Genomic DNA, 277,667 nt, shown 5'->3' with positions numbered 1-277,667 from the left:
TCTGGAGGGCTGAGACTTGGTGGGCCCCGGCCTGCTTTCGGGGTCCAGCTGTGTGGCAGTGGCATCCTCCTTGGCCTGTGGGGCTGGAGCTGAAGAGGTCACAGGAAGAGGGGATTTGGAAGGGCCGGTCACTCCCAAAGTCACCAGGGTGGGTGGCCCCAGAGTGCGCACCTACTGACCCTCCTCCCTATGGGTGCCCGAGGACCCCTTGCTGACTCTGTGAGCAGAAGGGGTAGCTGGAGTGAAAGCTGCCCAGCACCCTACTCGCGTACACATTGTTGGAGGCCGACTATGGCGTCAGCGATGGAGTTAAGCCCGCGCAGCAGTGCACGAGTGACGTCCTGAACCAAAGTCTCCATGACTACCGCCATTCTGCTAGTGTTGACCTCAGTGCATCGCAATGCCGGTGTTATCACCTCAGCCTGAAGACAGATGGACTCCTCCATCATGCCTTGCAATCTAAGGAGTGCAGTGGACATACCTTCCTGATGTTCCTTAGCTTGTCTTTGCAGCTCCAGTAACTGTGACATGACTGAGTCCAGAAGCTTATCATCTGACTCGGACTCAGCAACATTCTAGCCTCCAGCAGTCCTCCGAGTCCCGGGGACATGGGAAGTCCCTGCCTCTGCCTGCTGTGGATCAGAAAGTTCGATGTGTTCACCAGATTGTGACTCTGAGGCTACTGTAAAGTTAGGTTCCACCTGTGCTAGTGGAGGGTGTGGGTGAGCGCTGTGACGGGACTTCAGGGAGGGTGCCTCCAGATTCCTCTTCAGAGGTTTCTTCGGGACTTGATTGGAGGCCCTGGGTCATGGACTCTATCAAATGTTTGCCAGATGTGCCTGCGAAAGCAAGGGAAGATAATTAGTGCATTGCAGTGGCCTATGAAAGAGGACACATCACTCATGGCATGGTCGCCTGATGGATGTTGCATTGTTGGATCCTCACTTGGTAGAGCAGTGCCAACCTCATTGTCAACACAGGACCAGTCCGGGTCATCGCTGTCCAGTTGGATGGCTCTGTTTTCGAATTCTGTCAGAACTTTGATCTCCCTCATCCCTCCACCTGTCTGCGATCTTTCCCTCCTATTGTGAGCCAGTTTGTCCTGCATGGATAGAGATGGGGAGAGTGTACCAGGACACCTGCCGGGCTAAATGATATGTATGCCTGGTCTGTGTGAGTAGTGAGTGGTCCCATGGACGGGATGAGGACAATGACGGTGTGTGTGAAAGAGTGAATGGTGATGTCCCTTGCACTGGCAATGAGTGAGGGCCCTGTGGATGTGTGCTGGGTTTGTGAGTGTGTGAGGTGGGAGTGATAAAAAGAGTGACTTACCCTGGCGGAACGGAAGAGATAATTCATCCTTTTGTGGCACTGGGTGGCCGTCCTCCTCTGCAGGGCATTGGCACAGACCACCAGTGCCACCGCCTCCCAAGCTGGGGTGGTGACTTTACTGCCCATCCTGCGGCCAGAGTGGGGGTATAGGACACCCTGGCGGGCCTCCATGGCATCCAGCAGTCGCTCGAGGGACCCATCGTTGAAGCGGGGGGGCTGCAGTCTTTTTCCCTTTGCTGGCCATGTCTCCTGGGTAGCGGTGGTGAGCTGATGGCGATGAGCAATTTGCTGGTGGCTGCCTTTTAAAGATGGCGGCCGGCATGATGTAACCGCGGATGGTGGAAGGGCAAATGAGAGCCCGCTTGTCATGGAAACAGCGTGTTTCATGGGAGTGAATAAAAAATGAGGTGGATTCGAGATGATACGGAGTGAAAACCCGCCATTTTCGTCGGCTGGTAGGACTCCATTTTCCCCACCAGCGACCGCACTTAGTGCAATTCTGGGAAAATTCCGCCCAACGTGTGGTCTAACCAAGGTTTGATACAGCTTTAGCACAACATTCCTACTTTTCAATCCTATCCCTCTAGAAATAAATTCTAGTGATTTGTTTGCTTTTTTTATGGACTTAACCTTTCTTTTACTTCGTTTGTGGGATGTGGGCATCGCTGGCTAGGCCAGCATTTATTGCCCATCCCTAACTGCCCTTGTCCAGAGGGCATTTTTAAGAGTCAACCACATTTCTGTGGGTTTGGTGTCACATGTAGGCTAGACCAGGTGAGGACAGCAGATTTCCTTCCCTAAAGGACATTCGTGAACCAGATGGGTAACCTCCATCACTACTTTCAGTAATATGTGTACCCAGATACTCTTTGGGCCACATTTAGATTCTCATTGTCCAAGTAATAAGTGACCTTCTTACTTCACTTGCCAAAATGTAATATTTCACATTTACCTATGTTGAAATTCATATGCCAATTTTACACCCATTATGCAATTTTATTAACATCTTCCAATTCATTGCTGTCCTCTTCGGTACTGACCACCCCCCACCACACCCAATCCCCCAAATTTGCTATCATCTACAAACTAAGAAATTGCGTTTTTAATTCAATAAGTTTAAATCGTTAATATGAATTGTTTGTAAACTGTGGTCCAAGCACTGATCCTTGTGGAACCTCCCATCTTCTGCCATTCTGAATAACTACTCCTGACCCCTAATGTTTGCTTTCTGTCTTGCAGCCAGCTAGCAATCCATTCTGTTATTTATATCTAATCTATGCTCTGACATTATTCATCAGTCTTTATGTGGCCCCTTTCCAAATACATCCCATCTACTACATTGTCTAATCTCTCTCTGTCACCTCGTCAAAGAATTCTATGAGGTCACGCAAACAAGACTTTTTCTGTTGAAATCCATGCTGAGTATTAATTACTTTGTTTTTGGTTTGCAGGAGCAGAATTTTGCCCCTGTCGGGGGCGGGTGGGCGGGGAGGCCACCGCCGCCCAAGATCGAGATCGGAAGGCGGTTTCACACTGGCGGGCCAATTAGGGCCCTCCCAGTGTGAAACGTGAGCGGCAGCGCTCAGTGCTGCCTGTGCGGGGTGGGGAAGAGGGCGAGCAGTGCGAGCATGAACTTTGCGAGTGGCTGCTTGAGAATCTCCCTCAGGCACAGAGCTGCCTCAGGGAGATGAAGGGTTTTAAAAAATAATAAGGAAGAAATGAAAAATGTTATAAAACATGTCTCCTCACGTGAGTCTGTCACATGAGCAGGGACACGTTATTCATTAAATTTTAAAATTTTAATTTTATTTCTATTTGCTTTAGGAAACCTCTTCCCGCCTGTGGTTGAGGTTTCCTAAAAAGTGCAAAGGCTGTGTGACCTTTCCGCCTGCCCGCCAACCATAAGGTTGTACGGGCAGCGAAGAATTTCTTTTAATTACCTCATTAATAGGCCTTTTAATTGTCCGGCGCGCACTCACCGATCGAAATATCGCGTGACTGTGCATTGACGTCGGGATGCTCGCCCGATGTCAACACGCATCATTTTACGCTCGAGTGGGTTGGGCGTGGGCCCGTCGATGTAAAAATTTTGCCCCAGGTGTTTTTTTCTATTTCTTTCCTTCAATAGCAATTCCTTTATCTTTCCTACACACAATGTTAGTGAACTTGTTTATTGTTCCCTGAACAGATTCTATCTCCCTTCTTAAATATAGAATAATGTTAGCGTATCCAGCAGGATTCTGGCACTTCACCTTTTTGTAACAAATTATTAAATATGTGCAATAGAGCCTCTGCTATCCCTTCCCTAGATTATTTTAAAAAGCACCAATGCAATCTGCCTGGACTTCCGATTAAACACTAACATTTACACAGGCACCCGCACTGCTGAATAAAGGCTAAATTGTACATGGGCAAACCTCAACTCCTGGTTAAAAACTGAACTGTACACTGTAAAACTTTGTGTAAGTCTAAAATTGGTAGCCTGTTTTATATGTCTGATATTAATTCTATAGATCGATGAAGAGCTGAAGGGGAAGAAAGTGGGGTCTTTTTTGAATTGAATTGGCATTACAAAGATGTACAATTGATGCTGAAAGATTGGAACTGAGTCAGCCCTTCATGGTTTTGACACCTCTGACTACATTCATTGGCTAAGGTCTTGAAAGGAGCTACAGGGGTTCAGGTAGAGGCTGTTCATTGGAACTCCCACTGGAAATCTCCTCTGGGATTCTCCCAATCGACCATGATAATGGTTGCCCTGAAAGATTTTTATTGCTAAGTAAAGTAGGCAGCACTGCACGGCAGAATATCTTGTAGATGTCCCTCCTCTAAATGTTCTGAAGGCACATGAACTGAGGGAGTCACGTAAACCGAGGGATTTGGTCACATAAGCTGAGGAGGTCAGTCATCGAGTAACAAACTGGGGACTGGCTTCACTTAACAGATTTTTATACAAACTGAATGCCATTAAGAAGCCCGCGTTGATGATTTTGAAAGGTGTGTTGACCTTGTAAAACTCTTTTAATACAGAGCCCCAAAAAACTCAAACATTTCCATGTTTTTTAAATCCTGATTTCCCCCAACATGGCTTGAACCACAGGGTGCAGTTACAAAGCAGGCAATGAGCATTACTTTTCACTACACATAGAGTTCAACCACCATGGTACATGAAACTGAATGCGTCAATGAATCGATTTGTAAATTAATTACAGTGGTACTAATACATTCACTAAATGTTGCTAAACTCATCTTCTCTATCAGAATGAATAAAAACATTTGAATTTACATAAAATATGATATTTTTTTGATACATAAAAGATAAGAGAGAGGCAAAAGTGGACATTGGGCCGCTGGAAAATGTGCTGGAGAAGTAGTAGTGGGGAACAAAGAAATAGCGGAGGAACTGAATAGGTACTTTGCGTCAGTCTTCACAGTGGAAGACACGAGTGACATCCCCAATGTTCAAGGGAGTCGGGGGGCAGAGGTGAGTATGGTGGCCATTACCAAGGAGAAGGTGCTAGGAAAACTGAAAGGTCTGAAGGTGGATAAATCACCTGGACCAGATGGATTACACCCCAGAGTTCTGAAGGAGATAGCTGAAGAGATAGTGGAGGCGTTAGTGGTGATCTTTCAGGAATCACTGGAGTCAGGGAGGGTCCCAGAGGACTGGAAAATCACTAATGTAACCCCCCTGTTTAAGAAGGTAGTGAGGCAAAAGACGGGATATTACAAGCCGATTAGCCTGACCTCGGTCGTTGGTAAGATTTTAGAGTCCATTATTAAGGATGAGATTTCAGAATACTTGGAAGTGCATGGTAAAATCGGGCAGAGTCAGCATGGTTTCATCAAGGGGAGGTCATGCCTGACAAATCTGTTAGAATTCTTTGAGGAGGTAACGAGTAGGTTAGACAAAGGAGAGCCAATGGATGTTATCTACTTTGTCTTCTAGAAGGCCTTTGACAAGGTGCCGCACAGGAGGCTGCTCAGTAAGATAAGACCCCATGGTGTTAGAGGCAAGGTATTAGCATGGATAGAAGATTGGCTGTCTGGCAGGAGGCAGAGAGTGGGGATAAGGGGGTCCTTGTCAGGATGGCAGCCGGTGACTAGTGAAGTTCCGCAGGGGTCAGTGTTGGGACCACAACTTTTCACTTTATACATTAATGATCTAGATGAAGGAACTGAGGGCATCCTGGTTAAGTTTGCAGATGATACAAATATAGGTGGAGGGACAGGTAGTTTTGAGGAGGTGGGGAGGCTGCAGAAGGATTTGGACAGGTTAGGAGAATGGGCAAAGAAGTGGCAGATGGAATACAACATGGGGAAGTGTGAGGTCATGCACTTTGGTAGCAAGAATAGAGGCATGGACTATTTTCTAAATGGGGAGAGAATTCAGAAATCTGGAGTGCAAAGGGACTTGGGAGTCCTAGTCCAGGATTCTCTTAAGGTTAACTTGCAGATTGAGTCGGTAGTTAGGAAGGCAAATGCAATGTTGGCATTTATTTCGAGAGGATTAGAATATAAAAGCAAGGATGTGCTGCTGAGGCTTTATAAGGCTCTGGTCAGACCATATTTAGAATATTGTGAGCAATTTTGGGCCCCGTATCTCAGGAAGGATGTGCTGGCCCTGGAGAGGGTCTAGAGGAGGTTCACGAGAATGATCCCAGGAATGAAAGACTTAACATATGAGGAATGTTTGAAGACTCTGGGTCTATTCTCGATGGAGTTTAGAAGGATGAGGGGGGATCTGATTGAAACTTACAGAATACTGAAAGGCCTGGATAGAGTGGACTTGGGGAAGATGTTTCCATTAGTAGGAGAGTCTAGGACCCGAGGGCACAACCTCAGAGTAAAGGGAAGACCTTTTAGAACAGAGATGAGGAGAAACTTCTTTAGCCAGAGAGTGGTGAATCTATGGAATTCATTGCCACAGAAGGCTGTGGAGGCCAGGTCATTGAGTGTATTTAAGACCGAGATAGATAGGTTCTTGATTGGTAAGGGGATCAAAGGTTACGGGGAGAAGGCGGGAGAATGGGGTTGAGAAACTTATCAGCCATGATTGAATGGCGGAGCAGACTCGATGGGCCGATTGGCCTAATTTCTGCTCCTATGTCTTATGGTCTTATGGTCTTATAATAAATCCTGTACTTCACTCTACAGAAATAAGCCACATACAGTGTGTGCGTGTATCTGCGTGAGGTACTGATATAAGGGTCCTTCCCTCACTCTCCAAACTGGAGTATGCCTAACTTTACGGATGGAATTGCTGTATAGTCAAGGTGATAATGGGTGGTACTGCTGTATAGTCAAGGGGATAACAATTTTGCAAACACAGAAGTGATTTGTGTCGAACAGGATAGGGTTGAAGCATTATACATAGCCATCTATTCCATGATTCAACTGCTCTGACTGAGCTCCAATTCCACAATGTCCTTTCATCCTATCACCCTTACTGATGGTCAAGGATGGAGGCACTGCTTCTGTCAGCCAGCAGACCCATAGCTCCAAACAAGGTCACCCTGCAAAGTTACCTCCTCAATGTTCGTGTCACAAAGCAAACTGTACTCAGGTTCTTCTTTCCAGATGGAGGTTGTGCATGAGGTTAACAGAATGATTTTTAATTCTGAAGAATAATCATTTCTCCAGTGCTGAAGTAAGTGGTTTTTATTCCAAGTCCAATTATGAATTAAGAGTGAAGCTCAAGTGTAATTCTGTGATACTCTGTGTGTGCTTTTTCCCTGTGTCCAGATAATAGTTTCTGGATGATAATTTGATGCTTGTCTGGTATTCTGTTCATCTCCTCCATTTTAAACACTGTGTCTTCGGTTATGAATCATCGTAAAAATATGAGTGAGGTCGAGAGTATTCATCATCAAGTCACAAAACCCTTTGTTTTTCTTGGCTCCTTCAACAAACTCTTCAAGAGAAAGTTCCCCTGCAAACAAACATTGCCAAAGGGAATATAATTCAGGTCTGCAGATAATGAAAGGTGTAGGCAAACTGGGAGGAAACAAATGATTTAACTTGGCCAATGAAGAAGAAATGAAGACTTCAACAACAACTTATGTTTATATAGCAGCCTTAATGAAATAAAGTCACTTACAGAAAACTATAAAGCAAAATTTGGCACTGCACTATATAAGGTGATTTATACAGCAGATGACCAATAGCTGGATTAAAGAGGTAGGTTTAAGGGAACTCCTTAGAGACAGGTAGAGATTCCGAGAGGTTTAGGGGGAGAATTCCAGGGTTTAGGGCCTAGACAGCTGAAAGCCTAGCCACTAATGGCGAAGCAAGTAAAATTGGCTTACATATATATAAGCTGCCTTTCACAAGTCATCCCAAAGCATTTCTAGACAATGAAGTACCATTGAATTGCAGTTACTGTTGTAATGTGGGAAACGGAGCAGCCATTTTGTGCCTGGCAGGCTCCCAAAAAAATTACCAGATAATGTGATGTTGGTTGAGGGATGAAGATTGGCCAGGACACTGGGGAGAAATCCCATGCTCTTTTTTGATATAGTGCATGGGATCTTTTATGTTCCACCCAAGAACACAGCGGGGTTTAACAGCTCATCCAAAAAACTGCACCTCTGACAGTGCAGCACTCCCTCAGCACTGCACTAAAACGTCAGCCTAGATTTTGTGGTCAAATCTCCGGACTGGGATTTGAATGCACAATCTTCTGAATCAAGGTGAGCCACGTGGATCAGGTCTGATCCTTAGTCTCGATGGGTTGGTTGACCTCAGTTGGCATAGAGACAGAAGTGCTGGATTTGCTGTCAGCATCCTGGTTCCCACTCCTGATTTCTGTCTAGCAACAACTGCTGGAGGAGTCCATCTGCCAGTCAGGTGAATAACAGGGCCAGGCTCACTGCAATGTCTCAAACAGTCAAGTAACTATGTCAATAATCATGATTCAGGCTCACACATGAAAAGATGATGCTTGGGCCTAATGGACAATCAGTGCTTGTGGAGTTCTACTCAAGCAAGGAGTCCATGAATTCAGGAGGAGTTTGGGTCAGAAAAGGCTGAAAATAAAAAGGAAAACCTACTCACCATCTCCGTTGACATCAATACTGTCAAAGACTTGATTTGTGTACTCTTCCGCTGGCATGTCCTGTTCACAACCATTAATGACACGGATAGCCTGGGAGACAAAGTTACAACATACAAATCAGTGATCTACAGAGATGGCATTAAGTGAAAGACAGATACCAGAAGCGAGAGATTGTAGTTATTAAGAAAGACTTGAAAATAGAAGCTTCTTCACTGAAATAGAGAAGGTTAACTTGAGGTAGGGTCAGGAGTTGCCTAATTCAAAAAAGGGCTTCAAAAAAAGGTCTTGAGAGGATAAATAGTGGAAGGTTGCTCCCAATAGGTGGAAAGTCATAACAAGAGGGCACAGACTGAGGATTATCACTGGAAGAATGAAGGGTGGAATTTGGAAGAAATGTTTTCTCGTAGAGGTTGATTATAACATGGATTGTTTTACCACAAGTGAATGTCGAGGCAGAGACTCATTTAGAGAATTTTAGAGGAATTAGACAAGGACTTGAAAAGGAAAGAAAATTTGGAATGAGCAGGGAGTGAAATTAGAATGGACAGTCCCAGTGGAAGAGCTAGCACTGGCACATTCATGATGGGCCGAAAGGCCTCCTGTACTAATCTTGCTAATCAATCAAGATAATATACATCCTTCAGAGAGTCGTTACAGATGAGCCATTTCCACAGCTCATAACCTCTTCAATGGACAAACACTCATTAATTGATATAACAAAGCATGAGATGAGAAGAGGCCATTCAGCCCACAAAACTAATTCCTTTTATGGATTATATACGATCTACTTTCTTATCTACATCCTCACTCGTGTTCATTCCTAAACAAAAGTACCCCCCGGGCCTGAATTTTGTGCTTGTCGGGTGCGCTTGATTGGCAGGCCTGAAAGCAGCTGTGATTTCTACTTCCAGCCGCGATTGGACCCCGAACACAATTTTCAATTAAGGACCAGCCAATGTGAATGTGCCCAGGCATTGGCAATGCGATGGCAGCAGGTGCGGGAGCGAGGCGAGCACCGGATCCACTGGGGACCCAGCGGGGCATTTAAAAACTGCAGAGCCAGCTCCCTGAAAGCTGCCAGGAGGTTTTGAGGAGCCTCAGGGAGCTGTCTTGGAGAGAATTTTGAAATTTGCAGGAGTTCTGGCCTCAGCACCCATTGGGCAAGCAAGGCAGGAGGGCAATGCTAGTGGGCACTCTGCCCCTCCACCCACCCCGGTTCTCAGACAAGTGCCTGCGTACTCTAGTGGTGGCAAGGTTGGTATGGTGTTGAGGTAGAGGGCGGATTAATGAATGCACTTTGTTCCAAACAGAAGAGAAGCAATAATGCTGTGGAGCACAGATCTTTGGGTGATGGGGTGGCCAACCTGCTCATACTGATCAAATTTGAGATGGACGCCCTCAAGTTAGAATGGCAGCAAGGAGCAAGGTCCTCAGGTCGCAGGAAGGCAGGGGTGTCAGAGGAAGATAAGAGTCCAGTGGGCAGGTGTAAGACTGGTAGAGAGTGCAAACAATGTAAGGTCGTCTCATCTCAAATGAAGACTTCTAAGCAAGAGTTCCCAGCGTTCCAGCAATCACGATGCCACCATGATGCGGTTGTCCATAGTCTCAACTGCCCGCCTAAGATGCACATTGACTATGGGATGATTGTTAATACTGACATATTGTCTTCCTCCCTCAGATGAGCCATCCTCCAGAGGCTGCCGGGAGCCCAAGGACCCTCCCTTGACTCCTGAAGAGGAGCCACAGACAGATCCACCAATATCATGTCCTCTCTCGCTACCAGGCACCTGTGCAGATACAAGCATGTTGGTTTTTCAGCTCAGATGGGAGTGCACTGTTGGGAGGGCCCAGTACACTTGCATGAGGAGCTGGCGGAGGCCTAGGGTGCCAGATGTTGGAGGACTACTGTAGACAGGACGATGCTGAGTCCGTGGTAGATGATGAGCCCCTGGAGTCATCCATCAGGCGGCAGATTCTGGATGTCCAGCGGGATGTGCGGAAAGATCTAGCGGACAACCCTGAGGGTCTGCGTGCCATGGTCTTTGTCATGGAGGAACCCATGAGGAGCTTGATCACCGCGTTGACCCTGAGCACCGAGTGCACTGCCTCCTCCATTGAGAGAGTGGCAACTCTCATGGAGAGGCAGCTCCAGGAACAGAATAAGGGGTTCCTGGGGTTGCGCTCGGACCTGCAAGCCCACACACTGCCAGTGACCTCAGGAGGTCACTGCCAGTGCGAGAGATGAGTGAGGCACTTAGTCTCTATGCAAGGTGCCTGTCCATCAATGGTGAGCAGGGAGGTCCAGACGTACCTCACGCTGGTGGATGAGCTGCCTGTTGTCTCTGTGGGCTCCTCTCACAGTGCTCTGGATGAGGGCAGTAGCTGCTCCGCCCCCGCTACCAGTAACCATAACATCTAATGAGGCTACGACGACTGAGCAGTACCCAGCCATGTCGCTGGTCGCACACTCCCAGGCAGAGCCTGCTCAGGCCCTGCCGGCCAGAGGATGACCTCCAAGATCATCAGAGCCGAATCGGCAGCAGAGTCAGCAATTTGCCTCCAATGCCGCTGCCAGTGACAGTGGGGGTGGGGGGTGGGTTATCAGGACACAGCACTTGCTGTGTAAGCTTAAGACACTGTCAGCACAGGATGGGGTTTTCACAGGTGACATTTTTTCATTTCATCAGTGTTATGTATTGTTTTTGTGTGACAGTAGCAACAAAATTATGTTATGTTCCTTTTTTGCAACTCTGGAAAAGATATAAATCTAGAATTTGTCCCAATACCCTGAGTTGTCCTTCATGTTCTCCACAGGTGCGGACCTCATCGGTGCCTCATGATAGACGGCAGGGGCAGCAAACTTTATGACAGAGGCTGTGAAGTGACATTGGCCTCAGGGGGTTTCCTCTGCAGAAATGGGTGTGAAGGAGGCGGTGCACTTGCCGTGAGAGCGAAGCCATGCCTTGGCAGCCTAGCTGAAATTGCATTGAATCAAGGCCTCCCTGATGTCCCTGCCTCCCTGAAGGTTCCTCAAGTCTGCCTCCATGTCCTCACCCTGTGCCTGCCTGGCCTTCTCATCAGATCCATCAGTAGAGTCATCCTCTGAGGCCTGTGGAGCTGCTTCACTGTCCTCATCCTCCAGTGGGCTCCCCCTTGACAGTGCCAGATTATGCAGAGCGCAGCAGACAATGACTATAAGCGACATGCACTCTGGAGGATATTGCAGTGTACCCCCTGATGGTCCAGGCAGCGGAACCTCATCTTCAGCAGCCCAATTGTCCTCTCTACCACCGCCCTTGTGGAGGCATGACTTCTGTTGTACCTCTCTTCTGCCTCTTGTCCTTGGGTGCTGGAGTGGTGTCATGAGCTACCTATTCAAGGGATAGCCTTTGTCACCCAGCAGCCAGCCATCCAGCCAAGCCACAGCCACGAACAGCCTTGGCACCCAGGAGTGTCAGAGGATGTATGTATCATGAGAGATGCCAGGGTATCTTGCACAGACCTGCAGAATCTGAGTCTTGCAGTCACATACTACCTGCACGTTCTTGGAGTGAAAGCTCTTTCTATTCACGAAAGCAGCCGGCTGACCCGCTGGCGTCTTGATGGCCACATGAGTTCAGTCTATGGCGCTGAGGATGCGGGGGAACCCAGAAATTGCTGCAAAGCCTCTGGCTCGCTCAGCCTGGCTGGCTTTGTCCATCCGGTAATGAATGATGGTCATGATCCGTCTGAAAAGAGTGTCAGTGACCAGCTTGACGCAACTGTGGACAGCTGATTGGGACACTCCACGCAGATCCGCCACTGACCCCTGGAAAGATCCGGATGCGAAAAAAATTGAGGGCTACTGTGACCTTTAAAACCATTGGCATTGGGTGCCCGCTCACACAGTTGGAGGCGATCTCTGGCACAATCATCTGGCATATGGATGCGTAGTGTCCCTAGAGAGGCAGAGCTTCCTGCGGCTCTGGACCTCAGACATGTTGAGTTAGTTGGATTGCTGCCTGTACACTCTGGCAGCAGGATAATGGTGTCCTCTGTGGTGCCTTCTGCCTTGCTCTCTCTGCTGGCCCTGCACCCCCTGTGCCTGCGCCTCTCCTCCCACAGGTCACTGCCAGGGATGCTGCCTGCAGACACCTGGCCCCCTCTCCCTCCTGTCCCTCTCTTCCTCTTCAGAAGAGGTTCCACCAGCAGAGTAAACAATCCCCATCTGCTGAAATGCAGGTGGCACTGTCTTGTGCACTGAAGGCTGCATTCAGCAGAAATCCCCCAAGAGAGTTGACAAACAAAAGAGTCCTCAAAACAAAGCTAACAAAGCAGACTTTAGCAGAAACCACAGGAAAAGGTATGAAATCTCAGCGCTAAAGCATCAGCAAACTTTCACCTGAACTCCTAACAACTCATACAGCCAATGATCTGGTTCCCTTTTATCCTGCCCTTGGATGAGAAATGGCAAAAAAGCAGATTGGCGCTGCCTGTGTGACAAGCGCTAAATTGTGTGGACAACGTAAAATTAGGATCAGTTGGGTTGTTAATGGGCTTAACTGCCCGTTTAATTGTCGGCAGGTGCGTGCAGGAGCCCACTAACCGTAATGTTGCACGCGAGCGCTAAGATGTTGGGATGCACATCCGACATCTTCTCGCGCAATTTCATGCGATTTCGGGTTGGGCATATGCCTGATCATTCGTAAAATTCTAGCCCTGGTCTTCAGATATATCTGTCCAATCTATGTTCCTCTTTGTCCACTGTTAACCAGTTCCCTTCCCTGACCTGTTACAGGGTTTCTGCATTTCAGGTACCATCACACACAATCCTATCATTTATATCTCTATTTAATCCTCAATCCTTTTGCCAATCATGTATTCACCCTGTTTATTAAAGGTGTCATTTCCTTAGCATTAACTGATTTATCTGGGAACCTATTATAATACAACCCTGCCATTCATTTGGCACATTGCAATTGCCAAAACATCTCAAAGTGCTTCAAACAATGAGTGGCTGATTACCACCTACCACTCCCGTCCCCGCCTCCCTCCCCTTCAGCTAATGAATCAGTACTCCTCCATGTTGAACACCAATTGGAAGAAGCACTAAGGGTGGCAAGGTCACAGAATGTACTCTGGGTGGGGGACTTCAATATCCATCACCAAGAGTGGCTCAGTAGTACTGCTACTGACCGAGATGGCTGAGTGCTAAAGGACATAGCTGCTAGGCCGGGTCTGTGGCAGGTGGTTAGGGAACCAACAAGAGGGAAAAACCTATTTAACCTTGTCCTCAATATTCCACCCATCACAGTTGAGCCTGTCCATGATAGTATTGATAAGAGTGACCACTGCACAGTCCTTGTGGAGACTAAGTCCCATCTTCACATTGAGGATATCTTCCACCATGTTATGTGGCACTACCACCATGCTAAATGGGATAGATTTCGAACAGATCTAGCAACTCAAATCTAGGCATCCATGAGGTGCTGTGGGTCATCAGCAGCAGCAGAATTGTACTCAGCCACAATCTGTTATCCCATGGCCTGGCATATCCCCCACCTTACCATTACAATCAAGTTGAGGGATCAACCTGGTTCAGTGAAGGCAGGAGGGCATGCCAGGAGCAGGACCAAGCATACCTAAAAATGAGGTGTCAACTTGCATGCCAAAGAACGGAAGCAGCATGCAACAGACAGAGCTAATCGACCCCACAGCCAACAGATTAGATTTAAGCTCTGCAGTCCTGCCACATCCAGTTGTGAATGGCGGTGGACAATTAAACAACTAACAGAAGGAGGAGGCTACACAAATATCTCCATCCTCAATGATGGGAGAACCCAGCACATCAGTGCAAAAGACAAGGCTAAAGCATTTTCAACAATCTTCAGCCAAAAGTACCAAGTAGATGATCCACATCAGTCTCCTCCTGAGGTCCTCAGCATCACAGATGCCAGTCTTCAGCTAATTCAATTCACTCCACGTGATACGACGAAAAGGCTGAAGGCACTGGGTGTTGCAAAGGTTAAGAGTACTAACAACATTCCAGTGATAGCAATGAAGACTTGAGTTCTAGAACCATCTGCACCCCTAGCCAAGCTGTTCCAGTATGCCAACAACACTGGCATCAACCCAGCAATCTGGTAAATTGCCCAGGTATGTCTTACCCACAAAAAGCGGGACAAATCCAACCTAGCCAATTACCATCATCAGTTTACTCTCTATTATCAGCAAAGTGATGAAAGGGGTCATTGACAGTGCTATCAAGTGGCACTTGCACAGCAATAACCTGTTCACTACTGCTTAGTTTGGGTTCTGCTGGGGCCACTCAGTTCCTGATCTAATTACAGCCTTGGTTCAAACATGGATAAAAGAGCTCAAAAGATTAGAGTGACTGCCCTTGACATCAAGGCAGCATTTGATTGAGTGTGGCATCAAGGAGCCCTAGCAAAACTGGAGTCAATGGAAATCAGGGGGACAACTCTCCGCTGGTTGGAGTCATACCTAGCACAAAGGAAGATGGTTGTTGGAGGTCAATCATCTCAGTCCCAGGACATCGCTGCAGGAGTTCCTCAGGTTAGTGTCTGAGGCATAACCATCCTCAGCTGCTTCATTAATGACCTTTCCTCCATCATAAGGTCAGAAGTGGGGATGCTTGTTGATGATTGCACAATGTTCAGCCCCAGTCACGATCCTCAAGCAGTCCGTGTCCATATGCAGGAAGACCTGTACAACATTCAGGCTTGGGCTGATAAGTGGCAAGTAACATTCATGCCACACAAGTGCCAAGCAATGACCATCTCCAACATGAGAGAATCTAACCACCTTCCACTGACATTCAATGGCATTACTATTGCTGATTCCCCACTATCAACATTCTGGGGATTGCCATTGACCAGAAACTGAACTGGACCGGCCATATAAATTACTGTGGCTACAAGGGCAGGTCAGAGGCTGAGAATTCTGTGGCAAGTAACTCACCTCCTGACTCCCAAAGCCTGTCCACCAACTACAAATCACAAGTCAGGGGTGCAATGGAATATTTTTCACTTGCCTGGTTGAGTGTAGCTCCAACAACACTCAAGAAGCTCGACACTATCCAGGACAATGCAGCCTGCTTGATTGGCACCCCATCCACCACCTTAAATATTCATTTGCTCCCCCCGCAATGCACAGTCGCAGCAGTGTGTACCATCTACAAGATGCACTGCAGCAACTCATCAAGGCAGTTTTACCAGCACCTTCCAATGCCATGATCTCTTAACACCTAGAAGAGCAAGGGCTGCAAATGCATGGGAACACCATGACTTGCAAGTTCCTCTCCAAGCCACACACTATCCTGACTTGGAGCTATATCACCGTTCCTTCACTGCTGTTGTGTCAAAATCCTGGAACTCCCATCCTACAGCTCTGTGGGTGTACCTACACTAGATTGTGCAATCATTACACTAGCACAGTCTCTGTTGTTTTATAGGCAAATGTGGCAGCCCTTCTGCACCAGTAATCTCAAATAGCCAGATGGCTGAGGGAAGGATATTGGCCAGGACACTGGGAGATCGCCCCATTTCTCCTCCAATAGTGCATGGGATCATTGGTGTCCATTTGATCAAGAGAGAAGGCCACAGTTTTAATGTATAAATAGCACCCTAATAATAGCACCCCTGACCATCCAGCATTCCCTGAGTGCAGCACTGGAGCGCCAGCATAGATTATGAGCTCATATCCTGGAAAGGGGTTTGAATCTGCAACCTTCTCACTGAGAGAGGGAGAATACTATCAACTGAGACAAGCTGATACAATACCACATCTCCTACTTCATTGAGGAAAAATATTTCTTCCAATCTCCACTGTCACTTGTTAATTTTATCAACTCCTCTAGATCTGAGCTCAGTTCCACAAACGGAGCGGGAAGGAGAAAAGATCATCTAAATAAAAATTGCCGCAAAGTGAAACTAGGGGCCATAAATACAAGATGGTCACTCATAAATCTAACAGGGAAATATAGAGTATTTTCTTTATTCAGTGAGTGGTTAGACTTCAGAACCTGCTACCACAGCAAATGGCTGAGGCAAACAACTCAGATATTTTCAAAAGGAAACTAGAAAGTGTATGAGAGAAAAATGAATAGAAAGATATGTTGAAAGGGTGAGATGGGATGGATAGAATGAGAAGAGACTCTTGTCAAGTATAAACTCCACAGACTCATTGGCCCCAATGGCCTATTTCTGTGATGTATATTCTATGTAATCCAATTGTTGGTTCACATCATAGGATCAGGAGTCAGCCATTCTCACTGCCTCCTGCAATCTTAATGTAGGAATGTGTTCACTTGTGAAAATCTTCCTGGAAATGACTTCTTACCTTAATTATGTGGAGCAGTTCATGCCTGTCAATGCAGCCATTGCCATCCACGTCATAGAGCTTGAAGTACCAGCGCAGTTTCTGTTCCATTTTACCTCGAAGAACTAAACTAAGGGCAGCCACATATTCCAAGAAGTCAATGTATCCATCCTGCAACCAGCAAACAGAAAGTGTTCAGGCGTACTGCCCTAAGTTCCCCAGCATGATTCCAGCAAAGTTCAGGGAAGGTGTTCCAGAAGTGGGCCTTTGGTGATGTGGAGGCGTACCTTCAGAGCCCCAACCCCCAAAGACCCCAGAAATGCCAGTGTTCAATGTTTGGCCGGGGAAAAGGGTTGATGGAAGGGTGGAATTGCCAGAATTTCTCCCTTGCAATGGTAAGTGCCCTATTTTTGGGCAGGCTGAGACTGTGCCCCGAAAACAAGGCTACTGAAACTGCCATGTAAAGCTAAGCACCACTGTATCTGGATCCCATGTGGATGCTCCCTAAATTATAGGGGCTTCTTAATTCAGCCTCCAGATATAATTTCCGCAGTTCTGCCTCACCTCTATACAGCAAATTTGGATGTTCAGCTACCCATCCATCCAACAGTATTTTACTTCAGTCCCTAAATGATATTTTTGGTGTTTGCAACTGTGCCTCACTCCGTGGAGCTGAATCTTACAGAATGGCAAAAACCCAAGGATTAATGAATACTCTGTGTTGAGCTAACAGGCTTCATGAACCCTTTGCTGGGAAGGAACATTAAACCAAGATCTTGGCGGCCCCATTGCTGTGCCTGGTGCCCTGCATTGTAAACCATAACCCTTCATTTAGTGTCCTGTTTGCAATCTTGGTGTCATTTTTGACCCCTAGGTAAGCATCCAACAGCATATTTGTGTCATCACTAAGATCACTTATTTCTGCCTCCATTATATTGCCCGATTTTGCCCCTGCCTCAGTTCATCTGTTGCTGAAATTGTCATTCATGCCTTTGCTACCTCTAGACTTGACTATTTCAACACACTTGTGGTTGGCTTCTAACATTCTACCCTCAGTAAGCTTGAGGTCATCTAAAACTCTGCTGCCGCGATCTTTCTCATACCAAGTCTTGTTCACCTAACAACTCTGTGTTCACCAACCTACATTGGTTCCTGATCAAGTAATGCTTCAATTTTAAAATTCTCACTATTGTTTTCAAATCTGCCATACTCTTGCCCCTAATCTCCTTCAGTCCCACAACCCTCCAAGATATCTCATTCTGACCTCCTAAGCATTCCCAATTTTAATTGCTCTACCATTGCTGGCCATGTCTTCAGCTGTGTAGACCCTAAACTCTGGAGTTCCCTACCTAAGCCTCTTCCACTTGCTTTCCTCCTTTAAGACACTCTTGAAATCCTACTGTATGACCAAGCTTTTGACCATCTGGCCTAATATTGTCTTATGTGATTTGGGATTAGACCAGATGCGGAAGTCCCACGCCCATTTCCAACAGATCCAATGTTAGCTGGTTGTGTAAGGGTCAGAGGGTGATTCACACAGGCTGAAAATGCAAACTCAACCGATCTATTTGAACTAAGTGCTGACTTCAAACAGACCACATTTTGGCTGTTCCAAGGGCCTTTACCCACAGTTGAGGAAGTCACAAATTTATGGAATAAATGTAAATCCTCTTGAAGTGTGGATAAGGTCTGTTAAAATTTTTTTTTAATCCCCTGCTCTTTAAACTTGAAAAAAACAGGCCTAAGCTGTCAGCGAGAATTTTAAAAAAACAGCACCTGCTGAACTGCTTTGATTGACAAGCAATCTGGTGTAGGTTCGAAAAAAAAATTACCACATGTTCCATAGTTTCATTGGAGATCTTTGTTGACATTTCCTTAGGGCTGTTATTATATAATTATTATTGCTTGGCTGAGTTTTAAATGATATAATTCTCGCAGCAGGGGTTTCTGAATTCACAATTTGTTGACAGTTTAAAGTCTATTAAAGGATTTCAGATGTAGCTCCTGAATAAACGTTTGTTTTTATAACAGATTAACCACTTGAGGAGATGTAAAAGATTCAAATGGGTTTCATGAATGGGAGTTGGGGGGCATGAGTTGACATGGAGGTGGTTTGGGAATATGAGGGGGCATGGGGGTGGGATGAGAGGGGGTGAGGGCTAGAGAGCTTAACAGCTTCTAAAACGACTGGTGCCAGAGAACCGAGGTGGGCCTTCTAACCAGACTGACTTGGCACTCACCCCTCTCCAGGGGTCAACAGGCTTGACTCTATCCCACCCCTGCCTCCTTGGAGTGAAAATTGGATCTAATGGGGTTCTTTAAACCGAGGCGGGTCTGCCTAGTTGGGAAATTTCCCAACTTGAGCTACCTGCCTTGGTAGTGAAAATCCAGCTCTTTGTGTCTAATTTGGGATATTTTAAATTGTTAAAGATGCTATATAAATATAAGGAGTTCAGAGAGCAATTCTGAAATATGTTGACTGAGAATACAGAGACATTAACAATATATGTGGTAGTAATGTGTATTTGCACTCTGACAAATAGGTTCAAATTCACCATTACAATCCCTCACATAGTGAATGTCTGGTCTGTGCACAGCACACTTCATCTCTCTCCATCATCCATCTCACCTCTGATACCTACCTTATTCCACCCCACCCCATTACCCACGTTTCGATACCTCTTTCCATTAGGTAAAGTTTTTGAAACAATTTGACTTTCCCTCTCCTTACCTTATTCATATCAAAAGTCTTAAACATCTGTTCAATGTAGGCATCGGCTTCCTGGGTCAATCCCTTAAGGCCGAAGAACTGTTTGAACTCGTGCAGAGCCAGCTGTCCTGATGGGCACTCAATCATGAACTTCTTGTACCAGTGGTGGAGCTCCACAGCCTGCAGGTCATCCACTGTGGTGCCTTGCGAGTTTCCCATTACAGCTGTTGCTGCTAAACTGAGGTTCTCCAAGAGCACACACTCTTGGAAACGTTGAGGTGTGTTTGTCTCTCTTCTGAACTTCTTAGCCAATTTAAATGAGGGCTAAGTACAGCTCTGGCCAATTAGCTACTTTAATCTCCTCTGATAAGGATTTAAGATCTCAAGATATTTATAAAAACATATTGCCTAACCGGGAGGCAGGCCTGGATTATCACTGAGGTACAGTTGCTTCAGGACATACTGCAATCATCACTAATCAGCTGCACTTACCTGACAGCTCACCCTGGCTTTCATAAGCGCTCTTTCGCTCTGGCATTGTCTCTTTGTTCCTTTCATCCCCTTCTTCTTCTCAGACCTGTCAAGTCGCACCCACAAATTGACATTCACTTTAAAAAGCAATCTCCTCAGGTCTACCTCAGTTTTGAATATCAGTACTGCTCCCATGGGTTTAAGTCAGCATGTGAGCTCTCTTTGGAATGATACAATATGACTGGGCGAGCCACCAGGGCAGACTTGATAATCCAGTAGTTGATCCAGATGAATGTGTAATACTCCAGGCTTCTTTGGATGGTTGACTGGCCAGTGGGGGAACTCATCAGTTGGGGCAGGTCCTGCTCACCTTGTTCTGAATAACCTTTCAAACCAATGTCAAAACAATGAGGGTGATCCCAGCTTCATAAGCAGCTGGAATGCCATCAGTGCTTTGTGGGAGCATTTGGTTCTTTATAACCTTAAACCTCGCTCTCGCCCTTTTCTTGATGCTGGCACTCTCTTCGCTCTTCTCCCACAATCTCCTCTTTTCCCCCTTACAGGTGAGATGTTTGCTGTAAAATAGTTGTCCATAACTGTTCTAACTTGAATACCAATAGGGGATTAATTTAATTCAGGTGATGGGTATTGTCATTGGTTAGAGGTGCATGACGTGCAATATGTGTCTCTGTAAATAAAAAAAGTGTATAAAGACTATGTTCCTGAGTTCTATCCTTCATTGTCTGGCCATCAATAGTGGCGTAACGAGGGGAAATCTTTAACTATGCTTTAATCGCTCTTCCTAACATCTCATTTGTTTGCTCAGTATCAGTTTCTGGTTATACTTCTGGGAAGCACCTTGGGCAATTTTACTAGGTTAAAGGTTTTATAGAAATGTAAGTTGTTGCAATTGGTAACAGCACACTCAGTTTACAAATATATGATAAAGGACAGGACAATACCAACTTCACACATCACTCCTGATGGTGTGCCCCATAGCCAAAAGGTGATGGGGGGAGGTGGGGGTGGTGGCAGAATAATTCAGGTCAATTTAGGAAAATGTTTCTCTCTGACCCAGGAGAACAATGTAGCAAAGGCTAGGGGATCATAGAGACTGATGACACCAGTCCACAATGGCCCACATATGTTTACCAGAGAGGGAATGGATTTTTAGCATTTTCTGCCATATTTCTGATTACCAAATGCAGCTGAAGGGACATGCAGATAACCTGTCTCTAGCCTGCAATCAATACTCCATCTGAAAGTAATCACTTGCAGGTAAGCATGAGCCCTGTGGTGATGCTGCTATTGTAGGTTTATCACTGGGATGACTGCCACAGATAACAAGCCTATTAAAAAACATGTGTCTGGAATCTCCACAGAGTTGTCCCCAACTCCCACAGTAACTTCAGTGAAATCCCTGAAGAAAGGAACCAAATGGCTGAAGTTGGCAGGCCAAGCTGTTATCCAGGAGTTCTGCCAGTCATCTGCTGAACATTTAACTGCCCCTTCGGAGGTTTCTGTTAACTCTTCCCTTACCTCCTCATTGCCCATTTCTCCTCCCCCGCCAAACAGCAGCATCTGGAGATTTTTCTATACTGTTATTTCTATTCTGCACAAGGGTAACTTGTCTGTCATTCTGAAAAATAAATCAGAAAGGAGAATCGCCATTAGGTCCACAAATCTCCTGCCATAACTTCAGTGGGAGATCCTGGGAACTCCTGCATAAATAATAAAGACGGCCAATTTTAGGCATTTGCAACATTGCTTCAGAGATTCCGTTGATCTTTGTCTCATCCTGCAGTTGGAAGCAGCTAAAAAGTTAACACTGTTAGATCACCTACTGGAGATTATTAATAGCAATCGGATAAACTAGGCCATGCCAGTTGGATGTTATGGATAATCGGGCATTGAACAATCAACTATAAATAAATGTGCAGTCACCCTTGGTCAATGTACAATCTCTTGTAAATGGCAGTTAAGCTCAGCTCATTCGTTATGCAGCAACATTGGAAATTCCAAAGTCTCCAATTACAAGTGCAGCTCATTTGTTTGTAATTCTGTGTCCCATGGGACTTGGACCAGCGAACAATTTGACCTCATCAGCTTGGTCAATGCCACTCCAAAATCCTTTCTCCCCCAAAGATAAGCATAATCTTTCTTCAAACTAAAATCGCTGATCCCTGCAATTGACTTAATTGCTCAACCCTTACCCTCTCAATGGCAATCATATTTTTGCTGTGGTTAGTCGGCTTCAGCCATCCACAGGTCTCCAGATGATTCTGATCAGCAGGACGTCACTGCTGTTGTACCTTAATATTAGCGGTTATCATTGAGCTGATTGGTTTGAGTATTCCCCCTCTAGTGACAAAAACGTAGAGCTTATTATTCAGTCATTTCCCATGGATCCAACTGCTCCTACCTTCCACCTCTCTACCATGGCTATGCCACTGTTTCAGAGTGACAACAATGAATCTTGACACTTGTCTGTCTCTGTGGTGAAGTCTGATTCTATCTGTGACCGTGAACTATATTTTTAATAATATAAAGATGCATGGAATGAGAAAAATTCCTTCCGTCCATTAAGTCCATTCCTTCTACTTACCACTTAGTCAGAGGTTTCTGCCCAACTCCTTTCATCTCTGCAGGCAGTGTTTGGTAGAGTTTCTCCTTGCCTCATTTTGAGATACATTAAGATAATCTTCTAAACATCTTTCAATTTCTACACTCTAAATGATACGTTCTTGGAAACATGGCAGCCAATTCGCACATAGCAAGTTCCGACAAACAGCAAGGTGATAATGTTTTGGTGATGTTGATCAAGGGACAAATATTGGGCAGGATACAAGGGATAACCCTCCTGGTCCTCTTCAAAATAGTGCCATAATAGTGACAGCTTGTATAACGTTTCATTGGAAAGATGGCACCTCAATGGCAGAGCACTCCCTCAGCACTGAGTGTTAACCTTGATATGTGCTCAAATCCTAGAATGGGACTTGAATCAACAACCTTCAAATTCAGAGGCTCCCAGGTGTCAACAGCTCAGAGCACTGGATTATCTTTCTCTGCATCTGGAAACTTCCATTCTACCTTGACCTGAACCTGGAACATTCTGCCCTACTTTAAACTAGACGTAGAAACTTCCATTCTACCTTGACCTTAATCAGGAACCTTCCATTTTACCTCTGTCTGCAACTGGAACCATCCGCTCTTCCTCAATCTGTACCTGAAGCCTCACACACTTTACCTTAATCTGCACTTGAAACTTCCCACCTTATCCCTTTCACACTGTCTTTCACTCTTTAAAAGTCAAGTTGTGATTGCCAATACCTTGTTTTTTGCTCGACCTCAAACCCTTAGCATCTTTTACAGGCTGATCCTGTTTTTTATCATTCTCACTGTGTCACACAACATTTGCACTTTACACTGTTTCATTCTTTGTCTCCCTTAGTCTCTAGCTCATCCAGTCTCTCTCAATCTCAGTGTCTCTTTGAAGGAGACCATTTCATCTTTCGTGCAGTTGCTAAATGTCTGCACCTGTAGATATTTCTCTTCCTCCAGTATTAAGAAGATTGCCAACGGTTTACCATTAAGTGTTTATGTGTCACTATCTTTTTCCCCAAAATGTCCTAACATTTCTCTGCATTTGCCTCCCTTTTGTCCACTCTGTCCTTCTACTTCCTCATGCAATCATCATCAGTTTGTCATGCCACTTAATATTACAAATCAACGAGCTTTCATATCATATCCTTTGTGCTTCTGCGCAAATAATATATATATAAGGTCCCAGGATATTTTTTATGGTGCATCAATCTGAAAATCAGTGATCCACCCTGTTGTTAGAGCTGCATCCATCCAGAAAAGTGGAGAATACTCCATCAAACTCCTGCCTTGTGCCTTGGAGGTGGAAGCAAGTCTTTGGGGACTCAGGTGAGTCAGTCACCAGAATACCAACCTCAGTGTAGCCACAGCATTTCTGTGCCTAGTCCAGTTACATTTCTGGTTAATGGTGATTCCCAGGATGATGATGGTGGGGAATTTGATAATGGGAATGGTAATGCCATTGAATGTCAAAGGTTAGATTCTCCCTTGTGGGAATGACATTGCCTGGTATTTGTGTGGCGCGAATGGGGTGGAAATTGACCAGATGGATTTGCCTTGTGTTTTGTGTACAGGTCACACCTGGACAATTTTCCATAATGCTAGATAGATGCCATTGTTATATCTGTACTTGAACGGTGGCTAGAGCTGTGGGCATCCATGGCTTAGCATGCAATTAGTCTCGTGTTTTGGCTTCACCAGATTGGCATTTTCAGGTAGGCTTGGTGCTGCTTCTGGCATTTTCTTCTACATTCCTCCTTGTTGGATCTTGTGGATCCTGGTCGCACGTTTGTAATAAGTGGTGGCCGAGTTGGTACTATAGATAGAGTTGATCAGCAGACACTTCTTCGATGGAAAGCATTATGTTTATTTACAAAGGTACTCAGCAGCAACTACACGTGTACTTTCACTTCAAACTCTATCTCTACACTAGTGACTGCTTACTACTGATATAGTCCACGCTACTCTCCTATTGGTTACTAAAGCTCTTCCTTAACAGCATTCTTCTTAAAGGTATATTACACCTTAGATAAAACCATAATTATCACACTCATTGAACCCGGTTTGGTCCTGTGGCTTGATGATAATGGTAGAGTGAGAGATATGCCAGACCATGAGGTCACAGTGGGATATCATTCAATATAGTTCCTATTTTAAAACACCAATGCAAGATTTAATAAAACAGAACAAGCTTTCTAATGGGCTGGGGGACAATAAATTAAAATATTTCTACAAAAGTACTGAGATCTACAAGCAGCACACTGAGGTGCTCCCAGAATCTGAAGCGGGACACCTGTGAACTAAAAGAAAAAGGGTGCAATCACTCTCTTTGTAGAGCATTGATCTGCTGAGCCAGAACAGCAGCTACTTTCTTGTCTACTTGGCTTGTCAGCGGAGCAGGATGTAGATCTTCTCCTTGTACCAGTCCTTGTTGTAATGGTGGCAAGTCTGCGTGTCTGCTCAACATACAAGGCTGCCGCTGATGGTCCAAAGTCTCATGGATTTCAAGTTTTGAGCTGCTAGTTCTGAATCAATCCTATTTAGCATGGTGACGGTGTCAGACTGTCACAGACAACTGCATCTGCACCAGATAGATTGATGGTGTTGAGCTCAAGTAAGGTTTTTTTCCCCTTTTGATGATTCTTTCACCACCTGCCCCAAGTCCAGTACGGCAGCTATGTCCTTCAGGGGCCGGCTAAGTCAGCCAGTAATGGTACTACTGAGCCACTGTTAGTGATAGGTATTGAAGACCCCAGACTGTGTATATTCTGTCCCATTGCTATGCTCAGTGCTGTTGGACATAGAGAAGTAATGGTTAAACCTACTGTCCTGCCTTGGATGATTAATCAGCGGTAGATTTCCTTGTCCATATTTGACCTGATACCATGAGACTTCATGGGGGTGAAGTCTGTCAGGAGTCATTTTTGAAGACTCCCAGAGTCATTTTCTCTTTACTATATAACTCTGTACCCGGCCTCTTATGAATCTGTCTTACCAGTAAATCAGGTCATACCTAGGAATAACGGTGCAGGAGTCTGGGATTTTGGCTCTCCCTTTCTCAGTCGACCTCCCTCTATTTGTCTCCCTGTTTCTCATTCATTCTATTATCTATGCTTATGCTTCTAATCCTCTTGTCAATCTCTGTTTTTCTGTGTTTCTATTTCTCTCTGGGATTTTCAACCTGTTTCTCTCTCTCTTTCTGTTTTCTGGTTCCCATTCTCTCTCACCTTGTGTTTTTTTCTATTTCTGTCTGTATTTCCTACATTTCTTAATCCTCGCTCTATTTTCTGTTACTGTCTTCCTGCTCTGCCCCTCCAACTCACTCTCTCTGTGCATGTTTATCTCTGTCCGCTCTCTGTGTTTTCTCTCTCTCTTTCTTTCTCTTTCTCAGTTTTCTCTCTATGTTTATCTCTGTTATTTTCTATGTTTAGCTGTTTTCTCTCTCTCTGTTTCTCTCTGTTTTCTCTCTATGTTTATCTCTGCTTACTCTATGCTTATGTTTTCTCTCTCTTGATGTTTATGTCTGTTTTCTTTCTCTCTGATTATCTCTATTTTCCCTTTCTCTCTCTTTTTATGTGTTTTCTCTCCCTCTATTTATTTCTATTTTTTTTCTCTGTGCTTATCTGTTTTCTCAATCTTTATTTGTTTTCTCTCTCTATGTTTATCTCTGTTTTCTTTCTCTCTGTTTTCTCTCTCTCTATGTTTATCTTTGTTTTATCTCTCCATTTATCTGTTTTATCTCCCTCTATTTGCTCTCTTTCTCTGTTTATCTCTGTTTTCTCTCTCCATGTTTATATCTGTTTTCTCTCTCTCTGTCTTCTCTCTCTATGTTTATCTGTTATTTCCCTCTGTTTATCTCTGTTTTCTCTCTGTTTACTCTCTCTATGTTTATTTTTGCTTTCTCTCTCTATGTATCTCTGTTTCTCCCTCCATATATCTGTTTTCTCTCCCTTTGTTTATCTGTTTTCTCTCTCTGTTTATCTGTTTTCACTCCCTCTGTTTATCTCTCGTTACTCCCTCTCTATGTTTATCTGTTTTCTCTCTCTATGTTTATATCTGTTTTTTTCTCTCTGTTTTCCCTCTCTCTATATTTATCTGTTTTTTCCCTCTGTTTATCTCTGTTTTCTCTGTCTTTCTCTCCTTGTTTATCTCTGATTTCTCTCTCTCTGTTTTCTCCATCTATGTTTATCTTTGCTTTCTCTCTTTATGTATCTCTTTTCTCTCCCTCCATTTATCTCTGTTTTCTCTCCTTCTGTTTATCTCTATTTTCTCTCCCCCGTTTATCTGTTTTCTCTCTCCGTTTTCTCTCTCTATGTTTATCTGTTTTTTCCCTATGTTTATCTTTGTTTTCTCTCTCTCTACCTGTTCATCTCTGTTTTCTCTCCCTCTGTTTATCTCTCATAACTCCCTCTCTATGTTTATCTCTGTTTTCTCTCTCTATGCTTATATCTGTTTTCTCTCTTTCTGTTTTCCTTCTCGCTGGGCAGAATTTTCTGCCTATCGGGCAGGCGGGCCCGACCCAATCTCTGGCGGGTGGGGAGCCGTTCTCCGCTGGAGAAGCTGGCCCCCTCCACCATTTTACCTGGGCGGGCCAATTAGGGCCAGCCCAGCGTGACGTCCGCCGGGAAGCGCTATGCGCTCCCTGTGCGGGCGGGTGGGGGGGGGAATTCCCCAAAAGCGAGAGTGCGCTCTTTCGCACATGCACATGAAAGAGCACACATCTCCCTGAGGCTCAGTGTTGCCTCAGGGAGATCGCTGACACTTTTAAAAACATTAAAAATAGAAAAAGAAATCCTTAACATGTCCCCCCCATGTGACAATGTCACAGGAGATGGGACATGCTCATTAATTACACTAAAACTTTATTAAGCTGTTTAAAACCCTACATGAAACCTCATCCGGCCGTTGGATGAGGTTTCACGTTTTTTCTACTTCGCGCCGGGGCTCCTGGCCTGCCTATCAACCTTAAGGTTGGACGGGCAGGTCCCTTAATTGTTTTAATGATCCTGTCAATGGCCTCAATTGGCCATTGACCAGTCGGCGGGCGCACAGCTGATTTTGCTGCGTCCCTGCCTTCCTGAAGATTTAAATGGGGCGGGATGACGTCGGGGATTTTACGTGTCGGCGAGCGGGCCCTGCCCCCTGTTCCCAACAGCAAAATTCAGCCCTCTATGTTTATCTGTTTTCTTCCCTCTGTTTAGCTTTGTTTTCTCTCTCTCTCTCTCCTTGTTTATCTCTGATTTCTCCCACTGCTTTCTCGCTCTCTGTTTTCTCTCTCTATGTTTATCTCTGTTTTCTCACTCTGTGCTTATCTCTCTTTTCTCCCACTCTATGCTTATCTCTGTTTTCTCTCTCTATGATTATCTCTGTTTTTTTCTCTCTCTCCATGTTTATCTATATTTATTCCCTCTCTTAATCTGTTTTCTCTCTCTCCCTCTGTTTATCTCTGTTTTTCCCTCTGTTTATCTGTTTTCTCTCTCTTTGTTTATCTCTGTTTTCTCACGCTATGTTTATGTCTGTTTTCTCTCACTCTGTTCATCTTTGTTTTCTCTCTCTATTTATCTCTGTTTCCTCCCTCCATTTATCTCTGTTTTCTCTCCCTCTGTTTAACTCTGTTTTTTCTCTTTGTGCTTATCTCTCTTTTCTCCCTCTCTATGTTTATCTGTTTTGTCTCTCTGTTTTATCCATCTCTATGTTTATCTCTGTTTTTTCCCTCTGATTATTTCTGTTTTCTCTCTCTCTCTATGTTTATCTTTGTTTTCTCGTTCTGCTTATCTCTGTTTTTCTTTCTCTCTGTCTCTGTTTACTTCCGTTCTTTCTCTCTTTCTATCTTTTTTTTCTCTCTCTGTTTATCTGTTTTCTCTCCCTCTGTTTATCTCTGATTTCTCTCTCTCTATGTTTATCTCTGTTTTCTCTCTCTGTTTATCTGTTTTCTCTCACTATGTTTATCTCTGTTTAATCGTTCTGTTTATCTCTGCTTTCTCTCTCTCTGCTTATCTCTAATTAATCTTCTCTCTCTCTGTTTGTCTCTGTTTTCTCTTTGTGTTTATCTCTGGTTTCTCTCTCCATGCTTATCTCTCCTTTCTCCCACGCTATGTTTATATCTGTTTTCTCTCTCTCTGTTTTCTCTCTCTCTTTGTTTATCTCTGTTTTTCCTTCTGTTTATCTCTGTTTTCTCTCCTTATGTTTGTATTTGTTTCCTATATCTGTTTATCTCTCTTTGTTTTCTCTCTCTGTTTTCTCGATCTCTATGTTTATCTCTTTTTTCCTCTGTTTATCTCTGTTTTCTCTCACTCTATGTTTATCTCTGTTTTTCCCTCTGTTTATCTTTGTTTTCTCTCTCTCTCTCTGTGTTTACCTTTGTTTTCTCTCTCTGTTTATCACTGTTTTTTCTCTCTCTCTTGGTTTATCTTCATTCTTTCTCTCTTTCTATCTCTGTTTTCTCCTTCTCTCTTGGTTTATCTGTTTTCTCTCACTATGTTTATCTGTTTCCTCTCTCTCTATTTATCTCTGTTTTCTCTCCCTTTGTTTATCTCTGATTTCTCTCTCTCTACATTTATCTCTGTTTTCTCCCTCTGTTTATCTGTTTTCTGTCTCACACTATAATTTTCTTTGTTTTCTCTCTCTGTTTGTCTGTTTTCTCTCCCTCTGTTTACCTCTGTTTTTTCTCTCTCTCTGATTATCTTGGTTTTTCTCTCTTTCTCTCTCTGTTTTTTTCTCTCTCTGTTTATCTATGTTTCCTCTCACTATGTTTATCTCTGTTTTCTTCTCTGTTTATCTGTTTCTTCTCTCACTATGTTTATCTCTGTTTATCTCTTTCTTCTCTCACTCTGTTTATCTCTGTTTTCTCTCGCTCTGTTCTCTCTCTCTCTATGTTCACTTCTGTATTTCCCCTCAGTTGATTTCTGTTTTCCCTCTCTCTATGTTTATCTTTGTTTTCTCTCCCTCTGTTTATCTCTGTTTTCTCTCACTCTCTGTTTATCTCTGTTTTTATATGTTTAGCTCTGTTTCTCTCTCTATGTTTTTCTCTGTTTTTTCTCTCTCTCGATGTTTATCTCTGCTTACTCTATGCATATGTTTTCTCTCTTTTGATGTTTATGTCTGTTTTTTTTCTCTCTGTGTTTATCGCTATCTCTGATTATCTCTGCTTTCCCTCTCTGTTTTCTCTTCCTCTATTTATTTCTATTTTGTCTCTTTGTGATTCTCTGTTTTCTTTCTCTGTGTGTTTTCTCTCCCTCTATGTTTATGCTGTAAGACGCTGTTGCACATCCAAAGACTTATTGCATGTTAGGAGGGTTTGTATCTCCACCACCCTTTCAGCCAGTGCGTCCCACATTACTCTGTCCAAAAGGTCCTCACCTGTCAACCTCATGGCACTCAACTTAAATAAATGCCACCACGTTACTCATCCATGCGCCAAGGGGAAATGTTGTCTTCTGTCCACCCTTTCTATGCCCCTTATAACGGTATGAAGGTTAATAATGTGACCTGTCAATCTCCTGTGCTCCACGGCAAATGTCGCAAGTGTTTGCAACGTTTCCTCATCACTCCAACTCTCCAGGCCAGCATGCATCCAGGTCAGGTACCTCTGCGCTCTCCCCACCCCAATGCCATCCCTCCCATGAAGCGCAGGTCACAACTGAATGCAGAAGTGCAGATGTGGCCTCGACAGCATTTTCTGCACTTGCAACATGACCTCCCTTTTCCTACATTCTATTCCTCGTCTAATGAAGGCAAGTCTGGCTTTGACCTTGTTAAATGCCTTATGGACCTGTTCTGCTACCTTAACGGGTCTGTCCAGCAAGGTCCCTGTAATCGTCGTGACTTCCCACGGCCCTACCATTACTCATGTATTCCCGTAACTTGCTTGTCTTGCTCAAGTGCTTAACCGAACACTTATCCACATAACATTCCATGTGGTATTCCTTAGGCCATCTGACCAGCCTGTCTGTATGCACGTGTAATGTTTGGGCCTCCTCTTAACTATTTACCACCCCACCAATGTTCGTCTCCTTAGGTTCTTGAAGGGTGAGCGACTTATGAGGCTGGGGGGCAAAAGGGATGAAAGGTTTAACTGACTGAACGCTAACTGATGCACTGTCCTTGTTGTTAATTTCAGCATCACCACTGCATGGCCGCGCCCAACAAGTCCGGAACCCCCTCCTCCACACCTGAGGGCCAAGACGTGCAACTTACGGCACATCATTTCAGCCAGCCAGGCACCAGCCCAGCGAAAAACACTTCGGTGGGGAATATAACATCGGCTATTGTCCCGGGGCACAGTGGAGAGGGCACTTCACAATCGCTGGAGGAGATGGCATAGACAGAGAGTGCTGATGGTGCCAGCAGCCAGAGGACTGCAGGGTACCAGGCACATGCTGAGTCCAGCAGTGATGACATTCCTCTGGAGATGTCACCAATGCAGCAGCTGCCGGACAAGCGGCAGGATTCGCGGGAGCATCTGGCAGGGTTGCATGAGGGTGTGCTTCAGTTGGTCTCTGTGATGGAGGAGTCCAGGCAGAGCGTAAGTGAAGGCATGAACCTCAGGGCAGAGCTTCAGGCTTCCTCCATTGAGAGATTGACGACTCTCATGGAGAGGGGCTTCGATCGGATTGTGACTCTTCTGATTGGGTTACGCTCTGACCTGCAAGCCCTCACAGCGGTAATGGCCACAGGTGGTCATTCCCAATGTGGGAGATGTTCTGGGCACCAAGTGCTGCTGCTCGGTGCCCATGCATCTGCGGTGAGCAGGGAGGTCCAATGTGACCTCACGTCGGCTCAGCAGCTGCCTGTCGTTTCTGCGAGCTCCTCTCAGGGTGCTCCGGATGAGGGCAGCAACTCTCTCTCTGTTTTCTCTCTCTGCTTATCTCTGCTTTTTCCTCTCTCTGTTTTCTCTCTTTCTGTTTACTCTCCCTTTGTTTATCGCTGCTTTTTCTCTCGCCCTGTTTATCTGATTTCTCTCCCTCTGTTTATTTCTGTTTTCTCTCTCTTTCTATCTGTTTATCTCTCTTTGTTTATCTGTTTCCCCCCTCTCTGTTTTTTCTCTCTCTATGTTTATCCTTGTTTTCTCTCTCTATTTATCTGTTTTCTCCCCCGTTTTATCTGTTTTCCCTCTGTTTACCTGTTTTCTCTCTCTCTCTCACTATGTTTATCTTTGTTTTCTCCCTCTGTTTACCTCTGTTTTTCTCTCTCTCTGATTATCTTGGTTTTTCTCTCTTTCAATCTCTGTTTTTCTTCTCTCTGTTTATTTATGTTTCCTCTCACTGTTTATCCCTATTTTCTCTCTCTTTTTAACACTGTTTTTTCTCACTCTGTTTTCTCTCTCTCTATGTTCATCTCTGTTATTCCCCTCGGTTTATCTCTGTTTTCTCTCTTTATGTTTATCTTTGTTTTCTCTCTCTCTCATTTGTCTCTGTTTTCTCTCCCTCTGTTTTCTCTCTCTCTCTGTTTATCTCCGTTTTTAATATGTTTAGCTGTTTTCTCTCTCTATATTTATCTCTGTTTTCTCTCTCCCTATGTTTATCCCTGCTTACTCTATGCTTATGTTTTCTCTCTCTCTCAATGTTTATATCTGTTTTTTCTCTCTCTCTGTTTATCTCTCTCTCTTATTATCTGCTTTCCATCTCTCTCTGTCTCTCTTTATGTTTGTTTTCCCTCCCTCTATTTGTTTCTATTTTGTCTCTTTGTGCTTATCTCTGTTTTCTCTCTATATCTTTATCGGTTTTCTCTCTATGTTTATCTTTGTTTTCTCTCTCTATTTACCTCTCTCTGTTTATCTCTGTTTTCACTCCCTCTGTTTATCTCTCTTTACTCCCTCTCTATGTTTATCTCTGATTTCTCTCTTTTTGTTTTCTCTCTCTCTATGTTTATCTGTTTTCCCCTCTGTTTATCTGTTTTTTTCTCTCTCTTCTTGTTTATCTCTGATTTCTCTCTCTGTGCTAATCTCTTTCTCCCACTCTACGTTTATCTCTGTTTTCTCTATGTTTATCTCTGTTTTCTCTCTCTCTAGTTTAGCTCCATAAGACCATAAGACATAGGAGCAGAAATGAGGCTATTCGGCCCATCGAGTCTGCTCTGCCATTCAATCATGGCTGATAAGATTCTCAACCCCATTCTCCTGCCTTCTCCCCGTAACCTTTGATCCCCTTACCAATCAAGAACCCATCTATCTCGGTCTTAAATACACTCAATGACCTGGCCTCCACAGCCTTCTGTGGCAATGAATTCCATAGATTCACCACTCTATGGCTAAAGAAGTTTCTCCTCATCTCTGTTCTAAAAGGTCTTCCCTTTACTCTGAGGCTGTGCCCTCGGGTCCTAGTCTCTCCTACTAATGGAAACATCTTCCCCACGTCCACTCTATTCAGGCCTTTCAGTATTCTGTAAGTTTCAATCAGATCCCCCCTCATCCTTCTAAACTCCATCGAGGAGAGACCCAGAGTCCTCAAATGTTCAATGACAGCAGTAACTTGCACTTGTCTCACACTAAGAGCCTGATGGCAACTTCCATTCGCGCTTGTGTTTTCAGCCAATGAGGGGGCAGTTTCCAGGGCGGAAATGAGCGAGTTTGTTGCCGGATGTGAGCGATCAGAGACGTGGTCAGGATGATCTGTGAGAAATGTGAAAAGAAGCTGGGAAGAGTTATCTCTATTTTCCCCTGTTTATCTGTTTTCTCGCTCTCTGTGTTTGTTTTCTCTCTCGTTTATCTCTGTTTTCTCTCTCTCTTTGTTTATCTCTGTTTTCTCTCGCTATGTTTATCTCTGTTTTGTCTCTCTATGTTTAGCTTTGTTTTTTCTATTTATCTGTTTTCTCTCTCCATTTATCTCTGTTTTCTCTCCCTCTGTTTATCTCTGTTTTCTCCCTCTGTGCTTATCTCTCTTTTCTCCCTCTCTAGTTTATCTCTGTTTTCTCTCACCATGTTTATCTCTGTTTTCTCTGTTTATCTCTGTTTTCTCTCTCTCTGTTTTCTCTCTATGTATATTTCTATTTTTTCCATCTGTTTATCTGTTTTCTCTCTCTCTCTAGTTTATATCTGTTTTCTCTCTATGTTTATCCCTGTTTTCTCTCTCTCTCTGTTTTCTCTCTATCTCTATGTTTATCTCTGTTTTTTCCCTCTGTTTATCTCGGTTTTCTCTCTCTCTCTTTGTTTATCTCTGTTTTCCCTCTCTCTATGTTTATCTTTGTTTTCTCTATTTATCTCTGTTTTCTCTCTCTATTTATCTGTTTTATCTCCCTCTGTTTATCTCTGTTTTCTCTATGTTTATCTCTGTTTATCCCTGTTTTCTCTCTTTCTCTATGTTTATCTCTGATTTCTCCCTCTGTTTATCTGTCTTCTCTCTCTGTTTATTTCTGTTTCTCTCTCTCTGTTTATGCCTGTTTTGTTTATCTATGTTTATTTCTGTTCCCTCTCTCTGTTAATCTGTTTTCTCTCTGTATATTTATCTGCTTTCCCTCCCTCTGTTCATGTTTTTTTTCTCCCTCTCTGTTTATGTTTTTTCTCTCTTCTGTTTATGTGTGTTTTGTTCTCTCTCTCTGTCTATCTCTGTTTCCTCTGTCTGTTTATCTTTGTTTTCTCTCTCTGTTTATCCCTGTTTTTTCTCTCTTTCTCTATGTTTATCTCTGATTTCTCTCTCTCTTTATTTTATCTCAGTTTTCACTCTCTGTATATGTTTGTTTTCTCTCACTCTCTGGGCTGAATTTTCCCAGGATTGCACCAAGTGTGGTAGCGGGCGGGTAAAATGGAGCCCCACCCGCCGGTGAAAATGACGGGTTTTCACGCCGTATCATCCCGAGCCCACCTCATTAAATATTAACTCCCGTGAAACAAGCCATTTCCATAGTAGGCGGGCGCTCATTCGCCCACTTGTCATCACCCCGCTGTTGCATCACACCAGCCACCATCTTTAAAAGGCAGCCCTCTGCAAAGCACTCATCGACACCAGCTCACCACTATTGCCTGGGAGACATGGCCAGCAAAGGCAAAAAGACTGCAGCCCCCTGCTTCAATGATGGGTCCCTTGAGTGACTGCTGGATGCCGTGGAGACCCGCCGGGATGTGCTCTACCCCCACAGAATGGGTAGCAATGTCACCAACCCGGCTTGGGAGGCGGTGGCAGCGGTGGTCAACGCAAACTCCTTGCAGAGGAGGACAGCCACCCAGTGCCACCAAAGGATGAATGATCTCCTCCATTCCGCCAGGGTAAGTCACTCTTTTCACCACTCCCAACTCACACAATCACAAACCCATCACACACCCACGGGGCCCTCACTCACTGCCAGTGCAAGGGACATCACCATTCACACTTTCACACACACTGTCATTGTTCTCATTCCTTCCATGGGACCACTCACCACCCACACAGGCCAGACATACTTATCATCTGGCCTGGCAAGCGTCCTGATACACTCTCCCCAACTCTATCCATGAAGGACAAACTGGCTCACAACAGGAGGGAAAGGTCACAGACAGGTGGAGGGATGTCAGAATTCAAAGTTCTCAAAGAATTTGAAAACAGAGCCATCCAGCTGGCCAGGAATGACCGGGACCGGTCCTGTGCTGATGGTGAGGTCGGCGCTGTTCTACCAAGTGAGGATCCAGTAGTGCAACAACCATCAGACAGCCATGCCGTTAGTGATGTGTCCTGTTTCACAGGCCACTGCCATGCACTAATTATCTCCCCTTGCTTTCGCAGGCACATCTGGGAAGCAGTCGATGGAGTCCATGACCCATAGCCTCCAAGTAAGCTCCGAAGAAACCTTTGAAGAGGAATCTGAAGGCACCCTCCCTGAAATCCAATTGCAGCGCTCACCCACATCCTTCATCAGCACAGAGACACACACCTTGATGGGACCTAGCTTTAGAGCAGCCTTGGGATCACATTCTGGTGAGCACATCGAACTTCTGATCCACAGCAGGCAGAGGCAGGGACTTCCCGGGTCTCCGACACTCGGAGGAGTGCTGGAGGCCAGAACATTGCTGAGTCCAAGTCAGATGACGAGCCTCTGGACTCGGTCATGTCACAGTTGCTGGAGCTGCAAAGACAAGCTGGGGAACATCAGGAAGGGATGTCTGCTGCACTCCTTAGATTGCAAGGCACGATGGAGGAGTCTGTCCATCTTCAGGCTGAGGTGATAGCACCAACATTGCAATGTACCGAGGTCAACACGGGCAGGATGGCGGCCGCTATGGGGACCTTGGTCCAGGATGTCACTCCTGCACTGCTGCGCGGGCTTAACTCCATCCCTGATGCCATAGTTGGCCTCCAGTGTGTACGCGAGAGGGGTGCTCAGCAACTCGATCTCACTCCAGCTATCCCTTCCGCTCATGGAGTCAGCCAGGGGCCATCAGGCACCCATAGGGAGGAGGGTCAGCAGGTGCACACTCCGGGGCCATCCACCCAGGTGACTCTGGAAGTGACTGGCCCATCCGCATCCCCTCTTCCTGTGGCCTTCCCAGATCCAGCTTCACAGGCCAAGGAGGGTGTCACTGCCATACAGCAGGACCCCAAAAGCAGGCCGGGACCCTCCAAGTCTCGGCCCTCCAGAGGATACCCGCTAAAGTCATCACAGACAGGGCATCACAGTCAGCAGACTGCCTCCACCTCTGCTGTGGATGTCGGGCAAGCACCAAGATGCAGCGGCAGGGTTAGGAAAGTTAAGGATTAGTTGCACAGCCTGGGCGCGGGTGTTAATCACTTGTCCATAATGTTCACTATTGTCAATAAACTCCCAAGAATGTCTCCCTGCCTATGGCTCCTTGTTCTGATGAGCAGTGTTCTTGTCACTCAGATGTGAAACCTTTCTGACAAAAGGCAGGTGTTTCAGTCCAGGGCCTCTTCCCTGTGCTCTCAGTGGCCTTCAGACTACAGTGATGGTCCAGCCTCACACTGCCTGGAAACATTACTGATGCCTGCACCTCGGCAGTGCTGGTCATTGCTGCTGGGATGTAGTGGGCAGACGCCACAGAGTTCCCTCATTCTCTCAGCAGCTTTAAGGTGGGGCCGGCCCCCATCACACCAGCATCTGCGACCAGCTCCTGAAGGGCTGAGGTGCTGAAGGCGGACACAGCATCAGATGCGTCTAAAATTTCATGGCTGTGTCTTTGAGATGGCCCTGATCATGGAGCACAAGCGAGCTGCCCTCGGCCAGGCAGGAGTCAGACATTCTCAGAGGCTATTGGGAAGATCTATGGATTGTCTTCACTGCATGTTGTCACCATCCTCCTGCGATCGAGCAACTATTAGTGCCTGCACTGCATCTCCATGACAGGAGCATTCTCACAGAGGGTATTGATGCTGCGATAAGCCAGACTAGAGTCAAACGTTCACTACTGCTATGTGAGGATCTATGGGGACACCTCACTGCATGTCGTCATCATCCTCCACAAATCTGGCAGCTATGAGGGCCACCTGAGTGCGCCTGCCTCGTCTAGCCAGTGCGAGAGCCGAATCCCCATCGTCATCACCACCGAGGACCCCCTCACCCTCATCCCCGTCAGTGTCCTCCTCATTGGAGGCGACATGCAGCTCCTCCATCTCCCTCTCCATGTTTATCTCTGTATTTCCCCATTATGTTTATCTCTGTTTTCTCCTTGTTTATTTCTGTTTTCTCTCTCTCTCTCTAGGTTTATCTGTTTTCTCTCTATGTTCATCTCTGTTTTGTCTCTGTCTCTGTGTATCTCTGATTTCTCTCTCTCTATGCTTATCTCTGATTTCCCTCTCTGTATGTTTATCTCTGTTTTCTCTCTCTCTACGTTTATCTCTGTTCTGTCGCTTTATGCTTATCTCTGATTTCTCCCTCTCTACATTTATCTCTGTTTTCTCTCTATATTTATCTCTGTTCAGTCTCTATGTTTATGTTTTCTCTCTCTATGTTTATCTGTTTTCTCTCTCTATGCTTATCTCTGATTTCTCTCTCTGTATGTTTATCTCTGTTTTCTCTCTCTCTATGTTTATCTGTTTTCTCTCTATGCTTATCTCTGTTTTTTCTCTCTCTCTCCATGTTTACCTCCACTTTTTAATCTCGGTTTATCTGTTATCCCTCTCTCTGTTCATCTCTGCTTTCTCTCTTGCTGGGTTTATCTCTGTTTTCACTCTCTCTCCCTCTGTTTATTTCTGCTTCCTCTCTTTGTGTTTATTTCGGTTTTTTCTCTCTGTTTATCTGTGTATTTTCTCTGTTTATTTCTGTTTTCATCTGTGTTTATTTGTGTTTTTTCTCTGTTTATTTCTGTTTTCTCTCTTTCTCTGTTTACCTGTCTTTTTTCTCTCTTTATTTCTGCTTTCTCTCTCTGTTTATGTGTTTTTTCTGTTTATTTCTGTTTCTCTCTCTCTCTATCTGTGTTTTTTCTCTGTTTATTTTGTTTTCTCTATCTCTGTTTATCTGTGTTTTTCCTCTGTTTATTTCTGTTTTTCTCTCTCTGTTTATGTGTGTTTTTCTCTGTTTATTTCTGTTTTTTCTTTCTTTCTGTTTATCTGTGTTTTTTTCTGTTTATTTCTGTCTCTCTGTTTATCTGTGTTTTTCTTTGTTTATTTCTGTTTTCTCTCTTTCTGTTTACCTGTGTTTCTCTCTGTTTATTTATCTATTTTTCTCTGTTTATTTCTGTTTTCTGTGGTTTATCTGTGTTTTTTCTCTGTTTATTTCTGTTTCTCTGTTTATGTGTGTTTTTCTCTGTTTATTTCTGTTTTCTCTCTGTTTTTCTGTGTTTTTTCTCTGTTTATTTCTGTTTTCTGTCTCTCTGCTTTTCTATGTTTTTTTCACTGTTTATTTCTCTTTTCTCTCTGTTTATCTGTGTTTTTCTCTGTTTATTTCTGTTTTCTCTCTCTCTGTTTATCTGTGTTTTTTCTGTTTATTTCTGTTTTCTCTGTTTATGTTTGTTTTTCTCTGTTTATTTCTGTTTTCTCTCTCTGTTTATATGTGTTTTTCTCTGTTTATTTCTGTTTTCTCTCTCTCTGTTTATTTCTGTTTTTCTCTCTCTGTGTTTATCTGTTTTTTTCTCTGTTTATTTCTGTTTTCTCTGTTTATCTGTGTTTTTCTCTCTTTATATCTGCTTTCTCTCTCTGTTTATGTGTTTTTTCTGTTTATTTCTGTTTTCTCTCTCTCTGTTTATCTGTGTTTTTCTCTGTTTATTTCTGTTCTCTCTCTCTGTTTTTCTGTGTTTTTTCTCTGTTTATTTCTGTTTTCTCTGTTTATGTGTGTTTTTCTCTGTTTATTTCTGTTTTCTCTCTCTCTGTTTATTTCTGTTTTTCTCTTTCTCTGTGTTTATCTGTTTTTTTCTCTGTTGATTTCTGTTTTCTGTGTTTATCTGTATTTTTTCTCTGTTTATTTCTGTTTTCTCTCTCTCTGTTTATGTGTGTTTTTTCTCTGTTTATTTCTGTTTTTTCTCTCTGTTTATGTGTTTTTTTCTGTTTTCTCTATCTCTGTTTAACTGTTTTTTCTCTGTTTATTTCTGTTTTTTCTCTCTCTCTGTTTATCTGTGTTTTTCTCTGTTTATTTCTGTTTTTTCTCTCTGTTTATCTGTGTTTTTTCTCTGTTTATTTCTGTTTTCTCTCTGTGTTTATCTGTCTTTTTTCTCTGTTTATTTCTGTTTTTCTCTCTCTCTCTGTGTTTATCTGTCTTTTTTCTCTGTTTATTTCTGTTTTATCTACGTGTTTTTTTATCTGTTTATTTCCGTTTTCTCTCTCTCTATGTGTTTTTTCTGTTTATTTCTGTTTTCTCTCTCTCTGTTTATCTGTGTTTTTTCTGTTTATTTCTGTTTTCTGTGTGTTTATCTGTCTTTTTTCTCTTTTTATTTCTGTTTTTTTTCTCTCTCTCTCTGTTTATCTGTGTTTTTCCTCTATTTATTTCTATTTTCTCTCTCTCTGTTTATGTGTGTTTTTTCTCTGTTTATTTCTGTTTGTCTCTCTTTCTGTTTATCTGTGTCTTTTCTCTGTTTATTTCTGTTTTTTCTCTCTGTTTATCTGTGTTTTTTTTTCTGTTTTTTCTCTCTCTGTGTTTATCTGTGTTTTTTCTCTGTTTATTTCTATTTTCTCTCTGTGTTTATCTGTGTTTTTTCTCTGTTTATTTCTGTTTTTTTTCTCTCTCTCTGTTTATCTGTATTTTTCTCTGTTTATTGCTGTTTGTCTGTCTCTTTCTGTTTATCTGTGTTTTTCTCTGTTTATTTCTGTTTTCTCTCTCTCTGTGTTTGTGTTTTTTTCTGTTTATTTCTGTTTTCTCTCTGTGTTTATCTGTGTTTTTCTCTGTTTATTTGTTTTCTCTCTGTTTATCTGTGTTTTTTTCTCTGTTTATTTATGTTTTTTTTCTCTCTGTTTATCTGTGTTTTTCTCTGTTTATTTCTGTTTTTTCTCTCTGTTTATGTGTTTTTCTCTGTTTATTTCTGTTTTCTCTCTGTTTATGTGTTTTTTTCTCTGTTTATTTATGTTTTTTTTCTCTCTGTTTATCTGTGTTTTTCTCTCTTTATTTCTGTTTTCTCTCTGTTTATCTGTGTTTTTTTCTCTGTTTATTTATGTTTTTTTTCTCTCTGTTTATCTGTGTTTTTCTCTGTTTATTTCTGTTTTCTCTCTGTTTATCTGTGTTTTTTTCTCTATTTATGTTTTTTCTCTCTGTTTATCTGTGTTTTTTTCTCTGTTTATTTATGTTTTTTCTCTCTGTTTATCTGTGTTTTTCTCTGTTTATTTATGTTTTTTCTCTCTGTTTATCTGTGTTTTTTTCTCTGTTTATTTATGTTTTTTCTCTCTGTTTATCTGTGTTTTTTTCTCTGCGGATTTCTGTTTTCTCTCTCTCTATTTATCTATGTTTTTTTCACTGTGTATTTCTGTTTTCTCCCTGCTTATCTGTGTTTTTTCTGTTTATTTGTTTTCTCTGTTTATGTGTGTTTTTCTCTGTTTATTTCTGTTTTTTTCTGTTTATTTCTGTTGTCTCTCTGTTTATGTTTTTTCTCTGTTTATTTGTTTTTTTCTCTCTCTGTTTATTCTGTTTATTTGTCTTTTCTCTCTGTTTATGTGTTTTTTCTGTTTAATTGTTTTTTCTCTCTCTGTTTATTTGTTTTTCTCTGTTTATTTCTGTTTTCTCTCTCTGTCTATCCCTACTCTCTTCACACCTCCCCGCCCCCTCCCCCTCCCTCAGGTTGTTATGGGAACGCTCCCGGAAGTGTTCCCCCTGTGTGGAGTTTTGGTTCCGGGTGCCGGTGCTGATGTGGCTGCTGTTCGCACGGGAAGCGGGTGAGTGAGAGCGGCGACAGCGGCTGCTGCTCCTGCCCTGTCCTGTCCGAACCGACTGGCAGGCCGGACTCGAGCGGACAACTGGTCGCGGTTAAGAGGGAGGAGCCCGGGAAGAAAGACGGGAGAGGGAGGCAGAGGGGAAGACACCCGAAGAGCAGGGCCTGGCGCTGGGCGCTTGGGTAGGAGAGCCCTGGTGGGGCGGGTGGAAAAGATAAAAACTGTCGGGTTATCGGCGGCTGAGTCTGGTGATGGGGGTGAGGTGCCAGAGACTGGCGGTACACGCACTGTTAACCTCGGCGGTGCCTTGAAGGGAGGTGCGATTGAAAATGGTTTATGCTGTCTTCCCACTTTCTATGTTGTCTTCCCATAGACTGACTGGGGCTCGCTGACCTGCACCTTTGCTGATCGGCTGTGAGAAAGTCCTGGCCTGACGCCTGAACTTTCAGCTCATTGCTCTCACCCTGCCCCGAATTCATATTTAGTGACTGCACCACTTCTCCGCCCTCTTCCCCCCCCCCCCCCCAAAAAAAACCGTCTGCACTGGTGAATGAATAAGTTTGTCTGGCCTGGAAACCACAACAGGACACTGAGAAAGGGAGTAAACAGGTTCATTTTTGGGCAGAGGGGCTGTGGGAATCCCTGTACGGTTGCATCTGGAACATTAACCTGTCATTACTTGTTCTAGATACAAAAGCAGTTGCTGTGTATCACCAGAATTCAAGTTTACAGAAATTAGACTGAAACCTAAACGTTCACCATCTGGCCCAGAACAGCAGCAGCTCTCAACGTTTAATGTAAATTAGATAACGTATTATATGATTTGTTGTTAGAGAATTGTGATGGCCTCGGTTTCCAGGTCACAGTCGTTTTTGTGGTTCTGGTCCTGAACTAGCAGAGGTGTGAGTTCAAATCCCATCAGGGCAAATCGTGGACAAAATCCCATTTGATTCACTAATGTCATGGATCACAAAGCTACTGTAGCCTACACATTGAAACACTCAATCAAGAAGCACCTTGGATGGTTGTTAAGCGACATATAAGTGACACGGGCATGATGGGCCGAATGGCCTCTTTGAGATGTCCGATTCTAGAGCAAATTGCTGTTGCTGTGTATTGTGGTTTCTCACTCAAAAGTGCCCTGTGATAGTTGGAATAAAGCAGAAATGTGGTGTCCATCTGGGCTATTGATCTGCAGTAAATCACTTTTTCCATGGGCATAATTGCTCTCCCAGTGCTGTTGCTAAGATTTGCTGACGTATTATTGTAGATACAGGAGAGATTACAATTATGCCAATATATTAATGGGGAACAGGCCCATTTCAGTTTTGTAGAAGTGTAACGCAACCATTTTGTGAGTGTATGTTCAGTTACTGTTTCACACATTCCTAGAGTATGTATTTAAAACTCAACATTGTAAAACAGAACTTTTTCTGCCCCATTCTCGTTACCCTAAACAATCAGACAGTTGCCCTGAAACCAGAGTTCGGGAGGAATGAGCTCATAAGCATTTTAACATCGTGTTCTAAAACCAGAGAGATAACAGAATTACACTATACTGAATACTGGTGATATGACTGTTTCTGTCCCTTTATCCCTGGTTCCTTCATAGAATTGCACAGAATATATCACACAGAAACAGGCCATTTGGCCCAGCTCATCTGTCCTGGTTATTATACTTCACTCAAGTCTCACCCCATTCCATCTATCTCATCTCAGCCTTTTAGCATATCTTTCTACTCTTTTTTTCTCTTGTGTACCCTAGTTTTCTTTGGAAAATTTCCAAGCTATTCGCCTTAGTCACTTGCTGTGTTGGTGAGTTCCACATTATCATCACTCTCTAAGTAAAGGCATTTCTCTTTATTTCTCTTGGATTTATTTGTAAACACCTATTTATGGCCACTGGTTTTGAATTCTTGTGCAAATAGAAACATTCCTCATCAATTCTTTCCAATCCATTCATAATTTTAAAAACCTCTTTTCGGTCCCCTTTCGGCCTTTTTTCGAAAGGGAAAGCCCTGACGTGCTCAACGTTTAATGTATTTTCTGAAACCTGTAATCACTGTTCTGTTACCATCTTTGTAAATATTTTTTTCCACTTTCTCCATTGATTCCATATCCTTTTTTATAGAATGGAGACCAGAACTGGACACAGTACCCTATGTGCAGCCTGACAAGGGTCATATTCAGTTTTTATTTTTCCAACCAAAGTGCATCACCTCACATTTAGCTATGTTGAAGTTCATTTGCCTCCTAACTGTCCAGCCTTTGAGCTGTCTCAGTCATTCAGCTAAGCTGTTTTAAAATATTGACGTGGTCTCGGCTTCAATCATTAACTCTGCTAGTGCATTCCACAGCCTCATAACCTTCTTTGTTAATATAAGTATTCATCGTATTGTCAGTTTTAATTCGCTTACATTTAATCTTATCTGACCACTTTGATTTGCCTCTTCTATTCCTTCTGCAGCATGTCCATTTTGTTGTTTTTAACTTGTAACGTTATCTCACCTATTTCCACCTTCTCTGCCTACTATTTCTGTTTGCTTTTATTTTCCATGATCCCTTTCCATCTACTTTAACAGACTGTTCATCTCTATTTATTTTGTCACTTCATTAGCTCCTATCCTGTTTATTGTTATGGGGCAGGTAAAGGAGTTTGGATTCAGATTAACTATGATCTAATTGAATGGTGGAACAGGCTCAAAGGGCTGAACGGCCTCTTACCATTCCTATGTTTCTAATTGTAGCCCACCCATCCAACTTTCTCCATTACTTCCCCCTGATCTTCTGCCAATGCCCCTTGAAATGGAATCTCATTTCCAAACACCAGCCTTTAGCTCAGGGTTGCATTCCCTGATCTTATCCTATTCGTACACAGTTGGAGGAGTAAACCAGAACTTACTGCCCTAACCCTGCTTCCTAAACTCTCTGCAGCCACTCGGGCTTTTCCTGTCTTAGATCATTGACTCTCAGGTGGGCTGTGGTGACTGGCTGCACCTCAGTTGATCACAATCACCAAGTAAAACCAGGAAGTAAACATCTAGCAGCAAATAGGAGGGCAGCAATCCATGCTGTTTACATGCTAGGTTCAGTAGAGAGTGGGTGTGGGACAGGATTTAAGGGTTGTACTTTCAAGTGGCATCAGGATTTAATCTAATCCAAAACTAAATAAAAAAGCTGCCAATTTTATTTTGGACCTAGCATAATGTTATATTCAGCAGTTTGGCTTGCATACAAACCCCATTTTGCAGACTATTTGCTCATGTACTCTAGAATCTGTTTGCTCTATTGATTTGGTGTCAAATACCTAATGCTAAGGAAATACCTTAAATTGAACAGGGGCTGGCCATTCACCTGTCCAAGCATTCATTAGATCACTGCTGAACTGTATCACAGCTCCATTTACCTGCCTTTGCTCCATATCCCTTGTATCCTTACCTAATAAAAGTCTATTGATCTCAATCCTGAAATTTTCAATTGAGCCCTAGGATCTATAGCACTTCAGGAGAGAGTTCTAGATTTTCACTATCCTTTGTATGAAGAACTGTTTTGAATTGAAGGAGGGTCTAATTAACCCTAACCTGCTGAGATACCTGTGCTCCTCTAATTCTGACCTCTTGAGCATCCCTGATTTTAATCACCCCACCATTGGTTGCTAAACCTTCAGTTGCATAGACCCTAAGCTCTGGAATTCCCTCCCTACACCTTCCTGCCTCAACCTCGCTTTCCTCTTTTAAAACGCTCCTTATAACCTGCCTGTTTGACCAAGCTTTTGGTCATCTGACCTAATATCATACCTTATGTGGCTCAGTGTCACACTTTTGTTTTATAATGCTTCTGTGAAGTGTCATGGGATGTTTTATTATGTTAAAGTTGTTATATAAGTTGTATAATTTGGTGATTGCTTGATCCCCGTAGTTTGAAACAAGAAACTTTGGTTTACAAGGTCATGTTTCAATTTCTCACTTAGCAATGTCAGTCAAGTTCCATCAATCTCAGAAAACGACTCAATTGTTGATGATTGATTTCTCACTTCTTCATTTCATTATATCTCTGCAACCTTTCTTTCCCCTGTTTTATCAATCCATCATTGGTGTGCCACTTAACTGTTCTCTAGTTTCTCCTACACACTGCCTATTCCTGCCCACTCTGCAAATAAATTTATATAGCACTGAGGCCATTCAGCCCATTGTGCCTCTGCTGGCTCTCTAAAGGAGCTATGCAATTAGTTCCACTACTATCCTCTTGCTTCAAGTCTATATTGAATTCCATTTTGAAAGATACTGTTGAATCTGCTTTGACTGCTCTTTAAGGTGTTCGTTCCAGATCATAACATAGGAAGCCTGCTGCAACCTCAGTGTTTAAAACGAGACCCATTGCCTGTCTTGTTCTTCCTTGGGATCTAAGAACTCTGGAGCTCCTCAACCATCCCTTCCTGCTACAAGTCCAAACTCAGTGTTCCCCCTAACCACAACTTTCTGATTCACCTCCTCATCCCTTCTACCTTTTCAACTTGTTTTCTTGATACAGGAGCAGTCTAACATTGTCTTCTTGTCCCATGTGCAGCTTCAACATGTTGAGCCGTCTATCGGACCTGGCGAAGGGGGTCAACAATGTGCTGCAGGATCTCTCCGGGGACGATAGTGGAGATGGGACCAGTGCTCCTCAGGTAGCGGTGAGTAAAATACAGTATGGTCTTGGTGATAATAGTCGGTGTGGTTCCTGTTTCAACCAGATGTCAATGTCACCAGATTTCTTTTGCCCTAAATGTCTTCCTTCAGCTTGAAGTTCTGTATTGGGAGAAATATCCCTCAGAGTTCTAATGAAAGGTGATCGACCTGAAGCATTAACTCTGTTTCCCTCTCCTCAGATGCTTCCAGACTGCTGAGCATTTCCAGCATTTGTGGAAGTTTGCTTGGTAGACAGGTAATAGGTTCATGCTGTGCTCCAGGGCTCAATGTATATTTTTCTGCTGGTCTTTGACACTGCTGGATGTTGTATGAAAACTTAACACACGCTGTTATATGTTATGGAAATTCTTTTGACAATGCTATTTGCTAAAGCACGTGCAATTTCCCTGATGGATTACACCCTTGAGATTGATTGCTGACCTGTTCTGCCAATTTGTTTGTGTTGTGCAGGAGACCAGCCAGCAGGCTGAGATGGAGACCTGTGCTGAGGTATCAGATGATGTGCTGGAGCGTCTGGCACAGAGCGAGCAGCTGGTCATTCAGCTCAAGGAGCTCATACGTGAGAAAGATTTGCAGCTTCACAATAAAGAAGTTGCATTGAAGGTGAGTTGTGGTGTTTACCTATAATTAGCTCTAGAGATATACTGTCCATCCCTTCTAAATCTTCTGTTGAAGCCCATCCCTCTTCTGCCCTCCTGACAATTATACCAAGCATCTCCCATTATTTGACAAAATTTACCTTGCATATCTTCCTTGAATTTAGTTTTCACTAATTTCCATTTTTTCTCCTCTGCTCCTGCTCTCCTGGTTTAAATTGGAGTAAGATTCTTATGATTCTGTTTCATTTTTACACTCCTTGATTAGGACCCTCCTAAACTATTTTCTCTGTCGGCAATAGAGCTGGACTTTCTCTAACCCTTCTGAAAACTCATCTCTCTCTCACCTGGGATCAGCTTTGTTGTCCCTCACTGCATCCTGTCCAATGCTGAGATATGATTCAAGTGGCTTGGTGACCAGAATGGTACATGGTACGTAAGTGTGATCTGTGTGTTGTATAGCTCCAAAGTAACCTCTGGATCTATCCTCCAGTATTGTGCCAACATATCCCACTGTTTGATTAGCTTTTCAAATTGTTTTGTTGTAAGTGCAGCCATTGAAAGTGACAAATCCGGTATCTGTCCTAGGGCCCTCTCTTGAGTCTCCATCTGCCAATTCAGGCCCATTCATTGGATGCTTATGAGGTTCATTTCTGTACATGCATTCTCTCCATGATCTCACCACCTTCTGTTTAAAGAAATTTCACCTGAATTCCCTATTGGATTTATTAGTGTCTACCTTATATTCATGGCTCCTTGTTTTAGTCTTTACACATGTGGAAGCATCTTCTCTACATCTACACTATCAAATCCTTGCATAATTTTAAAGACCTCTATTAGGTTATCTCTGTTTTCTCTTTTGTAGAGAAAAGAGTCATAGCTTGCACAATCTGTCAGTTTTGCTATCATCTTTGTAAATCATTTTTGCACTTTCTCCAGTGTCTCTATATCCTCCTTATAATAGAGACCAGTCTTGTGCATAGTCTGTGTGGTTTAGAGCTGAACCCAATCCTGCCCTTCCTAATTTCCATTTTGGTATGTATAACCCTGATTCTACACCAGGTGATGTTTTGCTGACCACAGCAAGGGAGTCACTTTGAGTGCACTGTTTGATAAGAATGAGGAACGTTCTCTCAGTTAATTTGCGATCGTTTCACAGGAAGAGAAGGAGCTGTCTGATGCCAGATTGTCAAAACTAAAGCTGCAGGCAAAAGCCAAGGTTGCCTCGTTAAATGCCCGGATCGAGGTGCTCCAGAAAAAGACATTGCTTGTACACTCATCACAGCCAGAAAAGACAGAGGAGCAGACTGCCGAGGTAAGGATGTATGTGACAGTGTATTCGTGAGGGTTCCATCCATGTGGCTTAAAACAGTTGCATGAACATCAAACAAGTGCACCTGGTAATGAATTGTGGTCAATGTCATAATTTTGGGAATTTTCTGCTTGCCTGGTTTAAAAGATCATGAGTTAATTGCTGACTTGATTGAGAAACCTCATATGAAGGGCCAAAGCACAGATTGTAGGATACCATTGAGCTCAAACAAGGCGAGAGAAGGTGAGGTGTATCAGAAATTAGTGATCAAATGGTACCAAGTGAGAGTTGTTATGTTGTGCTGTTCCCATTGCATTACGCAGCCCCCATTGCATTACACATGCAGCCATTTAGCACAGAGCAGGTAAGCTTCCTGTGGGGAATATCCAATTGCTAACAGGGTCAAACTGGAGTCAATTGGGAAGATTCCTAGTTTTCAGTCACCTGAATGCCAACAGTGTTAATCATGTTGACAATAATGTGCAGCTGACCACAGAAGACTATAACTCTTTCGAGTTATCAACAGTCACAGATTGTAACTCTTTCGAGTACATTCACAGTTCTTGGTTTCCGGGAGTGGGACATGAACCCACAACCTTCTGATTCAAAGGCGAGGGTGCTATGAACTGAGCCACAGCTGACACCTCAACACAGAAGACTATAGCTGGACCTGTCATAGTTTCCCAATTAGTGGAAGCTGGTGGCTAAAATAACAAGCAAGTAAATGTAGAGTCAGTGTGTGAGCAGTTTTTCTCTTTACTCTTTGTAGCTGACCTGTTTTGATAGGATTAAAGTCTCTCGGATTCTGCTGCATTTACTGTCCGCTGGGATTTGCTGATCCACTATCACTTTAGCTACTGGCTCTTGACAGGTACTTGAGAAGGTTTGAAAATAGCTACCATGTGTGGCTTAGTTAAAGCTTTCTTCACCATGTGAGCCATTATCTGGTACTAGATGGAATGACTTTGACATCAACAATATCCTGTTAGTTTCCTTTTCAAAAGGCAGCACTGCTCCCTATGTCTGTGACCCCCCTCCAACTCCAACAACACTGTGAAATCTTTGCATCCTTCACTTCTGGCCTCTTGTACATCCCTGATTTCCATCGCTTCACCATTGGAGACCGGACCTTCAACTGACTAGACTTCTAAACTCTGGAATTCCCTTCCTAAACTTCTCTGCCTCTCTTTCTTCCACCCCTGCCTCCTCCTTTAAGACATTTCTTAAAACTTGACCAAGTTTTTGGTCATCTGCCCTTATATCTCTTTATGTGACTCGTTATCTGGTCTTCTGATAATGCTCCTGTGAAGCCCTTGGAATGTTTCACCACTTTAAAGGTTAGGTATGCCTTAATACTGTCCCAACAAACACTCCCTGGGCAGGTGCAACATGGGTGAGATACAGAGTTAAATTCCTTCTAACCTGTTTGATCAAGCAATCCCATGGCACAAAGAGCACAATTTTCATAACTGAGTAAAAGTCCCTCTGCATTGCATTAAATTTCCACAGCAGCAGCAGACCCTATTGGTTCATACTTCATGCTTGTCTTGAGTGAAATGGACAATTTCCTGCTGTATAAGAGGCTGTTTTGTAATGTTAAATTTCTGTGGAGAGCTGGGTTGATGACACCCCAAACTCATTCCTCATAGAACCCTTACCACCTGGATATGTTCATCCGTTCTACCTTGGCTTGTTCAAAATTTGTTAAAACCCACTTTTAACTTACTGCGCTGCTCCATCAACATGGAGCCAACTTAAATTGGGTTGTATTTGTTTTTTTCTTTCAACTTCACAGGTGAGTCAGAAACCGAGCTCCCCACTTGAACAACAAGATGAGATTGAGAAACTTAAGTGTCAACTTCAGCAACAAGAGGAGAACTGTAGGACTCTGCAGGCAACTGTAGATAGCATGAAAGACCAGCTTCAAGCTACCAATGAACTCCTGAAGCAGAAAGAAACTGAACATGCAGAACAGGTAAAGAAAGTAGCTTGCTGTGAAAGGAGGACAGGTAGAGCATGGGTTAGATACAGAGTAAAGCTCCCTCTACACTGCCCCATTAAACTCCCAGAGCATGGGGTAGATGCAGAGAAGAGCTCCCTTTTACACTGTCACATAAAACACTCCCAGTACAAGTACAGAATGGGTAGATAGGATTTTCCCCAGTCCCAGAAGAACTTTCTGTACTGCCCTAGTGTGGCTTTCTCCATTTCAGCTATCAGCCATCTTATCAGCCATGGAAGCAAGACTGACAATTTGGTGTAAATTATTGCGGAATTTAAGGCAATACTGTGTGGGAACAGAATCAAAACCATCCAAACCAATTTCACATTGAACCCTGGTGACCAGCAGACAGATCCTTGGGGACCTGTATCTGACTCTTTATACAACCCAAATTGTGTATTCATTTTTTTGTAACTGTAGCTTCGGTCAGTTCAAGAGGTCATTCTCGAAAAGGACACACGATTCCAAGAGCACATCCAGAAACATGAGGAGGAGCTTATGCAGCTAGCATCTGGATCTGAGATAAACAAAGACCTGCAGCAAGTAAGTGTTGCTGGACTAGTAATGAACTAACCATGGATCACTGGTAGGGAGGAGAAAGCCTGATGTAACAGATGGGAAATTGTCTGAATAGATTGAGAATTGGCTGAGTGACAGAAGATTGGTGGCAATGAATAGACAATGCTCAGCCTGTGAAAGCATAGTCAGTGATGTTCTCAGTCCCCTTCTATTTACAATATTTATCAATGCTGTAAAAGGGGATGTCTATAATTAGATTAAATTTGTTGGTGTCGGAAATTTATGTGGGTAGGTAAGAGAAAGCTTGCATTTACATAACACTTTCACAACCTTGGGATGTTCCACTGCACTTTACAGATAATGAAGTGCTTTTGAAGTGTAGTCACTGTTGGAATATAGGAAACATGGTGACTAATTTCGCACTGCAAGCTCCTATAAACAGCAATGACCAAATAATCTATTTTTGTGATATTGAGGAATTAATATTGGCCAGGGCACTGGGGATAACTCCCCTGCTCTTCTTCTTCTGCCATGGGATCTTTTATAGTGAACAGAGGGTGCACTCAGGGCCTCGGTTTAATGTTTGGGCTGAAAGATTACACCATTTACTACACTGAAGCATCACCCGAGATTACGTGCTGAAGTCTCTGGAGTCAACTTGAACCCAAGATTTCTGGCTCTGAGATAAGAGTGCAACGCAATGAGTCACAGGCGATAGATTGAGTATCTTCAGAGTGCCCTAATCAATGATATAGATGGGCTGAGATATAACAAATGAATTTTAATGCAAGCCATTGCATTTAGAAAGTGGAAACCATTGACATTTGTATAACGTGGAAGGGTGTCTCATGGCAGAAGCTGCAAATGATTTCGCAGTCATTTATCTTACTCTGAAAGCACCTTGTCAGTGTGATGCAGTTATGAATGAGGCAGGCTGAGCCCTGGAAATACTTTGAGCACATGACAGTAAATTATACTGACTCTGCAGATCACTGATGAGGCCAGGTCTATGCAGTTTGGATCATCTACTGCAAAGGATATGGGTCCATTCAGAGCGGTCAGGTTGATCAAGGCTTGAGTGGACTGAGTTATAAAGAAGGGTTCAAGCAAATTCTGTTGTTCTCTTCAATATGATTTTCATGTGTCTTTTTTGCTGGTGTGTGGAAGCATGTGTCTGTGGTGTCTTAGTGATTGTTCATGTGTGTATAGTGCCCATACATCTTGTATGTCTGCATGTTGTGTATGTGCCTGCTTGCACATGTGCCTGGGTGTGTGCAAGTGCGTGTACCTGTGTGTATTGTGTGCATGGTTTTTCTCACTTCCCTTTCTGTTCCCCTTTAAACACTGGCACTCCAGTCTTGACAAAGGACCAGTGTAGTCAAAATGCTAACATGTCTTGTGCGTAGAGGGTGCTTGACCTGCTGAAGGTTCACAACGATCTTTTTTAGATTTACAGCATCTGCAGTATTTCAATTTCTGTTCTAGTTGAGGTGTGTGTTCCCAACACTTTCTGCCTTTTTTTTCGATTTTGAGTATGTAAGCTTTTTCATTGTTTCCTCTCTTGTGTATTTTGTTTTATCTGCAGACAGTGAAATCATTACAAAGAAAACTGGAAGAGAAGGAGGAGGCGTTGCTGGGACGGACTCGTGTGGTGGAGATGTTGCAGCAGGAACTAAATGACAGTGATCGGAACAAACAGGTATAACTACCCATTTATACAAAACCTATGGCTTTATGTAGAGAGCTGTTGCTTTTCTTGTTTTTATTAAGAAACTTAGGTGAAATTATGTAGGGCAAAACCAAGATGCAAAGTGTAGCGGAGAAATAAAGGTAAATCGGGGAATAGGGGATGTGATTTTTAAAAAATCATTCTCACTATTCTGGTATTTATTGCCCATTATTTTGTTGTCTTAACAATTTAATGGCTTGCTAGAACACATAAAAGGGCAGTTCAGAGTTCATCACAATGGTGTGCAGAGTCTGTCACACACAGGCCAGACCAGTTAAGGATGACAGGCTTCTTGACTTTATCTGTTAATGTTACTGATTCTGATTTTTATTTTCATTAGATGCAGATGTCATGAAACTTATCTCTTGAAAGCCTATAAATCATAGTAAGGAGGGAATGAGTTCCATAGTTTTCAAGACATGGAAAAAAAAAGAACTTAGTAGGAAACTGATTGGAAAACAGGAGGTTGGAAGCATGAGGCAAAGCATGCAAGGTGCCTTATTTGGAGCTTAGCACAACCAAGGGAGGAACAGTAAAGATAGTGGTATCCATGTAACAGCAAGGGACAAAGGATGGTAGCTGCATGGGTAGGGACAATCAAACCTGCTAAGTTAGCTCATCAGGTAGTGCAGTAGGTCCCATAGAGTCTATTGTTCAAATGTTCGTGAAGCTCATTGAATACGAGTATTGGCCAAAACCAAATGAGGTAAAGGGACATCTCAAGAGACCTTTCTACATTCAAAGTATTTCTCAAATAAACTCTCATCAGCCCCACTAACCAAGAGGGATTCTACAATGATTCTTACTGTTGCTGCAAATGGGAGGTTTTATATGAACCAGTGACACGTGATGGAAAGGGTGGACATGGGTACATGGTGAGGGCAGGATTACCCTCTGCTGTGATGCCCACCCCTGCCATCAGGCCTCGCACATAAGGAACAGCCACTGGGTGGGATGTGGTACCCAGAGGGCGACTGTCTCCCATGGGACCATATCCTAGAAAGGAGTTCATGTCAAGTAGACAATAATGTGCTGTTTCACTTTGTCCTAAAATAAAAATCCAGAACAAATCTGCAGAAATGATACTTCAGTGAGTGAGTGGTCAGTTTACAAAACAGCCTTCCTGGGGCCATATGGAAGCTGTCAGTGCTGACACCTTCAAATATGAATTAGATCGATAGCTTTAAAAAAAAAACATTTTGGGAACCAGTATGTGAGTAATTTGAGACATGATGTGAGGTAAACTCAGGAGGAAGAGGTGACAGTGGACCAATGGTTCCCAAAGCTCTCCACCACTGGGGCTTTCCTCGTGCCTGGGTCTGTTGTAGACTAATTGATGGTGATTGATTGCTGTGATTAGACAGCAACTCCATTTCTATTGTATTGTGAGTACCACAATAATAGAAAGTAAACTAAATGGACCTTGGCTTTACATCGAGCAGTTCCCATACTCCTGTGAGTAAGCGCGATCGGAAGATGGGGAAACGTGATATTCTTAACCGAAGTTTTTCAAGCAACCATTCAATATTTTACCTGCTTTTGCTCTTCAGGTCCTCAAGGAAAAGTTGCAAGAGGCGGAGGCCAACATTGCTATTTTACAAACTGCACTAGAATCGGAGAGACTGTCAGCTGAGACACAGCTGAGGGAGGTGACTGAGAAATACGAGACTGAGTTAGCGGAGAAGAATTGTGCTGTCACACAGATGCAACAGGCACTGCAGGATGCGCAGTCATCCGGTGCTGATCTAACAGCACAAAACCAGCAGCTGCAGAGTGTGATGGAAGGCCAAGAGAGAATGTGTAAAACTCTGACTGATAAAATAAAGGAATTGGAAGGTGAGGAAGCCAAGTTCTCAAGGAAAATGATAGCTACATTTAAGTCTTTATTGACTTTGTTTCTTGCTCAGTGGCTCAACAGAGGTTCTCATGCTCTTTCCGATAACCTCCCTTTACAGTGGCATTTGCCCTAAGGGTTAACATTAGCCCTATTTTCCCCCTCATTTGTTTTCAAGATTAAATATTATCTCATGTTGTTGTGATGGTTAATCACAGACCTAGTTTTACAGGCTTAACGTAATATATTTATTTGCAATTAAATAAACATGACCAGAAAAGTTTGGAATTAGTACGAATACAGTCTGTAAACATACACATCGACAGAAGTCTGAAATTGGTTAGTTGCTGTATGCAAGGACTTCATAGTTTTAAAGACAAAGCCTTTATTGACTGAGCCAATGTAATTGCTTCATTCATTCTTGATATTGGAGTAACACTGCATCAAATCACTTTCCTTCAAGCAGATAGTTCAGAATAAATCTTCATAAAAGATGCTGAAATCAAACAAACTCCCTTTTAAATCCTTAATTTCTTTAGACTTGAAATCTTTAGATAACTTCTGAAAATTGCAGGTGAAGATTCAGGCTTTGAGTACAGGAATCCACCATGACTGAAAAGACTAGGAGAGGAGGGGAAGTTATTCAGGACATGCTGGTTAAGTGATGCCAGTCTTTTTTTTTAACAACTTAACATTGGTTAAGGTTAGAGATGCTAGTTGGAAAATGGACACCCAGTTTCAACATTGATTACTCTCAGGGCAGGTACAGCACCAGTTAGATAAATATAAATCTCCCTCTGCACTGTCCTATCAAACACTCCCATGACAGGCACAACATGGATTAGATACAGAGTGAAGCTCCCTCTGCATCGTCCCATCAAACAATCCCAAAGCAGCAATAGTATAGCTTCAATGCAGAGTAAAGATTCCATTAGCCATGCTTGCACTATGGAGGTCATTATCTAGTTTCTCAACATTACTGAAGTCCCTCATCCTGGTATCCTGCTAGTAAATCTCCTCTGCATGCTCTCTAAGATCATGCCATCCTCCTTAATTGTGGTATCCAGAATTTGATAAGGTACTCCAGCTGAGGTCTAACCAAACAATCAATGATTTATTGGAATACAAAAGCATGAGATAAGAGCAGCAGTAGGCTATTCAGCCCTTCAAGACTGCTCAGGCATTCAATAAGATCATGGCTGACCCATCTTAACTAGACCGTCCCGTATTTTCCCTATATTCCTTAATTCCCTTGGTACCCAGAAATCTATCGACCTCTGTCTTGAACGTAAATAACTGAACATCACATCTCTAGGGTACAGAGTTGCAAAGATTCTCAACCCTTTTGAATGAAGAAATTTCTCCTCATCTCAGTTCTCAATGGCCAACCCTCTACTTTGAGACTGTTGCCCCTTGTTTCAGACTCCCTTGCCAAGATAAACATCCTTCCGGCATCTACTGCCAAACCCCTTAAGAATTTTATATGTTTCAATTTGATCATCTCTCATTCTTCTAAATTCTAGGGAGTATAGGTCTAGTCTACTCTTGTTTCCTCATAGAACTATCCTCTTATCCCAGGAATCTGTCCAGTGAACCTTCATTGTACTCACTTTAAGCAAGTACATCCTTCCCTAGGTGAGGAGACCAAAGCTGTAAACAGTACTCTAGATATGGTCACCGTAAGGTCCTGTATAACTGTAGTAAGACTTAACTCTTATACTCTAACCCTTTGTAATAAAAGCTAGCATACTATTTGTTTTCCTAATTGCTTAATGTACCTGCATGTTAACTTTGTGATTTTTGTACAAGGGCACCCATATTGCTCTGCATACCAACATTTCCCTGTGTCTTTCCATTTAAAAGGTGTCCTGTTTTCTAATTTCCCTGCTAAAGTGGTTCACATTATCTTCCCTCTGCCATGTCATTGCTTCTATACTCTATGGTCAAGGATTGTAGAAACTTGAAAAGCCTAATAATAAAATAAAACCTTTCCTTAACTGTGTGGGATTTTGTTTCCACTGCCCTATGCAGAAATCTGCTTCATGAGTTAGCTACGTGGCTTGGAGTAGAATTTCTTGACATCAGTCCTGAATTCATGTTTTGCCTTTTTTCAAATCAACGCCTTTGGCGCAAAAAAGCAACATTAAATTCAGGAAGCCCTTTTTCTTTACTCCTGCAGATGGACTGAAGAAGGTTGAAGCCAGTGAGCAATCGGAAGCTAAATTAATGTCGCAAAGGGAGACACCTGTCAGAATCCAGGAGCTTGAAGAGAAAGTCCAATTACTGCAGGTTAGAGAACTATTTCTAGAAGTGAGATGGATGAGCAGGGAGATAATAAGCTCAGGATTGGCATAGCAGAGGTTCAGGAGCTGCTCATGATTCTGTTTGAAACTTTGTGTATGGTGTACAGATGGCTCAGTGAATGTGGACTGGGCAGCAGAGCTTGTTTGAACCCCACACTGTCTATCGCTCCCTCCCTCTGACTTTGCTATGCTTTACGCTTCCCGCCTTCAGCGTGACAGACAGTGACCAGCACTGAGTATCGGTGCACCAGGCCCCAGATAGTCAGCACCAGTAACGCAAGACCAACTAGTCATTAGAAAGCGAATGTATAATCTCAGTAACAAGACAAAGCCATTGGAGGAGTTAATCTTCGATTTTCAGATGACTGGAAGTTTTGGTGCAGTTTGTGATGTTATTGGAATCTCTCGTCTTGGAGTGGGTTCGTGCCCACATTCATCCAGTTATCTCCTGTCCTGAAAACCTGGAGGCTCCATGGCACTGGCCTCCCTCTGATACCTCATTCGTTTTTTGTGTGTGAGTTAAGACTGTGTTGTGTGTGTGTGTGTGTGTGTGTGTGTGTGTGTGTGTGTGTGTGTGTGTGTGTGTGTGTCAGCAGGCTGTTCGATCACATGAAGCAACTCACAGCTGAGCATGATTCTAGCCTTAAGCAACATCCACATATGGGCTACGTCCAGCAGATTTGGTGTATGGATAAGAGGTCAATGGATAAGCAGTCAAGGATGGAAACCCAGAGGAGCTGAGGCCAACTGTAGCATCCCATCTGAACCCAGCTAATGCAGGACAGACCAGGGGCTGAAAATTCTGAAGCCCTGCTGTATATATCAGTACCACATCCTGGTGTGTTTTTGTGCTAGGAATGTAGGAGCAAGTGTAGGCCATTCAGCCCATCGAGCCTGCACTGCCATTCGGTACGATCATGGCTGATCATCCATTTCAATGCCTTTTTCCCCACATTATCCCCATATCCCTTTGTCATTGGTATTTAGAAATCTGTCAATCTATGTTGGTTTACAGCGTTTTAACTTCTCTGAAAGTTAATATGTTGTTCTCGCTGCAGCTCATGGGCATCGATGGTTTCCTTGTTTCTGTACGTCTCCATGAAATGTCTCAACTCACCATACCCCAGTGCATTAAGTAAGGTAACGAAGATGCAAAATGACAACATTGAGATCTATATTACTGCTTCAAACCTGAAGCTGAGCTGCTATTTCGGGACTGAGATTAAGCTTTAAGCAGCTTGTAAATTATCTCTGTGCCACTTCTAATATCCCAGTTAGATGTCAGTCTGCTTACACAGTTGGATTTCTGTGGTTATTGATGCTTGTTCCCAATTGATTCTAATTGCCATGTAAACTAGTGGTTGCTACAGTACAATAATCCAGTGGTACCATGAGGCTAGTGACAAACCATACATTTTATTATTGGAGTGTCAGCCGTGGCTCGGTTAGTAACACTCTTGCCTCTCAGTCACAAGGTTACGGTTCAAGTCCCGCTCCGGGGCTTGAGCACAAAAATCAAGGCTAACACTCCAGTACAGTATTGAGGGAGTACTGCATTATTGGATGTGCTGTCTTTTGGATGAGACTTTATATTAAGGCCCTGTGACACTATTTCGAAGCAGAGCAAGGGGGTTATCCCCGGTGTCCTGGACAATATTTATCCCTCAGTCAACATTACAAAAAAGACATTATCTGGTCATTATCACATTGCTTCCTGCATTGCAATAGTGACTACACTTAAAAGTATTTTGTTGGCTGTAAAGTGCTTTGAGATGTCTGGTGGTCGTGATAAGTGCTATATAATGTAAATCTTTTTTTTACCATATTTTTTGAGCATTGTACATCTGATCTGCTTTGTTTCCCCCAGATTAGACTTCTAAAGCAACTGACAAAAGGTCATCAACCTGAGAAGTTAACTTTCTTTCTCCCCAGATGCTGCCAGACCTGCTGAGTATTTCCAGCATTTAATGTTTTTATTTCAGATTTTTAGCATCTGTAATATTTTATTATTAGACTTCTCCAGACCCCTCCTTTTGACCTTTCTGGCATCTTCCTGATTCCTACTCTACATCGTCCCTCTTGTCCATCACCCTGCACTTCTCTGCTTCCATTGGCATCTATTCTCCAATGCACCAAATTCAGCACCCTTATTCTTGTTTACAAATCCTCCCACCCTACATCTGCAGCCCCCTCCAGCTTGCTGTCTAACCCTTGTCCCTCAGTTGCACAGCTCTGGCCTCTTGTGTGTACACCTCCTTGACCTTAACACCTCAATTTGAAGATTCTCATCCTTGTTTTAAAATCCTGTATGCCTTTGTTCCACCTTATCTCCGTAATCCTTTTGCCCCACAACCATAGACTCATAGATTTTAGACATCTGCAGCACAGATGGAGACCATTCGGCCACGCCAGTCACCAAAGATCTGGCTACACTAATCCCATAGCCCCGGAGGCTATGGCAACGCAAGTGAATAACTAAATACTTCTTAAATGTTACAAGAGTTTCTGACTCAACCACCCTTTCAGACAGTAAGTTCCAGACTCCCACCACCCTCCTGGGTGAAACAATTTCTCCTCAACTCCCCTCTTAGCCTTCTACCTCTACCTTAAATCTATGCCCCCTGGTCATTGACCCCTCTACTAATGGAAAAAGTGCCCTCCTATCCACTCTATTTATGCCCCTCATAATCTTATACACCTCTATCAGGTCCCCTCTCAACTTTCGTTGCTCCAAGGAAAACAACCCCAGCCTTTCCTCATAGCTCAGACCCTCCAGCCCAAGCAACATCCTGGTAAATCTCCTCTGCACCCTCTCCAGTGCAATCACATCCTTCCTATAATGTGGTGACCAGAACTGCACGTAGTTCTCCAGTTGTGGCCTAACCAGCGTTTTATACAGTTCCAGCATAACCTCCCTGCTCTTGTATTCTATGCCTCGGCTAATTAAGGTAAGTACCCCATATGCCTTCTTAACCACCTTATCTACCTGCCGTGCTACCTTCAGAGATCTGTGGGTATGCACACCAAGGTCCCTCTGATCTTCAGTACTTTCCAGGGTCCTATCATTCATAGTGTAACCCCTCGCCTTGTTAGCCCTCCCCAAGTGCATTATCTCTCACTTTTCCAGGTTGAATTCCATTTGCCACTGCTCCGCCCACCTGACCAGTCCACTGATATCCTCTTGCAGTTTACGGCTAACCTCCTCACTATTTACTGTCCTACCAATTTTCGTGTCATCCGCAAACTACTTGATCATACCCCCTAACCCTCCGAGACATCTTTGCTTTTCTTATTTTGGTCTCTTGAGCATCCCCAAATTTAATTGCTCCACCACAGGTGACCATGTCTTCAGTTTCCAAAGCCCTAAGTTGTGGAATTTCCTCCCTAAAACTCTTTGTCTCTCGTTAGATGCTTCTCAAAATCTACCTCTTGCCAAACTTTTGGCCATCTGCCTTAATGTTTCCTTATGTGACTCAGTGTCAAATTTAATTTTATAATGTTTCTGAAAAGTGCCTTGCAAGGCTTTATTGTGTTGAAGGCACAACATACATACTAGTTGTTGTTGTTCACTCCCCCACTCTCCTATTTAAGGCACAGTTCTTCAACATAACCTCTAGGACTCCTTAAATTCCTTTGCCTGCTTACTTACCTCCATAACCTTTTTTAAAGTTTTCTTGAAATCTATTTATTCATTCAGTTACCTCTTCTAACCTTGCCACCATTTTGTCTCTTGTATGTGCCAGAACTGTCATCCTCCACTGTCCCATATATTCTCACCTTTTTTGCAAAGTTGTTAAACTTAAACTGTTCTCTATCCTCCTCTGGGTTTGTGTCCATGTCCCATTTGTGGCTGTGGCAAGTAATTTATTAAGGTTTTGTTAATCTGCACTCCTTAGATTCTTAGCTTCCAAAAGATCTTCCTCGAGCCGTCTTTTCTCCATTTCAAACGTTCCCCGTAACTCTTTGCGAAGTCTAACTAATAGTTCTCACTTCCCTTCTCCCCCTAGTAGTTCTTCTATTGATATTCCAAGTCTGGCAAAGAATCCAATTAAGGTAGACATCCTGGATTAGTCAACTTGCATTTAAATAATCTAAGGAAACAATCAAAATATTGCTCCGATAGGAGCCTGCCAACAACGAACAACATACTGGCAAGTGCTGTGGGCTTTTCCACCTTCACTAATAAAGGGAAACATCGAATTGTTTCAGAGTGTGGTTACAAAAGTTAAAGTTGTGACAATTTTGGCTAACGCCTTCCCTCTGCTGAATCCTAAGATTCTTATAGCCGACCACACCACCTACCAAATTTTTCTATTATAAATCTCTTTTTCTACATTTGCTTCTGTAAATTTGTTGCACTCTTCTGTGTTATGGCACAGCTGATGGTAAATGCTTAGCAGTTCAAACCCCAAAGGGAAACTTGAAACAACTGCCACAACTTGTTTTGCAATTTGTATAAATTTTGAGATGCGTGCCTTGAATTCAGTAGTAATACGACCACCAAGTCTTACAAGTTTTTGCAAAGTTAGATTAAACATTTATTCACGAGAAAAATGATTTTTAAACACTTACATGTGTCTACAAATTACCACTATAAAAGCTTCTAAATCCTTTAATTAATTCAACTCCCAGTTACACTTTCGTTAAGGCAACAGTAAGACACACAGATTTTAAAGGACCCAGGAAGGTGACACACAATACCCTGAACCAGTCGAATTCAAAGTGAGTTTTCTTAACTTCAGCAGCTTGAGGCTTAGATACTGAAGGTTTTTCACACTTGCCACATCTTAAAGTGCCTACCCTTACACACAGCCTTCGCTCCTTTCTATCTGTTTTCCCCTTTGAATGCAAATACCCATTTTTTCACTCTGCCTTTGGACTTTACTTTTCTGATCATAAAAATTTAGCATAGTACCCATTTTACCAGTAAATTTTGGAAAAAATAAACAAATTGTTTCTGAATTTCACCTGTCTAGGTGCCACATTTCATTCCATCTTTTGAAAACAATCGAGTCTGGTTTATTTAAAAATGCAAATGTACTTTTACACCTTACATCCTAAACTTTCTCCCATGCTTGCCGTGTTTACATCAAAGCCATCAGGTCAGCTGACGTTAATCCAATCAACTCTCTCTCTCTCTCTCTCTCTCTTTCTCACCTGCACCCACACAGACACCATGATTTTACAGTAAATTCCAGTCACATTATTATATCTTCCTGACTTCTGTGAGAGGTAGTGCTGTCACACCTCAGTTTCAAAACTCCTCAATTCCAATCTTCCCTGCTTCTGTTGCATTGCATTTAATCATCAATAAAAATATAATATCAAGATATTTCATAAAAATGTGGACTGAATTACCTTTGTGTCCCCGGTCTAACTGCCCTCTGTCCTCTAATCGACGCCTCCTGAAGGCTGCATTTGATCTTGCCTTGCAGTGAATTGCCACAAGTCTGATTACTATATTATTAGAAATCTAATGTATTTATGCATTTCCTGTTGTCACAATTTCTGATCAGATTTTCATGTCAATATTTAAGAATTAAACTGCCATTGCAAACTTTCTATTTCAAATCCTGCCTGTAACCAGTTGCCTGCAACGGTGCAGTTTCAGGATCTGACCAGTAGGTAGTGCTATGAGGTAAGTTTCTGACATTGTTCGCATAACTCTATTGCTATCTTACATATAAAGCAAAACTGACATTTGTCAATTGACTATGAGCAGTATGTTTAGTTCCCAAAAATTAAGTCATATTTTAGAGATTCTTATGATCTGAAAGCGAATGAACTGTCACATTCAGTAATTTGGATTTTATTTTTTATCCTCCCTCCCCCAACATCCAGACTGCTGTTGAGGAACAGGAGCTGACATCGCAGAACAGATTGGCAGAGCTAGAAGAAGAGAAGGGAAGCCTCTTGTGGAAGACAATGGACTATGAGGAGGTTAAGACTGAAAATGGTAAATGGATTTGTTTTAAAAAGGAGCCACATTTTCTTAAAACAGATGGATGACCATGCATTCTATATTTTGCTGATGTTGGTCAAGGGAGGTGTGTTGGTAGGACACTGGTAGAGCTCCCTGTCCTAATATTGCCTTGGGATCTTTGATGTTGGTGTTTGTGTGTTTTCTCTTTTCCTCTTATCCACAGGAGCACTACAGGCTCTGAAAGCAAACCACCTTATATGCAGTTTGCCCTCTGTGCTCGCATTTGTGGAAAGGTTTGGGGTTCAGGTGTAAAATAATTTATCGCAAAAATGTCACTCATATGCGATGCCACAAAGCACAGCATCCCACAACAAACCCCACACATTTCTACAGTTACTCTTGTGAAGTGCAATTTGCTGCCAAGGTATCATACACCCTATCTCTATAGCTGGCCATTATCTCCCAATGCTCCTTAGATATGGGTGTGTTGCCAGAGTTCTTGAGAATTGAATCTTTGTTAAAAGTAGGGTGTAAGGATAGAGGCAGTAACTACAGGCCAGTCAGTTGAACCTCAGTGGTAGGCAAGCTTTTGGAAATGATAATCCCACGTCAAAATCAACAGTCACTTGGATGAGAAATAAAAACAAAGTGCTGAAAAAACTCAACAGGCCTGACAGCTTCTGTGGAGAGTGATTTGATTCCAATATGACTCTTCCAATATGGTACTCTGACAAGAAACTCAGACAAGTATGGACTAATTAAAGGAAAGCCAGCATGGATTTGTTAAAGGCAAATCATGTTTAACTAACTTGTTTGTTGAGTAACAGAAAGGGTTGATGAAAGTATACCAGTTGATGTGGTGTACAAGGACTTCAAAAAGGCGTTTGATAAAGGACCACATAGTAGGCTTGTCAGCATAATTGAAGCCCATGGAATAAAAGAGGCAATAACAGCATGGATGCAAAGTTGGCCGAGTGACAGAAAACAGAGTCGTGGCGAATGGCTGTTTTTAGGACTGGAGGAAGGTATACAGTGATGCTCTCTGGGGGTTGTTACTATGACCTCCTTCTCTTGATATATATTAATGACTCAGACTTAGTGTACAGGGCACAATTTCAAAATTTGCAGAAGACACAAAACTTGGGAGTATTGTGAGCTGTGAGAAGGATAGTGATAGACTTCAAGAGGACAGAGACAGACTGGTGGAAAGGGCAGACACTTGGCAGATGAAATTTAATACAGAGAAGTACAAGGTGATAGATTTTGGTAGGAAAAATGAGGAGAGGTAATATAAAACAAAGGATACAATTATAAAAGGAGTGCAGAAACAGAGACACCTGGGGATAAATGTGCACAAATCATTAAATATGACAGGGCAGGTTGAGAAAGTGGTTACAAAGACATACAGAATCCTTGACTTTATAAATAGAGGCATAGAGTAAAAAAGCAAGGACATAATGATGAACCTTTATAAAACATTGGTTTGACCACAACTGGAGATATGTGTCCAGATATGGGCAATGAATTTAGGAAAGTTGTGAAGGCTTTAAAGAAAATATTTATGATAATGGTGCCAGGAATGAAGGAGTTCAGTTACATGGATAGATTGGAGAAGTTGGGGTTATTCTCTTTGGAGAAGATAGAGAGGAGATTTGCTAGAGGTGTTCAAAGTCATGAGAGGCCTAGGCAAAGTAGATAGAGGAAAAACTGCTTCTGTTCTATATGCACAAAGGTAGAGAACCAGAGGGCAAAGATTTAAGGTTTTTGGCAACAAAATTAAGGTGGCTGGAGAGCAGTGAGTGATCACAATCTGGAATGCACAACCTAAAAGGGTGATACATTCGTAGCTTTCAAAAGGGAATTGAATAAGCATATGAAGAGATAATATTTGCAGAATTATTGGGAAAGGGTGTGGGTGGGAGTAGCTAAATTGCTCTTACGGGGAACTGTCACAGATGTGTAGGGCAGAGTGGCTTCCTTCTGTGCTGTAACCATTTTATGAATCTTCGATAATTCCCTAGTCCCTTCCCTGCCTCGGTATATAGTACTGGGGGTGTCTGGTCTCTGTTTAGATATAGAGAACTGGAAGTTTATCCCCTGTCTATGCAGGATTATAAACCTGTGGGTAGACAGAATTACCGAGACACTGTTTTGTGCCTTGCTGTATGACGATCAGATGTTGTGGTGAAGAGCATCATAAAAAGCAGAAACCAAAACTGAAGTGCTCATCATTGTTGTTTCAACAGAACATCTGCGAGCCAGGATCAAAAAACTGGAACAACATAGGGGGACTGAAGAGTTGGCTCAGGACGCTCAGGGGTGCATTCAGGTATGGACGTGAGACTAACTTATCTTCAGAGGCCTGTTGTTCACTTTACCACGAGCATCATCTGCACCTGGCCTCAACCATGCCTTCGTTGCTCCAGGCAGTCTGATGGACAGTACAGTTGGGAGAACTGTAAACACTGTCAGGAGCTGGCACAGATACCTCAATGTTCTCCCTGATAGATCAGGAAACCTGTAAAGAAAGAACTTACGATTAAATAAAAGTGAGATAAATGACTAGATATATATTTTTTAGTGATGTTGGGTCAGATTTAAGTATTAACAGGAAACCTTGCTGTTTCCTTTGAATAATGCTGTGATATCTTTTGTGCCTAATTGGGAGGGTAGATGGGGCCTCAGTTTGACACCCTTCAACAGTGTGTTACTCCCTTTAGCACTGCACTGAAATGTCAGTTTAGATTATAAACTCCAATCTCTGGAATGGGGTCTGAAATTGATCTTAATAGGAACTTTGTTTCCTCGAGAATTTTAATTGCACTGGAATGTTAAGATGGGAGAGTTAAGACTAGGAGAATGGACATTTGTAGGAGATTTGGGGTATGGGAGGGTTACAATTTTGTAGAAAAGTTGGTGTACGAGAGGGATGGGATTTTGAGGGTGAGTTGGAGTGCTAGAGGATTGAGGTTTTGAGGGTGAGTTGGAGTACAAAGAGGATGGGACTTTGAGAGAGTCAGTGTACTAGAGGGATATGATTTTGAAGGAGACTTGGACTAGAGGGTTGGGATTTTTTTAGGAAAGTTGGGATACCAGAGGGATAGATTTCAATGGGAAATTTAGGGTATGAAACAGATGAGCTTTAATAGACTGGCCAGCCTTTTTGCATCCATTACTTTTCTTATGTTCCTAATATTGCCTCCAAGTTTTCTTCACCCCATTGGCTTAGGCTAGACCTGAGCCAGGTGGAGGTGAATGGTGGTGTTGTTGTACCAGACAACAGTGCTAATTCTTGGAGACTGATTTGTGTCTTAACACAAGGAAAGAAATGCATTTTAGTAGAGCCTCGTCACCACCTCAGAACATCCCAAAGTCCTTCACACAGTAAAATACCTTTTTGAGGTAGAGTCACTGTTATGTGATCAATCATTGAATGGAAAGGAGTGGTGTAAAATTGGAGCTCATGTCTGATAGTGTATCAGACTGTGTATAAGGTGAAGATGCTGTGTAGGAGCTGAGTTGCTTCAAACCTTAATGTAGCAGTTAATAGGCTTTTAGCCAGAGAGCATGGCTTACAATGTACAGCTTGGCCCAATACTACAGCTGGTTGAATCTGTCTCAGCTCATTAACACAGGGTTATTGAAGGTTGTTTTACTGCATCATATGTTAGAATAATTTTATAACCTGTGGCTGTGCACGAACAGTGACATCCATTCATGTGCACAGACCACCATCTTCACCACCACCACCTAAATTCTACCAAAGGCTCCATTCATGAACAATACCATTCAGTGTGATTCCCAGCTATACAGACCAGGAGATTCTAGTTTCAATCCCTCATCAGTGCTGTTAGGTGATCTCAATGGGGAACTGCAGTTGACCATGTAGTAGAGTTTAACCTCTCAAACTTCCTCTCACCCTGTTAGTATAACCTTCTAATTCTTTCTCCTTCATGGATTTATCTAGCTTCCCCTTAAGAACATCCATGCTATTTGTCTTAACTTCTCCTTCTAGTAGTAAGTTCCACATTCTCACCACTCTGGATTCCTTATTGGGTTTATTAATGACTGTCTTATATTTACGACTTGCTATTTTTGGCCTTCCTCACATTGGGAAACATTTTCTCTACATCTACGCCATCAATATTTTTCATAATCTTGAAGACCTCTTGTCAGGTCACCACTCAGCATTCTCTTTTCTAGAGAGAAGGCCTCTAGCCTGTTTAGTCCTGATTGTTATAACCTCTTGATTCTGTTATTCTTAACTTATATCAGACCATGTCATGTCAGTTAGAGAATTTGGCACCAGCTACAAGGGTACAGAGAGCATAAGTGAAGCTGACTAAGGATTGAGGGCCTCGGGGAATTTTGTAAGTTGGGGGAACTTGATTTTATTTTATTGTTTCATCTTCACAAAAGCACTGACATCAAGTATGGCTTGTGCTTCTGTTCTTCTCTGTTTAGGTTGGAGATACTGGCAGCAAATTATTGGACAGCATAGTACTGGACCAAGCAATCCAGTCTGGAGACATTTCACCTGGCACAGGTAATGATTGTGACAAATTTGGAGAAGTTATTAGCTGTGCTTGAAGAAGAAGGGCTAAGATCAAGTGTAGTATCTGTTCTTATCAGTTTAATATCTGATACGCCCCTTATCTGGGGACCATATATTAAATTGATTTTTGGAGCAGGGAGATGGAATAGGGGCTTGCTCTGTCCACTCCACGCATTGACCTGGCATTGCAGTACTTCTGGGATCAGTGCACAAAAAAAAGGTTGGTTACTATGGATAGGAAATATCACAGCATCATTTCCACATAGGTTCCTCTATGTCAGGCATTGTTAGAGGTGCAAGAGGAAAACAGTCATTAGCCTGGAGCCTGAAATTTAACTTGTTCTGACTGCCCTTTGATTGACCCTGAGCCAGGCAACACAGGAACAGGAGTAGACTATTCAGCCCATTCAACCAATTCTGCCAGGGGAGCAACTAAACACCGGTAAGCAATGTGATGGGAGGTCCTCTAGGATTGGTATAGAATCAGATGTTACGTTATTTCATTGGGGATCCACCCAGAATCTTGATTCTACTTTACAGGCCTGCGGGGGGGTGGTGTTGGGTGGAGTGGAGGGTGCAGGAAGATTCATTGTTCAAACTTCACTAACTCCAGGCTTCCCCTAGTCACTGATAGATTCATAGAATGATGCAGTGTAGAAGGAGGCCAATCAGCCCATCATGTATGTCCCAGCTCTGTGAAAGAGCCCTCCAGTTAGTCCAACTACTCTACTTTTTCTTCATTGCCCTGCACATATTTCCTTTTCAAGTATTTATCCAGTTCCCTTTTGAAAATTACAATTGAATCTGCTTCCTCCACCTTTTCAGGTGGCGCATTCCAGATCATAATAACTTGTAGTATGAAAAAAGATTTTCTTCTTTTCTTCTCTGGATGTTTTGCCAATTATCTTAGTCCTCAGGTTACCAACCCTCCTGCCAGTGGAAACAGTTTCCCCTATTTACTCAATCAAAATCCCTCACGATTTTGAACACTTCTATCAAATCTCCCCTTTCTGAGCGAAACCATCTCAGTTTCTCTATTGTCTCCATATAACTGTATGAAAATGTGTCAAAATGTACACTGCCTTGTGATACCGAATTATACAGTCCACAAAGGCCGGGCCTTGGTTGTGGTCAGCCAGGAGATGGTCTAGATAACAAGGGGAAAACTCAGAACCATGAAACCTTTTTTGAGATTTGTAGAATATCTGACATAAATCAGATTAATACAGATCATATATATTTAAGCAAAGTAAAATTTAAGTTGTCATTTCACTTCTACCTCCTGGAGTCAAATCCAGCCTTGCAGGGAGAATTGAAGATCATCTGTTTCTAAGGAGAAAGAGGTAGGTAGTACCCTGGGTCGGACACTTTAGGATTTAATTCCAGAACCAGCCTTCAGATCCAGCCTACAATGATGGCTACAAGGCTCCTATCTGAAATAAATTTATGACATTCAATCAGTCACTCCATAACCTCGTCCCAAAGTACAAAACTTTTCTTAATTTAGCACTACATAAGAACATAAGGAATAAGAGCAGGAGGAGGTCATTCAGCCCCTCAAGCCTGCCCCGCATTCAATAAGATCATGGGTGATCTGCCCAGGCCTCAACTCCTCTTTCATGCCAGCTCCTCATAGCCCTCAGCTCCCAGATATTCAAAAATATATCTACCTCCTCGTTAAATACTTTGTGATCTAGCTTCCATAACTCTCTGGGGTAGAGAATTCCAGACATTCACTACCCTCTAAGAGAAGAACTTCCTTCGCATCTCAGTTTTAAATGTGTGCCTCCTTATTCTGTAACTATGTCCTGTAGTTTGAGATTCCTCCACTAGTGGAAACATCTTCTCAACATCTAACCTGTCAAGCCTCCTCAGAATCTTGGACGTTTCAATAGATTACAAAATCACCCCTCGTTCTTCTAAACTATAATGAATAAAGGCCTAACCTGTTTGACATTCTTGATAAGTCAACCCCTTCATCCTAGAAATTAGCCTAGTGAATCTCTTTTGAACTGCTTCCAATGTGAATATATCCTTTCTTAAATACGGGGACAAAAACTATACGCAGTACTCCAGGTGCGGCCTCACCAACACCCTGTACAGTTGTAACAAGACTTCCCTATTTTTAAACCCCAGCCCCCTAGCAATACAGGCCAAAATTCCATTTGCCTTCTTAATTACTTGCTGCACCTGCAGGCTAACTTTGTGTTTCATGCACGAGAACACCCAGATCCCTCTGTGCTGCACTTTTTTGAGTCTCTTTCTATTTAAATAATAGTCTGCCTTTTGATTCTCCCTACCAACGTGCTTGACTTCACACTTTCCTATATTAAGCTCCATCTGCCAAGTTTTTGCCCACTCACTCAACCTATCTATATCCCCTTGCAGATTCTTTGTCCTCATCACTACATGCCCTCCCACCTATTTTTGTATCATCAGCAAATTTGGATACGTTACGCTCTGCCCCTTCCTCCAAGTCATTAATATAGATAGTAAATAATTGAGGCCCTAGGATTGATCCTTGTGGCACTCCACTAGTTACGCCTTTTCAACCTGAAAATGACCCATTAATCCCAAACTAAACTAGCAATCTCTTTCAGAGAGGCAACAAGAGGTAGGTGTGGGAATGGAAAACAGCCAAGGTGTCCCTTCTGAGGCTGTGAGTGAGATTCATTGTTGAGTTAAACTAGCAGGGGCTTTACTCTGAATCTAACTCATGCTGCACCTGCTCTGGGGGTGTTAATGGAACAGTGTAGCAGGAGCTTTACTCTGCATCTAATCCATGCTGTACCTGCCTGTGCTGATGTTTGCTGGAACAGTATAGAGCAGTTCCATTCTCCAGTATTGACAACTCTGTGATGAATATAAAAATTTATTAAATGCAACTATACTTTTGAAAAGGAAAGGAAAATAATGTAAAATGATAATCAGCAGGCCCGTCTGCATCTGAAAGAGAATAAAAATGGTTAAAGTTTTATGAGAGACCCGTCGTCAGAACAGCTAACACCCCAATAAAATGCTTGTTTCTACATAATGGGGTGTTGGTGTGGAGGACCTTAGTGAGAGATTGTGAAAGTGAACAGGGGAGGCGATGGTGTAGTGGTGTTGTCACTGGACTAGTAATGCAGAGACTGGACCTGGGTTCGAATCCTGGCATGGCAGGTAGAATTTGAATTCAGTAAAAATCGAATTAAAATTAAAAGCCTAATGATGACCATGAAACCATTGTCGATTGTTGTTAAAAAACCCTCCCTTTAGGGAAGGAAATCTGCCGTCCTTACCTGGTCTAGCCTACATGTGACATCAGACCCACAGCAATGTGGTTGACTCTTAAAATGCCCCCTGAAATAGCCTAGCAAGCCACTCAATTGTAACAAACCACCACAAAGCCTCAAAAAAGGAATGAAAAGGACCACCAGACATCGACCTAGGCACCAGAAACGACAATGGCAAACTCAGCCCTGTCGACCCTGCAAAGTCCTCCTTACTAACATCTGGGAGCTAGTGCCAAAATTGGGAGAGCTGTCTCACAGACAGCCTGACAGAGTCATCCTCACGGAATCATACCTTACAGATAACGCCCCAAACACCATCCCTGGCTATGGGATGGTGGTCCCTGTCCCACCGACCGGACAGCCCCAGTAGAGGTGGTGGCACAGTGGTAAATAGTCGGGAGAGAGTTGCTCTGGGATCCTCAACATCGACCCCGGACCCCATGAAGTCTCATGGCATCAGGTCAAACATGGGCAAGGAAACCTGCTGATTACCACATACCGCCCTCCCTCAGCTGATGAATCAGTGCCCTTCCATGTTGAACATCACTTGGAGGAAACACTGAGGGTGGCAAAGACGCAGAATGTACTCTGAGTTAGCGATTACTTCAACATCCATCACCAAGTCCTAAATGACATAGCTGCTAGAATGGGTCTGTGGCAGGTGGTGAGGGAACCAACAAAAGGGAAAAACACACTTGACCACCTCCTCACCAACCTGCCTGTCGTAGATGTAATTGTCCATGACAGTATCGGTAGGAGTGACCACCACACAGTCATTGTGGAGACAAAGTCCTGCCTTCACATTGAGGATACCCTCCATTGTGTTGTGTAGCACTACCACCATGCTAAATGGGATAGATTTTGAACAGATCTAACAATGCCAGAGCCACTTGGCTCCTGACCTCATTACAACCTTGGTTCAAGCATGACGCACTGTGGGCCATCAGTGGCAACAGAATTGTACTCGAACACAATCTGTAACCTCATGGCCTGGCATATCGCCCACTCTACTATTACCACCAAGCCAGGGAATCACCCTAGTTCAATGAAGAGTACAGGAAGGCATACCAGGAGCAGCACCAGGTATACCTAAAAATGAGGTGTCAACCTGGTGAAGCTATAACACAGGACTACTTGCGTGCCAAACAGCATAAGCAGCAAGTGATATTAGAGCTAAGCAATCCCACAACCAACAGATCAGATCTAAGCCCTGCAATCCTACCATATCCAGTCTTGAATGGTGGTGGACAATTAAACAACTAACAGAAGGAGGACGCTCCATAAATATCCCCATCCTCAATGATGGAGGAGCCCAGCACATCAGTGTGAAAGATGAGGCTGAAGCATTTGCTACAATCTTCATCCAGAAGTGCCGAGTGGATGTTTCATCTCGGCCTCCTCCGGAGGACCTCAGCATCACAGATGCCAGTCTTCAGCCAATTCGATTAATTCCACGTGATATCAAGAAACGGTTGATGGCACCGGATAGTGCAAAGGCTATGTGGCCTGAAAATATTCCGGCAATAATACTGAAGACTTGTGCTCCAGAACTTGCCACGCCCCTAGCCAAACTGTTCCAGCACAGCTACAATACTGGCATCTACCCGGCTAATTGGAAAATTGCCCAGACGTTTCCTGTGCACACAAAACGGGACAAATCCAAGCTGGCCAATTACCTCCCCATCAGTCTACTCTCAATTATTAGTAATGGAATGGAGGTGTCATCAACAGTGCGATGAAGCAGCACTTGCATAGCAATAACCTGGAGACTGACATCCAGTTTGGGTTCTGTCAGGGCCAGTCAGCTCCTGACCTCATTACAGCCTTGGTTCAAACATGGACAAAAGAGCTGAACTTCCAAGGTGAAGTGAGAGTGACTGCCCTTGACATCAAAGCTGCATTTGACCAACTGTGGTATCAAGGAGCTCTAGCAAAACTGGAGTCAATGGGAATCAGAGGGACAACTCTCCACTGGCTAGAGTCATACCTAGCACAAAGGAAGATGGTTGTGGTTGTTGGAGGTCAGTCATCTCAGCTCCAGGACATCACTGCAGGAGTTCCTCAGGGTAGTGTCCTCGGCCCAACCATCTTCAACTGCTTGATCAATGACCTTCCATCATGAGGTCAGAGGTGGGGATGTTCGCTGATGATTGTGCAATGTTCACCATTCGTGACTCCTCAGATACTGAATCAGTCCATGTCCAAATGAAGCAAGACATGGACAATATCCAGGTTTGGGCTGACAAGTGGTAACATTCATGCCACACAAGTACCAGCCAATGACCATCTCCAACTAGAGAGAATCTAACCATCGCCCCTTGAAGCTCAATGGCATTACTATCACTGAGTCCCTCACTATCAACATCCTGGGGGTTATCATTGACCAGAAACTGAACTGGACTAGCCACATATATACAGTGGCTACAAGAACAGGTCAGAGGCTAGGAATCGTGGGACAAGTAACTCACCTCCTGTCTCCCCAAAGCCTGTCCACCATCTACAAGACACAAGTCAGGAGTGTGATGGAATACTCCCCACTTGCCTTGATGAGTGCAGCTCCCGCAACACTCAAGAAGTTTGACATTGTCCAGGACAAAGCAGCCTGCTTGTTTGGTACCACATCCACAAACATTCAATCCCTCCACCACCGACGCACAGTAGCAGCAGGAATTCTCCAAGGCTCCTTAGACAGCATCTTCCAAACCCATGACCAGTACTATCTAGAAGGACAAGGGCAGTAGATAGAAGGGAACGCCACCACCTTGAAGTCCCCCTCCAAGTCACTCAGTGTCCTGACTTGGAAATATATCGCCATTCCTTCACTGTCGCTGGGTCAAAATCCTGGAACTCCCTAACAGCACTGTGGGTGTACCAACATCGCATGAACTGCAATGGTTCAAGAAGACAGTTCACCAACACCACCACCTCATGGGCAATAAATGCTGGCCCAGCCAGCAAAGACCATATCCTGTGAATGAATTAAAAAAAGGAGAGATAGAATAATCACTGAGGTAGTTCATCTGACCTCAGTGCTAATAGGTTTAATTGAAATGAACAGGAATCAGACCCCTGGGTCAGCAGATTAATTCGCCCTGAAATTGCAAGCGGGAAATATCCCTCTGTCTGTGTAGGAACAGGATCAGAAGCGGTGTAATTTAGTCACTAACACAGGGATTATTCTTTCCGGCTGTCAGTTTGCTCCTTTAACTCTTTCTTCTGCTTTTTGGAAAGGAAAAGCTCAAAAATTGTTCCCTCAAAGTCAGCCAAGGGCACATAATCTCACTGGGAGAGGGCAGAGGCAGCCTCACCGAGCATGGAATGTTAATGAGAGTTGATTTTAACCATTTCACTGTTTGCTCACTGAATACCTCTAATAATTCTTGCCCTCCAGCGCCCCTCCCTGCCCTCTTTTCAACATAAAAGGATGTCTAGCTATTTTTTTCAGTCCTCTATAGCAACTGTCTAAAAGTAGATTACTTAAGTATATAAGTTAGGGGCCAAACCCCTGTTTTAGGTGGCCTCACAGATGGGTATTTGGGTTCCTCGTCACAGACAGGTATTCAGCCTGCCCCAGCCAGGGTTCATAACTAGGTCTAAGCAGCAGTCAGCAACTAGCGATGAAACTTAGTCTTTGGAATGCATTGAGTGGTATGACTGGGAGACTGGGATTTTCCTAGTGCTTCGTAGCAAGTGGCATGCTTTTCAGAGTGGAAATGTCCATCTGTGGGCGTACCTACATCACATGGACTGCAGCAGTTCAAGAAGGCACCACTATCCCCCTCAAGGGTAATTAGGGATGGGCAGTAAATGCTGGCCTGGCCAGCGTTGCCCACATCCCATAAATGAATTAAAAATAAATTGGAAAACTAGGCTCTCCTTGCTGCAGGCAGTATCCAATAGCCACAAGAGTCGCAGAGGAAGTTGGAATGCACGTGCAGGTGTTTCTGAACTCACGGAGAAGAGTAAATAATAGATTATGGATGGAATGTTTGACTTTCGTTTGCAGGTCAGACAAACAAAATGGAGGATCTTCAGGACATTCCTGAAACAGAACAAAAAGCAGCAGAATTGACGGAAGTTCAGGTACAGGAACTTCATTCTGTAGCTCTTCCTATCTCAGCTTTGCCCCAATGTATTGCTAGTATCCCTCATGATGCCTGCACTTGTGCAATCTGTTCAAGCTTTTCTTTCTGCTAAGTGAAAATTGGAAACATTCAGTAATTTAAATTGAGCATTTTGCATTAAGAGATAGCAGTACAGAGATTTACGTAGTTTTGATACGATTGGAGTTCTTGATTTTGGTTTGATTGATAGCAGTCTTGTCTCTGAAGTGTTTCAGAGACACATGCTACATTAAGATAAGTCTTGGCTGGTGTAAATTTTCAAAATTCAGCTTTGAATATCTAACCATTGTTTATTTGAAGCTGCTGTGGATGTACCTTCATTGATTCCACTCCCAGCCTTTAAAAATGTTTAAATTTATTCATTCCTGATGTTGGTGTCGCTGGCAAGGTTGGCATTTATTGCCCATCCCCAATTGCCCTAAGAATGTGGTGGTGAGTCTTTGTGAACTGCTGAGCCTTTGCCAACTGAGTAGCTTGCTAGGTCACTTCAGAGGGCAGTTAATAGTCAAGGTGTAGGAATGGGGTCACTTGAAGGTCAGACAAGATAGGGGGAGTGGCAGGCTTCCTTCCCTGAGAGAGATTAGCACATCAATTGGATTGCTATATGGTAATCTAGCAATTTAGCTGACACTAGAAAAAATGATCATGTATGTTATGATCCCCAGCTGACATTACCCCTGGACAAGCCTGATCCCAGAGTGGAACCCAGCTTGATAGATCCTAACTTTTATTTGTTTGGTTAGATGCGTGGAGAGTAGCTACTGAACAGAGTCTCAGAAGTCAGCTGATGATATACTTTTAACAAAAGAATAAAACTTTTATTAAACAAGAAAAGATGAACTATATTACAATACTCCTTCACCCACAACTATACCTTTACAGATATATACAGATATGTAAGGATAACACAAGTTACAAAAGCTATCTTATACTCTAATGTCCACAGTAAGTACACAGTCCAAGTAAATCTATGGCATCCTGTGGTCAGACGCACCACACTCTGAAACCAAGTGACATACCACCTCAACTGAATGCTATGGATCTCTCCTTGACTCTCCCCAGACGCTTTTCAAACTGTGAGCCTATCAGTCTCACTGAACTCTGCCTTTCACACAGAGGTTTCTAATCCCCACTCTCCAAGGACTCGCTTAGGAATCTTTTCCCAAACCAACGCTTTCTCACAGACACCTTATGCAAGAGTTCACCTCTAGGATTTTGAATTTTCCTTCCAATGTTCCTCTTCCCTGGGTCACCACATGCATTGAAGCTGTTTTCCCCACACTCTCTCACCAACTCAGCCATCAACAGTACCACTGCTTCACATGCCCGTAGCAAAGTGTTTCAGACCTTCAATTGTCTCTTTGGACCTTCTTGCCTCTTGCAAGCTGTTCTCACTTTAAAGCTGCAGAAAGCAGACTTAGTCTCTTTAAATCTGAAGCTTGGAGCCTTTATCTCTGCCCCTCATTCTTAACTTCACTTAACAGGATCTTTTTCAGGTTCCTGTCCTTCCTTTGACTAGAAGGTCTGCTTGGGACCTTCCCCTGTCTCTGTCTCACTCCTTTGGCCTTAGGTTCTTTTGGGGAAACCTGCAGCCCCCTCTGCAGTGTCCAGGCTCTCTGGGGTCTTGGCTTCAAACTGAACCTTAAAACTGCTTTTTCTTCAGTTTTTGTGTCTTTGAGAGGGACCTGCCTCCACGGACCCCTGTCACTAGACAACAGCCCAATTCTTCTACTCTTGTTTGTTTAACCTAGCTGCAACAGTCGTAAAAAAGAAACCTCATTAGAAATGCAGGCACCTTTTTAAAATAAAACTAAAACTCCATTAGACCTTTCTTAACACACACATACAGAAATACAAATCATACTTGAACTTTAAATCTCATTCCTAACACCTAAAGGTATCAGTATCTCTATTTTCTAACAGCTGACAAATCACTAGATTTACTGCATTCAGTCTGACAACTTGTCATGGTAGGATTTTAACTCGCTCCCTCAGGATTGATAGTTCAGCACCGTTGGCATTCAATGGCTTTACCGTTGCTGAATTCCCCCACTGTTAACATCCTGGGGCTTACCATTGAGCAGAAACTGAACTGGATCAGCCATATAATTACAGTGGCTACAAGAGTAGATCAGAGGCTGGAAATTCTGCGGTTCCCTCATCTCTTGTCTCCCCAAATCCTGTCGTCCATCTACAAGACACAAGTCAGAACGTGATGGAATATTCTCCACTTGTAGGAGTGCAGCTCCAGCAACACTTGAGAAGATCGACACCATACAGCACAAAGCAGTCCGCTTGATTGGCACCCCACCACTAAACATTTCCTCCACCACCAATGCACAGTGGCAGCAGTGTGTACTATCTACAGGGTTCACTGCAGCAACTCACCAAAGCTCCTTCGACATCACCTTCCAAACCAGTGACCTCTACCACCTAGAAGAATGAGAGCAGCAGATGGATGAGAACACCACCACGTGCAAATTCCTCACCAAGCTATGCACCATCCTGATTTGGAAATATATTGTTGTTCCTTCACTGTTGCTGGGTCAAAATCCTGGAACTCCCTTTCCAACAGCACTGTGGGTGTACCTACACCACATGCACTGCAGTGGTTTAAGGTGGCAGCTCACCACCTCTAGGACAATTAGGGGTGGAAGATAAATGCTGGCCTAGAAGAGACGACCACATCCTGTGAATTAATAAAATTAAAAATAAATTAAAAGTGCACTGTTATACAATACTTGCAGCCATCCATGGAGGATGCCGCAGCGCTTATTGGCCAATGTGAGCTGGCATATGAAAGTTCCTGGGAAATAAAGCTAAGATTTGAGAGGGTGGCGTGAGAATGGCTTTTGTCAGTCACACGCCATGTTCTTAGTTTCAGCTGCACAGGAGAGCAGAGCCATGTGAAATCCCAAGTGGCTTCAGGGAAAAGGAGGGTAAAAGGTAGGGGGAGTGACCCAACAGAAAGTGTTCTTGCCTCCCGCTCCTAATGGCCATTTCAGAGGAGTGTTGATGGAATGCTGTGGACATTCTGTTTCAAAAAAAGAGACGTTCGGACAGGTGACCAAAGTTTGGTTAAAGAGGTTTTAAGGAAATGAAAGGTGGAGAGGCAAAGTGTTTTGGGGAGGGAATTCCAGAGGTTGGAGCCTGGTCAGCAGAAGTCATGGCTGCCAATGGTGAGCTGAAGGAAGTTGGGGATGCTCAAAAGGCCAGAGTTTTATCATCTCGGACCATCATCTGGATATTTCCGAGTTCCCCATTGTTTAGCATTTACTGAGTGTCTGTTTGTTTTCTTTAATCTAGCACGGTGACGCAGAGGGCATTGACCTCGGTTCCTTACAGAGGGCCATCTCTGAAAAAGACAAAGAGCTTTCTGTTGTTACTCACCAACTAGCAGAAGCTCAAAAGGACATAGTGAGACTCAGCCAGCAGCTGTTGGACAGGCCGGGAACAGTTCTGACAGAAGACGGGGATGGCTCACTGATACAGGTGCTGGAAGGAAACCAATTTCTGCCTCTGGAACAGAAGGTCATGTCAGCAGCTGATAAAAATTTTAACGTTTTGGTAGAGCAGAGGGAAGGAAGGAGCTCCATCACACTGATGGAAGAGAGCACAAACTCAGGCAGTGAAATAGAGAGCACCACTGTTTCGGTACAAATAGAGGGGAAGAATACCTCTGTCATACAAGTAGAACAAAGGAGCACAACAGTTGTCCATCTGGATGAGAGCACCTACTCTACAACAGAGTTGTACAGTTCTGGGGAACATCTTGGATATGGTTCCACCTCACAGGGAGGACTACAGATGGTCTCAGGAAAAGAGCAATGTGGTGAGATTACAAGAGATGTTCATTCATTTCATGTGTTTGAGAATGAAGAGCTTAAGAAACTACAAGCTCGCGTACAAGAACTTGAAAATAACCGAGAAGCAGTGGAGACCTTGTACAACAGGCAGCTAGAGGACAAGCAAGAAGAGTTTAAGAGCTTAAATCAGAGAATTTTGGATTATGAGAAAGAAGCAGAGAATTCAAAGGAAACCATTAATAATCTGAGTTTAGAAAAGGACCAGCTTCTTGATCAGATTCAGCGATATGATGAGGAATTGTTTGCAGTATCTCAACTGAAAGAGAGACTGACAAAAGCGGAGGAAGATGCAGCGAATGAAGAGAAAAAGCGTCTTTTGTTTTTGGAGAGCACGAGCATGCAGAGCAGCTTGTTAGAAGAACAGCTTCACAGTGCGGAAAATGAATCTAGGTCAAAAGATGTGAAAATTGAAGCCCTGGAGAAGGACCTGGATATCATCCAGTGTCGTGTCTCTGAGCAGGAGGCAGAGGCTAAAGGTTTGAGAGGGCAGTTACAAGAGAAAGAAGAAGCTGTCTTGAGCTTGAAGCAACTCCTAACAGACGACAAGTCCAAAGTTGAGGAGCTCATGCAGAAGTTGGCCTCCAAGGAGCAGGAATTGATGAGCATGCAGCAGAGTCTGTCTGAGGAAACGAGCAAAGTTCAGCAGCTTCAGAGCAGTCTGTCAGAAAGGGACGTCGAAATGACTGAGCTTACCATGAGCATGTCTGACAAAATGGTCGCGTTGAATGAAGACAAATTTTCACTGGGGAACGAAGTGAAGCTCTTAAAGGAGCAGCTGTTATCACTGCAAAGAGCACAGGAGGGAAAGGAAGACCAGAAACCCAGTGGTGAGAGCACACTGCCCTCTCAGGAGAGGGAACAGATGGACCTCCTGCAAAATAACACTGCTGGGTTTGAAATGCTGTTAAAGGAGAAGGACGGTTTGGAGAAACAAGTGGAAAACCTGAAGAAGGAGAATGAACAGGTAAAAAGAAAGCTGCAGGCTGCTTTGATAAAGAGGAAGGAGCTTTTAAAGAAAGTGGAGGAAATGAGCCAGGAAGCACCGAATAAAGAGCTCCACACAGAAGAAAGCTTGCCAAAAAGGCATGGAGCAGAACGTAGTGACCTAGTATCTTCAGAACCGGTGAGGCCACTCAAAGAAGCGCAAACCCAGGATCCACAAACTGTTGACTTGATTAGGGCACTTTCTGAAAAAGAAACTGATTTGCAGAATGTTAACAAAACTCTGCAAGATCAAGCAGCTAGCGTTAGTCAGCTTCAGGATTTGGTAGAAGGTCTGAGACAAAACCTGCAGGAAAAAACGGACCGTGTGAATTCCCTCGAAGCTGATATATTTGCCAAGCAGTTAACTATTCAACAGCTAACATCACAGCATGAGATAGAAAAGAAATGTGTTGAACACGAGAGCACTGAAGTAGATTCTGACAAGAACATGGCTGAGTCCACTGCCATAATGGAAGGGTTGGTAAAAGACAAACAAACTGAGCTTGAGTGTAAGCTTTTCACTCTGGAACAAGAGAAAGATCAGCTGCAGAAGAAGCTTGAGGAAGCTGTAAGTTCACGTAAGGACATGATGAAAAAGGCTCAGGAGAAAAGCAGACGTCACAGGGAACAATTGAAACAACAGAAAGAGGAGTATAATGCCCTGCTGGAGAATTTTAATGAACAAAGTCAGGAGAAAGCGAGCACCTGTGAGGAACTTGTAAAAGTGAAAGAGCAGCTATGGCTATTGGAAGAGAAGCCTTCTGCAGCCAAAGCATTGCAAGCAGGGAAGCTACTTCAGGGTAACCCTGAAGAGATAACTGTCCCAGAGGAGAATCAGCATTCAGGCTGGAGCCCGGAGTGGGTAGACGACTCAAAAATAGAACCTGTTCAGACATTCATTGATGAACCAAGAGCTGACAATCTTTTGGTGGCGCAGTTAAAAGAAGAGCTCCAGAAGGTACAGGATGAGAAGGAGGGCCATTATTTAAAACAGCAGCATTTGGCACATCTTGAACAAAGAACAAGGGAAGAATCAGCACAGCCTCTGGATCAAATCACTGAGCTGCAGAGTATCCACTGCCTAGAGAAGGAGGAGTTACTTCAAGAAGTTGACATTCTGAAGAAAAGATCTCAAGACATGGAACTTAAATTAGCTTTAGAAGAAGCTAGGGCTGAATCTGTCTCCGAACACTTGGCCACACTTAACAAGGAATGTGAAGAATTAAAGAACATCTCACAGAAAAAAGATGAGGAAGTAGAACATTTCCATTTACAGTTGAAGGAAAAAGATGCACTCCTCAAAAACCTGCAACAGAAGATGTCTGATAAGGAAGATCTTGTCAGAGCTCTGCAAACTCAAATGGAAGAGCAAACCAAAGAGTTCGAAGAACAGAGCAAGCGCCTCCAAACAGAGATCCTGGAAACTCAGCAAAAGCAAGAGGAGGATACTGAAGAGGCTAAGTCCAAACAGCAAATACAGAGGAAACTACAAGCTGCCCTGATCTCACGTAAAGAAAGTTTGAAAGCAAATAAGTTGCTGAAGGAAGAGCTGGCTTCTGTAACAGCATTGAAAGAAGAATTAAATAGCAAGGTAGGAGAAATCGAGAAAGCTACTGAAGAACTGAAGCAGGACAAAGAAGACTTACTGGCAAAAATGTTGAATCTCCAGGAGCAAAAGGAAAAATTAATCGCAGAAGTGAATAAGTCATTGACTGAAAACCAGAATCTCAGTGCTTCATGTGAGAGCTTGAAACTGGTCATTGATGGTGTTACACAGGAAAAAGAAAGCTTACAGCAGGAGATTGAATCCTTGAAAGGAGAACAAGTTGCTGAAAGCTCAGAGTGGCAACGCAAACACAGAGACCTACAGAAGGAATACGAAACCCTCCTACAGTCCTACGAGAACGTCGGCGGTGAGACTGAAAGAATGAGTCGTGTATTGGATGTTAGCAAGCAGGAGAAGCAAGAACTGCTCTGTAGGATTCGAGAAATCGAGGCTCAGAAACTAGAAGTAGAAAAGCAACTTAAGGAGGCTGCCCAGGAGCAGGACGGAATGAGAGAGAAAATGAGGAAGTTCGCTAAATCGAAGCAGCAGAAAATTATGGAGCTCGAGGAAGAAATTGAGAGGCTTCAGTCAGAACAACAGCCTGAAATAAGCCAGGTTAAGCCATCAGTATCCTCTGACTCAACAGAAAGTCAGCTTCAGGAGGAACTGCAGAAAGCAAAGAGGGAAACTGAAGAGGCGATGAATGAACTTGAGACTTTAAAAGCTCAAAGGGATGCCTTGGACCTAGAGACTGACGTATTGAGACAGCAGCTGAAGGATATGACCGAAAAACTGGAAGGAAGCGAGAAAGAATTGGAAAAAAATCAAAGCAATGTCGTTCAAGAACAGGAAATTCAGATGGAAGGAGCGATTGTTGCGTCCCTTGCAGTAGAGGTTAAACAAGAATTCAGCAACAAATTGGGTTCTTCCATAAAGTCAACTGCAACCCGTGTCTCTCCTGAGGACTCGCAAGAGGTATCTGATCCCGGTTTCCTTGATGAAGTTACCAGGTGCAGACAAAAACTGTCACAGCTGACAGAAAAACTGACACAGATGAAAACTGACAAACAAATGATAGAGGATGAGATGCATGAATTGAAGAAAACTAGTCAACTTTTGAAAAGTGAGAAAGAGACTTTGGAAGAACAATTGGTTAAAAGCCAGGATGAATTCAAACTGATTCATGAGTCTGTCTCTAAGTTGGAGCAGGATAACCACCAGATGAAGCAACAAGTTGAGGAGTTAAAGAAGGAGAAAGCAGCTGCAGAGTCGGATAAAGATGACCTTGAAGAGCGACTGATGAATCAGCTAGCAGAGCTGAATGGCAGCATTGCCAACTACCAACAGGAATCGAAAGACAGCAGCGACAAAGTTTCATGCCTTGAACTAACTGTGAAAGACAATCAGAAACAGATGGACAAGCTGGAAGAAGAGGTGAGGCAGCTCAAGAGTGAGAAGGCAGGAACTGCAGCCAAGATGCAAAAGGACTTTGAGGAAAAGGTCAAGTCCATGCAGAGGGGAAAAGAGGGAAGAAAGGTCCACAACAAAGAACTGCAGGAGCTGCTTAAGGTAAAACAGCAAGAGGTCAAGCAGCTGCAGAAAGATTGCATCCGGTACCAGGAGAAGATCAGTGATCTGGAAAAGACCATAAAGGCACTGGAATTTGTTCAGCAAGAAACTCAGAAGAGATTGGATGCTGCGATAAAGGAAACAACAGCAAAAATTGAGGATTGCAAGAAGGCCAAAGCAGAGTTGTTTTCCTGCAAAGTCCGACTCGATGATACCCAAAGTGAGGCAGCTAGGATCCTAGCAGACAACCTGAAACTGAAAGAAGATCTCCAGACCAACGAAGAAAAGGCCCAAGAGCAAGCCAGCAGCATGGAAGAAGAGCACAAGAGAAGGCTTAACCTGGAAAAAAATGAACATAGAAAGCAGCTAAGAAATATGCAAGAGAAATTGGAGTGTTTGGAGCGTGAGAATAAGCATGCTGATGATTCTATTGATGTGCTGAAAGACGTGTTGGAAAGGAAGAAAGTGGAAACCAACAAAATTCAAGCTGACTTTAATGAAAATTTGGCAAAGCTGGCAGCCTTCACTCGTAGTATGTCCTCTTTGCAGAATGACCGGGATAGAATCATTGACGAGTCCAAGAAATGGGAAGTCAAGTTCAATGATGCGATCTTGAAGAAAGAGGAAGAGATCAGGGATAAGGAAGACAATTGCAATGAGCTGAAGGAGCAGCTAAGACAGGCCTCCGTTCGCTGCGAGGAACTGGAAATCAAGCTTTCCAGGTAAAGTGAAAAGGTTTGGGGGTCAGCACGGGGTTTGTCTGACTGTTGGGGCACCTCACCTTCTGTGCATAGCAGAAAATCATGGGTGAAATGCCCATGGTTTCCCAATATGCGTGGTTGGCAGGGAAGATTGCTCCTTAATTTTGATCAAATACAAAGAGCCCAGTTCAGCTACTGCCCAAAGGTAGGGAAAATGAAAGGCTCAGCTACCATTGGTCTTCTCTTCCTCCTATAAACTTTGCAAGCTCAACATAATCACTATTTGGTTTTTCTCATTATCACACCTACTAACTTAAATATCCATTCCCTGTATCACCAGCGCACTGTGGCTGCAGTGTTTACTATCTACAGGATGCACTGCAGCAATGCACCAGGCTTCTCCAACAAACAACCCCAGCCCTAAAAACCCATGATACCCACCACTTAGAAGGATGAACAGCAACTGCATGGGAATACAGTCACCTCTAGGTTACCCTCAAAGTCACAAACCTTCTGCCTTGAACATGTATTGCCATTCCTTCATTGTTGCTGGGTCTTTGTGGCTGCTTCTAATAGTATGGTAGGAGCAATCCAGTGATGTCTACATCCTGAGAACAGATATTTAATAAAAGTGATTTCAGTCTTCGTGATGTGTTACATGATGGACCTTTGTTCTTCATCCAAGTTTTAGGAATATATAGAACTGGGCAGCCTTAGGAGCTCTTTTACCCCTCTGTCAAATTTTATATCAGGCCCTTGGTGAATTAGTTGTCATATTCCTTTCAGCTTTGCAATGACCAGCGCTGTGAACACAAGAAATAGGAACAGAAGTGGACCATATGGTCTGTTGAGCCTGCTCCGCTATTCAGTACTATCATGGCTGATAGCCCATTTTCTCAACTCCATTTTCCTGCCCTCTCCCCATATCCCATATCTCTCACTGTAGAGATGAGCGCAATAGGAAATTTAGCACATACAAATGTATTTCTGTTTTTGGTGAAAGCTGTCCGTTTATGTTTTAAAAGAGCTCACTTGATCCAGTTAGATAGATGATAGGTAGCAGGCCAAAGCCTTGTGTGATCATCTGTATAAATAGGAGCCTACTTTATTTGAAACAGAATTTGTTTAATGTTGGTTGTTTTTGATTACCTCAGATATTTAGAAGAGGCAACGAGGATACTGTCTTTCTTTTGGGCAGGAGAGGAGGAGGATGAAGTAAGAGTTGTCACTTTGGGCTGACTCCATCCTCCTAGTTGGTCATTTATAAAGTGCTGAGAGTGGAGCCCTACGAGTTAGTGGATTTGTAAAGCTCTGCAGAAATGTTTAAGTTAGCTTTGCTTCCATGCATAAATATTGTGGATTCTTTTTCCAGATTGGAGCACAGTGAGCAGGAATGGGAATCAAAGTTCAAGACTGAAGAAGAGGTTCACAGGCAGATGATGAAAAAAGTTGAGGACGAAAACCAACAACTTTACTCAAAATCAGAAGAATACCAGAAGCTTTACAAGGATTCTCAGAACGAACTACTGAAACTAACAGAAGAAACTAAGAGCCTGAGAGAACGGATTGCTGATTTGAACAGCTCCCTTGAGAAGCTTGAGAAAGCCAAAGGTGACCTGGAGGAAAACCTGAGGCAACGAGAGACAGAGGTGCAAAATTACCTGCTAACCTGTGAGCAGCTCCAGTCTGACCTCCAGAACTCCAAATCTTTAACCGAGCAGCTGCACAAAGAGACTGGAGAGAAGGAGGAGAAGATTGTTTCTCTCCTAGCAGCTAAAGAGGAGGCTGTTGCCAACGCCATCGGTGAAACCCAGCAACAGCATGCTGAAGAAATTGGGCGTTGGGAAAGTCGGGTTCAAAGGATGGAAGAAGAGAAATCAGGGGGAGAGCAAGCAATCAGAAAGCTGCAGAAAGAAACTGAAGATCTGGATGCAAAGCTGAAGAAAACTGAAGAGGAATTAAAGCAGCACAAGATAAAGCTGGAGTCTTTCACAAAGTCTATGGCCTCCCTCCAGGATGACCGGGAGAGAGTTCTGAGTGACTACAAACAACTCGAGCAAAAACACATTGAGGTGATTGTAGAAAAAGATCAACTGATTCAGGAAGCTGCCACTGAGAACAACAAACTCAAGAATGAATTGAGGAGCCAGCAAGCGCAGAAGGATGATTTGAACTCTGAAAACGCCAAACTCAAAGCACAGCTCTTGCAATACAGGGAGGATCTGAACCAGGTGATTTCCATGAAGGATTCTCAGCACAAGCAATTTTTAAAAACTCAGCTCGAGAGAATTAAAGTGTTAGAGAACAAGAAAGCTGATGTTGAGAAGCTGTTAAAAGAAGTAGAGAACAGTTCAGAGGAGCTCAGTCAGGAGAACAAAGCTCTGAAGGAAGAGAAGCAGAATCAGAAGGAACAGTTGCAGCTGGCAGAGAAAACCATGGGTGAGCTAAAGGAAGAAGTGGAAAGATTAACAGTTGGTGGGCCTGTTCAGGTGCTTCAGCAACAGTTGGATGAGAAGACAGGAGAGGTGGAAAAACTGGTTGCCAATCTCTCCTCCATGCAGGAAAAGGTGGCCGAGCTTGAGTTGAAAGTGGTCAAGGTCGAGGAGGAAACTGGGCATCGGCTCCGTGCCACAGAAACCAAGTATGAAAAGGAACTTGAGAATCTGCAGCATAATGCCGGCATCATGAGAAATGAAACAGAAACGGCGGAAGAGCGAGTGGCCGAACTGGCAAGGGACCTCATGGAGACCGAACAGAGATTACGGGAATCGATTGAAGAGGTTGACCAACTCAAGGCGCAGAATCTGTCTTTTGGGAAAGCCATGAGTTCCTTACAAGTCAACCGAGACCATCTTCTGGTGCAGCTTGAGGAACTACAGAGGAAGTACATATCTGAGTTAGAGATAGAGAAGAGCAGGAGCGAAGGTTTGTGCCAAGAGCTAACCCAATATGAAACCAATTGCAATAACCTGGCAGAAGAGAAGGATCGTCTATCCTCAGAGTTGGTAGCTATGAAGAGCAGCACCATTGAAGACAATCTGCAGGCCCGCATTGATGAACTGAGTAAGCAGCTGTCTTCCAAACAGCAAGATGTGCATGATTTGACCTTGGAACTAGAAGGCTCAGCCAATCAACTAAAAGCATTCTCCAAGACTGTGACAACACTACAAGATGAGAGGGAGAGACTGTTGGACGAAGTAGCCAAAAGCAAAAAGGTTCATGAAGTTAAGCAGGGTTCTGCACCAACCTCTTCAAAATCAAGCGAAGTGCAGAGTCTGAGAAACGCTCTGTCTTCTTTGCAGAATGATCGAGATAGACTGGTAATTATGATTTCTGTCACTGTACGTTTTACATGAGGACTTCCCTCATGGCTTGAAAATATTTATTTTGTCGATTCCTACTTTTCACTGTGCCCCCCAGCTACCTCCCATCCACAATCTGCTCCCTGTAGCATAACTTGCATCAAGTTCGGTCAACACATCACTGTGTGCACTGACCAATATTGGCTCCCAGTCAAGCAAAACTTTGATTTTAATATTATCATCCTTGTGCTCAAATCCTTCCGTGGCATCATCACATCATCACTCCCTTTCTGGTGTAGTAAAATGTCCCAAGGCACATTAGAGAGACGTTAACAAACAAAATTTGACACTGAGCCATATGAGATATTGGGATGGGTGACCAAAACTTGGCCAAATAGGTTTTAAGGAGCAACTTAAATGAGGACAGTGGTTTGGAGAGGTTTGGGGAGAGAATTCCAGAGCTTAAGGCCCAAGCAACTGAAGGCACAGCTACCAGTGATGGAGCAATTAAAGTCGGGGATGTGCAAGAGGCCAAAATTAGAGAGACACAGAGGGTTGGCTAAAAGAGGTTATGGAGATAGGGAGGAAACGATCTAAGAAAGCACATCAGCTTCTTTTCATTTTAAACATTGTGAAGGTGTTTGTAAACATTTGTGAATTACTTAAAATTCTTTTTTTTACTCGTTCTCAGGGTATGAAAGCTGCTGGAAGGGCTGGCCATTTATTGCCCAACCCTCGTTGCTCTGTGAGGTGGGGTGAGCCGCCTCCTTGAACCATTACCTTGTTTTGCTGATTCGTCCTGTCATCTCTATGTTGGCTGTCCAAAGGGGCAATTCACCGAGTGCCTTTTACCCCCCCCCCCCCCCCCCCCCCCCCCCCCCCCCCATGCCACTGTAACTGCACATTCTTCCTTCTCAGATAATAATTCAATTCCCGTTTAAATGCCTCAATTGAACCTGCTTCTGCCACGGTCTCACGCAGTGCAATCTAGATCCTAACCACTTGCTGCGTGAAAACAATTTTCCTCATGACACAAGCGCCAGAATACACACCATTTTTTTTACTCAGTCAGATTCAGGCAAAGAAACAAAATCTGAAAATCTAAAATTGCAGCTCTGTAATGCCAAAAGTGGAAATATAGGAGAGAGATCAGGTGATTCACAAAGTAATTGCCAGGTGACTGCAAGTTTATGTTCTATAAGCCTAGGTTGTGGGAGGAATGAAAGGTATTGCCATCCCCCATCTCACTGTACTGCGCTGGGATCCTGCACTCTGTCCCCAGTCCACTGTACTGCGCTGGGATCCTGCACTCTGTCCCCAGTCCACTGTACTGTGCTGGGGTCCTGCACTCTGTCCCCAGTCCACTGTACTGTGCTGGGGTCCTGCACTCTGTCCCCAGTCCACTGTACTGCGCTGGGGTCCTGCACTCTGTCCCCAGTCCACTGTACTGTGCTGGGGTCCTGCAGTCTGTCCCCAGTCTACTGTACTGCGCTGGGGTCCTGCACTCTGTCCCCAGTCCACTGTACTGTGCTGGGGTCCTGCACTCTGTCCCCAGTCCACTGTACTGTGCTGGGGTCCTGCACTCTGTCCCCAGTCCACTGTACTGTGCTGGGGTCCTGCACTCTGTTCCCAGTCCACTGTACTGTGCTGGGGTCCTGCACTCTGTCCCCAGTCCACTGTACTGTGCTGGGGTCCTGCACTCTGTCCCCGGTCCACTGTACTGTGCTGGGATCCTGCACTCTGTCCCCAGTCCACTGTACTGTGCTGGGGTCCTGCACTCTGTCCCCAGTCCACTGTACTGTGCTGGGGTCCTGCACTCTGTCCCCAGTCCACTGTACTGTGCTGGAGTCCTGCACTCTGTCCCCAGTCCACTGTACTGTGCTGGAGTCCTGCACTCTGTCCCCAGTCCACTGTACTGTGCTGGGGTCCTGCACTCTGTCCCCAGTCCACTGTACTGTGCTGGGGTCCTGCACTCTGTCCCCAGTCCACTGTACTGTGCTGGGGTCCTGCACTCTGTCCCCAGTCCACTGTACTGTGCTGGGGTCCTGCACTCTGTCCCCAGTCCACTGTACTGTGCTGGGGTCCTGCACTCTGTCCCCAGTCCACTGTACTGTGCTGGGGTCCTGCACTCTGTCCCCAGTCCACTGTACTGCGCTGGGATCCTGCACTCTATCCCCAGTCCACTGTACTGCACTGGGGTCCTGCACTCTGTCCCCAGTCCACTGTACTGTGCTGGGGTCCTGCACTCTGTCCCCAGTCCACTGTACTGTGCTGGGGTCCTGCACTCTGTCCCCAGTCCACTCTACTATGCTGGGGTCTTGCACTCTCACATGCCTTTTTCTTCTCCCTCCTTACCCTCATCCCAGTGTCATTGTTCCTATGTTGGTGTTCTGCCCTCTGCTTACTCTTCCCCAGTGTATCTCTGCAGTTGAACTTTCCAAATTCTGGTTGCAGCTGAAGGAGATGAAGAGCCTGCAGCAGCAGTACATGCAGATTGGGGAGGAGACGGCTGAATTGTCACAGCTCCGGACACAGCTCGAAGACCAAAACCAACAGATAGCCGATTACCAAGAGACCCAGGAGCAACTGAAGAAAGAGCGCAATGCCTGCCAGGACGAGCTGGGACAGCTAAGGTTAATATTTTATTAAAAGCAAAATAATGCGGATGCTGGAAACACTCAGCAGGTCTAACAGCACCTGTGGAGAAAGAAACAAAGTTAACGTTTCGAGCCCGTATGACATTTCCTCTCAGAGAAGAAGGGTCATTCGGACTCGAAACGTTAACTGTTTCTCTCTCCACAGATGCTGCTAGACCTGCTGAGTGTTTCCAGCATTTTCTGTTTTCGTTAAGATTTGATTGTTTATTTTCTGTCAGTGTTATTGGCTCACACTTGCCTCAGTCACGTCTTGTCATTCCCAAGCTCAATCTAATCACTGCTGGCCCAAGATCAGAGCCGTGAGCAGCAAAACACCTCCAAAATGGCTATTGTTCACGAGGAAGAATTTGCTTTTGTATAGTCCTCAAAACTTCTTTGCATAATTCACACAATCGATTACTTTGAAGTGCAATAATCTGTTGTATAGGCGAAAGCAGCAGCATCTCTGGCCCAAGCATGTCCCACAGGCAGCATTGGATGGGAGGCAGCAATCTTCAATACTTTCTGACAGACAGCGTTCGTTGGGAGGAGGGGTCAATCTGAATCAGTGCCAATATCACCCTCCCACAGCTCCTCAAAAATATAGGAGATGTGTTGTGTAACTCTGTCGTGCGTGAATGACTGTTGCCCTGTGTTGTGTGTGTGTGACTGTTGCCCTGTGTTGTGCGTGTGTGACTGTTGCCCTGTGTTGTGCGTGTGTGACTGTTGCCCTGTGTTGTGCGTGTGTGACTGTTGCCCTGTGTTGTGCGCATGTGTGTGAGATTGTGTGTTGAACTGTTGCCCTGTGTTCGCGTATGTGTGAGATTGTTGTGTGTGTGTTGAACTGTTGCCCTGCGTTGCGCACGTATGTTACTCTATTGCCCTGTGTTGTCTTTTTTTGTGTACTCTGTTGCCCTGTGTTGTGTGTGTGTGTCTGCTACTTTGTTGCTCTGTGTTGCAGGTCTGAGAAGTTGTCTTTTACCAAGCAATGTGAGAGGCTGAAAGAACAGTACCTGATTGCTGTGTCAGATAAGGACAAACAGATCCAAGAGCTTCAGAGCTTGTGCCAGGAGCTAAGGCTGAAGGTGACCCAGCAGGTACCTGGTTTTTACAGCTATACCATCTTATTTTCACAGTTGCTGCTGACCTGAGACTCTGCATGGTGCTAACTCAGGAACAAAATCGTTATTTCTCCTCTTTCACACCTTCTTTAGGATATGGGGAGCAAGTTGGTCCCAGCATCCATCCCTGGACAGTGATAGAGAATGGGAGTTTTAGCTTTCGTCAGCCAGTGTGAGCTAGGCTGGGTTAAAATCAGCCTGGGTTCCCACTAATCATGCTGTGACTCCCACTGTGCTTGTGGGCATGGGCATTAGCCACGACCAACCTTGTCTGTGATGTCCTCGAGTGCTGCAGTGATATTGGCTGCCTGGATTCTCATATGATGGAAGATCATTTGGAACAATTGCTGAGAGTTAGCTGGCTCCCAGCAAGGCCAAGGGGGAGAGGAGACATGGGAATTACACCATGGAGGAGTGAGTGCAGGACAGCAGGAAGCTGATGCTGCATCCTGTGCCCCCAATTGATGGGGCGTGATTTGTGCCAATGATTCTGGCACAGGGTGGGAGTCTCAAGGAAACAATCCAAGCCGAGGTCTGGACCCGCACCATATAGAGGCAGAGAACAAAACATTTTAACCAAAAGAATATAATTCTAGTAATACAATCTGTCAAACAGGCACCGGAAGAGGCAGTTAACCCTGGTGTGACCTTTAAAGGTCTGCAGACAGAGAACAGCCAGCTGAAGGCCCAGCTGAACAACAGCCTGAAAGAACTCCATCAGAAGGAACTTCGCATCCAGAAACTCAACAGCAAGGTGGGTGTTGTAAACAGATTTGTTTTTATCCTGGTTCTGTGTCTTCTATTTTCCTCACATGTCTGTTCTATTTGCTGTGGGAGTCCTCAACAGAGCCTGTGGTGAACCAATGAATGACAGACTATAACTTCAGGATTGCCACATTCATCTGCACTTCAGCTAAATCCTGAAGTTGTGGTCAGATTCAGAGGGCTAATTACAGCAAATGCTGACAGTTCATCAAAAATTCCAAATTACAATCCGCTTTCTGCCCCTGCTAAAATACCAAGAAGCTTTTATCAATGTCACAAATAGCATCCTATTTGATTGTGTGAAGGGTAATCAATCGCACCTCATCCTCCTTGACCTTTCTGCAGCTTTTGGCAGCGGTGACCACATTGTCATCCTCCAACACCTCTCCTCTGTCATTGCGTTGGGTGGGAATGCTCACCTGGTTCCATTCACTGCAGTAGCTTCTCCTATCGCTCCTGAAAACCTACCTCTGTGACGAAGATTTTGTTTATCTGCTTAATCTCTCCTTTTGTAGCTTCGTGTCATATTCTGTTTCGTAATGCTGCCGGGAAGTTTCTTGGGACATTTTATTGCACTCTATAATAATGCGCTATATAAATACAAGCTTTTGGCGCTGCCGCATTCCCCCTTTCTCCCTGGAGGTGTGGACACCCTCTCCCCCTCCCCTGGAGGTGTGGACACCCTCTCCCCCTCCCCTGGAGGTGTGGACACCCTCTCCCCCTCCCCTGGAGGTGTGGACACCCTCTCCCCCTCCCCTGGAGGCGGGGACACCCTCTCCCCGTCCCCTGGAGGTGTGGACACCCTCTCCCCGTCCCCTGGAGGCGTGGACACCCTCTCCCCCTCCCCTGGAGGCGTGGACACCCTCTCCCCCTCCCCTGGAGGCGTGGACACCCTCTCCCCGTCCCCTGGAGGCGTGGACACCCTCTCCCCCTCCCCTGGAGGCGTGGACACCCTCTCCCCCTCCCCTGGAGGTGTGGGCACCCTCTCCCCCTTTCTCCCTGGAGGCGTGGACACCCTCTCCCCCTCCCCTGGAGGCGTGGACACCCTCTCCCCCTCCCCTGGAGGTGTGGGCACCCTCTCCCCCTCCCCTGGAGGTGTGGACACCCTCTCCCCCTCCCCTGGAGGTGTGAGCACCCTCTCCCCCTCCCCTGGAGGTGTGGGCACCCTCTCCCCCTCCCTCCCTGGAGGCGTGGAGACCCTCTCCCCCTTTCTCCCTGGAGGCGTGGACACCCTCTCCCCCCGTCGCGGCTGGTGGCGTGGACACCCTCTCCCCCCCGTCGCGGCTGGAGGTGTGGACACCCTCTCCCCCCGTCGCGGCTGGTGGCGTGGACACCCTCTCCCCCCCGTCGCGGCTGGAGGTGTGGACACCCTCTCCCCCCCGTCGCGGCTGGAGGCGTGGACACCCTCCCCCCCGTCGCGGATGGAGGTGTGGACACCCTCTCCCCCCCGTCGCGGCTGGAGGCGTGGACACCCTCTCCCCCCGTCGCGGCTGGAGGCGTGGACACCCTCCCCCCCGTCGTGGACGGAGGTGTGAGCGCTCTCTCTCTTTCCCCATGCCTCCCCATTCCGACTCCCCCACCCACCACAAGCTGAATCTCATCCACATTTTCGGATGGTGCCTACTCTCACCCCATTCCTCTCCCTTGAAGAAGCTGACTCTCAAAGCAGGTTAGGATGGGTAGAGGGTAAGAAATGCCAGCCTTGCCAGCACTGCTCAATTCAATTACAAAACTCGACCTGTAGGCTTCCAGCATGTACAGTTTGACGTTGTGGACTCTACAAAGGTAAGATGAAAACATCCTTGCCCAGTACCTGCTCCTGTGTTCCTTGATGTATGTATCTTGTACTTCCCATCCTCATCCTGTCTGTTCCATCGACAGATGTCCCTGGTGTTTGAGGAGAAGATTGCACTCTCTGCCCAACTGCGGGGAACTGGTCAGAACCTGCGTGACACACAGCATCGATTGAACCAGTTACAGGCACGTCACCTAACCCTTGAACAACAGTTGCAGACTTCCACAGATCTGTTGGATGAGAAGGAAAAGGTGAGTGAAAGAAGGATAAGGAACTGGGGGAATTAGCAGCTTAATCGCCAGTTCTGAATGATTTTTTTTTAGAATTCGCTCACGGGATGTGGGTGTCGCTGGCTGGGCCAGCGTTTATTGCCCATCCCTAATTGCCCTTGAGAAGGTGGTGGTGAGCTGTCTTCTTAAACCACTGCAGCTCACGTGGTGTAGGTACACCCACAGTGCTGTTAGGAAGGGAGTTCCAGGATTTTGACCCAGCGACAGTGAAGGAACGGCGATATATTTCCAAGTCAGGATGGTGAGTGACTTGGAGGGGAAATTACAGGTGGTGGTGTTCCCATGTGTTTGATGCTCTTGTCCTTCTACATGGCAGTGGTCATGGGTTTGGGAAGTCCTGTTGAAGGAGCCTTGTTGAGTTCCTGCAGTGCATCTTGTGCATGATTCACACTGCTGCTACTGTGCATCGGTGGTGGAGGGAGTAAATGTTTGTGGATGTAGTGCCAATCAAGCGGGCTGCTTTGTCCTGAATGATGTCCAGCTTCTTGATTGTTGCTGGAGCTGCACCCGTCCAGGCAAGTGGAGAGTATTCCATCACACTCCTGACTTGTGCTTTGTAAATGGTGGACAGACTCTGAGGAGTCAGGAGGTGAGTTACTCGCCACAGGATTCCTAGCCTCTGATCTCTTATAGCCACAGTATTTATGGCCAAGTATGGCTAGTCCAGTTCATTTTCTGGTCAATGGTAACCCCCAGGATGTTGATAGTGGGGGATTCAGTGATGGCAATACTATTAAATGTCATGGGGCAATGGTTAGATTCTCTCTTGTTGGAGATGGTCATTGCCCGGCACTTGTGTGGCATGAATGTTACTTGCCACTTGTCAGCCCAAACCTCCGTATTGTCCAGGTCTTGCTGCATTTGGATATGGACTACTTCAGTATCTGAGTCGTCGCGAATGGTGCTGAACATTGTGCAATCATCAGTGAACATCCCCACTTCTGACCTGATGATGGAAGGAAGGTCATTGATAAAGCAGCTGAAGATGGTTGGGCCGAGGACACGACCTGAGGAACTCCTGCAGTGATGTCCTGGAGCTGAGATGACTGACCTCCAACAACCACAGCCATCTTCCTTTGTGCTCGGTATGACTCCAACTCAGAGTTTTCCCCCTGATTCCCATTGACTCCAGTTTTGCTAGGGCTCGTTGATGCCACCATGTCAAATGCTGCCTTGATGTCGAGGGTAGTCACTGTCACCTCACCTCGGAAGTTCAGCTCTTTTGTCCATGTTTGAACCAAGGCTGTAATGAGGTCAGAAGCTGATTGATCCTGGCGGAACCCACACTGGGCGTCAGTGAGCAGGTTACTCGATAGCACTGTTGATGACCCCTTCCATTACTTTACTCATGATCGAGAGTAGTCTGCTGGGTCGGTAATTGGCCGGCTTGTATTTGTCCTGCTTTTTGTGTACAGGACATACCTGGGCAGTTTCCCACATAGCCGGGTAGATGCCAGTGTTGTAACTGTACTGGAACAGCTTGGCTACGGGCGTGGCAAGTTCTGGAGCACAAGTCTTCAGTACTATTGCCGGAATATTGTCAGGGCTCATAGCCTTTGCAGTACCTAGTGCCTTCAGCTGTTTCTTGGTATCTTGTGGAGTGAATCGAATTTGCTGAAGGCTGGCATCTGTGATGCTGGGGACCTCCAGAGGAGGCCGAGATGGATCATCCACTCGGCATTTCAGGCTGAAAGTGCTTCAGCCTTATCTTTTGCAATGATGTGCTGGGCGTCCCCATCATTGAGGATGGGGGTATTTGTGGAGCAGCCTCCTCCAAAGTTGTTTAATTGTCCATCACCATTCATGACTGGATGTGGCAGGACTGCAGAACTTAGATCTGATCCATTGGTTGTGGGATCGCTTAGCCCTGTCCATCACTTGCTGCTTGTGCTGTTTGGCACGTAAGTAGTCCTGTGTTATAGCTTCACCAGGTTGATACCTCATTTTTAGATATGCCTGGTGCTGCTCCTGGCATGCCCTGCACTTTTCATTGAACCAGGGTTGATCCCCTGGCTTGATAGTAATGGTAGAGTGGGGGATATGCCTGGCCATGAGGTTACAGATTGTGTTCAAGTACAAATCTGCTGCTGTTGATGGCCCACAGCGCCTCATGGATGCCCAGTCTTGAATCGCTAGATTTGTTAGAAGTTATTGTTGGAAAAGAGAGAAAATTGAAACCTGACAAAGGTCCTAGCCTGGGATTCACCCCTGTACTTATTATTCTGTATTCTATATATAGACTCTCCTGAACCTCTCAAGTAGATTCCAGCCTGTAACACTTTCTGAGATATATCTAAATGACCCAAATCCTTCCAGCTGTATTTCATTCCCAGTAACTGTAATTCGTTGTAATGTTAGATATGTGAGTGCTGCTTGGTGTTTCTGGGTGCTGTCTTGACCGCTGTCTATGGTTGTGTTTTTTTGATCTGTAGGCAGACCCCATGGTTGATGCTGCCCCTGGTGGCCCACAGGAGAAGGACAGAAACAAAGAGCAGGTCAAGGAAATGGAACTCAGACATTTGAAGCAAAGGTAATGACCGTAACGGAGCCTCTCATCCTTGGGTTGATTCTGCGCTGCAAAATGGCAGTTGAACCAGTTTTTGCTGCAGGTATCTGACAAGTTATGTCCTAGACCATAAATTCTCCACCCTTCACACAGTGGACAACTGTAGTGGGACACTGGGACTCTTGTTATGTGGGCAACATTTGCTTTTCATGTGTGGGTCCACCTCTTGCTGCACGATTTTCCTGCCTTTTTCAGTGTAAAATGGTCACCAAGAACAATCAGATAGGGAATTCAGAAGAAGCATCTTTACCCAAAGAGTGGTAAGAACGTGAAACTTGCTGCCACAGGGAGTGGTCGAGGTGACCAGTATAGATGCATTTAAGGAGAAGCTAGATCAGGCTATGAGGGAGGAGGGAATTGAGAAATGAAGAGGGTATGGGAAGAGACTTGAGTGGAACATAAATGCCGACATGAACTAATTGGGTCGAATGGGCTTTCTCTCTGTTGTGAATTATATATAATTCATGTAACCTCTACCACTGGTATCAGACTGAAATGGAACGTTTATTTGATGTAAGGGATTATATAAACACAAGAGCAGTTGGTCCTTGTACCTATTACTCTGAGGGAAATCATTCTGATCTCGACATCCACTCGAGGCTTATTCATTTTATGTTATTTTGAAGCTCCCAGTACAAATTCATATGAACATACGAATTGAGAGCAGGAGCAGGCCACTCGGCCCGTCAAGCCTGCTCTGTCATTCAATAAGGTCATAGCTGATCAAATTGTAACCTCAACTCCACATTCCCACCTACCCCGATAACCTTTCACCTCCTTGCTTATCAAGAATCTATCTAGCTCTGCCTTAAAAATGTTCAAAGACTGCTTCCACATAGAATTATAGAATGATACTGCTCAGAAGGAGCCCTTGACCCATTGTGCCAGCACTTTTTAGAGCTGTCTGATAAATCCCTGCTCTTTCCCTGTAATTTTTTTTCCCCTTCAGGAATCTATTATTGATGCTTCTGAGCACCTGATGATTTCCCTCCTGTAGGCTTGTTAATATAAAATTATCTATGACCATTTTGAAATAGCTTTTCAATTTCTCAACCATGACAAATAACCCCCACTGAAGTAATTTCTTTCTACTGCTGCAGGCCCCATTTTTAAATGTTGTTTTGATTACAGGCTGCTTGTTTTTGCAGCCTGACTTCCTCTCTGAATATCTCTCTAAAGTGTACTCAGCTCTGCGATCAGGAAAGGTAGTGGGCGGCAGTGAGATCAGAAATCAGAGAAAGTGCCGGAAGCAACACAGCAGGTGCATTAGCATCTAAAAGAAGGGAGGTTAGTTAGCATTCTGGGAGGATGCCCGTTGTCAGATGTGATCGGCCTGCTGTGACTTTCCAAAGTGTTTGATGGGACAGTGTAAAGGGAGCTTTACTCTGTATCTAACCCTGTGCTGTACCTTTCCTGGGAGTGTTTGATGGGACAGTGTAGAGGGAGCTTTACTCTGTATCTAACCCTGTGCTGTACCTTTCCTGGGAGTGTTTGATGGGACAGTGTAGAGGGAGCTTTACTCTGTATCTAACCCTGTGCTGTACCTTTCCTGGGAGTGTTTGATGGGACAGTGTAGAGGGAGCTTTACTCTGTATCTAACCCTGTGCTGTACCTGCCCTGGGAGTGTTTGATGGGACAGTGTAGAGGGATCTTTACTCTGTATCTAATCCCATGCTGTATCTGCCCTGGGAGTGTTTGATGGGACAGTATAAACAGCTTCGTTAGCTTTTAGATTACCATTTGAATCAATCACATAGAATGCTTGTATTTGAATTGACTTCTGGCTCTTTTTGCCCTTATGTGTATTCAGACAAACCTACTACTTCAGTATTTCAGTTGGTGGAGGCACTGCCTAGTGCAAAAGTGACTCACACAGACCAGAAGGCCCTAGATTAATGCAATGGCCAACTAACAGTTAGGGAAATTATAATTGGCCTCAGCACCTATGGGTTAGGGAAGGCTGGGAGGCGGTGGGAGGTGCAGTGTGTGTGGCGAGGGGGTGCGGGATCTTGGAGTTCCTGCTTTCCATTGCTATCGATTAACCAGTGACTCCTGTGTAGATAAGAGATGAGGCTTGTGATTGTATGAAATGTGGTCAGTGATGGAATAATCCGGAAATATTCTGGGTTATAGGGTCACATATGAAGATTGGCTCTGGGAAATGTATTGGATGCTGGGTTGTAGTAATTGATCTGTATCACAGTATAACACCACCTTCAGCGGAGATAAGGAGCAATAAATGCTGGGGGCATTTGTTGGAGCAGATACTGTTCTTGAAAGCAGGCTGCATCGACTAGACTTGTATTCCCTCAAACACAGAAGATTAAGGGCTGATCTAATAGAAGTGTTCAAAATGAATAAAGGATTCTCTGGACGTGTGGAGTCCAGATTAAGGGCGCATAACCCTAAAGTTAAAGCTAAACCTTTCAAGGTGTTGTCAGGAAACTCCTTCACACAGTGTCATGGAAATCTGGAACTCTGCCCTCCAAAAAGCTGTCGGGGCTGGGGGGACCTGTTGGACATTTCAAAACTGAGATTGAGCGATCATTGTTAGGCAAGTGTATGAAGGGGCCTGGGACCATTGCTTTGGGTGGAGCTACAGTGCAAGTCAGTCACGATCTAATTAAATGACAGAATGGGCATCTTCCTGCCCCTGCATTCCCAAGTTCCTGTGAAAACTATTGTTTTTTTTGGTCTGCGTTTCTCAGGCTGATTGAAGCCAAACAGACGCAGGACAGAACTGAGCAAGAACTGAACCAATTGGAGGGTTCGCTGGCTGAAGAACGGGAAAAACGATTGGCTGCTGAGGAAGCCCTGTTGTCAGCAGAGCATCGACTCAAAAGGTAAGAAGCAAATGGCTGAACAATTTAAATAATATTTAATGGGGAGAGAGAGATTGGGGAATTCATTTAAAAAGGGAAGAGAGAATGGGGCTTGAGGTGAACAGAGAAAAGACATCATCTCAGGGCTGATAGACACTTAAAAGCAAAATGTTATAAATGGGGGGAGCTGATTAGACAAATCTGTCCCATTTTCAATGATCAGCTACAACTGCTTAGCATTTCCCCATATCCTACACCCCATCAACCCACCTTCTCCTCATATCCCTGCATCCCACCCTATCCCTGTGTCTCTAGACATCGCCTTTCTTTCATTTCCCCCTCTGATGGGGGAACCCTGAGCAAGGAGGTGCAATCTTCAAATTAAAACTAAGACATTAAGGAGTGAAATCAGGAAGCACATTTTCACACACAGGCTGGTGGCAATCTGGAATCCCACAAAAAGCTGTGGGAGATAAGGTTCAACTAAAATGTAAAGAGATTGATGGATTTTTGTTGGATGAGGATATTAAAGGATGTGGGGCTAAGGCAGGTAAATCTGGTCGGTCATGATCTATGGTAATTGAATAGTGAAACAGGCTGGAGGGGCTGAATGGCCACCTCCTGTCTGTCTCTCTCTGCTGGCTGTTTAGTTCTTCAGGAACATTCCAGAGCCCGTTGCACTAACCTGCCCAGAGTTTGACATTAGAGAAGCCGTGTAGTGGGATCTCGGATATGAAGAAGCTGCGGTACTGATATGTTGCATTTCATATTTATTTCCTTTCAGTGTGGAGCTGAGCGAGTGGGTCAGTGCCCAGGAGCGGCACCTCAATGCCTCTGCTTTGGAGGAGCATTCCATGCTGATAGACCTACCGGAAAGTGCCACTCCCAGCAAGGTCAGAATCTCCTGTACAGAAGATATTCACATTCAGAACGCTCGGACCCCTTCCATCCCTGGAGCTAGACCCGCCACTCCCCCTGTGTAACCCCTCCACCCTGTGTAACGCCTTTCCCTTCCCCCCCCCCCCCCCCGCCCCCCCCCAACCCCACCATGTACCACTCATCCAACACCCACCCCACGGTGTTACACCCTTCCACCCACCCCCTCCCCACCAATGTAAGATGCTTTTTCTCTCCTGTTTTCCCCCCACAACCCACTCTGCCATAGGAACACGCACTCCCTCCCCCTGATGTAACACATCCCTTTCTTCAGTATCAGTTTGATAACAGACTCCCTGCTGCTGGCCTCACTGTGGCCCGGCCCCTGCTGGCCTCACTCTGTGTCTTGTGCTGATTCTGGTTCTAATCTGTTGTATTCTTTTTGTCTTCAGACTCGGAGGGGCTCCAGAGTGAGGTCATTTTGTTCTCTGCTTCACAGCCGATCTCGGACCAAGTTGCTGTTTGCCGTGTATGTCATTGCGCTGCACGTCCTGTTTCTCCTGTGCTTCACAGGGAATCTGTAAACTCCAGGAAATTTGATGCTGAGGACCGGATGGGACTTGCGGACTGTGAGCTGACAGAGTCCAATAGCAGCACTTCATCCTGAGAGCATCAGCTTTATCTGGACCTGGAGCTGAGGATTTATTTTGCTTTCTATGAGATTTTCCTCCATGAATGTTTAACCCTGTTTGCAGAGCATTGCTTTGGCTTGGGGTATTTGGTTTACTGCTTTTGAATGATGGGTGATAGTGTTGATGTTTTATGGTACTGGAGTGGGAGCTGATCTTGGGCCTCATCCTAGATTGTGACTGGCAGGATCAGATCACATTGGCCCATCATAATGCACAGATCGGGCTGTGAGGATTCAGAAGGGTGTAACTGCTGCCATATGCTCTGATCTCCTCCTCATGTAAATGTCTGACGGTTAAAATGTTTACCCGTTTTCCTTTCTCAAGGAGGGATTACTCCCTCTGGTGAAGCACAATAGCCTTTTCCAATTCTACACACATTCCTACTGCTAGAATTTAGGTGCTGAAAGTGATCTGCAGTACTGGCTGTGTTCCAGTAGGTGGTGGTGTTGCACCATATATAACACTACAGATAGCTGCAGGGCGATGGAACAACCCACTTGATGGGGAAGGGACTCAACCATGCCATAAAATATAACAAGTACAACGCTCCGCAACAATTCAGATCTCATCGCCCAGGAAAGGAGAAGATGAAGTTGGTGGGGGAGAGAATAAACCAAAGTGAGACACTTTCCAGCAGGTCCAGTTGTAGTGCAGGCAGAGAGAGAGAATTTGCAGCTCTCAGTTAGATATGTAGATAGATTTAGGGAAATTCTGGTAATATACAGCAGCTGGTCAGGGTACTACAAAGGTGTACAACAGGTGGGATGCTTCACTTTCGTTCAGGTGTACTGGACACACTAACCAAATATATTTTTTACCAGTTTCAGCTTTTTAGCATTGCCCTGAGGTGTAGTCCCAGGGCTGCTGCCTGTCAGCTGATTGACAAGTGCCTTCCTACTATACGTTTACACTTTATTCATTTGAACTCCTCATGATTTTGCAGCACATCTTTGGGATCTTTCTGGTCCCTGATAAATTGACTCCTAACTACGTGCCTGGGAGTATGGAGTGGGTGGGATTGGAGATTGTCAGCAGGGTGGGTTGTAGTAGTGGGAAGGGCAGGACATGTGCTCTCCCTGTGGGTAAATTTGAAATGCCTGGTTATTGATTAGCCTGGGAATAGGGTGTCTGCTGGCGGCTGCCATTCTCCCTGGGTTGGGTGGGTGGGGTGGGGAGGGGGGGTGGGGGGGGTGGTGGTGTGTGACGACCAGGGCACAGTGACAAAGCAACCCCCCCCTCCCTCCCAGCTACCAGAGAGGGCAGCTGATCCCGGGCGGTATCCTGATCCTGTCACAGTCCTGAGAGCTACCCCAAACCCGGGTGACGTGAGGATGGCCAGCTGCTGGTCTTGTGAGCAAGGCAGCAAAGTTATGGAATGGTGGGGAGGTTCATGTCATGGGATGTTCTATCATTGTTTTAAACTGAAGTTTGGGGGTGGGGGTGGGGGCAGACTTTTGGCCTTCTAATGTGAAACTTTATAACACTGCGAAATCACAAGGAGTTTAAATCAGAACTTTTTATAAATAAAATATATATAAGTAAATATTTCCACAACTGAGGGAATTTTCTACTTCTGTACAGTGAATGAGAGGCCAGTGCTCATCACAAACGATCCCATTTAATTTAATAGATTGTCTATTTATATTATGCAAATCAGATGAATAATGTGTTCCTTTCCCAGGCACAATGGATAAAATGGCTGTTGATGGACCCTAGTGCAGTTGGTAAGATGGCTGCCAGTGATCAAGCTCCTTGCCAATGTTTGACACCGCTTTTCCTCATGTCTGTGGACAAAGTGAGTTGGCGCTGAGTATTAGAGGGATCAGGGAGCTATCGACAGCACTGGAATGGAAATTAGCCAAGGGAATGGTGGGGGAGGGGGAGCTGGAGGAACGTCAATGACCAAAACATTCATGTATGGCTTGGAATAAAATATTTTTGAAATCAAACTGATGAGTCTCAGTCTTTGCATTCACTGTTAGCTTAGCAACTAAGGATTTGGGGCTAGTCAAACCCAAAATCACCGCCATTCTTTTTATATTCTTTAAGATAGCTGCATTTATATCCTCACCAGAATTGGCTCATCCCTTTTTCCATCTCTGCTCTCCTGCCCATGCTTCCCTTCTCTGCTCAACAGTCCTCCCCACACTTAGCACTCGCACTCTCCCTCACCCTCATACACCTCCAGGTACATCCTGCGCTGTTTCATTGCTCTCAGTGGACCCTGTGCAGGTTATGACATATCTCTACAGCAATCCTTCTGGTGTGTGTGACATGCCTGAGCACCAGTAAGAGGGAGTGTCCTCCTGAGAATATGTAGCCTGTCTCTGCTTGTCTCTGGGAGGATATTTGCTCTGTTTGTTTGATGATGACTGAATAAGGTAAGGTCATTTCCTGCACCTCCAGGATTTTTCCTGGTGTTTAGGAGATCACATTCCATCTTCCTATGAAAAACCTAAACAACCAACTTCTATGAAGTACAACATGCACTTTGTAAAGATATTATCAAACTAAATTTGACAGAGCCACATAAATAGTTTTGTAGTACAGAACTTGAGTATTGCTGAAGAAAAGAGACATTGTCGAAGTTTTTCATCTTGCATTCATCAGGACAGATTTGCAAGAATGCCAATTGTGAAGGGTACAACAATTTATACTGCATGAGAAGAGTGCTGATTGGTTGGCAGGTGGACTCTGGTAGAGACATTGCCATGGAGAATGTACCAGGGAACAGGTAACTGCCAAGCTTTGTTTAAATTCAAACCAGGCAGATCAACCCTGATTGATCAAGGCCATTGCCCTTGGGAATCAACCAGGTAACGGTTGACCTCCCAAGCTTTTGGTTAGTTGAAAAAGGTGCATTGCGTGGACATGCTCCTTCTGTCTGCAAAGATCAGGGCCCTGTGTGAATATATGTAGCTTCTAACAGGCATAGCTGAGCCATACTGCGGGCCCGAGTCCTGTCCTTTGCAGACAGAAGGAGCACGTGCATGCATTGTGCTTCTTTAACTAAACAAAATGTTGGGGGTGGCAGTCATTCCCTGGTTAATTGGGCAGGGCACTGCCTTGACCAATTGGTTGACCTGCCTGGTTTGAATTTAAACAAAAGCTTGGCAGTTAACTGTTGCCTGGTGCATTCTCCATGGCAATGCCTCTACCAATCAGCACACTCATGCAGTATAAATTATTGTTCCCTTTACAATTGGCATTCTTGCAAATCTGTTCTGATGAGTGCAAAATGAAAAGCTTTGACAGGATGTCTCTTTTATCAGCAATACTCAAGAGCCACTTAAGGAGATATTAGGACAGGTGACCAAAAACTTGGTGAAAAAGATAGGATTTAAGGAGCATCTTAGAGGAGGAGAGGGGGGTTTAGGAGCCAATTCCAGCACCTTGGGCCTATAGCTGAAGGCCCACTCACTAATGCTGCCGTGGTGAAAACTGAGGATGTGCAAGAGGTCAGAATTGGAGGAACTGTAGGGGATTAAAGTCGAGGCATTGTGGACAATGAGGTCATGGGAGGTCAGCAAGCAGAGGTTGTTTGATGAATGTGACTCGGTGCGAGTTAGGATATAGCCAGCGGAGTTTGGGCAGTGGGCTTGCACCCAGTGGAGCATTAACCTTGGGGGAGGGAGGGGATGGTATCATAATGTGCATTATTTAAGATAATGAGTCCCTCTGCCAGCTGTGGGCTCTTGCTGATAAGTGAGCTGAAGGTGCTGGATACTAAGGTTGCTTCTTATACATCATCTCCTTCTGCATTGCTCACAGCAATGGTAGTGCTGGATACCAGTCAGTAAAAAGTTGTGGGCTGTCTGTTGGGTGCTGGGTAATTTAAAGATCATTGTGGGGGTGGGGCAGTTGGTGGGGTTTGGTCACGGGATTGCTGGTCCACTCATGATCAGGGCGAGTGCCTGGTGACTATAGGGTCCAGCTGCATTGGCATATGCTGTGCCCAATGCCGCCTAGCTCAATAATACCAGGACTGAGTGGGCTATGGCCACAGTGTGGGTCTGGAGCTGGGATCCTGGCAGGGCCCTGGAATCTAATCTCGTTCTGGATCTTGTCCTTGTTCTGCTCTGCATTATGGAATCCTGTCCCCCCACCCCCCTGGTCCAGCTTCTGATCCTGGTCCCAGTGGGAACAGTTCCCAGCTCCAGTCAGTGCACTCCTGAATGTGCACAAGCTGGCCTGAAACTTATTGAAAAGCGAAATGTGGCTGACTCCTAACTGCCTTCGGAAATGGCCTTGGCAAGCCACTCAATTTAAGGCTGAGCAACAAAGTGCTGACCTTGCTAGTGACAGCCCACACCCCAGAAAAAAATAAACCCCCACCCCCAAAAAAAAAACACTGCAGCTGCTGGAAATCTGAACTAAAGTCAGAAACTGCTGGAAATAGTCAGGAGGGAGAAACAAGAGTTAATGTTCCAGGTCAATGACCAGCTGAGTGTGCCCTGCCTTGTAATGTTTGTGCTATGTCAGGCTCTCCTTGGGTTGTTGGCTGCGGGATGCGCGCACACGAGGGCGCCCCTTCCTGGTTGAAACCGAAGCGCCTCCCCGCCGTCCACAGCCAAACCTCTTGACAAGGACCAAGTGCCGAACCGTCCCGGGACCCCAGAGCCAAGCACCCCCCCCGAACGCCCTGCCGCCGGTAAGAAAGTTTCCCAAACTTCTCCTAACTTCCCGAACTCTCCCAGGAGGAGCTGAGCCCTGCCCCAGAGTTAATACTTAACCCAGAGAGAGGAACCGCCGGCCGCTTGGTTGGGCAATCTGGTCTACATTCTGGCTTTCACCAGAATTGGAGTGAAACCCTTCCTGACCAGAGGCTCCACATCTTCACCTCTCTCCCCAGAGGAGTTTGGAAACACTGATCATCCCTGAGCCTTGTAATTGCCTCAGTCGTATGTATCTGATTCCTGTAAATGTGTTACAGGCTGGAATCTAATCGAGGGGTCCAAGTGGTCTATATACTCAGTTAGACAGACCCCAGCCACTGAAAAATACTGCAGGTTATGCAAATCGGAATAAAAAAGAGAAAATTGCACAGCAGAACAGAAACAGAAATACCTGGGAAAACTCAGCAGGTCTGGCAGCTGATGCTGCCAGACCTGCTGAGTTTTCCCAGGTATTTCTGTTTCTGTTTTGGATTTCCAGCATCCGCAGTTCTTTGCTTTTAAACTGCACAGCAGGTCTGGCATCCACCATGGTTGACATGAGCCCTGGACCTTGTCCATTCCATTTCCTGCAATCCTCCTCTCAACTTTCAATTGCTGGCGGGGTCAAGAACAGGTGTGAGCGCAATTTTAAAAAGCGTGTTCCCCGAGATGGGAGGGGTGTGGGGTCTCTGAAACCCGATGTCCCGGGACGCACTCCAGTTTGTAAAGTGAGGGTGGGCGGGCGGGCGAGGGAACGGGGAACCCGCTCGCCTCCAATTAACGACCCTTTAAACTCCCTGAGGAGCTGGTTAACGGGTCAGGGAAGATGCGACACCAATTTTCAAATTGGGAATTCCGCAAACCCAAACAGTCCGGTACACGTTAGTGCTCAGCTATTGGGTTTAAAGTGGGGAGGAGGGAAAGTTTTTTTTTTAGTGAAGTGAACCTAGGGGATCTTGTTCGGGATCATGCGCGTTACCTCTGATTTGACTGCATGGACATTCTCAATTGTGTTGAGGCTGCTGGGCCTCCGAGGAGTTGCCTGCTCTACTTGACAAGGCAATGGCAGGCTCCATCATGGCTGCCGTCTGCCTTTGTCACTCGTGCTGTGCAGGCAGCTCCCATGTCCTGCTAATACTCGGAGCCACTAACTGTGGCGCTGAGCTCATCACCAATTAGAACATTTACAGTTCAGAATAGCATCTCATGAGCAGCACAGTTGCAGCACGGGGTCAGGACCTGGAACGTTTCCAGACATCGGGTTTCCAGGCCTGCTTAGAAAATCCCTTCAGATCGATGACTTTTCGTCAGGACTGGAAGAAGTGAGAGACATAATAGATTTTAAGCAAGTACAGAGTAGGAGGAACAGGGAAAAAAAGAAATCAGAGGCTGATAAGGTGGCAGGCAAGAGAATTAAATGACAAAAGGGATGATGATGATAATGCAGAACAAAATAAGATGGTAATGGAGAAGAAATGATGGCTCTCGAGGCGTTGTAAATAACAACAGCTGGATCATTACCAGTACTCCCTTTCAGAAAAAAATAGGAGCAGTGGTTATGATCTGAAGTTATTGACGACAATTTTGAATCTGGAAGGCTGTAAAATGTCTAATGAGAAAATTAGGCTCTGCTCCCTGAGCTAACATTGATCTTCATTGGAAGAGTGTAGGAGGCCAAGGACTGAGAGGTTAAAGTGGGTGTGACCCAGAGAATTAAAATGACAGGTGACCAGAAGCTCAAGGTCACACCTGCTGACTGAATGGAGAAATTCCATAAAGCGATCACCCCGTCTGTGTTTGGTCTCCCCGATGTAGAGAAGACAGTATTGTGAGTGGCGAATACAATCTACTAAGTTGAAGGAAGTGCAACTGAATCGCTGTTCACCTGGGAGGAGTGTTTGGAGCGTGGGAAGGGAAGAGGTAAAGGTGCGTTTGGGAAGAGGATGGGGTATTGGGGGTGACTGAGGAGTGGACCAGGGTATCACAGAGATAATGGTCCCTTCAGAATGCTGAACGAGGAGGCAAGGGAAAGATGTGTTTGGTCATGGCATTCTGCTGGAGCAGGCAGAAATGGCAGAGGATGATCTGTTGAATGAGGAGCCTGGTGGAGTGGGAGATGAAGACAAGGACCATGGATCTGGGTGGGAGGGGAAGAGGTGAGGGCAGAGATGCAGGAAATGGCATGGACACAGTGGAGCCCTGTCATTCACGGTGGAGGGGAGTCCTTGGCTGAGGGATATGGAAGATATGTCGGAGGTAATGGTTTGGAAGGTCGCATCATCAGAACAGATGTGACGGAGACAGAGAAACTGGAAAAATGGAATGGAAACCTCACACGAAGCAGGGTGGGAGGACTTATAAACCAGGTGACTGTGGAAGTCAGTGGGCTTATAGTGGATATTGGCTGGTCATCTATTCCCAGAAAAGGAGATAGAGAAGTCACGGAAGGGAAGAGTCAAAGATAAATGAGGTGAAGGTGAGAGAAGGGTGGAAATTGGAAGCAAAGTTGATGAAGTTTTCCAGTTCAGGGGGAGGGCAGGAAATGACACCAATACAGCCATCAATGTACCGGAAAAAGGTGAAGGAGGGGACCCAAGTAGGACTAGTACAAAGAATGTTCCACATATCTTAAGAAAAAGCAGGCATAGCCGGGACTCATATGGGTTCCCATGGCAACATCTTTTATTTGGAAGAAGTGAGTGGAGTCAAAGGAGAATTTATTCAACAATGATAACAAATTCATCCGGGTGGAGAAAGGTGGTAGTGGGATGGGGACTGATTGGGCCTCAGTTCAATGAAGAAGTGGAGAACCCATTGGCCAATGCTGGTAGGAGATGGACACCCTCGAGGTGAAAACAGAAAACCAAAGACTGAATTAAAGGCCAAATCTAATTGAGGGTTTTTGTGCTTTATCTGTAGAATAAAACATACCCAAGAGTGAGATACAGACTAGAGTCTGATCAAGGGGTTTAAATATAGAATAATGGATACTCAGGAGTTGCAGGTTTGCCTCTAATTGAAGGGATTATATCTAGAATATAGAGTGAGTGTCAGTTTTGGACACTGGATCATAGGAAGGATAAAAACAATGAAAAAGGTGCCATGCAGATTCACTGGGGTATTATCAGGATTACATCAGGGAAGAGAGACGTACAAAGTTAGGCCTTTTAACTATTGTTAAGAAAATGAAGGGGTTTCAGACCTGGTCCTTTGGGTGTCTTTGACCTGGGCAGTTCGGGGCTGGTGCTTTGATTTAAAACCTGGGCAACAGACAATAATCTGTTTTTCTGACACTCGCCTGAGAGAACAGACAGTGTTAATGACCAAGATTAGCAATATCAGTCACCCCTCACCCTGCTCTCAATCTGAAATGGACCTCAGCAACATTCTGACCTACCAGCACCCATGGGTGCACTCTTCACCAGACAGACCTCAGAGGTTCAAGTAGGCGGCTTACCACCACTTTCTTAAGGGCAATTAGGGATGGGAAATAAATGCTGATTTTGCCAGCGACGCCCATGTCCGGGGAGAATGAATGATCGGTTAAATAAATAGATCGGTTTGTGACTGGAATTTTCCACCTTGTGTGATAATAAGCTCTCGTTTGCTGCACACCAAAAAGTAAAAGGCCCTGTATCCTGTCAGCTTAAGAATCCATTGTTAAACTGTAATAAAAACGTACAATGAGTAAACTAACCAAGCCAATTAATAAAACAGGTGGCAAGAGTGTTTCTTACTGAAGCAATATGAGACAATGAATTAGAAAAGTTGTTCTCTGTTTACACCTACACAGTAGAGCTGGCGAGGAGGCTCGGGGTGGAGGTGGGGTTGTGAAATGATCTTGAATCACAGGTCTGACTGTTGAATAACGTTTAGTTTTTTTAAGTTACTCTATTTCTGTGGGAGGAGCAGCACAGGATCGGGGAAGGGCTTCTGACCCTGGTAGGTTGAGAATTCTCGCTGGCAGGCCAAAGTTCAGTTTGGAGTCTAGCAATGAATCAGCCCTGAAAACTTCAGCAATTCATTTCAGTTTTGTGCAGAGATTGAGGTGAAGAAAAGGAGCTGGAGCTGCGAGCGCATGTAAATATATTGAATAAACCATGAATTAGGAAGCATAGGCCCACAAAGCAAGAGCTGGAAAGAGGAGGCCTGCAGCTGAGGTCCACCAGAATGTAGCAGTTAGGTGAACTCCTGCTCATCCTTGTACAAGAAAGGGAAGATGGGGAAAGTTACATAGTATCTGTGCATTGAGGTTCTGTGATGGAGGAGTCACGTTTCTGTGGGAGGGTGTGAGCAGCATGGGGCGTTGGACGTGCATAGGAACAGTGAGTCGAAGATGATGAATCTTGGTTTCAATGATGAAGATGTGGGAGGATGAAGAACCTGGAGCGGGAGAAGATTTACAGTGTGCGAGGAGCAAAAGGGGAGGCTTGTGAGAGCCAATTAAAATTGGTAAACTCAAGGGCGACAGGAAAGCTTACGAAAGATAGGGAGAGGCTGGAAAAGAGAAAGGATCATTCACCAGCAAGGTGGGGGTCACTCACTGTATAACTTGTTACAAGTGCAGCTGATGTTAATGCTGAGCACGCCAGATCTCGGATTGAAATCCATCTCAGCTGATTGTAATTTTTTTGTGTGTGCTGCAGGAGTGAGGAGGGCAAGCTACTGAACACAAAAGCACAGGGCTCCAGTGATAACTTTTAAACTTTGAAGAATTAAATTGTTTCTTAAAAAGAAAAAAGCACACAAGATAAAAGATACACAGAAAAAAATCTTACAAAATCGTTCCCAAAATGCTTTAATAAAACTAATAAAAATAAAACTATTTTTTTTGACAACAGCCCTTATAGATTCTTAACCAAAAAATACAGGAAGTATTACCCAAACCGAGAAATTGCTTTCATTTTAAACAGAAGTACAATCCACAGCTTCTCAGAGCAAATCCATGCGGTTGTGGGTTTTCCAAAGGAAGATTTAAAACAAACTGTTTCCCAGGACAAATATTCTCCTGGCTCAAAACTGAGGTGCTTTCTTCAATTAACACAGTTCTTCAGCACACTCCAAAACACTGGAGTTGGCCTTCAGTGGGACCACACCCACCCCTCCACACCACCCCACACCCCCCACAGCTACTGCTACAACTGAAAACCCGTTTCATAAATACCTTTTCACCCCTTTCATCTTAGTTCTCCATTGTCTTTAAATGACCCTTTGAAAACTCAGGTTCCCAAATATCGACACCTTCCATGTTCCTATTTTACCTCTATTTCGGGTAAATAAAATTTCAATTATCTGCCCCTGTTTACTCGCAAATCTCCTGTAAAATGCAAATGTTCTTTTGTACTTTTGAGACTCTTTTGAAATGCAACAGCTACAAATCAATTTCGAAACTTATCCCCAAATGCTCGTTTCACATCTACTCTGTTTACTTGTAAGTTAACACCCACCATAAGACCTCATAACAAAATGCAAGAAGATAACACCTTTAGTTTTTCATCCCTTAGATTCTACAGACAATCTGACTCTAACAACCTCACCTTTGATTAACCCTGGACACACACAGTCACAGCTTACCCTTATCTACACAGAATATATACATAAACACAGAAATAGAAAAATATACACATATCATCACAAACTGTACACAGTCACTAGATAAAAACAAAAAGCTAAAAGCTACTGCGGATGCTGGAAATCCAAAACAAAATAAAAACAGAATTACCTGGAAAAACTCAGCAAGTCTGGCAGCATCGGCGGAGAAGAAATCAGTCAACGTTTCGAGCCCTCATGGCCCTTCAGCAGAACTGAAGCATAGTTTCAACAAGGGAGAAATATAAATTGGTTTAAGGTGGGTGGGGGGGAAGAGACACATTGAGGGTGTGGTGTGAGCAGATAATCAAAAGATGTCAGAGACAAAAGGGTCAAAGAGGTGTTGAACTTTTCTCAGACAAAGACCACCACCTTCAACACCTCTTTGACCCTTTTGTCTCTGACATCTTTTGATTATCTGCTCACACCACACCCTCAATGTGTCTCTTCCCCCCCACCCACCTTAAACCAATTTATATTTCTCCCTTGTTGAAACTATGCTTCAGTTCTGCTGAAGGGCCATGAGGGCTCGAAACGTTGACTGATTTCTTCTCCGCCGATGCTGCCAGACTTGCTGAGTTTTTCCAGGTAATTCTGTTTTTATTTTGTTTTGTACACAGTCACTGTTTATTCAGGGTGAGGGTCACTCGCAGTGTAACTGTACAGAGTCACTGTTTATTCAGGGTGAGGGTCACTCGCAGTGTAACTGTACAGAGTCACTGTTTATTCAGGGTAAGGGTAACTCAGTGTAACTGTACAGAGTCACTGTTTATTCAGGGAGAGGGTCACTCGCTGTGTAACTGTAGAGTCACTGTTTATTCAGGGTAAGGGTCACTCACTGTGTAACTGTAGAGTCACTGTTTATTCAGGGTAAGGGTCACTCACTGTGTAACTGTACAGAGTCACTGTTTATTCAGGGTAAGGGTAACTCAGTGTAACTGTACAGAGTCACTGTTTATTCAGGGAGAGGGTCACTCGCTGTGTAACTGTAGAGTCACTGTTTATTCAGGGTAAGGGTCACTCACTGTGTAACTGTAGAATCACTGTTTATTCAGGGTAAGGGTCACTCACTGTGTAACTGTACAGAGTCACTGTTTATTCAGGGTAAGGGTCACTCGCTGTGTAACTGTAGAGTCACTGTTTACTCAGGGTAAGGGTCACTCACTGTGTAACTGTACAGAGTCACTGTTTATTCAGGATGAGGGTCACTCACTGTGTAACTGTAGAGTCACTGTTTATTCAGGGTAAGGGTCACTCACTGTGTAACTGTAGAGTCACTGTTTATTCAGGGTGAGGGTCACTCGCTGTGTAACTGTAGAGTCACTGTTTATTCAGGGTGAGGGTCACTCGCTGTGTAACTGTACAGAGTCACTGTTTATTCAGGGTAAGGGTCACTCACTGTGTAACTGTAGAGTCACTGTTTATTCAGGGTGAGGGTCACTCGCTGTGTAACTGTACAGAGTCACTGTTTATTCAGGGTGAGGGTCACTCGCTGTGTAACTGTACAGAGTCACTGTTTATTCAGGGTGAGGGTCACTCGCTGTGTAACTGTACAGAGTCACTGTTTACTCAGGGTGAGGGTCACTCGCTGTGTAACTGTATGCAATTCAGAGTTATCCAACAGACAGTGTGTGAGGAGATTACCTGATGGCCTATAATCCATGCAGTTCCTGTTTTAAGGAGTTAAGGGTTCTATTTTTGGATAGTGGGTCATGATGACAGTTATCCAGCTTTTGGGCAGAAAAAAATACACTGCAGGTGATAAGGGACATGAGATTTACTTGTGGGTGTTGCTGAACCTGGGAAATATCTGGTGTAACGATCCCTAAAACTTAGGCGATAACCTTCACAGGTAGATGGGGCATTTGATGACAGAATCTTAAACATTGCAGCATAACAGGATGTTTATGGATTTGGACTCTGATGCAATACGTGACAAAGCGTCATCTGGTGGAACTGGGTTTGATTATTGTATATTCACTGATAATGGCCAGTCAATATAAGACTGTTAACAACAATTGTAATCAAACATTGGGTTACAACCTGAGTGTAAGTCTTTGTAAGTGGAGAACTTGTGTCCTGTACCACCCAGAAGGTGTTCATGAGTACGTGTACAGACCCTTACCTCAGTTGCATAAATGGATGAGATGGAGACCTTGATTGGGTCGAATGTCCATGGGCTATGGTGGAAACTAAACAAGTTGGTTCCAAGTTGTTGCTGCTTTGTTTATTAAAACATCTTCCTTTTGGCTCTCAGAGATGTGGAAATCTGCAGTGGGCCATAATGTCAAAGTGGAAATCGAGAAGGATGGAGACGATTGGGAAACAGATCCTGACTTTATTGTGAGTAGTTCTTTTGTGTCTGATCAGGTGGAGAATATTCTGAATTGAAATCCTGTGCTGGACGGCACTGAGGGACCTTGTCCTTTACCCTGTGCACTTCTGGGTTTCAAGTTCTGCCATTGAATCCTCCAGGTCTGGGTTAGAGAATTTGGACTGAGATAGGTCTAAACCAGTTTGAGTTAATGTCCGCACAATGTTGAGATAAAATGACTCTGTCTGGCCTGGGTTTCACTTCAGAAGCCTGTGTAATTCTCTACATTGAGCCTTCCCTAATAGTTCAGTTGAATTATCCAATCAGAAGCTGAGTCACAGAGGCATGGAGGATCCCAGTTGAACCATTGGCTACAGTTGGGTTAGCTCTTCTCACCCAGGATAATGCCTTCAGTCTTCCTGCACTCAAGAACCTCTTGCCCCTTGTCCCTCTCCCTGCTGGGGATTGTGGATATTGGTTGGGGTAAGGACAGGAGTGGGCATGAGTGAGTCTGGAATAGATTTCCTGCACTGAATGCTTTGGCTCATAAATTGAAAAAGGCCATTTCAAGAAGGCACTGGATGACAGTGGACATCTGGAGAGCTGTACCCTCCTGGTAAGCAGCCAGCATCTTAAGGAGAGGGGGAGCTGGTAAACATCAAGGAGTAAGTTAATAAGATAAAAAAAAAATTGCTAAAGATAAAGTCTGCTCATCTCAGACATAAGAAGATTGGCAAAGGGTACAGCTGGGATTTTAAAATGTATACATGGAGTGTGGGCATCGCTAGCAAAGCCATCATATAATGACCATCTCTAATTGTATTCTACAACCTTCATTTTGGTCGTGCCAATGTGTTAACTCTTGGGTTGACTGTGTGTGTACAGGTGGGTTGAGTGCATGTGTGTGTGTGTGGAGGTGGGTGGGTGTGTGTGTGCGCGCGCGTGCGTGTGTGTGTGTGTGTGTGTGTGTGTAGATATGGGTGTGTGTAGATGGGTGTGTGTGTATATGTGTAGATGAACGTGCGCGTGTGTGTAGGTGGGTGTGTGTGTACATGGGTGTGTGCATGTGTGGAGATGGGTGTGAGTGTGTGTAGATGGGTGTGTGCATGTGTGTAGATGGTTGTGTGTGTAGATGGGTATGCATGTGTGTAGGTGGGCGTGTGTGTGTGTAGATGGGTCTGTGTGTGTAGACAGGCATGTGTGTGTATGTGTGTAGATGGATGTGTGTGTAGATGGGTGTGTGTATGTAGATGTGTGCGTGTATGTGTGTGTAGATGGGTGTGTGTGTGTCTGTGTGTAGATGGGTGTGTGTGTATGTAGATGGGGTTGTGTGTTTGTAGATGGGGGCATGTGTGTATGTGTAGATGGGTGTGTGTGCATGTGTAGATAGGTCTGTGTATGTATATGTGCAGATGGTGTGTGTATGTGTAAATGGGTGTGGGTGTGTGTGCATTGATGGGGGTATGTATGTGTAGATGGATGTGTGTGTGTGTGCACGGGCATGTGTGTGTAGATGGATGTGTGTGTGTACACGGATGTGTGTGTGTAGATGGGTGTGTGTGTTGATGGGCTGTGTGTGTGGTTGTGAGCATGTGTGTGGTTGGGTGTGTGTATGTGTGTAGATGGGTGTGTGTGTGTATGTGTAGATGGGTGTGTATGTGTGTGGGTCTGTGTGTATTGATGGGTGTGTGTGTGTGTGTGTAGATGGGTATGCATGTGTGTAGGTGGGCGTGTGTATGGGTGTTTGTGGAGATGGGTATGTGTGTGTATGTGTGTAGATGGGTGTGTGTGTGTGTAGATGGGTGTGTCTATGTAGATGTGTGTGTATGTGTGTGTAGATGGGTGTGTGTGTCTGTGTGAAGATGGGTGTGTGTGTATGTAGATGGGGGTGTGTGTTTGAAAATGGGGGCATGTGTGTACGTGTAGATGGGTGTGTGAATGTGTAGATAGGTGTGTGTATGTATATGTGTAGATGGTGTGTGTATGTGTAGATGGGTGTGTGTATGTATGGGTGTGTGTGTATTGATGGGGGTGTGTATGTGTAGATGGATGTTTGTGTGTAGATGGGAGGGGGGATGTGTGTGCCTGTGTGTGTGTTTGTATGTGTAGATGGATATGTGTGTGTACACGGGTGTGTGTGTGTAGATGGGTGTGTGTGTTGATGGGCTGTGTGGGGCTGTGGGCATGTGTGTAGATGGGTGTGTGTATGTGTGTAGATGGGCGTGTGTGTATGTAAATGGGTGTGTGTGCGTGTGTAAATGGGTGTGTGTGTGTGTGTGGATGGGTGTGTGTGTAGATGGATGTGTGTGTGTATGTGTAGATGGGTGTATATGTGTCTGGGTCTGTGTGTATTGATGGGTGTGTGTGTGTGTAGATGGATGTCTGTGTGTAGATGGATGTGTGTGTATATGTATAGATGGGTATGGGTGTGTAGATGGGTGTGTTTGTATCTGTGTGTAGATGGGTGTTTGTGTGTAGATAGGTGTGTGTGTTGATGAGTTCTGTGTGTGGTGATGAGCATGTGTGTAGATGAGCATGTGTGTGTGTGTAGGTGTGTGTGTGTACGTGTGTGTATGTGTAAAAGGGTGTGTGTGTGTTTAGATGGGTGTGTGTGTGTGTATGTAGATGGGTGTGTGTGTGTGTAGATGTGCACATGTGTGTAGAAGGGTGTGTGTATGCTCCAAATGCGAATGTGTGTAATGATCTACTCGATTTCTGCTGCAGTTGGGCAATTGACACCAATATACCCAGCCTGGGAGGCACAAAGAAGGGAAGTTCTCAGAACATGGCTGCAATCATCTCTACCAGGTTTTAAACTGGATTCATTTTCCAGATTTCATCTGCTCCGAAATGTTTCTCTTTTCATCCTGTCGATTGCTCCCCCTCCCTGAGCCTCTTATCGTAACTCATCAGGGAATTGTCTAAGATCATACAAACTGCTGACAAGCACCTTCCAATTCCACACTATCTGCAGCTACCAGGAAACGTGTAAGAATGGATTTGTGAAGTCACTTTGCTCCATTTTGCTCCTTCACTGAGTCTCCTCCCAGTGCCTGTCAAATCTGGGACCTCACTTTTGTGGGAAATGGGGTTGACATTGCTCTTTATAACGGGGTATTTATTGTCCACCCCCAAATTACTTTGAGAAGGTGGTGGTGAGCCTTCTTTTGGTATAGCTGAGTAGTTTGCTAGGCCACATCAGAGGGCAGTTAAATATCAATTACATTTGTATGGGGCTCTTTTTTATTTGTTCATTGGATGTGGGTATTGTTGGCAAGGCCAGCATTTGCTGCCCATCCTTGAGAAGGTGATGGTGAGCCATTTTCTTGAATTGCTGCAGTCCATGTACACCCACAGTGCTGTTACAGAGGAAGTCCCAGGATTTTGACCCAATGACAGTGTAGGAACGATGATATAGTTCCGACTCAGGATGGTGAGTGGCTTGGAGGGGAACTTGCAGGCGGTGGTGTCCCATGTGTCTGCAGCGGTTCTTCTAGATGCTAGAGGTTGCAGGTTTGGAAGGTGCTGTTGAAGGAACCTTGGTGAGTTGCTGCAGTGCATCTTCTAGATGGTGCACACTACTGCTACAGTGCATTGATGGTGTAGCGAGTGAATGTTTAAGGTGGTGGATGGGATGCCGATGAAGTGGGCGCTTTGCCCTGCATGGTGTTGAGTTTCTAGGGTATTGTTGGAGCTGCACTCATCCAGGCAAGTGGGGAGTATTCCATCACACTCCTGACCTGTGCCTTGTAGATGGTGGACAGGCTTTAGGAGTCAGGAGGTGAGTTACTCGCCTCAGAATTCCCAGCCTCTGACCTGTTCTTGCAGCTACAGATTAATGTGGCTGGTGCAGTTAAGTTTCTATTCAATGGTAACCCCCAGGATATTGATGGTTGGGGATTCAGTGATGTTGTTGCTGTTAAATGTCCAGGGGCGATAGTTAGATTCTGTCTTGCTGGAGATGGTCATTGCCTGACACTTGTGTGGCACGGATGTTACTTGCCACTTATCAGCCCAAACCTGAATATTGTCCAGGTCTTGCTGCATTTGGACAGGGACTGCTTCAGGACCTGAGGAGTTGCGAATACTACTGAACATTGTGCATCCATCAGCGAACATCCCCACTTCTGACCTTATGATGGAAGGAAGGTCACTGATGAAGCATCTGAAGATGGTTGGGCCGCGAACACGACCCTGAGGAACTCCTGCAGTGATGTCCCGGAGCTGAGATGATTGACCTCCAACAGCCATCTTCCTTTGTACTGGGTATGACTCCAACCAGCGGAGAGTTTTCCCTTGATTCCCATTAACTCCAGTTTTGCTAGGGCTCCTTGATGCCACACTCGGTCAAATGCTGCCTTGATGTCAAGGGTAGTCACTCTCACCTCACCTCTGGAGTTCAGCCCTTATGTCCATGTTTGAACCAAGGCTGCAATGACTTCGGGAGCTGAGTGGCCCTGGTGGAACCCAAAGTGGGCTCCAGTGAGCAGCTTATTGGTGAGTCAGTGCCATTTGATAACACTGCCAGTGACTCCTTCCATCACTTTGCTGATGATTGAGAGTAGACTGGGGTGAAAATTAGCCAGATCATTTGTCCTACTTTTTGTGCACAGGATATATGTGAGCAATTTTTCACATTGTTGTGGAGATATCAGTGGTGCAGCGATACTGGAACAGCTTGGCTAAGGGTGCAGCTAATTCTGGAGCACAAGTCTTCAGCATTACAGCGGGATGTTGTCGGGACCCACAGGCTTTGCTGTATCCAGAGTGCTCAGCAGTTTCTTGATATCATGTGGAATGAATTGAATTGGCTGAAGTCACTGGAGTCACATATAGGCTCAGGTCAGCTAAGGATGACAAGTTTCCTTCTCTAAGGGCATTGGTGAATCAGTAGGGGTTTTTATGATAATCAGATAGCTTCAGACTCAGTTTTACTGATTGTGATTTTTATTCCAAATTCTCAAATGGCCCAGAAGTGATTTGAACTCAGGTTCCATGCATTATTGGCACCGTAACATAACCACCACACTATCTATGTCTACTACCTATTCTGAGGTCACATGCAGCCTGCATGTTAATTCTGTTTTTTAATAAACCTTGAGTGAGGTATTTTTATAATCTGTGACACTAAAGAGAGAATGTAAAGACTAGAACACAGACCTACATCACAGGCAACAAGGCTGATCTTAAAATATGGATCATCAGGTTAAGAAACAGGAAACATGGTCAACTTGCACTTCCTTTTCTACCCACTGTTACTGTTCTGCATCAGTCTTCCTTCATGACCGCGCTCTCCCAGCTTCTGCTTGACTAAACTGAGGCACAGGCAGACAGCAGCAGACTAGGCTGAGACCAGTCACTTCAGTTTATTTCTATCCCCTCTCTGCTCTCCCCCTTCTTTTTGTCTCTGCCATTTTCATTTTCTTTTACCATCTCTGCTCTGTCTTCCCCCCTCTACCCCTGCTGCCTCCCCATCTTCTTCCCCCTCTCTCTTCCCCCTCCCCTTCCCCCTCCTTCCTCCCCAACTCTCTCCACCCTGCCCTCTCTTCCCCTCCCCATCTTCTCCTTTCCTTCTCACCATCACTCCCCCTCTGCTCTTTCCCCTACCCCTCTCCTTCCCCTCTTCCTCTTTCTCATGCTGCCCCTTTCTCTCCCCATCCCCTCTCCTTTCTCTTCACCTTTCTCCTCTGCTCCCTTATTTCTTCCCTTCCCCTCCCCTTCTCCCCACCTCCCCTCTCCTCTCCCCCTTTCTCCCCTTACCCTGTGCCCCTCCCCTTTCCTCCTCTCTCTCCCATCCCCCTCTTCTCTTCTCCCTCCTCTCTCTTGCCCTTCCCCTCAGCATCCTCTCCATCCCTCCCCATTCCCCCCCTCTCACCGCACCACTCTCCCCCTTCTCTCTCTCTCTTTCCCCTCCCCCAGCTTTGAGGGGCCTACTTGGTTCCTGTATGACTCAGAGCTTTTTGTTTATTCATTCACGGGATGTGGCCGTCGCTGGCTGGGCCAGCATTTATTGCCCATCCCTAGTTGCCCTTGAGAAGGTGGTGATGAGCTGCTTTCTTGAACTGCTGCAGTCCATGTGGTGTAGGAACACCCACAGTGCTGTTAGGTAGGGAGTTCCAGGATTTTGACCCAGTGACAGTGAAGGAACAGCGATATATTTCCAAGTCAGGACGGTGAGTGACTTGGAGGGGATCTTCCAGGTGGTGGTGTTCCCATCTATCTGCCACCCTTGTCCTTCTAGGTGGTAGTGGTCGTGGGTTTGGAAGGTGCTGTGTAATGAATTCCTGCAATGCATCTTGTAGATGGTACACACTGCTGCTACTGTGTGTCGGTGGTGGAGGGAGTGAATGTTTGTGGACGTGGTACCAATCAAGTGGGCTGCTTTGTCCTGGATGCTGTCCAGCTTCTTGAGTGTTGTAGGAGCTGCACTCATCTAGGCAAGTGGGGAGTATTCCATCACACTCCTGACTTGCGTCTTGTAGATGGTGGACAGGCTTTGGGGAGTCAGGAGGTGAGTTACTAGTCACAGGATTCCTAGCCTCTGACCTGCTCTTATAGCCACAGTATTTATATGGCTAGTCCAGTTCAGTTTCTGGTCAATGGTAACCCCCAGGATGTTGATAGTGGAGGATTCAATGATGGTAATGCCACTGAACATCAAGAGGCGATGGTTGGATTCTCTCTTGTTGGAGATGGTCATTGCCTGACACTTGTGTGGCGCAAATGTTACTTGCCACTTTGTCAGCCCAAGCCTGGATATTGTCCAGGTCTTGCTGCATTTGGACATGGACAGCTTCAGGGTCTGAGGAGTCGCAAATGATGCTGAACATTGTGCAATCATCAGTGAACATGCCCACTTCTGACCTTATGATGGAAGGAAGGTCATTGATGAAGCAGCTGAAGATGGTTGGGCCTAGGACACTACCCTGAGGAACTCCTGCAGTGATGTCCTGGAGCTGAGATGACTGACCTCCAACAACCACAACCATCTTCCTTTGTGCTAGGTATGACTCCAACCAGTAGAGTTTTGCCCCTGATTCCCACTGACTCCAATTTTGCTAGGGCTCCTTGATGCTGCACTCAGTCAAATGCTGCCTTGATGTCAAGAGCAGTCACTCTTACCTCACCTCAAGAGTTCAGCTCTTTTGTCCATGTTTGAACGGCTGTAATGAGGTCAGGAGCTGAGTGGGCCTGGTGAAACCCAAACTGGGTGTCAGAGCTTTTTTGTTCTTGGACTGTTTCCAAGTGTTGATCAAACTCCAAGTGCAGAAGAACTTCCTGATATCAGTTCCCTAAGTTTACTTTAGGTAGTTTAAACACTGTGTTAACTGCACAAGTTTAGTAGGATTTCAGATTTACCATTCCTATAACAATGTTATAAACCTCGATAAGAACACCTCTTTGACACATGTTTTTGTTGTTGAGAAGCCCAGATGGCTCCAGTATTTTCTCATAACCCCCGACCTCTGACACCAATGATCAGCCCCCTGGCTCCTCTCTCTGCACTGCCTCAAACACCCGAATCTTTCTCTCTGCTTTCTTGGTGCCCATAACTGGACACAAAGTGCTGACTAGAGTCCTGGATAGTGTGACCATTATTTCCGCTAACATATATTTCTCTGAATTGTGTAAAGGATATCTGTTGTGGGAAATATAATTTTCAATAAGATTAGCTTTTCTGAGCTTTGGAATAAATCAACTTCATTGGGACAATGTAGAGGGAGCTTTAGTCTGTATCTAACCCATGCTGTACTTGCTCTGGGAGTGTTTGATGGGGTGTTAGGAAATAGAGATAGTTTACATATATTATATTAGTATTTGTGGGTGTTAGGAATGAATTTGAGCTTTAAAGTTTAAGTTTGATTTGTATTTCTGTATTTGTGTGTTAAGAAAGGTCAAATGGAGTTTTAGTTTCACCTTAGAAAGGTGCTTGCATTTCTAATGAGGAGTTTTACGACCCCTAAAGAAAAAGTGAACATACAAGGGTAGAAGAATTGGACTGTTCCCAAGCATCAGGGGCCCAGAGAGGCAGGTCCCTTCCACAGGTACACACAGAAGAAGAGAAACAGCAGTTTGTTTTGGAAGCTGTTTGAATTCAGTTGGTTTGAAGACAGCTGTGCAGCAGAAGTAGCCTAAAAGGGGACAGATAGCAAGTCCCACAAATCCAGGCGAGTGGAAGAAGAGAAAGTCCAAAGAAGACCTTCTAGTCAAAGGAAGGACAGAAACTTGGGAAAATGTACTGTTAAGTGAAATTAAGAGTAAGGGGCAGAGAGAAAGGCCCCATTCTTCAGATTTAAAGACACAAAAGCTGCAGAAAGCAGATTTAAAGCGAGAACAGCTTGCAAGAGGCAAGAGGGTCCAAAGAAACAACTGAAGGTCTGTAACTCTTTGCTATGGGCATTTGAAGCAGTGGTGTACTGTTGACGGCTGAGTCAGTGAGACAGTGTGTGTGGAAGAAAGCTTGAATGCATGTGGTGACCTAGGGAAGAGGAACATCAGAAGGAGAGTTTTGAACCCTGGAGGTGAACCCTTCTGGAAGAGAGAAAGTGTCAGTTTTGGAGAAGATTCCAAGGCAAGGTCTTGGAGAGTGGAGATGGGAAACCCTCATGTGAAGGAGGAATTCAGTGAGACTGGTTGGCTCACGGTGTGACAAGTGCCTGGGGGGAGTTGAGGAGAGATCCATAGCATCTGTATGGGGTGGCACCTGTCAATTGGTTTCAGAGTGTGGTGTGTCTGACCACAGGGTGCCATAGATTTATAAGGACTGTGTACTTACTGTGTACATTAGAGTATAAGATAGCTTTTGTAACTTGTGTTATCCTTACAAATCTGTATATATCTGTAAAGATATAGTTGTGGGTGAAGGAGTATTGTAATATAGTTCATCTTTTCTTGTTTAATAAATGTTTTATTCTTTTGTTAAAAGTTCATCAGCTGACTCCTATGACTCTGTTCAGTAGCTACTCTCCATGTATCTAATCAAACAAATAAAAGTTAGGATCTATCAAGCTGGGTTCCACTCTGGGATCAGGCATGTCCAGGGGTAACCTCAGCTGGAGAATGTAACAAGGGACATTCTAAAGGGAGATTTATTCAGGGTGACCAATCATCCCTTATTTTACAGGATTGTCCTGTAATTGAGGCCACTATCCCTTGTCCCAAGTTGCACTTATTTGAAATTCCTTTGCCTGTAATTCAGTCGTTGAAATCTCGTGCATGTGCAGTGCACACTCTTCTCCTGTCTGCATCCTCGCAGAGTTCTGGAAGTACTCCCCCTGTCTCCCCTCAGCGCTTCCTCAGTGCTACCCCTCCAACAGTGCAGTGCTGCATCAGTACTACCCCTCCAACAGTGCAGCACCAGCTCAGTACCGTCTCTCTGACAGTGCTGTGCTCCCTCAGTACCGTAACCTGACAGTGCAGCACTCCCTCAGTACTGCAATCCAACAGTGAGGCACTCCCTCAGTACCACAATCCGACAGTGCAGCACTCCCTCAGTACCACAATCCGACAGTGCAGCGCTCCCTCAGTACTGCAAACCGACAGTGCAGCGCTCCCTCAGTACTGCAATCCGACAGTGCAGTACTCCCTCAGTACCGCAATCCGACAGTGCAGCACTCCCTCAGTACCGCAATCCGACAGTGCAGCACTCCCTCAGTACCGCAATCCGACAGTGCAGCACTCCCTCAGTACTGCAATCCGACAGTGCAGTGCTCCCTCAGTACTGCAATCCGACAGTGCAGCACTCCCTCAGTACCACAATCCGACAGTGCAGCGCTCCCTCAGTACTGCAATCCGACAGTGCAGCACTCCCTCAGCACCACAATCCGACAGTGCAGCGCTCCCTTAGTACCCCTCCCTCAGTATCCCTCCCCTGCCCCCACCAATGTAAGTATCTCGTTAGATGTTAACCTGCAATTCTGAATCAGAGTTCCAGCCTCCATACTGCCTGGCACAGACTTGAACCCTGTTGAACCCTGACTCAAAACAGGAATGCTGGGTCAAAAATTGGTCCAGATTCCCTGATGATGGCTGTGCTATTGATGTGGTTCCAATTTTCTGTTGTTCTAGAATGACATTTCAGAACAGGACCAGCGATGGGGAGCGAAGACTGTCGATGGGTCAGGCCGGCCCCAGCACATCAAGTAGGTATTGGGAGGAACTGCAGATACGGGGTACACCCTGACTCTATGGCTACTGGGAAGTATTGCTGCAGGGAGACTACACTGGGCATGGTGGTCATGGCAGGGAGTGCCCCCTCCATAACCGCACAATTGTGGATATTGAGGTAACGGCAATGAAGGAACTGCAATATATCTAAGTCAGGACTGTGTGAGCCTTCTCAGTGGTCGAGGTCAGAGGAGAGGGAGGTGCCTTTGAAGTTAAAAAAAAAGAAAGACTTGCATTTATTGAGCACCTTTCATGACCATCAGAGAAAATGCTTTACAGCCAATGAATTGAAGCCAATGAAGGAGTAATGACATGTAGTCATTACTGTAATGTAGGAAATACAATGGCCAAGATGCACGCAGTAAACTCTGACAAACAGAAATGTGTTAATGACCGGACAATCTGTTTTTGTGATGCTGATTGAGGGATAAACAATGTCCAGGATAGTGGGGAGAACCCCCCTACTTCTCTTCAAAGCAGTGCCATTGGATCCTTTTCATCCACCTGAGCAGACAGATTGGGCCTCTGTTTTATTGTCTCATCCAAAAGACAACACCTGCAACAGTGTAGCATTCCCTCAATACTGCATTTGTTTGTCAGCCTTGAAAGTTATGCTCAAGTCCTGAAGTGGGATTTGAACCCAGAACCCTGTGATTCCGAGACAAGACTGCTACCAGCTAAACCACTTTAACAAGTTGCTGCAGCCTATCCTGTAGATCATAAACACTGCTGTCACTGTGGTAGAACAGTCTGTATAGTGAGTCTAGTGGCTGGAACACTGATCAGAAAATTGTTTTGTCCTGGCTACTGTTGAGCTTCTTGAATGTTGCTGCAGGGAAAGTCCAATAAATGGGAGGGTTTTTTTTTTAGTGTTTAGAATTTACCTTCTAGAAGTTTTCAGTCCAAAGCAGAATTTGGCAGGACTGGGTGGGTGAACAAGCTAATTGTCAAAGATCAGCCCGAAGATTGCCTGATGAGCTGGACATTGTCTGTAGCCGGTGACTCACGTTCTTGCTATGATTGCTGTGTAATCTCTGAGTTTCCGCTTTTTAGCTCATTTCTGTGGTTTCCTTAATGGGAGGGGGGGGGCGGTGGGGAGAACAAGCTGTCTCTGTGTCAACTGCAGGCACGGATGTCATGAGCAGCTCTTGCGAGAGCTCAATCACTAAATTAGGGCATCTGAAAAAAGCACGTCACATACGCGCAGAGACGGGAAACTTCCGGACTATCTGATAAGATTGGAGGTGACTAGTTGTGGCGCATTTATTGATGGAAAATTTGTTAATTGAAAAGAAAAAATTGCCGCCACTTCTTGTCATGAGAATGACACAATTTTCACAAAATACACCCCTACCTCCTCGGGTTGACTGAAATGTTGAGACTGACGGTTGTGCCTGGCCTCCCTCTGGCAGTGCCCTCTAGGGGTAAAGGCGCAACACATCTGCTGACCCAGGGGAGGCTGGCAGTGGGACCTGGGCCTTTCCTAGTTAAGTGACACCCGGAACTTCGGGAAGAATCATGCAGAAGGTTTACAGTTGAGAGGTTAAACTGAGATACATGCAAAGGTCGGCTTGAAGATCACACAGTGCATGCAGAGACCAGCAGGGGAGTTCTTCTGCCTTCCTGGTCAACATTCCTCCCTCTCCCAATGTCAGGAGAATAGATTCTCTGGTCATTTATTTCATTTCTTTTGTTGAGCCTTGTGTACAAATTAGCTACTGCGTTTCCTTAAGTGACAAGAGTGCGTTTCAAAGTAAAGCATTGGCCATGAAGTATTTTGGGACATCCTAAAGACATGAAAGGTGCTATAGAAACGCAAGTTCATTTTTTATTTCTTGTGGCTGAGGATTTCCTGATGTGTGAAGCCTTTCAGAAGGCCTTTCCTTTAACAATCCCACCCAGATGGATTCTGGTCACCACCACTTCCCTGGGAGGCCCTGCACAGCCAAGCAGTGAGGCTTGGTCAGAGGGAATAGCTTTGGCTCCTCAGATTTGGGGGCAAAAAGCCTATAGAGAGTTTATACGAGAGAAAGTCAATCAGCTCTAAGACTTGCGGATACACCAAGGGCTTTAGGGAGTGAACCAGCCACCTCCGCCCTACATGTGATTCCCACACCACTTGGTTGACTGGCAACCCATCTTGTAGCACAAGCAGCTGCTTATTCAGGAAGGAAGGCCACCATTACCTTCTCAAGGGAGCTAAAGACCCCATCTTCCAGCTTCACCCACACATCCCATGTACACATCTTATAAAAAAATATGAGGCAACAGAACAAGAGGGGTCCAGGATCAGGGGGTAAAGGTTGAGTTTGGGCAGATGTCAAATACTTGCTTGCGCACAGGAAGATTGACAGCAAAATGGGGTTGGTAGGAAGGGTGACCAAGGAGAGGATTTGGATCCATTTAAAGAAACAGCTGGGGGCTTTAGTGAAGAATCAGTGGGGCTGAAATTGCGGAAGGATAGGATTAAATGGGCTGAAAGGCCTTCGACGTCCAATGTAAGGCATTGAGCTGTCACTGTGTATGGATTTTGGCACAGTCCTGTGCCGGAGAGAATTAGATGCAGCAAGCATCAGGATATCCGAATCCTGGCATTTGAACATCATGCCAAGTGGGCCCTGAATAAAGGGAAAGGGAGGAAGCAGAAAGGGAGAGAGTGTGTGGATAGAGGGGTACCCCAGGGATCGGTGCTGGGACCCCAGTTATTCACAATATGTATTAATGATTTTGATGAGGGAACTAAGTGTAATATCTCCAGATTTGCAGATGACACAAAGCTGGGTGGGAGGGTGAGCTGTGAGGAGGATGCAGAGATGCTTCAGTGTGATTTGGACAAGCTGAGTGAGTGGGCAAATGCATGGCAAATGCAGTATAATGTGGATAAATGTGAGGTTATCCATTTTGGTGGCAAAAACAGGAAGGCAGATTATTATCTGAATGGCTATAAATTGAGAGAGGGGAATGTGCAACGAGACCTGGGTGTCCATGTACCCCAGTCGCTGAAGTTAAGCATGCAGGTGCAGCAGGCGGTAAAGAAGGCATATGGTATGTTGGCCTTCATAGCCAGAGGATTCGAGTACAGGAGCAGGAATGTCTTGCTACAATTGTACAGGGCCTTGGTGAGACCACACCTGGAATATTGTGTGCGGTTTTGGTCTCCTTATCTGAGGAAGGATGTACTTGCTATAGAGGGAGTGCAGCGAAGGTTTACCCGACTGATTCCTGGGATGGCGGGACTGACATATGAGGAGAGATTGAGTCGATTAGGATTATATTCGTTGGAGTTCAGAAGAATGAGGGGGGATCTCATAGAAACCTATAAAATTCTAACAGGACTGGACAGGGTAGATGCAGGAAGGATGTTCCTGATGGTGGGGGAGTCCAGAACCATCTGAGGATTTGGGGTAGACCATTTAGGACTGAAATGAGGAGAAATTTCGTCACCCAGAGAGTGGTGAGCCTGTGGAATTCGTTACCACAGAAAGTAGTTGAGACCAAAACATTGTATGTTTTCAAGAAGGAGTTAGATATAGTCTTGGGGCGAAAGGGATAAAAGGATATGGAGAGAAAGTGGGAGCAGGCTATTGAGTTGGATGATCAGCCATGATCATAATGAATGGCAGAGCAGGCTCGAAGGGCCGAATGGCCTACTCCTGCTCCTAGTTTCTATGAGAGTGATGTAACTTAAATTCTTTCTCCATTCCCCTTGCTCCACTTGCAATTTGCTCTCCTCCTCACTTGGTCTCCCCTGTCTGACTTGAGGGTCTGGACAAGGTGTCTGCTGCTCTCAAACCACCCATGGGCTGATGTGGGCACCTTTCCCCATCCTCTCTAATGTGTGGAGGTGTCACTCGCAGACTTCCTGCTGCCACAGAAACACTTATGGAGCTGAGAAAACTGGGACATGGGCTGAAATTTCTCCCAGACAAAGGGGATGAAGGGGCCTTCTCCCTGTCTGGTGAGGTCAGGGTGGTGCAATGGACATTCCCAACTCCTAGACTTGGTTCATTCTCTAGCTGGGTGGGTGGGATAAGGGTAGCTCTGGTCCCCTGCCTCTTAAACTCACTCAAACATCTACCAAACATCTAAATTCATAAGCTGATTACACAATCCAGGAAAACACTGTCCCAATCCTGAATAACGGGGTTCTGTGGTTTGTTTTTTGCAGTGTCCATGAGCTGAGGCAGAATGTCTCAAAAGACCACGAGACCATAAAGAAAAAGGAGCTGGAGGAGGGATCGAAAGCGTCGTACGGTTATGGTGGGAAGTTTGGGGTTCAGAAGGATCGCATGGACAAGGTAATTGCTCATTCCAGCTTTTCTGTGCTCCCAGTTTCCTTTCATGTCATTAGATATGAAAACCTGGACTGTGAACTTCATACGTTGAACCATTTGCAAGTGCAGAATGTGCTGGGACAGGAGAAGCAGCGTGCTAGAACAGGAGAGGCAGCCTTCCAGAACAGGAGCTTCCTGTAACAGGGGAGGTGTTTTCGAACACCTTCTAGAACAGGAGAGAAAGTGTATGAGAACAGGGGAATGCCAGGGCAATGTGGCGGGCATATTGTATGCTTGCCAACGCCCCTAGCAATAAAATTTGGGTGAGCTGGGAGTGGTGGGAGAACTGGGAGGGGTGGGTGAGAAGGGAGTGATGGATTGGCTCCATTAACTGTCCATGCTGGCTGTAATTTTACCTGGACTTGAGCACAATAGCTTGAGTACAATAGATCCTTTTGAACGCTGGGGTTGTGCAGTCCCAGTGGAACATAGTCACTGGGGACTGATGGACATGTTGTGTGCATCCTGTAATTCCTGGTATCCCTCTTCTCCCAGTCTGCCTTAGGAAATGAGTACGTGGCAGATGTTGCAAAACATTCATCACAGACCGACGCAGCCAAGGGATTCGGTGGGAAGTACGGAGTTCAAAAAGATCGGACGGACAAGGTAAGGATAAAAAGGGACTCTGCAGCCGTTGTTAACCTGTGGAGGGGTAAGATCCAATATGACAGCAGAATAGAGCAGACCCAACACTGACCTGAGCTCTGATCCAGCCCACACAGAGGGCTGGCAAAATTTGGCAGATGGAGTTTAACGTGGATAAGTGTGAGGTTATCCATTTTGGTCGGAAGAATAAAAAGGCGACTCATTATTTAAATGGAGAGAAACTTCAGAATGCTTCAGTGCAGAGGGATCTGGGTGTCCTCGTACATGAATCGCTGAAAGCTAGTATGCAGGTACAGCAGGTAATAAGGAAGGCAAATGCAATTTTGGCATTTATTGCTAAAGGAATAGAGTATTAAAAATGGAGGTGGTTCAGAGGAGGTTCACTAGATTGATTCCAGAGATGCAGGGCTTGTCTTATGAGGAGAGATTGAGCAGTTTAGGCCTATACTCGCTAGAGTTTAGAAGGATGAGAGGAGATCTAATTGAGGTATATAAGATGCTAAAGGGGATAGACAAAGTAGACGTGGAGCGGATGTTTCCCCTTGTGGGGCATTCTAGAACGAGAGGCCATAGTTTTAGGCTAAGGGGTGGTAGATTTAAATCAGAGATGAGGAGGAATTACTTTTCTCAAAGGGTCGTGAATCTGTGGAATTCACTATCTCAGAGTGCAGTGGATGCCGGGACGCTGAATAAATTTAAGGAGGAGATAGACAGATTTTTAATTAGTAATGGGTTGAAAGGTTATGGGGAGAGGGCGGTAAATTGGAGTTGAGGCCGAAATGAGATCAGCCATGATCGTATTGAATGGCGGGGCAGGCTCGAGGGGCTGAATTGCCTACTCCTGCTCCTAGTTCTTATGTTCTTATGTGGGGTCTGTAGTTTCTGACTGCCGTCAAGGTGACTCAGCTGACAGCTTGGGTTCTGTCACTTCAGCTGTCAGCAGGTTTCACCAGCACATACTGGATACAGAGGCTGGAGGGGAGAGAAATAAAAGATCACACAGGGTCTTATCTGATGTTTAATATCGATTGTTTAAACATTAATGAGGGAGATTTACTCTATATCTGACCCAGTGTGCACCTGCCCTCGGTGGATATGCGGGATGAGGATATGGAGAGAGGGTGGGTAGGGGGAATGAGGATATGGAGAGAGGGTGGGTGGGGGGGGATGAGGGATATGGGGAGAGGGTGGGTAGGGGTGATGAGGGGAATGGGGAGAGAATGGGTAGGGGGGATGAGGATTATGGGGAGAGGGTGGGTAGGGGGAATGAGGATATGGGGAGAGGGTGGGTGGGGGGATGAGGGATATGGGGAGAGGGTGGGTAGGGGTGATGAGGGATATGGAGAGAGGGTGGGTAGAGGGAATGAGGATATGGGGAGAGGGTGGGTAGGGGTGATAAGGGATATGGGGAGAGGGTGGATGAGGGAATGAGGATATGGGGAGAGGGTGGGTAGGGGGAATGAGGAGAGGGTGGGTAGAGGGAATGAGGATATAGGGAGAGGGTGGGTAGGGGGAATGAGGAGATGGGGAGAGGGTGGGTAGGGGTGCTGAAGATATGGGGAGAGGGTGGATAGGGGTGATGAGGGATATGGGGAGAGGGTGGGTAGGGGGAATGAGGAGATGGAGAGAGGGTGGGTAGGGGGAATGAGGAGATGGAGAGAGGGTGGGTAGGGGGGTAAGGATATGGGGAGAGGGTGGGTAGGGGGGAATAAGGGTATGGGGAGAGGGTGGGTGAGGGTGATGAAGGATATGGGGAGAGGGTGGGTAGGGGGGATGAGGATATGGGGAGAGGGTGGGTGGGGGAATGAGGCTATGGGGAGAGGGTGGGTAGGGGTGATAAGGGATATGGGGAGAGGGTGGGTGAGGGAATGAGGATATGGGGAGAGGGTGGGAAGGGGGAATGATGAGAGGGTGGGTAGAGGGAATGAGGATATGGGGAGAGGGTGGGTAGGGGGAATGAGGAGATGGGGAGAGGGTGGGTAGGGGTGCTGAAGATATGGGGAGAGGGTGGATAGGGGTGATGAGGGATATGGGGAGAGGGTGGGTAGGGGTGCAGAGGGATACGGGGAGAGTGTGGATAGGGGTGATGAGGGATATGGGGAGAGGGTGGGTAGGGGGAATGAGGAGATGGAGAGAGGGTGGGTAGGGGGAATGAGGAGATGGAGAGAGGGTGGGTAGGGGGGTAAGGATATGGGGAGAGGGTGGGTAGGGGGGAATAAGGGTATGGGGAGAGGGTGGGTAAGGGTGATGAGGATATGGGGAGAGGGTGGATAGGGGGGGAATATGGATTTGGGGAGAGGGTGGGTAGGGGGGATGAGGATATGGGGAGAGGGTGGGTAGGGGGGATGAGGATATGGGGAGAGGGTGGATAGGGGGGGAATAAGGATTTGGGGAGATGGTGGGTAGGGGGGATGAGGATATGGGGAGAGGGTGGATAGGGGGGATGAGGATATGGGGAGAGGGTGGATAGGGGGGGAATAAGGATTTGGGGAGAGGGTGGGTAGGGGTGATGAGGGATATGGAGAGAGGGTGGGTAGGGGGGGATGAGGATATTTTGGGGAGATGATGGGGATGAGGATATGGTAGAGGGTGGGTAGGGGGATGAGCGATATGGGGAGAGGGTGGGTAGGGTGATGAGGGATATGGGGAGAGGGTGGATAGGGGTGATGAGGGATATGGGGAGAGGGTGGGTAGGGGTGCAGAGGGATATGGGGAGAGGGTGGATAGGGGTGATGAGGGATATGGGGAGAGGGTGGGTAGGGGGGGATGAGGATATTTTGGGGAGATGATGGGGATGAGGATATGGTAGAGGGTGGGTAGGGGGATGAGCGATATGGGGAGAGGGTGGGTAGGGTGATGAGGGATATGAGGAGAGGGTGGGTAGGGGGGGATGAGGATATTTTGGGGAGATGATGGGGATGAGGATATGGTAGAGGGTGGGTAGTGGGATGAGCGATATGGGGAGAGGATGGGTAGGGTGATGAGGGATATGAGGAGAGGGTGGGTAGGGGGGGATGAGGATATTTTGGGGAGATGATGGGGATGAGGATATGGTAGAGGGTGGGTAGTGGGATGAGCGATATGGGGAGAGGATGGGTAGGGTGAAGATATGGGGAGAGGGTGGTAGGAGGAATTGAGGATATGGGAAGAGGGTGGGTAGGGATAATGGAGGATCTGGAGAGAGGGTGGGTAGTGGGGATGGAGATATGGGGAGAGAGTGGGCAGGGGTGACGGGGGAATATGGCGAGAATGTGGGGAGGGGTAGTGAGGAATACAAACATACGAATTAGGAGTGGAAATAGGCCACTCAGCCCTTTGAGCCTGCTCTGCCATTGTTACCTCAACTCCATATTCCCGTCTACCCTTATTAACCTTTCACCCCCTTACTTATCAAGAATCTATCTAGCTCTGCCTTAAAAATATTCAAGGGCTCTGCTTCCACCACCCTTTGAAGAAGAAAGTTCCAAAGACTCACAACCCTCTGAGAGAAAAAGTTTCTCCCCATCTCTGTCCAAAAGGGCGACCCCTTATTTTTAAACAGTGACCCCTAGTACTAGAGTCTCACACTAGAGGAAACACCCTCTCCATATCCACCCTGTCGATGTGCCCCAAGATGTCATATGATTCAATCAATGCGCCTCTTACTCATCTAAACTCCAGCAGATACAAGCCTAGCCTGTCCAACCTTTCCTCATAAGACATCCACATATTAGCCTAGTAAACCCTCTCTGAACTGCTTCCAACACATTTATATACTTCCTGAAGGAGACCAATACTGTACACAGTACTCCAGATGTGGTCTCACCAATGCCCTGTTGAACTGAAGCATAATCTCCCTACTTTCGTACTCAATTCCCCTCTTAATAAATGGTAACATGCTGTTAGCTTTCCTAATTACTTGCTGTACTTGCAAACTAACCTTTTGCAATTTGTGCACTAGGAACACCTAGATCCCTCTGCATCGCAGAGCCCTGCAATCTCTCACTATTTAGATCATATGTTTCCTTATTATTTTTCCTGCCAAAATGGACAATTTCACACTTTTTCACATTATACTCCATTTTCCAGGTCTTTTCCCACTCACTTAACCTACCTATATACCTTTGTAGTCTCTTTGTGTCCTCTTCACATCTTACTATCCTACCTATCTTTGTGACATCAGCAAATTTAGCAACCGTACCTTCGGTCCCTTCATCCAAGATATGAGGAGAAGGTGGGAAGTGTGATGAGAGTTTTGGAGAGAGGGTGGGTAAAGGTGACTAGGGATATGGGGATTTAAAAAAAAAATTCATTCATGGGATAGGGGTGTCACTGGCTAGACCAGCATTTATTGTCCATCCCTAACTGCCCTCGAGAACTGAGTGGCTTGCTGGGCCATTTCAGAGGGCATTTAAGAGTCAACCACATCGCTGTGGGTCTGGAGTCACATGTAGGTCAGATCAGGTAAGTACAGCAGATTTCCTTCCCTAAAGGACATTAGTGAACCAGATGGGTTTTAAAAACATTCATTTACGGGATGTGGGCATCGCTGGCTGGGCCAGCATTTATTGCCCATCTCTAATTGCCCTTGAGAAGTTGTTGGTGAGCTGCCTCCTTGAACCACTGCAGTCTATGTGCTGTATAGGACCTGCTGTATACACAGTGCTGTTAGGGAGGGAGTTCCAGGATTTTAACCCAGCGACAGTGAAGGAACGGCGATATATTTACAAGTCAGGATGGTGTGTGGCTCATAGGGGAACTTCCAGGTGGTGGTGTTCCCATGTATCTATTGCCCTTGTCCTTCTACATGGCAGTGTTCATGGATTTGGAAAGTGCTGCCTGAGGACCCTTGGTGAGCTTCTGCAGTGCATCTTGTAGATGGTACACACTGCTGCCATTGTTCGTCAGTGGTGGAGGGAGTAATGTTTGTGGATGTGGTGCCAATCAAGCGGGCTGCTTTGTCCTGGATGGTGTCAAGCTTCTTGAGTGTTGTTGGAGCTGCACTCATTCAGGCAAGGAGAGAGTATTCCATCACACTCCTGAATTGTGCCTTGTAGATGGTGGACAGGCTTTGGGGAGTCAGGAGGTGAGTTACTCGCTGCAGAATTCCTAGCCTCTGATCTGCTCTTATAGCCACAGTATTTATATGGCTATAACAGTTCAGTTTCTGGTCAATGGTAACCCCCAGGATGTTGATAGTAGGGGATTCAATGATGGTAATGCCATTGAATGTCAAGGGGAGATGGTCAGGTTTTCTCTTGTTGGAGATGGTCATTACCTGGCACTTGTGTGGCGCGAATGTTACCTGCCACTTCTTAGCCCAAGCCTGGATATTGTCCAGGTCTTGCTGCATTTGGACATGGACTGCTTCAGTATCTGGGGAGTCACGAATGGTGCTGAACATTGTGCAATCATTAGTGAACATCCCCACTTCTGGCCTTTTGATGGAAGGAAGGTCATTGGTGAAGCAGCTGAAGATAGTTGGGCCTAGGACACTACCCTGCAGTAATGTCCTGGAACTGAGATGATTAACAACCACAGCCATCTTCATTTGTGCTAAGTATGAAAATCGACAATGGTTTCACGGTCATCATTAGACTTTTAATTCCAGATTTTTTATTGAATTCAAATGTCACCATCTGCTGTGGTGGGAGTTGCACCCGGGTCCCCAGAGCATTACCCTGGGTCTCTGGATTACTAGTCCAGTGACAATACCACCATGCCACCAGAGTTTTTAAGTGAAAATGGGCCAATTTCCTTTTCCTGGTCCTACATGTTTGCTTCTTCTGCGCTGACCTGAATTTGGTGACTCCTGTGGATTATTACTGTACTAATTCAATCTCTTGTCCTTCTCTTGCAGTCTGCCATGGGATACGAGTACAAAGGAGAAGTGGACAAGCATGCTTCACAGAAAGGTAAAGTGTGGCCTTTTCCCAGCCAATCTGGGGAGAGAGGCCACAAGGAAATGGTCAAGAAATTCCACACTTGTGATGGGATTGAAGTCAAATCCCCACTTCATTATCTGTGACGTGTTGCTCTCTGTATTTACCTGAATGTGCATCACTTTCTGTATTTACCTGGTTTTAAGTTACATTCTGCCTTTACAAGGATGTGTGTTACTTTCTGTATTTACCTGGGTGTGTGGTATTCCCTGTATTTACCTAGCTGTGCGATACTCTCTGTATTTACCTGGGTGTGCGGTATTTTCTGTGTTCACCTGGGTGTGTGAAACTCTGTGTATTTCCCCAGTTGTGCAATATTCTCTGTATTTGCTGTGGCTTGATATCCTGTGATATCTTCATCTCCCTCAGATTATGCCAAAGGATTTGGTGGGAAATACGGAGTTGAAAAGGATAAAGTGGATAAATCTGCTTTGGGATACGATTACAAAGGAGTGACTGAGAAACATGATTCACAGAAAGGTATGTTCATTTGACAGCATCCTCCCACTCACACAGAATGGAACGTCCCTGACCTACTCCTGTCTAACTGCAACAGAATTGTATCTCATAGGAACATAGGACCTGGAGTAGGCCATTAATCACAGAATCACAGTGCAGAAGAGGCCCTTCGGCCCGTCGAGTCTGCACCGACACGTGAGAAACACCTGACCTACCTACCTAATCCCATTTACCAGCACTTGGCCCATAGCCTTGAATGTTAAGACGTGCCAAATGCTCATCCAGGTATTTTTTAAAGGATGTGAGGCAACCCGCCTCCGCCACCCTCCCAGGCAGCGCATTGCAGACCGTCAAGCATGTTTCATAGGAGGAGGAGTAGTCAATTACTCCTTCTAGCCTGTTGGACTATTCAGTTTGACCATGGCTGACATGTATCTCAACTCTATTCACAGAACCACAGAATTTGTTACTGTACAGAAGGAGGTCATTCGACCCACCAAGGGCAACAGCTCTCCGAATGAGCATTATGACTTATTGCAATTCTCCTGCCTTTTCCCCATACCCTTACACATTGCTTTTATTCAAATAATCATTGAAAGCCCTCTTGAATGCCTCGATTGAAGTGGCCTCCACCACACTTCCAGGCAGTGCGTTCCAGACCCGAACCACTCTCTGCATGAATTTTTTTTTTTCTCACATCGCATTTGCTTCATTTTAAAATCGTTCTAAATCTGTGCCCTCTCATTCTTGATCCTTTTATGAGTGAAATCAGTTTCTTCTTATCTACTCTGTCCAGCCCCCTCAAGATTTTGAACACCTCTATCAAATCTCCTCTTAGCCTTCTTCTCTCCAAGGAGAACAATCCCAACTTCTCCAATCTATCTTCATAACTGATGTTTCTCAACTCTGGAATCATTCTTGTAAATCTCTTCTGCAATCTCTCCAATGCGTTCATATCCTTCCTGTAGTGTGGCACCCAGAACTGTACACAATACTCCAGTTGAGGTCTAACTAGTGTTCTATACAAGTTCAGCATAACCTCCTTGCCCTTGTACCTATGCCCCTATTAATAAAGACTAGGATACTATATGCTTTATTAACTGCTCTCTCCACCTGTCCTGCCATCTTCAATGATCTATGCACATACACACCCAGGTCCCTCTGCTACTGCACACCCTTTAGAGTTGTACCCCTTATTTTATGTTGTCTCTCCATGTTCTTCCTACCAAAATGCATCACCTCACACTTCTCTGCATTAAACTTCATCTGCCACCTACCTGCCCACTCCACCAACTTGTCTGTGTCCTTTTGAAGTTCCACACTGTCCTCCTCACAGTTTACAATGCTTTCAAGTTTCATGTCATCCGCAAACTTTGAAATTGTCCCCTGCACACAATGGTGTAGATCATTAACCTATATCAGGAAAAGCAAGGGTCCCAATACTGACCCCTGGGGAACACCACTACAAATCTTTCTCCAGCCCAAAAGATATCCATTGACCATTACCATCTGCTTCCCATTACCCCGCCAATTTTGTATCCATGTTGCTACTGTCCCTTTTATTCCATGAGCTATAACTTTTCTCACAAGTCTGTTGTGTGGCACTGTATCGAATGCCTTTCCAAAGTCCATGTGCACCGCATCAACAGCATTGCTCTCATCAACCCTCTCTGTTGCCTCTTCAAAAAACTCCAACAAGTTAGTCAAACATGATTTCCCCTTTAGAAATCCATGCTGGCTCTTAATCAACTCACATTTTGCCATGTGACTACTAATTCTATCCCGAATAATTGTTTCTAGATGATTCCCCACCACTGAAGTTAAACTGACTGGTCTGTGATTACTGGGCTTATCCTTACAACCTTTTTTGAACAGGGGCATATTGCTTGCAATTCTCCAGTCCTCTGGCAGCTCCCCTGGGTCCAGGGAAGTCTGAAAGATTATGGCCAGTGCCCCTGCAATTTCTACTCTCACTTCCTTTAGTAGCCTTGGATGCATCTCATCCCTCATCCGGTCCCTGTGTCTTGTCAACTTTAAATAGCGACAGCTTATCCAACACTCCCTCCTCATCAGTTTTGAACCTCTCTAGTGACAGAGTTTCCTCCTCTGTCATCGTGGCCTGGGTAGCACCTGATTCCTTGGTAAAGGCCCTCCTTAGTTCCATATACCTTAATACCCTTACTTACCCTCAGTTTTGAAATCTTCCATGGACCCCTACCTCAATAGCTTTTTGAGGGAGTGAGTTCTAGGTTTCTGCTCTCCCTATCGTCTGTGAATGGCCTGGCTGTAATTTTCATGTTATATCCCTTGTGCATGCACTCTGCCATCAAAGGAAATGATTTCTCCCTATCTACACTCTCAATTCCTTTAATCATCTTAAATTCTACAATTAGATCATCCCTTAATCTTCTATACTCAAATTAACATGCTTTTTGCAACTTGTCCTCAGAATTTAATTCTTTAGCCCTGTTATCATTCTGGTGAATCTGCGCTGCACCCTCCCCATCCCCCTCTAACGCAGTATATTCTTATCGCGGTGCAGTGCCCAGAAATGAATGCAGTGGTCAGGAGCTCTGGACATTGTAACATAAATACATCCCTTTGTATTCTAGCCCTCTTGATATAAAGATCAGCATTACATAGGCTTTTAAATAGTACTTTGTATGCCTATTCACTAGCTTACTCCATATTTCTACATGGAACCCCAAACCTCACTGCCCTTCCACAGTTCCTCTCTTCCCACCAGTTAGAAAATGCTCTGATTGACCTTTATTTGCTCTATAGTGCATGACCTCTCACTTCCCCGCACTGAACTCCCATCTGCCAAGTTTTATCCATTCATGTAATCTATCAATGTCCCTTTGCAATTTCCTGTTCTCATCTACACAATTTATTGTGCCATCTAAATTAGTGTCATCACCAAATTTCGACATGTGGCTCTTTGTTCCTTCATGTATATGTCCTATAAATATAATGAAAAGCGGAGGCCCCAATACAAGATCCCTGGGGGATGGAGGCTAGGGATAACGGGTATGTACTCAAGATGGTGGGATGTAACTCGTGCTATCCCCCAGGAGGTCTCCTACCTCCTAACAGAGGAAATGTTACTCTGTATCCTAACCAAGCCAACAGGTTGCTTCCAATTCCATGCGCTCTCATTTTTGTTTACTAACAGTCGCTTATGTGGAACCTTGTTGAATGCCTTCTGGATTGTCCACATAAATAACACCCAAAGACACTTTCTTATCTGCCATTATAATAGAAAATGCTGGAAATACTTAGCAGGTATTAGTACTGGCACCAGTACTGGGGTAGAAGGGAGCTGTTCCGGTGGGACAGGCTTCACTTGAACCGTGCTTCGACTCATGTCCTGGTGAACCGAATAACTAGGGCTTTAAACTAAATAGAGCAGGGGGAGGGTTCTGGAAAGGGGATACGTAGGCTTTCAAAGCAAAAGGACATGGCAGCCTTGCAGGGCAACAATTTAGGTAACGATACCCAGAATGGGACAGGAAGGGAGAGAGTGTACAAACATAAAAAAACAGCGGCAGATAGGGTCAAAGGGAGAAAAAATGGTAAAAAGGCAAAATTAATGGCCCTTAAATGCACATAATATTTGGAACAAAATAAATGAATTAATGGCACAAATAGAGGTTAATGGGCCTGATCTTATAGCCATTATGGAGACATGGTTACAAGGAGATCAAAACTGGGAACTAAATATTCAGGGGTATGTGACATTTTGAAAGGACAGGCAGGAAGGAAAGGGTGGTGGGGTAGCTTTGTTAGTATGAAATGGAATAAGTACAATAGCAAGAAAGGATCTTGGATCGGAAAATGTAGAATCCATATGGGTGGAGGTAAGAAATAACAAGGGGAAGAAGACACTAATGGGAGTAGCCTATAGCCCCCCTGACAATACCTATACTGTAGGACAGAGAATAAATCAAGAGATAATGAGGGCATGTAAAAAAGGCAGTACATTAATCATGGGTGACTTTAATCTTCATGTAGATTGGGAAAATCAAATTGGCAGAGGTAGCCATGAGCAAGAATTCATGGAGTGTATTTGGGACAGTTTCTTAGAACAATATGTTGTGAATCCAACCAGGGATCAGGCTATTTTGGATCTGGTAATGTGTACTGAGGCAGTTTTACTAAATGATCTCAGAGTAAAGAATCCCCTAGGAAACAGTGACCATAATATGTATGGTAGAAGTTAACATTCAGTTTGAGAGTGAGAAACTTGGGTCGGAACCAACAGTGCTAAACGTAAATAAGGATAAGTACAATGGAATGAAGGCAGAGTTGGCTGGAGTGGACTGGGAAGGAGTTTAGCAATAAAGACGGTTGATGAACAATGGCAGACGTTTAAGAAAATCGTTCATGACTCTCAACAAAGATATATCCCAGTGAGGAAGGAGGATTCTAGGAAGGGGATAAACCAACCATGGTTAACCAAGGACCTTAAGCACAGTATCAAGTTGAAAGAAAAAATATACAATGTGGCAAAGATTAGTGGTAAGCCAGAGGATTGGGAAAGTTTTTAAAACCAACAAAAGATGACCCAAAAATAGTAAAGAGGGATAAAATAAACTTTGAGGGTAAACTAGCAAGTAATTTAAAAATGGACAGTAAGAGCTTCTTTAACATGTAAAAGGGAAGAAAGAGGCCAAAGTGAACGTAGGCCCCTTAGAGAATGAAGCTGAGGAAATTATAATGGGGAACCAGGAAATGGAAGAGGATTTGAATAAATACTTTGCTTCAGTCTTCAGGGAAGAAGATACTAATAGCATTCCAAAAATATTACATAATCAAGGGGTAAAAGTGGGGGTGGAAATAAATACAATAACTATCACTATTGAAAAAATACTCTGGAAACTAATGGGGCTAAAGGCCGATAAGTCTCCTGGACCTGATGGGTTGCATCCTAGGATATTAAAGGAAGTAGGTACAGAGATAGTGGATGCACTGGTTGTAATCTCCCAAGAATCCTTAGATTCTGGAAAAGTCTCAGAGGATTGGAGAAGGGCCAATGTAACACTCTTATTCAAAAAGGGAGATAAAAAACAAGTAACCACAGGCCAGTTAGCTTAACATCTGTCATTGGGAAAATGTTGGAGTCCATTATAAGGGCTGTAATAGCAGAGCATTTAGAAATATGTAATCTAATCAAGCAGATTCATGGCTTCATGAAGGGGAAATCATGGCTAACAAATTTATTTGAATTCTTTGAGGAGGTAACAAGCGGGATAGATAAAGGGGAACCAGTAGATGTAATATGTTTGGATTTCCAAAAGGCATTCGATAAGGTTCTGCACATAAGACTACTGAATAAGATGAGCCCATGGTGTTGGGGGTAGTATATTAGCATGGATAGAGGATTGGTTAACTAATAGAAGACAGCGAGTTGGGACAAGGGGGGCATTTTCGGCATGGCAACGTGTAACTGTGGGGTGCCACAAGGATCAGTGCTGGAGCCTCAATTATTTACAATATATATGAATGACTTAGATGAGGGAAGTGAATGTATTATCGCCAAGCTTGCAGATGACACAAAAATAGATGGGAAGGCAAGTGGTGAGGATGACACAAGGAGTATACAGAGGGATATAGACAGATTAAGTGAGTGGGCAAAAAACTTGGCAGATGGAATATAAGGTGGGAAAATGTGAGATTATGCACTTTGGCAGGGAGAACAGAGGAGCTGAACATCATTTACATGGAGAAAGACTGCAGAAGGCTGCAGCACAGAGGGATTTGGGAATGATTGTGCATAAATCCCAAAAAGCTAACTTTCAAGTTCAACAGGTAATTGGGAAGGCAAATGGAATGTTGGCCTTTATTTCAAAGGGAATGGAGTATAAAAATAGGGAAGTTTTGCTAAAACTATGCAAGGCACTAGTTAGACCACACCTTGAATACGCTGAACAATTTTGGTACCCTTATCTAAGGAAAGATATACTGGCATTGGAGACAGTGCAGAGAAGGTTCACTAGGTTGATCCCGGGTATGGAGGGATTTTCTTATGAGGAGAGGTTGAGTAGGTTGGGCCTGTACTCATTGGAGTTTAGAAGAATGCGAGGCGATCTTATTGAAACATAAGAGTCTCAGGGGGCATGACAAGGTAGATGCTAAGAGATTGTCTCCTCTTGTGGAAGAGCCTAGGACCAGAGAGCAAGGGGGCACCCATTTAAAAGAGAGACGAGGAGGAATTTCTTCTCTCAGAGGGTAGTCAATCTGTGGAATTCTTTACTGCAGAGGGCTGTAGAGGCTGAGATAGACAGATTTTTAACCAGTAATGGAATCAAGGGTTATGGGGAAAAGGAATGAAAGTGGAGCTGAGGATTATCAGATCAGCCATGATTTCGCTGAATGGCAGAGCAGACTCGATGGGCCGAATGGCCTATTTCTGCTCCTATGTCTTCTGGTCTTATAGGTCAGGCAGCACCTCTGGTGGGAGAAACCAAGTTAATGGCTGGAATTCTATGCAAGAAGCTGAAGTCCTGCTGTGGGAGCCAAAAGCAGCAGACGAGTGTGCTTTGGCAGTGGTGGGACCCTGGTGGTGGTTGTCACTGGGGCTGCCGTCCTATTAAGGACAGTGGCCCATCCCTAATATCTGCTAGCTTAGCCAGAGTGTCAGCAGCTCAGCGACCTCAGCAGCATCACTGGTAAGAGTGGCTATAGCTAGGGTTGCACCTGGAGGGCATTTTGATGGCTGGGTGTCCTCATAGAAAGGTAAGTGGTGTTGGGGGTTGCTGGGGGTGGGGAGGAGAGCTTTGGCAAGGGACCGGCAATACGATTGCCACAGGGATGGCCATTTCCACAACTGAGCCTTGCAGTGGACCATAGAGAGCCCGATAAGGAGGCCCACAGCACCTATGAAGCCCACCGAGAGGCTGCCAGGTTCCACAGGGTGGTCTCTCCACATGGTGGCGGGCCCTCCCAACTTAGTCAAAATGCCCACAGAGTCAGGAAGAGGCCCTTAATTGGCCACTTAGCTGGCTGAATTGGGCTGCTGGTGGGTGGCCAATCAGCCACCTTTCAACCACTGTCAAAATGGCATGGCGATGGGAAGACGTCGAGCATGCCACCCAATGTCTCCCAGCCCCATTTTGCCAGCCTTTCTACTTCCCAGCCCATCCCCGGAGGGCTGGTAAAATAACCAAATGATTGACCTGAAATGTTAACTCCGTTTGTTTCTGTCTCTAAAGGGTTGTTAAGATCTGAAATGCACAACCTGAAAGGGTGCATGGAATCAGATTCCATATGAACTTTCAAATGGCAATTGGATATGTACTTGAAGAGTAATAACTTACATCATTATGGTAAAAAGCAGAGTTTCAATTTGACATCTCTTTTAAGAGTCAGCATAGCCATGACATCCAAATAGTCTGTGATACTCTATATTTACCTTGGTTTGATATACTGTGATATTTCCATCTCCCTCAGATTATGCCAAAGGATTTGGAGGGAAATATGGTGTTGAAAAGGACAAGGTGGATAAATCGGCTTTGGGATATGACTACAAAGGAGTAACTGAGAAACATGATTCACAGAAAGGTATGTTCACCTCCCACCCACTCACACAGAATGGTACCTCCCATTCCCACACACTCACACAGAATGGTGCTTCCCATTCCCACCCACTCACACAAAATGGTACCTCCCATTCCCACCCACTCACAGAATGGTACTTCTCATTCCCACCCACAGAATCACGGAATTGTTCTGGTGCAGAGGGAGGCCATTTGGCCCATTGTGTCTGCACCAGCTCTCCAAATGAGCATTATGACTTAGTGCCATTCTCCTGCCTTTTCCCCATAACCCTGCACATTGTTTCTATTTAAATAACCATCTAATGCTCTCTTGAATGCCTCAAATGAACCTGCCTCCAACACATTTCCTGGCAATAAATTCCAGGCCTGAACCATTTGCTGTGTGAAAAACGTTTTTCTCACATCGCATTGACTTCTTTTTCAAATCATTCTAAATTTGTGCCCTCTCATTCTTGGTCCTTTTACGAGTGGGATCAGTTTCCTCTTATCTACTCTGTCCAGCCCCCGCATGATTTTGAACACTATCAAATCTCCTCTTGGCCTTCTTCTCTCCAAGGAGAACAGTCCAATTCCTCCAATTTATCTTCATAACTGAAGCTTCTCATCCCTGGAACCATTTTTGTAAACCTCTTCTACACACTCTCCAATGCGTTCACATCCTTCCTAAAGTGTGGCACCTAGTATCCTATACAGGTTCAGCATAACTTCCTTGCTCTTATACTCTATGCCCCTATTAATGAAGCCTGGGATGCTAACTGCTCTCTCCATCTGTCCTGCCATATTCAATGATCAATGCACATGTACACCCAGGTTTTTCTGCTCCTCCCTTTAGAGTTGTACTCCTTATTTTATATTGTTTCTCCACATTCTTCCTACCAAAATGAATCACCTCATCTGTCTCTGCATTGAACTTCAGCTGCCACCTATCTGCCCACTCCACCAACCTGTCTATGTCCCTTTGAAGTTCTGCACTGTCCTCCTCACAGTTTACAATGCTTCCCAGTTTTGTATCAACCGCAAACTTTGACAGTGTCCCATATACACCAAGATCTAGATCATTAATATATATCAGGAAAAGCAAAGGTCTCAATACCGACACCTGGGAAACTCCACTACAAACCTACCTCCAGCCTGAAAAAATCCATAAACCATTGCCCTCTGTTTCCTATTATTCAGCCAATTTTGTATCGACACTGCTACTGTCTGTTTTATTCCATGAGCTATAATTTTTCTCACAAGTCTGTTGTGCATCACTGTATCAAATGCCTTTTCAAAGTCCATGTACATCACCTCAACAGCATTGCCCTCATCAACCCTCTCTGTTACCTCTTCAAAAAACTCCAGCAAGCTAGTTAAACATGATTTTCCCTTAAGAAATCCATGCTGGCTCTTCCTAATCAACCCACATTTTTCCATGTGATTATTAATTCTATCCCAAATAATTGTTTCAAGGAGCTTCCCCACCACTGAAGTTAAACTGACTGGTCTGTAATTGCTGGCTTATCCTTACAACCTTATATGAACAAGGTCGTAATGTTTGCAATTCTCCAGTCCTCTGGCATCTCCTCTGAGTCTAGGGGAGACTGAAAAATTATGGCCAGCGCCCCTCAATTTCCGCTCACTTCCTTCAACATACTTGGATTCATCTCATCCAGTTCCAGTGCCTTGTCAACTTTAAGTACTTACAGTTTATCCAATACCTCCTCCTTATCAATTTTGAACACTTCTAGTGACAGAGTTTCCTCCTCTGTCACCATGGCCGGGGTAGCATCTGCTTCCCTGGTAAAGACTGACGCAAAGTATTCATTTAACCTCACAGCCACGCCCCTTGCCTCCATGTGTAAATCCCCTTTTTTTGTCCCTAATCGGCCCCACTCCTTTTACCACCCTTTTACTATTTATGTGCCTGTAGAAGACTTTGCGATTCCCCTTTATGTTGGCTGCCAGTCTTTTGTCATAATCCCTCTTCGCTTCCCTGATTTGCTTCTTCACCTCTCCTCTGAACCTTCTGTATTCAGCTTGGTTCTCAATTGTATTTTCTACCTGACACCTAACTCATAAGCACACTTTTTCTTTTTTATCTTAATTTCTATTTCCCTTTTCGTCCAAGGAGCTCTGGATTTGGTTGCCCTACCTTTTCCTTTTGAGGCAATATACCTTGACTGTGCCCAAACCATTTCTTCTTTGAAGGTAGCCCATTGCTCAGCTACAGTTTTACCCATCAGCCTTTGGCTCCAGTCTATCCAGCCCAGCTCCGTTCTTGCCCCTTTGAAGTCTGCACTCCCCCAGTTAATCATCCTTACTCTGGATTGCACATTGTCCTTTTCTATAATCATCCTAAACCTTATGATACAATGGTCACTGTCTCCTAAATGATCCTCCACTGACACTTGATCTACTTGGCCCACCTCATTTCCAGGAACCAGGTCCACCAGTGCCTCATTTCTTGTTTGACTGGACATATACTGCTTTAGAAAATTCTCCTGACACACTCTAGGAGTTCTTTCCCCTCTCTGCCTTTTACACTACCACTATCCCAGTCTATTCGGGTAAATAAAGTCCCCCATTATAACTACTCTTTGAACCTCTTTGTAATTTCCCTGCAGATTTGTTCCTCTACATCCTTCCCATTAGTTGGTGGCCTGTAGACTGCACCAAGCAATGCAATTGCACCTTTTTTGTTCCTTTGCTCTAGCCAAATTGATTCTGTCCTTGAACCCTCTGGGACATCCTCTTTCTCCAGCACTGCAGTGCTCTGCTTAACCGACACAGCCACCTCTCCCCCTGTTCTTCCTGCCCTGCCTTTCCTGAGCACCTTGTACCCAGGAATATTTAACACCGTCCTGCCCTTCCTTGAGCCAGGTCTCTGGTATCACTACAACATCATAATTCTGTATGGCAATTTGCACCTGTAACTCCCCAATCTTAGTTACTATACTCCATGCATTCACTACATGCAGTATAACCTGATTTAGACTACATTACGTTCTCTCTTACTCCGACTCCACCTATTAACTTAATATTCTTTATTCTAGTGCCATCTGTCTCTCTCAGTATTTTGTGCACCTTGGTATTACTGTAATATTATCTCCTCATCCCTACACCCTTGCTGAGTTAGTTTAAAGCCCCCACAACAGCACTAGCGAAACGCCCCACAAGGAACCCATCCGGCTTTTACAGGTGCCATCTCCCCCAGAGCCAGTCCCAGTGTTCCTGGGATCTAAAGCCCTCCCTCCTCATCATCTTTCCAGCCACACATTCATCTGCTTTATCCTCCTATTTCTGTACTCACTTGCAGGTGGCACTGGGAGTAATCCGGAGATTGCTACTTTTGAGGTCCCGCTTGCTAATTTTCTACCTAGCTCACTAAATTCTGATTGCAGGACTACATCCCCCTTCCTTCTTAATTCATTGGTACCAACGTGGACCACAACCTCCGACTGTTCACCCTCCCCCAGGAGAACGTCCTGCAGCCGCTCGGTGACATCCTTGACCCTGGCACCAGGGAGGCAACACACCATCCTGGGGTCACGTCTACAGCTGCAGAAACGCCAGTCTGTTCCCCATACTAATGAATCCCATATCACTATTGCTCTTCCTTTCTTTCTCCTCCACTCCTGTACAGCCGATCCTATCGTGGTGCCACAAACTTGGCACTGACTGCACACCTCTGAGAAATCAATCCCCTCACCTGTATCCAAAACTGAAGACCGATTAACAAGCGGGACCCCAGGGTACTCCTGCACTACCTGCCTGTTTCACTTGGACTGCCTGGTGGTCACCTATTCTCTTTCTGCCTCCATGCTCCTAACCTGTGGTGTGACTACCTCTCTGAGCGTGCTATCCACGTAGCTCTCAGTATCCCGGGGGTGCCACAGTGAGTCCAGCTGCCGCTCGAGCTCCAAAATCTGGAGCTCAAGTTTCTGCAGCTGGCAGCACTTCCTGCACATGTGGTCGTCTAGGTCACCGGTAGTGTCCATGACTTCCCACATGTTACAGGACATGCATTCCTCACAACCAAGCTACCCTGCCATGTCTTAACTTCCCTTACGTTAACTTTATTTTGCTTTGTTTACTTATATTACTTTACGTTACTGGCCCTGACTGCCCCTTATTCTTAGTGTTTCTTACTCAAATCTAAGTAGCTACTTTAAAAATAATATGCCTTTCTAATTTACAACTATTTAAAGACACTCCCTAACAGTTTCTTATCAACCAATGAACTTACAGTTTTCCTGTGATGTCACTCTTCGATTTTTTTTTTTCAAACCCAGCTCCGAAGGTGAGGTTTACGCCCAGGTCCGTTTCTGCTCAGTTGCTCCTGCTCCCAACTTAGGATAATTCCAATGTATACCACACTTCTTTCATCCATGCACCGATTTCCCACGTGAGCTTAATTCGCTACTCACTCGGTCTCCGTCTCACTCCAGCATTGTCGCCTGTCTCCTCATGTGGCCCTTACCACTCACACAGAATGGTACCTGCCATACCCACCCATTCACACAGAATGGTACCTGCCATACCCACCCACTCACACAGAATGGTACCTGCCATACCCACCCACTCACACAGAATGGTACCTGCCATACCCACCCACTCACACAGAATGGTACCTGCCATACCCACCCACTCACACAGAATGGTACCTGCCTTACCCACCCATTCACACAGAATGGTACCTCCAGCTCTCACACAAATACCTTCCATGTGCCCCCTCCCCTGGCACCAGAATTTTGGTTTCCACTCCCTGAACAAATCTCTCTGATTGCTTCAACCAATTTCTGATCATTGTAGTGTTTTGGCGCCAGCTCACTGCAGCCTCGGGAAGCGATCTGAACTCACTTGTTGTTAGGGTTTCCAAAAGTGATTCAATTTATTCCTGGAGGCTTCATCACATGACTTGCCCCCACGCTGCAGCTATTACTAAGCCAACACACCCATCCTTGTGATGTATGTCCTACACCAATTGGAAAGCAGAGACTTGTTACCCGATTGAATTATGTTTGACTGTCAGCCAAACAGTCTTTTGTTCCCCTATTTTCAGTATTTTTATATGTGGTAAAGAGAAATGTTCAAAGAAAGTGGCAACAAAAAAAACCAAACTTTTTTAATGTCCCGATGATTTTTCTCCAGTGTTGCACACAGCAATGTCCTGGAGATTGATCCTGAATTCCTGAAGACTCCAGGCCAAGCTTGGAGGGTTGGCAGTCCTACTTGTGTAACAGCATGAAGGAGGTTTATCGGCTGTATTTGTGTCCAGTTGGAAAAGGTGAACTCTGGGACTGTTCACCTCTTTACACAAGTCACCTGAACCCATCTCCCACTCATGACTCAATCTTTAGCCCTTGGCACTAAGAATATGAGACTGATACAATTACCTTACAGATTATGCGAAAGGATTTGGAGGAAAGTATGGAGTACAGAAGGATCATCAGGATAAAGCTGCCCATGGTTGGGATCATAAAGAGGACGTGAAGCTTCACGAATCACAGACAGGTGAGGGGCTGAGTGGACAAAGTAGCAATAAATGAATGGAAAGCAGGCATACTAGCCCCTCCCCTAGTATGGGTGATCCCAGAAGGTAGCTAGCAAGTGACAAATGGTGAGGCTGGCAGATTCTCTCCCATGCCCTTATTGATCTTTAGTGATGTGAAACTTCAGTCAACTCTGTTTACTCCCTAAAAACAGCCACTTCCCCATGGTCAGGATCACTTGTATCCTGAGCGTAGATGCTGAGGGGCCGTTGAAGGCACTGTCTGTGTGCTCACCTTGGGCAGGAGGGGTTACAGCTTGTCCTCCTGGATAACTTTGGGATGAGGGTTGGTTCTAAGGGTGGGGTAGGTCGGGCTTGGATGCGAAGCGGGGCAGGGCCCATGCAGCAACTGGATGAGGTGCCGCCCAGGGGCGATGGTGACTCTGGACGCATGCCGGGCCCTTCCTGTGGATCACCCCAGCTGCTGTGCCCATCGACCTCCTCAGCAGGCGAGTGGCCTCGGCCAGTACCTAGCAGCTGACATTTTTGATGGACGAGGGAATCAAGGGTTATGGGGGGGCAGACAGGATAAAGGAGTTGGGACCACAGTCAGATCAGCCATGATCTTATTGAATGGCGGAGCAGCTCAAAGTGCTGAATAGCCTATTCCTGCTCCAAATGTAAAGAGAACGAAAGTTGATATTGATATTTCAAGAGAACTGATCAATTGCTTCCTGACCATCTGTGCTCACCCTCCTGCCATGGCCCCCAGCAACCCCAGAACTGCCCCACATCTGTATCCCTTCAGAGCTGCACCATACCTGGATCCCTTATGCAAAAAGATGCAAATGACCAATGAGATCCTGTTGACTACACTTCATTCTAATTGGCTGCTCCATATTTGGGCAGACGGGCGATCTTATCTCTAGCGGGAAGTTCCAAAAGCGGCATTGAGGGGCGGGAGCCAGTAAATTGGCTCAACCAGATGTCCCATTCTCCAGCCTTTCAGAGCTTTACAGGCACAACCGAGGAGGAAAATCTGCCCCCAGTTCAGAGTAAGAGTGGAATTCGGGGAACTTTATCACCCAAAGTGAAATTCAACAACAACAACTTGTATTTACATAGCACCTTTTAACATCCCAAGGTGCTTCACAAGGAGCACTGTGGAGCAAAGTTTGACCCCGAGCCATGTAAGTTGATATTAGAGTAGATGGTCAAACATTTGGTCAAAGAGATAGGTTTTATAGAAGGAAAGAGAGGTGGAGAAACTGAGAGGTTTAGGGAGAGAATTCCAGAGCTTAGGACAAAGGCAGCTGAGGCAAGGTTACTAATGCTGGAGCAATTAAAATCACGAATGCTCAAGGAGACCAAAATTAGAGGAGCGCAGATATCTCAGAGGGTTAGAGAGCCGGAGGAGATTGCAGAGAAAGGGAGGGGCAAGTCCATGGAGGGTTTTGAAAGCAAGGATAAGAAATTTACAATCAAGGCATTGCTTAACCACGAGCCAGTATTGGTCAGCGAGCACAGGGCTGGTGGGTGAACAGGACATAGTTTGAGTAAAGACACCAGCAGCTGAGTTTTGCTAACATCATATCTATACAAAGAAGAATGTGGGAGGCCAGCCAGGAATGCATCGAAACAGTCAGTTGAGGAATAAATTCCAAGGGGAAGATATTGATGTGAACTCAATAAATTATGTAAAATAACTGGCAGAAGGGTTAAAGGGGAGTTGAGAAATCTTTTCACACCGAAGGTGGTGGAGATCTGGAGCTCTCTGCCTGGAAGGTGGTAAAACTTGGATGTGCACTTGAGGTGTCACAACCTACAGGGCTACGAACCAAGAGCTGACAAGTAGGATTAGGCTAGGCAGCTGTTTTTTGGCAAAGAAACAATGGACCGAAAGGTCGCTTTCTATGCCATAAATACTTTGTTTCTATAGAATTACATGATGACATGTGCAATGGCCCTAAGGTCTGAAATTCCCTCCATAAACCCCCCCACCTTTCCATCGTGCTATCCTCCTTTAAGCCCTCCTTAAAACCTCCCTCTTTGACCTAGCTTTTGGTCATCACCCCCCCCATTATTCCCTTTATGTGACTCGGCATCATATTTTGTTTGAAGTATTTTGGGACAACTCCGTTCCTAACAGCACTGTGGGTGTACCGGCACCAGCTGGGCAGCAGCGGTTTAGGAAGGCAGCTCACCACCACCGTCTCAAGGGCAATAGGGATGGTGGCCTTGCCAGTGATGATCACATCCCATGAAAGAATTAAAAAAAGGTGCTATATAAATACAACTTGTTGTTGTACTCTTTCTGTTATCTCTGCAAAGAATTTTATCAGGCTAGTTAAACACGCCTTAACCTTTCGGAGTCCGTGCTGACAATTTTTAAGTATATTTCCTGTCTCTGGGGCCAGGATTTTATGGCCCTGCCGGGGTGTGTCTCCCCCTGGTGGACGTGGTGAGCCATTTAAATCTCTATTCAGTTCGGCGGGACTGTAATATCCCATTGGACGGGAGAGGCTGTAAAATCCTGGCCTGGATGTTCTTCTATTGTTTGTTTTACTAGGGATCCCATTACCTTTCCTATCACTGACATTAAACTTGACTGGACTACAGTTCCCATTTTTCATTGTTTCTCCCATTTTGTACATTGGAACAACATTAGCTGCCCACCAATCCCTTGGCACTACCCCCTCTTCTGTGGATGGAGTCAAGAGGTAATTAGATGTGTTTCCGATGATATTGCGGTGGGTCTTGGCTGTTCCCATACACAAGGAGCTGTAGACCATGATAATGCTGCAAAATCCCAGACCTTACCCAATTGCTCATCTGGTGTTAGGATACACAGATCAGTCATGATCTAATTGAATAGCGGAACAGGCTCAAGGGGCTGAGCGGCTTTCTCCAGTTCCAATGTCACTGAGCCATGTTGAAGGCCCTGTGTTCAACCCTTGGTCCATACTGGGTTAGTCAATCTCAGAGCACCACCACTGACCTCAGTTCCCTGGAAGCCGAGGCAGGGAAAGATCAGACAGAGTTCTTGCTCCTAACCACTATCTAGAGTTTGTCTGGGAATAGACATTGGCTGAGAATGGGGTCCAGATTGATTGCAAATTCATCACCATAATCAAATAGCTTGGTGCTACTTGGGTGAGGCAGCAGGGGGCTACTGGTGATTGTGAAACTGTACCCAACGAGAGTCAGTGCCCTCAGGAGAAGATGGATGGAAGTGAGGGCAGGAAAAAGCTCCTGTGCCATTAAGCTGGTTACTTTGGTAATGGTTTTTGTTATCTCTCTGTTATCTTCCCTCGTTCTGTAGATCATGCCAAGGGCTTTGGTGGGCGATATGGGGTACAGCAGGACCGGATGGACAAGGTAGGCCCTCACAGACTGTGAACTCCATGAGATGCTCTCTGTAACAAAGCAAGCCACGGCCTCAGAGCCACAGATCTTCCCCCTTCCCTGAGTCCTCCTTCCATCCAATAGCCTGAAAACCCAAGCTTGGCTTCACAACTTCTTGATTTACTTCACTCCTTTCCTCCTTGCTGCTGTCCTGCACTAAGAACCTTGACCCTTCACATCAGTGTCTCAATGGACTAGAAACCTCAAATATTCTGATACATTGCACCAATAGCCAGGATTGATGTTGCAACATTTCCATGGCAATAATATATCGATGGTCATCTACATATTTGTACCTCTTCTAGGACACAGTCAGATCAGCCATGATATTAATTAAATGGCGGAGTGGGCTTGATGGGCCAAATGACCTACTCCTGCTCCTATTTCTTATGCTTTTATGATCGTCATACTTTCTGCTGAGATAAATTTTCAAATTCTTCTCCACCTTCATCGAAGTCAACCTTTGAATATCAGTTTGGCTCAGTTGGTAATGGTCTTGCCTCTCAGGATATTAGGATCGAGTCCCAACCCAGGACTTGAACACATGATCTGGGCGGACACTCTTGCCCAGTACAGAAAGGGGGGCTGCACCACTGGACAAAATGTCAAACTGAAACCCAGCATAAAGGATTATCATTAAAATGGGAGCGCACAAAATTGGAGGTGACCTTGTGACGTGGGTTGGAAATTGTTTGTTGGGTAAGGAGACACGGGCTGGGATTTTCCAGCTCCACTGTAGCGGGACCCACCACCAGTCCGTTGACTTTCGGCAGGACCGGATAATCCTGGGGACGGGCGGGGCTGGAAAACCCTGCCCACGGGATAAAGGGAATGTTCTCTGATTGGTGGGATGTGGTGTGCCCCAGGGTGTGCCTCAGCTTTTCCCCATATTCATCAATGACTTGGAGAAAAGAATAAAGAGTCGTTTCTGGAAGTTTGCTTTTAACACCATGTTAGGAGGCACAGTCAGTTTACAGTTTACAAAGGCACATGGACAGATTGAATGTGCATAATTATAACAGATAGGAGTTTAATGTGGGGAAGTGTGAGGTCATCCACTTTGGATCTGAGTAAAACAGTTCAGAGCATCTTCTTAATGGGGTGAGATGAGGAGCTGCGGAGGAGCAAAGGGATTAAGGTATCACTAAAAACTAATACAGAGGTACAAAAAGCAATCAAAAGGCCTCATCTCAAACTGGTTGGAATACCAGTGGTGCTTCAGTTTTACAAAGCCTTAGCCATTCCCAATCAGGAGTATTTTATCTAGTAACCTTGGTGTGGGCAGATTCAGCAGAATATATCAGGGCTTAAAGGGTTAACAATGAGGGCAGGTTGCCTATACTTGGCTTGTATTCCCTTGAGTTTAGAAGGTTGTAGGATGATCTAATTGAAGTATTTAAAATGAGAAAAGGATTCAGGAGCTTAGGTCCAGAGAAACTATTCCTCCTGGTTGAGGTTTCTAGAACAAGGAGTAAAATCAGGAATCACTTTGTACGCACAAAGCACAGCGGAAACCTGGAACCCTCTCACCTAAGAGGCTGTGGATGCTGGGGGCTCTCAGAGATGTACAAGGGAGCTGCATGGGTCAAATCACGTTTCTTCTTTTCTTGCCCTTGAGTGGGGGAGGGAGGCTCTCGCTACACCCCAGGCACTGGCTGCTGGAGGTGGGTGTAGAATATAAGAACGTAAGAAATAGGAGCAGGAGTAGGCCATTCGGCCGCTCAAGCCTGTCCTGCCATTCAATAAGATCGTGGGTGATCTAACCCAGGCCTAACACCTCTTTCATCCCAGCTCCTCATAGCCCTCAACTCCCCGATATTTCAAAAATCTATCCACCTCCTCATTAAATACTTCCAGCGGCCTAGCCTCCACAACTCTCTGGAGTCAGTGTGCTGTGTACTGCCAGTCCCTGGGCATGGTGATTGTGCGAAGCTCGGATTTGTCTTGAGTTAGTTTGATGGTTGACTGTTTTACCAATTCACGTTGCAGAACGCAGCCTCTTTCACTGAGATGGAGAGTCCAACGTCATCCTATCAGAAGACAATGCCAGTGGAAGCTGGTGAGTTGGACTGTGAAGCCATTCTAAATTGATGCCAGGGTTCCTGAGTCAAACTCTAGATGTTGCCAAGTTGGTTCTGTCAGCTTAAATGGCAAAAAATACACATATTTACTTTTCAATTCCCTCCCTCCCTTCCTCCCTCCCGCCACCTTTTCTCCTGGATGTCTTGCTCTTTACCAGAGTTCAGTTCCATGAGCATTAGACAATTCCCCCAGCACCTCATCAAAGTCTGAGCCTAGACAGGGAGTGTTAGCAAGAGGGGGTGTCACAACCAAGACTGATCATGTCCTTTGGTGCCAGTGACACACCCATGCCCCTGGGGAGCACTAGTCACGCACCCACTGCTTGGTGCCAGTGACACACCCACGCTGCTTACGGTAGATTACCATCGATCAGCAACTGGAATGCTGGCACATGGTTTTTAACGCTGCACCATATCCCCTCCCCCACCCCCTGTTTAGCCCAGAGGCACTGAGGCCAATTCCAGCACCACCAACACAGGAATCAATTAGGCTGATGTTGACCTGCGATTGAACCCAATCCATTCCTGATCGTGACACTCAGGCCCGCTCTCTGCAAAAGCGAGGGATCTGATACCCACAACAGGTCTCGTTCTCCATGTAATTCAACTCCTGGGCTACCACTTTTCCCTGTAACTCCCTCCCATATCTATAATGTGTTAAATTTCATTACATAAAGGGGATGGGAACTCCAACCTGCCTGCGTACTCACCCTGTGGCAATGTACAGTGTGCCAGTGTTTCCTCACCTTGTGCCAGTGTTTCCTCAGCCTGTGCCATGTACAGTGTGCCAGTGTTCCCTGTGCCAGTGTCCCCACACCATGTGCAGTGTTCCCTGTGCCATGATTCCTGTGCCAGTGCACCCTGTGCTCATGTTTCCATACCCTGTGCCCATGTTTCTTTGTTCCTTTATCCTCAATCAGGTGTTTTGTGAACTGATTGTAATAACTGGTGTACTGTATGTTACTCTCTTATATCTCACTTTGTCTTGGACCTTGTCTGCCATTCGATCTCCTCCCCCAATCTTCCTTCCTCCCTCTAACCCTATATCCATCATTTCTCTCTCTTTCTTTAAATTTCTGACTCACTTTGCTTGTCTCTATCTTCTGATCCTGTTCTTCCCTTTATCTCCTTTCTCCCTGAATCTACGGTCTCTACTTGAGTGAATTTCTCGCTCTTTTTTCTCTTTCTCTCACTATTTTTCTCTCACTCCATTGTTCTCTGTCCCTCTCCCATTCTTTCTCTCTCCCCCACCACTCTGTCCCTCACTCTTTTTCCCTCTGCTTCTCCACCTCTCTTTCTTTATCCCTCCGTCTTTGTAGTGACTGTAGCTTTAAGACTTATTGTACCGTGTAGTATCACGTGACAGTGTGAACAAATCAGCCCGAAGCACAGGGAACCTTAGGGGTAGAGTTGGTCTAGTTGTGGTTCTTGATGGAAGCAAGTAACTGCTGCTCAAGCCCTGTAAATAAAGTTCACTGTTTCTTATGAGAAACCTGTCTGGAAAATCAAGTCCATAACAGTCGTTATCTCTCTTCATTACTGTCACCTTCCGTCTCTCTGTCTTTGTGCCTGCAGCCAGCAGTGGTGCAAGCAGTCTGAAGGCGAGGTTTGAGAACATGGCCAAAGCCAGTGAAGAAGATAACAAAAAGAGGGCAGAGGAGGAGCGTGCTCGGAGACAGGTCCGAGAGAGACAGGAGCGGGAGGAGGCGCAGAGAAAGCAGCAGGTGAGTAGGTGGGTGATGGTGGGTAACTCAGCTTAGGACCACCTCACCCTGATCTGTCCGAACACTGCTTCCAACAAGAGCCCAACAGTGGAATGAGTTTAGCACCTCAATCCAGACTTGTGAGGAAGGAGCATACCTGCCTGCCTCTTGTCCCTTACCGTAGACAGATCTTCCCCTATATTGATGAACACTATTGTAAAAAGATCTCAAGTCACTGTCTGTGTGTTAAGAATGAGAACTCCCTCAGTTCTGACCCATCGACACTGCAGCACTCCATCAGTACTGCCTCTCTGAGAGTGCAGCGCTCCCTCAGTACAGGCCCTCTGAGAGTGCAGTACTCCCTCAGTACTGTCACTCCGACAGTGCAGCGCTCCCTCAGTACTGCCTCTTTGAGAATGCAGTGCTCCCTCAGTACTGTCTCTCTGAGAATGCAGCGCTCCCTCAGTACTGTCTCTCTGAGAGTGCAGTACTCCCTCAGTACTGTCTCTCTGAGAGTGCAGCGCTCCCTCAGTACTGTCTCTCTGAGAGTGCAGTACTCCCTCAGTACTGCCTCTTTGAGAATGCAGCGCTCCCTCAGTACTGCCTCTTTGAGAATGCAGCGCTCCCTCAGTACTGTCTCTCTGAGAGTGCAGTACTCCCTCAGTACTGCCTCTTTGAGAATGCAGCGCTCCCTCAGTACTGTCTCTCTGAGAGTGCAGTACTCCCTCAGTACTGCCTCTTTGAGAATGCAGCGCTCCCTCAGTACTGTCTCTCTGAGAGTGCAGTACTCCCTCAGTACTGCCTCTTTGAGAATGCAGCGCTCCCTCAGTACTGCCTCTTTGAGAATGCAGCGCTCCCTCAGTACTGTCTCTCTGAGAGTGCAGTACTCCCTCAGTACTGTCCCTCCGACAGTGCAGCGCTCCCTCAGTACTGCCCCTCTGAGAGTGCAATGTTCCCTCAGTGCTGCCTCTCTGAGAGTGCAGTGCTCCCTCAGTGCTGTCTCTCTGAAAAGGAGCGCTGCCTCAGTACAGGCCCTATGAGAGTGCAGTGCTCCCTCAGTGCTGTCTCTCTGAAGAGGAGCGCTGTCTCAGTACAAGCCCTATGAGAGTGCAGTGCTCCCTCAGTGCTGTCTCTCTGAAGAGGAGCGCTGCCTCAGTACAGGCCCTATGAGAGTGCAGTGCTCCCTCAGTGCTGTCTCTCTGAAGAGGAGCGCTGCCTCAGTACAGGCCCTATGAGAGTGCAGTGCTCTCTCAGTACTGTCCCTCCGACAGTGCAGTGCTCTCTCATACTGCTTCTCTGAGAGTGCAGCTTGGTTATGGGTCAAGTCTGTGGACTGAGGCTTGAATCCACGACCTGCTGACTGCATAGCGGGAGTGCTGCCACTGAGTCATGGCTGACACTTGGAGACACAGTGAGGAGAGCAAAAAGCAATTAGTTATCACTTATGTAGTCAGCTCCTTCTCATTGTTACCTCATAGAGCGGGTCCATCCAGCTCTCTGACTCCACACTATTGAAAACCTGGGAATGAGTGGTCAGATAATGTATCAGCCAGTTTGGTCAGTGAATAGTTGAGCTGTACTGATCAGGGTCGACCAAATTTCAATTCTTAGTCTATGCCAAGTTAGGTGACCTCCATTAAAGCAGTGGAAGGGTGGACGTGACCTCAGTATCTACAACACTAGTGATGGAGGTCCAGCCAAGGATCCCAATCCTGCTATCACCCACTGACTCCTGCTGGATGGGCAATTGCATGGGGCCTCCAGAAAGGAAGAACCTCATGACTTGCACAATCTGGATTCACACATGAATTAAAAGCTGCTAAGGTGAGGTACCTGAGTGTGCCAGCACTTCTGGCACACTTAGCAGGCCCCAGCAAGAGTTGGGGTTTTAATGAGAGGTTAGAAGAGGAGACAACTTGCTTTCAGAAGAGTGAGAGGTCAGGGAAGAGGAAGAATGCATAGGGTGGTGGTTGTGGTTGGGGGGACCCTAAGTTCAGGAGGACCAAGAGAAAAGTATTGAGCAGGCTAGGATGGATAAAATAGAGACAATAAAAATGATGAATGATGGAAATGCTCGAGTTGAGAGGTTACTAATCAGATGAGATGGGAACTGATCGTTTGTATGATGCAGTCAGGTTCAAAGGCTACCTTCCGCTTTGACCTTTGACCCTCTTCGTTCACAGGAGCAAGTGAAGCAGGAGCAAAAGGCAGAAATACCGGAACCCAGGAAGACCAATCAGCTTCCGCCAGTTCCTCGGAGCCGAGGTCAGAAACCAATGAATAAACCTGAGCCAGAACCAGAACCAGAACCAGAGCCTGAACCAGAACCAGAGCCAGAGCCAGAGCCAGAACCAGAGCCAGAACCAGAGGAATCCCCTGTCTATGATAACCCTGATACTTACTGTGAGGTAATGGACTCTGATCAACAGCCATTGAAATACAAGGCACAATATTAACATTTCAGCAGAGAGCTTCTTGTGCTTTTCTAGCATTTTCTCCCCAAACTAATGTCACCACGGTAATTCAGCATAAAAACCACTATTTTGGACCCAATCAGCATTAGAAGACCACAGGATGGCAGCTTTGGGAAATGGAGAAACACACTGACCCTCCAGTAGTGGCACTCCCCTGTGGATAGGCAGCAGAGGGAGCTTCATTCTTTAACCACTCAGGGGGTGTTTGTTGGGACAGTGTAGAGGGGGCTTTGCCCTGTATCTATCCCCTGCTGAACCTGCCCTGGAAGAGTTTGGGACAGTGTAGAGGGGCTTCGCTCTGTATCTAACAGTGTTGTACCTGCCCTGGGAGCATTTGATTGGATAATGTAGAGGGAGCTTCACTACAACAATAGCAACAACTTCCACCTCTGACCTAATAAAACGTCCCGAGGCACTTCCCATGGTCGTTATAAGACAAAATATAACACCGAGCTACATAAAGAGCCAATAGGGCAGATGACCCAAAACTTGATCAGGAAGGTAGGTTTTAAGGGTCTTAAACTAGGAATGTGAGGAACAGAGCTGGAGAAGTTTAGGGAAGGAATTCCAGAGCTCAGCACCCATGCAGTGCAAGGCATGGCCACCAATGGTGGAATAATTCAAATTGCAGAGTTCAGGGAGTAGGAAGGGGTTTCTCTGTAGGGAAGGAATTGGGGATTTGGTGGCTGGGGTGGTGAGGGGTTGCTGCATTGCCCATCCCAAGCAGAGGGTGCCTAAACATTCTATTGTGAGGCCAATCAGAAGACCCCCTACCCTTTCTGGACCCACAAAAAGAAGTGTATGTTTTCCCGGCTGTACATGACTTACTGTCACCTGGTTGGGAAATGCTTCCTCACCCAAGCCTGAGTTAAAATGGCAGTTGGGGCCTGATGGCATCATCAGACCCTGATCTGTATATTTAAAGAAGGATCTCGATGGATTTGGGTGGGAAGTTTAGCTCTCTTAGTACCACAGCTATTCAGCCTTGTCAGGGCCAGGCATACCACAGTTGGGACTGACCCTGTCTTAATGTGAAATCCATGCCTGTATCTTCCAGTGGATCTCATGGAGCAGGAGCAGTTATCCTGACTAGGTTCTCACCTCTGGCACCCCTCAGTGGAGAGCAGTTACTGTATTGCCTACTTCCAGCCTGGCCAAGATCAGCTGACTGTGTTATTTAACTATCAATTGCCTGCTTGTCTATTGTTCTTCTCATTGCAGGAGGAGAATGACGAAGACATTGTGGACTATGAAAACATTGTGGACATATCTCAGCAGCCCGTCCCCAAGGAGGATGTGGAGGACCCGGGAAACTATGAGGAGCTGATGCCAGTCCAAGAAATGGCCAAAGCTGGTGAGATACCCCATCCAGAATGTCACCTGTATGTTGTGAGGGATAATTTGCTGCTGAATTGTGCTGTGGGGAAAGGTGGGTTTGAGGCGATGGGGAGAAGTTGGATTGTAGATATTGGGGAATATAGGGAGATGCAGGTTTGGGAATATAGGGAGAGATGGGTTGGGAATATAGGGGTGAAGGTGAGCTTGGGAAACATATGAATAAATACGACTGGGGGATATGGAGGAAGGTAGGTTGAAGGGCTGAACAATATGGCCAGACAGTGGGTAGGTGCGGTTAAAATCATAAAAATTAAGACTCTTGTAACTTAAAATCATTCTATTGCAATTTTTCCATAGGTGAAGAGAATATTTATGACATTGCAGATAATGGTGTGACTGCAGTTGCTTTGTACGATTACCAAGGAGGTAGGTCAACGATAAGAAATAAATGCAATTGAAAGAATGTATTTGGCACAGTTTCCCTCCGCTTAGCTTCCTCTGCCCAGTCCCTGGTGGAAACTAAGGGCAGAAAACTGCTCCCTGCTGTCTGACAATACTCCTCCATGCCATCTCTCAGTTGACTGCCTGCAGGGGAACAGCAGGCCACTCAGTCCCTCCAGCCTGTTCTGCCATTTTATTAGCTCATGGCTGACCTGTACTTCAACATTTTGCCCACCTTTTCTCCATGCTCTTTGACACCCTTCCCTCACAAAAATCTGTAAGTCTCAGTCTTGTAATTTTCAAATGATCTCCAGCATCCACTGCCTTTTGGGAGAAAGTCTTTTTGTGGAAAAAGTGCTTCCTGATTTCACTCCTGAATGGCTTAGCCCTAATTTCAAGGTTATTTCCAGGTCTCCTGGATTTCATAATTTAACCAGAGTGGGCTTTGAAGCTTAAATTATGAAGACAGGTTGTATCAACTAGTCTTGTATTTCCTCAGCTATAGAAGATTAAGGCATGATTCAGGTGTGTTTAAAATTATTAAAGGAGTTGATAGGGTAAACAGAGAGAAATTATTTCCTCTGGCAAGTTCAGATCAAGGGCCCATAACCTTAAAATTAGAGATAGGTCAGACTGTTGGGTAAGCATATTAAGCAATATGGAACCAAATTAAGTAAATGGAACTAAGGTACAAATCAGTTATAATCTTAACTGAATGGCAGAACCGGCTTGAGTGGTTGTAACCTCATGGCCTGGCATATCCCTCACTCTACCATTATTATCATGCCAGGGAACTACCTTGGCTCAATGAGAAGTGTAGGAGAACACACAAGGAGCAGCACCAGATGCACCTAAAAATGAGGTGGCAACCTGGTAAAGGTGCAACACAGGACTACGTGCGTGCTAAACAGAGGAAGCAGCAACAATGGATTAGATCAAAGTTCTGGAGTGCTGCCGCGTCAAATTGTGAATGGTGGTGGACAATTAAACACTAACAGGAGGGGCAGGCTCTATGAACACCTCCACCCTCAACGATGGCAGAGCCCAGCAGGTCCATCATGCAAAAGACAGGGCTGAATGGTCTGCAACCATCTTCAGGCAAGATTGCTGAGTGGATGATCCCTCTCAACCTCCTCCTGTGGTCCTCACCAACACAGATGCCAGACTCCAGCCAATTAAATTCACTTGATATAATATCAAGAAATGGTGGAGTGTACTAGATGCAAAAGAGGCTATGTGACTTGGCAACATCCAAGCTGTATTACTGAAGACTTGTGCTCCAGAACTAGCATTGCCTTTAGGTTATTCCAGTATAGTTACACTGCTGGCACCTACCCAACAATGTGGAAAATTACCCAGATACGTAGGGCAGGACAAGTAGGACAAAGCAGGACAAATCCAATCCCGCCATTTACCTCCCTATCGGTCTTCTCTCAATCATCAGCAAAGTGATGGAAGATATCATTGACAGTGCTGTCAAGCGGCACTTATCTACCAACAACCTGCTCACCAATGTGCAGTTTGGGAGTTTGGGTTCCACCAGGGGCTGCTCAGCTCCACACCTCATTGAAAATCAGGATCAGCAACAGTGAGTCTGAAGCTATCTGATTATCATAAAAACCCCTACTGATTCACCAATGCCCTTAGAGAAGGAAACTTGTCATCCTTAGCTGACCTGAGCCTATATGTGACTCCAGTGACTTCAGCCAATTCAATTCACTCCACATGATATCAAGAAACTGCTGAGCAATCTGGATACAGCAAAGCCTGTGGGTCCCGACAACATCCCACTGTAATGCTGAAGACTTGTGCTTCAGAATTAGCTGCACCCTTAGCCAAGCTGTTCCAGTATCGCTGCACCACTGATATCTCCACAACAATGTGGAAAATTGCTCACATATATCCTGCCATAAAAAGCAGGACAAATCCAATCCAGCCAATTTCCACCCAGTACACTCTCAATCATCAACAAACTAATGGAAGGAGTTATTGACAGTGTTAACAAGCAGCACCTACTCACCAATAACTAGCTCACTGATGCTCAGTTTGGGTTCTGCCAGGATCAATCAGTTCCAGGCCTCATTACAGCCTTAGTTCAAATATGGACTAAAGAGCTAAACTCAAAAGGTGAGGTGAGAGTGGCTGCCCTTGACATCAAGGCACCATTTGGCTGAAATGGTGCTATCAAGGACAAAATTGAAGTCAACAGAAATGGAGGAAAACTCTCCACTGGTTGGAGTCATACCTAACCCAAAGGAAGATGGTCATGTTGGAGGCCAATTCTCTCAAGCCCAAGACATTGCTGCAGGAGTTGCTGAGAGCAGTCACCTAGGTCCAGCCATCTTCAGCTGCTTCATCAATGACCTTCCCTCCATCATAAAATCAAAAATGGGCATGTTCACTGATGTTGCACAGTGTTCAGTTCTATTCACAATTCCCCAGATACTGAAGCAGCCTGTGCCCACATACAGCAAGATCTGGGCAACATTCAGGCTTGTGCTGATAAGTGGCAAATGACATTTGCACCCCACAACTGCCAGGCAATGGCCATCTCCAACAACAGATAGTTTAACCACTTCCCATTGACTTTCAACGGGATTACCATCAGTAAGTCCGCTGTCCACTATCAACATCCTGGGACTTATCATTGACCAGTGACCTAAATGGACCAGCCAGATAAATACTGTGGCTACAAGAGCAGGTCAGAGGCTAGATATTCTGTGGAAAGTAACTCAGCTCTTGACTCCCCAGATTCTTTCCATTATAAGGTAAAATTCCGGAATGTGATAGAACACTCTCCACTTGCCTGAATGAGTACACCTTTAAGAACGTTCAAGAAACTTGTCACCATCCAGGACTAAGCAATTGATTTGATTGGCACTCCATCCACTATCTCAAGCATTCACTCCCGCTACTACCAAACTGTTTTGGCAGCAGTGTGTGCCATCTACAAGAGGGAAATGCAGCAACTCACCAAGTCTCCTTCGGCAGTATTTCTAAACCTGCAACCTTTACCACCGAGAAGGCTAAGGGCAGCAGGCACATGGGAAGAATCTGCATTGTTCCCTCCAAAGTCATGCACCAACGTGACTGAGAAATATACAGGCATTCCTTCATTATTGCTAGGTCAAAATCCTGGACCCCTCTACTTGACAAGTACAGTGGATATGGCTCAAGAAGGTGGCTCATCACCACCTTCACAAGGGCAACTATGGATGGACAATAAATGTTGGCCCTGCCAGTGATGCCCATATCCCATGAATTTTTCTTTTTCATAAACAAAAGGACTACTCATGTTCCTATTAATCCTTTTATCATTTCAAAAACCTCAATTATATCATCGGTCAACTTTCCAAACTCGCGAATTACAAGCCAGGTTTATGCAATCTGCCCTTATAATTTAACACTTTTAGCTCCAGTATCTTTCTGGTGAATCTGCACTGTACCATCTGCAAGCCCTTTATATCCGTCCTGAGGTTTAGTTGCCCAGAACTGAATATAGCATGACAGATGGCACCTGACCAAAGCTCTGTACAACTGAAGCATCATTTCCTTCCATTTGTAATCCAGTCTCCTTGAGATAAAGACTGACATTCCATTAGCCTTTTGATTATTTTTATGTACCTTTCTATTAGTTTGTAGCAATTTGAATCCCTGGATACCTAAATTCCTTTGTTCCTTCACAGTTTCTAGTTTCTCACCATTAAGAAAATATTCCGATTTGTCTTTTTTGGATTCAAAGTGGATGACTTACACTGAACTCCATTTGCCATGAGTTTTGCCACTCAGTTAATCTGTCCAAGTCCCTTTGTAACTTTCTGCTTGCATTTACACAATTTACTGTGTCTCCTAACTCACTGTCATCTGAAAACTTGAATATATAATTCTCTACTCCATCATCCAGCTCATTGATAAATATGGTGAAAAGCTGAGGCCCCAATACAAATCCCTGTCATACATCATTTTTCACACTCTGCCAAACAGTCCAACTGGGGCCCATGCCTCAGCCCTTTGCAGTTCATCATCCACAACATGATCCCTGTAACTCTGTTACATACCCAGTCCTTAAAACTACCTTTATTACACAATTAGCCCCCATTAAAGCATTCCATGTTACAGTCCACCCTTCATTGCCAGCAATGGCTCAGTGAGTAGCACTGTCATCTCTGAGTTAGATGGTTATGGCCTTAGTCCCATTGAAGAGTGCTGCAACTGTCGAATGTGCAGCCCTTCAGGTGAGGTGTTAAATTAAGGTCCCATCTGCCCTCTCAGGCAGGTGTAAAGAAAGAAAAAAAAAGAAAGGCTTGCTGTCATATCATCTCTTTCAAGACCTCAGGACGTCCCAAAGAACTTCACAGCTAATGAAGGACTTTTGAAGTGCGGTCACTGTGATAATGCAAAAGGACCCCCAACACTATTTGCAGAAGAGCAGGGGAGACCTGGCCAATGTTTTTCCCTCAACCAACATCATGAAAACAGATTATTTGTTTGTTACTATATTGATGTTTGTGTGGCTACCTGGTGTGCAAATTAGCTGCCCGCATTACAACAGTGACTACACTTCATTGACCATGAGGCTATTTGGACATCCTGAGGTTTGGAAAGGGGCTATATAAATGCAAGTCTGTCTTTAAGAATCAAAAAATAATTTGCTGTTCTCCATCACCTATAACAGAAGTGCTTGGCTCAGTGCCAGATTTTCAGCAGCTCTCAGCTTCAATATTCACCACTGATTCTTTTTAAATGTGTTACAGAGGGCAACGATGAAATCTCCTTTGATCCCAATGACATCATCACAAACATCGAGATGATTGATGAGGGCTGGTGGCAAGGGCAATGCCACGGCAAAATCGGACTCTTCCCAGCCAATTATGTGAAGCTGACGCAGTGAGCGCTGACCAATCACATTGGAGTTCACTTCACCACTCTATAAATACCAAACCTTCAAACGTTTGGACACTGAATTTGAAACTCTTTATGATTTCAATTATTTTGTACTTGGCAAGCATAAATATTTTTTCTCTCTCATTGAAACCTAAATCCTGCTGTTCCCATGATTGAAACAGTTGCCATGTTGACCTGGAGATCCCAGCACAGAAATTGGGCATTCTGCCCCTCGCTTGTGTGCCATTGTAAACTCTTTAGCCAGAGCTGCCTTATCAAATACCATTTCCCCATATCCTTTTATATTTTTCCTTTGCAAATTCTAACCTAATTGCCAAACTTGCCGGCTTGGTCTGGGGAGCAAATGCCTCAACTTTCCACTCATCTGTCCTCACATTTTGCCATTCATTGTGGAATATGGGACCCTGTTTGGACTTGCTCATCACAAATTAAACTGGTGGATACACAACTCTGAGTAATTAAGTTTTTTTATATGTCAGGCACATTGCAGCCTAGTCTGTCTTATGGTGCTCTGTAAAACAACTCTTCCTCATTCAGATGCAGCAGTAAATTGGTAAATGGACATTGTGATAACATCCAGTTGTTAATTGACTCTAATTTGTTCCATACGCCTTTATCTACAACTCAATATGGTTAACAGGATGATCAATTGTCCTGTATTTTAAGGGATTGTTCATTGTTTTGACTGTCCCGTGTCCTTTAAGGGATGCTTTTTGTCTCTTATTTCCAGGACAGCCTGTGGGAGACTGAGCTGAGAGTCTCCTCTTGCCTTTGCCTCATTGTTTACTTGGTGAGTATGCATACTGTGGCCATTGGCCACCAGTGGGAGTTGTGATCACCCCCACCCGATCTTGGTCCTACAGTTGAAGTGTCCCTTATATTATTTCACAAGAGTCGGTCACCCTGACAGTCAATCTTTCCTTTTTACCTTTCCTTACTGATTTGTTGGTATAACGTGGGCTGCAGATGACCTATAAATCACTATCGCCCCTGACTCTACAGCACATCAGCCTTTCACAATCAACTGGTCACATTGCAGTTGGGCATTTCTTAATTACTGTTCAACTGGACAGTGACAGTCCAACTCAAAACTTCACTCATGCAGCATTCGTGATGATGACAGTTATCCTTGTGGACAAATACAAACCATGACCCATGTTGCTGAATGATCCCAGCTAACAAAACTACCTGGGGAGCTGTGTGGTTTGCTCACAGTTCTCCAAGATGCTGGAATTATAAGCTGATTCTGCATATGCTAAATAAAAACATTCAAACCCTCATTCATTTCCTTTTTAAATGTTGCTTTGGTCTCTGCCTCAAAAGTGCCTTGTAGTCCTAGTAAAACATTCATGGTTTAATAACCCTTCATGTGAAAATATTTCCCCTCATTTCTCTCTTTGTTCCCATAGTGATGATCCTGAGCCTTGTTCCCGATTTGCCAATTAATGGCGTATTTCCACACTTCTGTAATGGTGAAAAGCCTTTGTTATTCCTGTAATCCTAGCCCCCTGCTGCTATACAATTACAGCCCCACACTAGAATGGGAATTATCAGAATTCAGTTTGCAAGCAGTTCACACAGCTTGGCTTAACATCTCTGGATAATATTTTATCCAATTCAGCCCAGTTGGTGACTGGATTAGCACACTGACCTTTCACCTTGTGAGTGAGGAGTTTGAGTTATTTAACCCATAACAAAAACAGAAATACCTGGAAAAACTCAGCAGGTCTGGCAGCATCGCCGGAGAAGAGCAAAGTTGATGTTTCGAGTCCTCATGACCCTTCAACAGGACTAAGTAGAAATAGGAAAGGGGTGAAATATAAGCTGGTTTAAGGGGGGGGGGGGGTGTGGAGAAGGGGAGGGAGGTTGTTGGGACAAGCAAGCAGTGATAGGTGGAGATAACCAAAAGATGTCACAGACAAAAGAACAAAGAGGTGTTGAAGATGGTGATATTATCTAAAAGAATGTGCTAATTAAGATTGGAGAGCAGGACAAGCAAGGTAGCTCTAGTGGGGGTGGGGTGAAATAAACCGTGGGTGGAATACATTTAAAAATAATGGAAATAGGTGGGAAAAGAAAAATCTATATAAATTATTGGAAAAAATATTATTGGCATGAGAGCAGGGTGGAGTGTTAAAATGGCAAGCGACAGGGAGGTCTGGGTCATTCTTGCAGACAGACCGAAGGTGTTCTGCAAAGCCAGACCTCCCTGTTGCTTGCAATTTTAACACTCCATCCTGCTCTCTTGCCCACATGTCCGTCCTTGGCTTGCTGCATTGTTCCAGTGAAGCTCAACGCAAACTGGAGGAACAGCACCTCATCTTCCGACCAGGCACTTTACAGCCTTCCGGACTGAATATTGAGTTCAACAACTTTAGATCTTGAACTCCCTCCTCCATCCCCACCCCCTTTCCGTTTCTTCCCCCTCCCTTTTGTTTTTTCCAATAATTTATATCGATTTTTCTTTTCCCACCTATTTCCATTATTTTTAAATGTATTCCACCCATGGTTTATTTCACCCCACCCCCACTAGTGCTACCTTGCTTGTCCTGCTCTCCAATCTTAATTAGCACATTCTTTTAGATAATATCACCACCTTCAACACCCCTTTGTTCTTTTTTCTGTGACATCTTTTGGTTATCTCCACCTACCACTGTTTGCTTGTCCCAACAACCTCCCTCCCTTCTCCACCCCGCCCCCCAGCCAGCTTATATTTCACCCCTTTGCTATTTCTACTTAGTTCTGTTGAAGGGTCATGAGGACTGGAAACGTCAACTTTGCTCTTCTCCGCCGATGCTGCCAGACCTGCTGAGTTTTTCCAGGTATTTCTGTTTTTGTTTTGGATTTCCAGCATCTGCAGTCTTTTGTTTTTATTTAACCCTGGCTGTACCTACCCCCTGGGAGTGTTTAATGGAACAATATAGGGGGAGTTTTATTCTATGTCTAACCCATGCTATAACTATCCTGGGAGTGTTTGATGGTACAATGTACAATGTCGGAGGAACTGTAAAGGAAGCTCCTGAAATACATCTAACCAGATTTGACGGCACCTGGAAGAGGTACAAGGAGCGTGATGTTCCAGCTGATCAATTCCGTGAATTACATTTGGAAATATCTTATGAAGCAGATAATGTAGAGTTGCTCAGCCATCAGGAAATGGAAATCACAAGCCTGAAACATTATTTTCAGACAAAAGCTGATATTTTGCTTGTTCAGGAAGGAACTGGAAACTGTAATGAGGAGACAGTGCATAGAAAATACTTTGTTATTACATACAGAGAGGCAACATTCAGCCCTGCCAACCAGCCTCAAATGCATAGGCTGTGTCTATGTCAGTATTTAGACTATATATGAGCAAATACTGCTAATCGCGTTTACTCACCCTGCTTCCATACCCTTTCCTCCCCTTTTCCATCTAGTCTTCAAAGCTGACATAGTTCCTGCCTCAAACACTCATCTTAGATGTGAATCCCACAGTCTCAAATGCAGTGACTGTTTGTCTTGAATATTGCTGAAAAGAGAAACAAGTTGCCAAAGCTTTTCGTCTTGCACTCATCAGCATGCCTCAGCCAATCAGAGTCGACTTGCCAACCAATCAGCACCCTTTTCTTCTGTAGTGTAAATTGTTGTGGTTGTTTGAAATGTAGCATTCTTATGTTTGTCCTGATGAGTGCAAGAGGAAAAACTTCGGCAACATGTCCCTCTTTTCAGCAGTATTCAAGTTCTGTACTACCAAGCGACTAACATTATCTTTCTGGCTTGAAACCTGCATTGTTGTAATGAAAAATGCCAAGGTTTTCAAGTCTTGCTTCCTCATACCAGGCAGCATCCTAATGAATCTGCGTAATACCCTCTCTAAGGCCTCAGTATCCTTCCCATTTAATCTCCTTCCACAGCCCATACGGACTCTATTAATAATTACCTGTTGTCAAATTATGCACCAGAAAGGTGTACTGGATGGCACTCTGGCCTCAGCACTCTATTGGCTGGGAAATTACCACATTGACAGGTCATGCATTTCCAGCTAGGCTACAAATTATATTTATCATAAAAGTAAATTTATTCAGAAGCAAAATAAATCAGCTGATATAGCTCTTATTTTTGTCCCAGTGATTGAAACCATTTTCTGAGACCAAAATAGGAACTCAAAATTCCCAGAGTATTTTTTTTATAGTCCTTGCACTCTGATTTGGATGATCATTACATGGTTCTTAGTTCTATGGAGTTTTGACTCACTCCTGCAGCATCCAATTAGATGACTGAAACAAATGAAACGCAGACGTGGCTTGAAATCGGCTAGATTTACACTAAACTGAACGTGTGCTGGAAACAGAACCTTCAGTCAAGCCAGACCAAAGACCCAATAGTTGAAGGTGCTGTCCTGCCATTAATGAGCACTGCTCCAAGCATCTGCGTGACCCAGAGGTTTCTAAAATAAATGCAAGACCACATATGGCCAGTTATTATAAAGCAGGGTTGATATTTGATGGCTCAGTCAGTAAATTGTTTATCAGCTTATCGGTCTGTCTGGAATTGAGAAGTAAACTCTCTGTTCACTTTCAAAGGATTCCGCTTCCGCCAGTTCCATTTCAAAAGGTATTGAAGCATCCATTGTTTCATAACCAGGAGGGAAGCTCTGTGATTTAACATTTAGTCACTCAACAGTAGTGTTTGTATTTTCTCTATGGATTCTCAAGACAAAGATAATGGTAATCCTATCAAAAACAGTAAAACTGGCTTTTTTTTAAACCCCTAATGCCCAGCCTAGCCACTATTTAAATGAGAATATGTCACAGAAAATTATTTATGAACATAAACATTCACCACCTAGAAAGGCAAGGGCAGCAGCTGTATGGGAACACGACCACTCCAAGTTCCCATCTAAGTCACACACCATTCCGACTTGGAAATATATTGGCCATTCATCATCACCTGGACAAAATCCTGGAATTACCTACCTAACAGCATCATGGAAGCACCTTCACCCCATGCACTGCGATAGTTCGAGAAGAAGGCATCAACGGATGGGCAATAAATTCTGCCAGTTACGCCTGTTTCTCCTGGTTGTCCAAAGCAACATTCCTCCCACAACCAAGGTCACCAAAGGCAGATTAACTGGCCATTATTCTTAGTGGGCTCTTGCTGTGTGCAGAATGGCTGCTGCTCTTGCCAAATCATGGCAACTGCTGTTTGTAGATGCTTTAAGAGGTGTGATCAGGTACTGTATAAAGTTAGGCCTGCTTTTTGCTCCTAACAGGTGTCAACTGTAGCTAAGTGGGTAGCACTTTTGCCTCTGAGTCACAAAGTTGTAGGTTTAAGTTCCAACCTAGAGACTTGGCCACATAATCCAGGTTGACATGTCAGTGCTGAATTGCCTTTGGAGTTGGTGTTAAGCCAAGAGTCTGTATGTCCTCTCAGATTGATATAAAAGAGTCCATTGCACTGTTGGAAGAAGAGCAGGAGTTCTCCCTAGTGTCCTAGTCAATATTTATCCTTCACCAGCATCACTAAAACAGACAGTTGGCCTCGATTACATGCTCAAGTCTCTAGAGTTGGACTTGAACATAGGAGCAGCTGTAGGCCATTTGGCCTGTCAAGCCTCATCTGCTATTCAAACAAATTATGGTTGATCATCTATCTCAATGTCAATTTTCCCAGTATTCCCATACCCCTTGATATCATTAATATCCAGAAATCTATCTATTTCTGTCATGAACATGCTCAATGACACAGCCCTCTGGGGTAGAGTATTCCAAAGATTCACCACCCTCTAGGTGAAGAAATTCCTCCTCATCTCAGTCTTAAATGGCCTGCCCCTTATCCTGAGACTGTGTTCCCTGGTTCTAGACTCATCAGCCAGAGGCTACATCCTATCCACATCTACCCTGTAATGCCCTGTAAGAACTTTATAAGCTTCAATGAGATCACTTCTTATTCTTCAAAACTCTAGAGAATACAGGCCCAGTTTCCTCATCTCTCTCCATAAGACAATCCTGCCATCCCAGCAATCGGGCTGGTGAACCTCTCCCTATATGGCCAGTATTTCCTTCCTTAGATAAGGAGACCAAAACTGTACACAATACTCCAGGTGCAGCCTCACCAAGGCTCTGTACAACTGCAGCAAGACTTCTTTCCTCCTGTACTCAAATCCCCTTGTAATGAAGGCCAACGTACCATTTGTCTTCTTAATTGCATGATGCGCCTGCCTGCAAGCTTTTAGTGACTCATGAACAAGGATACCCAGGACCCTTAAGGACACCAACACTTCCCACCCTCTCACCATTTAAGAAATACTCTACCTTTCTGTTTTTACGACCAAAGTCGATAACTTCACACTTATTCATATTATATTCCATTTGCCATGTTCTTGTCCACTCACTTAGCCTGTCTAAATCCCCTTGAAGCCTCCTTGCATCTTCCTCAGAACTTACATTCCCACATAATTTAGTGTCATCAGCAACTTTGGAAATATTACCTTTGGTCCCCACATCCAAATCATTTATATAGATTGTGAACAGCTGTGACCCCAGCACTGACCCCTGCCTTATCCCACTACTAACAGCCTGCCATCCTGAGAATGACCCGTTTATTCCTATTCTCTGCTTTCTGTCTGTTAACCAATTTTCAATCCATGCCAGAATATTACCCCCAATCCCGTGTGCTCTAATTTTCTTTACTAACCTCCTATTCGAACCTTGTCAAAGGCCTTTTGAAAATCCAAAGATAATCACCAATACGTTAATTATCTCTGTAGCCACCTCTTTCAACACTCTGTAATGTAGCTCATCTGGTCCAGGGGATTTCAATTCAATTCAATTAATTTTTCGAGTACTACCTCTTTATTAATACTAATTTCATTCAGAACTGTGCCTATGAGGATAGATTGGAGACTTTGGGACTGTTTTCCTTGGAGAAAAGAAGGCTGAGAGGAGACTTGATAGAGGTATTCAAGATCCTGAGGGGTATGGACAGGGTAAATAGTGAGAAACTGTTCCCACTCAAGAGCACAGCAAGAACTAGAGGGCACAGATTCAAAATAATTGGCGAAAGGAGTAAATGTGATGTGAGAAAAATTTTTTTCATCCTGAAAGGGTGATGGAGGCAGGTGCGATCGAGCTTTTCAAAAGGGAATTGGGTTGCTACCTGAAAAGAGAGAATGTGCAAGGTTACAGGGATAAGGCAGGGGAGTGGGACTAAGTGGAATGCTCTTTCAAAGAGCCAGTGCAAACTCAATGGGCTGAATGGCCTCCTTTTGCACTGTAAAGATACTGTGATAGTTCCTTATTTTTACAAGTCCCTTGGTTCCCTTGTATCTCTGGGAGATTACCTCCGTGAAGGCAGACATAAAATAATTGTTTAGTTTCTCCTCCATTTTATTCTCCAGGAATTCTCTTGTCTCTGCCTGAAATGGACCCACATTTGTCCTTGCTAATCTTTTCCTGTTCACATACCTGAAGAAGCTTTTACAGCCTGTTTTTATGTTTCTCTTTTCCCTTTATCAATTTCTTATCAGAACCCACAACCTGATCATTGCCTAGCTGTGTGCAAACTGATTGTCAGGTTTTCTACATTAAAATAGTAACTATATTATAAAACACATGCTAGGCAGGAAAGAAGACTGAACAGTTTCCACCTTCACTGTCTCAGAGGTATCCTTAGCATCTCTTGGCAGGGACAAGGTCACCAACTCAGAGGACCTGGAGTATGCACATTCCATCAGCATACACTCATTGCTATGTCAACAACATCTGTGCTGGCTCAGCCACGTTCATTGGATGGATGACAGCTGTTTATCCAAAGGCCATATATATGGTGAATTGGCCATTGGGTCACGATCTCCTGGGTGTCCATACCTCGCTACAAGGCCATCTTACAAGTGTGATACAAAGATGGCGGCCATTGACACTGACAACTGAGAGACAGTCATTGACGGCTGTGACCTCTGGACCCTGACTGGAAGGGCCTTGGAAATGGCAAGCTGAAATGCAAAGCTCAGCTGGCCAAGAAGAGGGCCCAGAGTAAGCAAGAGGCTGGCTCTGAAGAAGGGTCAAACAGACTCAGAAAATTAACTTGTTTTTCTCTCTTTCCACAGATGCTGTCAGACCTGCTGAGTTTTTCCAGCATTTTCTGTTTTTGTTGCTGATGAATCTTGCACTTTCTCAGAGACTGCCATGCCAGAGTGGGGCTCCTGAGCCACAGCAGACGAGAGTTAACACAGAGTTGACCTCCTATTGAAACTGAGACGGAAGGCTGCCACCACATTAGCCACTACATTATGAAAATCCTTCATTTGCTGTAAAATGCTGGATAAATAGGGTTGCCACCTCTAATTGGACATATACCTGCAGGTTTCATCACATAATCTCCTGCCTTCAACAGTTGCACTCAAACAGCCTTTTTCTCCATCTCCATCAATTGTATAATCAACAAAAATGTTCAAAGAAAATGAAAAAGCACCTAATTTTTTAATGTCGCTATTATTTTTCTCCTGAGTTGCTTGACCAGGAGATTAATCTTTATGTTTATTAATCTTTACGCCTGTCTCTTTATGGGGTATGTGGAACATTCCTTGTTCCAGTCCTACTCTGGCCCCCTCCCACAACTCTTTCTCCGGTACATCGATGATTACTTCGGTGCTGCTTCATGCTCTCGTCGGGACCTGGAAAAATTTATTAATTTTGCTTCCAATCTCCACCCCTCCATCATTTTCACATGGTCCATCTCTGACACTTCCCTTCCTTGACCTCTCTGTCTCAATTTCTGGTGATAGACTGTCCACCAATATCCATTACAAGCCTACCGACTCCCACAGCTACCTCGACTACAGGTCCTCACACCCTGCTTCCTGTAAGGACTCCATCCCATTCTCTCAGTTCCTTCGCCTCCGTCGCATCTGTTCTGATGATGCTACCTTCAAAAACAGTTCCTCTGACATGTCCTCCTTCTTCCTTAACCGATGTTTTCCACCCATGGTCGTTGACAGGGCCCTCAACCGTGTCTGGCCCATCTCCCGTGCATCCGCCCTCACGCCTTCTCCTCCCTTCCAGAAACATGATAGGGTCCCCCTTGTCCTCACTTATCACCCCACCAGCCCCCGCATTCAAAGGATCATCCTCCGCCATTTCCACCAACTCCAGCATGATGCCACCACCAAACACATCTTCCCTTCACCCCCCCCGGCGGCATTCCGTAGGGATCGTTCTCTCCGGGACACCCTGGTCCATTCCTCCATCACCCCCTACTCCTCAACCCCCACCTACGGCACCTCCCCATGCATACGCAAAAGATGCAACACCTGCCCCTTCACTTGCTCTCTCCTCACCGTCCAAGGGCCCAAACACTCCTTTCAAGTGAAGCAGCATTTCACTTGCATTTCCCCTAACTTAGTCTACTGCATTCGTTGCTCCCAATGCGGTCTCCTCTACATTGGAGAGACCAAACGCAAACTGGGCGACCGCTTTGCAGAACACCTGCGGTCTGTCCGCAAGAATGACCCAAACCTCCCTGTCGCTTGCCATTTTAACACTCTACCCTGCTCTCTTGCCCACATGTCTGTCCTTGGCTCGCTGCATTGTTCCAGTGAAGCTCAACGCAAACTGGAGGAACAGCACCTCATCTTCCGACTAGGCACTTTACAGCCTTCCGGACTGAATATTGAATTTAACAACTTTAGATCTTGAACTCCCTCCTCCATCCCCACCCCCTTTCCGTTTCTTCCCCCTCCCTTTTGTTTTTTCCAATAATTTATATAGATTTTTCTTTTCCCACCTATTTCCATTATTTTTAAATGTATACCTTTTATGCCGTTAGTCTTATTTCACCCCACCCTCACTAGAGCTGTACCTTGCGTGTCCTGCCATCCATTCTTAATTAGCACATTCTCTTAGATAATATCACCACCTTCAACACCTCTTTGTTCTTTTGTCTGTGACATGTTTTGATTATCTGCTCCTATCACTGCTTGCTTGTCTCTACAACCACCCCCCCCCCCACCCACTTCTCTCCCCCACCCCACCCCCACCTTAAACCAGCTTATATTTCACCCCTCTCCTAATTTTACTCAGTTCTGTTGAAGGGTCATTAGGACTCGAAATGTCAACTTTATTCTTCTCCGCCGATGCTGCCAGACCTGCTGAGTTTTTCTAGGTAATTCTGTTTTTGTTTTGGATTAATCTTTATTTCCTGGAGCCTTGGCAACCCAAGTGTGTTCTTTCTTTCTTAATAAAATCTATTCCTGTGAGGCGATGAAATATATATTAAAAATGGTCAGAGATGTAATAACAGCCACTATTTCTGTGTGTGACATGTTCTCTCTGAGAAAGCAAAATGCTGCAGATGTTGGAAACCTGAAAATCAAAACAAAAAATACTGGAAATGCTCAGCAGGTCAGGCAGCAGCAGTGGAGAGTGACAGAGTTAACCTTTCAGATCAATGAGCTTTCTCCCTGTAACTCCTGTGAGCACAAAATTTACATTTTAAATCACCAGCCCTCCTAATGCAATAGAGCTAAATTGTCAGGGCCCTGAGGGATTGGGTTCTGAGGGGCTCTGTGAGGGGAGGGGCTTAGAGGGGAGGAGTTTCGCGGGGGAGGAATTCTGAGGGGAGGGGCTCTGTGAGGGGAGGAGCTCTGTGAAGGGAGGGGCTTAGAGGGGCACGGTGAGGGGAGGGGCTCTGAGGGGAGAAGTTTCGCGGCGGAGGAATTCTGAGGGTTGGGGCTATGAGGGGAGGAGCTCTGTGAGGGGAGGGGCTCTGAGGGGAGGAGTTTCGCGGGGGTGGAATTCTGAGGGGCGGGGCTCTGTGGGGGGAGGAACGCTGAGAGGTAGATGTTCTGAGACAGGGGGCTCCGTGTGACGAAGGGCTCAGTGTTGGGAGAGGCTCTTCGTGCGGGAAAAGGGCTCTGAGAGGGAGGGGCTCCGAGGGGGAGGAGCTCTGAGGGGAGGGCATCTGAGTGGGCAGGGCTCCCTGTGGGAGGAGCTGTGAGGGGCGGGGCTTGTTGGGTGTCTATGAGGGGCGGGGCTCTGTGGAGAAGGGACAGTGGGGGGCGGAGCTGAGTCTGGCGGTGTTCTATGGGGGCGGGGCAATGAGGGGGCTGAGCTGTGACGGGCGGGGTTCTATGGGGACGGGGCAGTGAGGTGGCGGAGTTGTGATGGGCGGGGCTCTGTGGAGGAGGGACAGTGGGTGGGCGGAGCTGTGCGGGGCGGTGTTCTATGGGGGCGGGGCAATGATGGGCCTGAGCTGTGACGGGAGGGGTTCTATGGGGGCGGGGCAGTGAGGTGGCGGAGTTATGATGGGCGGGGCTCTGTGGAGGAGGGACAGTGAGTGGGCGGAGCTGTGCGGGGCGGTGTTCTATGAGGGCGGGGCAATGAGGGGCCTGAGCTGTGACGGGCAGGTTCTATGGGGGCGGGGCAGTGAGGGAAAGAAGGTGTGGGGGTGGGGCTTTCGCTGGATCAGGCGCGGCTTGGGCTGCCCAGCGGGGGTTCTGCGGGTTGCGGGCCGGCGCTGCGATTTATTTATTTGTCGTTGTTATTTTGTCCTGTTGATAATATTTGTTCCATTAATTCCTTTTACAGATCGGGACCAGCACCAAGCGTGCCGGCGTTCCTTAGACAGGCTCGACTCGGGTCCTTCCTGGCGTCTGTTGCATAGCTGCAGAGAGAGATAGAGATAGAGTGGGGAGAATAGAGAGGAGAGGAGGGGAGATGAACAAAGAGGGAGAGCGATTGATGGGGGGAATAGAGAGGGGTGATAGATAGGGAAGAGGAATAGTGAGAGAGGGTAGAAGGATAGAGGGGGGGGATAGAGGATAGATAAAGGGGAGAGGGAGAGAAGGGGGTGAGGGAGAGAGAGAAGGGGGTGAGGGAGAGAGAGAAGGGGTGAGGGAGAGAGAGGAGGGGGTGAGAGGAGAGGGTGAGAGACTAGAGGGGGTGAGAGACTAGAGGGGGTGAGAGACTAGAGGGGGGCTGAGAGAGGAAAGGAGGGGGGCTGAGTGAGGAGAGGAGGGAGGAGAGGAGGAGAGGAGGGGGGCTGAGAGAGGAGAGGAGGAGGAGGAGGAGGAGGGGGGCTGAGAGAGGAGAGGAGGAGGAGGGGGGCTGAGAAGAGAGGAGGAGGAGGAGGAGGAGGAGGAGGAGGGGGGCTGAGAAGAGAGGAGGAGGAGGAGGGCTGAGAGAGGAGGAGGAGGGCTGAGAGAGGAGGAGGAGGAGGGGGGCTGAGAGAGGAGAGGAGGAGGAGGAGGGGGGCTGGGAGAGGAGGAGGGGGGGGGCTGAGAGAGGAGGAGAAGGGGGGCTGAGAGGAGGAGAAGGGGGGCTGAGAGAGGAGAGGAGAAGGGGGGCTGAGAGAGGAGAGGAGAAGGGGGGCTGAGAGAGGAGAGGAGAAGGGGGGCTGAGAGAGGAGAGGAGGAGGGGGGCTGAGAGAGGAGAGGAAGAGGAGGAGGGCTGAGAGAGGAGGAGGAGGAGGAGGGCTGAGAGGAGAGGAGGGGGGTGAGTGGAGGAGAGGAGAGGGAGAGCACGAGGGGGGAGAGGAGGAGGAGGAGGAGTGGGGCTGAGAGAGGAGAGGAAGAGGAGGAGGGCTGAGAGAGGAGAGGAGGAGGAGGGCTGAGAGGAGAGGAGGAGGAGGGCTGAGAGGAGAGGAGGAGGAGGGCTGAGAGGAGAGGAGGAGGAGGGCTGAGAGGAGAGGAGGAGGAGGGCTGAGAGAGGAGGAGGAGGAGGAGGGCTGAGAGGAGAGGAGGGGGGTGAGTGGAGGAGAGGAGAGGGAGAGCACGAGGGGGGAGAGGAGGAGGAGGAGGAGTGGGGCTGAGAGAGGAGAGGAAGAGGAGGAGGGCTGAGAGAGGAGAGGAGGAGGAGGGCTGAGAGGAGAGGAGGAGGAGGGCTGAGAGGAGAGGAGGAGGAGGGCTGAGAGGAGAGGAGGAGGAGGGCTGAGAGGAGAGGAGGAGGAGGGCTGAGAGAGGAGGAGGAGGAGGAGGGCTGAGAGGAGAGGAGGGGGGTGAGTGGAGGAGAGGAGAGGGAGAGCACGAGGGGGGAGAGGAGGAGGAGGAGGAGTGGGGCTGAGAGAGGAGAGGAAGAGGAGGAGGGCTGAGAGAGGAGAGGAGGAGGAGGGCTGAGAGGAGAGGAGGAGGAGGGCTGAGAGGAGAGGAGGAGGAGGGCTGAGAGGAGAGGAGGAGGAGGGCTGAGAGGAGAGGAGGAGGAGGGCTGAGAGGAGAGGAGGAGGAGGGCTGAGAGGAGAGGAGGAGGAGGGCTGAGAGGAGAGGAGGAGGAGGGCTGAGAGGAGAGGAGGAGGAGGGCTGAGAGGAGAGGAGGAGGAGGGCTGAGAGGAGAGGAGGAGGAGGGCTGAGAGGAGAGGAGGGGGGTGAGTGGAGGAGAGGAGAGGGAGAGCACGAGGTGGGAGAGAAAGAGAGGTGGATAGATAGAGACGGGGAGAGGGAGGGAGAGAGATAGAGGAAGGAATAGAAGGAAAGAGATTTAGAGAATGAGGAATAAAAATAGAGGCACAGAGATTTAATTTTTAGAAAGAAAGGCTGGCAATAGTCAATAGAAGGGAGCTGAAATATACATTTGTATACACAGGGAGAAAGAGATAAAAAAAGGAGGGAGGCAGTTATATACTGTTAAATTTAACTGCAGAGAGAGGCTAAAACACAAGACTGACCTGCTGTGCATTTTTTTCTTAATTTATGCTTCTACTGGGACTGAAAATGGTTGAGAGACACTCAAGGCCAGCAAGGTAAATTTGTAATGGGACTGGGAGGTTCAGAGAGATAAACAAAGGGACAGCTATGGATCTAGACTAAGAGAGGGACCGCAAGAGGGACTGAAATGTACTAAGAGATGGAGTCATTCAGACAAAGAGACAGCTAACAACAATTCTCTCTAGAAGAAAGACTGTGAGATATATACACAAAAATAACACCAATACACCAGGAAAACACACTTAGAAATAAAGAGCAGAAACAAACCCAAGGGAAATTTTAAAAACAGGGTGAAGGGTCAGAGGGCCAGATATAGGCTATTGAGAAGCAGAAAGCATAGGGCAGTGATCAAAATAGGACACACAGAGAGAAAGTGACATTAGGCTGAGGCAGTGAGGGCATTAGCAAAGCCTGGGAGAAAGAAGCTGAGATATTGTGTGAGAGATTTTCAATCTTACAGACAAGCAAAGAGACAGAATGAGAGGGACAGAGAAAGAAAACTTTGATTAAGTCAAAAATCTGAAGGGAGGGAGTGAGAAATAAACTAATTAATGAAGAGAATGCAGAGAGAGTCAGGACAATAGAACTTATTGTGACCGACTGATATGTTGAGAAGAGAAATAGAGAGAGGAACTGGATCATAGAACAAAAAGAGAAGTCTGAGATTAAGACAGGCACAAACAAACTGTGTCAGGATATAGAGGGACAGAAAATAGTCAGGGGCAGGGGAAGATTTATAGAGCCTGATACTGAGAGAAGTGGAGAGACGCATGCAGAGGTGTTCAGCATTAAAATAATCAGTCTAGTTTATCAATATTACACTAGTCACAAGTTTATATTGGGTTTAGAATGGGGACAGATTAGGTTTGAATAATTCAGGAAAAGAGCAGTGACACGGCAAGGTATGTAAAGGAAGAGTGGAAGATTCAATAGCAGTTGTGTGCAGATTAATGGGCAGAGTAGAGGCAGAGCAGGAGGACTAGAGTGCTTGCGGGGAGTAGCAGGCAGGCTCAGAGACACAACAATTGGTGGAGGAGCAGCAGGAGATCGAGGCCAGTCACTCAAAGCTGTGACATTGTCAGGACCGGTATGGCCACAGAGACCAGCAGTATGGCCACAGAGAGCAGCAGCCTGTCCGACCTGAACCAAGACAAGTACGATGGGGACGAGCACATCAAAATTATCTGTCTGGGAGACAGCGCTGTTGGAAAATCCAAGTGAGTAAAAAGTGTGGCTGGGCAAGAGGTGGCAGGGCTGTAAATGAAGTGAGGCTGATTACAGCAAAGTATTTGGGCCCTGTTTCTCTCTGCCTGTCCTGAAGCAGCAGCTCCTTGCTGTGGGGCAGATTATATTGGGGTCAGTCGCCCTCCAACCTTTCAGCTAATTGATCCTCCCTCATGTCAGAGCCCAGATGGCAAAGCTGTTCGACCCATGGTGGTGGGTGGGAGGTGGGAGGGGGGAGGGCGGGGAGAGGAGGTGCTGTTCCACCATGGGCCCGAGGTGCATCACAAACCGGGCCTGATCGGTCCTCATCCAACATGCGCACACTCACCCTGCTCAGCAGGATTTGCTTGTTGATGATCTGAAGGGCAGACTCGTGCACCCTTTTTCCCCTCTCCTCTCCCAGGGGTTCCTGAGCAGGGCGGAGGGTCGGCACAAGGGAGGATTTGCAAATTTAGTACAGACTGGGAACCTGCGATGGTCTTAGCCTGTGTGACACTGCCACGTTAATGAGGTGTTCCACACCCAGGGTGCTGATATATTCAAAATAGGATCTGATGGAAATGACAGGTCAAAATTACATAGAATGTACAAAACAAGAACAGGCCATTCAGCCCAAGTATCTATGACAGTGTTCATACTCTGCACGAGACTTCTCCCATCTACTTCATCTGAACCTATCAGCATAACCTTCTCTCCCTTTCTCCATCATCTCCTTATCTAGCACAAGATAAAATGAAGTGAGGCTGATTCCTTCAACACCATCACAGGCCTCGATATGTTTAATGTGAATGCTCAGTTCTACACCGTACTGGTGTAGCTCACATTAACCTTGGGGAGGTTTTGCATGGTTGGAACTGGTAGCCTTGTTGGATAGGATGTAGGAGGGAGTTCTGGAGCAGAAAGAGAGCAGGGAAGGGGTAGCAGAGGCAGTTGTATACAAGGCCTGCTTCTTCGAAGGGTGAAATCCTTGAGCTCCTCATCTTTGGTGTGAGTGTTGGAAGGGAGGGTGGAGTGAGGCTGGAAGTTGTCCTGCACTCCAGGGTGATTCTGGTGTGATGGGCAATCTTGGCTGGAGAATGAGGCACTGTAATACCGTAGTGGAACTAAAGGCAATCTAAATCTAAACCCCATGTGTATGAACCATACTGCAATTCAGAGCCCTCTGACACTCAGGAATAATGTCTGGGAGAATGGTGGATGTAGTAATTTGGAGAGGGCCAGGGAATCAAAGATAGGGGTGAAGCTCCTAATCCATTATTTTCAAAGTTTGATGAAACAACAACAAACGGTTAGACTTGCTGACTCTTCAAAGCCAATACCCTCAAAGATAACATCACTGTTCAAATTCAACAGGGGTACAGGCTATAGAAACCCAGGGGTATGTTGTTGATCCTTGGGAGTCTCGGAGTTTTGGTGGGTTTTCCAGATGCTTCCAGGCATTCCTTTCTGTAAATGGGGAACTCTGAGGTGAAGTTCCTCATTGTGATTAGTTCCTTGTCCTCTGTCTCTTGATGTGTGATCAACAGACACGAGACCTCACGGCAAACCATGTGTAGGTCTGAAAGGGAGCAGCCTGCTCTGCAGCAGGACTTCCCTCCAGAAGGGGAATGAGAGGTTCGTATGGTGGGACTGTGGTATTAGTGAAATTGGGGGCGGTCAGTCTCTGGAGACCTGAAACTATGCTAACTCGATTTGGGTGATGTGTTTTTGCAGGTTGATGGAAAGGTTCCTGATGGATGGATAGTATCCTTTCTGAGCTTTCTATAGAGTGACAAGGTCACTCACCAAGGGACACAAACGAAATCCTGATGACCTGACCGCACCAGCTCTGATCTCATGACCCCACTGATTGCATTCTTTCCCTTGCACTATCCAGGTGAACCTATATTTATAGGTTATATATACGAGATCCTAAAGAACAAATGTCCTTTGATAAAAGTAGCCTCAAAATAAATGTACTGTTTCATACTAGAGAAGGATTATCTAATGGAAATAACTGACTAACCACTGGTGTTGTTATGGTGACACTTTTAGTCGCATTTTAAAATAGTTGAACTCACAATAGTTAAACATACTTCACGCGTTTATATTTGCTTAAGGGACTTCTACCAACATTCAGTAACCAAAACACTCAACAAGCAAATACTCCTACACTCTGGTTTTCAGGTTACCATTTTACCAACAAACATATAAATAGGTTAAAATTCACACAAATAAGCCATGACAATATGAATATTGAGATAACAAGCCCAACAATGGTATTTAATACTCTCTTTACTTACTACAGTAATCATATAGGTACAGTAGCATTTTGCTGATGTTACTTGATATGTAATCCAGAGAGTAAAAGAGTTCAGATCCCACCAGAGCAGTCTGAGAATTTGGATTCAGTTTAAAAAATATGGAAATAAGAAGTTGGTACCAGTAAAATTCACCCTGCATTTGTTAGATTGTAGTAAAATCCCATGTTCTCCAATGCCCTTTAATACTCAATCTAAGCCTATTAGGGACTACAGCCCTACACCAATGTGGTAGACTGTTAATTGCCCTCTGAAATGGCCTATTACATCAGACCTACTACCAGTGGTTCAAGAAAACAGCTCACCACCACTGTCTCAGGGCCAATAGGGATGGGCAACAAATGACACCCACGTTCCAAGAGTTAATTTTTAAAATAATAGAAATGGCCACATCTACCTTCCCAATTAGCCATATGGCTAGTCTATTTGACAACATTAGCCCAGAAGATCTACTGCAGTGTTATGTTCACAGGCTCTGTGGGGTATGAATCAATGTTGCGATCTTTTGCTTCTAGCCTGGCCAGTCCCTTTTAAAGCTACTGCTCAGCATCTGCTGTGGGGAGGTGGTCTAACTAGGCTCATCCAGGTAATTGGAGCTGTTCATGAACTCCTGAGGTCAATTTCAGTATTTGTAATGCTCTGGCCCCTGGTCAAAGGAACCTGGCATGAAACTTGGGGGGTAGGCAGAGCAGCCAGCATCCATGGAAAGAGGAAGATAGGTCAGAGTTTCAGCTAGATGACCGTGCAATGCTGTTTACCTGAAAGCATTTTCTGCTATAATTTCTGATTTCCAGCATTTACATTATTTTGCATATTGTCTCCAACATGAAATTACTCGCTCTCTTTTCAAAAAAGAATATTAAGAAAATACTGTCTCTTTACCACTCTTTCATCCTTTTAAGAAACTACTTCTTTGACTAAGCTTTTGATCATCTTGCCCTAATATCTCCTTATGTGGCTCAGTGTCCAATTTAATTTGAAAATGCTCTTGTGAAGTGCCTTGGAACCCTTTACTACATTAGAGGCGTGCGATAAATGCAAGTTGTTATTTTGCAGCCATAACACAATGAGATGTAGTGGGATATGCTGGACATATTAAATGCAAAACCCTTGCATCATTTTATTTAATCCGCAGGCTTGTTTTTATCTTTGTCAGTCTTTTATACCTTAACTCGGGTTACAGTCGCCCCCAGCAGTTGTCCACTTATGCACTGACGCTGTACAAGTACACCACCACTGTCAATGACAAGACTGTTTTAGTGGGTAAGTGTTACATTCTTCAATTGTTCTTAACCTACATTGTGAACCTAAAGAAAAGGAGAGGGAGTCCCACCTACATGGCAAAAACCTACCCCACAAAGGTGTAAGGACAGTCCTAGTAACTACAGGCCAATTTAACATCAATGGTAGGCAAAGTTTTAGAAATAATAATCAGGGAAAAATACCAACAGGCACTTAGAGAGGTTTTGAGTTAATTAAGGATAGCCAGATGGATTTGTTAAAGGTAAATTGGGTTTGACTAATCTGATTGAATTTTTTGATGAAGTAACAGAGAAGGTTGACAAAGGGAAAGCTGTGGCTAGTGGCTATATGGATTTTAAGAAAGTGTTTGACAAAGTCCAACATAAAAGGTTGATTAAGAAAGTTGTGGCTTATGGAATATAAATTGTGACTTATGCAAAATGAGGGTCAATGATAGCTTGAATAAAATATTGGCTTAAGGACAGAATAAAGTGAATCATGGTAAATGATTATTTCTCCGACTGGAAAATGGTAGACAGTAATGTTCGCCAAGGGATAGTGCTAGGATCACTGCTTTTTTCGATATATATACATGACTTGGGTATTGGATTACAGAGTACAATTTCAACATTTCCTAATGATACCAAACTTGGAGGGGTTGGAGGAGTGACAAACAGGGAAGACGATACAAATTGGCCATAACAGGACATGGAAAGGCTATCAGAATGGGAGGACAAATGGCAGATGGAATTTAATGCAAAGAGTATCAGGTGATATATTTTGACAGAAAGGATAAGGAGATGCAAGTTAGACGTAATGGCAGTTCTAAAGATTGTGAAGGGAGAGATGTACCTGGTGGTGCATGTGCATAAGTATTTGAAGGTGGTAGGATATATTGAGAGAGTGGTTAGCAAGGCATTATGGGATCTTGGGCTTCATAAATGGAGGTATTGAATACAAAAGCAGGAAAGTTACACTGACATTTTATAACGCAATTGGAGTATTGCACCCAGTTCTTATAACCACACTTTAGGAAGGATGTGAGGGTCCTTGAGAGGGTGCAGAGGAGATTTACCAGAGTGATTCCAGGGATAAGGGATTTTAGCTGGAAGATTAGGCTGGAGAGCTGAGGTGGTTCTCCTTGGAGCAAAGGAGGTTGAGGGGAGATTTGATGTAGGTGTACAAGATTATGACAGGTTTGGATCAGGTAGACAAGGAAAAACTGATGGTTCAAGGACTAGGGGAAACACATTTAAGGTTTTGGACAAGAGATGCAGGGAGGATGTGAGGAAGAAGTTTTTTACGTAGCAAGTGGTAATGACCTGGAACTTGTTGCCCATGAGGGTGTTGGGAGCGGAGCTGATCAGTGATTTCAAAAGAAAATTGGATGGTCACTTGAAGAAAATAGGCTTGCAGGCCTACGGGAATAGAGTGGGAGAACGAGACTGACTGGTTTGCTCTATAGGGCTCAATGGGCTGAATGGCCTCCTGTGCTGTAAATGACTATGACTAAAGATGTTCTGGATTTGGTTGACTGGTGGAGTTCTCAAGTCACCAACTTTTTCATACAGAGGACAGTCAGTCCCATTAGAGTCTGGCCATTCAGGATTGAAATCAGAAATCATTGTTCACAGAAAGTAGTTGACACCTGCTCTTCCCCCAAAAGGCGCTCAATGCTACAGGACATTTGAAATTTTCAAGACAGAGCTTGAGAATTTTGTTTGGTAAGAGGATCAGGGGATGCATAACCAAGACGGGTTAATGGAGTTGAGGTAAAGATATAATGAATGGCAAAATAGAAGAAAAAATACATTTCATTTATATTGTGCCTTTCACCACCTTAGAATGTCAGAAAGTGCACCGAAGCCAATGAAATATTTTTGATGTATTGTAATTTTGGAAATGTCATTTTGCACAAAACAGCAATGAGTTAAATAAGCAAATAATCGGTTTCAGTGATACTGGGATAAATATTGGCGAGAACACCAGGAGAATTCCTCTGCTGCTCTTCAAAACATACAGCGGGATCTTTTATATTTACCTCTGAGGACAAATGGGTCCTCAGTTTAACGTCTCATCTGAAAGACAGTGCAGCGCTCCCTCAGTACTGCACTGAAGGGTCAGGTTAGGTTATGTGCTGAAATCTCTGGCATGGGGCTTGAACACTTCACTTTTTCACTCGCAGCTGAGAATCTATCATTGAGCAAAGGCTGAAAAAGGTGAGAGGTTGAATGTCGTACTTCTGTTCCTGTGTGAGGAGATTTGGGACAGTTAAAAATATTTCTGGAGAGAGAAGGTTGGAAGGACCCTGGAGAAAAGGGTAACGGTGAGAAGGAAGATGGGTGAGGCCTAGTGATATCGAAAAGAACTTGGGCTGAATCTCCTTAATTTTAGCATTCATAATTTAAAAAATTATTTGAAATTGCTAAAGTTGAAAGTGTGGGTGTTTCCTTTTACAGATTTCTGGGACACAGCGGGACAAGAACGTTTTCAGAGTATGCACCCATCTTATTACCATAAGGCACATGCCTGTATCATGGTGGGTCTTCACAAATTCTACTTTAATGTATACTGTAAAACGTCATTTCAAAAATAACGTGTATTGTTAATGACTGATAGATTGAAATGTGCCACCATGTTACTCTCCAAACCCCACAGTGATTTTGCCTAATATAAACACGTGCTCTGTACAGTGACATAAGAAGCTTAGCAAAGTCCAGGGAGCTCAGAAACAGATTGGCAGAGCCAGGGTTTTGAGAACCCCAAGCTTTGAGTTAAAATTTTGCAATCTACCAGCACAGCACCCTACTCATCCAGACACTGCTCATCCAGCCAAGTCCCACTGGAGTATTGGCCGGCAGGATTATCCGGAGCTGAGTGGAAAGAATTCCAGCCCTCACTGAACACACCTACCCCTCTAGGGCTACTGGTCACCAACAGTTTCCAGAATTTCACACGCCTGCCTACCTCAAATATCAAACCTGCCATTGAAGTTGGCTTGGTTCCAATCTTCCATCGTCAATTGGGTCATGCTTGAGCTATCTTAGCCCCGATGAGATTCCATCTGGCCTTCAGATAACGCCTTCCCAAAGCTTAGAGTTTCTCACCAGCTGGTCAACAGACAAACAGACAACAGCTTTCAATGAGGCAGTAAAGCCTGCGCTCGGCCGCCTGAGACATGTCTGCTACTTCAGTGTTCGAAATACCTACGTTCAATGTCAAATACCAGCTTTACTCTGTATCTAACTCTGGTGTAGCTGCCCTGGGAGTGTTTGATGGGATAGTGTAGAAGGAGCTTCACTCTGTCCTGTACCAGCCAAGGTCCAAAATGAGCAGGTCAGGTGGTACTTACTAAAAGAAAACTAATTTCCTTTTTAATTTTGTGATTAGGTGTTTGATGTCCAGCGGAAGATAACTTACAAAAACCTGAATAACTGGTACACAGAGCTGAGGGAATCTCGGCCCGAAATCCCCTGTGTGGTTGTTGCTAACAAAATAGATGGTGAGTTCAAAGGTTCTGCATCTGCTACTGTGAGAAGTGTGGCTCCTTTTGCCCTTTAATCTCCATCTGAAATTTTAACTGAACGGGAAAGGAGATCAGAAGCTAGATGTTGATAAGGAAGATTATTCAGCTCATCTTAACCATTGGGAGCGATTCCACAGTTTCCGCACTGCAGTATCTGGTTGTAACTTGAGCGATTCCAGGGAATTCCTCCCCCACCCCAGCACCCTAAATGGAAGTCTATTCCACTGTTTCTGTCAAGAATTTGCTGGGTATTCAAACACTTATTTGCGGGATCTTGCTGTGCACATATTTACTGCTGAGTTTGCCTACCTAACATTTCAAAACAATCCAACACATGAAGCACCTTGGGGTGATTCAAAGAGGGATGAGAAAGAAAGTTCAGATTGCTCTGCAGATTGCTGACTGTCCCCCCTCGGGGCCGCCGGGCCATGCCCCTCCCTCCGGGCTGTGCCTCCCCCTCCGGGCCGTGCCCCCCCCACCTTCGGGCCTTGCCCCCTCTCTAACCCTGGGCTCCTGAGGCCAGTTGTAATGCCTCCTCTTGTTGGTCTGACTTTGATCAGCTGACTTCACACTGAGCCTTCAGCTTCGATGCCCCATCTGAAATAGAAGCATTACTTCACACAGTGATAATCGCTTGTTTGCTCCTTTCTCCTTCCATATCCATCCATTGTGTTCACTGTTCAATTCTGTTTCAACTTGGTGAGGGAATTGACAGGAGCCTAATGTGGTACCGTCATGCCTTGCTGAGGTGGCGAGATCCCCCTTGTAGGGGTTTCATGGCACCCCTTCTCAGCGGTGAGCTGAGATCCACTGTACTGGTATTGAGAACCCCTCTTCGTTTTGTCTGTTTCACTGAGTTCACCTTCCTGGGGCTTTGTCTGGGAAGGAGAGATGGGAAGGGATGGACGTATGGGAGAGGCAGCAGGGTGAAGAGGACAGAGTGGGGAAGGAAATGGAGCGTGTTGTGGGGGGAGATGGAGTGCAAGGGATCAAGCATCCTGCTGTTGGTCATGCCATGCTTGGGGATAGCAGAGCTTCTTCGAGGCATGGTGACTGGCAGTGCACTGCTGAATGAACCACACATTGCTCTCTGTCTTTCAGCCGACCTGAAAATCACACAGAAAAGCTTCAACTTCGCCAAGAAACAGGGGCTGCCCTTTTATTTTGTGTCGGCAGCAGACGGGACCAATGTTGTCAAGGTAGGTGTGGTGGATACAGGGGAACCCATTCTTGTGTAACTGAAGCGCTCTCATGTACTGCTACCACTGGGGGCCATGCTGTACACAGCAGCCGAAGGTCAGAGCAGGGGGAGAGGTGCATAAATGATATAACCTGCTGTCCAATCATAAATCTGATTCTCCGCTTGTTCAAATTGCCTCTTAGTTCAGTAATAATTCCCCTGTGACCAGGGTAGGGTGGTGCAGTAATACTCCACTTCCTTCACAGAAACATTACTAAAAGTAACAATGTGAGTTAAGGATATCCTTTTTTAAAAAGAACAAACCAGGCACTGGGGTTCATTTCTAAAGGAATAGAATTGAAAAGCAAGAGAAATTATGATAAACATGTTAATAAACCTTGGTTAGACCACACATGGAGTAGTTCAACAGTCCTGGTTTTTATATTCTTAAAAGGATACAGAGGTGCTGTACTAGTGAAGGTGCAAAAAAAAATTTACAAAGATGATGCCAGAACTTCAGAGGTTAAGATCTGGGAAGATCGAAAAGGCTGGCACTCCTTTCTCTAGAAAAGAGAAGACAGAGAGCTGACTTAATAGAGGTGTTTAAGATTATGACAGAGTTCCATAGAGTAGATGCAGAGAAGAGTTTCCATTTGTGGGCAAGATCAAAATTTGGGGCCATGAAGATAAGAAAGAAAAAAATGATACCAGCATTTTCTCAGTACAGTTTGTGGGATCTTGGTCTGTACATAATTGTTGTCAGATTTTGATGACATTACAGCAGTGGCTACACTTCAGAAGTACTTAGTTAACTGTAAAACACTTTGTGATGCTTCACAGTTGTGAAAGATGCTAGGAAATGCAAGTTCTTCTTTCCTTAAATGTCGACACTTGGATTATTCAGCCCCTTCTGTCTTTCCTGTCCCTTTTTCTGCAGCTGTTTCGAGACACGATAAAGCTAGCAGTGTCATACAAGCAGAACACTAGTGATTTCATGGACGAAGTCATGCGGGAGCTGGAGGTGAGTCTTCACTTGCTGGCGTAGGCATAAATTCACCCGGAGAATCGTAGCAACTTATTTGACTCAGGAATTAGCTGGAGAAGAACTGAGGCACCATGCTAGATGCCCTGGCTTCTCTGCTGTTATTCCACTGGCTTATCCCCAGATGTGATTGCGGTCAAGCTCTGTCCCGTCTTTCCTGGATCTGTAGTTTCCAGCAGGGGCCACTGGGTAATGATTAGAATAAAACAGAAGAAAATGGCATTGCTAGAAACACAAGTGCCAGGCAGTGACCATCTCCAACAATCTAACCATCTTGCCTTGACATTCAATGGAATTACTTTCACTGAACCCCCCACTATCAGCATCCAGGGGGTTACCATTGACTAGAAACTGAACTGGACTAGCTACATAAATACTGTGGCTACAAGAGCAGGTCAGAGGCTAGGAATTCTGCGGAGAGCAACTCACCTCCTGACTTCACAAAGCCTGTTCACCATCTACAAGGCACAAGTCAGGAGTGTGACAGGATACTCTCCACTTGCCTGGATGAGAGCAGCTCGAACAATGCTCAGGAAGCTTGACACCATCCAGGACAAAGCAGCCCACTTGATCAGCACCCCATCCACCAACCTAAACATTCACTCCCTGCACCACCGACGCACAGTAGCAGCAGTGTGTATTATATGCAAGATGCAGTGCAGCAACTCACCAAGGCTCCTTTGACAGCACCTTCCAAATACGTGACCTCTACCACCTAGAAGGACAAAGGCAGCAGACGCATTGGAACACCGCCACTTGCAAGTTCCCCTCCAAGCCACACAGCATCCAGACTTGGAACTATGTCACCATTCCTTCACTGTCGTGGAATCAAAATCCTGGAACTCCCTTCCTAACAACAATGAAGGTGTACCTGCACCACTTGGACTGCAGCAGTTCAAGAAGGCAGCTCACCACCAGCTTCTCAAAGGCAATTAGGGATGGGGCAGCAAATGCTGGCCCAGCCAGCGATACCCACATCCTATGAAAGAAGTAGTGCAGGTCAGTCAACAGCTGCCAGAGAGGGGATGCCAGGTTAACATGACTGCTATAGGCCCTTCATCACACCTGGATGACAAGGTGATCCTTTAGTGGAACTGAACAAAGAACAAGTTGGTGGGAGAGAAAAGGAATGCTCTGTGAAAGGATTGGGTCTTCTGGTGAGGGATAAGACTGGGGAATGGTGAGGAAGATCAATGAGGCAATGAAAGATGGTGATGAAAGGCAGGTGCTGAGAAAACACCAAGTGGAAACTGGAGAGGAGGGGAAACAAGACTCCCAGGAAGAGATGAGATAAGGCTGCATGCTACCGTGCACTTCAGCCAGCACTGGAATTGTCAACTTGCCCAGCGTGATAGGCCCCTCCCAGCCCCCCTTATCTTTCAAAAACTGGGGGGAAAGCTAAGGTGTGAAGTTACTTGTGTCAGTGTTCTGGTCAGAGTGCTGCAGGATTCCCAGAGGGAGAGGCAGCATTAAGACCATAAGAAATAGGAGCAGGAGTAGGCCACTGTTCTTTTGATCATGATGATAAAATTCACAGCTGACCAAATTTAAATACACAAAACAAGTAATTAAAAGCGACACACTGCTGTTCAATTTCATAGGCAATATCATTGATTTCATCAGCCATTTTACAGATCTCTTGGCGCCACTTGGCAGCTGTTCCTGAAACCTGTATTGTGCCTCATGGGAACAGTTTAGGGGGCCAAACTTAGGAGAGACATTAGGTGGGAACTGGCTGATTTTTTTCTAACCCATTGGCACTGAGCCATTATTTCATCTGTACTGGTCAGCCAGACCAGGACTGAACCCTGGACCTTCTGGGCCAAAGTGGCTCATTAACACACCAGCAGTTAAAGCCTTGATTGAGATTATGAAAGAAAACCTCAAAGCTATAATCACTGTTCACCATCACCAACTTTTTTGTAATCTGGTTGCCGCTTAAATGATATGACGTAACATCTCCCTCCTTCCTGGCCCCAGTGCTTCAAACCGAGTTGAGTTGCTATCCGTAGACACTGGACTGTTGATGTTTCCGGGGCCCCGCCAGAATGGTATGTGCCCCCGCCCCCCCCCACAAAACCCCGGGACTCAGGCTGGGCACTCCCCCACCCCCAACCCTCCCAGTGCTCCGTTTCGGCATCTTTCTGCACGTGTGTGATTCACTCTCATACGTTCCTTGTTTTATTTCTCTCTGCTAATTTTGTACGGAATGTCATTTGCTCATTGTGCCCCTCTTACACCCACCCCTCCCTGCTGCCTGTCTCTGGTTACCCATTCTTTATTCTGGCCTTACTCCATGACCATTGGGTTACAGTACCAGTATTCTCCCAGCAGATGGAAGTGTTGTCCTGTAGTGAGATGTGAGATGACTGGGCTTCTTCTTTGCCGAGCGTTGAGCTGCACCCGAAGTAACTATAAAGAAACTCAGTCAATGCTGCTGCACCTGGAATGACTCTACAAAGAAACTCAGTCAATGCTGCTGCACCCGGAGTAACTATAAAGGAACTCAGTCAATGCTGCTGCACCTGGAGTAACTATAAAGAAACTCAGTCAATGCTAAACCATGAACCACGCGTGGTTACACATTTTCCCTTTCGCCAAGTTTCTCTCCGCTCACTGGTCATTATCCACGGAAATGCCATCTCAGCCAAGGCAGCTAAATACACGGATGATACAATTCATTTTCATCCAGATTCAAGAGCGTGGAGGTCTCTCCGGCCGCTCTGGAGGTCTCTCCGGCCGCTCTGGAGGTCTCTCCGGCCGCTCTGGAGGTCTCTCCGGCCGCTCTGGAGGTCTCTCCGGCCGCTCTGGAGGTCTCTCCGGCCGCTCTGGAGGTCTCTCCGGCCGCTCTGGAGGTCTCTCCGGCCGCTCTGGAGGTCTCTCCGGCCGCTCTGGAGGTCTCTCCGGCCGCTCTGGAGGCCTGGATATCTCTCCGGCCGCTCTGGAAGTCTCTCCAGCTGCCCCGGAGGCCTCTCCGGCCGCTCTGGGAGCCTGGAGATCTTTCCCATTGCATTAGAAACTGCAAGCGGTCCCTTCAGGTGAACTTGTGGCAAGGGCACAATTTCACTTCATGCTACTCTAAGATTTGACTCTACTTCACTGTGTACAAAAATCTACAACTACTACAGAGTCATTGCTTATTCAAGGTAAGGGTCACTTACTGTAATTGCACAGGGGCACTGCTTAATCAGGAGCATAAGGGTTGAAGATGAGGCAAATTCTCCAGGGCAAAGGATGGGTGTTTTGAGGAGAGTGTTTTTGATGGTGGTTTTGAAAAGAAGGGGAATAGCCTTTGCTGCCTGGTATGGTGGCCAGGATTGTAAGTTAGGTGATCAGCAGTTTAATTAGTAGGTGTGAAAATGTAAGTATCCTGCAGGAGAATACAGAATATCCACACACCACTTTAAACCTTCACTGCCTCCACCACCAGTGCAATGTGTACCTCCACAGTATGCACTACAGCAATTCACCAAAGTATCTTTGACAGCGCCTCCCAAACCCGTGACCCCCACCACCTAGAAGGACAAGGGCAGCAAGTGCATGGGAACACCAAATCTCTCTCAATTTTGGCTTGGAAATATATCACCATTCCTTCATCATCACTGGGTCAGAATGGGGAGAGATTTGGGCAGTGGCATTAGTTTGGGCCTGATACAGGGCTATGGAGAGAGCATGAGTCAGTGGGATTAGTTTTGTGTTGATACAGGGAAATGGAGAGAGTGAGGCAGTGAGATTAGTTTGGGACTGATACAGAGCTATGGTGAGAGGACAAGGTTGTGGGATTCTTGTAGCAGTCAGATGAAGGATGTACACATGCCTAACTTGTGCACAACCAGCTCAGTCTTTCTTACTCCTCTCCACCAGAACTTTGACCTTGAAGCAACGGAGGACACAGCGGCCAAGAATGTTGACCAATCAAAGGATGAGAAATCCCAATCACCATGACAATGTTTGCAGAGGGGAGGAGCCTTGATATTGGAGCGAAGACTTGGAGACGCTCTGCTGTACACTGCAGGAAGAGACTCGGCTCTGACCTCTCAACTTTAACACCCATCTGTCCAGACTGAGCAAGGAGCTTGGCTGAAGTACTAGGGCAATGGCAAACTGGATTGCATGCTTGGGAGGGACTATATTCTCCCATACATTCCTCACCCACTGATTCGAGCTGTTCGTCTATTTAAAAAAAAAAACCAGGTGAAGAAAGGACAGTTGTTGTTCAACATTTTGGGTGAGGTGGAAGATGAATGAGAAGAACGCAATATCTTGTAGCTCTGATATTTATGGACAATGACATGTCTGCATCTTTTCTCATGCTAGCGAGTAGCAGTGTGCAGAAATGTTCCCTACCCCCAGTTCTGTGTGTTGTCATAGTGACCTTGGCCTTGCACTCGAAGAATTGATTATAAATTGCTGTCTGTTGTGTGAGCCTCTCTGCTTGACCCTTTCTGTGGAGCTTTGTATTACTTTGTGATGTTGCTCTCACCTGTGCTGGGTATGAAACCAGGTGAAGTCTCAGGGTCACGCGTGCCCAGGATGGGTGAACCCACCCCCCATCTGGTGCAGGTTAGAAACACAAAGGCTAAGGTGAAAAAGAAAACAAGTCATTTGGAGTTCTCTGGGTCACTGGATGTGAAAATGCACCACGTGGTGTGGTACTGGTAGTCCCAGCCACTGGTTCAACTCAGCTTTGCCAAAGCAGAGGCCAGGTGACTAGCCTCAGTACCATTGGGTTATGAAAGTGAGAGTACGTGTGTGTGTGTGTGTGTGTGTGTGTGTGTGTGTGGTGTGCAAGCACGGACGAATATCTGGTGAATCTATCATTAGGATGGGCTGCCATCCACTGGACAGTGGAGTAGCTTGCCCAGAAGTTACCTCTGGTCCCTTTGAACAAGCTACCATAGGGAGGGTAATGCACATAGAATCCATACCCCAGTGAGAGTCGGCATCTTCAGAAGGGTGGGGAAGATTCAAAGAGTAAGTTCCGCATTATTGCTATCTGTACGTTTATGTTTCATGGACTTTGTATTGCTCACCGCTCCTTGATGTGTATCAGCTCAGTGTGTCATTAATTAAAACAATATCTGATTGCTCCCGGGGATTTATTGTCTTCAGTGAAACCATTCACAAAGCAGTGGTTCAATATGACACTGAGCAGCTCAGCCCAGCTCCAGTTGCCTGCTCATATCTCAACCAGGGCATAGTGCAACTTGTCACAAATGACCTGTCCCCCTCTGACAGCAAAGAGGTTAATCAGTGGCCTGGATCCAGGTTGAACTGTATTTGCCTGTGATATTTTCTACAATTGCATAGCCTACTGCTGAGTAACGCAACTTAACAAGGGCCACTTGGGTGAGACCAGTGAGAGAATCTGGAACCTGCAAACTGTACCCCACAAAAAATCAGCACCAACTTTGGGCAGGGAAGCATTATCAAGCAATTTTGCAGGACAAAGGGTCCAGACCCAGCTGCTGCTTTCAATCCAGACGCTTCTTTAGTTGGTTTGGCTCTTGCATTGAAATTTGAAGAGGAGAAGAGTGGTGGTTTCTGCAACAAACCTTGCCAATGGTTATAATAGATCATTTGGGAATCCAAGCCCAAACAGAAGGGGCCCCTCTCCCCTTTTGGCTTTTGGGTTCTATATGAGATGAGTTCGGGTCCGTCTCAATCCAGTTTCTACTGGAGGTAGATCAAGGTCACTTCCATGTTATGGATCTGACAATGAGGAGGAGCTTCATTCAGGAAATGTCACAACGGGATGATAGGGGATTGCTCCTCAATGTGGATTGTTGAAACAGTGTAGAGGGATCTTCACTATGTATCCAACCTGTGCTGTACCTGCCCTGGGAGCATCTGATGGGATCGTGTAGAGGGAGCTTCATTCTGTATCTAATCCATGTTAAAGCTGCTCTGGAGTGTTTGATAGGACATTGTAGAACCTTACTTTGTATCTAATGTGCATAGGGACAGAAGTGAAAATGCTCCATTTCCTGGTGTGATGCCCTCTAGTGGCTGAGTGCTAAACTTCCCTTCTCCAGGCAGTTGCCAATATTTAGGTGATCGGTTGATGAGTTTTCCAATGGTAACTTAGTCATTAGACATCATCAAAAAAATCTGTGTTTTCTTGCTGGTTGAAAATGCACATGCAAATAGGCAGGTTGTGTTTTGGGTGACTGGGTCAGCCCTGCGTTTGGGTGACTGGGTTGGCTCTGCATTTGGGTGACCTGCATTTTAAGGTGGACTGGGTGTGATTATACCAGCGGGTTCCTGCGTATTCACAAAAGTGGACTTGATTCTGTAGATACTGATGGAGCTTTTCTGTGTTTTTGCACAGCTTTCCCTTAAACAAATTATTTGACTCAGGCACAGATCGCAGGCCCTGACCCAGAGCTTGAACTTGTATCAGTGTTCATGTGTAAATTACTTTTTGACTTCTTAATATTGTTATAAAATGATTTCAGGCCTAGGATGCATTTTGTGAGTGGCAATTCTGCTGAGTCAGTAACACTGTGTTGGGCAATTTTCCAGAGAATTAAATCCCTGTTTGCTTAAAACCTGCAGCTGGAATGTTGAGCAAGTATTCTGCATTTATTACTGAAAGTCTCTGCACGGGAAAACCATGAATTAGTCTGAACTTCAACTCTAGCGTTTCATTCAGGAAAGTTCAAGAACTTGACCAGTACATCACCCATGATCTTTCAGAGGTCTCATCACTTCCATGCATAACTACAGTTATTTAACCATTTGTATCTATACTTTAACATACTGATCTTAATCTTTTAGCTAGATTCAACATCAAGTCCCTTTTCAAGAAGCGTTTTGTAGTTGAGGTTTAGTTGGGAGCAGAAGAAATAGAAGCAGTAGACCATTTGAACCTGCTCCCCAACTTGGTTCCCCAATTCAATAAGTTCATGGCTGAACTCCTATTTCAACTCCACCTCTTGCACTATTCCCATACCCTTTGATTCACTTAGTGTCCAAAAATCTATAGATCTCAGTCTTGAATATATTCATCGACTGAACATTCACAGTCCTCCAGTGGGATAAGGAATTTCAGGGATTCACAACCCTCTGAATGAAAAGAATTTTCTTGATCTCAGTTCTAAATGGCCAATCCCTTATCCTGAGACTATGACCCTTAGATCTAGCCAGGGGAAGCAACTTCTCAGCATTGGTCCTGGCAAAACCCTCTAAGAATTTCATATGTTTTAATGAGAGCCCCTCTCATCCTTCTAAAATCCAGAGAATATCAGTCCATTCTACTCAATTTCTCATAGCAGGATAGTGAGCTCACCCCATGAATCAATCTAGTCTACCTTTGTTTTACCATCTCGAAGGCAAGTATTCCCTTCCTTCAATAAGGAGACCAAAAATGTACCCAGTACTTCAGATGTGGTCTCACCAAAGCCTTAAATAATTGCAACAAGACTTCCTTGCTCTTCTATTCCAATCCCTTTGCCATAAAGGCCAACATATCATTTTTCTAATTGCTTGTTGTGCCTACCTGTTAACTTTGTGTCTCATGTACACGGACATCCAAATCCTTTTGAGTACCAGCACTTACTAGTCTCTCTCATTTTTAAAAAAAGTTTTGTTTATCTATACTTTCTACCAAAGCGGATAATTTCACACTTCCCCGCTTTATACTCCATTTGTCACCTTCCCAAATCTTAACTAATCTAAATCCCTTTTCAGTCTCTTTGTATCCTCCTCACAACTTATTTTCCCACCTAGCTTTGTATCATAAGCAAACCTGGATATTTTGCACTCTGTTCCATCTCTAAGTCATTGATATAAATTGAGGACCAAGCACTGATCCTTGCAGCACCCCACCAATTACATCCTGCCATCACAAAATGGCCTGTTTATTCCCACCCTCTATTTTCTGTCCATTAATCAGTCCTCAACCCGTGCATTTCCTACAATTCAGCAGTGACTGCATTTCAAAAAGTACTTTGTTGGCTTTGAAGCTTTGGGACGTCCTGAGGTCATGAAAGGTGCTGCATAAATGCAAGTCTTTCTAATTTATTGCCCCAGGTGCATGAGTCCTAATCTTGTGGAACAGCCTTTTGTTTGGCACTTTATTGAATGCCTTTTGAAAATCCAAATATACTAGATCCACTGGTTGCCCTTTATCAACCCTGCTAGTAATATCCTCAAAAAAGTGAGATTTGTCAAACATGATTTCCCTTTCATAAACCAGTGATTTTCCAAGTGCCCTGTTATCACATCCTTAATAGTAGATTCTAGCATTTTCTCAACCACTGATGTCATGCTAACTGTAGTTCCCTGTTTCCTATCTCCATTACTTTGGTTCCTGTGGATTGGAATGTAACAATTCTAGATTCTATAGGGATTTCTAGAAAATCAAATCCAATGCAGAGGCCATCATGACCAAGGAATTTGTTGGCTTTTATTCCCCTTAATTAGCTCAGATGTAATTGAGATTTAGTTGGAATGTAGCTGGGATTTAGTTTGGCTGTAGTTTAGGGAGTAATTGGCATTTGGTTGGGGTTTAGTTTGGATAAACTTGGGGCGTATTGTCATTGGGGTTTGGTTTGCCTGTCCTACATGGATCTGTCATCCTCCAATACTTCAACAAATTGGTCATTCTTCATGTGTGAGGCTGGACAATGAGTGCCAGCAAGCTATTCCATTGTTTGGGGCATCATAGTCAAGTCCTGACCTGTCGCGAGCTGATGACTCACTTTGAGCAGTGGATGCTGGACAGTAGTCAGGCTGGCTGATTTTACTCCTCTCCCAAGGACAACTACAGAGCTACACATAGCTGAAATCAGCTAACATACCACAGGCCATAAAACGAGCTTAAGGCCTTGCTGACCTACATGACTCAATGCCTCACTGGGAGTGAACTTACCAACCCTGCCATTGATCGAAACAAAGGGCTACTGTCTAAACGCTGATGTCCCATCCACATGACATCCACCAATTTGCCTGGGCCAAGAGCAGCAGTGAAACAGATGCTGCAAGTCACCTTTAGCAGTGAGTGGGTTCCAAGGAGAACTTTTGAACAGGAGAAACACAGTTTATTGTGTTTACCTCAAGTGCATTGTCCCATTCAGTGTGCACATGCTGGGTAGGCAGGATGCAGATTTGAGGTTACTGTCAGATCAGCCATGATCTTATTAAATGGTGGAGCAGGCTCGAGGGGCCAAATGGCCTACTTCTGCTCCTTGTTTGTATCATTGCGGTCATTTTTTTGTATTAAGGTAACAGTATCAGGTTAGGGATCTTCATCGCTGCTATAAAAGATTACTGGGAAAAGGCTGTTTCCTCCTTAAAATTCCATCCCTCGAGTACCAAACACCCAGTGCAACACAGCTACATCTGAACGTCTGCAATTCTTTCTCTCCTGCCTTGTCTGCCAGATTTTTTCAAAATATAAATAAAGACATTCTTCCTGATATCTGTTTTAGTTTCACTTTTCACTGGTTTAACTTTATTCCCTCTGCTCTCACTATCCTGGTTTTATTTACTGTGATATTCTGTGTTTTCATCTTCTAGCCCAGTGGCGTATATAGGAGTTTTCTTGGGCAGTGTTGGGCTATCAGCTCACCAGACCAGCACTGAAAAATGATCAAATAGGGATTTCTCAGTAAGGTTCAAGCAGAAACATTATCGCTTTTATTAATGTAACAATTCAAATAAAGTAAATTACAAAGAGGAATCAGTTTTGTTGGGACAAAAACTCCAAGGCGTGCAGTCGAAAACTCTGGTCCATCAGTAACTTCACTGTGACTCACTGTAATATCTGAATAAACATCCAGAGGTGTAGGCCCAACTAATGGGTTTTCATTGGGTGGATTATGGAACTGACCAACTCTGGAAAAATATCTTGTTTCTGTGTTTCTCTCAAGTGAATTGAGGCACGAATTTTCGAAAGAAGCAGTGGTCTGATTAAAAATAGGCTGAAACTGGGTGTGAGTAGAGGGGAGAATGCGTGTGCTTGTGTAGGGGAGGATTGTGCATATGTGTGTTGGGAGAGCTGTGATTGTATGTGTGTACCTTTGGGGTGTGTGAATGCGGATTTGGAGGGGTGGGTGTATGTCAAGGCATGTGTGCAAGGTGTCCAAGTGAGGCATATGTGTATGTGAAGGTGTGCATGTGAGTGTGGGAGGGTGCATGCATATGTGGATGTGTGCATGTGGATGGGGGTGTGTGTGTAACATAATCATCACTGGATTCATGTCCACAGCAACAGAGTTGCTGACTTAAGTAAGCTGATGCACCTCTGTTTTAATCATGCTGAGCTCCCACGCTCTCCACAGGCACTTGTTAATAAGCAGTAAGACAGATTCAACCTAATTACACACACTGTCTGAGCAGAGTTGGTAAGGTCCCTCTGCGGACTGAGTACAACATCTGTCAGACGTGATAGTGATTAAGAGCCTAGGTTTACTACCCACTCACTGCCCCAGAGAGGATGCTCACTGGTTGCACTGTGCAGGGCGATGCAGGGCTTGGGGTGTGATGTCTATATCTGAAGACATTTGGGATTTGTACACTGTAAGTTAGTTAACTTGCTAAAGATTTCTGCATCTTAAGCAGCTGCATAAATCAACCCCTACACCCCAACTCTCTTTCCCTCTCTCTGGCTTTCTGTATCTCCTCTCTTTCCACACTGCCTTTCTGTATCTCTTTCCCTCTCCCTACTCTGTCTTCTTGTATTTCTGTCATTCTCTCTCTTCCATTCTGTCTTTCTGAATCTCTCTCTCTCTCACTTTTTCTGTGTCTCTGTCAAACAGCAACAATAACATGCATTTACAAAACACGTTTAGTATGGTAAAAATTCCCAAGTTGCTTCACAGGAGCGTTACAAAACAAAAATTAACACTTAGCCATGTAAATAGATATTAGGACAGGTAATCAACAGCTTGGTAAAAGAAATAGGTTTTAAGGAGTGTCTTAAAGAAGGAGAGAGAGTTTGAGAGGCAGAGACGTTTAGGGACGGAATTTCAAAGCTTATGGCGCGACAGCTGTACACATGGTTGCCAATGGTGGAGCAAAGGAAATTGGAGTTATGCAAGCAGCCAGAATTAGATGAAAATAGAGATTTCAGAGGATTGGCAGAGGTTATAGAGATAGGGAGGGGGGCAAGGCCATGGAGGGATTTGAGTACAAGGAGGAGAATTTTGAATTTGAGGTAGTGCTGGGTAGAGAACTGATGTAGGTCTAGGTGAATTCAGGTGACACAGACTGAGGGGTATTCTGAGTGATGGGAACCGAGGGAGTGAGTCTGATTGATGGGGACTGAGGGAGTGAATTTGGGCGAATGTGAACTGAGAGAGTGAATCTGAGTAATGGGAAGTGAGGAACTGAGGGAGTGATGCGGACTGAGGGAGTGAGTCCCAGTAATGGGAGGGAGGGAGTGAGTGAAAGAGGGATTGAGGGAGTGTTTGGGAGTGACAGGGACCAAGGGAAAGAGTCAGAGTTTTGAGAACTGAGGGAGTGAATCAGGGTGACTGTGCGCCTTAGGACTAGAGACTTGTGACCTGAATGTCGGAATTTGAACCCTTGCATTGAAGTGTGGCGTGATATTTTAGTTAAGAAGCTTCCTAAGGCAGCGTTTATCCAGGAGAGAGGATTAAGTATTCGCTATCTTTGGATTCAGTGAAGACTATAGCCCTGTTAAATGCTTCACATTTCTATATCTTTCACAGTCATTTTGTCCTGTTTAATTGGAGAATGTCCCTGTGGGTGCAATGTGTCAGTAATCCTCTCAGTCATTCACTCAAAGATTAACAAGACCTTGGTTCTGACAATGACTATTAATCGTTGTATTTTCGCTCTCCAGTTTTATTTGCAGTTATAATGCAATATGAAAGTGAAGAATGGAAACCTGCCCATTGAACAAGAACAACAATTTGCATTTATATCATGCCATTAATGTAGTAAAACAGTGCGACATGGGAGTGTAATCAGACAAAATTTTACACTGAACATCACAAAGACAATTTAGAAAAGGTGAACAAAGTTTAGTCAAAAAGGTAGGTTTTAAGGAGTGTCTTAAGGGAGGAAAGAGAGCTAGAGAGGTGGAGAGGCTTAGAGAGGGCATTCCACAGCTTATGGGCTCAGCAGCTAAAGGCACGGCTGCCAGTAGTGAAGCAATTAAAATCATGGATGGGAGGCTAGAATTGGATGAGGTCAGAGGATCATGGGGCTGGAGGAGATTACAAAGATAGGGAGGGGTAAGGGCAAAGAGGAATTTGAAAACAAGGATGAGAATTTTAAAATCTAAATGTTGCCTGACTGGGAGCCAAAGTAGCTCAGCAAGCACAGGGGTGATTGGTGAACAGGACTGGTGCGAGTTAAAATTTGGGCAGCAGAGTTTCAGATGGCCAAAAGAGCAGTGGAATAGCCAAGTCTCGAGGTAATAAAGGCATGATTGAGGGTTTCAGTACCTGATGAGCTGAGGCAGGGAAGGGGTTGGACATTGTTACACAGTTAGGCTTGGGGTGGGCTGTTGCAGTGATGGAGTGAGTATGCAGTTGGAAGCTCAGCTCAGGGTCAAATAGGACAGCAACAAGCTTGCAAACGGTCTAGTTCAGTCTCAGGCAGTGGTCAGGGAGTGGGATGGAGTCAGTGCCTGGGGAATGAAGTTTGTGGTGGGGAGTGAAGACAATGGCATCAGTCTTCCCCATATTTAATTGGAGGAAATTTCTGCTTATCCAATACAAGAAGCAGGATTTGTCCTGCGGGCTTCTGAACCTACGGTCAGGCTCCAGTCAGGTTTAAAAGCCCTCTCTGTGTGGTTTTATTTATTTATTTAGTGAATGCAAATCCCCAAAGCCAAGCTTTAGCCTCCTAATTTGCTGAGTTTAAGATAATAAGTGCGCTTTTGTCTGTAGAGGGGATACTCCTTGGTAATGTGCAGCATTGTTTGTGTCTTTCCGCATGAGGTGTTCGTTCTGAGGCCCCTGCACTGGAAGTGGGCTGCACAGGGGCCCTGGCCTGTTCTCAACCTCTTTAGCAAAGACCACTCTCGCCGTGGTACTTCAAAACCTGCCATTCGACAGATGGGATATGTCACAAGGAACTTGTTAATTACTTTCTGTGTTTCCCATTCGTTGATCCAAGGGATGTCTACTGGTGGATCTTGCTCAGGAAGGTTGCTCCATGTTGAAATGTAAGCTGGGCATTAGATGGGTTGAACAGGCCATCATAGAGTGCTAAGTGAGGTGCAGCAGGGATGGTTTTAACCAGCTTATGGGTTTTCATCAATCAGCAGATTTATAGGGGAGCGATAATTGTGATGATTGGAAGCCAGCGGAGGGGTGTTGAGAAGAGGGCTCCAGCTATGATGTGCATTGTTGCATTCACTTGAGCATCGCCAAGATGTTTGCGTGTTTACCTTTGCCACAGAGGTGCACAGTATTCTGCTGCAGAGTGTGATAGGGCAAATGCTGAGGTCTGGGGTGTTGTGGAAACAGCGCCCCATGTAGATCGAACAAATTTGGTTAGCTTAGTTGAAGGGCCGGCACATACAGGGTTAATGTGGGACTGAGTACAGTACCACCCAGACAGTGATCTAAAAAGGCACATGACATAGACCTTGAGTCAGTGTGATGTTGGCCAGAGACATGTTAAGACCTAGGATGGAGATTGCTACTTGCCTGTACCCTTTACTGTATATTTGTATATAGTTGAAAGTAGTTAATAAAGACTTGCTGTTAACATTCAGAAGACTACAAAACTTCCTTAACCGGCATATTCTGTTAACCAACACCATCCCAACAGTTAATAAGTTGTTCCTGGTTATGACCTTTGCTGCTGTTTTCTTCAGATGTTCCCAGAAGGACAAAGCCCTATCTAGAGTCACTTCCAAGTATGTTGGGTTGGGATCATGCTTTTGACTCTAGTCATCCACGTAGATATGTAATTCTTTTTTGGCACTGGCATTGTGGAAATGGTGTTCTTCACTACATGGAGCAGGTGACTGGCAACTTGGTTCAGGGTCGCTGATGGGCAATTTAGTACAGGTGATTTTTGGGCTGCTCCAAGGTGGTGAATCAGGTTCCAGCACTTCCGACTGGAATGACTGGAATAGAGTCCTGCTGTCGTTCCCTCCCATCTGGCGCAACATGCAGCATTGAGAGACTCGATGAGGTGGTCTGCTATACCAGGGTCACCAGATGATTCATATTCCTTTCGGAGTGCAGCACTCCCTGCACCAAGGCATGGGATATAGATGGGCTAATGGCCATGACAGATGGCTGTGCAAGCAGCTTTGTGAATGGGCACAACAAAAGCAAATGTATATCTCTTCTACGAGTATATTATGAATAGGTATAGCTACAATGACGCAATCCAAGGTCTCGCTGTACTTTGGCCTATCTGCTTTACAGAAGTTCCATCGCATCTCCCTTGCACAGTTGATGGCTGGACGGCAAAGGCCAATGTCAATGAGCGACGGCCTGTGTTCATTTTTAATTTCTTTCATGGGATGTGGGCATCGCTGGCAAGGTCAGCATTTGTTGCCCATCCTTAACTGCCCTTGAACTAAGTGGTTTGCTCAGAGGGCAGTTAAGAGTCAGCCATGTGGCAATGCGTCTTGAGTCATGTGCAGGTCAGACCAGGTAAGGATGGCAGATTTCCTTTTTCACATTAGTGAACCAGATGGGCTTTTACAACAATCGATGATAGTTTCATTACTGAGACTAGCTTTCAATTCTAGATTTTTATTGAGTTCAAATTCCACCAGCTGGCATGGGCATTAGCCTGCGCCACTGGATTACTAGCCCCGTGACATTACCACTACGCCACCGTCTCCCCGTTGTCTCTGTAGGAAGTCATCCAGGACTAGGCACTGTGCTGGTAGCTGGCAGGCCAATCAGAGATCCTCCAACTTAGAAGCAGCAGCATGATGCCATGGCAGGTGAGGGAGAGGGCACTTCAAAATGGAAGTGCCCTCTCTCCAACTTCTTCAAAGTTTAAATAAAAATGGCTTTTGCAGCCAGGCCACCGCTGTGGTGGAGCGGGAAGGATTCCCTCTACAGGATGACCTGCGGCTGCTGCTGTGATCAGGCAGGTAGGGAGGGCGCTAAGACTGCCTGGAGCCTTGGCGCCCCCAGTCTGAAGCCAAGGGGCCAACTCCAGGCAGAAAAACTGACCACCACACCCCCCCATCCTGTCTCTGCAAAAAAAAAAGAGGTGGGATAGAGTCAGAGAACTGGCATGCCATTCAGCGGCAGTTAAACATCAAGAACTAGACGGCAAACAAGCAGTGTGATAAATCAGGGATAGTAGAGAGGCTGAGAGAGGTGGTGAGGTAGAGCTGGGTGCCACCAGCATACAAGTTGTCAGGTAAGGTTGGGTCACCTCCCTGGGGGACAGGGAATATTTTGTGTTATTCTGTGCATTGAGATTTAATAGGAACATTGGAAGTGCTAGATATAAACCCAACGTCCATCACTTTCTATCATCCCGGTAGTTGCTTGCTGTAACCATAATTAGAGTTATGGACTATTAATCAGTCCACAATGGACCAAGACACCAGGCGAGGAAAACCTCCAGCGGTAGAGAGACTTGGGAACCACAGGTCCAAAGTTTCTCCCGAGCTTGCTACATTTACCTCTCATTCTGTCCCAGTGTCCTTAATTGGCTGGCTCACACTGAAACGGGCTCTTATGTGACTGTCTCCCGTAAGATTCCCTCTGTCAGAGGACCTCTAACCCATGTGGGGTTGGAACCCAGAAACGTCCCAACGCCTGAAATATTTTAAAGTGCAGAATATTCCACCCATTCTTTCTGAGTTTAGCTTTGAATTTATCCCCTTCAAACTCAGTCCATGTCCTCTGGTAGTACTGATAAAGGAAAGCTGAAACATCTATCAAGGTCGACATTCTCCAGAGGCTTCAGGATCCTAAAAACGGCAATCACATCACCTTTCCATTCGCTAACAATCAGTTTGCTTCGTGTTCACATCTTGTTTGGGTTGAGTTGTGACAGAAAGTGTTCTGATTTATTAAAAACCTATTTTGAGTGCATTATTATCTCTTCATGTGCAAACGACAGACAGTTTAGATGCAGATAGCTTCATGCTGCTCAGTGTATAACACAGTACATGAGGATCTTAGCAGATCTCAAGAAATCTCAAAACATGCAAAAAACATGATTTTTTTTCACACTTGGCTCGTCTTTTCCTCTATCTTTAATCTACATCCAGAGAGGATTGTTTTGTGCTTACATTGCAAAAATGATATACATTATTTGTGTTGAAAAATGGCCTCACTATCTCTCACACCATGATTATGCAGTAAGTTGTACAAAGAAATAAAAATCTTTCTCTTGCCTCATTAAACTTCTATATAGAATTTTTGCAACGTAGAACCTGTGAATTCTGTGAGCTCCCCAAGAACACAGACATAATCAAACGCTTCCAGAGCAAGTACAGCACACACTAGACACAAAGTAAAGCTCCCTGTATACTGTCCCAACTATTACTTCCAGGGCGGGTACAGCACAGGTTAGATACAGCGTTAAAAAGTCCTTCACACTATCCAATCAAACACTCCCAGGGCAGGTACAGCACAGCCTAGACACAGAAGGATTGGATTTTCGTGTCCTCCTGGAGTTGTGAATGGGGCCAGGAATGGCCAAAACTTTGTATTTTTCACAGCAACTTAAAATTTCAGTATAAAAATGGGGCCATGGAATCTTCGCATATGTGGGAAGGCGTTTGGGTTAGGGTTGGGTTGCAACCCGGCACACAAGTCTTCTAACATCAGGGTTACCATTTACAGCCCTAGGGGAAATTTGTTTTTCATGTACCATAGTATTTTCATTGGGTTAGGCAGGCTTAGGAAGGTTCCTGAAAACACCTTGTTTGAGAGTTTGGGTACCTTGTGGGGAACTGACTGAGGATTCTGGCACATTCAGACAAATAATTGTTAAATATTTTGACAACTTCTTCGGTATCATTATTAGATGCTGTATTAAATGTTTGATGTGCTTTTACTGCAGTGGTTCATCATAGGGCTCTGCCCTGCAAAGGTAAGTTGACCATTACATTGATCAGCATTGTGTAAGTTTCTAGACGAATTAGGGTATTTTTCCCATCGGGAATGGCATGGCTCAAGGGGCTGAATGGCCTACTCCTGCTCTTAATTCATATGTTCAAATGAACCTTGGAATCTTCGCATCTGTGTGAAGACGTTAGGGTTGGGTTGCAACCCAGCACACAAGTCCCCTAATATCGGGGTTGCCATTGACAGCCCTAGGCTGTCCATTGGGATAAGTGCTATTATGCATCCAAAAATATAGAAAATAGTGCTTGGGAGCTCTAGTATCATGATCTGATGTGACTTAAATGTCCACAGTACTTTAAATTTGAAAAGAAAAAATAGTCTGCTGTTTTCACTTATTAAAAAGCATCCACCTGGTCTTGGGCTGCTTTAATTGACAGAACATCTGGTGTAGCTTAGAAAAAACTTAGCCATCTGTTTTTCCAGTATCAATAGGTCCATTATTTAGACTTGTAATGGTTTGTTTTGATAGCTAAGTCAATTATGAATACTTGACTGCATTCCAAAAGCTGTGAACCACCTATCTCAGCAGCTGTACACAGTTTGATTGACAGTTTTAAGATGTGTTAAGAAGTCTCATACCAGAAATAGATGGTAACATAGGGCCTAATAAATGTGAGGAAATTAGGATAATTAATATCAACAGAGAAAAAGTACTGCAAAAACTCAAGAGACTAAAATCTGTCAAAATCCCGGGACTTGATGGCCTACATCCTTGGGTTCTAAAATAGATAGATACAGAGATAGTGGATGTACTGACTATGATTTTCCAAAATTTCTTAGATTCTGGAATGGTTCCAGTGGATTGGAAGTTAGCAAATGTAATGTTGCTATTCAAGAAAGGAACAAGAGAGAAAATAGGGAACTACAGATCAATTGGTCTGACACCAATCATCAAGAAAGTGCTGAAGTCTGTTATTAAGAAAGTCTTATTCTTAAACTCCATCTACCCATCTCACCATATCTCTCATCCCCACCCACTCATCACCTTTCCATATCTCTCATCCCCACCTACCCACCTTCTCTCCATATCCCTCAACCAACTGTAGCCTCCTCCTGCCCATATCCCTCAACCCCACTTAGCTCTCTTTCCCCATATTGTTAAACTCCACGTGCCCAGCTTCTCATCATATCTCTCAATCCCACCTATCCACCTTCTCCCCATACTCCTCAACCCCACCCACCCTGCTTCTCCCCATTTCCCTCAACATTACCCACCAACTTCTCACCATACTCCTCAACCTCATCTACACAACACCTCCCTCAATCCCCTATATACTTTCTCACCATTTACCTGAACAAATACAACCCTCAAACCCACCTACTCACTTTCAACCATATCCCTCAACCTCGCCTATCCGCATTCACACTATATTCTTCAACCCCATGAACACGCCTTCTCCCCATATCCCTCTGCTCTACCTACCCACCTTCTCACAATCTCCCTCCCTCACTTCACCTACACACCTTCTCCCCAGATCCCTTCCCTCTGCAGGAAAACACCTACATGCCTATTTGCCTCATACCGTTTGCTCATTCTGTAACTTAACTATTCTAGGTATGAAAATGTAACATCCAATTTAGACTTTTCACTGCTAATTTCCTGCATTTTCAGAAGATTCTCAAGCCAAAGATTTTGCTTTTCTTTCATAGAAATCTATGAAAACAACATTTTGTGTAAGGGAGACTGTTGTTTCATTCAATGTAGCACTTTAGGAAAGGAAGCGATTTAATCATAACCCGGTAAATATAAAGCTGTGAAAACTTAGTCTGTAATAAAGGTTTGTTTGTGCCCCGGGGAGAGTCTCGTTCCTCAGTTAATATCAGGAAGTGCTACTCCATTCTGGCTTCTCATTGCCTCATTCAAGATGTTGCAATCAATCTTGAGGTGGGCCTGTAGATATTACTGCAGTTGTTAACCATTCACCTCCTCCCAATTCTAAGTTTCCCACTTTCACAGCCCCTGGCGACAGAGAGAGCAAGAAAGATAATTTCAGGTGTCAGAAATTTCAGTTCCTGGGAAGTCAAGTTTGAGGTGATTTCAAGATGACCTGACATGAAGTTTTCAGGATTTTGAAGGGAATTGGGAAACTTGACCTATGCAAATTGTTCCATGTGATGGAGGGATCAACTCCCAAGGGGACACAAGGGGAAAAACGAAATAGTTAGGGTGTAAGAAGGGAAGTCAGGGGAACGTTATCACCAAAGGAGAATCAATGTACCTAGCACCATAACATTGTAACGCAGAAATATTTTAGGTAGGCGACCAATGGCCCATCTAACCTTCCAGAAGGTTCTTGCTGTGATCCTGGAGGAGACAGCTTCTTGTCCCTTTCCCTGATACCAGGGCACCCTTACTTTTAAACTCTGTCTCCTAGTCTTTGAATTTTATATTCACTGGAAGAACTACCTTGGATTCAAATTCTCCTTCTGAAAAGCTTAAAAGGCCCCAGCAATGCCCCAAATGTTCCTTTTCTCCAGGGTCAAGTTCCTGGGTGAACGTTTTCATCATTAATTAACCTTTAAGTTCAGACTCAGTCTATAAGCCCCCCTTCATTCTTACCATTAATTCTGCATCCTTCCTGTAATATGCAAACTAAAAGTGAACGCAGTCCTTCAGATGTCACCTCACCCTTTACCTCCCTTGGCCATACATCTCGACATTTATGCTTATGTTGACCATCTGTGAAGAGATGGATTTAATGACTCAATTCCCTCAGATCTTTTTCCTGCTGTTACATCAAATACATTGCCATTTAATATTTAATTCACATTCTCATTTCTTTTACCGAATCTCCAGAATTCATACTTGCATGTGTTGAACTCCATCAATTAACACTATTCATGAGGTCAAGAGATAATTAGATATGTTTCTGTAGAGAGGAGAATTGAGGGAAATTGAGAGAAAGTGGGAAAGTGGGGTTGAGGGGTATGGGGAGAATGTGGATAGGTAGGATTCAAGGGTATGGGGAGAAGGCGGTGCGTGGGGTTGAGGGGTATGAGGAGAAGGTGGTGGGTGAGGTTGAGGGGTATGTGGAGAAGGTGGTGGGTGGGGTTGAGGGGTATGGGGAGAATGTGGATAGGTAGGATTCAAGGGTATGGGGAGAAGGTGGTGGGTGTGGTTGAGGGGTATGAGGAGAAGGTGGTGGGTGGGGTTGAGGGGTACGTGGAGAAGGAGGTGGCTGGGATTGAGGGGTATGGGGAGAATGTGGATAGGTAGGATTCAAGAATATGGGGAGAAGGTGTTGGGTGGGGCTGAAGGGTATGGGGAGAAGGTAGCCTTGAGAAATTTGGAGAGAAGTTGATTATGTGGGGTTAATATGTGGAAAATGGGCGTGCTTGCTGGGCTAATGGTTCTGTTTGATTTCCTAAAAATGCTGCTGACCTCACGAAAGTCTTTGATCTGCAAATCCCTGGTTAAAGAAAATTCTGAGCCCAGCATCCAACAGGGTAGAATACATTCAGCACAATTTGAACTGATAGACTTCCTAAGCCAGGAGCTTTGACCCTGCAGCCTACATCACACTTGAGTATCTGTTATTCTATATAAGAACAACCAATCACCTAGATTATATTCCAGTCTATGTCACTCATAGAAAACTTATGACATGGAAGCAGGCCATTCAGCTCATCATGTCTGTGTCAGTCAAACAAAGAGCTACCTGGCCTAATCTCACCTTCCTGCACTAGGTCCGCAGCCCTGTAGGTCCCAGCTTTTCAAGTAGACATCCAAGAACTTTTTAAATGTGTTCAGAGTTCCTGCCTCTACCACCTTTTCAGGCAGGAAGTTCCAGGTCCCCACCATCTTCTGGGTGAAAAAATGTTTCCTCATCTCCCCTCTAATCCTTCTACCAATTACTTTAAATCTATGCCCTTTAGTTTTTGTCCCCTCTGCTAAGTATATAGGTCATCCCTATTTACTCTATCATCTAGGTCCTTTATAATTTATACACTTCAATTAACTCACACCTTAATCTCCTATGTTTGAAGGAAAACAACTTCAGCCTATCCAATCTTTCCATGTGGCTAAATGTTCCAGTCCTGGCAATATCGTCATAAATTTCCTCTGCACCCTCTCCAGTGCAATCACATCCTTCCTGTAATGTGGTGACCAGAAATGTACACAGTACTCTATCTGTGGTCTAACTAGTGTTGCATATAATTCTAGCATAACCTCCCTGCTTCTAGGTATCTATTATTTTTTTATTTCAGCCCATGAACCCCTGAATTAGATTTTAACCTGTAAGTCATTCTTGGGTATCTGTTATTCTACTTACAAACCATCTGAACCCCTCGATTAGATTCCGGATAAATGTTCACAGTACATCGGTTGGAATTTAAGTATGCTTCTTCTCTAATAGAATAATAATAGCCTGTGAGGAATATTAATTAGAGTCCCTGGTGATTTGCTCCTTCCCTCTCTTTTGTTAAATTTTATCTGAAAGGTCTTTCCCTCCCAGAAGATTCTGCTATTTTTTAAGTTTAATTGAATTGTCCTCTTCTCCGTCAGTTCATCTAGTGCTGGCATTTCAAGTGAGTCCCTTCATTACTAAACAAGCCCAATGACCTTTACAGGCTGCCGTTTACTGGTCGTATCCATGCTTTTGGAACAATGCGGCTTTAACACTCAGCAATAGATTAATCACAACAGGTACAGGTTTTCAGCTTTCCTAATGAACTCTCTTGTTCCCTCTTACCCATTCTCTCATGAACTTCCTCTAACTCACTCTCTCTCGCTTCACTCTTTCACAAACTCTCCCACTTTCCCACGAACACTCTCTCCCATTAAATCTCTCACTTTCTCTCATTCTCCCTCTTTCTCTCTCCCTCATTCTCACATTAACTCGTTCTCTCCCTGTCTCATGAATTCTGTCTCATTACATCTTAAAATCTGACTCCAATTATCTCATGAATTTATCTCATTGTTTCACATGAACTCTCATTCTTTCTCTCTTACTCGCTCTCATACATTCTCTCTCTCACTCATAATTTCTTTCCCATTCTTTCTCTCATGATCCCTCACTCTTTAATTCACATAAATATCTTTTTCTCATTCTCATGAACTTTCTCTCCGCCAATGGGGTTTTCCTCATTTCGCGTCTGGATATCATTGCAGCACTAAGGGAGTGCTGCATTGTCAGAGGTGCTGTCTTTGAGATGTTAAACCAAGGCCCAGTGACATGATCAAATGTTCAGAAAATCATGTGATCAAACCTTGAGGAATGCTCCAACTAGACACAACTGTGGCTCTGTGTGCAGCCCATCAACACATTGACTGAGATATAGGGAGGTCTAAAATTGTAGACTAATGATAGAAATTGATTGTGGTGATCAGTCAACGACACCATTATAGAATTATAGAAGACAAAGAATGGTTATAGCACTAAAGGAGTCTGGTCCGTCAAACCCGTACTGGCTCTCTGCAAGAGCAAATTAGCTAGACCCACTTCCCCACCCTTTCCTCATAGCCCTACAAATGTTTATTCCCTTCAGGTACTTATCCAAGTCTGAAAGGCATGTTTAAATCTGCCTCCACTGCACTCTCGTCAGTTCATTCCAGATTGTAACCACTCACTGTAAAAAGGCTTTTCCATGTGTCACCTTTGGTTCTTTTGCCATCACTTTAAATCTGTGTCCTCTGGTTCTTAACCCTTCCACCGATGCGAACAGTTTCTCTCTACCTACTCTGTCTAGACCCCTCAATGGTTATTGTTTGAACCATGGGTCCACCAGGAGGTAGAAGGTGAATTCCTTTCGTTTTTTTGTCTAGCAATTCTGAAATTCCTACCATGGATTGAAACCCCAATGCAGTGGGGACTTGAATTTTTCAGTTGGTGGGCAGGCTCGGTGGGAGCGGGTGGGGGTGGGCGCAGAGCCAACTGCCGCCCGCGATCGGATCCACGCTGCCACTTTACGCGGGCGGGCCAATTAAAGCCCGCCCAGCGTAAGACGCGAGCGGTAGCACTCAGCGCTACCTGTGTAGGCGGGAGGAGGAGGGAGAGTCGGGTGTGCGAAACAGCACTTCAATCTCTCTGAGGCACGGAGCTGCCTTAGGGAGATTGAAGCGCTTTTGAAATAAATAAATAAATGGATTAAAAATTTAATTGAACATGTCCCCTCGTGTGACTCTGTCACATGAGATGGGACATGTTTTAATATTTTAGAAATTTAAAAAATTTAATTAATAAAAGCTTCAGGAAACCTCATCCCGCTGGTGGATGAGGTTTCCTAAAAAACGTAAAGGCTGCTTGGCTTTTTTGCCTGCCCGCCAACCGTAAGGTTGGAGGGGCAGTGTTAAATTGACCTTATTTATTTCCTTAATGGCCTCAACAGGCCATTTAAATATCGGTGGGCGCGCAGCAGACTCCGGCGCACGCCCGCCGAGCGAAACATAGAGTGTGATGACATTAGGACACATGCCCGACGTCATCGCGCGTCATTTTACACGCCGGCATGTCAGACCCGCCCCCGCATGCCGACTGAAAAATTCAGGCTGATACTGCCAATGCAAACACATAACCTAGGCTGATACTAGCAGTGCAATACTAAGGGAGTGCGGCACTGTCAGAGGTGCCATCTTTGAGACAAACTGAGTATCATCAGATGTTCAGAAATTGGGGTTAAACCTTGAGGAATGTCTCTAACCAGACACAATTGTGGCTCCGTGTACAGCTCATTGCCACATTGGGTGAGATATTGGGAGGTCTAAAATTACCTTATAATTAGAAAAAGATTGAGGAAATTGTGGCATGGATGGGAATAATTCTGTTAGTTACTACAGATATATCTTAGCACCTTACAGCAGGACCCCACAGGTAACTTACATGTCCATTGGTGAAGCTGGGGCAAACAGAACACAAGGTGCTTGCCTCAATCGCTGGCCTGTGCTGAGTGAATGAAACATAGCTACTCCAGCAGTTGGAGCTAACAACTACCCAATGCTGCTAAGTTAGGAAGGGTGAGGCATCTGCCAGCATTCCCACTCCTGATCACCATCCAGTGAATCCATACAGGGGGCAGTCACTCCTCTCATACTTTTGACATGCTCCAATTCTTCAATGTATGAATCTTGGCAACATAATGGCAATGGGCCTTTCTACTATAGTGGGCATCACAGCTGAATTTGATGCTGCTCCCTTGCAGTGGAGGAGGTGGGCAATGGGTAGGGATCATCACTTGCCTCTGGGTGCCAAGCCCAATTGTGGCAATGACCCCCCCCCCCCCCCCCCCACCCCCCCCACCACCCCCCTGGCCCCTACCCCTGACTGAGGATTGAATGTGGGGTTTCCTCCTTGTCAATATTATCACACCGATGGGCCAGATAAGGTCACTGTTCAGGGGAGTGGGGGGGGGGGGGGGGGGGGGGGGGGTACTCAGATCCCTGCCCCAGGCTCCATTGCCAAACCTCCAAGATTGCCCTGGAGTTTCCGAAAATCGGAAATTAATCTTCAGGACACTGTTGGGACCAAAGCTCTAGAAAAATCATCAAGACGTTTTTAAAAAACCCTTTCAGCATTTTTTGTTTATTAGTTGTAAAGTTGTGGGAATTGGAAACAAAATGGCTGTTTGTCAGGAATCACTCAACTGGCTAACGCACAGTCTGTTAGCTTTCTGATAGGCCTGTGGGTGAGTCAGGCTGAGGGGGGCAGGGGGGAGGCGCAATACAAGGATTGATGTATTGACTAACCAACGGTTGTGGAGCTTTGGGGTGGGTCGGTTGTAGGAAGAAGGTCAGGTGATGAAACTCCCAGGATTCCTCCAGCCAGAGCTGCCAACTGCATGACCCAGTGAGGTCACGTTTCAACCTGACAGCTCAAGTCCTGTGGTCACAGTGTGCATATTGATCGATTGAAGTGAGAAAAATGACTACTTTAAAATCAAACAGCACACGCTTTGTCCCTCAGCTGTTAAAGTTGATGATCCATTTCAGACATCCAAACCACAGCTGCCCTATGTTTGGAGATACCAGGATCCTTTCCCAGAATCTGATATGGGAAGAAGTGAGAGGTTGACTAATTACTCTTCATTTGATAGGCTTTTCTAGACTATTAAAACTCAGAGTAAATGCAGCCAAGCTTTGCTTGATAAAACCAATAGATTGAGTGGCAATGGACATGGTTCTGGCACAGATGATATTGATTTTACATACAGCCCTAGAGTTCAGAACCAGTTCTATTGCCCACATGGTCTAGGTGAGTCTGCATAACACAGGATACCCTGAGTGAATGTCCAGCCTGCTCTGGACAAGGGGTGGTTTATTGTGCAAAAGAAAGTCTTGCATTTATATAGCACCTTTCATGGTCACTGGGCATCCCAGAGCACTTTGCAGCCAATGGAGTACTCTTGAAGTGCACTTACTGTTGTAATGTAGGAAACGCAGCAACGAATTTGCACACAGAATCTCACAGAAACAACAATGTGATAATGACCACCACTAGTGGCTGTTCCTTCAGCTGCCTCAGCCCTCAGCTCTGAAATTCCCTCTCGAAATCCTCCCACGGCTCCCTTTTCCTTTAAGTTGCTCCTTAAAACCTACCTCTTTTACCAAGCTCTTGGTCACTTGTCCCAAAGCATTTCATTATGTGATTTGGTCTTAAATGTTGTTTGATGACCCTCCTTGGGACATTTTATTTTAAGGGAGCCATTTAAGTGTAAGTTGTTGTTGTTTGTCAGTGAGAAACAAACCTGGGGATGAATTGAGAAAGAAAATTAGTTGCAGGAATTTAATGAGCTCCCTCAGTGTAAAGCAAGATCCTTGCATGGCTGCAGTTGCCACTAAGTAACAGGCTCCTGACAGACTCTGTGGAATTAATTAAAGGTTCCTCACTTCCTCACTGAACATGCAGAGACTCACTTGAGCATTCCAGCTCTCTGCTTATTCTATCTCTTTGACGTGTTGGTGTTTAATTTCACGGCCGATTGAGCTAAAATGCTTGTGTTATGCTGCACAGTGCATTAATGTCAGTGACTCTTCGCCTCATGATCCAGAGTATGATGGAAACCCAGAAAATCCCTGTTTCATCTACTTGGGGAGGGGATGACAGAATTTATCTCAATTGTGGCAATCAGAGTGTAGCCAGTCCACTACTGTTCGCCTCTGTTCAATATCAATACCTGAGCCATTGTGCTGTCGCCCATCTACAGAAAAGAAGGCAAGAAGAATTGAATTTATTTTACATACACCTTTCACAACCTCCAGAGACCACAAAGCACTTTACAGCCAATGAAGCACTCTGACGTGTAGTCACTGTTGTAATGTAGGAACGGCGGCAGCCAATTTGTGCATAGCATACTCCCACAAACAACAGTGTGACCATGACCAGATAATTTGTTTTTGGTGGTTTTGGTTTAGGGGTAATTATTGGCTGTGGGATCTTTCATGTTCTCTGAGAAGGCAGGCAGGTTTAATATGTCTGTTGTGATGTGATGTGCATGTATCTTTAAGGGAGCGTACTTTAAATTGCTGTCCAGCACGAGACAGGGTGTGATGTATAATCCCATGCCTCTGTAGACAGAATGAAGCACCAGTCCTACAGCTCAGATGTGTCTAAATAGCCTCCCAGTTACCATTGTCTGTATGTAGTCTTGTCTTCAAATAAAGAACCCACATTATTGATTTACCAATCCTTGTCATATCATTGATACATTTGCGAAAAACAGAAGACCACAACATGGTGGTAGCATGATTTTTGAAGATTGGACTGGGAAATATACAAGCCTCAACTCTTTCATACACAGCAGAAGAACTGGTGTGAAAGTGAAACAGTTGTCACAGCATATAAATAATTCTGCACCACTTTAGGAATCATACACACAGTAGCTTTGGTCTGGGACTTTGCACCTCACTCCAGCCAGCAGGCATCAGACTTCAGTACGATTGTTCAAATTCAGGAGGGCTTGAGTAACCTAAGCATACGTGCTGCAAAGGTTTCTGTTGGAATGGCTATAGATGACAAAGTCCAAGGAGCCTAGCACTAAGCACAGCCCCATAGACAGGAAAACTGATTGCTGCTGCAGACCATCTCTTTGGAGATCAGGGGCATGATTAAACTCTCGAGACTGTGTCAAGAAATAAGGGTCCATCCAATAACTGCTCCCAATGGCTCTTAACAGCTTGAAGAAGGCTGTAAAATGCCTTTTATCACTGTTAAATTTTCCCTTCCAAGCTTCAAGCCTATTTTCATACCAAAAATCACAGCTCTGTAGGGGGCACCTCTACAAAGCCCAGAAAGATAGCAACAACTCAACAGTGCCACCATTGCAGTCAAACAACAAGCTGTGGCCAATTAAAATATTCCATTAGAGGTACATGTACATTACCTCACAACAGTCTCAGCTGAAAGACTGGGCAACATACTCTCAGTATTGACCCTCCAATGGTGCAGCAATCCCACAGCACTGCCCCTCTGACAGTGCAATATTTGCCCAGCACTGGAGTGTCATCCTACATCCCTAGAGATAGCTTTTGCTTGCCTTTTGCCTGTCAGTGGACAAGCTGAGCTGTCTGATTTATCAGGCCAACCTCCATTTTCTGGCATATATGATGCCATGAGCTGGGTAGTTCTACGCTCACCCACAGCTACACACAGGAAGCTCTGTTGCCTTTATTCCCTGTTGAGTTTGTGGGATAAAAACATAGAAACATAGAAAATTGGAGCAGGAGTAGGCCATTCGGCCCTTCGAGCCTGCTCCACCATTCATTATGACCGTGGCTGATCATCCAACTCAATAGCCTGCTCCTGCTTTCTCCCCATATCTTTGGATCCCTTTCACCCCAAGAGCTATATCTAACTCCTTCTTGAAAACATACAATGTTTTGGCCTCAACTACTTTCTGTGGTAGCGAATTCCACAGGTTCACCACTCTCTGGGTGAAGAAATTTCTCCTCATCTCAGTCCTAAATGGTCTACCCAGTATCCTCAGATGGTGACCCCTGGTTCTGGACTCCCCCACCATTGGAAACATCCTTCCTGCATCTACCCTGTCTAGTCCTGTTAGAATTTTATAGGTTTCTATGAGATTCCCCCTTCTTCTTCTGAACTCCAGTGAATATAATCCTAACCGACTCAATCTCTCCTCATATATCAGTCCCACCATCCCAGGAATCAGTCTGGTAAACCTTTGCTGCACTCCCTCTATAGCAAGAACATCCTTCCTCAGATAAGGATACCAAAACTGCACACAATATTCCAAGTGTGGTCTCACCAAGGCCCTGTACAATTGCAGCAAGACATTCCTGCTCCTGTACTCGAATCCTCTTGCTATGAAGGCCATTTGCCTTCTTTACCGCCTGCTGTACCTGCATGCTTACCTTAAGTGATTAGTGCACGAGGACACCCAGGTCTCATTGCACATTCCCCTCTCTCAATTTATAGCCATTCAGATAATAATCTGCCTTCCTGTTTTTGCTACCAAAATGGATAACCACACATTTATCCACATTATATTGCATCTGCCATGCATTTGCCCACTCACTCAGCTTGTCCAAATCACTCTGAAGCATCTCTGCATCCTCCTCTCAGCTCACCCTCCCACCCAGCTTTGTGTCATCTGCAAATTTGGAGATATTACATTTAGTTCCCTCATCTAAATCATTAATATATATTGTGAATAGCTGGGGTCCCAGCACCAATCCCTGCCATTCGGAAAAAGACCCCTTTATTCCTACTCTTTGTTTCCTGTCTACCAACCAGTTTTCTATCCATCTCAATACACTACCCCAATCCCATGCACTTTAATTTTACATGCTAATCCCTTATGTGGGACTTTGTCGAAAGCCTTCTGAGAGTCCGAATAAACCACATCAACTGGCTCCCCTTCATCAACTCTATCAGTTGCATTCTCGAAAAATCCCAGTAGATTTGTCAAGCATGATTTCCCTTTCGTAAATCCATGCTGACTCTGTCCGATTCTGCCACAGTTTTCCAAGTGCTCAGCTATTAAATCTTTTATAATGGACTCTAGAATTTTCCCCACTACTGACATCAGGCTGACTGGTCTATAATTCCCTGTTTTCTCTTTACCTCCCTTTTTAAATAATGGGGTTACATTAGCTACCCTCCAATCTGTAGGAACTGTTCCAGAGTCTATAGAATCTAGGAAGATGACCACCAATGCATCCACTATTTCTAGGGCCTCTTTCTTAAGTACTCTGGGATGTAGATTATCAGGCCCTGGGGATTTATCAGCCTTCAATCCCATCAACTTCTCCAACACAATTTCCCTATTAATACTGATTTCTTTCAGTTCCTCCCTCTCACTAAACCCTGTGTTCCCCAACATTTCTGGTATGTTATTTGTGTCCTCCTTTGTGAAGACAGAACCAAAGTATGTATTTAGTTGGTCAGCTATTTCTTTGTTCCGCTGTTTCTGACTGTAAGGGACCTACATTTGTCTTCCCCCATCTTTTTCTCTTCACATACCTAAAGAAACTTTTACAGTCAGTTTTTATGTACCCCGCAAGCTTATCCTCGTACTCTGTTTCCCCCTTCCTAATCAATCCCTTGGTCCTCCTTTGCTGAATTCTAAACTGCTCCCAATCCCCAGGTCTGTTGTTTTTTCTGGCCAATTTGTATGCCTCTTCCTTGGATCTAATACCATCTCTAATTCCCTTGTAAGCCACAGTTTGGCCACCTTTCCTATTTTACTTGTGCGCGAGACAGGAATAAACAATTGTTGCAGCTCACCCATGCTCTCTTTGAACGTTTGCCATTGCCTATCTACCGTCATCCCTTTAAGTAACGTTTCCCAATCGATCATAGCCAACTTGCGTCTTACATCATCGTAGTTTCCTTTATGAAGATTCAGGACCCTAGTCTCAGAATCAACTACGCCACTCTCCATCTTGATGAAGAATTCTATCATATTATGGTCGTTCATCCCCAAGGGGCCTCGCACAACTAGATTGCCAATTATTCCTTTCTCATTACACAATACCCAGTCTAGGTGGCCTGTTCTCTAGTTGGTTCCTCAATGTATTGGTCCTGAAAACCATCCCGTATACACTACAGGAACCCCTCCTCTACGGTATTGTTACTGATTTGATTTGCCCAATCTATATGCATATTGAAGACATCCATAATTACAGATGTTCCTTTATTGCATGTGTCTCCAATTTCCTGTTTAATACCATTCCCAAAATCACTACTACAGTTTGGGGGTCTATATACAACCCCCACTAATGTTTTTTGTCCCTTAGTGTTTCTCAGCTCTACCCATACAGATTCCACATCGTCGGAGCTAATATCTTTCCTCACTATTGCGTTAATTTCCTTTTTAACCAGCAATGCAACTCCACCGCCTTTTCCTTTTTGTCTGTCCTTCCTAAATACTGAATACCCCTGGATGTTCAGTTCCCATCCCTGGTCACCCTGCAGCCATGTCTCCATAATCCTGACTATATCATACCTGTTTACATCTATTTGCACGGTTAATTCATCCATTTTATTGTGAATGCTCCTTGCGTTAAGGCACAAAGCGTTAAGGCTTGTCTTTTTAACATTAGTTGTCCCATTCCCACTATTTTTCACTTAGGCCCCGTTTGATTCTTGCCCTTGATTTCTCTGCTTATCACTTTTCTAATTCCCCTTTCTGTCTTTTGTTCTTGTCTTTGATTCCCCCTCCTCTGACTCCTTGCATAGGTTTCCATCCCCCTGACATTTTAGTTTAAACCCTCCCCAACCACTCTAGCAAATATTCTCCATAGGACATCAGTCCCGGTCCTGCCCAGATGTAACCCGTCCAGTTTGTACTAGTCTCATCTCCCCCAGAACCGGTCCCAATGTCCCAGGAATCTGAAACCCTCCCCTTCACACCATCTCTTCAGATGATCCAACAACACTGGGAACTCCAGCGGATGACAGAGGACCACTTCAAGAGATCTGCCATCTTAGATGATCTAAACTGGTCGAAGATATATTTACCCATGAAGCACCAAAACATTTCGGAATATGGGCATCACTGGCAAGGCACATCCCTGACTGCCCCTTGGAAGGTGTTGGTGGTCTTCTTCTTGAATCTCTGCAGTCTATGCAGTGAAGGTACTGTTAGGGGGGGAAATCCAGGGTATGGACTCAGCGATGATGAAGGAACAACAATATATTTCCAAATCAGGATGATGTGATGGTGTTCCCATATTCCTGCTACCCGTCCAATTTTAAGTGTTGGGGGTCACAGACTCGAGGCTTTCAGCAGTGCACCTTGTCTGTGGTATGCCCTACAGCCACAATGCACAAGCGGTGGAGGGGGTGTATGTTTGAGATGCTGGGTGGGGTAGCGATCAAGCTGACTCCTTTGCCCTGGATGGTGTCAATCTTTTGGAGTGTTGTAGCGGCCCCTGTCCAGACAATTGGGGAGTATTCCAGCAAAATCCTGTCTTGTGCCTAGTAGATGGTGGAGAGGCTTTTGGAAGTCAGAAGTGAGCTTTTCACTGCTGAATTCTCAGCCTCTGACCGGCTTTAGTAGCTGCAATATTTATATGACTGGTCCAGTTAAGTTTTCTGTCAATGCTGCAGCCCAGGTTGTTGATGGTGGGGTTTCAATGATAGTAATGCCACTGAATGTCCAGGGAGGTGGTTAGACTTTCTTTTTTTTAGAGATGATCATTGCCTGACACCGATGTGCTGTGACTGTTACTTGCATCTCATCATTCTAAGCCTGGATGTTGTCCAGCTCTTGCTGCACCCAGGCATGACTGCTTCATTAACTGAAGAATTGAGAATGGAGCTGAACACTGTGCCATCATTAGTGAGCATCCCCACGTCTGACCTTATATTGGACGGAAGGTCAATGATGAAGTATCTCCAGATGGTTAGATCTAGAATGCTGTCAGAATGTTGAGGAATCTCCAGTTCCTAACACTGAGCAGTTTTGTATATTACTCATTTGCTGTGACACTGAAAGAAGTGAAATAAATGCACTGAAACTACAGGGGTTAGTTTATCACTGGATGTTAACCCTCAATAAAAACCGAAGCCCAGATTTTAACTGAACCTGCCTGGTTCGAGTTGAATGATTTTAATCTTTGTTGACTCAGGTCTTAAATTCATGTACTAAATGTTACAAAAGTTCAGGGAAAGATTTATCACCGAGATTAATACTGAAATACTTAATCAGAGTTAAATGAACAATAAATTAAACATATCTTTGTCACTTTCTTCTGTTTTACCTGACAAATTCACACAATTCTTCGAAAAGAGACGGGCACATACAGAAGCGCACACACACATAAACAAACACACACACAATTATGCATAAACACACTTTAACGTGTACACACACAAACATGCATAAAAACACTCACAAACACGCATAAACACAAACACAAAAAAGTACAAACAAAATGATGCTAAGCCCCTCACAAATAAAATCACTGCACCCTGCCACACACCATTTCCTCATCTTGTTCATTTAGGGTGTGTAACAGAAAAAGCTTTGGAAAACTGCAACTGATTTTCCCCTCGGTGTGTGTTTGAATTGTGGAAGTGATTGGCAGCTTTCTGGCTGACTGACACCAGCTACACATTAATATGGCTTTTGTCCTAATCCTCCTTCAAACTGACTTCACAAGATCTGATAGATTGTAAATGTTTGGTATGCAGTGCTAGAAACAGCTGCTGCGACACAAACTGCTCCTTGCAAAATCTTAATATTGATCTTTATTCCCCTGAGGGAGCTTTTGACACATTGCATTCTCCCGAACACATTGGACTGTAATCAGCTTCTTTTAATCATCTTCCCTGCTCTCCTGATGGCTTCAGTTCACACTGGGTGCAGTTGCCAATGGCCTTGTCATACATTAGAGCCATTCTTTACCTGTGTGTCCAGTATGGTGTTTGAGTTCATTGCAGGAAGCCACATGGTCCTCTTTAATGCCAAGCCTTAGGGATTTTACCCTTAGCCTCTGACCCAAACCCCAGTGGGAGTAGGAGCTGGTGAGCATTTATTGCCCAGAAGGTGGTGGCAAGTCTTCCTTTTGACCTGCTGCAGTCAATGTGGTGAAGGTGCTTCCAAAAGGCTCTCAGGCAGGGACTTCCAGAATTTTGACACAGCAATGGTGAAGGAACACTTGATATATGTCCAATTCAGGATGATGTGGGGTTTATAGACTCATAGACTCATAGGCGTTTACAGCATAGACGGAGGCCATTCGGCCCATTGTGTCTACGCCGATCAACAAAGATCTGACTACACTTAATCCCATTTTTCAGTGCTTGGCCCACAGCCCTGAAGGCTATGGCAATGCAAGTGACTTGGAAGAGTCACAGTGTGACCATACTGTGGGGGTGAGAATCACAGCCAAGGGCTCCAACTAATGCCACTCACCTTCCTCTCTTTCTTCCTTATCTCTCCTGCAAGTTTTATAGCAGGAATGTTTAGTCTGGATGTTGGCCTAACTGATAAATGCTGATTTTTCTAGTTTAAGTAATTACTCTAATTCCCCATTCTGTTCCTTATTGTGTACATTTTAGTTTGATATGTTTGACCATTTTTCCTTTCTTTGCCTCCCCCATTGTGAATTCTTTGTTTCCCAGCTTGTCCTGTTTAAACTGGTTTGGTCATTTTACCTTCTTATTTCTTGCAAGCACCTGAATCTCCTTTCCTTCCCAAACTTCCAACTGTTCTCACATTTTTTCCCTACTTCCCACCATGTTAGTTCAAATGTCCCTGACACCTTCAGTCAATTGTCCCTTGAACTTCTTTATATTATCCATCCCAATGGTCGGAATTTTCTGTGCCCGCTGGCGTCAGGCGTTCTCGGCAGCGCAAGTGAACAATATGGCGAGAAGGCCAAAAATAGGTTTCACAGCATCATGAAGCCGGTTTGCGATCGTCCGCTCAGCCCGTCGATGGTGGGCTGTGTTTCCCAACATTGGATGTCAGGAACCTCATAATACATCTGCATATCATTATAAAGTCAGCCCAGCAGACTCATCCCCCCACGCTGACGTGTTTCACAACTGCACATAAGTGACGTGCACCTGGTGAGCCGCACTTCACTTGGGACTTCGAGGTTTGTTGGTGTACCTTGCTTCAGGCAGCACTCGCAGTCATCAGCGCCAGGCTTCTCAGGCAGCACCACATCACTTTTAGGGAGGCTCATGGGCAGGTCTCTACCTACCAGAGCAGCCGTCAGGTGGGGGTGGCTTTGTATGGCTGCAGGGCTAGGGCTTGCCTGGGGAAGGGGGAGTAGTGGCCTCAGGCAATGGAAGAGGCTGCAGGACGAGGGCTGTACTGGGGAAGGAGGGTATCCCAGGGTTTGTGTGGGGGCACATGTTGATCTGTGCAAGTGGCCTCAAAATGGTGAGGGCTGAGGAGGCAGTCTCCAGAGCAGATGAGGCCAGATGGAGATGTGAGGGTGTGTGTGTGAGAATGGATGGTGTCTCTTGAGCTGGCAGTGAGTGAGATGCCAGTGAGTGTGTGATGGGCTTGAGTGTGTGAGTTTAGAGTGATGAGATGGTTGCCATACCCTGGCTGCACAGATGAGATCATCCATCCTCTATCTGCATTGTGTGGTCAACCTCTTCTGTGCAACATGGGCATTGATCACCACTGCTATCGCCTACCAAGCTGGAGTGGTAATGTTGCTGCCCTCCTGTAGCAAGAGAATGGGTAGAGGAAATCATGGTGGGCCTTCACAGCTTCCAAAAGGCACTCGAGGGACCCATCACCAAACCTGGGGTGTGCAGACTTCTTGCCTTTTGGGGCCATGTCTTATTTTCAACAGTCCTGGGCTGGAAGTACTGAGAGGTGTGCGTGCGACTGTACTTTAAATGTGGCACCTGGCATGATGAAGCAGTGAGGTGATGGCATGGTGGGCAAATCAGAGCCCACCCACTAACGAAACAGCGTGTCTCCTGGAAATGCATAATTAACGCAGCGGGTTTGGGACGATACGGTGTGAGAAGCCGCCATTGCGGCCGGTGGGTAAATATCATTTTACCCACCCGCCACTGCTCTTGGTGCAAGTCTGGGACGATTCCGCCCAATGTCTTTCTCAGGGACCTTATTCTCTAACTCAATCCTCTTTGAGTGATAATATTTCCCTGACTTCCCTTCTTACCCTCTAAGTCTTTCATTTCTCCATTGTTCCTCCCCCGCAGGATTTGAACCCTTCACCAGAGGCACCAATTATCTGGATTAATTTTTTCCATTCCCTTCAGAACCCTGAACACTTCAACAATAACAACAATTTATTTTCATATAGCACCTTTAATGTAATAACATGTGACAAGGCACTTCACAGGAACATTATAAAATAAAGCATGACACTGAGTCACATAAGGAGACATTAGGTCTGATGACCATAAACTTGGTCAAAGTAGTTGGTTTTAAGGAGTGTCTTAAAGGAGGAAAGTGAGGTAGGGAGATGGAGAAGTGTATGGAGGGAGTCCCAGTGTTCAGGGCCTAGGCACAGGTATCTTGGATGACTGCAGGGCTGGAGGAGATTACAGAGATAGGGAGGGGCAAGGCCATGGAGGAATTTGAAAACAGGGATGAGAATTTTAAAATCAAAACGTTGCTTGACCGGGAGCCAATGTAGGTCAGCGAGCACAGGGCTGAGAGGTGAAAAAGACATGGTGTGAGTTAAGACGTGGGCAAAGGTTTGGAAAACCTCATGTTTATAGAAGGCTGAGTGTGGGAGACCAGCCAGGAGTGTATTGGAATAGTCAAGTCTATAGATAACAAAGGTATGCATGAGGGTTTCAATAGCAAATAAGCTGCAACAGGGACGAGGTTGGGCGATGTTACGGAGGTGAAAATAGGTGGTCTAAGTGATGGTGCAAATATGAGGTCGGAAGCTCATCTTGGGGTCAAATATGACACTAAGGTTATAAATGGACAGGCATAATTTCAGACTGTTGCCAGGGAAAGGGATGGAGTCAGTAGCTAGGGAACAGAGTTTGGAGCGGGAAGAAGAAATTATCACTTCTGTCTTCTCCGGCTGCAATTTCATACTGGCTGGCCAATTAACAACCAGCCAACGTGAAACACGCGCTGAGGTGCCTCAGCGCTGCCGGGGTGGGGGCAGGAGAAGCGCGAGCGCTGAAGTTTGCACATGCCCGGGGGTGTGCTCACTGAAAGCTTCCTGAAGGCACAGAGCTGCTTCAGGGAGCTGAAGATCTTTAAAAACAAAATTAAAGATGTTAAAAATCTGGAAAAAATGTCCGCACAGCAGACTCACGCACCTTTACATGGTGATTATTAAAATCCTACCTAAACATCTTTTTTAAAATTTAATTATGGAAACCGCATCTTCCCCATGGATGAGGTTTCGCAAAAAATGCAAAGGCCGCCTGGCCTATTCACCTGTTAATAAACCTCCTAATTGTCGACGGCCACGCTGCCAATTCTTACGCGCGCCCACCAACTGAAATATCGCGCAAGTGCGGGATGACGTCAGGACGCTCGTCCAATGTCATCCCGCGTTATTTCATGTTTAGGCATGTTGGCCGGCGCCCTTGTGCTGAGCTGAAAAGCCTGCCCATTGTCTTCCTCAAGAGCTGAAGGGGGTGTTGCTCTTCCCGTTCCCTCCTCTGAGCCTCCATGTCCCAGTGCCCCAACCAACATTACTCCATGAATCAACTCCACCATGATAATGAACTGGTCATTCATCACAGTGCATCTAAAAGTATGGCATGGTGATGTAGCCTTTAGGTTACTGGACTAATAAGCCAAAGAATGAGAGTTCAACTCTTGAGCAACAATGGATAGGTAATAAATGCTTGCCTTGCTAGTGATGCCCACACCCTGAGAATTAATTAATTAATTGCATAAAGCACTGTGAGATGTTTTGCAGATATGGTAGATCATTCTACAACTCATTCTATATTTCTCTGATGAGTCTCCTCTGAGCCATCGTGAGCTGGGTGTTCCTTGGATTTGGATCTGCAGCCTGGCTGGTTATTAAGTGACTGCTGCACCTATGTTAATCAGCAGGTGATTAGGGGATGATTAGAGAAACAGTGAGCCACGGTCTATTGCTAAACAGTTTCCTAATATGGTTGTGATGATGTCATTCATCATGGTAATTGTGTGGCATGCTTCACTTCCTCTTGAGTTCACATCAAACTAATCTTAAATGGTTTCTTTACCACAAGGGATCTAAATTCCTCAGAATAGACTAAATTAAACAGCTACTAGGGAACACAATTGGTTGCACTGGTGTAATGTTCTGTGGCTGGTTTGAGAGCTGAAGTTGTGTTGAGCAAACTGGTGTATAGTATTTGCTCAGTGTTTTCTTCCAGGGAAAGTAGAGATCATCAATATCCAAATACCACATTATGTTTTAACATTAAGCAGCTAACAGAACACATGGTCTCTTTAATTCCAAAAACATTAAAAACACAACCTTTCAAACCTTATTTTGCATTGGTTGTGGTCATTGAAATTTATAGTTGTAAGGGGGGCCATTTGGCCCGTTGAATCTCTGCCATCTTTTTTACTGGAACAATTGAAAATTAATTTCACTGCCATTTATGTGCCATCTTGGCTCAGGGGTGACATTCTTACTTTTAATAGATTCAAGGCCCAATCTAAGACTTGAGTGCCTGACACGACAGTTTAGTACTGAGGAAGTGTGTTGGTAAAGACAGAACTTGAATCTGAATCTTTATACACTTTTACATTTATTTACAGAGTTACACATTATAAGCATGCTCCTCCTAACCCAACAACCACAGTTTTGATCTGTTGCTAGTTATAGGGAATCAAGTGAATCCCAGTTAATGCCCAATACCTGCATACAACTAAAAACAATAAATACACAATTTACACTCCTGATCTGGAGCGACCAGTTGCCCTCCACCAGATCTTGATAGAGTCGTCCTCTTTCTCTGAGATATTTTTGTTCCCCCCATCCATAAATTAATTGTTTCTTTCTCAATTAGAATATGTAAATTAAGCAAAAATATTGTTTCTCGTCCACACACCAGGGTCATGATGGGGCAGGAACTTTGGCAACTGCTGTGACTCTTCCAAATCTCACATCATTCTGATTTGGGCATATATCAAATGTTCCTTCACCATTGTGTCAAAATTCTGAAGTCCCTACCTGAGAGCCTTGTGGAAGCATCTTCACCACACCGACTGCAGCAGGTCAAGTGGAAGATTTTCCACCATCTTCTGGGCAATAAATGCTGACCAGCTCCTACGCCCACTGGGGTTTGGGTAGGAGGCTAAAACTAAAATCTCCAAGGCCTGGCACTACAGAGGACTATGTGGCTTCCTGCATTGAACTCCAACACCATACTTGGACACACAAGTAAAGAATGGCTGTAATGTACAACAGGGCCATTGGCAACTGGACCCAGTGCAAACTGAAGCCATCAGGACAGCAGAGAAGATGAATAAATGTGCATTGCTGGAGGTGTCATCCTTTGGTATGATGCTAAACCAGAGCCCGTCTGCCTCCTCAGGTAGAAGATGAAAATAAAACAATTCAAAGAAGAGCAGGAAGTCCTTGGTCCTGGTGAACGTGTGAGTCCTTACCAAGCTGAGACACTCAAGCTAAATGTTCTCCTTTATCTATAATCTCCAGTCTAGCATGAAGGACAGAGGAGTGTCAATGGATGTTATCTGTATAAACTTCTTGAAGGCATTTGATAAAGTTGTGCACAAGAGATTATTACCAAAATGAGAATGCATACAGTTAGAGGTAACCTTGTGACTTGGATCAGTAATTGTTTGGGAGATAGGAGTCAGAGAGTAAGGTTGGCGTAATTGGTGTACTGTCACTGGGGAAGGCAATGATCTGTGCTGGCAGCCTCAACTGTTCACAATATTTATTCATGACTTGGATGAAGGAATAGAGAGCTGCATATCAAAGTTTGCAAACAACACCAACTTAGAAGGTGCAGTAAGTTGTGCAGAAGAAAACATGGGCCTGAGTTTCACGCTTGGCCTGCGCGCTAAGTTGGCGGGAGAGGAAGTGGATGTGGAATCTGCTCCCTGTTGCAGTCGTGTTGCAAATGCGATTTCATGCTGGATGGCCAATTAAAGTCCGCCCAGCGTGAAACATGCCCTCTTAATGTTTGGGAAGACCCGGGCGGGGACGGAAGCCTGTCGGGCGCCAGGTCTAATGGCGACCCAGCGGGCACTTTAAAACCAGCAGCCGCAGCTCCCTGAAGGCTGCCAGGGGAGAATCTTTGGAGTCTGTCCAGGAGACCATTTCACTTGAACAATGACCTCACCAGTGGCTGGAAACATCAGGTGGGAGGGCAGGTCGAGTGGGCACCCTGCCCCCCGTTTCTCGGACGAGTGCCTTGTGGTCCTTGTGGAGGAGGACGGTGCCAGGTGGAACACTCTTGTACCCAGGGATGACAGGAGGAGACCACTGCGCCTGACCAAAAATGCTTGGGAGGAGGTGGCAGCTGAGGTCAGCAGCTACAACGTTGTGCGGTGCACATGGGTGCAGTGCCGTAAAAGGTTCAACGACCTACTGTGCTTGGCAAGGGCAAGTACCAAGATGGCATGGATCAGTGTGGAGAAGTGTTAAGGGCTGGCCATCCCCCTGTCGAGCTCAGGGGTGTTAGAGCCTGAGTGCCAACTGTCACTGACACCGGAACCAGCCAAGGGAGGTGAGCCCTGGCTGCTTAGTCTGAGTGCCTTGCGGGTCGAGGACCATGACTCAGATGTGCCCTGTAAAATGTCCCAGGTTGAGGGGTGCAGGAGGTGGTGTGCCAGGCTGCATTGGTGCCATATGTAGAGAGTGGACAAATCAATGCTCCTCTGTCATTTCAGGAGAAGAGAAGCCATAACACCAATGAAGGAACTAAGACAGGCAGAGGCCCCCCCAAACCTGCTCATTCTGATGTGGTATGTGATGGATGCCTTGGAGCTGGAGAGCTGCCACCCACCTCGGTCAGCTGGTCATGGAGAGGCGGGCTCTCTGACGAAGGTAAGAGTGCAGTGCACAGAGGTGAGAGTGTCAGATTGTGCAAACATTCTTGTGTAGTCTCTTCATTAATGGGAGCCTCAAACCTGGAGTCCCCATTGATCATTGAAAGGCGATGGCACCATGATGCAGATCTCCATTGTCTCACCAGGATGCCTGGCATGCACAGTGACAGTGTGATGTCTCAAACTAATGGCATGTCGTTGTTCTCCCCTAGAATTGCCAGCTCACCCTCGAACGCTGGACTCTGAAGAGCCACCTTGATGCCAGAGGACCACAGGGCTTTAGATGCATCTGCATCACACCCCCTTTCTGAACCAGGCACCAGTGCAGATACCAGCACCTTGGTGGGCATTAGATCATCAGCTAGAATGTCAGTGTATATCAGTGAGGGCACTTCACACTCACTTGAGGAGCAGGCGGAGGCAGAGAATGCCCAGGGCGCTGGCAGCTGGAGGACTGCTGGAGACCCGGGCGATGCTGAGTCGAAGACAGATGAAGAGACTCTGGAGTCGTGCATTAGGTGGCAGGTGCTGGATGTCTAGTGTGATGTGCAGGAGGATCTGGCGGAGATCCATGAGGGAATGCGAGCCATGGCCTCTGTTGTGGAGGAGTCCATGCAGAGTGTCAGCATTGCGTTGACCCTCATTGCTGAGCACACTGCCTTCTCCATTGAGAGAATGGCGACTCTCATGCAGAGGCAGCTCTAGGGACATAATCAGGGGTTCCTGGAGATTCGATCAGACCTGCAAGTCCTCACACAGGCAATGACTGAAGCTCAGAACAGAGATGAATCTGTCAAGTTCAAATAAGGAACCAGCAGCAAACTATCTCCTAAACTCCTCACCACTCACAATGGCAGTGCTGCTGACCCTTTTTATCCCGCCCTTGGATGAGGCTTCATTCAAAGTGGGCTGCCCACCTGCCCGTTTTGCCCATGTGATGAGCACGGAATCGCCCGGGCAATGTAACATAATATCGGGCTCAATTGCCCTTTTAATGGCCTTAAGTGGCCCTTTAATTGTTGGCGGGCATGGCTCCGATACCTACACGCGCCCGCTGACCTACAGATTGCTCGTGTGTGGGATGACGTCGGGATGCTCGGCCGATGTCATCTCGGGCTATTTCACATCCGTTTAGGCCAGGCACACGCCCACCTGCAAGACGTAAAACTCTGGCCATGCAGCTACAAAGGGACATAGACTGAGTGAGTTGGCAAAATAATAACAGGTAGAGATTAATGGAGGGATGTGCATGGTCATCCATTTTGGATCCAAGAAAGAAAAGTTGGAACAATTTCTTAATGGTGAGAGACAAGGAGCTGTGAAGAGAGAAGAGATTTGGACATCCAGGTATTAAAAGCCGTAATAACTAATGCACAAGTACAAAAAGTAATTAAGAAACTTAATTGAATGTTCGCCTTTATCTCAAGGGGTTTGGAAGAGGAAAGTGAAGAGCTCTTCAAGCTTTAGTTTTACAGAGCCTCATTGTCTCTATCTGGAATACTGTGTTCTGTTCAGGGCACAACACTTTTTTCTTTATTCATTCACAGGATGTGGGCTTCGCTGGCTAGGCCAGCGTTTATGGGACATCCCTAATTGCCCTTGAGAAGGTGATGGTGAGCTGTCTCCTTGAACTGCTGCAGTCTGTGTGGTGTAGATACACCCACACTGCTGTTAGGGATGGAGTTCCAGGATTTGGACCTCAGGAAAAATGTATTGGCTTTGGAGTGAATACAGTGCAAATTCACCAGAATGATAGCACGGTTTAAGGAGTTAAATAATGAGGGCAATTTGCATAAAATTGATTGTATTCCCTTGGGTTTAGGAGTTTAGATATAATCTAATTGAGGTGTTTAAAATGTTACAGATTTGATAGGGAATAGTTCCTCAGTATCTATCCTACGATGGGAAGGTCCAGAACATGAGGACACAATCTCAAAATTAGAGCTGAGTCACTTAGGAGTGAAATCAGGGAAACCTTTTACACACAATTGGCAATAGAAATCTGGAACTCACTCACCTAAAAGTCAGTAGATGCTGGGAGCCCACTGATATTTTCAAAGCTGATGTCAATTGACTTTTGTTGGGTAAAGGATATGGAACAAAAGTGGGTAAATAGAGTTGAGGTTCCAATCAGCCATGATCTAATTGAATGGTTCGAGGACCTGAATGGAATGACCTGGTCCTGTTCTTATGTTTGTACTGAGTTACATGATAGTACCTCTAAGAATAAGGACGTCATTCTTTACGCTATGTTAGGTTATCTGCCTTCTTTAAAATAACCCTCTCCAGTTGTTCTATCCTGGTCTTACCCTCTCCTCTCATCCTGGTTTTGCATGGAATGGTCTCTACACCTATGCTGTCATCTCCTTCATTATTTTAAAGTCTTGAATTGTGACTTGTCCTCCAGCATTTCCAATGAGAATGGCCAATGTCTTTTCCTGGCTAACATTCACCATATAGCATAGACAGTGCCCTCCGTATCTTAGAGAACTTCCTTTGATGGCTCAGCTGGTGAAGGCAGTGTATAACTTGGCTACTCAAAGCACACCAAGTGCCAGGTTTGGCTGTGCTGGGCTAGCCAATGTCAACCCAGGCCTCATAAATGCCACTACAATTGGACCCAACACCTCTGGGTCAGGGTCTGGTGAACTCAGCAAAGGCTCCTGTTCCTGATTACTATCCATTGCTCCCTGCATATTTTTGGGTGTTGGGTTAGGCTAACATCATTATTCAGTGTGATTCCATCCATGGTGGAATAGCCTGCCAATACTTGCTGTCTTGGCTCACTTGGGCAAGGTACCAGGCATCTTCTGGTACCTGTAGATCTCCATTCCAGCAGGATCCAGGACCTTGCCTCATTTGTGTTACATTACAGACCGCTGGATTAACATGTGACATTGATACACTGCCTCGACCTCTCTCTTTCCTCTCCCCCGTCTCCCTCCCTCCGCCCCTCTCTCTACCTCTCCTTCCTTTGGCCTCTCTTTCCCGGGCTCTCCCTAATTCCCTCCTTGCCTTGACCTTCCCTCCATCACCATCTTTCTCCGCATCTCCCTCCCTCAGCCTCTCTCTCCCTCAGCCTCCTTCCCTCAGCCTCTGTTTCCCTCTGCCACTCCCTCCCTCCCACCCAGCAGCTCTCCCTTACTATATCAATAAGAAATTAAACTTCTATTAACTTTAGACAATTCTTTGTGTCTCATTTGCTGACAGTAAACATTCTGCTGGTTTTGCTTCCATTCACTGCTTGATTCCAGCGTGTCTATAATTGGCCCTTTGTCGAACTGGTCAATAAACTGTGTCAAAGTAAATAAAGGCCAGACTGGTTTGGTCTAACAGCAGTTCTCAAGGGCATGTTGCTATGTCTCAACTAACAGAACAGACTGATCAGAGCGAGTGTAAATATCGCAATTGCTGCAGTTCCTCCCAGCTCATGGAAACATTTTTTTATATATAATTTTTAAAAGTCCCTTTCAATTAACAAGCATCTGCTAACAGTGAAGTGAGAGGTTGGCTCCATTTAGGATCTGTGTTCAGTTCCAAAAAAGAAAAAAAATTCCAGCACAGAAAGGATCCGGCTCAAACTGAGGGGGTATTTAACTCCTCACTGTTTGTAAAATCGCTTAATTGCAACGTATTTGAGCTCTGACAGTATGGGTGTGAGTGGTTCCCTCGTGTGTGGTCACTCATCATTTGTCACTAATTGGCACAAAGGGGTTGAAATCACAGGGCATGAAATTTGCTAACTGATTCATGTGAAATTCCTTTCAGATTGCATAAATAAATTGATTTCCTGGTGACTATCTTATATGAATAAGCTCCAGTTTTAAGTCTTCTCCATAGGTGGAAACATTCTCTCTCTGTCTACCCTATGAAAACATAAAGATCTCTTATGAGGTCACCCTTCAGCCTTCTCTTTTCAAGAGGACAGAGGCCCAACCTGTTCATCCTTTCCTGATAACAGTTCTGGCGAGTATGGAGAGTTCAGGATGGGGTGCAAGGAGATAAAGGATGCATTTGTTGATGCCATAGCTGTAGGCACTGGGACTGTAGCATCTCACAAAGGTAACCACTCCCCTCCCTGTGAACCCCACCACCAAAAGGAGCAAAAAGGATGCAGTTGTGAGAACACCATCACCTCCAAGTTCCCCTCCAAGTCACACACTTTCTCAAGTTGGACATATATCACAGCTCCTTCATCATCGCTTGGTCAATATCCTGCAAATCTCTAGCTAACATCATTGAGGGAGCATCATCACCACAAGTGCCACAGCAATTCAAGTCAAAATCACATCTCCAACTTCTCAGGGCAAGTGGGATAGTAATAAGTACTGGCCTTGCTTGCAATGGCTACGTACTGAGAATAAATGAAAAAATCTGACCTCATGACCCATGAGCGACAAGGAACATTTAACTCTGAGCTAATCACAAGGTTGAAAAAACACTGCGCAGCTGAAGATGACCTAAAGCCTCATCTTCTCATAAACCACTTTCTTCTGAAGATTTTCTGCTTCTGCTTTAGTTGTGTCAGCACCACAGGCTAATATCTGTATTCTGCCAACATTGACATGGGTAGCGCTAGCTAAACCAAGCATGGCCTGCTGAGATGGTAGTCCTAATACTGAAAACCTTTAAATGGAAATGATCTAAAGATGGGTCTTGAAGATTTCTTGGAAGTAAATTGTCCTTGTAGTTTGTGCAGATAGTTACCTCATGTTTTGTCATTGCCAAAGGGCACCAGGTACTTGTTTCTGTCAATTTCCATCAGTCCAGTCCACATTTTGGAGAACATGATCTGTCTGTTCCACTGCCTCCATTGCTGATTCCCAATTCAAATCTTTCATCAAGGATATGACACTGGCCTATTCTCCATACTGATTTGTGCAGAATCGGGCAGCATATCTTTGGATTGCTTCAATCTTGTTTATATCTTTCACCATATAAGGATCCCACACACAATTTGCATACTCCAGGATCGAATGAATGAATGTTTGGTAAGCTATGGGCAGAATCATCCCAGATTTACACAAAGTGTGGTAGCCGGCAGGAAAAGAGATGTTTTACCTGTCGGCCGCGATGGCGTGTTTTTGTGCCATATTGCTCCATTCCCGGCACGTCCCACCTCATTAATAATGCATTCCCGGGAAACACACCGAATCGCTGCCAGGGCAGCCTCTGATTCGCCCACCCTGCCGTCACCTCAGGCCTTCGGTAATCCAGGCGCCATTTTTAAAGGGCACCCCCGCACAGGGCTAGCTCTCTGTAAGGCATTGGAAGCTGCTGCAAAGTCATGGCTGCCAAAGGAAGGAAACATGCTGGCCCCAAATTTACCGACGACCCCTCGGGCTTCTACTGAATGCAATGGAGGCCTGCTGTGAAGTCCCCTACCCCAGCTCTGGACGAAGATCAGCAAGCAAGGTCACCAATCCAGCATGTGAGGCGGTGGCAGTGGTGGTCAGTGCCAATGCCCTGCAAATGAGGACAACCAACCAGTGCCAAAAGAGGATGAATGATCTCCTCTGTTCTGCCAGGGTAAGTCACTCTTCTCATTACTCTCAACTCACACACTCACAAACCCATCACACATCCACAGAGCCGCCACTCACAGCCAGTTCAAGGGCCACCTCCATTCACTCACACACACCATCATCTGCTCTGCGGATTGTGAGCTCATCCTGTCCATGGCACCACTCACCACCCACACATGCCAGGCATCCTTCTCATCTGGCCTGGCAGCCATCCTGCTTTCACTCTCTTCATCTCTATTCATGCAAGGCAAGCTGGCACACAACAAAAGGGAGAGGTCACAGACTGATGGAGGAATGCCTGACATCAAAGTCCTCACAGACTTTGAAAATAGAGTCACCCAGCTGGCCAGCGATGATCTGGACCGTTCCTGCGCTGACGGTAGGGTCAGCAGTGCTCAGCCAAGTGAGGATCCAGCAATGCAACATGCATCAGACAACCATGCTGTGAGTCAGTTCCCCTGGTGCACAATCCCCTGCTATGCACAAATTATCTCTCCTTGCTTTCGCAGGCATATCTGGAAAGCAGCCACGAGGGTCCATGAGCCAGGTCATCAACTCAAGCCCCGAAGACACCTCGGAAGAAGAATCTGCTGACAACCTCATTGAAGACCCACCACTTACCAACACTGTCCACCAGTGCAGAGACACACACCTCAGTGGGCTCTTGTTCTAGATTGGCCATGGGGTTCACAATCTGGTGAGCACATCACACTGTCTGGTCCACAGCAGATGACAGCAGGTACATCCCAGGTTTCCAGCACTCGGAGGACTGCTGGAGGTCAGGAATCTGCTGAGTTTGAGTCAGATGAGGAGTCTCTGGACTCGGTCATACCTCAGATGCTGGAGACAAACTCAGGAACATCAGGAATGGATTTCCGCTGCACTCCTCAGATTTCAAGGCATGATGGAGGAGTCTGTCTGCCTTCAGTCTGAGGTGATAGCGCCGGCATGGCAATACACGATGATTCGCGATGCCCTCTGGGGACTGCATTGCAGTCTCCACCAACCTGTTTAGGCACCGGAACCTTATTTTCAAAATGCCTATCGTCTGTTCCACCAAAGTCTGGGTCACGGCATGAGCCTCATTGTACCGTCGCTCTGCTGCAGCCTGAGGCCACTGCTTGGGTGCCATCAGCCACGTCCTCTGTGGGTAGCCCTTGTCCCCGAGGATCCAACACTGCAGCCTCTCTGAACCCTGGAAGATGTCAGGGACCTGAGACCTGCTAAGGATGTAGGACTTGAGGATGGTTCCTGGGAATCGTGCACAGACCTGTAGGATGTGTTTGTGGTGATTGCACGCCAGCTGAACATTCAGCAAGTGTAGCCCTTGCAGATGATGTAGTTGACTGCTTGTTGCCATGGAGATCTAAGCACCATATGAGTGCAGTCGATGGCATCCTGCACCTGTGGAAAATCAGAGACCTGTGCAAATCCCAATGCTGTTGCTTCCTGGCTTGCCTGATCCCAGTCGAAATGCATAAAGTTCTGTGCCTTTGCGAAGATGGCATTCGTGACCTCCAGATACACTTATGTGTGGAGGCTTGCAGATCCCGCACAGGTTACCTATGAAGCCCTGGAAGGAGACACTGGTGTAAAAATTGAGCGCCGTGGTCACCTGCATGGCCACTGGCAGTGGATGCCCTCCATGTTGCCATGGCACCAAATCGTGCAACAGATGGCATGTGGGACCGACCAATTCCCTAGGCATGTGCAATCTTCAGGGACACTGGTTCTTGGTCACCTGCAGGGGTGACAGGCTCCATCTATCGACCCAGGGTCTAGCAAGGCACCTACAAGCGATGGCTCACCATGGATCTTCAGCTGCGTGAGCAGCAGGCTCTGCTGTCCCTTCATCTTGAGGGAGTGCTGCTACCTTTTCTGAGCCAGGTGTATCTGTGCCGCTCTTTCTTCTTCTCCTCTGGTCTCCGTAAACCATGATGCACACCACCAGATCATCAGGCTCCATGATCTTGATGTTATCCCCCTGCTGGATCAAAGAGATAGATGCTTAAGTTAGCATGGGTGTACTAAGAACCTCTCTTGGTTAAGCCTGAAGGCCCCTTCATGCATGCAGGAGAGTGCTGGCCACCACTGTAGCTCTGATCTCATTCGCCAGCTCTTTTGTTGTTGGAGAGACCACGTTCTCTGTTCAGCTCTGTAGAGATACAGATTTGTGGGTCAAAAACCTCTAACAAGCTAAAGTTGAGTTTCTGAATTGGAAATGGAGAGCAAGCACTGATAAAGCTTTCATCTGAGAGAGGATGGGAGCCATAGAGTGAGAGATATCATTTGAAGAACGAAGGGGAAGATAGAAGAAATGGATAGAAGACATGCAGAGGTTTACACACATGATTAGAGCGCGGAATTGTTTTACTACAAATAGCTATTGGGATAGGGACTGGAACATCACTTAATGAGAATTGGGTGAGGATTTGAAAAGCAGTAATATAGAAAATATAGGGAAGTACAGGGAATGTGATTGGATTGGACTGCTCTTGTTAAAGGGCTAGCACCAGTACAAGAACAATGGGCCAATCTTTTAGTTCACTGAGAATCAATTTTTAAAAAAAATTACACCAAAAATCTCTAGAGTATCACAGGCTTCAGTTATATCCTTGTCGGGACAATGAGGACAAAGGGCAAAAAGTTTTGAGGAGCTAAGTGATCTCCTCTTCTCCATGTCTCTTCAAACACCTGATGTTGGTCGCAGTGAAAGCTCAAGATTGCAAATCTCCTGTTAAATATATGGTCCCCACAATATGAGATTATTGCCCTTTAACTTCATTGTCCCGACAAGGATATAACTGAAGCCTGTGATATTCTAGGGATCTTTGGTGTAATTTTTAAAAAAATTGATTCTCAGTGAACTAAAAGATTGGCCCATTTTTCTTCTGTCCACAATGTTTTGTACTTAGCAAACAGAGGAATTTTAACCCTGGGAATATGAACATCTTTTGTCGGCCTCAAACACTCCCAAGGATTGTACAGCAGGGATTAGGTGCAGATAAAACTCCCTCTACACAGTCCCCGTCAAACACTCCCAGGCGTAGGTAGAGCATGGGTTAGAATGATACAAAGTGAAGCTTCCTCTACACGATCCCCATTAAACACCCCCTGGGCAGGTATAGCATGGGTTAGATACATCCTTAACTTCTCTCTACACTGTCCCATCAAACATCCCAGGGCAAGTGAAGCAGGGGTCAGATACAGAATAAAGCTTCCTCTATAAAGCCCTGTTTCAGTCTGGTGGCAGGGGCAGAAATCCGTGCTGCGGCCAATGATAGTCTTCCTCCTGACCAGTACCAAGCAGAAATGGAGCTGATCTATTCAATTCAATGCCACCGACTGCAAGGTAATTATCACAAGCCCACACAGCCCCAGGGTATACATTTTGATTCAAATTACACGAGTGTTGTCCCATTGAAATCAAAGCTCCATCAGTGGAACTGTAATTGTATTCTCACTATAAATGATTGCAAATTCTAATTCCTGTCACTGGTCTGAAGGACATTCATGCATGGCATGAATTATTTACAGCTTCTTCCAATGGTGTGATCTGTGTGTGAAGTTGTCTTCGCATCCAAATCGTCGCCTTTTTGTCAGATTGTTGTGAAATATTTCTGAATTGTTGAAAATCAGTGGGCGAGAGCAATGAACGGAGGCAGCATCAAACTCATTGCTCTGCCCCCACCCCCACCAACGTAACCTTTCTTTCTGCCCCCGCAGCCACTAATCCACTCTCGCCCAGCCCCTCTGACTGTAACATTCTCTCGCTCTGCCCCCACTCATTGCAACCAGCTCTTGCCCTGCCCCAAATATAACCTGTTCTTGTCCTGCCATACACTTAAACTTGTTCTTGCTCTGCCCCCCACTCCAACCACCATAAAATCTTCAGCAGGTCTGACAGCATCTGCGGAGAGGAATACAGTTGACGTTTCAAGTCCGTATGACCCTTCACATTTATACAGGGTCATACGGACTCGAAACGTCAACTGTATTCCTCTCCGCAGATGCTGTCAGATCTGCTGAGCTTTTACAGGTATTTTTGTTTTTGTTCTAGATTTCCAGCATCCGCAGCATTTTGCTTTTACCATAAAATCCTACTGCTTTGTCACTCTTCAGTAAACTGCGTTACATCTCTGACCTTCACCATAACCCTTTGTCACCCTGCCCCCATTATAGTATTCTCTCACCCTTACCCCATTATAACACATTCTCACCCTGCCCCCCCATTATAACACACTCATACCCTTCCCCCCATTGTAACACACTCTTACACTGCCCCCATTATAACACATTCTTACCCTGTCCCCCACCGTAACACACTCTCGCCCTGCCCCATTATAACACACTTTCACCGTGCCCCGCCATTATAACACACTCTCACCCTGCCCCCATTATAACACACTCTCACCCAGCCCCATTATAACACACTTTCACCATGCCCCCCCATTTTAACACATTCTCAGTAAGCCCCATTATAACACGCTCTCACCCTGCCCCCATTATAACACACTCTCGCCCTGCCCCATTATAACACACTCTCACCCTGCCCCCATTATAACACACTCTTACCCTGCCCCATTATAACACACTCTCACCCTGCCCCCCATTATAACACACTCTCACCCTGCCCCATTATAACACACTCTCAGCCTGCCCCCCATTATAACAAACTCTCACCCTGCCCCATTATAACACACTCACACCCTGCCCCCATTATAACACACTATTACCCTGCCACCCATTATAACACACTCTCACCCTGCCCCCCATTATAACACACTCTCACCCTGCCCCCCATTATAACACACTCTCACCCTGCCCCCATTATAACACACTGTCACCCTGCCCCATTATAACACACTCTCACCCTGCCCCCCATTATAACACACTCTCACCCTGCCCGATTATAACACACTCTCACCCTGCCCCCATTATAACACACTATCACCCTGCCCCCCGTTATAACACACTCTCACCCTGCCCCATTATAACACACTCACACCCTGCCCCCCAATATAACACACTATTACCCTGCCCCCCATTATAACAAACTATTACCCTGCCCCCCATTATAACACACTCTCACCCTGCCCCATTATAACACACTCTCACCCTGCCCACATTATAACACACTATCACCCTGCCCCATTATAACACACTCTCACCCTGCCCCATTATAACACACTCACACCCTGCCCCCCATTATAACACACTCTCACCCTGCCCCCCATTATAACATACTCTCACCCTGCCCCCCATTATAACACAATCTCACGCTGCCCCCCATTATAACACACTCTCACCCTGCCCCCCATTATTACACACTCTCACCATGCCCCCCATTATAACACACTCTCACCCTGCCCCCATTATAACACAATCTCATCCTGCCACATTATAACACACTCTCACCCTGCCCCCCATTATAACACACTCTCACCCTGCCCCCATTATAACACACTCTTGCCCTGCCCCATTATAACACACTCTCACCCTGCCCCATTATAACACACTCTCACCCTGCCACATTATAACACACTCTCACACTGCCCCCCATTATAACACACTCTCACCCTGCCCCCATTATAACACAGTCTTGCCCTGCCCCATTATAACACACTCTCACCCTGCCCCCATTATAACACACTCTAACCCTGCCCCATTATAACACACTCTCACTGTGCCCCCATTATAACACACACATACCCTGCCCCCACCGTAACACACTCTCACCCTGCCCCATTATAACACACTCTCACCCTGCCCCATTATAACACACTCTCACCCTGTCCCCACTGTAACACACACTCACCCTGCCCCATTATAACACACTCTCACCCTGCCCCCATTATAACACACTCACACCCTGCCCCATTATAACACACTCTCACCCTGCCCCATTATAACACACTCTCACCCTGCCCCATTATAACACACTCACACCCTGCCCCCCATTATAACACACTCTCACCCTGCCCCCATTATAACACACTCTTACCCTGCCCCATTATAACACACTCTCACCCTGCCCCATTATAACACACTCTCACCCTGCCCCATTATAACACCCTCTCACCCTGTCCCCACCGTAACACACTCTCACCCTGCCCCATTATAACACACTCTCACCCTGTCCCCATTATAACACACTCACACACTGCCCCATTATAACACTCTCTCACCCTACCCCATTATAACACACTCTCACCCTGCCCCATTATAACACACACTCACCCTGCCCCATTATAACACACTCACACCCTGCCCCCCATTATAACACACTCTCACCCTGCCCCGATTATAACACACTCTCACCCTGCCCCATTATAACACACTCTTACCCTGCCCCATTATAACACACTCTCACCCTGCCCCCCATTATAACACACTCTCACCCTGCCCCCATTATGACACACTCTCACCCTGCCCCATTATAAAACACTCACACCCTGCCCCCCATTATAACACACTCTCACCCTGCCCCCATTATAACACACTCTTACCCTGCCCCCATTATAACAGAATCTTACCCTGCCCCATTATAACACACTATCACCCTGCCCCATTATAACACATTCTTACCCTGCCCCATTATAACACACTCTCACCCTGCCCCATTATAACACACTCTTACCCTCCCCCATTATAACACACTCTCACCCTGCCCCATTACAACACACTCTTACCCTGCCCCATAATAACACACTTTCACCCTGCCCCATTATAACACACTCTCACCCTGCCCCATTATAATACCCTCTCACCCTGTCCCCACCGTAACACGCTCTTACCCTGCCCACATTATAACACACACTTACCCTGCCCCCATTATAACACACTCTCACCCTGCCCCATTATAACACACTCTCACCCTGCCCCTATTATAACACACTCTCACCCTGCCCCATTATAACACACTCTCACTCTGCACCATTATAAGACACTCTCACCCTGCCCCTATAATAACACACTCTTACCCTGCCCCATTATAACACACTCTCACCCTACCCCATTATAACACACTCTCACCCTGCCCCATTATAACACACTCTCACCCTGCCCCATTATAACACACTCTCACCCTCCCCCCATTATAACACACTCTCACCCTGCCCCATTATAACACACTCTCACTGTGCCCCCGATTATAACACCCTCTCACACTGCCCAAACCGTAACACACTCTCACCCTGCCCCCATTATAACACACTCTTACCCTGCCCCCACCGTAACACACTCTTACACTGCCCCCATTATAACACACTCTTACCCTGCCCCATTATAACACACTCTCACCCTGTCCCCACCGTAACACACTCTCACCCTGCCCCATTATAACACACTCACACCCTTCCCCCCATTATAACACACTCTCACCCTGCTCCCATTATAACACACTCTTACCCTGCCCCATTATAACACACTCTCACCCTGCCCCCCATTATAACACACTCTCACCCTGCCCCCATTATAACACACTGTCACCCTGCCCCATTATAAAACACTCACACCCTGCCGCCCATTATAACACACTCTCACCCTGCCCCCATTATAGCACACTTACCCTGCCCCCATTATAACACACTCTTAGCCTGCCCAAGTATAACACACTCTTACCCTGCCCCATTAAAACACACTCTCACCCTGCCCCATTATAACACACTCTTACCCTGCCCCATTATAACAGACTGTCACCCTGCCCCATTATAACACGCTCTTACCCTGCCCCATTATAACACACTCTCACTCTGCCCCATTATAAAACACTCTTACCCTGCCCCATTATAACACACTTTCACCCTGCCCCATTATAACACATTCTCACCCTGCTCCATTATAACACCCTCTCACCCTGTCCCCACCGTAACACACTCTTACCCTGCCCCATTATAACACACTCTTACCCTGCACCCATTATAACACACTCTTACCCTGCCCCCATTATAACACACTCTCACCCTGCCCCATTATAACACAATCTCACCCTGCCCCTATTATAACACACTCTCACCCTGCCCCATTATAACACACTCTCACCCTGCGCCATTATAACACACTCGCACCCTGCCCATATTATAACACACTATTACCCTGCCCCATTATAACACACTCTCACCCTGCCCCATTATAACACACTCTTACCCTGCCCCGTTATGACACACTCTCACCCTGCCCCCTTTATAACACACTCTCACCCTGCCCCATTATAACACACTCTCACTGTGCCCCCCATTATAACACCCTCTCACACTGCCCCCACCGTAACACACTCTTACCCTGTCCCCACCGTAACACACTCTCACCCTGCCCCCATTATAACACACTCTTACCCTGCCCCCACCGTAACACACTCTTACCCTGCCCCCATTATAACACACTCTTACCCTGCCCCATTATAACACACTCTCACCCTGCCCCCATTATAACACACTCTCACCCTGCCCCAATATAACACACTCTTACCCTGCCCCATTATAACACACTCTCACCCTGCCCCATTATAACACACTCTCACCCTGCCCCTTTATAACACACTCTCACCCTGCCCCCCATTATAACACACTCTCACACTGCCCACACCGTAACACACTCTCACCCTGCCCCCATTATAACACACTCTTACCCTGCCCCCACCGTAACACACTCTTACCCTGCCCCCATTATAACACACTCTTACCCTGCCCCATTATAACACTCTCTCACCCTGCACCCATTATAACACACTCTCACCCTGCCCCATTATAACACACTCTCACCCTGCCCCATTATAACACCCTCTCACCCTGTCCCCACCGTAACACACTCTCACCCTTCCCCATTATAACACACTCACACCCTGCCCCCCATTATAACACACTCTCACCCTGCCCCCATTATAACACACTCTTACCCTTCCCCATTATAACACACTCTCACCCTGCCCCCCATTATAACACGCTCTCACCCTGTCCCCACCGTAACACACTCTCACCCTGCCCCATTCTAACACACTCTTACCCTGCCCCCCATTATAACACACTCTCACCCTGCCCCCATTATAACACACTCTTACCCTGCCCCATTATAACACACTCTCACCCTGTCCCCACCGTAACACACTCTCACCCTGCCCCATTATAACACACTCTCACCCTGTCCCCATTATAACACACTCACACACTGCCCCATTATAACACTCTCTCACCCTACCCCATTATAACACACTCTCACCCTGCCCCATTATAACACACACTCACCCTGCCCCATTATAACACACTCACACCCTGCCCCCCATTATAACACACTCTCACCCTGCCCCCCATTATAACATACTCTCACCCTGCCCCCCATTGTAACACAATCTCACGCTGCCCCCCATTATAACACACTCTCACCCTGCCCCCCATTATAACACACTCTCACCATGCCCCCCATTATAACACACTCTCACCCTGCCCCCATTATAACACAATCTCATCCTGCCACATTATAACACACTCTCACCCTGCCCCCCATTATAACACACTCTCACCCTGCCCCCATTATAACACACTCTTGCCCTGCCCCATTATAACACACTCTCACCCTGCCCCATTATAACACACTCTCACCCTGCCACATTATAACACACTCTCACACTGCCCCCCATTATAACACACTCTCACCCTGCCCCCATTATAACACAGTCTTGCCCTGCCCCATTATAACACACTCTCACCCTGCCCCCATTATAACACACTCTAACCCTGCCCCATTATAACACACTCTCACTGTGCCCCCATTATAACACACACATACCCTGCCCCCACCGTAACACACTCTCACCCTGCCCCATTATAACACACTCTCACCCTGCCCCATTATAACACACTCTCACCCTGTCCCCACCGTAACACACACTCACCCTGCCCCATTATAACACACTCTCACCCTGCCCCCATTATAACACACTCACACCCTGCCCCATTATAACACACTCTCACCCTGCCCCATTATAACACACTCTCACCCTGCCCCATTATAACACACTCACACCCTGCCCCCCATTATAACACACTCTCACCCTGCCCCCATTATAACACACTCTTACCCTGCCCCATTATAACACACTCTCACCCTGCCCCATTATAACACACTCTCACCCTGCCCCATTATAACACCCTCTCACCCTGTCCCCACCGTAACACACTCTCACCCTGCCCCATTATAACACACTCTCACCCTGTCCCCATTATAACACACTCACACACTGCCCCATTATAACACTCTCTCACCCTACCCCATTATAACACACTCTCACCCTGCCCCATTATAACACACACTCACCCTGCCCCATTATAACACACTCACACCCTGCCCCCCATTATAACACACTCTCACCCTGCCCCGATTATAACACACTCTCACCCTGCCCCACTATAACACACTCTCACCCTGCCCCCCATTATAACACACTCTCACCCTGCCCCATTATAACACACTCTCACCCTGCCACCATTATAACACCCTCTCACCCTGCCCCATTATAACACACTCTCACCCTGCCCCCATTATAACACACTCTAACCCTGCCCCCATTATAACACACTCTTACCCTGCCCCATTATAACACACTCTCACCCTGCCCCCCATTATAACACACTCTCACCCTGCCCCCATTATGACACACTCTCACCCTGCCCGATTATAAAACACTCACACCCTGCCCCCCATTATAACACACTCTCACCCTGCCCCCATTATAACACACTCTTACCCTGCCCCCATTATAACAGAATCTTACCCTGCCCCATTATAACACACTATCACCCTGCCCCATTATAACACATTCTTACCCTGCCCCATTATAACACACTCTCACCCTGCCCCATTATAACACACTCTTACCCTCCCCCATTATAACACACTCTCACCCTGCCCCATTACAACACACTCTTACCCTGCCCCATAATAACACACTTTCACCCTGCCCCATTATAACACACTCTCACCCTGCCCCATTATAATACCCTCTCACCCTGTCCCCACCGTAACACGCTCTTACCCTGCCCACATTATAACACACACTTACCCTGCCCCCATTATAACACACTCTCACCCTGCCCCATTATAACACACTCTCACCCTGCCCCTATTATAACACACTCTCACCCTGCCCCATTATAACACACTCTCACTCTGCACCATTATAAGACACTCTCACCCTGCCCCTATAATAACACACTCTTACCCTGCCCCATTATAACACACTCTCACCCTACCCCATTATAACACACTCTCACCCTGCCCCATTATAACACACTCTCACCCTGCCCCATTATAACACACTCTCACCCTCCCCCCATTATAACACACTCTCACCCTGCCCCATTATAACACACTCTCACTGTGCCCCCGATTATAACACCCTCTCACACTGCCCAAACCGTAACACACTCTCACCCTGCCCCCATTATAACACACTCTTACCCTGCCCCCACCGTAACACACTCTTACACTGCCCCCATTATAACACACTCTTACCCTGCCCCATTATAACACACTCTCACCCTGTCCCCACCGTAACACACTCTCACCCTGCCCCATTATAACACACTCACACCCTTCCCCCCATTATAACACACTCTCACCCTGCTCCCATTATAACACACTCTTACCCTGCCCCATTATAACACACTCTCACCCTGCCCCCCATTATAACACATTCTCACCCTGCCCCCATTATAACACACTGTCACCCTGCCCCATTATAAAACACTCACACCCTGCCGCCCATCATAACACACTCTCACCCTGCCCCCATTATAGCACACTTACCCTGCCCCCATTATAACACACTCTTAGCCTGCCCAAGTATAACACACTCTTACCCTGCCCCATTAAAACACACTCTCACCCTGCCCCATTATAACACACTCTTACCCTGCCCCATTATAACAGACTGTCACCCTGCCCCATTATAACACGCTCTTACCCTGCCCCATTATAACACACTCTCACTCTGCCCCATTATAAAACACTCTTACCCTGCCCCATTATAACACACTTTCACCCTGCCCCATTATAACACATTCTCACCCTGCTCCATTATAACACCCTCTCACCCTGTCCCCACCGTAACACACTCTTACCCTGCCCCATTATAACACACTCTTACCCTGCACCCATTATAACGCACTCTTACCCTGCCCCCATTATAACACACTCTCACCCTGCCCCATTATAACACAATCTCACCCTGCCCCTATTATAACACACTCTCACCCTGCCCCATTATAACACACTCTCACCCTGCGCCATTATAACACACTCGCACCCTGCCCATATTATAACACACTATTACCCTGCCCCATTATAACACACTCTCACCCTGCCCCATTATAACACACTCTTACCCTGCCCCGTTATGACACACTCTCACCCTGCCCCCTTTATAACACACTCTCACCCTGCCCCATTATAACACACTCTCACTGTGCCCCCCATTATAACACCCTCTCACACTGCCCCCACCGTAACACACTCTTACCCTGTCCCCACCGTAACACACTCTCACCCTGCCCCCATTATAACACACTCTTACCCTGCCCCCACCGTAACACACTCTTACCCTGCCCCCATTATAACACACTCTTACCCTGCCCCATTATAACACACTCTCACCCTGCCCCCATTATAACACACTCTCACCCTGCCCCAATATAACACACTCTTACCCTGCCACATTATAACACACTCTCACCCTGCCCCATTATAACACACTCTCACCCTGCCCCTTTATAACACACTCTCACCCTGCCCCCCATTATAACACACTCTCACACTGCCCACACCGTAACACACTCTCACCCTGCCCCCATTATAACACACTTTTACCCTGCCCCCACCGTAACACACTCTTACCCTGCCCCCATTATAACACACTCTTACCCTGCCCCATTATAACACTCTCTCACCCTGCACCCATTATAACACACTCTCACCCTGCCCCATTATAACACACTCTCACCCTGCCCCATTATAACACCCTCTCACCCTGTCCCCACCGTAACACACTCTCACCCTTCCCCATTATAACACACTCACACCCTGCCCCCCATTATAACACACTCTCACCCTGCCCCCATTATAACACACTCTTACCCTTCCCCATTATAACACACTCTCACCCTGCCCCCCATTATAACACGCTCTCACCCTGTCCCCACCGTAACACACTCTCACCCTGCCCCATTCTAACACACTCTTACCCTGCCCCCCATTATAACACACTCTCACCCTGCCCCCATTATAACACACTCTTACCCTGCCCCATTATAACACACTCTCACCCTGTCCCCACCGTAACACACTCTCACCCTGCCCCATTATAACACACTCTCACCCTGTCCCCATTATAACACACTCACACACTGCCCCATTATAACACTCTCTCACCCTACCCCATTATAACACACTCTCACCCTGCCCCATTATAACACACACTCACCCTGCCCCATTATAACACACTCACACCCTGCCCCCCATTATAACACACTCTCACCCTGCCCCCCATTATAACATACTCTCACCCTGCCCCCCATTATAACACAATCTCACGCTGCCCCCCATTATAACACACTCTCACCCTGCCCCCCATTATAACACACTCTCACCATGCCCCCCATTATAACACACTCTCACCCTGCCCCCATTATAACACAATCTCATCCTGCCACATTATAACACACTCTCACCCTGCCCCCCATTATAACACACTCTCACCCTGCTCCCATTATAACACACTCTCACTGTGCCCCCGATTATAACACCCTCTCACACTGCCCAAACCGTAACACACTCTCACCCTGCCCCCATTATAACACACTCTTACCCTGCCCCCACCGTAACACACTCTTACACTGCCCCCATTATAACACACTCTTACCCTGCCCCATTATAACACACTCTCACCCTGTCCCCACCGTAACACACTCTCACCCTGCCCCATTATAACACACTCACACCCTTCCCCCCATTATAACACACTCTCACCCTGCTCCCATTATAACACACTCTTACCCTGCCCCATTATAACACACTCTCACCCTGCCCCCCATTATAACACACTCTCACCCTGCCCCCATTATAACACACTGTCACCCTGCCCCATTATAAAACACTCACACCCTGCCGCCAATTATAACACACTCTCACCCTGCCCCCATTATAGCACACTTACCCTGCCCCCATTATAACACACTCTTAGCCTGCCCAAGTATAACACACTCTTACCCTGCCCCATTAAAACACACTCTCACCCTGCCCCATTATAACACACTCTTACCCTGCCCCATTATAACAGACTGTCACCCTGCCCCATTATAACACGCTCTTACCCTGCCCCATTATAACACACTCTCACTCTGCCCCATTATAAAACACTCTTACCCTGCCCCATTATAACACACTTTCACCCTGCCCCATTATAACACATTCTCACCCTGCTCCATTATAACACCCTCTCACCCTGTCCCCACCGTAACACACTCTTACCCTGCCCCATTATAACACACTCTTACCCTGCACCCATTATAACACACTCTTACCCTGCCCCCATTATAACACACTCTCACCCTGCCCCATTATAACACAATCTCACCCTGCCCCTATTATAACACACTCTCACCCTGCCCCATTATAACACACTCTCACCCTGCGCCATTATAACACACTCGCTCCCTGCCCATATTATAACACACTATTACCCTGCCCCATTATAACACACTCTCACCCTGCCCCATTATAACACACTCTTACCCTGCCCCGTTATGACACACTCTCACCCTGCCCCCTTTATAACACACTCTCACCCTGCCCCATTATAACACACTCTCACTGTGCCGCCCATTATAACACCCTCTCACACTGCCCCCACCGTAACACACTCTTACCCTGTCCCCACCGTAACACACTCTCACCCTGCCCCCATTATAACACACTCTTACCCTGCCCCCACCGTAACACACTCTTACCCTGCCCCCATTATAACACACTCTTACCCTGCCCCATTATAACACACTCTCACCCTGCCCCCATTATAACACACTCTCACCCTGCCCCAATATAACACACTCTTACCCTGCCCCATTATAACACACTCTCACCCTGCCCCATTATAACACACTCTCACCCTGCCCCTTTATAACACACTCTGACCCTGCCCCCCATTATAACACACTCTCACACTGCCCACACCGTAACACACTCTCACCCTGCCCCCATTATAACACACTCTTACCCTGCCCCCACCGTAACACACTCTTACCCTGCCCCCATTATAACACACTCTTACCCTGCCCCATTATAACACTCTCTCACCCTGCACCCATTATAACACACTCTCACCCTGCCCCATTATAACACACTCTCACCCTGCCCCATTATAACACCCTCTCACCCTGTCCCCACCGTAACACACTCTCACCCTTCCCCATTATAACACACTCACACCCTGCCCCCATTATAACACACTCTCACCCTGCCCCCATTATAACACACTCTTACCCTTCCCCATTATAACACACTCTCACCCTGCCCCCCATTATAACACGCTCTCACCCTGTCCCCACCGTAACACACTCTCACCCTGCCCCATTCTAACACACTCTTACCCTGCCCCCCATTATAACACACTCTCACCCTGCCCCCATTATAACACACTCTTACCCTGCCCCATTATAACACACTCTCACCCTGTCCCCACCGTAACACACTCTCACCCTGCCCCATTATAACACACTCTCACCCTCTCCCCATTATAACACACTCACACACTGCCCCATTATAACACTCTCTCACCCTACCCCATTATAACACACTCTCACCCTGCCCCATTATAACACACACTCACCCTGCCCCATTATAACACACTCACACCCTGCCCCCCATTATAACACACTCTCACCCTGCCCCGATTATAACACACTCTCACCCTGCCCCACTATAACACACTCTCACCCTGCCCCCCATTATAACACACTCTCACCCTGCCCCATTATAACACACTCTCACCCTGCCACCATTATAACACCCTCTCACCCTGCCCCATTATAACACACTCTCACCCTGCCCCCATTATAACACACTCTAACCCTGCCCCCATTATAACACACTCTTACCCTGCCCCATTATAACATACTCTCACCCTGCCCCCCATTATAACACACTCTCACCCTGCCCCCATTATGACACACTCTCACCCTGCCCCATTATAAAACACTCACACCCTGCCCCCCATTATAACACACTCTCACCCTGCCCCCATTATAACACACTCTTACCCTGCCCCCATTATAACAGAATCTTACCCTGCCCCATTATAACACACTATCACCCTGCCCCATTATAACACATTCTTACCCTGCCCCATTATAACACACTCTCACCCTGCCCCATTATAACACACTCTTACCCTCCCCCATTATAACACACTCTCACCCTGCCCCATTACAACACACTCTTACCCTGCCCCATAATAACACACTTTCACCCTGCCCCATTATAACACACTCTCACCCTGCCCCATTATAATACCCTCTCACCCTGTCCCCACCGTAACACGCTCTTACCCTGCCCACATTATAACACACACTTACCCTGCCCCCATTATAACACACTCTCACCCTGCCCCATTATAACACACTCTCACCCTGCCCCTATTATAACACACTCTCACCCTGCCCCATTATAACACACTCTCACTCTGCACCATTATAAGACACTCTCACCCTGCCCCTATAATAACACACTCTTACCCTGCCCCATTATAACACACTCTCACCCTACCCCATTATAACACACTCTCACCCTGCCCCATTATAACACACTCTCACCCTGCCCCATTATAACACACTCTCACCCTCCCCCCATTATAACACACTCTCACCCTGCCCCATTATAACACACTCTCACTGTGCCCCCGATTATAACACCCTCTCACACTGCCCAAACCGTAACACACTCTCACCCTGCCCCCATTATAACACACTCTTACCCTGCCCCCACCGTAACACACTCTTACACTGCCCCCATTATAACACACTCTTACCCTGCCCCATTATAACACACTCTCACCCTGCCCCCATTATAACACACTCTTACCCTGCCCCATTATAACACACTCTCACCCTGTCCCCACCGTAACACACTCTCACCCTGCCCCATTATAACACACTCTCACCCTGTCCCCATTATAACACACTCACACACTGCCCCATTATAACACTCTCTCACCCTACCCCATTATAACACACTCTCACCCTGCCCCATTATAACACACACTCACCCTGCCCCATTATAACACACTCACACCCTGCCCCCCATTATAACACACTCTCACCCTGCCCCCCATTATAACATACTCTCACCCTGCCCCCCATTATAACACAATCTCACGCTGCCCCCCATTATAACACACTCTCACCCTGCCCCCCATTATAACACACTCTCACCATGCCCCCCATTATAACACACTCTCACCCTGCCCCCATTATAACACAATCTCATCCTGCCACATTATAACACACTCTCACCCTGCCCCCCATTATAACACACTCTCACCCTGCCCCCATTATAACACACTCTTGCCCTGCCCCATTATAACACACTCTCACCCTGCCCCATTATAACACACTCTCACCCTGCCACATTATAACACACTCTCACACTGCCCCCCATTATAACACACTCTCACCCTGCCCCCATTATAACACAGTCTTGCCCTGCCCCATTATAACACACTCTCACCCTGCCCCCATTATAACACACTCTAACCCTGCCCCATTATAACACACTCTCACTGTGCCCCCATTATAACACACACATACCCTGCCCCCACCGTAACACACTCTCACCCTGCCCCATTATAACACACTCTCACCCTGCCCCATTATAACACACTCTCACCCTGTCCCCACCGTAACACACACTCACCCTGCCCCATTATAACACACTCTCACCCTGCCCCCATTATAACACACTCACACCCTGCCCCATTATAACACACTCTCACCCTGCCCCATTATAACACACTCTCACCCTGCCCCATTATAACACACTCACACCCTGCCCCCCATTATAACACACTCTCACCCTGCCCCCATTATAACACACTCTTACCCTGCCCCATTATAACACACTCTCACCCTGCCCCATTATAACACACTCTCACCCTGCCCCATTATAACACCCTCTCACCCTGTCCCCACCGTAACACACTCTCACCCTGCCCCATTATAACACACTCTCATCCTGTCCCCATTATAACACACTCACACACTGCCCCATTATAACACTCTCTCACCCTACCCCATTATAACACACTCTCACCCTGCCCCATTATAACACACACTCACCCTGCCCCATTATAACACACTCACACCCTGCCCCCCATTATAACACACTCTCACCCTGCCCCGATTATAACACACTCTCACCCTGCCCCACTATAACACACTCTCACCCTGCCCCCCATTATAACACACTCTCACCCTGCCCCATTAGAACACACTCTCACCCTGCCACCATTATAACACCCTCTCACCCTGCCCCATTATAACACACTCTCACCCTGCCCCCATTATAACACACTCTAACCCTTCCCCCATTATAACACACTCTTACCCTGCGCCATTATAACACACTCTCACCCTGCCCCCCATTATAACACACTCTCACCCTGCCCCCATTATGACACACTCTCACCCTGCCCCATTATAAAACACTCACACCCTGCCCCCCATTATAACACACTCTCACCCTGCCCCCATTATAACACACTCTTACCCTGCCCCCATTATAACAGAATCTTACCCTGCCCCATTATAACACACTATCACCCTGCCCCATTATAACACATTCTTACCCTGCCCCATTATAACACACTCTCACCCTGCCCCATTATAACACACTCTTACCCTCCCCCATTATAACACACTCTCACCCTGCCCCATTACAACACACTCTTACCCTGCCCCATAATAACACACTTTCACCCTGCCCCATTATAACACACTCTCACCCTGCCCCATTATAATACCCTCTCACCCTGTCCCCACCGTAACACGCTCTTACCCTGCCCACATTATAACACACACTTACCCTGCCCCCATTATAACACACTCTCACCCTGCCCCATTATAACACACTCTCACCCTGCCCCTATTATAACACACTCTCACCCTGCCCCATTATAACACACTCTCACTCTGCACCATTATAAGACACTCTCACCCTGCCCCTATAATAACACACTCTTACCCTGCCCCATTATAACACACTCTCACCCTACCCCATTATAACACACTCTCACCCTGCCCCATTATAACACACTCTCACCCTGCCCCATTATAACACACTCTCACCCTCCCCCCATTATAACACACTCTCACCCTGCCCCATTATAACACACTCTCACTGTGCCCCCGATTATAACACCCTCTCACACTGCCCAAACCGTAACACACTCTCACCCTGCCCCCATTATAACACACTCTTACCCTGCCCCCACCGTAACACACTCTTACACTGCCCCCATTATAACACACTCTTACCCTGCCCCATTATAACACACTCTCACCCTGTCCCCACCGTAACACACTCTCACCCTGCCCCATTATAACACACTCACACCCTTCCCCCCATTATAACACACTCTCACCCTGCTCCCATTATAACACACTCTTACCCTGCCCCATTATAACACACTCTCACCCTGCCCCCCATTATAACACACTCTCACCCTGCCCCCATTATAACACACTGTCACCCTGCCCCATTATAAAACACTCACACCCTGCCGCCCATTATAACACACTCTCACCCTGCCCCCATTATAGCACACTTACCCTGCCCCCATTATAACACACTCTTAGCCTGCCCAAGTATAACACACTCTTACCCTGCCCCATTAAAACACACTCTCACCCTGCCCCATTATAACACACTCTTACCCTGCCCCATTATAACAGACTGTCACCCTGCCCCATTATAACACGCTCTTACCCTGCCCCATTATAACACACTCTCACTCTGCCCCATTATAAAACACTCTTACCCTGCCCCATTATAACACACTTTCACCCTGCCCCATTATAACACATTCTCACCCTGCTCCATTATAACACCCTCTCACCCTGTCCCCACCGTAACACACTCTTACCCTGCCCCATTATAACACACTCTTACCCTGCACCCATTATAACACACTCTTACCCTGCCCCCATTATAACACACTCTCACCCTGCCCCATTATAACACAATCTCACCCTGCCCCTATTATAACACACTCTCACCCTGCCCCATTATAACACACTCTCACCCTGCGCCATTATAAGACACTCGCTCCCTGCCCATATTATAACACACTATTACCCTGCCCCATTATAACACACTCTCACCCTGCCCCATTATAACACACTCTTACCCTGCCCCGTTATGACACACTCTCACCCTGCCCCCTTTATAACACACTCTCACCCTGCCCCATTATAACACACTCTCACTGTGCCGCCCATTATAACACCCTCTCACACTGCCCCCACCGTAACACACTCTTACCCTGTCCCCACCGTAACACACTCTCACCCTGCCCCCATTATAACACACTCTTACCCTGCCCCCACCATAACACACTCTTACCCTGCCCCCATTATAACACACTCTTACCCTGCCCCATTATAACACACTCTCACCCTGCCCCCATTATAACACACTCTCACCCTGCCCCAATATAACACACTCTTACCCTGCCCCATTATAACACACTCTCACCCTGCCCCATTATAACACACTCTCACCCTGCCCCTTTATAACACACTCTGACCCTGCCCCCCATTATAACACACTCTCACACTGCCCACACCGTAACACACTCTCACCCTGCCCCCATTATAACACACTCTTACCCTGCCCCCACCGTAACACACTCTTACCCTGCCCCCATTATAACACACTCTTACCCTGCCCCATTATAACACTCTCTCACCCTGCACCCATTATAACACACTCTCACCCTGCCCCATTATAACACACTCTCACCCTGCCCCATTATAACACCCTCTCACCCTGTCCCCACCGTAACACACTCTCACCCTTCCCCATTATAACACACTCACACCCTGCCCCCCATTATAACACACTCTCACCCTGCCCCCATTATAACACACTCTTACCCTTCCCCATTATAACACACTCTCACCCTGCCCCCCATTATAACACGCTCTCACCCTGTCCCCACCGTAACACACTCTCACCCTGCCCCATTCTAACACACTCTTACCCTGCCCCCCATTATAACACACTCTCACCCTGCCCCCATTATAACACACTCTTACCCTGCCCCATTATAACACACTCTCACCCTGTCCCCACCGTAACACACTCTCACCCTGCCCCATTATAACACACTCTCACCCTGTCCCCATTATAACACACTCACACACTGCCCCATTATAACACTCTCTCACCCTACCCCATTATAACACACTCTCACCCTGCCCCATTATAACACACACTCACCCTGCCCCATTATAACACACTCACACCCTGCCCCCCATTATAACACACTCTCACCCTGCCCCGATTATAACACACTCTCACCCTGCCCCACTATAACACACTCTCACCCTGCCCCCCATTATAACACACTCTCACCCTGCCCCATTATAACACACTCTCACCCTGCCACCATTATAACACCCTCTCACCCTGCCCCATTATAACACACTCTCACCCTGCCCCCATTATAACACACTCTAACCCTGCCCCCATTATAACACACTCTTACCCTGCCCCATTATAACATACTCTCACCCTGCCCCCCATTATAACACACTCTCACCCTGCCCCCATTATGACACACTCTCACCCTGCCCCATTATAAAACACTCACACCCTGCCCCCCATTATAACACACTCTCACCCTGCCCCCATTATAACACACTCTTACCCTGCCCCCATTATAACAGAATCTTAGCCTGCCCCATTATAACACACTATCACCCTGCCCCATTATAACACATTCTTACCCTGCCCCATTATAACACACTCTCACCCTGCCCCATTATAACACACTCTTACCCTCCCCCATTATAACACACTCTCACCCTGCCCCATTACAACACACTCTTACCCTGCCCCATAATAACACACTTTCACCCTGCCCCATTATAACACACTCTCACCCTGCCCCATTATAATACCCTCTCACCCTGTCCCCACCGTAACACGCTCTTACCCTGCCCACATTATAACACACACTTACCCTGCCCCCATTATAACACACTCTCACCCTGCCCCATTATAACACACTCTCACCCTGCCCCTATTATAACACAGTCTCACCCTGCCCCATTATAACACACTCTCACTCTGCACCATTATAAGACACTCTCACCCTGCCCCTATAATAACACACTCTTACCCTGCCCCATTATAACACACTCTCACCCTACCCCATTATAACACACTCTCACCCTGCCCCATTATAACACACTCTCACCCTGCCCCATTATAACACACTCTCACCCTCCCCCCGTTATAACACACTCTCACCCTGCCCCATTATAACACACTCTCACTGTGCCCCCGATTATAACACCCTCTCACACTGCCCAAACCGTAACACACTCTCACCCTGCCCCCATTATAACACACTCTTACCCTGCCCCCACCGTAACACACTCTTACACTGCCCCCATTATAACACACTCTTACCCTGCCCCATTATAACACACTCTCACCCTGCCCCCATTATAACACACTCTTCCCCTGCCCCATTATAACACACTCTCACCCTGTCCCCACCGTAACACACTCTCACCCTGCCCCATTATAACACACTCTCACCCTGTCCCCATTATAACACACTCACACACTGCCCCATTATAACACTCTCTCACCCTACCCCATTATAACACACTCTCACCCTGCCCCATTATAACACACACTCACCCTGCCCCATTATAACACACTCACACCCTGCCCCCCATTATAACACACTCTCACCCTGCCCCCCATTATAACATACTCTCACCCTGCCCCCCATTATAACACAATCTCACGCTGCCCCCCATTATAACACACTCTCACCCTGCCCCCCATTATAACACACTCTCACCATGCCCCCCATTATAACACACTCTCACCCTGCCCCCATTATAACACAATCTCATCCTGCCACATTATAACACACTCTCACCCTGCCCCCCATTATAACACACTCTCACCCTGCCCCCATTATAACACACTCTTGCCCTGCCCCATTATAACACACTCTCACCCTGCCCCATTATAACACACTCTCACCCTGCCACATTATAACACACTCTCACACTGCCCCCCATTATAACACACTCTCACCCTGCCCCCATTATAACACAGTCTTGCCCTGCCCCATTATAACACACTCTCACCCTGCCCCCATTATAACACACTCTAACCCTGCCCCATTATAACACACTCTCACTGTGCCCCCATTATAACACACACATACCCTGCCCCCACCGTAACACACTCTCACCCTGCCCCATTATAACACACTCTCACCCTGCCCCATTATAACACACTCTCACCCTGTCCCCACCGTAACACACACTCACCCTGCCCCATTATAACACACTCTCACCCTGCCCCCATTATAACACACTCACACCCTGCCCCATTATAACACACTCTCACCCTGCCCCATTATAACACACTCTCACCCTGCCCCATTATAACACACTCACACCCTGCCCCCCATTATAACACACTCTCACCCTGCCCCCATTATAACACACTCTTACCCTGCCCCATTATAACACACTCTCACCCTGCCCCATTATAACACACTCTCACCCTGCCCCATTATAACACCCTCTCACCCTGTCCCCACCGTAACACACTCTCACCCTGCCCCTTTATAACACACTCTCATCCTGTCCCCATTATAACACACTCACACACTGCCCCATTATAACACTCTCTCACCCTACCCCATTATAACACACTCTCACCCTGCCCCATTATAACACACACTCACCCTGCCCCATTATAACACACTCACACCCTGCCCCCCATTATAACACACTCTCACCCTGCCCCGATTATAACACACTCTCACCCTGCCCCACTATAACACACTCTCACCCTGCCCCCCATTATAACACACTCTCACCCTGCCCCATTAGAACACACTCTCACCCTGCCACCATTATAACACCCTCTCACCCTGCCCCATTATAACACACTCTCACCCTGCCCCCATTATAACACACTCTAACCCTTCCCCCATTATAACACACTCTTACCCTGCGCCATTATAACACACTCTCACCCTGCCCCCCATTATAACACACTCTCACCCTGCCCCCATTATGACACACTCTCACCCTGCCCCATTATAAAACACTCACACCCTGCCCCCCATTATAACACACTCTCACCCTGCCCCCATTATAACACACTCTTACCCTGCCCCCATTATAACAGAATCTTACCCTGCCCCATTATAACACACTATCACCCTGCCCCATTATAACACATTCTTACCCTGCCCCATTATAACACACTCTCACCCTGCCCCATTATAACACACTCTTACCCTCCCCCATTATAACACACTCTCACCCTGCCCCATTACAACACACTCTTACCCTGCCCCATAATAACACACTTTCACCCTGCCCCATTATAACACACTCTCACCCTGCCCCATTATAATACCCTCTCACCCTGTCCCCACCGTAACACGCTCTTACCCTGCCCACATTATAACACACACTTACCCTGCCCCCATTATAACACACTCTCACCCTGCCCCATTATAACACACTCTCACCCTGCCCCTATTATAACACACTCTCACCCTGCCCCATTATAACACACTCTCACTCTGCACCATTATAAGACACTCTCACCCTGCCCCTATAATAACACACTCTTACCCTGCCCCATTATAACACACTCTCACCCTACCCCATTATAACACACTCTCACCCTGCCCCATTATAACACACTCTCACCCTGCCCCATTATAACACACTCTCACCCTCCCCCCATTATAACACACTCTCACCCTGCCCCATTATAACACACTCTCACTGTGCCCCCGATTATAACACCCTCTCACACTGCCCAAACCGTAACACACTCTCACCCTGCCCCCATTATAACACACTCTTACCCTGCCCCCACCGTAACACACTCTTACACTGCCCCCATTATAACACACTCTTACCCTGCCCCATTATAACACACTCTCACCCTGTCCCCACCGTAACACACTCTCACCCTGCCCCATTATAACACACTCACACCCTTCCCCCCATTATAACACACTCTCACCCTGCTCCCATTATAACACACTCTTACCCTGCCCCATTATAACACACTCTCACCCTGCCCCCCATTATAACACACTCTCACCCTGCCCCCATTATAACACACTGTCACCCTGCCCCATTATAAAACACTCACACCCTGCCGCCCATTATAACACACTCTCACCCTGCCCCCATTATAGCACACTTACCCTGCCCCCATTATAACACACTCTTAGCCTGCCCAAGTATAACACACTCTTACCCTGCCCCATTAAAACACACTCTCACCCTGCCCCATTATAACACACTCTTACCCTGCCCCATTATAACAGACTGTCACCCTGCCCCATTATAACACGCTCTTACCCTGCCCCATTATAACACACTCTCACTCTGCCCCATTATAAAACACTCTTACCCTGCCCCATTATAACACACTTTCACCCTGCCCCATTATAACACATTCTCACCCTGCTCCATTATAACACCCTCTCACCCTGTCCCCACCGTAACACACTCTTACCCTGCCCCATTATAACACACTCTTACCCTGCACCCATTATAACACACTCTTACCCTGCCCCCATTATAACACACTCTCACCCTGCCCCATTATAACACAATCTCACCCTGCCCCTATTATAACACACTCTCACCCTGCCCCATTATAACACACTCTCACCCTGCGCCATTATAACACACTCGCTCCCTGCCCATATTATAACACACTATTACCCTGCCCCATTATAACACACTCTCACCCTGCCCCATTATAACACACTCTTACCCTGCCCCGTTATGACACACTCTCACCCTGCCCCCTTTATAACACACTCTCACCCTGCCCCATTATAACACACTCTCACTGTGCCGCCCATTATAACACCCTCTCACACTGCCCCCACCGTAACACACTCTTACCCTGTCCCCACCGTAACAAACTCTCACCCTGCCCCCATTATAACACACTCTTACCCTGCCCCCACCATAACACACTCTTACCCTGCCCCCATTATAACACACTCTTACCCTGCCCCATTATAACACACTCTCACCCTGCCCCCATTATAACACACTCTCACCCTGCCCCAATATAACACACTCTTACCCTGCCCCATTATAACACACTCTCACCCTGCCCCATTATAACACACTCTCACCCTGCCCCTTTATAACACACTCTGACCCTGCCCCCCATTATAACACACTCTCACACTGCCCACACCGTAACACACTCTCACCCTGCCCCCATTATAACACACTCTTACCCTGCCCCCACCGTAACACACTCTTACCCTGCCCCCATTATAACACACTCTTACCCTGCCCCATTATAACACTCTCTCACCCTGCACCCATTATAACACACTCTCACCCTGCCCCATTATAACACACTCTCACCCTGCCCCATTATAACACCCTCTCACCCTGTCCCCACCGTAACACACTCTCACCCTTCCCCATTATAACACACTCACACCCTGCCCCCCATTATAACACACTCTCACCCTGCCCCCATTATAACACACTCTTACCCTTCCCCATTATAACACACTCTCACCCTGCCCCCCATTATAACACGCTCTCACCCTGTCCCCACCGTAACACACTCTCACCATGCCCCATTCTAACACACTCTTACCCTGCCCCCCATTATAACACACTCTCACCCTGCCCCCATTATAACACACTCTTACCCTGCCCCATTATAACACACTCTCACCCTGTCCCCACCGTAACACACTCTCACCCTGCCCCATTATAACACACTCTCACCCTGTCCCCATTATAACACACTCACACACTGCCCCATTATAACACTCTCTCACCCTACCCCATTATAACACACTCTCACCCTGCCCCATTATAACACACACTCACCCTGCCCCATTATAACACACTCACACCCTGCCCCCCATTATAACACACTCTCACCCTGCCCCGATTATAACACACTCTCACCCTGCCCCACTATAACACACTCTCACCCTGCCCCCCATTATAACACACTCTCACCCTGCCCCATTATAACACACTCTCACCCTGCCACCATTATAACACCCTCTCACCCTGCCCCATTATAAGACACTCTCACCCTGCCCCCATTATAACACACTCTAACCCTGCCCCCATTATAACACACTCTTACCCTGCCCCATTATAACATACTCTCACCCTGCCCCCCATTATAACACACTCTCACCCTGCCCCCATTATGACACACTCTCACCCTGCCCCATTATAAAAGACTCACACCCTGCCCCCCATTATAACACACTCTCACCCTGCCCCCATTATAACACACTCTTACCCTGCCCCCATTATAACAGAATCTTAGCCTGCCCCATTATAACACACTATCACCCTGCCCCATTATAACACATTCTTACCCTGCCCCATTATAACACACTCTCACCCTGCCCCATTATAACACACTCTTACCCTCCCCCATTATAACACACTCTCACCCTGCCCCATTACAACACACTCTTACCCTGCCCCATAATAACACACTTTCACCCTGCCCCATTATAACACACTCTCACCCTGCCCCATCATAATACCCTCTCACCCTGTCCCCACCGTAACACGCTCTTACCCTGCCCACATTATAACACACACTTACCCTGCCCCCATTATAACACACTCTCACCCTGCCCCATTATAACACACTCTCACCCTGCCCCTATTATAACACACTCTCACCCTGCCCCATTATAACACACTCTCACTCTGCACCATTATAAGACACTCTCACCCTGCCCCTATAATAACACACTCTTACCCTGCCCCATTATAACACACTCTCACCCTACCCCATTATAACACACTCTCACCCTGCCCCATTATAACACACTCTCACCCTGCCCCATTATAACACACTCTCACCCTCCCCCCATTATAACACACTCTCACCCTGCCCCATTATAACACACTCTCACTGTGCCCCCGATTATAACACCCTCTCACACTGCCCAAACCGTAACACACTCTCACCCTGCCCCCATTATAACACACTCTTACCCTGCCCCCACCGTAACACACTCTTACACTGCCCCCATTATAACACACTCTTACCCTGCCCCATTATAACACACTCTCACCCTGTCCCCACCGTAACACACTCTCACCCTGCCCCATTATAACACACTCACACCCTTCCCCCCATTATAACACACTCTCACCCTGCTCCCATTATAACACACTCTTACCCTGCCCCATTATAACACACTCTCACCCTGCCCCCCATTATAACACACTCTCACCCTGCCCCCATTATAACACACTGTCACCCTGCCCCATTATAAAACACTCACACCCTGCCGCCCATTATAACACACTCTCACCCTGCCCCCATTATAGCACACTTACCCTGCCCCCATTATAACACACTCTTAGCCTGCCCAAGTATAACACACTCTTACCCTGCCCCATTAAAACACACTCTCTCCCTGCCCCATTATAACACACTCTTACCCTGCCCCATTATAACAGACTGTCACCCTGCCCCATTATAACACGCTCTTACCCTGCCCCATTATAACACACTCTCACTCTGCCCCATTATAAAACACTCTTACCCTGCCCCATTATAACACACTTTCACCCTGCCCCATTATAACACATTCTCACCCTGCTCCATTATAACACCCTCTCACCCTGTCCCCACCGTAACACACTCTTACCCTGCCCCATTATAACACACTCTTACCCTGCACCCATTATAACACACTCTTACCCTGCCCCCATTATAACACACTCTCACCCTGCCCCATTATAACACAGTCTCACCCTGCCCCTATTATAACACACTCTCACCCTGCCCCATTATAACACACTCTCACCCTGTGCCATTATAACACACTCGCACCCTGCCCATATTATAACACACTATTACCCTGCCCCATTATAACACACTCTCACCCTGCCCCATTATAACACACTCTTACCCTGCCCCGTTATGACACACTCTCACCCTGCCCCCTTTATAACACACTCTCACCCTGCCCCATTATAACACACTCTCACTGTGCCCCCCATTATAACACCCTCTCACACTACCCACCGTAACACACTCTTACCCTGTCCCCACCGTAACACACTCTCACCCTGCCCCCATTATAACACACTCTTACCCTGCCCCCACCGTAACACACTCTTACCCTGCCCCCATTATAACACACTCTTACCCTGCCCCATTATAACACACTCTCACCCTGCCCCCATTATAACACACTCTCACCCTGCCCCAATATAACACACTCTTACCCTGCCCCATTATAACACACTCTCACCCTGCCCCATTATAACACACTCTCACCCTGCCCCTTTATAACACACTCTCACCCTGCCCCCCATTATAACACACTCTCACACTGCCCACACCGTAACACACTCTCACCCTGCCCCCATTATAACACACTTTTACCCTGCCCCCACCGTAACACACTCTCACCCTGCCCCATTACAACACACTCTTACCCTGCCCCATAATAACACACTTTCACCCTGCCCCATTATAACACACTCTCACCCTGCCCCATTATAATACCCTCTCACCCTGTCCCCACCGTAACACGCTCTTACCCTGCCCACATTATAACACACACTTACCCTGCCCCCATTATAACACACTCTCACCCTGCCCCATTATAACACACTCTCACCCTGCCCCTATTATAACACACTCTCACCCTGCCCCATTATAACACACTCTCACTCTGCACCATTATAAGACACTCTCACCCTGCCCCTATAATAACACACTCTTACCCTGCCCCATTATAACACACTCTCACCCTACCCCATTATAACACACTCTCACCCTGCCCCATTATAACACACTCTCACCCTGCCCCATTATAACACACTCTCACCCTCCCCCCATTATAACACACTCTCACCCTGCCCCATTATAACACACTCTCACTGTGCCCCCGATTATAACACCCTCTCACACTGCCCAAACCGTAACACACTCTCACCCTGCCCCCATTATAACACACTCTTACCCTGCCCCCACCGTAACACACTCTTACACTGCCCCCATTATAACACACTCTTACCCTGCCCCATTATAACACACTCTCACCCTGTCCCCACCGTAACACACTCTCACCCTGCCCCATTATAACACACTCACACCCTTCCCCCCATTATAACACACTCTCACCCTGCTCCCATTATAACACACTCTTACCCTGCCCCATTATAACACACTCTCACCCTGCCCCCCATTATAACACACTCTCACCCTGCCCCCATTATAACACACTGTCACCCTGCCCCATTATAAAACACTCACACCCTGCCGCCCATTATAACACACTCTCACCCTGCCCCCATTATAGCACACTTACCCTGCCCCCATTATAACACACTCTTAGCCTGCCCAAGTATAACACACTCTTACCCTGCCCCATTAAAACACACTCTCACCCTGCCCCATTATAACACACTCTTACCCTGCCCCATTATAACAGACTGTCACCCTGCCCCATTATAACACACTCTTACCCTGCCCCATTATAACACACTCTCACTCTGCCCCATTATAAAACACTCTTACCCTGCCCCATTATAACACACTTTCACCCTGCCCCATTATAACACATTCTCACCCTGCTCCATTATAACACCCTCTCACCCTGTCCCCACCGTAACACACTCTTACCCTGCCCCATTATAACACACTCTTACCCTGCACCCATTATAACACACTCTTACCCTGCCCCCATTATAACACACTCTCACCCTGCCCCATTATAACACAATCTCACCCTGCCCCTATTATAACACACTCTCACCCTGCCCCATTATAACACACTCTCACCCTGTGCCATTATAACACACTCGCACCCTGCCCATATTATAACACACTATTACCCTGCCCCATTATAACACACTCTCACCCTGCCCCATTATAACACACTCTTACCCTGCCCCGTTATGACACACTCTCACCCTGCCCCCTTTATAACACACTCTCACCCTGCCCCATTATAACACACTCTCACTGTGCCCCCCATTATAACACCCTCTCACACTACCCACCGTAACACACTCTTACCCTGTCCCCACCGTAACACACTCTCACCCTGCCCCCATTATAACACACTCTTACCCTGCCCCCACCGTAACACACTCTTACCCTGCCCCCATTATAACACACTCTTACCCTGCCCCATTATAACACACTCTCACCCTGCCCCCATTATAACACACTCTCACCCTGCCCCAATATAACACACTCTTACCCTGCCCCATTATAACACACTCTCACCCTGCCCCATTATAACACACTCTCACCCTGCCCCTTTATAACACACTCTCACCCTGCCCCCCATTATAACACACTCTCACACTGCCCACACCGTAACACACTCTCACCCTGCCCCCATTATAACACACTCTTACCCTGCCCCCAACGTAACACACTCTTACCCTGCCCCCATTATAACACACTCTTACCCTGCCCCATTATAACACACTCTCACCCTGCACCCATTATAACACACTCTCACCCTGCCCCATTATAACACACTCTCACCCTGCCCCATTATAACACCCTCTCACCCTGTCCCCACCGTAACACACTCTCACCCTTCCCCATTATAACACACTCACACCCTGCCCCCCATTATAACACACTCTCACCCTGCCCCCATTATAACACACTCTTACCCTTCCCCATTATAACACACTCTCACCCTGCCCCCCATTATAACACGCTCTCACCCTGTCCCCACCGTAACACACTCTCACCCTGCCCCATTCTAACACACTCTTACCCTGCCCCCCATTATAACACACTCTCACCCTGCCCCCATTATAACACACTCTTACCCTGCCCCATTATAACACACTCTCACCCTGCCCCCCATTATAACACAATCTCACCCTGCCCCCATTATAACACACTCTCACCCTGCCCCCATTATAACACACTCTTTCCCTGCCCCATTATAACACACTCTCACCCTGCCCCCATTATAACACACTCTTACCCTGCCCCATTATAACACACTCTCACCCTGCCCCCATTATAACACACTCTCACCCAGCCCCAATATAACACACTCTTACCTTGCCCCATTATAACACACTCTCACCCTGCCCCATTATAACACACTCTCACCCTGCCCCTTTATAACACACTCTCACCCTGCCCCCCATTATAACACACTCTCACACTGCCCACATCGTAACACACTCTCACCCTGCCCCCATTATAACACACTCTTACCCTGCCCCCACCGTAACACACTCTTACCCTGCCCCCATTATTACACACTCTTACCCTGCCCCATTATAACACACTCTCACCCTGCCCCATTATAACACACTCTCACCCTGCCCCCATTATAACACACTCTTACCCTTCCCCATTATAACACACTCTCAACCTGCCCCCCATTATAACACACTCACACCCTGTCCCCACCGTAACACACTCTCACCCTGCCCCATTATAACACACTCTTGCCCTGCCCCCCATTATAACACACTCTCACCCTGGCCCCATTATAACACACTCTTACCCTGCCCCATTATAACAGACTCTCAGCCTGCCCCCCATTATAACACACTCTCACCCTGCCCCCATTATAACACACTCTCACCCTGCCCCCATTATAACACACTCTTACCCTGCCCCATTATAACACACTCTCACCCTGCCCCCATTATAACACACTCTCACCCTGTCCCATTATAACACACTCTCACCCTGCCTCATTATAAAACACTCACACCCTGCCCCCCATTATAACACACTATTACCCTGCCCCCCATTATAACACACTCTCACCCAGCCCCCCATTATAACACACTCTCACCCTGCCCCATTATAACACACTCTCACCCTGCCCCCATTATAACAAACTATCACCCTGCCCCATTATAACACACTCTCACCCTGCCACCCATTATAACACACTCTCACCCTGCCCCATTATAACACACTCACACCCTGCCCCCCATTATAACACACTCTCACCCTGCCCCCCATTATAACATACTCTCACCCTGCCCCCCATTATAACAAACTCTCACCCTGCCCCCCATTATAACACACTCTCACCATGCCCCCCATTATAACACACTCTCACCCTGCCCCCCATTATAAAACACTCTCACCCTGCACCCATTATAACACACTCTTGCCCTCCCCCATTATAACACACTCTCACCCTGCCCCATTATAACACACTCTCACCCTGACCCATTATAACACACTCTCACTGCGCCCCCATTATAACACATTCTTACCCTGCCCCCACCGTAACACACTCTCACCCTGCCCCATTATAACACACTCTCCCCCTGCCCCATTATAACACACTCTCACACTGACCCACCGTAACACACTCTCACCCTGCCCGATTATAACACACTCTCACCCTGCCCCCCATTATAACACACTCTCACACTGCCCCCCATTATAACACACACTTACGCTGCCCCCCATTATAACACACTCTCACCATGCCCCCCATTATAACACACTCTCACCCTACCCCCATTATAACACACTCTCACCCTGCCACATTATAACACACTCTCACCCTGCCCCCCATTATAACACACTCTCACCCTGCCCCCATTATAACACACTCTCGCCCTGCCCCATTATAACACACTCTCACCCTGCCCCATTATAACACACTCTCACCCTGCCCCCATTATAACACACTCTAACCCTGCCCCATTATAACACACTCTCACCCTGCCCCCATTATAACACACTCTAACCCTGCCCCATTATAACACACTCTCACTGTGCCCCCATTATAACACACTCTTACCCTGCCCCCACCGTAACACACTCTCACCCGGCCCCATTATAACACACTCTCACCCTGACCCCACCGTAACACACTCTCACCCTGCCCCGTTATAACGCACTCTCACCCTGGCCCATTATAACACACTCACACACTGCCCCATTATAACAAACTCTCACCCTGCCCCATTATAACACACTCTCACCCTGCCCCATTATAACACACTCACACCCTGCCCCCCATTATAACACACTCTCACCCTGCCCCCTTATAACACACTCTCACCCTGCCCCATTATAACACACTCTCACCCTGCCCCATTATTACACACTCTCACCCTGCCCCATAATAACACCCTCTCACCCTGTCCCCACCGTAACACACTCTCACCCTGCCCCATTATAACACACTCTCACCCTGTCCCCATTATAACACAATCACACCCTGCCCCATTATAACACACTCTCACCGTACCCCATTATAACACACTCTCACCCTGCCACATTATAACACACTCTCACCCTGCCCCATTATAACACACTCTCACCCTGCCCCCATTATAACACACTCTAACCCTGCCCCATTATAACACACTCTCACCCTGCCCCCATTATAACACACTCTAACCCTGCCCCATTATAACACACTCTCACTGTGCCCCCATTATAACACACTCTTACCCTGCCCCCACCGTAACACACTCTCACCCGGCCCCATTATAACACACTCTCACCCTGACCCCACCGTAACACACTCTCACCCTGCCCCGTTATAACGCACTCTCACCCTGGCCCATTATAACACACTCACACACTGCCCCATTATAACAAACTCTCACCCTGCCCCATTATAACACACTCTCACCCTGCCCCATTATAACACACTCACACCCTGCCCCCCATTATAACACACTCTCACCCTACCCCCTTATAACACACTCTCACCCTGCCCCATTATAACACACTCTCACCCTGCCCCATTATTACACACTCTCACCCTGCCCCATAATAACACCCTCTCACCCTGTCCCCACCGTAACACACTCTCACCCTGCCCCATTATAACACACTCTCACCCTGTCCCCATTATAACACAATCACACCCTGCCCCATTATAACACACTCTCACCGTACCCCATTATAACACACTCTCACCCTGCCACATTATAACACACTCTCACCCTGCCCCATTATAACACACTCACACCCTGCCCCCCATTATAACACACTCTCACCCTGCCCCCATTATAACACACTCTTACCCTGCCCCCATGATAACACACTCTCACCCTGCCTCCCATTATAACACACTCTCACCCTGCCCCACTATAACACACTCTTACCCTGCCCCATTAAAACACACTCTCACCCTTCCCCATCATAACACACTCTGACCCTGCCCCATTATAACAGACTGTCACCCTGCCCCATTATAACACGCTCTTACCCTGCCCCATTATAACACACTCTCACTCTGCCCCATTATAACACACTCTTACCCTGCCCCATTATAACACACTTTCACCCTGCCCCATTATAACACATTCTCACCCTGCTCCATTATAACACCCTCTCACCCTGTCCCCACCGTAACACACTCTTACCCTGCCCCATTATAACACACTTTCACCCTGTCCCATTATAACACACTCTCACTCTGCCCCATTATAACACACTCTTACCCTGCACCCATTATAACACACACTTACCCTGCCCCCATTATAACACACTCTCATCCTGCCCCATTATAACACAATCTCACCCTGCCCCTATTATAACACACTCTCACCCTGCCCCATTATAACACACTCTCACCCTGCGCCATTATAACACACTCTCACCCTGCCCCCATTATAACACACTCTTGCCCTGCCCCATTATAACACACTCTCACCCTGCCCCATTATAACACACTCTCACCCTGCCACATTATAACACACTCTCACCCTACCCCCCATTATAACACACTCTCACCCTGCCCCCATTATAACACACTCTTACCCTTCCCCATTATAACACACTCTCAACCTGCCCCCCATTATAACACACTCACACCCTCTCCCCACCGTAACACACTCTCACCCTGCCCCATTATAACAAACTCTTGCCCTGCCCCCCATTATAACACACTCTCACCCTGCCCCCATTATAACACACTCTTACCCTGCCCCATTATAACAGACTCTCAGCCTGCCCCCCATTATAACACACTCTCAACCTGCCCCCATTATAACACACTCTCACCCTGCCCCCATTATAACACACTCTTACCCTGCCCCATTATAACACACTCTCACCCTGCCCCCATTATAACACACTCTCACCCTGTCCCATTATAACACACTCTCACCCTGCCTCATTATAACACACTCACACCCTGCCCCCCATTATAACACACTATTACCCTGCCCCCCATTATAACACACTCTCACCCAGCCCCCCATTATAACACACTCTCACCCTGCCCCATTATAACACACTCTCACCCTGCCCCCATTATAACAAACTATCACCCTGCCCCATTATAACACACTCTCACCCTGCCACCCATTATAACACACTCTCACCCTGCCCCATTATAACACACTCACACCCTGCCCCCCATTATAACACACTCTCACCCTGCCCCCCATTATAACATACTCTCACCCTGCCCCCCATTATAACACACTCTGACGCTGCCCCCCATTATAACACACTCTCACCATGCCCCCCATTATAACACACTCTCACCCTGCCCCCCATTATAAAACACTCTCACCCTGCACCCATTATAACACACTCTTGCCCTCCCCCATTATAACACACTCTCACCCTGCCCCATTATAACACACTCTCACCCTGCCCCATTATAACACACTCTAACCCTGCACCATTATAACACACTCTCACTGTGCCCCCATTATAACACATTCTTACCCTGCCCCCACCGTAACACACTCTCACCCTGCCCCATTATAACACACTCTAACCCTGCCCCATTATAACACACTCTCACACTGTCCCCACCGTAACACACTCTCACCCTGCCCGATTATAACACACTCTCACCCTTCCCCCCATTATAACACACTCTCACCCTGCCCCCCATTATAACACACACTTACGCTGCCCCCCATTATAACACACTCTCACCATGCCCCCCATTATAACACACTCTCACCCTACCCCCATTATAACACACTCTCACCCTTCCACATTATAACACACTCTCACCCTGCCCCCCATTATAACACACTCTCACCCTGCCCCCATTATAACACACTCTTGCCCTGCCCCATTATAACACACTCTCACCCTGCCCCATTATAACACACTCTCACCCTGCCACATTATAACACACTCTCACCCTGCCCCCCATTATAACACACTCTCACCCTGCCCCCATTATAACACACTCTTTCCCTGCCCCATTATAACACACTCTCACCCTGCCCCCATTATAACACACTCTAACCCTGCCCCATTATAACACACTCTCACCCTGCCCCCATTATAACACACTCTAACCCTGCCCCATTATAACACACTCTCACTGTGCCCCCATTATAACACACTCTTACCCTGCCCCCACCGTAACACACTCTCACCCGGCCCCATTATAACACACTCTCACCCTGACCCCACCGTAACACACTCTCACCCTGCCCCGTTATAACGCACTCTCACCCTGGCCCATTATAACACACTCACACCCTGCCCCATTATAACAAACTCTCACCCTGCCCCATTATAACACACTCTCACCCTGCCCCATTATAACACACTCACACGCTGCCCCCCATTATAACACACTCTCACCCTGCCCCCATTATAACACACTCTCACCCTGCCCCATTATAACACACTCTCACCCTGCGCCATTATTACACACTCTCACCCTGCCCCATAATAACACCCTCTCACCCTGTCCCCACCGTAACACACTCTCACCCTGCCCCATTATAACACACTCTCACCCTGTCCCCATTATAACACACTCACACCCTGCCCCATTATAACACACTCTCACCGTACCCCATTATAACACACTCTCACCCTGCCACATTATAACACACTCTCACCCTGCCCCATTATAACACACTCACACCCTGCCCCCCATTATAACACACTCTCACCCTGCCCCCATTATAACACACTCTTACCCTGCCCCCATGATAACACACTCTCACCCTGCCACCCATTATAACACACTCTCACCCTGCCCCACTATAACACACTCTTACCCTGCCCCATTAAAACACACTCTCACCCTTCCTCATCATAACACACTCTGACCCTGCCCCATTATAACAGACTGTCACCCTGCCCCATTATAACACGCTCTTACCCTGCCCCATTATAACACACTCTCACTCTGCCCCATTATAACACACTCTTACCCTGCCCCATTATAACACACTTTCACCCTGCCCCATTATAACACATTCTCACCCTGCTCCATTATAACACCCTCTCACCCTGTCCCCACCGTAACACACTCTTACCCTGCCCCATTATAACACACTTTCACCCTGTCCCATTATAACACACTCTCACTCTGCCCCATTATAACACACTCTTACCCTGCACCCATTATAACACACACTTACCCTGCCCCCATTATAATAAACTCTCACCCTGCCCCATTATAACACAATCTCACCCTGCCCCTATTATAACACACTCTCACCCTGCTCCATTATAACACACTCTCACCCTGCGCCATTATAACACACTCTCACCCTGCCCCCATTATAACACACTCTTGCCCTGCCCCATTATAACACACTCTCACCCTGCCCCATTATAACACACTCTCACCCTGCCACATTATAACACACTCTCACCCTACCCCCCATTATAACACACTCTCACCCTGCCCCCATTATAACACACTCTTTCCCTGCCCCATTATAACACACTCTCACCCTGCCCCCATTATAACACACTCTAACCCTGCCCCATTATAACACACTCTCACCCTGCCCCCATTATAACACACTCTAACCCTGCCCCATTATAACACACTCTCACTGTGCCCTCATTATAACACACTCTTACCCTGCCCCCACCGTAACACACTCTCACCCTGCCCCATTATAACACACTCTCACCTGGCCCCATTATAACACACTCTCACCCTGACCCCACCGTAACACACTCTCACCCTGCCCCATTATAACACACTCTCACCCTGGCCCATTATAACACACTCACACCCTGCCCCATTATAACACACTCTCACCCTGCCCCATTATAACACACTCTCACCCTGCCCCATTATAACACACTCACACCCTGCCCCCCATTATAACACACTCTCACCCTGCCCCCATTATAACACACTCTCACCCTGCCCCATTATAACACACTCTCACCCTGCCCCATTATAACACACTCTCACCCTGCCCCATAATAACACCCTCTCACCCTGTCCCCACCGTAACACACTCTCAACCTGCCCCATTATAACACACTCTCACCCTGTCCCCATTATAACACACTCACACCCTTCCCCATTATAACACACTCTCACCGTACCCCATTATAACACACTCTCACCCTGCCACATTATAACACACTCTCACCCTGCCCCATTATAACACACTCACACCCTGCTCCCCATTATAACACACTCTCACCCTGCCCCCATTATAACACACTCTTACCCTGCCCCCATGATAACACACTCTCACCCTGCCACCCATTATAACACACTCTCACCCTCCCCACTATAACACACTCTTACCCTGCCCCATTAAAACACACTCTCACCCTGCCCCATCATAACACACTCTGACCCTGCCCCATTATAACAGACTGTCACCCTGCCCCATTATAACACGCTCTTACCCTGCCCCATTATAACACACTCTCACTCTGCCCCATTATAACACACTCTTACCCTGCCCCATTATAACACACTTTCACCCTGCCCCATTATAACACATTCTCACCCTGCTCCATTATAACACCCTCTCACCCTGTCCCCACCGTAACACACTCTTACCCTGCCCCATTATAACACACTTTCACCCTGCCCCATTATAACACACTCTCACTCTGCCCCATTATAACACACTCTTACCCTGCACCCATTATAACACACACTTACCCTGCCCCCATTATAACACACTCTCACCCTGCCCCATTATAACACAATCTCACCCTGCCCCTATTATATCACACTCTCACCCTGCCCCATTATAACACACTCTCACCCTGCGCCATTATAACACACTCTCACCCTGCCCCTATTATAACACAGTATTACCCTGCCCCATTAAAACACACTCTCACCCTGCCCCATTATAACACACTCTTACCCTGCCCCATTGTAACACACTCTCACTGTGCCCCCCATTATAACACCCTCTCGCACTGCCCCCACCGTAACACACTCTTACCCGGTCCCCACCGTAACACACTCTCACCCTGCCCCCATTATAACACACTCTTACCCTGCCCCCACCGTACCACACTCTTACCCTGCCCCCATTATAACACACTCTTACCCTGCCCAATTATAACACACTCTCACCCTGCCCCCATTATAACACACTCTCACCCTGCCCCAATATAACTCACTCTTACCCTGCCCCATTATAACACACTCTCACCCTGCCCCATTATAACACACTCTCACCCTGTCCCCACCGTAACACACTCTCACCCTTCCCCATTATAACACACTCACACCCTGCCCCCCATTTTAACACACTCTCACCCTGCCCCCCATTGTAACACACTCTCACCCTGCCCCCATTATAACACACTCTCACCCTGCCCCCATTATAACACACTCTTACCCTGCCCCATTATAACACACTCTCACCCTGCCCCCATTATAACACACTCTTACCCTGTCCCATTATAACACACTCTCACCCTGCCCCCATTATAACACACTCTCACCCTGCCCCAATATAACACACTCTTACCCTGCCCCATTATAACACACTCTCAACCTGCCCCATTATAACACACTCTCACCCTGCCCCTTTATAACACACTCTCACCCTGCCCCGCATTATAACACACTCTCACACTGCCCACCACGTAACACACTCTCACCCTGCCACATTATAACACACTCTCACCCTGCCCCCATTATTACACACTCTTGCCCTGCCCCATTATAACACACTCTCACCCTGCCCCATTATAACACACTCTCACCCTGCCACATTATAACACACTCTCACCCTGCCCCCAATTATAACACACTCTCACCCTGCCCCCATTATAACACACTCTTGCCCTGCCCCATTATAACACAGTCTCACCCTGCCCCCATTATAACACACTCCAACCCTGCCGCATTATAACACACTCTCACCCTGCCCCCATTATAACACACTCTAACCCTGCCCCATTATAACACACTCTCACTGTGCCCCCATTATAACACACTCTTACCCTGCCCCCACCGTAACACACTCTCACCCTGCCCCATTTTAACACACTCTCACCCTGCCCCATTATAACACACTCTCACCCTGACCCCACCGTAACACACTCTCACCCTGCCCCATTATAACACACTCTCACCCTGGCCCATTATAACACACTCACACCCTGCCCCATTATAACACACTCTCACCCTGCCCCATTATAACACACTCTCACCCTGCCCCATTATAACACACTCACACCCTGCCCCCCATTATAACACTCTCTCACCCTGCCCCCATTATAACACACTCTCACTCTGCCCCATTATAACACACTCTCACCCTGCCCCATTATAACACACTCTCACCCTGCCCCATTATAACACCCTCTCACCCTGTCCCCACCGTAACTCACTCTCACCCTGCCCCATTATAACACACTCTCACCCTGTCCCCATTATAACACACTCACACCCTGCCCCATTATAACACACTCTCACCCTACCCCATTATAACACACTCTCACCCTGCCCCATTATAACACACTCTCACCCTGCCCCCATTATAACACACTCTTACCCTGCCGCCATGATAACACACTCTCACCCTGCCACCCATTATAACACACTCTCACCCTGCCCCACTATAACACACTCTTACCCTGCCCCATTAAAACACACTCTCACCCTGCCCCATCATAACACACTCTTACCCTGCCCCATTATTACAGACTGTCACCCTGCCCCATTATAACACGCTCTTACCCTGCCCCATTATAACACACTCTCACTCTGCCCCATTATAACACACTCTTACCCTGCCCCATTATAACACACTTTCACCCTGCCCCATTATAACACATTCTCACCCTGCTCCATTATAACACCCTCTCACCCTGTCCCCACCGTAACACACTCTTACCCTGCCCCATTATAACACACTTTCACCCTGCCCCATTATATCACACTCTCACTCTGCCCCATTATAACACACTCTTACCCTGCACCCATTATAACACACACTTACCCTGCCCCCATTATAACACACTCTCACCCTGCCCCATTATAACACAATCTCACCCTGCCCCTATTATAACACACTCTCACCCTGCCCCATTATAACACACTCTCACCCTGCGCCATTATAACACACTCTCACCCTGCCCCTATTATAACACAGTATTACGCTGCCCCATTAAAACACACTCTCACCCTGCCCCATTTTAACACACTCTTACCCTGCCCCATTGTAACACACTCTCACTGTGCCCCCCATTATAACACCCTCTCACACTGCCCCCACCGTAACACACTCTTACCCTGTCCCCACCGTAACACACTCTCACCCTGCCCCCATTATAACACACTCTTACCCTGCCCCCACCGTAACACACTCTTACCCTGCCCCCATTATAACACACTCTTACCCTGCCCCATTATAACACACTCTCACCCTGCCCCCATTATAACACACTCTCACCCTGCCCCAATATAACACACTCTTACCCTGCCCCATTATAACACACTCTCACCCTGCCCCATTATAACACACTCTCACCCTGCCCCTTTATAACACACTCTCACCCTGCCCCCCTTTATAACACACTCTCACACTGCCCACACTGTAACACACTCTCACCCTGCCCTCATTATAACACACTCTTACCCTGCCCCCACCGTAACACACAGTTACCCTGCCCCCATTATAACACACTCTTACCCTGCCCCCACCGTAACACACTCTCACCCTGCCCCCATTATAACACACTCTCACCCTGCCCCATTATAACACACTCTCACCCTGTCCCCACCGTAACACACTCTCACCCTTCCCCATTATAACACACTCACACCCTGCCCCCCATTATAACACACTCTCACCCTGCCCCCCATTATAACACACTCTCACCCTGCCCCCATTGTAACACACTCTTAGCCTGCCCCATTATAACACACTCTAAACCTGCCCCATTATAACACACTCTCACCCTGCCCCTTTATAACACACTCTCACCCTGCCCCCCATTATAACACACTCTCACACTGCCCACCACGTAACACACTCTCACACTGCCCCCATTATAACACACTCTTACCCTGCCCCCACCGTAACACACTCATACCCTGCCCCCATTATAACACACTCTTACCCTTCCCCATTATAACACACTCTCACCCTGCCCCCATTATAACACACTCTCACCCTGCCCCATTATAACACAGTCTCACCCTGCCCCATTATAGCACCCTCTCACCCTGTCCCCACCGCAACACACTCTCACCCTTCCCCATTATTACACAGTCACAACCTGCCCCCCATTATAACACACTCTCACCCTGCCCCCATTATAAACACTATTACCCTTCCCCATTATAACACACTCTCACCCTCCCCCCCATTATAACACACTCTCACCCTGTCCCCACCGTAACAAACTCTCACCCTGCCCCATTATAACACACTCACACCCTGCCCCCCATTATAACACACTCTCACCCTGCCCCCATTATAACACACTCTTACACTGCCCCATTATAACACACTCTCACCCTGCCCCCCATTATAACACACTCTCACCCTGCCCCCATTATAACACAGTCTCACACTGCCCCCATTATAACACACTCTTACCCTGCCCCATTATAAAACACTCTCACCCTGCCCACATTATAACACACTCTCACCCTGCCCCATTATAACACACTCTCACCCTGCCCCATTATAACACACTCTCACCCTGCCTCATTATAACAGACTCTCACCCTGACCCATTATAACACACTCACATCCTGCCCCATTATAACACACTCTCACCCTGCCCCATTATAACACACTCTCACCCTTCCCCATTATAACACATTCACACCCTGCCCCCCATTATAACACACTCTTACCCTGCCCCCTATTATAACAGACTCTTTCCCTGCCCCATTATAACACACTCACACCCTGCCCCCCATTATAACACACTCTCATCCTGCCCCATTTAAACACACTCACACCCTTCTACCCCATTATAACACACTCTCACCCTGCCCCCATTATCACACACTCTCACCCTGCCCCATTATAACACACTCTCACCCTGCCCCATTATAACACCCTCTCGCCCTGTCCCCATTATAACACACTCTTACCCTGCCACATTATAACACACTCTCACCCTGCCCCATTATAACACACTCACACCCTGCCCCCATTATAACACACTCTTACCCTGCCCCATTATAACACACTCTCACCCTGCCCCCATTATAACACACTCTCACCCTGCCCCATTATAACACACTCTCACCCTGCCCCATTATAACACACTCTCACCCTGCCCCATTATAACACACTCTCACTGTACCCCCCATTACAACACCTTCTCACCCAACCCCCCATTATAACACACTCTCACCCTGTCCCCACCGTAACACATTCTCACCCTGCCCCCATTATAACACACTCTCACCCTGCCCCATTATAAAACACTCTCAGTGTGCCCCCCATTATAACACCATCTCACCCTGCCCCATTAAAACACCCTCTCACTCTGTCCCCACCGTAACACACTCTTACCCTGCCCCATTATAACACACTCTCACCCTGCCCCATTATAACACACTCACACCCTGCCCCATTATAACACCCTCTCACCCTGCCTCATTATAACACACTCTCACCCTGCCCCATTATAACACACTCTCACTGTGCCCCCCATTATAACACCCTCTCACCCTGCCCCATTATAACACCCTCTCACCCTGTCCCCACCGTAACACACTCTTACCCAGCCCCATTATAACACACTCACACCCTGCCTCATTATAACACCCTCTCACCCTGCCTCATTATAACACACTCACACCCTGCCCCATTATAATACCCTCTCACCCTGTCCCATTATAACACACTCTTACCCTGCCCCATTATAACACACTCTCACTCTGCCCCATTATAACACCCTCTCATCCTGCCCCCATTATAACACACTCTCATCCTGCCCCATTAT

General features: G+C 45.9%; 4 protein-coding genes and 1 non-coding gene across 7 annotated transcripts; 4 read left to right on the top strand and 1 right to left on the bottom strand.

The window, feature by feature from the left end:
• Positions 1-6,513: 6,513 nt before the first annotated feature.
• guca1aa (guanylate cyclase activator 1Aa) lies at positions 6,514-19,699 on the bottom strand. Its single transcript, XM_078554689.1, has 4 exons — positions 19,440-19,699; positions 16,730-16,879; positions 8,389-8,479; positions 6,514-7,264 (listed from the first exon to the last, which is right to left on the bottom strand). Exons 1-4 carry the CDS (start codon positions 19,635-19,637, stop codon positions 7,137-7,139), a joined length of 567 nt encoding a protein of 188 aa, XP_078410815.1. The 5' UTR covers positions 19,638-19,699; the 3' UTR covers positions 6,514-7,136.
• Positions 19,700-40,619: 20,920 nt separating this feature from the next.
• Positions 40,620-99,129, top strand: LOC144687279 (golgin subfamily B member 1-like). 2 transcript variants are annotated; one of them, XM_078553140.1, is made up of 23 exons: positions 40,620-40,705; positions 45,269-45,371; positions 45,844-45,996; positions 47,149-47,304; positions 49,097-49,276; positions 49,724-49,846; positions 51,408-51,521; positions 53,102-53,387; positions 55,565-55,674; positions 61,530-61,644; positions 63,858-63,940; positions 66,076-66,157; positions 73,448-73,524; positions 76,872-82,252; positions 83,604-85,551; positions 87,988-88,166; positions 89,131-89,266; positions 89,907-90,044; positions 91,937-92,101; positions 94,573-94,670; positions 97,415-97,549; positions 98,313-98,421; positions 98,857-99,129. In XM_078553140.1, exons 2-23 carry the CDS (start codon positions 45,276-45,278, stop codon positions 98,986-98,988), a joined length of 9,996 nt encoding a protein of 3,331 aa, XP_078409266.1. In that variant the 5' UTR covers positions 40,620-40,705; positions 45,269-45,275; the 3' UTR covers positions 98,989-99,129. The 2 variants fall into 2 exon arrangements, with proteins under 2 accessions (XP_078409266.1, XP_078409265.1); XM_078553139.1 differs by lacking the exon at positions 40,620-40,705 and adding an exon at positions 40,714-40,884 and having other exon boundaries at positions 45,269-45,377.
• LOC144688168 (U2 spliceosomal RNA) lies at positions 66,185-66,382 on the top strand. Its single transcript, XR_013578366.1, has one exon. It is a non-coding gene; the product is annotated as a U2 spliceosomal RNA (small nuclear RNA).
• Positions 99,130-103,541: 4,412 nt separating the features above from the next.
• LOC144687278 (src substrate cortactin-like) lies at positions 103,542-163,095 on the top strand. 2 transcript variants are annotated; one of them, XM_078553137.1, is made up of 16 exons: positions 103,542-103,747; positions 111,598-111,683; positions 121,723-121,796; positions 125,990-126,119; positions 126,651-126,761; positions 132,601-132,655; positions 133,052-133,162; positions 140,594-140,704; positions 146,086-146,196; positions 149,496-149,551; positions 151,568-151,637; positions 153,235-153,383; positions 155,546-155,770; positions 157,058-157,190; positions 157,532-157,600; positions 162,370-163,095. In XM_078553137.1, the coding sequence occupies exons 2-16, from the start codon at positions 111,600-111,602 to the stop codon at positions 162,504-162,506; spliced, it is 1,626 nt and encodes a 541-aa protein (XP_078409263.1). In that variant the 5' UTR covers positions 103,542-103,747; positions 111,598-111,599; the 3' UTR covers positions 162,507-163,095. The 2 variants fall into 2 exon arrangements, with proteins under 2 accessions (XP_078409263.1, XP_078409264.1); XM_078553138.1 differs by lacking the exons at positions 133,052-133,162; positions 140,594-140,704 and having other exon boundaries at positions 103,567-103,747.
• A 12,768-nt stretch (positions 163,096-175,863) lies between these two features.
• Positions 175,864-191,804, top strand: rabl2 (RAB, member of RAS oncogene family-like 2). The gene is made up of 8 exons (XM_078553136.1): positions 175,864-177,418; positions 179,139-179,168; positions 180,909-180,988; positions 183,427-183,506; positions 184,358-184,469; positions 185,595-185,692; positions 186,611-186,694; positions 190,580-191,804. The coding sequence occupies exons 1-8, from the start codon at positions 177,291-177,293 to the stop codon at positions 190,658-190,660; spliced, it is 693 nt and encodes a 230-aa protein (XP_078409262.1). The 5' UTR covers positions 175,864-177,290; the 3' UTR covers positions 190,661-191,804.
• The last annotated feature ends 85,863 nt before the right edge of the window (positions 191,805-277,667 follow it).

The sequence above is a fragment of the Cetorhinus maximus genome, chromosome 12 (genome assembly GCF_964194155.1).
Source record: "Cetorhinus maximus chromosome 12, sCetMax3.hap1.1, whole genome shotgun sequence".
Taxonomy (NCBI): Eukaryota; Metazoa; Chordata; class Chondrichthyes; order Lamniformes; family Cetorhinidae; genus Cetorhinus; species Cetorhinus maximus.
This window is presented reverse-complemented; position numbering and strand designations above follow the sequence as displayed.

Excerpts from the sequence above, each read along its gene's own strand:
- LOC144687279 (XM_078553139.1), top strand. The coding sequence starts at position 45,276 with ATGTTGAGCCGTCTATCGGACCTGGCGAAGGGGGTCAACAATGTGCTG. Across the intron at positions 45,997-47,148 it reads ATAAAGAAGTTGCATTGAAG|GAAGAGAAGGAGCTGTCTGA; the intron begins GTGAGTTGTGGT and ends ATCGTTTCACAG. Across the intron at positions 61,645-63,857 it reads GGAGGTTAAGACTGAAAATG|AACATCTGCGAGCCAGGATC; the intron begins GTAAATGGATTT and ends TTGTTTCAACAG.
- guca1aa (XM_078554689.1), bottom strand. The coding sequence starts at position 19,637 with ATGGGAAACTCGCAAGGCACCACAGTGGATGACCTGCAGGCTGTGGAG. Across the intron at positions 16,880-19,439 it reads AGACTTTTGATATGAATAAG|GATGGATACATTGACTTCTT; the intron begins GTAAGGAGAGGG and ends TGCTGGTTGCAG. Across the intron at positions 8,480-16,729 it reads AACTGCTCCACATAATTAAG|GCTATCCGTGTCATTAATGG; the intron begins GTAAGAAGTCAT and ends TTTGTCTCCCAG.
- rabl2 (XM_078553136.1), top strand. The coding sequence starts at position 177,291 with ATGGCCACAGAGACCAGCAGTATGGCCACAGAGAGCAGCAGCCTGTCC. Across the intron at positions 183,507-184,357 it reads AGGCACATGCCTGTATCATG|GTGTTTGATGTCCAGCGGAA; the intron begins GTGGGTCTTCAC and ends TTTTGTGATTAG. Across the intron at positions 186,695-190,579 it reads AAGTCATGCGGGAGCTGGAG|AACTTTGACCTTGAAGCAAC; the intron begins GTGAGTCTTCAC and ends CCTCTCCACCAG.
- LOC144687278 (XM_078553137.1), top strand. The coding sequence starts at position 111,600 with ATGTGGAAATCTGCAGTGGGCCATAATGTCAAAGTGGAAATCGAGAAG. Across the intron at positions 126,762-132,600 it reads AAAAAGATCGGACGGACAAG|TCTGCCATGGGATACGAGTA; the intron begins GTAAGGATAAAA and ends CTTCTCTTGCAG. Across the intron at positions 151,638-153,234 it reads GACAATGCCAGTGGAAGCTG|CCAGCAGTGGTGCAAGCAGT; the intron begins GTGAGTTGGACT and ends TTGTGCCTGCAG.